Here is a 269,960-nt window from a genome sequence, read left to right as displayed (position 1 = left end):
ACTTCAATCTGACGAAAGCCCTACGTCAGCAGGTGTTTCTGCCGATCCGGCGACCTGGAAACCCAAAGTCACTCTCAGAGCTGGCCAGACGCTGCGAGCTGGCGGAGAGCCAAAATGGGGGGACTGCTTTGGTTTTTATTATTTCTTTTCTTCTACTGGTTTTGGGATTTTTTTGTTGTTCTTTTTCTAGATCTTTGAGCTTCGAGATTAGGTGTTTGAGTATTTTATTTGGATGTACTTTTTCCAAGTTTTCTTTTCCAAGAAAGTAATTCAACAGATAATAGAGAAATAGAGAAATTATATATAATTAAATCTCTTATTTATATTTATAGTTGATCAATTAATTAGCTGCTCTGCCACAATTGTTATTTTTAACTCTGACCCTCTGCCCCATCACCCCTACTACTACCTCTGCTATTCACATGCACAAGAAGGAAGTAGTTTGCACTAGCTGTGCCCTTCTTGGTCTCTTTGTGAGCTATAGAATGACTTTTTCTATAATTAAATGAAATACCGCTCTGCATTGATACCAAATTGCTTGAAGCATCACATCTTCTGAACTAAATTGTAAGCTATTATAGAGCAAAACCTGGATTGTATTGTATATGCTGTAACACCATAGCTCACGCCATATGCTCTTATGTATTATTATAAGAGTTGATTCTTTCTAAATTAAAGATAATTCTGTGGCAGTACTTCCACATCATTAATTCATTGTTTGACACCCAGTCCCTAAACTGTGATATGAATCAGATAATCATGGGAGTTAGAGAAGATGATGATACACAACTACTTGTTTGTCTGAGAGTCTCCTGTGTCATTAGTTCCTTCCCAGGCCTCTTCCCCTTTTCAAGAGAAAATCCAGTAGGTAAATCTCAATGCACAAGTTCTTTATCACCTCTCATAGTTCACAAGTGAAATGTGACAGAGCATCCAGTGCCTTGTAATTGTCTGGTATGTAGTAGGCACTAACTAAGTGTTGAATAAATTGATGAAACAATGAATGAATCCTTGCTTTTAGATAATGTAGTAGGTGGACTAACAGACCCCCCAAAATGCCCACACTATAATCCTCAGCACATGTATGTTAGTGTGTGCCCCAAGAGACTTTGCTGATGTGATTAAAGGTACAGACTTTGAGATTGTCAGATTACACTAAATTACAGATGTGGGCCCAATCTAATCACAAGAGGTCTTAAAAGCAGAAAACTCCCCTACCTAGATTAAGAACTATGAGAAAGAGAAAAGGGGAAAAGTGATTTGACGTGAGAGAATGACTTTACATACTACTGTTGACTTTGAAGATGGAGGAAAATGGCCACAAACCAAGGAATGTAGGTAATCCTGAAAATGTATGAAAAGCTGTTAGCTGAAAGTCAGAAAGAAATTAGGACTCTTAATCCTCTAATCACAAAGTACTGAATTCTGCTAACAACTCAAATGAGCAAGGAAATGCTACATCTTTGCCTAGAACCTTCAGAAATGAATGCAGCCCTGTGACTCCTTGACTTTAGCCAAGTGAAACCTGTGTCATACTCCTGACCTACAGAACTATGATATAATACATCTGAGATGCAAGCTACTAAATATATAGTAATTTATTACAACGATGGAAAAAAAGGATTGAGAAAGAAAGTGAGGGGGGTACTCTTCTGCTATCATTTTTCAAAAATCTGGGCCTATGCTAGACAAGCCTCCCAGAGATTAACTAATCATATAGCAGTCTAGGCTCACTGTATATCCAACATATTCATAGGAAAGTCAAAGTTGGACCCCTGGAAAGATCGAAGAGTAGATGGAACTGGAAATGAGTTCTACTCCAAGCAAGAAGACAAATGGTAGGGAAATGATTTCACTTGTCATATGTCTCAGGCTGCTCTCTTGTGAGATTTTTCCCCTTGGAAATCTTTGTTAGCAGTCAACATAATCTGCCTGAACCTGGATAATAAGGAAGGAAATAACAGTTTCAGTGGCCCTAACTTCCAAGGACTCTCGTGTCCCATAGCACCAGCTCAACAAAGCTGGCTGGAAATGAGTTTAAATGGGGAATTTCCTGAATATATTCCCTATTGTTCCAAAGCTGGGTTGGCTTCCTTGTCCACAATTATAACCAAGCATTCATAACTACACAGTCTCTAAGGACACAATATAAGGGATTTCTTTTTAACACAAGCAATTTCTTAATAAATATTTATACTAAGAATAGAAGAGTTAATGGCTTACATTCCAGCAGAAGTGCAATTGGCTACCCAACTTAAAGGATAGACAAGATCGTCGTCACTGAGGAGACACCAGATGAATTGACATTGACTCAATTCATTGTATATGTCCTTATTTTACTTGTCAGTACTGGCAGGGCTTTTATTTCAGAATGTCAACTTGATGAATATTAGGTCATGTCTCTGAGAATTTGATCCAAGGATAAATTTTTCGCTCAGATATGGAGGACCTAGTTTGGGGTCTGGAGTCATGTGGTTGACCTACCTAGGTCAACAATGAGTAGCAGTTATGAGTGACAACTCTCAGATCCTGTTGAACCCAAAGTTGTGACCAGTAACATCTCACTAACAACTTAAAAATTTCCTTCAGAAACCCTTGTTTATAGGGCCTCCCCAGTGGCACAGCGTTGAGGGCTGGGTTGCGAAGCTGCCCGCAGCCTCTGCAGTGCCGGTTCGATCCCCGGCTGCTCCCTGGCCACCGGAGGAGGGTCCTACATGGTGCACAGACCTCTCCTGCCGCCCGCTGCTCCCCTCAGCAGTGTACTTTGGTCCTTCTGCCTGCTCTGGTTCTGGTGAATTCTCTCACCCTCCCGTACTTCTGACTGTACCCAGTGCTTGTATAAATAAATAAATAAATCTTTAAAAAAAAAAAAAAAGGAAATCCTTGTTTGTATATACTTAGAAACTAAGCCACCAAGTTACAGTTATTATTAAGTAGACTTGTAGGTGACTTTTAGGGACTAGCCTACTAATTATTATAACTAACAGTGGATCAAGCCACATGCCTTATATGATTGAGATTATCCACACTACTAAAATAAGATGTTTTGTGAATATAGTGGAATTCATTTGCTGTTTCTACTCAAATCCATGTCTAGTGGTCTGCCAAGAATACATCTATGTTTTCCAGGGTGCTTCTAAATAAGGGATTTGAGTTCATATGACAACTTAAACCTGCATATATGTGATTGGCAGGTCTATTTCACTTCTCATTGCCTTAAAGATTTAAATGCCGGGCTTCCCTGACGGCAGAGGGGGTTAAGTTTCAACACTATGAAACTATCAGCAGCCACGAGTTCAATTGCAGCACGAGTTCGAGCCCCTACCAAGGAGTTAATCCACATGCCATAGCAGACCTCTCCTGTCTCACCCACAACTCCCTTCCCCAGTGTATTTCAGTCAGTCTGCCTGTACTGCTCCCCACTCTGTCTCTGGTAAATCCTGTCACCCTGCCCCCCGCACCTCTGGCCTACACCCCAGCACTTATATACATAAATAAATAAAATAAATCTTTTTTAAAAAGATTAAATTGCCTATCAACTCTAACGTACCTCTTCTTAAGTTGAGAAAAACACCTCATTAGGAGTTCTTACATGAATACTTAGATAGTCATAATTACTGGTGGGTGATAATGTCTTCTCCCCCATTTGAGAAATACTGATGGGTTTATTGTGGGAGTGGATGAGAAGGGAATAAAAGTTGACTCAGTGTCCGGCTTGGGTAGTAAATTATTATGTCAGTCAAGAAAGAAAATAAGGAAAGTTTACTGGCGTGTAAAGAAAGATAATGAGTTCAAGTTTTAACAAACTAAATTCCTGAATGTCAACCAACCAGGTTAATTTACCCAAAAGACAATTGGAAGCAAGTCTTCAGTTCTAAAGAGAAGCATAACCTAAAACAGGCAGGTTTGTAAAATAATACAGACATTCAGGAAAGCAGTTTGGCAGGTTCTTAAACCTCATACTTACTATACTACCCCAAAATTGAACTTTTGAGCATCTGTCCCAGAGAAATGAAAAGAATTCTGTTTATATAAAAACTTGTATATGAATATTCCTAGAAGTTTTATTCTTAAAAGCTAGAAACAACCCAAATGTCCTTTAGTGGGTGAACAGTTAAACAATTGTGGTATAGGCATTCAATGGAATACTACTTAGCAAATAAAAAGAAATTAATTATACTTATGAACTACAATTTGTTACATGTCAGAACATGAGCAGTCTTAAGGAAATTAGTTATGAGCAAAGAGAAGCGATTCTCAAACTCATATTGTATGATTCCATTTTATAACATTTAAAAATAACATCAGGGCAGCGGTGCAGCTGCAGGCACCGGGGTGGGCGGATTGAGGGTGGCAGCAAAAAAAAAAAATTAGAAAATAAAAAAAACAACATCATAGAAATAGAGAACAAATTACTGCTTGCCTGAGATTTGGGATGGAAATTGGGAAAAGGGTGGGAAGTAATTATAAAAGAATAGTGAAAAAGAGCTTTGTGGCTGAAGAGTTCTGAATCTTGATTGTGGTGATGGTCATATGAGTCTACACATGTGATAAGATTGCATAAAACTACACACACAGAACAAGCATATTAAGCTGCTGAAATCTGAATAAGCTCCATGTATTATATGCTAATATATAAGCTTTGATATATTGCTATTAACACCAGTAGAGAAAATTCTCTGAGATGTATATAATACCTACTGTATATGTGTTTTGCAACTTCTTGTAAATTTATAATTATCTCAAAGTAAAAAGTTAAAAATAATTGACATATATATGTATATATACATGTGAATATATTCACAAAAGTTAAAGCCAAAAATTGATTAATTTATTTAACTTTAGTATACAATTTTGTTAAAATCTACTCTAAGATTACTTCAAGTGATCGTTATCTAGGTACAAGTTTAGAAAACTTCCTTTCTCTGTCCTAAATGAAATGAGAAAACACTAAGTGCCAGCAGCACTAAAAATAACGAATTGTTCTTATCCCCTGTCACCATACCAGCATTAAACCCATTATTTAATGAAATACTAATATAGGTTCTTTTGTGAAGGTATTTTGTAGACAGAGTAATATCTGATATTAGTTGTTAAATAACTGAGATTATCTTTAATAATTTGGATGAAACTCACCCAATAGTTGAAGGTCTTAAGAGGAAATGCTGTGACTTCCCTGCAGGAAAGGAATTCTGGCCTACAGAATACAGCATGAAGCTCTGCTTGAGTTTCTGTTCACTGGCCTACTCTGCAATCAGAATTTTCTGGTTCCCTAATCCTATGAACCAATTCTTTAAAATAAATCTCTATATATGCTGATACAATGAGTAATTATGGTGATATTATTTATAGTAGCCCAAAATTGGAAACAACCCAAATGGCCATCAATCAGTGAATGCATAAACTGTTTGTGGTTAGGCCTCCCCAGTAGTGCAGCTGGTTGAGCCAAGTGCTGTGAAGCTGTCCACGGCCTCTGCAGTGCAGGTTCAATTCCAGGCTGGGTTCGATTTGATTCTCGGCCAGCCAGCGAGCTATCCACATGGCATGGCAGACCTCTCCAGTCTCGCCCACTACGTCTGCCTATTCTTCTCCCTGCTCTGTCTCTGGTGAATCTTCTCACCCTCCTACACCTCTGGCTTGTACCCCAGCTCTTGTATAAATAAAATAAATCTTAAAAAAAATAAACTGTGGTTATCCATAACATGGAATACTTTTATTCATAAAATGGATAAACTATTGATTAAAATAAAACAAAGATGAATCTGAAAACAACATTGAGTAGGTGAAGTCAGATATAAAATAATGCATACTATGTATTATGTATGGAATTCTGGCAAATAAAAACTAAACTATAGTGATAAAAAAGCAGAACTGTAGTTACCTGGTGGGACTTAGGTGGAGGATGGAATTGTCAGAAGGGAAGGATGGATTCAAAAGGGAGGACAAGAAAACCTCTGGTGGTGATGGGTGTGTTTATTATCAGTACTGTGGTGTGGTTTCATGGGTGTATACATATGTCAAAACTCATCAGGTTGTAGACTTTAAATTAAAATAGTAAAAATATAAATATCTATTATACGTTAATAAAGCTATCCAGAGCAAAGATGGATGGAAGGAAGGACAATCCCTAATCTTAAAGATTGTAGAGTCTTGGGCCTCCCCGGAGGGACAGCGGTTGAGCGCTGGGTTGCGAAGCTGCCCGCAGCCTCTGCAGCGCCAGTTCAATCCCTGGCCGCCGGCGAGGGTCCCACATGGCGTGCAGACCTCTCCTGCCGCCCGCTGCTTCCCTCAGAAGTGTACTTCGGTCCTTCTGCCTGTTCTGCTCCCTGCTCTGGCTCTGGTGAATTCTCTCACCCTCCCGTGCTTCTGAGTGTACCCAGTGCTTGCATAAATAAATAAATCTTTAAAAGAAAAAAGATTGTAGAGTCTTGATTTAGAGTTGATGAAGAACATTGAGGTGGTGCATATAAAGAATTGGAAAAAGAGTCTAGAAAGATCGCCAGGAAGCCAAGTGCATTTACCCTTTTTTTTTTTTTTTTAATGGGAAGGAACTTTAATACAATTAGGAAACAATACAGGAAAGGCAAAGAATCTAGTTTCTAAATCAAGCACCCAAAGTTACCCGTCCCCTCGTGGGTAAAACTCCATCCAAATGGGATTGGCCCAGAGCAAGGCCCCAAAGCCTGCTCCAAGTCCAAAGCATCTTCCAGTGGGGACCCACAGAAAAGGGTCAGAACAACCAGACAATCCCAGAAGGAAAAGAGCAAAATCAAAATCAAGATAAAAGCTGCCATTGTCACCTCCCCTCGGGGCTCTCACCCACATCTCTGTCACCCAGTCCACGACCAAAAGGCAAGCTCATTTACCCTTTTTAAGGAAAGAACTACACATCATTGCTTCCCTAACGTACTGCATCACCTCTGTGGCTACGCTCCTTTTCCTCAAGATACTCCTTTCCAAGGTACTTGCTTAATTTATCTTTCCTTCCTTCCTCACAAAAGCCTCCAAACTAGCTTCTTTACCTCCTGTTCCTCCTCTTCTAATACATGGTACATTCCATGACAAGATGGTTTCCTTACTATCCTTGAGGCATGCTACTTCTACCATTAAAGATTTTTAATGGTTTTCAATTATCTGTAAGAAAAGTCACTGACTCCTTAGCTTGGGAATCAAACTCTTCCTTATTGGACTTTAAGCTGATTTTGTGGCACTAATTTCACTGAGCATAATTCCTTCTAGCTCCATCCACATTGCTGCAAATGACATGAGTTTAATCTTTTTTGATTGCTGAATAATACTCCATTGTGTATATATACCACATCTTCTTGATCCAGTGATAGATTTTTGGGAATTTGGGTTGTTTCCAGGTTTTACCTATTGTAAATAGTGTTGCAATGAACATAGGGGTACAGGTGTTCTTTTGAAACAATGTTTTTGTGTCCTTTGGGTAAATCCCTAGTAGTGGAATTGCTGGGTCATATGGTAGCTCCATTTTTGGTAGACTGAGGAACCTCCAGACAGCTTTCCATAATGGCTGGACCAGTTTACACTCCCACCAGCAATATAGGAGAGTTCCTTTTTCACCACATCCTCGCCAACATTTGTTGTTGCTAGTTTTTTTTTTTGATATGTGTCATTCTTACTGGTGTAAGGTGGTATCTCATTGTGGTTTTGATTTGCATTTCCCTGATCATAAGGGATGTTGAACATTTTCTCATATGCCTGTTGTCCATTTGCATTTCCTCTTTGGAGAAATGTCTTGTAAGTTCTTCTGTCCATTTCTTGACTGGATTATTTATTTTGTTTCACTGCAGTATTATTTCCACTCACTAGCCCTATGCTTCTGGATTGAGTTTTCTTTGCCACTGACTTTTTCTGGAACAGTGCTCTCTCTCGATCTTAGCTTCTCTCAAGTGTGTCTGACTTCCTAGACCATGATCTTCTTCCACTGCTTACTAAGCTTCCCCTTACTGCTTCAGCCACAGCTTTTTACAAACTCTGTATTTAGGAACAGTCTTCTGACTCTGTAACTCATATCCACTCACAGATGCTCTTGTGATCTTACATGTTGACTTGTTTATTTTCATATTTCATCTAATAATTCATGCATTCAACAAACATTTAAATACCAAGTCAGAATAATAACACTGTCTTTAAGATTACAATCATGTTTGAGATTTTATTTACTGAGAAGTAGAAAAATAAGTTTGTCATAAGTCTCATGATAGGAGAATTATTAATGTACAGAGCAAGGAAAACAATCCCTGGAATTTCAGAAAAGAAAATTCTAAGAGCAGAGTAAACTTGTATATATGATGATACTTGTTTATATATATTAATAATCTATATTATATTATAGTGCATACAATTACATGTGCATATACTCTAACTATGTTTCTCCTTCCTCAGTTGTCTGCCTGGGAGAAAGCAATGTATTTTGCAAGTGAAAAACTCTTACTCTCAAATTTGAGGGTATTTCCCAGTTTACATTAATCAGATATCTGACTTTGACTTAGAAATAAGCTCATGAAATCTAGTGATTAGAGACAGTGAAAAGGGATGTTAGAGATAAACTAAACTGACTCCATTTTGTGTCTGAAACCCCATGTTATTAAACTTTAAAAATTATCAGAAGCTATTTAATGACTGGCAATAACTGATTTCCAACTGGAAACAGCCTTCTCCAAGAACTGTGCAAAAGTTTTTTTTTTTTTTCCTTTTCTTCCCTCGATAGTAACCAAGGCCAATGAAGTCTAAAAAGTTTGATTCCAGCCCTTGATAAAAAATTCTGGATTCTGTCCTTCTTCCCCAATCTTTTTCCTTTAAAATCCCCCTAAACAAAGATCTCAAAAGGACACAATTTGGGCTGATACCTGAGTTTGTGCTTCCTGATCTACTAATCCAAAACCCCAAATAAACACTATAATTTTAGTTTAGCCTCATCATATGTTTCTTGGTAGGCAAGACCAATTCCCAAACACGATCATTCCTTAGAAAATATGCAGTTAAGAGCAAAGGACCCAAGGGCATGAGGATAAGGAACCAAAAGCCATCAGTTTGCATAGGAAACACCTTGCTTAACATAACCTTTAAAATTTTTATTACTATATTAGTCACTGTAACTATTTTCTGATTGCTATGGTAATAGACCATTTAAAATAAGCCTTCCTTAAGAATTGTCACTCCATTGTCTCCATCATAACCACTAACATTTTTCTTGTTACTAACATTTATGAAAACATCTAATTCCAAGAAGATGAGAGTCCTCTGAACATTCTAAGGAAAAACGACAAGCTTTCTTGTTTGAAGAGGAAACAGCTTGACCAGGTTACCCCAACACAGAGAAAATGGAGTCCAAGCTAAGATTTAAAAGGCAACTAGAAACAAGCAGGGCAAAGATGGATATAGAGGGGTAAAAGCATCCTCAGAGAGAGAAAAACATGCAACAAAAGTGGTAAATAGTGACAGTGCATGGCCAAAGTCAAGAAGGATCAGAAGGAGGTGGGCAGTAGAAGGTAAGACTAGATAAAGACGAAGGTGCCAGCTGGTAAGCCATATGAGTTACCTTGGGTCTTACCCTAAATGCAATAAATCATAGCCACAGGGTCTTTCACATTGGCATTTAACAAATATTGATTAAGAGGCTTTTATATGCAGGATCACAATAAACACTAAGGATAGAGCAGTGAATGAGACAGATAAAGAGTAAACATAATTGAACAAATATTTCTATTGTGAAGAAAATTAAACAATTTTATGGACAGTGACAAGGCAAAGGAATGAAGGCTACTACTTACCACTGGGTGGTTAGGAAAGGCCTCTCTTGAGGAGGTGACCGCATTTGAGTAGAAACTTGAAGGATACCAAGAAGTTAGGTGCAAAGATGTGAGGCCAGAATGTTTAGAGTGAATAGCAATGCAAATGTCCTGAGGTGGGAGCAAGCTTGGTGTATTTGAAGAACAAAAAGACCAGTGTGCCTGTGGTGTGGTGTGTAAGAAAGGGGGAAAATGGTATAAGCTGAGATTATAATTACAAACAGGGCTGGATAATATAGTTCTTTATGTTATGATAAGGAAACTAGATTTTATTCCAAGAGTAATTAAAAATTATTAGAGATTAAACTAGGATTAATCTCTAATTATTAGAGATTAAACTAGAAATTTGATTAATATTTTGAAAAGATAATTGTGGAGAATAAATTATGACAAAGCAGGAGTAAAATATATTAGGGGTATTTCAGAAAGAAATACGAAGATTGGGCCAGGATGATAGTGGAAATAAATAAGACACATTTAATATCTATTTTGGAGGTTGCGCTAATACAATTTATTTATAGATCATATATAGGAGTAGGGACAAGGGAGAAACTGAGAGTTAGAATTCCTAAGTCTGTGCCTGACAAACTTTTGTGCCTGACAAACAGGTACTAATAATTGAAATAAGAAGATTTGGAAGGAGAAAAAAATAACCAGCTTTGTTTTGCCAAATTAATTTTGAGAGGCTTATTACATTTCTAAGAGTACATTTCAAGCAGCAATTGAAAGTGAGTGGAGCCCAGTAGAAAAATAAGGGACAAAGAAAATAATTTGAGAGTTGAGTTATCGGTTGTATTCATTGTATTTAAAGCCATAGGAATAGACAAATATTCAGAATAGGTAAAGATAAAGAAATAATGGAGTCCTAGAACTCTAGAGTGCATTTTGACTAGAGAAGTAGGAACTGGCAAATGCGATTGAGACTGAGCACCCAGTGGGATAGGGAGAAAAAAACACAGCATCATAGAAGGCAAGAGGGTTTTAACAAGGTATTTATCAACTGTTGGCCAGTTGAGTAATGCAAGGACAGAATAGTGACCATCATATTTGGGAATATGGAATGATGAGCACTTTTTTAAGATTTATTTTTATTTATTTATGCATAGAACTGGGGTGTAGGCCAGAGATGCAGTGGAGGGGGGTTGGTGAAAGGATTCACCAAAGACAGAGTGGAGAGCAGAATAGGTGGTTTTACTGAAATAAACTGCTAAGGGGAGCAGCAGGCGAGACAAGAGAGGTCCACTGTGCCATATGTGGATTAGTTCCCTAGTTGGAGATTGAACTCAGACCATAGTGGTGATAGCACTGAGACTTAACCCCTACACCCGGAGGGAGGCCCCTGATGAGCACTTTGAATGTAGGGTAAGACAGGATGCCAATTGGTATTTGTTAAGGAAATAAGGACAAGTGAGGCACTGTAACCAGCCAGTAGAAACAATATTAGAGACACTTTTCTGTAAAAGGGAAGAGACATGGATTCTTAGCATGTGTTGTCTTTCCATGGAAAATGTAAATTGAGACTTGGGACAATATTTCATTTTTCTTTACGCATATCTATACCAGCTAGCATAGAACTATGTTCTTATATATGTTTCTTGATTCTTACTGGCTAGATGACTGCATGATTGGATGCATGGATGGATGCATGGATAGATGGATGGATTACTTGTGATTTGCCAAGAAGAGGACACTTGGAAACAGTCAACACTGGAGATAGGAAGTAGGTTTTGTTCTAATTTTTGATGTTGGCGAAATATGACTAGAATAGTCCCTAAAAATGGGTGCAATTTTTTGCTTAGACTTTTAAAATGTCATCATTAATATTGACATATTTCCACTGGTATTTTTTTTTTTTTTGGCATTTCATTGGTTGTGGCTAATAATCTTGCAAAGTTATTTACTTTAGAACAGAAAGCTTAAATCTTCTTTTGGAAAGGTCCAAAGCTCACTGGGAGTCTTAGGAGTAACAGTTTCCAAAACTCTGTCAATAACAAGAAAATCACAAGTAAACTTAACAGGTCTAGAAAATGAAAAAACAATTCTCAAATGAGTTGTTTTAAGACACTTTCCACAGCAATCAGACAATGGTCTTCAGTGACTAATATGGTAAGGCAAATGATGTTGGCTGTTTCCCCCAAACTCTTCCTTGTACCTTACCTCTCCACCCTTTGTTCCTGACATTGTCAAATTCATAATCTTACCAAGATTTGACTGGCCTCAAGAGAATCACAAACAGTTTTATAAGATAAGATAATAACTGACTAATAGGAAATAGCCTGGAAAGAATATGAGAGTTGACTATTGACAAGTAGTTTCCCTTTCTCAAAGCAACTAGTGGGGAAAATGCCATGCAAACAAAAGTAATCCTTGAAGTCTCTCTTTTTCATGCTTTGGTGTCTTCTAAAGCCCCAAAGGTATCACAATTTCTATGTCTCATCTCTACAGAAAAAAAATTGATTTGATAATTTACAGGAAGGTATTAATATCCTAATGTAATTGTATTTTTCAAAGGGATCCCAAGGAAGATCACTATGGGGCCCGACAACAGTCTCTTGACTTCATTTCAAATATGTTAGGCCCAAGAATGGAAGGTGTATATGGGTAGGGACCTCCTGGGCCCCTCTAGCCACACCATCTATGTAAGTCACCTCCATAAGTGAACATCCCTGCCCTGACCTTTGAGTTTGTTTACTCATAACCCCAGATTTTAGATAAAAAATTTGCTTTGTAATCCTTCATCTAATATTGGTTTGTTTTATTCTTTCCAAAAGTGCAAGAGAAAACTGCACTTGGCTGGCTTTCAAGGGATTATTGTCCTTTGTTGAATATTTATTCAATTAATATTTATTGAGCATTTATTATGTGCATCATGCTTGGGACTAGAACTTAGTAAATGTTTGCTATGTGTTATTTCATGAGGTGCAGTGATTAAAGCAGTGCAATACTGGTATAGAAATAGGTTAAAGCAATGAAACAGACTAGGCAGTCCACAGGTGTACTAAAGTATGCATAAAGATTTAAAATATGATAAACAGGGCCTCCTCTGGTGGTGCAGCGGTTGAGCTCTGGGCTGTGAGGCTGCCCGCAGCCTCTGCAGAGCCGGTTCGTTCCCCAGCCACCAGCGAGGGTCCCACAAAAAAAATAAAAAAATAAAATAAAATAAAATATGATAAACATGACATTGCAAATCAGCAATGAAAAGATGGGTTTGGATGGAGGTAAAACAACTAGCTAATCATTGGAACAAAATAAAATTAGTTTCCATATCTCCCATCTTACACTAAATTCCTACTTCATATCTCACACAAATTCCAGCCAGAATACTTAAAATTTTTTAGAAGATTTTTAAAGACATAACACCGTGATGCTATAAATGAGGTTTTTTTTTTGTTTTTTTTTTTTAATAGAGGCATGTTTTATTTATTTATTTATTTGTTTGTTTGTTTTGTTTATACATGCACTGGGTATAGTCAGAAGCGCGGGAGGGTGAGAGAACTCACCAGAGCCAGAGTGGGGAGCAGAACAGGCAGAAGGACAGAAGTACACTGCTGAGGGGAGCAGCGGGCGGCAGGAGAGGTCTGCGCGCTATGTGGGACCCTCCTCTGGTGGCCGGGGAGCAGCCGGGGATAGAACCGGCACCACAGAGGCCGCGGGCAGCTTCGCAACCCAGCGCTCAACCGCTGCGCCACCGGGGAGGCCCTATAAATGAGGTTTTTAAATAAAAATTTTAAAGCTGTTTTTAAATGAATTTTTAATGAATGCTGTTTTTTAATGAATTCTCAAAAAATAACAAGAATTTCCATAAGCAGAAAGAAAACAGCAAATAAAAACTATTTGCACCAGATAAAAACTGCTTACAAACCAGTTAGAAAACAATTACTATTCCTAATAGAAAAATGAACTATTGAAAAGAAAGAGTCAGGGTGGAAAATGTAGTTTTGGCTAACTTAAGGAGAATATTGAATGCAGACCAAGGGATTTGACCTTTGTTATTGAAATAACAGAGAACTACTGAAGAGTTTTGGGTATAGAAATGTTGAGAAACACTCACCTTTTTCTGGGCACTTAAACCTTTCTCCAAAAGACTTATGTGTTGGACGGGGCGGAGGGGCAGTCACAAACTTAGGTGTAATATAAAACTGGTACCCCATACACAAAGGGTAAAGAGAAGCCACAGAAAAAGGCTGACCACTCTGTATTTGTAGGCACCACTTTTAATTGCCTTGGGCAGCTATAAGACAAGTAGTATTCGGTACCCACCCCCAAATCTTCAGTGTTTACACGAGGCTTTACTGATTTAATCACTTGCTCCATCCAGATGGTTTAGCAACACATTTTATCCAAGGATGTGCCCTTGGGCAGCTTTCGGGAGCTGAGAAGGCAGGTGAAACATGCATTTCCAAGGGAGGCGGAGGGTCATAAAGAGATATGTAGTGAGGAACCCCTAATTGCTCCCATCCAGTTCCCAGGTCATCAGTCTATCTCATTCTTTAGATTGTCTACTCTAACAAGCAAACTGCCCTTGAAGTACAAGTCCTTCTCAAAATTTCCTCCAGAAAGTCTTCCATGATGACCCTAATTTTACCACTTCTTATGAAGAAGTCATGAGTCCTCATAACTATACTCATGGCCTGTGGTCCTGAGGTAATGGAAATAAATACATGGACAGTTATGCTGGCAGAGTATTAGGAGACTGTACTAACCTCCTGGTGTATTTGATGCCATGGGAGATAAATCCAGAATCAAAATCAATGCAAAAATACAACTTAGTGTTTTCTTCTTGTAGTACAATGAGGCTTCTTGCATGTCCCTTTGGAGACTGCAGTCTTTGAAAATGAGAAACTTTAAAATATTTTAACCAGAAAGAAGCAACATGAAATCGGTGTGCTATGAAAAGTATTTTCTAGTGGTATAAGTTGAATTGATTCACATTGTTTGAATTCCCATTGGGTGAATTAAGGGAATCCTGGATACCAGAGAGATAAACAAAGGAAACAATTAACTACATAATGGCAGCGGCAGCACTAGAAAAGTTTGTTTTAGTTAGGTATGTGTAGGGGCAGGAAGGGCCACTGAGCAGGTTTCTAGGATCCGAGCAGACAGGTGGGTAAAGGAGGAATCCTGGAGCCCCCAGTGACTTTCTCAGGCTTTTATTGAGCTTTACATGTAGTGTGACAACAGGTACACGGCAGCAGGGGTGCGGGGGCAGGGGGGGAGGGAGGGCGGGGCAGGGACCAGGAGGCCAGTAGGCCGCCAAGCCCCTTGCAAGTCTTCACTCTGGGCTTCTCTGGCCTTCTTTCTCTCCTCTCTGCTGCCTCTTCTCCTGCTTCTCTGACTATCTCAATACCCCTCTGTAGGGTCAGGACTGGACACAGTGCAGGTTTTCTGATCCCATGCAGACCGGGTAAAGGAGGAGTCAGAGTCCTCAGTGGTTTTTGCGGGTCTTTTATTGGGATTTACCCAGTACACAGCAGACAATGGTGCTGGGGGACTCGTAGGCCTCCCAGCCCCCAGCAAGTCTTCACTCTATCTGGGCTCTCCGGCCCTTTCTGCTTCTCTTCTTTCGGCTTCCGTTCATTCTTGGCTTCTGGTGGCGTCCCGGTGACACTGCCCTTAAAAGCCCAGTCTTAGCCCAGGAGAATCCCATCTACCTCTGCCCACACCCTACTCCAGGTGCCCGCCATCAGGCATGCATTCAGGACTGCAAGGATCCATCATCTATCCTGATGGCGGGAGGGCAGAAAAGCCTGACATTTTTCCTTACCCTACAGTCCACCCCCTCAGGGTTTTCTGCCATATAGTCTTCATATATATAATTTTCTCAGCAAACATAAACAATGCAGCCATGGCCCACATCACAATATAACAACAAAATACAACAGAACACAAATAAGTCCCGGCAGGGCCCAAACTAGTGGCAAAAGACAATTATTGGTACCAGCAGATGAGCCACCAAATTTGATGCCGAAGGCACTGCTGATACGAGGGAGGGGAATCACTCGGGGCATCTACTGTAACACGACAGGAGCCGTCAGGCTTCCTGGCCTTCTCTGGCTGTAGTCTCTGCTACAAGCCACACACAGCGTCCTGAGTCCAGGATGCACTAGCTCTGGGATTAGTGATTCTATTCTGTTGGGGGTAATTGCTGACCCTCAGGGTTTCTGTCTGCTGTCACTCCAACACTCGGCTTTCATAGCCACCCATGCGACTCGCAGACCCCTGCACTCAGGCCAACCCACTGCACAAGCACATGGGTCGGGGATCCTTGGATATAAACTCTACATTCGGCTTGGGCTCCACCCCGAGCCACGTTCCCCACATGTCCCCCAAGGACGGGTTCCTCAGCTCCTCACCCTCACTCGACAACGAGCAGGGCATCACCCACAGGTGATTTTACGAGACTCACTGGCCTTCCTCAGCTTACTTAGTGCTGAACGGCCACTCAGGGCTTCCCAAACTTAGCATCAGCACCAGCTTTTGCCTTCTCAGTTGGCTTTTCTCCTCCGCCTGGCTGCTGGACATACACAGGCTGCTTTTGGCCATCCCACTGGCCACCCCCAGATTCCCAAAAGACATAACCTGCCAAGGTCCTCTGCCTTCTGGCAGGATTGTCAGTTCAAGTCCATCAGGCCTCTCCCTGCCATCAGCACTGGCGAGCTCTGAATCGTGGCCCTCTCTTCCCGACGATTCTTGCTGCCTCAGGGGTCATTGGCTGGTCTTCTCGGGCGTCTCCTCCTCCAGGCGTGATCTTATTCTGTAGCTCCTGGACCTTGTCCACCCTCTGTGCCACCATGGCACCTCCAGCGCTGTCACAGGCTCACACAGTCTGTTACTCCGTAGGTCCTCCAGGTCTTCCGAGGGCTCCATACCCGTCTGCATGGATCATCTTGCCAACTTATGCCAATTGTAAGGGGCAGGAAGGACCACTGAGCAGGTTTACTGATCCCATGCAGACCGGGTAAAGGAGGAGTCAGAGTCCTCAGTGGTTTTTGCGGGTCTTTTATTGGGATTTACCCAGTACACAGCAGGCAAGGGTGCTCCCAGCTCCCAGCAAGTCTTCGCTCTATCTGGGCTCTCCAGCGTTCTCTGCTTCTCTTCTTCTTTTGGCTTCCGTTCATTCTTGGCTTCTGGTGGCGTCCCCATGACGCCGCCCTTAAAAGCACAGTCTTAGCTCAGCTGAATCCCATCTACCTATGCCCACACCCTACTCCAGGTGCCCGCCATCAGGCATGCATTCAAGACTGCAAGGATTCATCATCTATCCTGATGGCGGGAGGGCAGAAAAGCCTGACATTTTTCTTTACCCTACACCCTCCCTTGGCCCACAGAAGTTAACAAGATAGTTTGCAACAATGTAACAACTGCAGGTACCCCATCAGGCAGGGCACTCCTAATGGTGGGAGTGCAGAAAAGCCTGAAAAACCATTTACCCTAGCATGGCAGCCAAAAATAAGACACGAATCAAGAAAAAATAGTTTTCAATAAAACTGATTATCGACTTAATTGAAACTTTAATATACACTATATATATACACATTTGAAACTCATAAGTCAATGGGGGTAGACAAGAGATGCCAACATTTTATGGACGAGCAGCCCACTATAGAAATCCTCATCATTTGATGAGGCAAGCCCTCAGTTACTAAGAGCAAGAGCTAGGTCTAGAATGAACTCTGGGTCAGTTCCACTGCAGGGTAAGGAAAAATGTCAGGCTTTTCTGCCCTCCCGCCATCAGGATAGATGATGGATCCTTGCAGTCCTGAATGCATGCCTGATGGCGGGCATCTGGAGTAGGGTGTGGGCAGAGGTAGATGGGATTCATCTGGCTAAGACTGTGCTTTTAAGGGCGGCGTCAAGGGGACACCAGTAGAAGCCGAGAGAGAAGCAAGAGAAGCAGAAGCCTAGAGAAGGCCAGAGAGCCCAGAGTGAAGACCTGCTGGGGGCTGGTAGGCCTGCCAGCCTACCAGTCCCCCAGCGCCCCTCCCTGCTGTGTAACTGATAATCCCAATAAAAGCCTGCAAAACCACTGAGGACTCTGACTCCTCCTATACCGGGTGTAGGGTAAAGAAAATGTCAGGCTTTTCTGCCCTCCCGCCATCAGGATAGATGATGGATCCTTGTCCTGAATGCATGCCTGATGGCGGGCACTGGAATAGGGTGTGGGCAGAGGTAGATGGGATTCAGCTGAACTAAGACTGTGCTTTTAAGGGCGGCGTCACGGGGACGCCAGCAGAAGCTGAGAAAGAAGCCGAAGAGAAGCAAAGAAGCAGAAGCAGAGAACGCCAGAGAGCCCAGATAGAGTGAGGATTTGCTGGGGGCTGGGAGGACTGCCAGCCTCCCAGCCCCCCAGCACCCCTGCCTGCCATATGCCTGGTGAACCCCAATAAAAGACCTGCAAAAACCCACTAAGGACTTTGACTCCTCCTTTACCCGGTCTGCTGGATCCTAGAAAACCTGTACCGTGTCCAGTCCTGCCCTCTACACCGGATCTGCTGGATTATAGAAAACCTGCACTGTGGTCTGTTCCTGACCCTAAATCCACCCCTTTTCCAAAGTCCTTTTCCCCACACCACCCTGTCTGCCACTGTCTTGGATGTTGTATTTGCTCATTGTTGCTGATTCCAAGATGTGTGTAGGGTAAAGAAAATATCAGGCTTTTCTGCCCTCCCGCCATCAGGATAGATGATGGATCCTTGCGGTCCTGAATGCATGCCTGATGGCGGGCACCTGGAGTAGGGTGTGGGCATAGGTAGATGGGATTCACCTGAGCTAAGACTGTGCTTTTAAGGGCGGCGTCATGGGGACGCCAGCAGCAGCAGCAGCAGCAGCAGCAGCAGCAGCAGCAGCAGCAGCAGCAGCAGCAGCAGCAGCAGCAGCAGCAGCAGCCGAAGCCGAAAAGAGAAGCCGAGAAGCAGCAGAACGAACGCCAGAGAGCCCAGACAGAGTGACGACTTGCTCCTCCCAGCCTCCCAGCCCCCCAGCCAGCACCCCTACCTGCCATATGCCTGGTGAACCCCAATAAAAGACCTGCAAAAACCCACTAAGGACTCTGACTCCTCCTTTACCCGGCCTGCATGGGATCAGAAAACCTGCCTTGTGCCCTGTCCGGCCCCTACAATTGGCGTAAGTCGGCAAGATCCATGCAGACGGGTATTGGAGCCCTCCGAAGACCTGGAGGGACTAAGGGGTAACTGTGTTTACCTGTGAGGACGCTGGAGGCGCCAGGGCAGCACAGAAGATGGATACGGTCCGGGAGCTGCAGGACGGGACCTGGCATGAAGGAGACGCCCAAGAGGACCGCCAACGACACCGGAAAGGACCAGCCAATGACCCCTGAGGCAGCAGGCCGTTGCTGACGCAGGGAGAGGCCAATGGACTTGAACTGATGGACTGATGGACTGACAAACCTGCCAGAAGGCGGAGGACCTTGCAGGTTGATATGTTTTGGGACCCTGGGGGTGGAACAGTTTTGTTTGTAAACCCCAGGAGATGGGAATCTGGGGGTGGCCAGTGGGCCTAGATGGCCAAAAGCAGCCTGTGCATGCCCAGCAGCCAGGTGGAGGAGAAAAGCCAACTAAGAAGGCAAAAGCTGGTGCTGATGCTAAGTTGAGAAGCCCTAAGCGGCTGTTAAGCAGCCTGGGTATGCTGAAGCCCTGTGAGTCTCGTAAAATCACCTGTGGGTGATGCCCTGCTCATTCTTGAGTGAGGGTGAGAAGCTGAGGAACCTGTCCTTGGGGGACGGGTGGGGAACGTGGCTTGGGGTGGAGCCCAAGCCGAATGCAGAGTTTGGATCCCTGATCCATGTGCTTGTGCAGTTGGTTGGCTTGAGTGCAGGGGTCTGTGAGTCGCATGGGTGGCTGTGAAGGCCGAGTGTTGGAGCGACTGCAGACAGAAACCCTGAGGGTTGGCGATTACCCCCAACAGAATAAAATTGCCAATCCCAGAGCTAGTGCATCCTGGGGGTGGATGCTGTGTGTGCCTTGTAGCCGAGACTGCAGCCAGAGAAGGCCAGGAAGCCTGACGGCTCCTGGTGTGATATAGTAGATGCCGTGAGTGATTCCCCTCCCTCGTATGAGCAGTGCCTTCAGCAGCAGATTTGGTGGCTCATCTGCTGGTACCAATAATTGTCTTTTGCACTAGGTTGGTGCCCTGCCTGGACTTATTTGTGTTCTGTTGTATTTTGTTATATTGTATTTTGTTATATTTGATGTATTTGCTTTTGTGGGCCATGGCTGCATTGTTTGTTTGCTTAGAAAATTGTATATATGTATAGACTGTATGGCAGAAAACCCTGAGGGGGTGGACTGTAGGGTAAAGAAAATATCAGGCTTTTAAAACTGCCCTTCCGCCATCAGGATAGATGATGGATCCTTGTCCTGAATGCATGCCTGATGGCGGGCACCTGGAATAGGGTGTGGGCATAGGTAGATGGGATTCAGCTGAGCTAAGACTGTGCTTTTAAGGGCGGCGTCATGGGGACGGCAGCAGCAGCAGCAGCAGCAGTAGCAGAAGCTGAAAAGAGAAGCCGAGAAGCAGCAGAACGAACGCCAGAGAGCCCAGATAGAGTGAAGACTTGCTGGCCTCCCAGCCCCCCAGCCAGCACCCCTGCCTGCCATATGCCTGGTGAACCCCAATAAAAGACCTGCAAAAACCCACTAAGGACTCTGACTCCTCCTTTACCAGGCCTGCATGGGATCAGAAAACCTGCCTTGTGCCCTGTCCGGCCCCTACAATGTGCTTAGTGATAGAGAAACCACAAAGTTACAATCTACTGATGTGAAGATGCTCATGGGAAATATTCAGGCTTATAATGTTCCCATTACTTTTCCTGGGAGCTCTACTGTCACCCCCATTCCCACTCCCTCTGCAGCCAGGTTAATATAAGAATGTACCCTTATGGGTTTATGCTCAGAAGTCTGTTCGCTTGCTTAACAGAAACAAAAGGTGGCACTTTGCTTCAATCTTGGGGGCAGGTTTTTAAGAGACTGAACTTACTCTTTTTAAAAAAATATTTCTCGAGGGCCTCCTTGGTGGTGCAGTGGGTTGAGTGCCATGCTGTGAAGCTGTCTGCAGCCTCTGCAGCATGGGTTCTATCCCAGCCAGCCGGGGAGCTACCCACATGGCGAGGCAGACCTCTCCTGTCTTGCCTGCTGCTCCCCTCAGCAATGTATGTCGTCAGTCTGCCTGTTCTGTTACCTGCTCTGTCTCTGGTGAATCCTCTCACCCTCCCACACATCTGGCCTGTACTCTGGTTCTTGTATAAATAAATCTTTGATAAAAATAAAAATAAAAAATCTTTCCAATAGCACAATTTAAAATTGAATAAGCTAGCGGTGTTTGATTATTTTGAAGGTATGCTCATTTTGTAATTGCCTATAATATGTGTAGTTTAGATTGATAAAATAAACTTGAAGAAATTTAATTGATAGCAAAATTTTTTAAAGATTTATTTTTATTTATTTATGCATACAAGAAATGGGGTGTAGGTCAGAGGTGCCAGGGGTGGGGAAGGTGAGAGGATTCACCAGAGACAGAGTGGGGACCAGAACAGCCAGATCCACTGAAATACACTGCTGAGGGGAGCAGTGGGGAGGACAGGAGAGGTCTGCTGAGCCATATGGGTTAGCTCTTTGGCAGGAATGGAACTCAGGCTGTTGGGGTGAGAGCACTAAGAACCCCTAGGCCACTAGGTATGCCCCTGATAGCAGATTTTAACAGGAAAATTACTCAATTTGGAAGCTCTTATTAGCAAATGAGCCAGTCATGGAGGTCATGTAGCAACAGGTTTTGGAGTTTTGCCTCTTTTGGTGCTTTTCACAGCTTCACAGCATCAACATTGCCTGGGGGCTTGTTTGAAATGCAGAGTTTCCTCCCACTACAGCACCTAGAAATGAGTTTGATGGAGACGGTATGTGCTCAATAAATAGCCAATAAATTAATAATATACAGTGCTTTTTTTTATAGACTAGTCCTTCTGCCCCCTTTGTACTCTATTCTCTGCCCTTCCAATCCCTGACCCCCAGCCCCCAACCAAATCTGATGAAAATCCACTTGCAATTAAGTCTAATGTGAAATCTTTTCTCTCCTGAAGTCTTTCCTCACTGGTTCAAAGGAATTTTTCCTCTGAGTTTGTGCTGTCTCAACATCAACGGCCATTGCACACTTATGTAAGAAAACTAATATATTCCCCTAATAAAATAAAATAAAATCCCTGACCTTTGGGGGTAGGCAGTAGGGAGAGTCTTATTAGGAAGCAGGAGATGGGTAGCTACCTCATATTCCCATTCTGAGACCTAGGACACCCTTCTTCAGGCTATGGCCCCCCCATCGCTTGCCTCCACTCAGCAGAGACCATCTGTGACATCCTTAGGAACTGGGTCAATTCTCAAAGTCCAGAGTCAAAAGAATGAAGACAAGACCCTAGCTCTGATTAGTGTTCCAGCTTCTATTTCTATCTTGAAATCTACCAAGTTTTCACCAGATGATTAATACTGGGAAGTATCGGCCCATCTTCTTTCCCTTCCACTTCCTCTCTTGTACGCCCCATGTCAGACATCTGATGTTACATTATAGCTCACAATCCCTCTCAGAAACCTGCTCAGCATGCATAATATCATCACAAAGAGGCTCACTAATTGTGTTCCTCTTTCTACCCTAGATTGGAGTGACCTAAAATCACAGAATTATCATTATCATTTTTTTTATCTCTAGACCCCATCTTCAAGATCAGTGCTTGACATATGATTGGAAGTTAATATTAATTTGTTGAGGGATTTTTAAAATGATTTATTCCATAAAAGTATAAGGGTAAGTGTAGTGCTACCAGATTAATATGAAAAGGTTGGCCATGTAATCATCATCCAAATCAGTGCACTTTTGAGAGTGCTAGAATGTTAAACCAGATGGGACACTGGGACAATAGGCATGTCCTAAACTGGGAAGGAGGGTCATTGTAAACAGAAAGCCCACCAGTGTTGTCCCTTTAAACAAAACCCCAACTGGGATAAAATGCTAGGGGTACTGCAAGGTCACTTGGGCTGTCATCAGATGCTTCTCCTTGGCCTCTTAAAGAATCCTGTCCTTTGGTTGTCTCCTCTCTCATGAGTCACCAATTCTATCACTTCTTTACAGATTCATCTATTGTGTGAATTTCAGACATCCTCGTCACTCCCTGATTGTTTTTCCTTGGGTTCCACCATCTTACCTTTTCCAGAATTCTTTCTGCTGCTCTCAGCTTTAATTAATACGATTCCATTTTATCTCCCTGTCATTGTTCATTTCTTTTCTCCCACTCCCCCCCACCACATAGCTTTGTTGGATTTTTTTTCTCTTTCATACATCTCTCTTCTGAAGTTTGAATTCACAGCTCTCAGTTATCTATTGTTCTGTTTCCCATTACCTCTGATCTTTCATAAATTCATTTGAAAAATTTCCTTGACTAACAAAGGAAATGCACAAATCACAATAAAAGAGCCACACAAAAAAGCAAATATACCTGGAGACTTTTCTACTCATTACATTGCTTGTAAAAGGAGAAATGGCAGGTAACTGGTAGTGTGTTCAGTTACTATACATTCAAGAGAAAACTTTTTCTTACAAGTGTTAAATTTCTTTAACAAAAATTATTAAAGATGGAAATTGTCTTTTCCATGCACAGCAAGTATTCAGTGAATTCTTGTTGGAATGAGAATGCATCAGGGCTTTAGAGTAGGGTGAAATTCTGTTTGATATGCAAGTCCTGTAGAGAATCAAACATGGCACCTAAGGAGCTATCACTCAGGAAGGGCTCATCTCTTCCTATTTCTTTTTTTTTAAATTTTTAAATTTATTTTTGTAAAGATTTATTTATTTATACAAGAACTGGGATACAGGCCAGATGTGCGGGATGGTGAGAGGATTCACCAGAGACAGAGAGGGGAACAGAACAGGCAGACTGATGAAATACACTGCTGAGGGGAGCAGCGGGCAAGCCAGGGGAGGTCTGCTGCGCCATGTGGATTCTCGCCGGCTGGCCAGGATCGAACCCATGCTGCAGAGGCTGCTGAAAGCTTCATAGTGCAGTGCTCAACCACCTGCACCACCAGGGAGGCTCCCATTTCTTTTTATTTTTTAAAGATTTATTTATTCATGCATGCAAGAACCGGGGTACAGTCAAGATGTGCAGGAGGGTGAAAGGATTCACCAGAGACAGAGCAGGGAACAGAACAGGCAGACTGACCGAAATACACTGCTGAGGGGAGCTGTGGGGGAGACAGGAGAGGTCTGCTGCCCCATGCAGATATCTCTATGGCAGAACGGGATCGAATCTGCACTGCAGAGGCTGCGGACAGCTTCACAGCACTGCACTCAACCGCCTGTGCCACCAGGGAGGCCCTCTTCCTATTTCTAACATACTCCTGAATTATTGAAAACTTGGCATGTATGTCTACAAATCATCCAGTAATGGGCCCATCCAGGATATCTCCTTAGAACAATTGTGAGTAAAACAACTTGCATTTAGGCTCTGACATTTTGTCTTTCACACTATTTTTAAACAATTGGTGAAATATATATATGATAGTAATAGATGATAGCAATCTAATTAAAATTGATAAAGACAAGCATTTCTAGTGATTTTGACTGGAGCTACATTTATTTTTGTTTATGTCTCCTATGGAGACAGACGTGTTTCTGAGGTATTTTAGGGAGGTTGGGACATTACATAGTAAGATTTTTCACTCTGAAAAAATTAGAACCAGTTACATAATTAAGAAAGGGGTTGAACACATTTCCTGTTGAAGTAATTAAAATTGAGAGCATTTGAAACATCTGTGCCTCTCTTCCTAGAAAATGTTTCTCTGAGGTATTTTCCTCAGAAGACAGGGTCTTTTTGGTTCTTATTGTAAAAATTGTAGAGACGCTTGAAAATAACAAGGCAAACAGGAAACTGAGTTCACTGTGTAGGAAGCACAGGGGGAAAAAAGCAAATCACTGAAAATGTGGGTCCCTCTGAAGATTCTTAAACCACACAGGTGGAAAACAAAGATAATAAAATAGCTGGCATAGAGGTTGGTTAATGACAATGTGCTGTGCTAGTGACAGACGGTCTGTGTTGAGTTTCTAGACTTTATTCTTCTTTGTCACACAAATTCTCTCCTTCAAAAAACAGTAACTCTCATGCTATTTAAAACAACTTCAGAATCAAGTTTACAGAAATTCATCAGAAGAAGGACAGAATAGCAGAGACCAGATGAATTTTCAGTTCTAAGACATTTTAGGCACACATAAAGAATTTGGACGACACTTGAGAGAAAATTTCACAAATTGTTTAAAAATAGTGTGAAAGACTTCCTATTGATTGAACAAAATTGAAAATTTCTAAAGCCACACTATGTTTAACTGGCTGTATGTTAGGAGGCTTTTGGAATTGAGCTGCGGCTGCTATGTGGCAGCCAGATCAGTCGAAGAACCTCTCCCACCACTGGATGGGGCAGTAAGGATAGTTTTCTGTAGTCATCTGACTTCACTGGTCCTCTTGATAACCTTCAGTGCAGTCCCAAGTGCAAGCCTGTCACATAGGCATACTTACTTCTGCAGCTCTAAGCCCCTGTTCATAAATATTCTTTGAGTTCACTCGCTTCACAGTAAAACTGAGACCTTAAACTGTCAGCCTTTCTGGTTGCTTCCTAGAGAGCTGTTGCAAACCTGCTTGAAAAAAATAAATAAAAGAACCCCCTCTTGCAGCCTGTGTTTGGTGGGTATCCCATGATTCTCAATGTTCACCAGTCTGATGCCCATTATCCTGTATTTTATCTGTCAAAAGTTCTGGAAGTTTGCAGGACTAAGCCACAGGGCTACAAAGGAGCACTGATTGGGTGGAGGCAAATGGAGCTGAAAGCATACTTTATTTCACTTGTCCCATTGTGTTTCCTAAAAGAGGACTACATCCACCTGGGATCTTTTTCTTTTCATAAAGTTACCACACAGGCCAGCAGCAGTACTTCGGCTAAGGCATTTGGGGTCCATTGAGACTGAGTGCATCTGATTTCACTGCAAAGGCTTAAGATATATACTGTTAAGGACAAGCCTTCTCATTCACTTCTTTCTTCCCATTAGGGCACACCATGGCAAAGACTAGCCACAGCGCCCTCTTCCTTACATTTTTGCAGATCACAACTTTATTGGCCACTTACCTGTTCTGTGGCTATTCCCCTTTCTTTAGTAATACTTACTGGGCTTATTGTATTTTTTTTACATCATTTCCTTCAAATAGAGAATCAATCCTCCTGAAAAAGCACTTCCTTTTGACAATTTCCTGTATAGATGATGAACCTACTTTTAAAGGTTATCTGAGTACACTTTTAATTTCTTAAAAAGACAGAAATCAAACGGCGGGAGGCTATCGCTGGTGAGAGCATGCTGTGGTTTCCCCCACCATCCTATGTCATAAATGTGCTTCTCTGTGCTGCAGTGAAGTGTCTTTCATAGCACAGAGCAATTTCTTTGCTGGGCTGCACCCAAATTATGATGGTGATTTTGCATGTGCCCTGTATTCAGATAAAAGCTTTACTATCAGCATCACAATGTCACCATAACACAACTAGAAGTTCAGGAACTTCTGGCTGACACAGAGACAATGAAGCAAGTTCACAGTGAAGCAAGTGTTAGTTCCTTAGCTACTCCTTTTTCAAATAACTTTTTCCCCTAAGTACCTGAATAAAACATTATGGAAGGGACTGAAAGTAAGGTGTTTTCTCCTCTGGAAGTGTATTCTTCAGTTGAGCAGCTGTCTCTTGAGGACACTACAACACGTGTTATTAGCAATTGCCTTTAATACAAGGAAGTGAGTCAATTCCTGGCAGTGTGAAGACAATTCCCCAACCCCTAGGTTTCTGAACCTTCAGCAAAAAGCAAACCACCTAGGGGACATAAAACTGCAGTTAAGGGTACAGGCCCATCTGAGAAATGGGAAATTTAAAGGCAGAACAAAACATGAGTTTTAGGAACAATTCTATGAGATGCAGTCATCTTTACCCTTAAAGATCTGCAGCAAAAACACATCCAAAATGGATTGGGTAGGGGAGGTGAGGTGAAGGTGGAAGAGGGGGTGTTCTGGGGACAATGGGGTCAGAGATGGGCAGTGCAAGTGTTGAGGGTAAATGAGCTTGGGTGAGGACCCACAGTCCAGCCAACCCATTTCACACTGGGGTTGCCCCGTAACACAAGGTCTGGAACTTACTTTTTTTTCTGGGTTCTGAACTGTGATTTGTCCACTGTAAAATTACACACCCAATATTTTAAGAGCAGTGCATGAGACTTCCTATTGATTGAACAAAGAGGATGGCTAAATATTATGTGAATTCTTGGACAAAATAAATTTTATTATACATGGCCACCATGTGGAAGAAACCATTATAAACATTCAACATTAAATATATTCTTTCAATGAACTCTGTTAGGGAGCTACTATTATAAAACCTGTTTTACAGATAGGGAAAATGAATTTTAACCCAAGTATTGGACTTTAAAACTCATTGTCTTAAAATATATGCCTGTTTAAATGGTTGTTAAACAAATTACATAAGAAAGCATACTATGCATGCTCCTCTGTGACTTGTAGCCTTAATTTGGATTGCAAGTCTCTCTCTTTTTTTTTTTTTAAAGATTTATTTATTTATACAAGAGCCAGGGTACAGGCCAGATGCGTGGGAGGGTGAGAGGATTCACCAGAGACAGAGCGGGGAACATAACAGGCAGACTGACTGAAATACACTGCTGAGGGGAGCAGCGGGCGAGACAGGAGAGGTCTGCTTCGCCATGTGGGATACTCGCCGGCTGGCCGGGATCGAACTCGTGCTGCAGAGGCTGCGGACAGCTTCACAGTGCGGTGTTCATCCACCTGTGCCACCAGGGAGGCCCTGGATTGCAAGTCTCTTGCTGTTAGCTAGCTTAGGTAGAAGTATCCCTTTGGACTATCAGTCAGCCTCAGAATTATATTATCTTTAATGCCCAGAATTATCAAGTTTCCAGACTGGGATTTAGCTCTGACTCCTGCTTTCATAGGATACTCCAACTAAGAGCTGAAATTGTGCCGAGTCACTGTTCAGGTTTTTCTACTCATGAACAGGCCTCCCAGATGACACCTCATTGGGAATTTGATTCATCTTGGAGAATTAGATACCTATTTGCCTCAAAATCATTGATGCTGTTGCATCATGAGATTCTGTCCAATGCTTTGTACCTCCTCAATAGCCAACCCATCTGATAGGGCCTGTTTTAACTTATCTAGCAGCTTAGTCTGGAATTGTGGCTGTGGCATTTGCAGTAATCATACCCCCGAGACAGCATCTGACTTCTATGTTCTTCTCTATGGGCACAATTATGCATTTACTTGATGAGATACAAATTATTTGATTATAAATGACTTTTTAAAAAGATTTATTTTATTTAGAACTGGAGGTCAGATGGGTGGGAGGCCTGGGTGAAAGGATTTACCAGAGTGGGGAGCCGAACAGGTGGGTTTACTGAAATACATTGCTGAGGGGAGCAGTGTGTGAGACAGTTCTACTGTGCCATGTGGGTTAGCTCCCTGGCCAGGGATCAAACGCATGCTGCAGTGGCTGGCAATAGCTTCATAGCACTGAGACTTAACTCCCACACCACTGGGAGGCCCATAAATGACATTATTTTATACTTATATAATACATCTTATATAACGTTTCATGTCATTTTATGTATATCATTTTGTTTACTAGGGATTTATGTGTAATACAAAATTTTTTTTTTTAAGAAAGATTTATTTATACAAACACTGGGGTACAGGCAGAGGCGCGGGAGGGTGAGAGAATTCACCAGAGACAGAGCAGGGAGCAGAACAGGCAGAAGGACCGAAGTACACTGCTGAGGGGAGCAGCGGGTGAGACAGGAGAGGTCCACCACGCCATGTGGGTATCTCCCTGGCCAGCTGGGAATCAAACTGGTGCTGCAGAGGCAGCGGACAGCTTCATGGCGTGGTGCTCAACCTGCTGCACCACTGGAGAGGCCAATACAAATTTTTCAATGATGTACATAAATTGATTTAACTGTGACTTTCAGAATTAAAAGGTGCTAAGAAACATTTGTGATGTAAAAGAAACACTGGTAAGGTTAAGAATACTGGGGTGATGAAAAAGAGCAGTTTTTAAAAAGATTTCAGTTCAGATTCTAGTTCAAGGTGAGGAATTATTAGGGCCCAATTACTTCCTTGAGTGTCAATTTCTTTGTAAAATGAAGATAGTATTTAGAATATAATCCAGAGCTTTATAGAAATTGTTAGTAAAGTTCTTTTTCCCTGAGTATAGTAAATGTTGAACACTATCAGCCAGTTAAGACCATTATTAAAAGGGGGATGATAGGTACTTCATAAGGTTATATTAAGATCCTACACAAAATGGGGAGTGCAAACTGGTCCAACCACTATGGAGAGCTGTGTGGAGATTTCTGGACCTACTAAACATAGAGCTTCCATATGATCCAGCAATTCCACTCCTAGGTATTTACCCAAAGGACACAGAAACATCAATTCCAAAGAGCACCTGCACTCCTATGTTTATGGCAGCACTGTTTACAATAGCTAAGCTTTGGAAACAACACAAATGCCCCAAAATAGATGACTGGATCAAGAAGATGTGGTACATATACACCATGGAATATTACTCAGCATTCAAAAAAGATAAACACATGCAATTTGCAGCAACATGGATGGCACTGGAAGGGATCATACTCAGCGAAATAAGCCAGAAAGAAAAAAATACCGGATGGTCTCACTCATAGCAGGAATCTAGAAAACTTAAATAAGGGACCAGGAAAATGAATAACTATAAGAGAGTGAAAATCAAAATCAACAAAAAACTATGAACCAGAGGCACTTTTTGGGGGTGGGGTGCGGGAGGGGAGGGATTGGGGTCAGAATGGGGGGGTTGCAATTGTATGGGGAATATAAAAATAAAATTTATTATTTAAAAAAAGATCCTACACAAAATGGCTAGTTAACAAATGTCCACGTTTAGTTCACATTAGATCTGTTGTACTATTATTTTAGATATCTGCAAGGAGGAAAGAATTACTCTCAATTACATTAATAGCTAAGAAGGCAGATTCCAATTTCAGATGTTAAATGTAAAAATTTTCACACTAGATTCAAAATACTGTTCCCCTTTCTCTTTTCATTTAACAATCAGTGAGGAGTCTATACTCCTTAGAATCTGGAATTGTTTTTAACTCTTTGTTTTTAACCCTTTAGGGTCTCCTCTTGATTCCAAGGGGTTTACCATATTATAAATTCTAAGTGATTTTCATACTCTCTAACACAGTTCCCTTCATTTCCTCCATCTCAATGTGAATTCAACTGATAAATGAATATAAATGGATGTAGGGTAAATGGTTTTCAGGCTTTTCTGCCCTCCCACCATTAGGATTGCCCTGCCTGATGGGGTACATGCATTTTGTTACATTGTTGTAAGTTATATTGTTTACTTCTGTGGGCCATGACTGCAGTATTGCCGTATTTGCCAAGGGAAGCAGAGTCAGGAAAGAGGGGTGCCAGGGGGCTGGGAGGCTGGCAGGCAGCAAGTCTTCACTCTTTCTGGGCTCTCTGGTATTCTTGGTGGTCTCTGCTTCTCTTTTGCTCTCGGTCACTCAGCTTCTCGTGGTTCTCCTGGCATCCCTGTGATGCCGCCCTTATAAGCCCAGTTTTAGCCCAGGTGAACCCTATCTACATATGCCCACACCCTATTCCAGGTGCCTGCCATCTGGCATGCATTCAGGACCATAAGGATCCATCATCAATCCTAATGGTGGGAGGGCAGAAAAGCCTAATACTTACCCTACAACCCTAATATTTAGATTTAGTACCATTTAATAACACCTATGTATGCCCTTAAGAGTTAATGGCATGGTGATATGATCAGGCACTTCACATGAACGAAAACTAAAAAAGACTGGGAAGAAATCAAACTTACGAACAGGCAAGTGAAGCGGTAGGAAGGGATAGAGCAGGTTTTCTTATGATTCGAGCAGACCAGACCAGTAAAGGAGTCCTGGAGCCCTTGGTGGCTTTCTCAGGCTTTTATATGTAGTGCAGCAACCAGGTACACGGCAGGCAGGGGTGCTGGGGGTGGCCAAGAGGCCAGAAGGCCAGAAGGCCTCCAAGCCCCCAGCAAGTCTTCACTCTGGGACTCTCTGGTGCTTTCTCCCCTTCTCTTTCCTGCATCTGCTTATCTTACAGAATATCTCAATACTGTTGCCATGGCCCACAGAAGTAAACACAACTTAGAACAATGTAACAAAATGCAGGTGCCCCATCAGGCAGGGCAATCCTAATGGCACAGGGCAGAAAGGCCTGAAAGTCATTACCCTACAGTGAGTTTCCTGGAACAAATTTATGTGTCAAAGGTGAGGTCAATAGCATGAAGGTGGAGAGCTAAAAACTCCCACAAAATGCTTATCAAATCTCAGGGACATTATTTCCTCAGTTTCACCTAACAAGTACAAGATTGCCAATATCACTGGCTTTTTATTTGGATAAACATAATAACAGCAGAAAAATAATACTCTAAAGCAGAAATCAAACAAGTTTTTCTTCATTCTGTTTATTTCAGTTAGGACACTAAATCGACATTAACTGGGGTACCTGAAAGTCATTTCAATTAGAAATCTCTTTAGTCCTGCATCAATTATTTCAAGTGTTTTAGTTTCAAATACATCCCTTTCTTCTACAAACTTCTGAAAGAGATGAACACCCCCACCTACTCCAAAATAATGTGCTTTGCTGGCCAAAAGCACCTGTCCATTTTTATCTAACAATCGAAGGAATGTTTGGTGTAAAGTGTCATAATAATCTGGATTGTAAATGGTTTCTGAGGTTAGAATGAGATCATATTTTTCAAAGAGCTTCTCACTACTTAGTACAAGCTTACAAAACTCAGACCATTCCCCTGAAAAGAACCGGCACTGACACAGGTCTTGTGCTATTTTTGACTTTTTGCATTTTTTTGCTTCTGGTTGGTTTACATTTTCTACATCTTCCAAAGCAGAGTTAGCTATTACATTAGGTAAGGTTACTTCATCAATCACCAAACTGTTATAATCTTGAAAATGAATTTCTTTTGCTCCTCCCCTGAATGCAATTATACCCAGCAACCCTGATCCACAGCCAAGATCCAGCACTTTTTTCCCAGCAAATTTCACATTGGCCTTTATCAAATAATCCAAGAGGTCAAAGGTGCATTCCCAGATTTTCAAGCCTCCTTCATAAACACCTGTAATCAGATCAGAGTTAGAAGAAAAGCTTTTTGAAACTATGTTTTCTTCGCCAGGGAAGTTCTCTTTCAACAGGATGGTTTTCACCACTGATAGATTAATATTCTGGAGATCTGGTAATGCTTCCATGACTTTATTTTCTAATACTTTCTTGAAATCTTTAGGCACAGAGTGTTCCTTAGCAATTCTCAAACAGGATTGTTCTTCAGGTAGCCCCAAGTTAATTGAATCGTTAGCAGCACTGAGTATACTGTCTGTGTCTTGAGTGGAAGCTGCATTTCTCCCTGACTTGTGTTCCCACAAGTGATCCAGAGGCAAGTCAGACTGTCTGGGCGAGGATTTTCTGTCCCTCTCTTTACCTTTTTGAGTTTCTGAGACTGGACAATCTTTTGAGGAATCCAGGGTCAATGTTGCATCTCTAGGGGGTGTTAATTCATTTCCCAGATGGTCTTCTATAGTGAAATTAAATTGAAAGGTCATCCTCAAATGTACAGAATTCTAAAATTCAAAGGACGATTTGTCAACTTCTGGATAGAACTGGTGACACACACATAAAACTGCCTCAATTGTTCAACTGTTTTCCTTGGATTCACTTATACACTGTTACAAATATTTAGAGGTGTTTCCAAATTACTCTTTTAGAAGTCTTTGCTCTTCTTTCACTTTAACTCTGGGGGAAAAAAATGAAGTAAATTAAAAGGCAATTTGATACATTTCACTGAAATATATTAAACTGCCCCTCCCTCCCCAAATAACAGCCTTTTCTATAAAATCTACGGAGAGGGGAATAAAAAGAATTGGAATAACACACACACACAGACATCGATACTTCGCGTTTCAAGAGTTGGAGAAGAGAATAAACTGTAAAAAACAAAAGAACTGCAGCAGTAATAATGGGGGATAGGGGAACCAGTCCAAACTGTACGGTAGAAAATGACAAGCTTAGCTATTTGGCTTGTCACCTGCCGCGAACATGCCTAAACATATTTACCTCTAAACTGCTAGAATCTTTCAGTTCACCCTCTCAGTAACAAATATAAGATTTATTTTCATAAATGAGCATCTCTCTAAAAACATGCACAGGAATGCTCTGGTGTGTGTAAATTCATCCACGTGACCTTACTAAAATAATTTTGTGGAGAAGGGAAGACCTGAGTGTATGGGAGTGGCCAATTTTGGAGTAATTATTAAAGAGACGACTGATGGCCGAACAAACACAAATAAAGGCAACCAAGTGGTTTCTGAGAGACTTGTAGAAACTGGAAGCAACTTTACAGTTTTCTGTCACCCACTGTGCTAGACGTTCAAAAAAAGCCATCTGCTTCAATTGGCACAATCTCGTACTATTCTCATAATACGTGATGTGAGGAAGATCACACAGTTCAGTGAGTAGGAATCTGCCAGTTTCTACATCACTGAGTCCCCGGCCTGGGAGTCCCCAAATTCCTGGTCAAACCCCACCCCAGACGTGCAATCCCAAAGCCCCAGCAAAGGGAGGGTAGGAAATCTGGGGACTTTTAGTCCTCATCTCCCCAAAGCGCGCTACCTCAAAGCAACTGCACTGCGATCCACACCCGGCAATGCTGGTGGCCCGCGTGCTCCCAGCTCCTCCAGCCTAGAACCTGTCGCGACGTCCTGACGTCCGCGGAACTGAGAGTGCGCACCAGTGAGTCCAGTCCTCCGCGGGCCAGACAAGCCCGGCTGTCTTCCCGGCCGTGCGGGGGCAGACATTTATATACAAAGGAACGCAGCAGCCTCTTCTCTATGGTTCTGGTGTCGGCGGAGAGCTCGCAAGGCCTGCCGGGACGGTGGGCGTTTCCGGTGTCGGCCGTGGCGGGACTGTTTTGAAACTGAGCTCCTGGGTGGAAATATGTCTCAGGAACGGGAGGCCCCGTCCGGCACGGTGCCTCTGGAAGAATTAAGTGGCTGGCCGGAGGAGCTCTGCCGCCGGGAACTGCCGTCTGTCCTGCCCCGCCTTCTTATATCCTTCACAATCACTTCCACCTAGAGAGAGGGCGGGTGGTCTTGAACGGTCTGTTCTGTCTGTTCGCCGCCGCCGGCCCGTGTGGTGTTCTCGCTGCTCAGCCTCTGTGGATGAGCTTAGGCCATAAGCCAGGGACTGGAAGGCGAACGTGAGCTGTGGGTGTGAGGATCGAAGGCCTGCTTGACTTTGGCACAGGAAGGGCTGACAGGTGTTTTGTGCTGTGACTTTGGTCGTGGATGTGGCGTTTTCCATTTTATGCCTTTGAAATTTTCTGTCCTCGTTATGTGGAATTAAGTACATTGCATGGGGATAGTGGGGAAGGCAAGGGCTCAGACAAACCTCTAAGGTAACACTAAGCGAACTCTAAATTGCTAGTTGAGGTCAAGAGAGCGATACTTGAGTTTTTGTTCTCTCTAAAATAGGTGGTGAATACGAATAATACCATTTTCAGTATCGTGGGAGATAAAGGCCGTCGTTCTACTCCGTAGCCATGTCTGTAAAAGATGTTCAGTAGTTAGCAATGTTCTTCCATCTTCATTTCGAACCTCTTTGTTTATTGGTGGTTGGAAGTTTTGTTTCGTTACTGGCTTTCATTTGCCGGGTTTGAGTTGCTTAATGTCTGCGTTGTCCAGGTGCAAACCATTCCTGTAAATGGTCCAGGAATTCTAGGTTAAAAGGATTGTTTTTCTTTTTTTTTTTCCCCCACCCTTGTGCTCACTTTCAGCATAAAACTACTGCCAAAAGAAAAAGTAACCTTCATTTGAGAGTCTCAGCACTGCACAGATTATAATTTTACAGTTTAAGCCAGATAAAATGTTACCATTGATACTGAACTCAGGTCTGGCTGTCACCTGCAACTAAAACATTAGGGACAAGCCAGCCCTGGATTTAGGAAAACAGATTATTTTCAAAGACCTGTACTCTGAGGAGATGGCTGAACTCCTGTCCCAATAAACCATCTCCTGAATTAAGAGAGGGAATGAGGTTGTATGGGTTTGGGGAACAAAGGTTGAGAGCAAAGTAGTTATATTTGACTAACAGCGGATTGGGGCAAAGAAATGTGGAGTTATCTGAAGTTCATTGGCTAATCACTGGGAACTTAACACATGAACTAAGAAGAGGCTTTTCTTCAGATAACTGGAGTTGTGAATTTGTGCTTCCCTCTTCCTCTGGGTTCTTAGTACCCAGCCTGTCTTGGAGCTCAGCTCAAGATTGGTTATAAGCCTCCAGACTTGTAAAATCAAGTTTTAGGGAAAGTTTAGATAAGGGGTTTCCCCCTTTTGTGTTTTTAGGGTCTAAATGCAGTTTAACCCTTTAGCCTCAGTCTCACCATCCAGAAATCATTCACCGTGGCATTAGCAAAATCCCCCTAGACTAAAGCTCTTTCATAGGCACTGTGCTGTTAGGGAATTGCTGTCCTCAGGTCAAGGATTTTAACTTGGAAAACAAATAGCCATCCTCTTACTGGAAAACATTTACAGGGCACATAATATATACCAAATAGGGTACTTAGTTTTAGGGAAACAAAAATAACCATGATTAACTCTTCTCCCCCTCAATTTTAAACAGACTTCACTAAGTCACCATTCCCACCTGGTTTTGCATCTCAAACTTAACATTCCAAAGTTCCCAAACCTGTTCTTCCATCAGTTTTTCATTTAAATAAATGATTTCACAAGCCAAAAACCTTGAGCCCTCTCTATCTCATACCCAATCAGCAAATCTTTTTTCTGACTTCAAAATATTTTGAGTCCATCTACTTTTATCTCCATCCCCATTACTATTGCTCTATTTTAAACCCCTAAGCAATTGCTAATAGTTTCCTTGCTCTTACTCATGTCCTAGTTCTCCCATCTTAACGTGCATCCCATTTTGCAGCTCTTGGTTCAGGTGTCACTACAACAGACTTCAGAGTCCTTAATATTATGCAGTTTCCCTAACTGCAGTGTCTAACAATTTATAGTTTGCTGAAGAGTACTTTAATATGAAATGATCTTGTTTGCTTTTTCACTTCATTATACTGTCCAATTCATAAAGGCAGGGGTTTTGCTTTTAGTGTAACGGTATCTGGCACACTAGCATCCAGTAGGGACATAATTTTCATGTTTTGCATTTTGCATATTTTCCCAGTCTTTAGCTGCTTGTCGACATAATTGTAACTTAAATGTTTTATTTTGGAAGAAACTAGAATTTCTTATTTACTGAAATTTTCTGGGGCATAATCTGTCTTACTGGACTCAAATTAATGACTAATTTTAATTACTGCTATAAAAAATGTATCAGAAAAATTTCCGTTAGTGTAATGGAGTTATGGGTTATTCATTTTTTCTTACTGACACATTCTTTAATTGATTTTGTATGATTTTTACAGTAAAAACATTTCCAACAATTATTCTTGGTGGTATACAAGTATAAAATTTATAAAGTGATTACTGTTAATTTTGGTAATGAACATAGAATTATTGTCACATATTTGTAAGCTGCAGTGCAGAAGAGGTTAAGTTGAATAAAATTGGTGGAGAAGGTATGTAAATAACATGAAAAGAAGTTAGAAAGTGGTGAATGACTTTAGATAAGCTCTAAGTACTAGAGAAATGCAAAAGAGGAAGTTTTTCTTGTATTAGAAATCAGAAATTCATGGATTGACTTAGTGCTTTTTCTCATCTGCCAAAAATAATTCCTCATAGCATTTTCAAATATTATTTGCTTGCCTAATGGAAACATTAATTTTTTTATGGTTTTATTTATTTCCCACCACCATCCCTTTCGTCCTTTTGTCCTCTTCCCCGCCCCCTTAACCTAAGAGTCTTAATGATGTTTATTGCTGTCTACTGGTTTTTTTTTAATGTTTTACATTATCAAATTATCTGCTATGTGATTTTTCAGTATTTGTTTTTATTACTTGCTTTACTACACTCAGTTCTCTCAAACTCCCTCCATTTTGTTGAAAATGACTGCATTTCATTCATTCTTAATGGCTGTGTAGTACTGCATGGTGTTGCTTGATCTGTCCATTGATGGACATTTAGGCTACTTCCATGTCCTAGTTATTGTAAATAATGCTACTTTGGACACTGTGGAGCATATGGACCTTTGGTATTGATGGTTCTATATTCCTTAAATGTATGCCTAAGAGTGGGATGGCTGGGTGCTATGGTATTTCCGTTTTTAGTTTAAGGTAAATTCAGATTTCTTTCCATAGTAGTTGCTCCAGTTTACATTTCCACTGACAGTATAATATGGTTCTTCTTTTTCCACATTCTCTTCAACACTTATTCGAGATCTTGTTAATATACTCCATTCTCACAGGCATGAGATGTTTTCTCATTGTGCTTTTAACCTGCATCTCTTATTGGAAGTGACATTGAACATTTTTTCATGTGCATAGGCTTTCTGGATAGCCTCTTTGGTGAACTATCTGTTGATACCTGCTGTCCATTTATGAATTGGGGTTTTTCAAGTTGTATGCACTTTTATATACTTTGGATATTAATCCTTATTATGTATTGTGTAAATATTTTTCCCATTCGGTAGTATGTCTTTTTAATCATCTTATGTTTTCTTTGTATAGAAGTTTAACTTGAGGTTGTCCTTATTGTTTTTGTTTTTAGTTCCCTTGCCATAGGGGTTGAGTCACCAAAAATATCATTGTTGATATCGTGGAACATATTACCAATACTTTCTTCATTGTATTTTATTGTTGCAGGTCTTCTGTCTAAATTTTTAATTCATTTGGGGTTTAATTTTGTGTATGGGATTAGGGAGTGATTCATCTTCATTCTTTTATCTATTGCTTTCTAATTTTCCCAGCACTATTTATTAAAGACACTGTCTTGTCCCCATATTTATTGTTATAGCTGCTTTGTCATAGATCAGGTTCTGGTATGAATGTGGATTTATATAGGGACATTTGCTTCTATTCTGTTGATCCATGTATCTATTTTGGTGCCATTATCATAGTGTTTTTAGTACTGTTGCTTTATAGTGAAATTTGAAGTCAAGTAATGGGATACCTCTATTTCTTTTTTAACTAGGGTTGCTTTTGCAGTTTGAGGTCTTTTGTGATTCCGTAAAAGTTTCAATATTTTTTGTTCAAGTTCTTTGAAAAATATTACTGGTATTTTGAAAAGGATTGTGTTACATTTACATATCATTTTAGGTAGGATTGTTATTTTGGTAATATTGATTCTTTCCATTAATGACCATGCTATATCCTTATGTTACTAAGTCCTTAAATAACTTCTTGCAGTTCCCATTGTATAGGTCTTTTACCTTCTTAGTTAGGTTAATTCTGAGGTATTTAGTTCTTTTTGAAGCAAGAAGCAAAAGAAATTATAAATGGCATTACTTTAAAATTTTTTTTTTGTTTCTTGTTCATTGTTCTCATATAAAAAGACCTTGGATTTTTGTATGTTGACTTTGTAACCTGCCAGTGCTGTGTTCATGTACTGTTTCTAATAACTTTTTGATGGAGCCTTGAGATAATTCTATATGTAGTATCATTATCTGTGAATAGTGATAATTTCACTTATTTTCCACCTTGGATTCTCTTGATTTCCTGTGGTGGATAGCTCTGACTAAACTCTCTAATAGTAAGTGAAACAGAAGTGGTAACAATGGACATTTTTATCCTGTTCTGATCTTAAGAGGTAAGTTTTCAGTTTTCACCATCAAGTGTTATATAGACCGTTGGTTTGTGGTATGTGGACTTCATTGTTTTGAGATAGGTTCGTTCTGTTCGTATTGTGTTTAGAGTTTCTATCATAAATGAGTGCTAAATTTTATCAAATGCTTTCTTTGCATTTATCAATGATTTTTATCTTTTAGTGCTAGTACATTGATTGATATATATATTAAACCTCCCTGTATCCCTGAGGTAAATCCCACTTTATCATGGTGTATAATCCTTGTGACAAACCATTGAATTAGATTTGCTAAATATTTTGTTGAAGATTTTTGCATCAATGTTCATAAGGGTTATTGGTCTGTAATTTTCTGAGCTATCTTTGGTTTTTCAGAATATTTTTATTATTGCTTCATTTTTCATGCTTGTGATTGGTTCATTCAAAACTTGTTTCTTTCCGGGATAGATATTGTCAACTATATGGATCTTCAAGGTCACCCAATTTATTGGTATATAGTTTGTTCATAGTATCTTTAATGAGCCTTTGTATTTCTGTGCTAATGTGGTAATTTCTTCTCTTTCAGTTATGATTCTGTTTATAATGTTCTCTCTTTTTTGTTAACCTAACTAGAAGTTTGTCTGTTTTGCCTATCTTCTCAAAGACCAATTCTTGGTTTCATTGATTTTTTTCGGCATAGTTTTTTGATTTTCTTTCATTTATTATTTCCTTTCCCTAGCTTTGGGACTTGCTTGTTCTTCTCTTTCAAGTTGCTTTGGGCATGATATTGTTTATTTGGGACTTTTCTTCTTCTTCTTCTTCTTTTTTTTTTCCAAATATTTATTTATTTATACAAGCACTGGGTACAGTCAGAAGCGCAGGAGGGTGAGAGAATTCACCAGAGCCGGGAGCAGAGCAGGCAGAAGGACGGAAGTACACTGCTGAGGGGAGCAGCGGGCGGCAGGAGAGGTCTGTGCGCCATGTGGGACCCTCCTCTGGTGTCCGGGGAGCAGCCGGGGATTGAACCGGCGCTGCAGAGGCTGCGGGCAGCTTCGCAACCCAGCGCTCAACCGCTGCACCACCGGGGAGGCCTGGGACTTTTCTTCTTAAATGTGGGCCTGCATTGTGATTATCTTCCCCCTTAAGAATGCTTTGTTGCATTCCATAGGTATGGTAGTATGTATCATTTTCATTTGTCTCAAGGTACTTTTCATTTTCAGCTTTGATTTCCTCTTTTATCCAATAGCTGCTAAGCAGTATATTTTTTAGTCTCCATGTGCTCATACTTTTTTCCTCATAGTTGATTTCTAATATTATGGCATTATGAGAGAAAATACTAGGTTTAATTTTGATCTTTGTACATTTATTGAAAATTGACTTGTGTCCCAGCATGTGATCTCTTCTTGAAAATGTTCCACTGTATCCTTGAAAAAAATGTGTATGCATTCTTTTTTTAGAGGAGTGTTCATTAGATGTCTGTTAGACCTGTTTGTTCTAGCACTTCATTTATATTATTTCCTCATTCTTTGTCTTGTTCTCCTTGTTGTTAGAGTATTAAAGTCCCCTAGTATTGTATATTATTATGAATATGTTTCTTAGTTTTGTCATAGTCTGATGTGTCTCAGTGCTTCATTGTTTGGTGTATATATGTGTGTGTTATTTCTTTTTGTATTGGACCGTTAATTATAATATGGTATACATTTCTATCTCTTAATTGGAAGCTTATTTTACCAGGTAAAACTGCTTGTGATTTTTTTGGTTGCCTTTTACTTGTATAACTGTCTTCCAGCCTTTAACCCGAAGTCTGTACTTGTCTTTGTTGGTTGGAAGGCATTCTTGTAAACAGCAGAAGGTTTTTTGTTTGTTTGTTTTCATATATGTATTTTTTACATTGTTGTTCCTTTCTGGTGTAAACTCCATGGAATTCCCATCACCAAGTCATCCATGAACTGTCTGTCATCCATAGTCTCTTATGCTCTTCCCTCCCCTGTTCTGATCCTCTCCAACCCCTCCTTGCTGAATGTCTCTGATTTATCTTTTGCCTGCTAGTTTTGTTTTGTTTGATTTTGTTTGTTTGTTATTTTCCTGATCCCTTGTTTGGTTCTTCTATATGCCTCCTATAAGTGAAACCATTTGATTTTTTTTTTTCCTTCTGACTTATTTCACTGAGCATCATCCCTTCCAGCTCCATCCATGTTAATAGCAGAAAGTTTTGAACTTTGTTTTGAAATGCATTCAGCTGCTCTGTACCTTTTAACTGATGAATTCTGGCAGTTTATGTTTAAGGTTATTGAGACATAGTGCTCATTGCCATTTTGTTATGTATTGGTTTTATCCTGTATTTTTTTATTTTTTGAGGTCTTCCTGCTGTGCTTTGCTTCCATTTCTGTTGTTTCATTAACTTTTGAAACATTAAATTTTAAGAGCAGAGTTTAGCCAGTTATTTGAGTCTGATTTCAGTATTTATGAATTATTGAATAAATTTCAAAAAGGGTCGGTTTTAAATTTATTCTAAATTTAGCTATGTGAATTTCCTAAAACAATGATACTGATGTTTTCCTTGATTATTTTACTCTATGAATCAACATTCTGATAATTGGATTGAGCATATTCGTAAGTAAAATTATCTTCATTGTGTTATTAGATGTTGTCATGGTCCTAGTCATACATATCCTAATACAATCTTGTGTTTCCTTGTGTTTCAGTTTAAAATATTCTGAAATATTCTCATGGTTTTAAGGAATCATTTTAATGATAACAAATCCTACTAATAAATAATACCTACATTCATTTGCTGGTCCTTACTGGACATGTAGGTTTTTCCTTTTTTTATTCTTTGCTATTTCAGATAATAGCAGATTAATATTGTCTCTACATAGATTATAGTATTCTGCAAGTGTGCTGAGGTTTAGATGGGTAGTACTTAGATTTTCTCACATTTGGAAAGAGCATTGAATTTTGTTTACTGACATGACTTTATATTTCTATAACATGTTACTATCTTGCTTTATAGAAATTCTGAAAATTATTGTAGAAATGTTTTTACCTCATATGAATCAACTGACATTGGAACCGACTTTCTTTTCACAAGTGCTGCCAAAGGTATGGTACTATTACTGTCTTAATCCATCTACATGTTTTAAAGGCTGTTAAAATCATACCTCAGTTTTAGGTTGATTATTCTTAATTTTTTTAAAAAAGAGCTTTTCCTCAGTGTAGCAAACATTTGAAATATAAATAAAGTAGTGAAAAATAGGTCTTATGTGAGAATACAGTGAGAATACAGTGGTATTAATGTAATCATTATTTGATTAAAAGCTATTTTCAGATGGTATGGATCATTTACTAACTGGATTTAATTTACTTTTAGTTAATGTGAAATACTTATAACTTAAAGCTAGTAATCAAAAATTTGTGATGCATTACAAAGTTAACTTGTATTTTCTCTGCAGAAGAGCATTAATACTTGTTAATAATGTCAGAGTTGTTAAACTTCATTGTCTGAAAAAAATGGAACCAACATTTATTTAAAAAAAATCTTAGAATTAAAAAGATGAAAATTTGTTGCTATTAAGTAACTAAGAAACATTAAATTCAGACTACTGTTTAGATGTGTGATATGCTTTTTCTCTGAGAAGTTCCATCCTTTTTTCTCTTATAATTGAGGGAGCAAAAAGGACTTTGATGCCAAAATGAAACATGTAGTTATGATAACTTATCTCTCTGATGATAGATTTCCAAGTTTATCTTTGATACAGGTAATCATCGGAAGTCCTTTTGCTCATATTTACTTGATTGTTTTCTCTCTGAAAGTTTCTTAGAATTTGTTCTTGAATACCAGAAAGAACGTCCAGCTATGATACAGATGAAGACAGAGATGTTGAGTGTTAAAGGGCCTATGGGAAGCAATAACTTCTTTAACTACTTTGTGAAATAGTGTTACTATTCTTGAGATGTTTAGAAAGAACCAAGTATTAAGATCTTAGGATGACTAACTTTTTAGTCAAAAACTTAGTTCTGAGGTTACATAATATACCTGTAACTCAGAAACAGTATTTTGAGTTGTTCAAAATGGACACTGGTTAGAATATAAGTGGAAATGAATTTGTACTGAATTACCTAATCAGAAAATACCCCTGTAATGGCCCATTGAATATATATTGGCTAAGATCATCATCTTATACTGTGTAAAGACTAGCACATACATTTGTAACATGAAGAAATGAACTTTGATTTGTTTATAAGATGTTATTAAATAGATTCAAACCATAGAATGGAAAATAATTGACTTCACTGATTGTAAAAAGTGGTTAATTTATACAAGTACTAGATATGTGTGTGTATATATTTTTAATTAGGTGTAATTGTTAAGCTAGATGATATCTCATAGGTGTTAGTAATGCAAAATTAAATCATTGGAATTTTTTTCCTTGGCGATATCTTTCCTTTTCTAGTGATTTTTATACCCAGTTATGATCTGCTTTGTTTTCACAGACTGTGAAATTATTTGATGACATGATGGACGAGTTAACTAGTCAAGCCAAAGGACTATCAAGCCAAAATTTAGAAATTCAAACCACTCTAAGGAATATTTTACAAGTAAGTCAAAAAGGAGAGATTGGGGGAGTGGGGAGGAGCTAAAAGAGCGTGAGCATTTTTATAGTGATATTACTTAGTCATGTATTCTTTATGTAATGGCCACATGCTGAAATTAAATATATACAATTAAAGATGTGAATACAGAACATAAACTCTGAATTTTTATACAGTTTCTTGCTGAGTAAACAAACATCTGCACTCTTAAAAGAAGACAGGTAATCAAGATAGCCTGCTCTACCTATAATTTCAGATGATATGAGTAGAACATCTGCCATATGCATTGATATGTGGGCTAGAGTTTCACTTTAAAAAAAAACAAAACCAAAGGCTAGTCTGTTTCGAAATTTGTAGTTCTGATAGATTGAATTTCTAGGAAAGGAGGAAAGTGAGTCTATTTTGTGCACTGCTGTATTTCTGGAAACCAGCAATCTGTCTGATGAAACATCTTTCTTATTTCCAGACCATGGTACAGGTTTTAGGAGCTCTTACAGGATGTGTTCAGCATGTTTGTGCCACACAGCAATCTGTTGTTCTAGAAAATATCCATAGTCTCCCCTCCTCAGTCCTACACGTAATCAAAAGTACATTTGTACATTGTAAGGTGAGTGATGAATCTGAGTATAGTTGAAATGGCTTAGAATCAATGGACAAAGGGGCTGAGTAAAGTAATGTTTTTACATAGGATTTTACATTTTAGCCTACATTATTGGAATAGACTTTTCCATAGATCCAAGAGGAAATACTGTAAATATTTGTTTCAAAATAAATGGTTTATAAGATAGCCATAAAAATTGTGTTTTGTTTTATTTGTTTCCTCTTTATCAAATAAAGAAGTGATAATAGATTGTGTCAAGTTACAGGAATCCTAAAATAGTTCTGTCATGGCATTTGTGGATCTCATGGCTTGCTTAATGGTTAGCTGTTTATAAAGGCACACCAACCCTTATTTAGACCATCTTTGCATTCTTGAGGCAGTATTAAAAGCACAGCAGATAGCCTAGGATTTTGTATCACTACAGAACACTAGCAGTTTTAATGCTATTTTGAGTATGTAAAAATCACTCGTTAATTAATGCTTCTCTTTGGTGATAGGGTACTAAAATGCCATGCACCTGACCTAATGTTATTTATTTCTTTTTTGGTTGTTTTAGTTTTATGTATTTGCTAGTTATGGGAAGTTAGGAATCATATTTTATATATGCTTACCTTTCTAGAATTAAACTATATTGGATGTTCATTAAACGTTTGTTTAATAATACATAATTCAGCCAAAAACATTAAATTTATAATCTCAACGATGAAGTAAATTTGACTCGAGCTTTTTATGAATTTGTTTTTTTCCTCTCATTTTTCATTTGTCATCAGAATAGTGAATCTGTGTATTCTGGGCGTTTACACCTAGTTGCAGACCTCCTTCAGGCTCTTTTCAAGGAGGCCTATTCTCTTCAAAAGCAGTTAATGGAATTGCTGGACATGGTTTGCTTAAACCCTTTAGTAGATGAAAAGGAAGATATTTTAAAGATGGTAATAGGTGAGTGAAGAAAATGTACTGCTTAGTTATGATGTGTATTGACTGTAACTATGTCTAATTTTTAAAGAATTGCTTGTAATCCTCTTTACTAATACCGTCATTCCGTGGATTGACTCAGTTTGAAAAGCTCTAATACGTAAGGGCAAAGATTGTATTCACAACGTCAGTATATTGAGAGGAAGGTACCTTTTGTTCTAATTATCCCAATCTGTTGGATTAAAACATCTATTTTATTCTTGATTCTGGGAGTCAGCAGTTTAGATTGGGCTCAACTGGGATAGCTTTCTGTGCTTCACATTGGTGCATCTGGCTCATGCATGAATTACAGTCTGACCTCACTGAAATCTGGCTGTTGGCAGAGGCAGAAATACTGAGACTTACATGTGTAGCACATTACCCAACAGGCTATCCCAAAGCTCAGTCACCTGATGGGGGGCTGGGCGTTTCTTTTTTTCTCTTTTCTTTTTTTTTTTTTTTTTAAAGACTTATTCATGCATACAAGAACTGGGGTACAGGCCAGAAGTGTAGGGGTGAGAGGATTCACCAGAGACAGAGTGGGGAACAGAACAAGCTGATTGAGTGAAATACACTGCTGAGGGGAGCAGCGGGTGAGTCAGGAGAGGTCTGCTGTGCCATGTGGATAGCTCCCTGGCCAGGGATCAAAGTCATGTTGCAGTGACTGTGGATAGCTTTATAGGTTTTATCTCAACCCCTTGCTCCACCAGGGTGGGCCGGGTGCTGCGTTTCTAATTGGTGAGAGAGGGTAAGCCCCAATTCATCTGTACTTTTGAAGTCTCTGCTTGTAACTACTCCCAGAGTCAGTGTGGAAGGGAATTGCCCAAGAGTTTGGACACAGAGGGGAGTTACTGTGGCCATTTTTGCAAATAATTTTAACTGTAGGCAGAGTAGAAGCCTTGCATGTGTATTGTGCAGATTAGTTTTAATTTTTTGTTAGGTTTTCTTTCCTTAGCAGTTTATTTTGTTGTTTTGATTGGAATTGTGCCTATAGAATATTTCTGTTATAATAGGGCACAACTTTTATTCCCTTTTTTAGTTTTTTTGTAAGATTAATTAGTTATTTATGCATAGAAGAACTGGGGTGCAGGCCAGAGATGTGGGGGGTTGAGAAGATTCACTAGAGACAGAGTAGGGAGCAGAACAGGCAGGAGAGGTCTGCTGCATCATGTGGGTTAGCTTCCTGGCCGGGGATGGAGCTCAGGCTGTAACAGTGGTAGCACTAAGGCTTAACCTTTAGCCCATTAGGGAGACCCTCCATTTTTAGTTTTATTTCGGTTATAAGGTAGGTGTGTACTTCAGAAGTTAATTTTCAGTAATTTATAAAAATCTTTAGAAGTGTGACACTTACATTCAATAATTATTTTGGTAATTTTTATTAATGTATTTATTTTAAAGATTTATTTATGCGTTTAAGAGCTGGGGTGCTGGCCAGAAATGTGGGGGGTGAGAGGATTCACCAGAGACACAGTGGGGAGCAGAACAGGCAGATGTACTGAAATACACTCTGAAGGGAGCAGTGGGCGAGATAGGAGAGGTTCGCTGTGCCATGTGGGTCACTTCCCTGGCCAGGGATTGAACTCCTGCTGCAGAGGCTGCGGATAGCTACATAGTACTGTGTCTTACCTCCTTGTGCCACCAGGGAGGCCCGGTAGTTTTTTTGTTAAACTGCATTAATAATTGCAAAATTATTTCATACTTTTAGATATAAGAGAAGTTCATAATATTTAAATATCCTAAGAGTTTTATTCTCTTTTTTGTAGTTATTCATTCATTATTGGATATCTGCTCTGTTATTTCTAGTATGGACCATGCATTTCATGCCAATACTTGGAAATTTATAATTAAGTAAGTTTTCATTTTTGTAATATTTTCTATATCCAAATTCTTACTCATAACTTTTCTTAACTTGTGTTTAAAACATTTTGTACAAGTTTATATGTTTACTGACACTACTGTCTAATGATCCAAATATTCTGCATGTAACTCCCAAACCAAATTGGACTTTTCTATCCTGCTGCCTCTAAAATAAAATAACCAGTTCTACCTAGTTAGCTAGTATCACTGAAACAATGTCTATGGGCTATACTAAACCTTAAACACTCACTTGCTGCTATTATTGCTTAACTGATGAAGTAGCTTATTTCCACAGTTACATAAATCAGTAAATATAACTAAAGCTGATGCTAATCCCTTCATTATGTGCTTTTGAGTTGTTTGTTTAATTCCACTTATAAACTAATTTTATGTGGAGTGTTATGAAAGGTTATTAGGGAGAGTGCCTATAATATTCATCAGATTCTTAAGGGTGGGAAGACATTGAGATACAAAAATGATTAAGGCTCTCTTATACACATGCATTCAAGTCTTAGGTGCTTTTTCTTTTTACCACCAGATTATTAAGTTGCCAGCAAGTGATAGTGTAGTGGTTAAATATCCACCCAGCCACACTGCATATGATTGAATCCGTTCTAAGATCAGTATGCCTCCTGAACCCTTGAGCCATGTGGTTAACTTTTCTGAAACTAGGCTTTCTCATCTAAAAACTAAAAGAAATATAAGAATCTTCCTAGTAAGAATGAACTGAGTTTATCAAATGCTGAGAACTCTGCATGGCATATAGCGAGTGCTCACGGAGTTACCCATAGCACCATCATTGGACTTCTACTCTTGTCCCAGTTTATTTTCTACCGAGCATTGACCGATATTTTTAAAAATGTTAATCAGATGATATTGTGCTGCTTAAAATCTACCCAGTTGTGTCCTAGTGCCCATAGTGTAAAGCTAACAACCTGATCCTCTCTGGCCCCTGCCTTCTTCACCAGCCCACCTCTCCTGTACCCTCCTTCCCCCCATGTAGTTCCGCAAATATATCAAACTCTTGTCCCAGAGCCTTTTCACTTTTCCCCTCTGCATAGGATGTTCCTTTCGTGTGCTTCACACCTTTTTAGTTCCTACTTCTCTTTCAGTTCTCACCTGAAGAGTTACATCTCCTGGTAGCATTTTTTTTTTGATATCCTTACCCTAAGAATAAGTTAAATTAGATCTGCTACAGCACTCTGAACTTTTTCATCTTAGCGTTTATCACATTAACTACAAGTTCCATCAGAAGGGGCAGAGATTGTGTCTTTTCATTCACCTCTCCATCCCAGGGCCTAGCAGAGTGCCTGTCATAGTAAGAGTTCAATTAATATATTTACAGGGGAAATAAAAAATTAGCGACTTTAACTTTACTGCTTCAGAAATAAAAAGGCACATCTAACAAGAAGCATTGTGGGTTTTTTTTTTCACATATTCCTTCAAGTCATATTTTTATGGTTCTAAGTTACTTGATGTGTTACCTATGGTGATTGTATTCTTTTTATTCTTTTAGACAGAGCCTTAAACACCAGTCGGTTATAAAGAATCAGCTGAAACACAAAGATATAATTACTAGCTTGTGTCAAGACATTCTTTTCTCCTTCCATTCTTGTTTGCAGTTAGCTGAGCAGATGACACTGTCAGATGTACAGGTAAAAATACGGTTTAATGGCATTTTAAACAGTTCTTAGTTCTTTTGGCAGTTACCTAGGAGGGCATTAATGTATTTCATTTGTTTTGTTTTTTTTCGTTTTCTTCCTCTAATCTGTGGGATTATTTACGTCCATGATTACTTGCCACCAGAACATAGCATTAGACTGCTGTGCTATCTCATTCCCGTGAGTCTACCTTGTCCCCCACTTGTTAAATACAAACTGGTTGGTACAAGCGACCTTTTTAGACACCTTCCATTTTGTACTCTAGAACAGAAGTAATTCTTTAGTCCTGTATTTATTTAAAGTCCTCTTGAGGTAGCCACAGTTGGTCTTTGCCTCACCAGTCCATTGCAACATGTAGTGATGCCATGCACAACTCTGTGTGTGTGTGTGTATACCTAAATTGATATATACTTACATTTGTTTTGTATGTATATTTACCTTTAAAAGTTAGAGTATTGGGCCTCCCCAGTGGCGCAGCAGGTTAAGCACAGTGCTGTGACGCTGTCCACAGCCTATGCAACACCAGTTCGATTCCTGGCCGGCAAGGGAGATTCCCACATGGCGCAGCAGACCTCTCCTGCCTTCCGCTGCCCCCCTCAGCAGTGTATTTTGGTCCTTCTTCCTGGTCTGCTCCCTGCTCTGTCTCTGGTGAATTCTCTCACCCTCCCGCGCCCCTGGCCTGACAGACGCTAGAGGATATAAATCATGTGCAAGGAGTTCTGAAGGTAGTAAGAAGGAAGTGAGGAGTGATTGTTGGAAGGGAGTCACCTTTTCCTCCTGCTTTTCTCTTGTCTGCCTTCCTCTTACATGCATTCTTTACCTTTTCTTTCTCATCTCTACTCCATGTATGCTTTCTGGTTCCCGTCTTGCTGAAAGGATGCATTTGGCTGGTGGCTTGTGTCAACAACAGAAAAGTGTTCCTCTCTCCACTTTCACCCTATATGTCAGTTTTCTTCAATCCCACCCGTCTCCCCTAATTCCCTTCTTGTTTATCTTGACAGCACAGACTCCTCAGGTAGTGCTTGAAGGGTAAGGTTAGACAGAGGTTCTTGGGCCACAGTGAGATGGAAAGTCCCAGCAGCAGTACAGTCTATATGGAAGAGGAAAAAGAAAAGTCCTGAGGGTGCCTGATCAGGGTGGCTGTTTGTACATAAAGTATGTAAACTCAGCTTCTAACTGCTTGTGTATGAACAGAGTTTACATTTTGAGTTCTCCTAACTGTCCAAGCAAATTTTCATGTTTTTCTTTATCTCTAAAAGTTTGGGATTGATAAGTGTGACCAGCACCACTCATCCTTTATTGCGTGAATCCGGGCTTTGAGATAATCAGTGCAGTTTCTCTATATGTGATCAGCAGCACCCTCTGCTGTTCAGTATTCAGGTTATTGAGTAGTCCAACTATTTAATTGTGTTGTTTCCAAGCAGTTTATTACGTGGTTTTCAAAAACTTATAAATACAAACAGTAGGTTTAATTAGTGATATGCTACTTATGGGAGTATATGGACCTATTGATTCATGTACTGGTTTCCTGGGGTTGCCATATCAAAGTACCACAAATTAGGTGGCTTAAAACAACAGAAATTTACTCTTTTTCAGTTTTGGAGAACAGAAGCCTGCAATGTTTCAGCAGGCCCTTATTCTCTAAAGGCTGTAGGAGAGAGTCAGCCTCTATGCTGCCTAGCATTCCTTGGCTTGCATCTGTGTGACTCCAGTCTTTGCTTCTGTCATCACATGGTGTTCTCTCTCTGTCTTTACATCATCCTATGAGGATACTAGTCAGATTAAGAGCATATCCTAATCCATTATGATCTCATTGTAACAAATTACGACTGTGATGACCTTATTTCCAAATCAATTCATGTTTTGACAATATTGGGGGTAGGAACTTTAATATCTCCTTGGGGGAGGAGGGTGGACACAGTTCAACCCATAACAGCCTCTAAAGTTGGTAAGATATTCTCTACTATGTTTTGAACAAGCTTTCAGAATGATTATTGTATTAAACTTTTAACATATTGTTCTTTAGCGACCAATGATTTAGCTTTTCTGTTAAGAAAATTTATTAGTAAGGTTCTTTGATATAGGTATTTAATTTCTACTGTACTTCCTGTTTCTGCTTAAAGCTTACAGCAATTTATATGTAGGAAATAAACATCTGCTTTTACATCTATTTCCTATTTATATTTTATTGCCTGCTGTGTTTAGGATTTAGGGTCTCCCCCTACCCCAGTATTTTTCTTGTTTTATGTAAAGGAAGAATGGATACTTAACTTTTTGATATATTGAAAAATGGTTTTCCTTGCTAATTTTCTCACCCTTTTGTTGGCATTGGAATACAAACTTTCTGTTTTAAACAGTTGACTAATTCAAAGATAAGACAGTATTTGTGTTATGTTTGCTTTTTGAAAATGTTGAATGTTCTCAATTTAATTAGTTTAGTAATGAAGTAAAACTAGAGCCTTTAATCAAATCTTTTTTTTTTTTTTTTAATTTTCTAGAGGCATGTCTTATTTATTTATTTATTATTTGTTTGTTTGTTTGGTTTATACATGCACTGGGTACAGTCAGAAGCGCGGGAGGGTGAGAGAATTCACCAGAGCCAGAGCAGGGAGCAGAGCAGGCAGAAGGACCGAAGGACACTGCTGAGGGGAGCAGCGGGCGGCAGGAGAGGTCTGCGCGCCATGTGGGACCCTCCTCCGGTGGCTGGGGAGCAGCCGGGGATTGAACCGGCTGCAGAGGCTGCAGGCAGCTTCGCAACCCAGCACTCAACCGCTGCGCCACCGGGGAGACCCCTTTAATCAAATCTTATCCAGTTTCCCTTGAATGAAAAAAGAAATACTTATAGTAGGCAAACATGACAGATTTATGTGTCGTGATTTATTCATTCATTTTCATAAGTATTTCTAGAGTGCTTATTGATGCCAGAAAATGTACTAATTCCCCTCAGTAACTTACAGTGCAGCTTAGGAGGCAAATAAGCTAGTAATTATAGAGTAGTGTGGTCTTCGAAAAACTGGGGTTGGCTTATGGCAATAAAGGTATGAATCCAATCACAAAGTCGGGAGAGATTTCTTACATCTAAATAAATTAAGAAAATTTCTTAGTATTAAAAAGTCATCTTTAGTATCTATACTTTTAAACTTCTATATAACTAGATAAGCGATTTCATGTTCTGAATTATCAAAGAAAGGTACATTTTCATCTACCCTGTTTTTGCTGAGGAAAATTGAATAAAATGCTTTTATTAAAGGTCAAAATTGTTACATTCAAGCAGTGCATCATCTAGTTCCATTTTATTGGTTTAATAAATAAAGGTTGTGCTATATTTTTGGAAAAATATTGAACGTAACATTAAAGTTAAGCTATGATGTTTACTTGAAAGTAATGTTATGTCAACTACATGTCAATAATAATAAAAGACATTCAAGATTATTCTCAATTTTAAGACAATATTATGTTTGACTTAATTTTATGGTACCAATATGAAACTCTTTGGATTGTAGTGTGCTTTCTACATTTGGGTGACATAGCAACCTAGTGTCAGGTATTTTTTAAATCTCACAACAACCTTAGTATAAGTAAACTACATTGCAACCTCATAGAGAGGTTAATACATTCCTAACAACATATAGTTGTGCCAGGACTGAAGTCCAGGCAGGATGATGCCTAGTTCTCCACCTCTCTTGTATACACATAGCTATTTTGGCATTTTCACTGTTATGTCAAATTACAAATGTAATACATACTCAGCAAACTCACACATTATAAAAGTAACTATTGTGGAGAGTGAAATCCTGTTTTACGTGCTAGAGAGAACCACAGGTAAGTAAGGTTTTGATTAATTTTGGGAGGCTTGGGGAGCCAACACATGCACATTTTAAAATACTGGATTATGTTATACATATTGTTTTGCAGCTTGATTTTTTTTTTTTAATTTTATCTTACTTAGGACTTTTTGTGTACATGAAGATTCTTTGCTATGATAGTTTATGGATATACCTTGAATTTATGTACCATTCTCTAGTTGATGGGTACTGGGCTCATTTCGATTTTCACTATATAAAAAATGTTGCATTGCCTACCTGTGCTAGATTTCTGTAGGATCTATTTCAGAGGTGGAACTGACCGTGTGAGATTTAATACTTCAGATTTTAATCATAATGCAAAAAATGTATTAGGCTTCCTCAACTGGGGAAAGTGCTTACTACCCCACTTTCTATCAACTGGGATATTATCAATCTTTTTAATCATTGTTGATCCAATAACCCTTTTCTCTGCTGCCACCTCCCACCCCAAGATATGTAATTAAGTTATAAATTGGAGTTTTTCCAATGTATCATTTTTATTGGCTTAAAGACCTTTTTCTTTTGATAATCTGTTGACTAATCTCATGTAACAGAACAGTAAGGTATTTGTCTTTCACTTTCGAATCAACCAAGAGTGATCCCCTTTTTTGCTGTTATATTAAGATTTCAGTAACTTAGAGTTAAATTTTTTTAAATAGCTGTTATTTGATATGTGTGTTGCTCCTAACAATTCAGAAAAGAATTCTTTTCTTGAAAAATATTTACTCTGCCTACTAAAAGACTTTTAGAAAATATTGCCTCCTATGAAAGTTTATCTAATGTCATATTCTATTTAATGTGGTTATTTTTTTCCCCCACTCCTGACAGGATAATGCTGACTACAGATTATTTCAGAAAACACTCAAATTATGCCGTTTCTTTGTTAACTCCCTTTTGCATTATACCAAGGTAAGGCTAATTTTTTATAATTCCTAAAGCTGATCTACAGTATGATTTCTTTTTTAAAATCATCCCACCAAAAACAATCTTCTGAAGTTTTTCAAGAATATATTTTTGTAGGCTTTTTAATGATTTAATGTTGTTAATTGAATATTGAGTATCTGTTATGTCACTTAAGTTGCTGCTATCGTTGTTACTGGTTTTTCTGGTGCCAAAATCTGGGACTGGCCTCATCTCTTTTCTAACAATTTTTATTCAGTTCTCTGAAAGAAATGGTTTTATAAGCATAAATATAAGTAAAATTATATAAGCGTGAATCAGTTTTCAGATCATAGTTTAATTTGCTTCTAAGCATTTATAAATTATTTTTACCATGTTTCTAAATTAAATTGTTCAAATGTGCTTACCTTTAACACTAATAAATCCTAAGAAAACATGTATAATTGGATTCTAAGGATAACACTGTAGTTGAAGATATATATGAATAAAATAGATATATTATGAAGGCAGATTATTTGGACAATGTCAGAGAATGCTGACAGCAGCCAGTGAAAGTAAAAGCCATTGGGGCCCAAAAGAAATTTTTAGACTACACTAGTTCTTCTAGGTTCTTTTTAGACTAGATAAGTAATCAAAATAGCATTCATTATCAATGAATGGCCTCACTTTGTATGTCACTGAGAAAAATGGAAGTAATTAAGAGAGCTTCCATATACTGCCTCCATCATATCAACTATTCCCCTGTATCTGGTCCCATGAACTCCCTTCTTCCCATGAATGAACTACCTGTGGGCCTATCCACAGCTAGCCTTCTTATTGATGCATTGAATTTTATACATCAGATAGGTTATCGAAGGAAAAACAATGAATTTAATAACATATGTATGGAGAATTCACATGGTTGTAAATTCTAAAGGATAACGAAGCAGACCAGGAATATTTATCCTGTGTTTTGGGACCCAGATAATTGGAAAAAAAAAAAAGCGCGTGACAAAAGGGGGCTTACCTCCTGCTTGATGTTAGAGATGAGATTCTTGATAAAGACAAAGTGATCTGATAAATCTTGAACTGGATGAGACCCTGAACTACATTCTAGGTCACAAGAGGGAGAACAGTGATTGCTTCTTTAGTTGAGAAAAGGGCCGGGAGTTTAGGACCTGATGATCTCCTTTTAGATTAGGGAGGGGAAAAGGATTTGGGCTAGAACAAAAGCTTCTTTTGTCTTCAGGGCCCTTGCTTCCCCGGCAACAATCTGTATCCTTTAAGTAATGGTAATAAACCTCTGAAAGCTCACTGTGTCTTGATTGACCTCCAGGTCCCATAACACAGTGATTTTGGAGACCTACTCTGGGCCTACAGGGAAAAGCCTTTACTGACCCTTTAGGGGAGACTGACCCCACATGTATTTTGTAATAGATATTAGTAATTTTTTTTAAAGATTTATTTATTTATACAAGCACTGGGTACAGTCAGAAGCACGGGAGGGTGAGAGAATTCACCAGAGCCAGAGCGGGGAACAGAACAGGCAGAGTGACGAAATACACTGCTGAGGGGAGCAGCAGGCACAGCAGGAGAGGTCTGTTGTGCCATATGGGACCCTAGCAGGCGGCTGGGGATCGAACCGGCACTGCAGAGCCTGCAGGCAGCTTCGCAGCCTAGCGCTCAACCGCTGTGCCACCAGGGGAGGCCCGATATTAGTAATTTTAAAAAATACTGTTATTATTGTCTGTGTTGAATTTGTCTTTGACCTTGTTTTCCTCTTTTTTTGAGCAAATGATAAAGATCTCCAATGACCTTAGTCAGAAATCCATAGCATGCTCACTGACACATTGCCGTCCTATTTGGTATATTGCTCAAATTGGTCCTTCCGGGCACTGCCACTTACCTAGGTGGGTGCTCTAACATTGGATTCCCTGAGCTTTTAGGGTATGTGTTTCACTGATAGAGGCAGTTAATGGGAGAATCTTGTCACCATTGGCATTTGATATGTAATTAACCATCTGGTAGTTGCTTGGTGTATAGAAAGCAAAGTTGCTCTTGTTGATGGCCATTTTTAACCCTTTTCACTCAGAGAAATTAAAAAAAAAAAAATCATGTCTGCTTGCTACATCCTATAATACAATAAGAATTTTCTTCTACTTTCTAAGAGATAGCCTAACCATAATGGTTGGGGCATTTACAACTGCTTTTTTCCCTGATTTTTAACTCTCTGACTTAAATTATTTAATAGTTTTAGTTTTCTGTGAAGTGGGGCTAATAATATTTCATAAGATTTTTGAGAGGACTGAAATTAAGTAGTATACATAAAGTTACTTGCCACACATTTACTGAGCACTTAGTAGGTAATGACAGCTACTAATTATGGTTTTGGTGATTATTTCATTAGTAAAGAATTTCACGTGCTTTGCCTCATCCTTTTTATTCTCATGCAGGAAAAGTTTTTAAAATTCATTCAGCACTAATTCTTTTTGGATTTTGGTTTATTTTGCATGCTTATGTGAGAAAATATGAATTAGAAAGGCATTATATAGAAAGAATAAATTGTTGTTTTATTTTAGGAGTTTCTTCCCTTTCTTGCCGATTCTTGCTGTATATTGCATCAGCTTTATCTTCAGATACACAGGTAAGAAACATGCCATGTGATTACTAAAATGTAACACTGTCATTTAAACCATGCAAAGGTTGAGTATATCATTTTAAAATAAAACATCAGAGTAAATATTTTAATGTTTCAGTAAATTTTTATCTGCTTGAAATATTTGGAGATGGAAGCTTTTAAAGAATAATTTGCATGTTTTACCTACTTTTATAGTCTTAATTAGTACCTTATTATACTGGAATGATGAATAATTGGTCAAAACCAAACAAAAAATTAAAGGTTATATATACATGTATTTTTTTTTTTTGCATTGGTAAATTGTTTTTGTTTAATTTTTATTTCTATGGGATTTACGTTGAGTAACAACTCCAGCTGGGGTGGGGGGAAGCTAATTACAGAAAGGTATTATAATTTAAATTGCAGCTAAGTGATATCTGGAATTGACAATTATCTCAAGAGCCCTCAATTTGGCACTAAAATAATCTGTGAATTTATGCATCTGGCAGTGCTAATCATTTTAGCCTCCTACACGACACCTCCTTTTCGTTCCTCATTTTGTGTGTCACTGAGAAAAATGGAAACAATTATAAGCGCTTTCATGTATTCCCTTCAACAAAACTATTCTTTCTGTATCTGGTCCCCATGAAATTCCCTTGTTCGCATGAATGAATGATCTGTGGACCTACCTACGACCAGCCTCTTCATTGGGGCATTGGATTTTATCCTCGAGCATGGTCTAGGGCCTTGCTGTAGTAGTTGTTCCGTTTCCCACTTGCATCGTAAGTAGATCGTCCTTCTCAATAGGTCATTATCGTGGTATACTGACATGCTGGTATTTTTCCCATCTTAAGAACATAACAAAATGATCTCTCAACTCTACATTCTCTTCTGAGTACCTTACCATTTCTTCCTTTGTTTACAACAAAACTTCTAGAAATCATTGTCTATACCTCTCTAATTTTTGAAGCTGTTTTAATGAGACATTCCACTCTTGACCACTTGTCAAGGTCATCTGCGATCTCCACATTGCTTTATTCAGTGGCCAATTTTAGGCCTCATTTTATGTAAGCTGCCAGCTTTTTTTTTTTTTTTTTTTTTTTTTTAAAGATTATTCACGCATACAAGAACCAGGGTATAGGCCAGATGTGCGGGAAGGTGAGAGGATCTACCAGAGACAGAGCGGGGAACAGAACAGTCAGACTGACCGAAATACACTGCTGAGGGGATCAGTGGGCGAGATAGGAGAGTTCTGCTGAGCCATATAGATCTCTCCCTGGCCAGCCAGTATTGAACCCGCGCTATAGAGGCTGTGGACAGCTTTATAGTGCTGCGCTCAACTGCCTGCGCCACTAGGGTGGCCCTCTTTTGTTTTTTAAGTGTACTTCTCCCTCTTGTTCTCTGCTAATTTTACCAGCTCCTCCTCAGCTTCTCCTGCAGCTTCCTCCACTTCTCCCCACATTTCTTTAAGGTGATTATGCCCCAGTATTCAGTCCTCAGGCTGCTTCTCTCTCAGATCGTATAATATCAAGATTTTATCTCTCTCCCCAGTTGTGATAAGAAAATTCAGGGTCCCAAAGGAAGTGGTAATGCTGTAAAGGTCAGACACATTGTTTTTTAAGTTTATTTATTTATGCATACAAGAACTGGGGTACAGGCCAGAGGTGTGGGGGATGAGAGGATTCACCAGAGACAGAGTGGGGAACAGAGCAGGCAGATTGAGTGAAATACACTACTGTGGGGAACAGCAGGCAAGTCAGGAGAGGTCTGTGCCATGTGGGTAGCTCCCTGGTAGGGGATCGAATGCGTGCTGCAGTGGCTGCGGATAGCTTCATAGGTTGCGTCTTAACCCCTTGCGCCACCAGGGAGGCTGCAGACTCATTATTTGCAAAAAAACATGGAAAAATCATGGAAGCAATAGAAAAGTTTGGAATGTGTTCCAATAAAGTACCCACACAATATATTAAAGGTAAAGCCAGGCTAGGTGATTAGGTTGGATGACCAGAGTGGTGGGACCACTTCCAGAAGCAGCATTTGCCTTTCCTGTAATTGGGCTGGATAAACTCATGTTTACAGACCCTCTGGCTAAGACAAAATTTGGGCATTTCATGATTGACGGGAGAAAATAAAATTGTATGAAAGATTGAAAACAAAGTTCTTTCCCCTTTAAAGCCGAATGCCGAACCAGATATATACACTTAAACTGACCCAGACCTAACTCTTGATTCCTACCCATTCCATCTCCACCCCTCTCCCCCAATAGATTCTCTTGTAGTTTCCTCATTTATTTAAATGTGAACCTTGTTCTTCAGTTGATCAGGCCAAAAAACCTTGTTATCGTTGACTTTTTTTCCTTACTCTCATACCCACATTTAGTCGATTAACAATTATGTTGTTATCTTTAGTATAAATATGTTTGTGTGTATGTTTATGTGTGTATAAGTATATATAGTCCAGTCCTCAGCACCTAAACTGCATGTCATTCAATGCCATCCACTGTTTTCTTTGGATTTTTGCAGAACATCTTATGTACTGTGTCTGTTTTCACCTTTGCCTTACTCTAATGGCTTCTTTATACAGCAGCCACAGGGAGTGATTGAACTTAAGTTAGATCATGAGATTTCTCTGCCCAAACCCTCAAATGACTCAAAAAATTCATAGAATTTCAGGTAACTCAGAGTTTCCTATGTAGCTTTACTTTTTCCTATGTAGTTTTTTTTTTGTTTGTTTTACTTTTTCTCTGCAGCTCTTACTAACATATACTGTATTATGTACTGCTTGATTATTATTTTAACTGCCCCTTTATTAGAATGTAAACTTTATAGAAAGGCAGTGACTTTGTGTATTCTGCTTACTCCTGTATCACCTGCTCCTAGAACAGTGCTTGGCATGTATTCATGGACACTTTATAAATATTGTAAGATAAATGAATTTTAGAATGCATTGTTTGATTGAAACACTTACTTCGATGTTCAGTAGCTGTTCAAGCTGTTCAAGTTTATGGAATTTTGTTACCTATATTTATTTTATGTCTCTTGCCTCAATACTTTAATCCTCATAACTGAATCAGCGTTACATTGATTCAGTGAAGAAACTGAGGCTCAAGGAGATCAAATGAATGAACCAAATTCATGTAGTCAATAATTGGCAGATTGTTTTTCCCATCAAACTACGAAGTGTTATCTTAAGTGAATTCTTCCATATGCTTCTATTCCCTGGAAGACAGACTTCTCATGTATTGTCAAATTTGCCACAGAACAACATTGCAGAGAGTATTGACTATATATCTAGTTTCACATTGGTTATGATTAAAGTTGAAGTCCCAGTCACTCAGACAATTTCCATGAAAAACTCTTTGTATTGTCGCTGTTAGTATGTAGTTTAGTTCTTGTAAAGTTCTTGCTTCTGAGAAACCAGGATTAATTTATAGTAAAGTCAGCATTCTGTTGATTTGTAAACAACTTTTAATGTAGATAATTAAACCAGAGTTTACCAGAACTCTTTTTAGATGTAATGTTTTCACAAGTTAAGACTCATATTTAATATAAGTCTATATTAATATATTTAATATGACTCATATTTTTATAGTATTTAAGGATACCATTGTTAAAATGCATCAAAACAATACCAAAGATGATAAATGTTTAATTTTATAGATTCATAGCCATGTTATTTTGTTTATAGATCTTCATACAATTATGGTATTTAGTAGTTTGGCTTTTGTTTTATAAAATGTGTAGCAATTTTTTACATATTTCACTGGTAGAAGAATATCAGTTTACATAATTATCTGTAGCTAAAAGTAGAAGGTAACTATTACTGAATTTTATTCCTCCCTTTCAGCAAGTTTCCTCCCAGCCTGTATGCTGCCAGCATCTCCAAAACACAGCAGAAAGAAATAGCATGCACTTTCCTGGTGACTCTGGACCCACTTATTAGTCAGCTTCTCACATTCCAACCTTTCATGCAAGTGGTTTTGGACAGTAAATTAGGTAAGCTTCAAAGCAGATTTAATCTTAAATCGTCTATTAGCGACGATGTGTCAGAGACAGGATTATTTTCCTCATGTGTATAACCTTTTTGAAAATTTTACTTAAAATTCCTTCTACTTTGGGCCTCCCCTGGTGGCGCAGCGGTTGAGCGCTGGGTTGCCTGCAGCCTCTGCAGCGCCATTTTGATCCTTGGCCACCGGTGAGGGTCCCACAAAAAAAAAAAAAAAAAAAAAATTCCTTCTACTTTGTTGTCTTGGAACATATTTGTCACAAAAAGAATTATGCCTCCAATTTCTTTACCTATAGCAGATTTCTGCTGAAAATATGTGGAGTGTGTTTTTACCAATCTGTTGTAACTAATTAATGTGTTTCTGTTACTGTAAGAGCTGTCATGTGAACTACAGTTTCCACAGTGTCTGCTGCTGGTTGTCATTATGGATAAGCTGCCCTCTCAACCTGAGGATGTGCAGACCCTGTGGTGTGCAGAAAACCAAGTCTCAGAGGTGACAAACAGGTAGCAAATAAGTTACTCATATTATGAATAATAATTCCAATCATATTACAAATGGCTTAAAATGCCTTATTGTTATGTCAGGTATTCTGGTTAACAGTTAACTGTGTAGACCTCATCTATTTTGCTGCTTTACTAAAATGGATAAATATAAAGCCTCTCTATATATGTATGTATAAAAAAATCTGTAGCAATGCTAAAAATATTTTAATTTTGTTGAATGTTTTAAAGGGTATTGCCTAGTAGTGTTGTAAACACTGAGTTTAATAGACTAGGTATATATATTTAGTAACATTTAAAAACAAGCTCTGGTAACTTAGAGTAGCTAGCATTCTAGTTATCTTCTGGGGAATTTCACTGGTATTTATCCTCCTTGCCAATATTGTCTCGAGTTTCTTACTCCCTGGGTTATTGCTATATTTTAATTTTTCACCATTTCCTTTAATATATTTTGTGTATAAATACCAGGTTAGTCTTCTGAAATGCAGTTCTGAGTTTCCTGTTCTTCAGTGTCTCTCAGAAACTACAGCGTCATGTTAGAATTTCTCAGCTTTGTATTTAAAGTGCATCCTATTTGTTGCTCTCTTCTGCTTTTGTTCCTCATTCTTTCCTACATATATATATCTAGCTTCTGTCAGAGTGGTTATTCATGTGTACCTTTCACTCATACTTTGTCTTTGTTATTTATTTGTATTTTGCTTATTTTTAATTATTTAAAATCCTCTGAAATTTCTCAACCATTTCATCTTAAAATGACCCTTCCCTGTCTGAGCTATAATACTTATTTTTTGTTTTATTTATATCTAATGTAGCTATTTAAGATATTATGCTATATTAATCTCAAGTTCCTTGGCAAACTTGTCTTTGACTTTGTATATATTTTTAAAAAATGTGCAGGAAAATTCTTGTATTTTAAGGAATTTCTCCAGTAGGGACTATATTTTATTTTTATGTGAACATGTTCACCCATATTAGAAACTTGTTCATATGTACCTCTTATAACAGTCTGCTTTGCTAAAATAACTATGTATCATATTGTTAGTCTATCTGCCAGCTACAAAATGTTAATAACAATGGGTTCAATGTTCTCGATTTCCTTGCAGGGTGTCTCTACTCAAAACCATTTTCTACAGTTTCGAGCAGTGTTCTGGTGAACTCTCTCTGCCTGTTCATTTACAGGGAGTCGAGAGTAAAGGGCATACTGAGGTTGCTGTCACCTTGTACCAGCATGTCTGTGTTCATCTATGTACATTCATTACTTCCTTCCATCCCTCACTATTTCCTGAACTGGTAAGTTTGCTACTTGTTGGGCTAAACTAAAGTTACACTTTGGCTTTTCATTGAAATTTGTGATTCAGATATAGAAAAAAGTGTGGGAATACTTAATATATATTCTTTTTAAATGTAGTTCTCTCAGCTTGCACATTTATCACTTATATCAGTTATGTCCTAACAAATAGGACACAGTAGCATTCAGTTGTAATATCTAGCTAAATTGCTTGAGAAAACATTTTAAGTGGATATGTATGAAAAGAGAATGAGAAAAGATACGCAGGTGTTTACCTGATTCAATTAATTAAGAAGTTAATAGTTTATAGTACCAAGTCTCCTACAGATCTTAGGCCTAATGAAGATGTGTATGTGTGTCTGTGGAACCAGATTAGAAAAGAGGTTGAGGAAATTGTAGGAAAAAAAAATTCTTAGAATTTATTTGTCAACATTATTTAAGACGTTACACAGTGAGTGCATGTTAAATATTGTACTTGAATAGTTAAAGGCAAAAACATATTTTATATGTTTCAAAGATTTCAGGATATTTAGAGACTTTTTTGTGGCTATTAGGGATTGAGTTACCACATTTAAAGCCACTTTGGAATTCACATAGCTCAGCGCCGTGCTTAACATATAGTAGGTGCTCAATAAATGTTGAGGGGGTGGCAGCATAACTTCTTTCATATACTGGAGAGTAGTTATTTGGATTCTGATAGTCTTATTTTTAACTTTGAGAAATGTAATAGTAATAAGAATTTATCACAAACTTTGGTTTTTCTTTAGGAGGCTGCCCTATTGAATGCTGTGCTGGATGCTAATATGATCACCTCTTTGTTAGCTATGGATGCTTGGTGCTTCCTTGCTCGGTACAACATAATTTTTGGTTTTCAGATTGATTTGTAGTAGTGATTGAGGATAGTGATTTTATTTTTGTACCACCGGTACCTATTATATCAGTTCATTAAAGTGCTTTTTCCCCCTCCCCCCCTTACAAAGACAGACACTTAGGGGCCTCCCCGGTGGCGCAGCGGTTGAGCGCTGGGTTGCCAAGCTGCCCGCGGCCTCTGCGGTGTCGGTTCCATCCCCGGCTGCTCCCCGGCCACCGGAGGAGGGTCCCACGTGGCGCGCAGACCTCTCCTGCTGCCCGCTGCTCCCCTCAGCAGTGTACTTCGGTCCTTCTGCCTGCTCTGCTCTCCTCTCTGACTCTGGTGAATTCTCTCACCCTCCCGCGCTTCTGACTGTACCCAGTGCATGTATAAACAAACAAACAAACAAATAAATACATAAAATAAATAAAACATGCCTCTATTAAAAAAAAAATTTAAAAACAAAAAAAAAAAAGACAGACACTTAGCTCTTCTAAATAACTGCTTCATTTCACCCCAGAGATTGCTGCACATTTTTACTCTTCAATTTATAGTTAGCTATCTGTTTACCTCTCTATTTGCTTATTGCTTTATAACCCCTTTAGTACTTCTTTTATATCTGGCTTGCTGTTGACATATTCTTTTAATTTTGGCTTTTCAGTGACATTTCTTACCTTCTCAAGTGACAACCTTGCAGGATTAGAGTATTCTAGGCTGGACTTTTTTTTTCTTTGAATACTTTGTATTCTGCCATTCCCTTTCGTGCCTATAAGGTTACCACTGAAAAGTTCACAGATGGTCTAATAGGATTCCCTTACAGGTTACTTTTCTTCTTTCTCTCAATGCTTTTACTATTCTGTCATTGTCATTGGCTTTCAATGTGTCTTGGTGTGTGTCTGTTGGTATTTTCTTTGGAACTCTTTGGGCCTCTGGGATCAGAATGTCTAGTTCATCTCCCATTTGAGGTGGTATTCGCAGTTATTTCTTTAAGTTTTCTATGCTTTTCTCTTTTTTTCTTCTCCTTCAGAGATCCCCATGACACAGATATTACTTCTCTTTAGGTCCTGAAGAGCTCTTAAATGTTTTTTTTCCCTCTTTGTTGTTTCATTTGTGTATTCACCACTGTACTTTTAAGCTCACTAATTTCTCTCCATTCCTTGCCTTTGTTTACTGTTGAGACCCTCTATTGTATTTTAATTTGGTTACAGTAATTTTTTAGAGCCATTAGTTCTACTTGCAACATGTTCTCATGTTTTCTCAGTCTGTGTGTTCCTGTCTTTCATCATTCAATTTTTCTTAATGGCAAACATGGTTATAATTGCTACTTTAAACTCCTTATCAATCACATTCTGCAGTTCTGCTGAATGGAGACTTTTCTTGGGGTGTTTTTGCTCCATTTGTGGAATGTTCTTTTGTCTCTTCATTATTAGTGTCTATAGGTTGTAATAGGGAGTTGTTTTTTTTTTTAATGACTTTTTTTCAGGATATTTCAATAGCTGTTATCTCACAGAGCAATGCCTTTTACCTATTGAAATGGCCACAGCATTGGGGTTGGCATGGGGTAATGGGAAGGTATCGGGGCGTCAGGCCATTGAGTAGTCACTTCCAGTGAGCATTAAGGGTTCAAATTTCTGGTAGTGCTGTGGGTACCTGAGTTCTGTGGTGGGTATACCCAGAGATTCCTCTCCTGTAGGCCAACTCTGAACCAAATGTGTCCTGCATTTTCGTGCCAACCTCCACTCTAGACTCTAGTGCTTGAGCAATAGCTGTAGTGCTAGCTTGAGGACCAGAGTTGAAACAGAGCTGCAAGTGAGAATTTTTCCTTTGCTCTTTGAATAGTCTGACCTTGGGCCGCTTGCTCCTGTTACTGACATCCAGAGCCCTAAACTCCGGTTCGTGAGAGCAGTCAGTTGCTGTCTGGGTTTGGGCCCTGGGTCAGGCAGGTATTTTCAATATCACAGCCTCAGGCTGCAATCCTAGCCTCTTCTAGGAGACACAGTCTCTTCTGCAGATTTGGGTCCATGTGCTTTAGTTTAGGAGCGTCAGGCTCAAGCTAGTAATCACCCTTCTCCCTTACTACCTTAGTTCTCTGGGGGTGTGCCTTGTGTCCTGCACATCAGCTCTCTGCACCCCCTTCTCCATTGTGGTATCCAATTTTTGAAATCATCCATATGGGAATGTGCCTTTTGAGTCAGCAACAGGAGAGGCGTTTTATACAGCAGATGCTCTTCCCTTTCTTGACATGTATTACATGCTGTTGCTCTAGACATGGTTTATAATTTTTCATATGCCTTCCCACTGAACTTTTGATTCTCTTGTATGCCATAGTCACCTTTTATCTTTTAGGGGTTATTGATTTTGCTTTGTGATTGGGTTGTGACTATGTGGAAGAGGCAAGCCTGGAGTCTTCACTCTGCCACTGTCTTGCTAGACTAAATAAATTATTTTATACCTAATAGTCTGTAGAAAACTTCTTTTTCTAGTCTTTTTACAACCCCTCAAAATGGTTTTAATTCATGTAACATTTCTTAATTAGGAACCAAGTTCCCTCTTTTCTTTCTTTGGTTCAAGCCAAAGACGCAACAGTTGCTGGGATAGTTTCATATATTTTGATATTCCTTAGCCATGGAATACCTGCAGGTTACATGCCCTTATGAAAATAATTCTTTATGGAGTGTATCTTAATTTCTGAATATTTGGATAAATAACTGTAGAGATTGCCTTCTCTATGTATTACAGATATGGGAATGCTGAACTCTGTGCACACCATGTCACCATAGTGGCTCATCTGGTGAGTGAAATTACACAGCCTTGAATATCCGCTTTCTGTTTGTTCTCTGGGGATGTGATAATTGTAAAGAATGACTATCAAAGTCGAAATAGCATGGTAGCTAAGTTGTTTTGATAATTTTCTTTACCTGCGTTAATGCTTATATTATTGAGAAAGATTACTAGAAACATGGCAAAACTGGGGGAATAGTTTCGTATTTCTGAAGTTTTTTAGTGTTCCTGTTAGAAAGACTAACTTAACTGAGAACAAGCTTAATTGAATGCACAGTAGAAATAGTTGTTAGTTACAATGTTGATGACCAAGACTTCATATTACTTTCTCTCATTTCAATATGACTTTGACAACTTGACTCTTGATTTTGTTTTATATTTCAGTGATGATGACTTGAGGGGGACTAAATTTGTCAGTAATGAATGCTTTTGGGATAGTGGTGCTTTGTGAAAGGGTACAAAGAAAAAAATGATTTAGTGATGGTTTTAGTCTTTTTATTGACCTTTTGCTTTTAAATTCTGAGGTGGTTTTTAATATATTCCATACCAGGTGGTCATGGCTTGTTGTTTTTTGACCCCAGCCTTTGATATATATTTTATGTGGGTGCTTGCATCTTTGGTTTCTAGAAGAGCTATTATGTCCATATAGATGTGTGTCCATTATACATACTATTATAGCATGTATAAATCCAGTGTAGTGCAGGGCAGCTGATGTCTGTCTCCATGCTAACTATCTGGAGCACTAACACACTTATATTGCATAAAACAGATAAAGAGCGGTTTTTATGTTATGTGTTTTAGGTCTTCTTTACACAAAAGCTTTCCTTTAAATAAAGGCTCTGCTGGTACATTATAATAGGAGTTGATTTCCAGAATATTGACTTAACAAAATCTTTTATTAAGAATTTCATTTTGTATATTTAAATCTGCCACTATACTGTTGTGCCTAAAGCTTTAAAAATCCCGTGACTTTTCTTTGAGTAGGTATAGTAAATATCAAAATAGTAACTAGAAATAGAAATTCTAGAGTGATGTTTTTAAGTAATGTTTTCTCATTATAAAATTAATCTAGGTTCATAAATGAAAGAAAAGCTTAAAATTAAAAATTACCTATAATTTTATCTTCCAGAAAGAACTAGTGTTAATAATTTTGCATATAAAAACTTATGAAAACTGATTTTAAATCAACCGATCTTACCTTTCTCTCCTGTCTTCCCAGATAAAGTCTTGCCCTGGAGAATGTTATCAGCTTACCAACCTGTCCATACTATTGAGGCGTCTCTTCTTCTTCATGACCCCACCCCAACAGGCAAGGATATCAACTTTGTTACTGTCTTCCAGCAGCTGCTGAGAGTTGGATTCAGACTCTTATGTAGACCTTCTATCCTCCCCCTTTCTTGCCATTTATTTTATGTTTTATTATTGACAAATCTGAGCATAGATTTTTTTTTTTTTTTTTATAGAGGCATGCTTTATTTATTTATTTATTTGTTTGTTTTGTTTTTGTTTATACATGCACTGGGTACAGTCAGAAGCGCGGGAGGGTGAGAGAATTCACCAGAGCCAGAGCGGGGAGCAGAGCAGGCAGAAGGACTGAGGTACACTGCTGAGGGGAGCAGCGGGCGGCAGGAGAGGTCTGCGCGCCATGTGGGACCCTCCTCCAGTGGCCGGGGAGCAGCCGGGGATCGAACCGGCGCCGCAGAGGCCGCGGGCAGCTTCGCAACCCAGCGCTCAACCGCTGCGCCACCAGGGAGGCCCCTGAGCATAGATTTTTAATGTATTTAATTTGCTTTTTACTTTTAGCTGGATTTAGATTTTGATACTATTAAAGAAAAACCAGAGCTATATATACTGTAGTTTAAATTGTAAGGACAGATTTTATTAAGGAACTACTGCAATCAGGGAGAAGGGTCCTTAGTGTAGAACTGGGCTCAATTCTGAAATCCACACGGACAAATAAGGATCAATAGCCACAGAGCAAGGTGGAAATGAGTGGACAAAAATTACTCAGAGGAAATTCCGGGTAAGGGTGTGATTCTGGCTAAATTGAATCATTGCATTCTTGCTAAATGTAGACAAGACTGGGGAAATTTCTCTAAGCTGACTTCAGATTCTTGCTAAATCTGGACATTGAAGCATAAGGGTGAATAGTAGTTGAGAAGAAAGCTCAGAAGCACCTGCCTCTCTTAAGTTTGGCCAAGGAAAGAATCCTTGAGAATGTCTTCACTGCTAGTTGTAGTCATTCTCTCTTCTGGAAATATACATTATTTTCTCATGCAGTTAAGATGTAATGACATGGTCCCATCTCTCTTGCCTCTTTAGCTTATTTTGAAGAGCTAGAATATTATTTATGCCCTTAGTGGTGTCTCTAATTTTTCAAACAATTTGATCTTCTAGGGGAAAATTAAAAGCACAATGAGCTTTCCCTGCTTACTATTGTGAGGAAAGCAGATGCTTCCATGATAGAGTCTCCAGTACAGAGACCTGTGTAGCACAGTGCATGTTGGAGCTTCTGGAGCTTTACAAAAGTATGGGCTCTTTGACTCTAACTCATCAACGGAGTGGTGGCTGTACTGTGAGACTTGGTAGTTGTTGTTATTTGTTAAATTTCTATATGATTTTGACAGGGATCCCAGCTTGGGAACTGCTAGATAAGTGAAGGGGTTCTTCACCAGTTCTTAAGTGTACAGACCTTGGTTTGAATCCTGATTTTCTGGGACCTTGGGAAAGTCATCCTTCCTGATTTGCCTACAAGGTGGCAGATATGTACAACTATTTTGAAAGATTTGTAAGAACTGACAGTTAATATTTGTGAAACACTTAGCATTTCTAGGCTTAGAGGAATGCTCAATACTTACTAACCGTCTTTCTTACTAGGGTCTTAGCCCCAAGTCCATGTCTGCTTCCCTGCCTTTAGAGAGGTTGTCTAGGTACCAATGAAACCTCACTAACCCTTGTCTTACCTTCCTTGAAGGTTATCTTCAAGGTATAAAACACCCCTCTTGGCTCTTTTTCCTTTTCTCTTCAGATGTGATCCTTTTTCTTAAAGGAAATGGGAGGGAACTGACCTTTTTGAGACTATAGTATGTGCCAGGCTTTGTACCAGGCACTTTAATTCATTTAGTTCCACAGCAGCCTTAGATGAGTTCATGTTTTACAGATGTAGTAGTGACTCAGGGAAATAATTTCCCCAGACTTGCCACAATAAATGACTGAGCTGGGATTCAAACCTGACCTGATTATAAAATCTGTGCACCTGCCACTGCTCCATGTGCTTTTCCAACTGAGGCACAAATGAGATTTGTTGGGTCTTCGTAGGTTAGAGATCGCTTCTGGGGAGGTGCTGTGGGACCAGGAGTGGCGGAAGCTGATGGTGTTTGAGATATGTGTTAAAGGACCTATGAGTAGGAGGAGGGGAGTTACCTTAATGAAGGAGGTTTAATGTGCCTTCTGCACTAACGTAACGCTACCATTTTTAATATAAAGTAAAAATTACTATTGCCTTTTAAGCCCACTGGTGTATTTTTTCCTCTCTACTCAGTTTTTTTTTTTTTTTTAAGATTTATTAATTTATGCAAGCACTGGGTACAGTCAGAAGCGCGGGAGGGTGAGAGAATTCACCAGAGTGGGGAACAGAACAGGCAGACTGACGAAACACACTGCTGAGGGGAGCAGCAGGCGACAGAAGTCTGCGCGCCATGTGCGACCCTCGCCGGTGGCTGGGAATCGAACCGGCGCTGCAGAGGCTGCGGGCAGCTTCGCAGTCAAGCACTCAACCGCGGCTCCACCAGGGGAGGCCCCCTCTCTACTCAGTTTTAAGGAGGGAAGTCATAATTCTCTGCATATATTCCTTTATACTTCACTGTTTGTGAATTGTCAGTTTAAATCTTTAAAACTGCATTGATACCAGAATTTTCAAACTCGAGTATAAATAAAATGCTTCTTTGTAACAAATCTGGCCACCTTTATCCTATTATGTAGCCCAAGGCACTATTGTTTCTATTGTGGAATGGGACCCAGTTCATTCACTCATGGGACTTTATTATAGAGAAAGGTGATGTTGAACTACATCTTATCAGTTGGCATATTTCTCTTGGCTTTCCTGATGTACTTTGATTTCATAAATAAAGTGGCTTCTTATAATAGCATAGTTCAGCAAAGGACCTACTTTTTTGACTTTTTTTTTTAAAGATTTATTTATTCATGCATACAAGAACTGGGGCACAGGCCAGATGTGTGGGAGGGTGAGAGGATTCACCAGAGACAAAGCGGGAACAGAACAGGCAGACTTACTGAAATACACTGCTGAGGGGAGCAGCGGGCGAGACAGGTGAGGTCTGCCGCTCCATGTGGGAGTCTCACCGACCTGGCTGGGTGCTGCAGAGGCTGCGGACAGCTTCACAGCGCTGCGCTCAACCACCTGCGCCACCAGGGGAGGCCCCTACTTTTTTGACGTTAGCAGCTATCCTAGAAAATGGCCACATGATTTTGCCCTTATTTTGACAGCTACATATTTTCTGCAAAGTAAAATTTGAATATAAATACACTAAACAACAGTATAGTTTCTGTCAAACTTATAGTATTGATGCTCCATTTTAGGAGAAGTACCATTTTTTTGTGTTAACATGACATACTACATACTTTGAACTATTCTTTCAGTGGTAGAATGGATTTGCCAATTTGCCAACCACAGTGTTATGGACTTGTGGCTTACACTTCTGAAACTAATTTCAGATGTAGCCTACTAGGAAACTGAACCTATGACTTACTTTTATCAGTCCTGTTGATAGATTAGATAATAGCCACAAAAGTTGACTGACTCAATCTTGTTGGCTTATTTTGAAACATCATTTTTGGCTTAACTGTGCAAGGTGATAAGCACACAGATGCTTGGGACAATATTAGACTGCTTGTGTGGAAGCATGATAAAATATTAAACATTCTTAGTGCATTTGTATCTGCTCTATTTAAATTGTCTTTTATTTTGAAAACAGGGATAACAAAAAATTCATGCTCACTTGTGTTACTTTTTAAACATTAAATATGGAAGCTATTATTTAGCTTTTGTGCATTCATCAGACTTCGTTATTCTTGTCTTTTTAATAATTTATTTCAGATGGAGTTTATCCAGAAATTTTCCCCAAAAGCAGCAGAAAATTTGCTTCTGTGGCAATATATTTCCTTCCAGGCATTACCTGCTGAGCTCAGGAAACAGGCTGCATGTGAGGTCTCCAGAGCAGGCACCGCCCAGTGCAGGGGGTGGCTGAGTGGCCGCCACACTATGGGAGAATTCGTGTCTCTGGTAAGGCAATGATTTTGATTGACTTAGTTCATTCAGTGACTGTTTATTGAGCACTTTCTTAGCTACTGGGGATGGCTTGGTAGTAGATAGACACAGTTTCTGCCTGCAGATTAGAACCTAGCAGTATTTGAGATTTCTGTATTGTAAAGGTATCTATGAGAAACTACTGTTATCTTGATTAATATAAATTGTTTAGTAGCTCAGGACATCTGGGAACAACATGAAACACATTATGAAACACTTTATTTGCAGTATTTTTGATGGCACATCTCTGGATTAATAGCAGATATTCTAGCTGACAAAACTAGAATTTTGTGCAAACCTACTCTGAGCCTTTGTGTACCTCCTTATTTAGGATGTTTCCTCTTAATAGGATAAAAGGAAGCTCACCTATAAGAAATAAAAAATCGGATTTTTAAAAATTGAATATAGTACGTGTAGTTGAATTTTCCAGTTTTATCATATTCACTTACTGATTCATTCAACAGACATATTTTGAGTGTTCTTACGTGCCAATTTCTGTTCTAGGATTTATTTGGGGATTTGTAAATCAGGGACCCAAAACAAGCAAAAATCCCTAATTTCATGGACTTAGCTATGTACAGTAAAATAAGTAATATGTCATTTTGTGATAAGGGGAGAAAAATCAAGTATGGGGGCAGGACATTCAAGGGATTGAGTAATTTTGAGTTCAGGGTTTTTTGCAGGGCATGTATTTCTATACTGAGTGTAAATATTCTGATACTTTGGTATGTAATGGCATTTGACCATAATTATTAGAATAATTTAAAACATATCAAAAGGAAATGTGATTTTCATGTGCCTTTATTTTAGGAAAACTATTAAATACCTAGTCGGGTAGGTTAAACTGCTCAGGCATTGCATTTTTTTGTACACTAACTTTTATCGGTAAAGTAACACGTCTGTTTTCTAAAAAGAAAGAAATATCTATGACCAAAACTTCAGCTTGGCAGTTCATTTATAATGCCTTTTTGGGAATGGAAATAAGTAAATCTTAAAAGATGTGTAGTAATCAGATAAAGTTGAATGTGGTGGTTGAAGTTAATGGATTAAAGTCATTACTGTTACTGATCATTACATTCTCACATGGCTTTCACATTACACCCCTACACCTCAGCTCACACTATTCTTGGCCAGAGATCAGAATAAATCCAGAGATTAGTTTCACATTTTAGGTAGTATAATTCTCAAGCATTGTGTGTGCTTATTGAATGTAGTGTTCCTGAGAAATTTTAAAGATACAAAACATTAGAAGTCTAATAATTTAGAAAGATTGCTAGGTACATAGTGTGAATATACAAAATTTTTAGTTGCTAATGACTATTATAAGTCAGCTTGGCCATACCATTTATAAATTAAAATGCAGTGCTGTTTAAATTTCATTTTCTACCCAAAAGTGAGAAAGGTTTGCTTAGAAAAATGAAGCAAATGTTTCTGGGTATCAGAAAAAATAGTTTTAATGAAATACACTGTACTAAATGAATAGCTGAAAAGATTACCGTGGGTCTTAGGAATATAACTCTTATCTGGGTTTTTATGAAGAGTTATTAGTAACTCATAACACCAGATAGTGGGGCTCCAGCTCTGGTGTGTGAACTGGTGTGTGAATGCAGGTCTTTTCCCTTGTCTCTCCCTTATAGAACACAGCACTCTCTGCTCTGCTCGCTGTGTGTAATTCTGCTAGTGAAGCTCTGGATATTGGACAACAGACTGCAATTATGGAAGTTGGGAGTCAGCTTTGGGCCTTTTTGAACATTAAACTGGTAAGAGAAGCACTGATCATCTCTTAAGAACAAATATTGAGAAAGGAGAATAGTACTGAAATTTCTCTGTAGAGTAAAATATCTATGGGTGCTAGTGATTTATTTAGAACTTGGGATTAGAACTTTAGATACCTGTTTGTACTGCCAGCCAGTTCTTTGTAAGAATGTGATAGAATTATATTAGTGAAACTAGAGTCTAGTAAGGTGACAGTGACATTCAGTGTATTTTCAGGACCAGTATTTTAAAAATCTCTTCCCCGATTACTCTTCTCTTGGGTGAGTTCCTGCTCCTGTGATTTTAAGGTCTTTTAAATGATGTTTTACAGGTGGAAGGGGCAGGTAACTGGGTTATAGTTGATTTGTATTCCTCTTCCTCAGCAAAGCCAAAGAGACCAAATGCTGGTTGAGCTAGACTTAGAATGATCCATGTCTCATAGATTATGGTAGTTTTAAACGATGTTTCAAAAATCTAAATATCACATTTGTTTCCCTTGACTAAATAGAAGTAAGTCTGTGCCCTAGTTATACCAGCCAGTGAAAGCTAAAGGCAACATTCATACTTTTGGGAACTAACAGCAGTAGTTTTACAGTTACTGTTTTTTTTTTTTTTTTTTTTTTCATTAAAGTTCATGTATGGCAGATTTCTCTACTGCAGTATTTTGGCTTCAACAAGTGCTTTCCCCTGATCTCACAAGCCATATATTCCCTGGGGATCTCTCTTGGGGAACACAACTTACAATATGATAGAAACAACAATTACAGAGAAGAGAGATGGGATTTCAAGAACTGAAAGGAACATAAAAACTTTTCAGTAGCAGACAGAAGTACTTAGCTCTCTGTGTGAGTTAAATCTTTGAATTATGGCTCTGCTTTTTACTGACCACATGATCTTCAGCAAATTACTTAGTCTTGCTGCCCCTTTTTCTTATTAGTAAAGTGAGGGTGATGAGATCTACCTATAATAATAGTATCATAGTTGTTTAAGGTGAGATAAGTAGAAAGCCCTAGCCCATTGCCCAGTATATAATAAATGCTCATTAGAAGGTTGCTAGTCTCATGTAATTTAAAATTTTCTCAAATTATTTTGTTTATTTAAGGTAACAAGTCAGCCTTGTGTTCAGCAGACACTCAGCCTTTTACTTCCACTGTTGGGATTTTTCATTCAAACGCTAGATCCTCAGTTGATATATCAGGTAAGAATAGTGAGTAAATTGATATTTTGTTGAGAAAGTTAAGCTTGTATGACTTAAAATAACTTTCTAGCAAGTCCTTTTTTAATGATTTATTGCCCAGTTTGTACGTTATCCTTTCTTACTGAACATGAACATCATAGATTCACTTACTGTCCAAGGATGTCTCCTCACGTCTCCTCCTTCCTTCTAGGAGAATGTGGTTAGTGTAACTGGCTGGAAATGCAGCCTTTTGTTTTTCCCAACCTCCCTGGTACTGAGCCCTCAAATCTTGTTTATTATGTTAGCTGCTCAAGAAAAGTCCCTGAGGTTAGGCTCATGGCTCATATGCTGACTCTGAATCACAGCAGATTAAAAGGCATTTGAGCAGCTGTGAGAGTGGGGACCAAAATGGATTTACAGCTAGTCCTCATTGTTTCTTTGCAATAAAATAGTTTTGATCCAACTACTGAGTTTTCGTTTTGACCCCCAGCTTATATGGGGTGAGGCAGGTAGAACTGGGGTCTTTGTCCAGAGAATTTTTGTGATGTTACCTAAGTTATGCTCCCCTTTTGAAAGTTCTGAGCTCATGAAAAGAGACCTTCATCTTGCCTGAAGTGATTTTGAGGCCTTGAAATGGGTTCTTGCCTAGGCAGACCTGATCTCCAAAATCAAGAGTTGGCTTAAGTTTATGGTCACCTAAGAAACACACACAAACTGTTAGGATGTAAAGCTAATAACCCTTTCTGTTTTGGATGCTGGAAGAAGTGTAACCTGTCAGGGTACATGGTGGTAGGAAGTGAAATTTAGTAATACTTTGTTTTCAGTAGCTCTGGTGAGCTACATGAAGAAATTAGCATTATGTACATGAAGAAATTAGCATTAACAAGTATTTACTAATTATATACATTTTAATTAAGTAGATGTGTAAACATGGACTAATAAATTATAGAAAATGAGAATACTGCAAATAATTGACAAATTATTTGTTGACTAAAGGATCTAATATTCTTTCAGAAATTAAAGACAGATAGTTTTGCTTAACTAAGGGTCTGAAATTTCAACAAAATCATTTAGGGATTGATTCCTTTATAAAAGACTTGGTCTCACTGTTCCTTTAAATTCAGGGGTTGGCAAAATCTGATCTCACTAAATTCTGCCATCCTGTTTTTCAGCACAAGAACTAAGGATGATTTTTATATTTTGTATGTTTATATTCATGGGGAACATTCCTGTGTTCCTACAAAGTCTCAAATATTTACCATCTGGTCCTTTATAGAAAGGTTACCGGTCTCCATTTTAAGGAATGAATTTATCATTTATGAAAAATATACATTTTAAAAATTGAAGGAAGAGCACTGGTATATAGTTTTTCAGGAACACAGGGTTTTTTGCCTTTAATTTTTTGCTTACAGTAGTGGTTGGTAGGAAGAATGCTGTAAGATGAACTCAAATCACTTGTGCTCTTTAAATTCTACTTGTGATTTAGGCTTTGTGGAGTGTTCAGTGGCTGAGTTTTGATTCCCTTGCCCACATACCCATCAAAATCTCAGTGATTTAGTCTCTTCATTTATAACTGTTTGTGGTGTTTCCCTCATAGGTAATAATTTTGCAAACCTCACTTCTTAAGTTGGAGCCTCCTGACCATGTTCGTTTGGCAATGCTGGATTTCCTATCTTCTCTAGGAAAACTTACTATATCTCAGGCTACCCAGGTAATACTCTTATTTTGTTATCATGTTATTAAAAGCAAAATCTCTGTAGAATAAGTGACTGAGGGATTTGCAGGCTTTTAATTTGGGGACTTCTGTGTATTGTTGACAATGAAAGTTAGTGAAAAAAAAATCTTGTGGAGAGATGATGTTACTACAGAACTTGTTTTCTTCCAAAATCATGTTGATATAGAAGTAACTGTGTTGTCTGTTAGTCGAAGATTCTCAGTCCAACTAGGCTTTAGCACACAAAGCTCCTGAGGAGGGAAAACATATTTGTCTCACAGGATGCAGTGTTTAATGAGAAAATCTGGTTACTGAAGTTATTTTCTTGGTTTTATATTAAAGGAAAAGACAGTGTTTTCCAAAATGTTGGAAAGGATATTTATGAAAGTGTACTTTTATGACCTAACCATACTCATTTACTAAATTTTATCACATATCTATCTCAGCAAAAGGAATTCTCTCTCTTAGGGTTCTGCCTTCCTTATTACTTTGGTCCAAATCCAGCAATTCTAGAAACTTGATTTTTTTTTCCCCCATATGTATATAAGCTCATCAGTGAGCTGTTTCTGTAATCAGAAAGCTATTATGGACATTAGTCAATAAATGTGGATTAAAATTTCTGAAGCCAAAAATTTAACTGGCTCTTTTCTACAGAACCCTTTCATTTATTTGTTCACAGGTGAATACTACTCTACCATTTGTACAAAAAGTTTTGTATACCAAGATACTTGCATTTGAGCAATCTTTCTAGCATAAAATATACTCAAAATGCTGCTTCATTTATGTGTAGTTGTGGACCCTAATGTGCCCAAAAATCTAAGGAAAAGATGTTTTATTAGCAAAAGTTACATTATGTATTCCCAGGAGTGAAGTTAGGCCCTGAAGAAATTTTGGGGTCCATCAGCATGTTGAGGCATTTTAAAGTTCCCAGATGAGATTGATACATTTATTCAAGAAAAAACAATTCTTGCTATGTACCAGGTGCTATTTTAATCGATTACTGAGGTTTCAGTAAAACTAAACTGATCAGGGGCCTCCCCGGTGGCGCAGCGGTTGAGCGCTGGGTTGTGAAGCTGCCTGCGACCTCCCACGGCGCCGGTTCGATCCCCGGCTGCTCCCCGGCCACTGGAGGAGGATCCCACATGGCGCTCAGACCTCTCCTGCCGCCCGCTGCTCCCCTCAGCAGTGTACTTCGGTCCTTCTGCCTGCTCTGCTCCCTGCTCTGGCTCTGGTGAATTCTCTCACCCTCCCGTGCTTCTGACTGTGCCCAGTGCATGTATAAACAAAACAAACAAACAAATAAATAAATAAACATGCCTCTATAAAAAAAAAAAAAACAAAACTAAACTGATCAAGTATATATATATATACCCACCACTGTCTGTGGAGAGGAAGCAGACTAGCACAGTAGTGACACATATATATTAAGTGGAGGGGAGTAATTTGGAGAAAAATTAAGCAGTGGTGGGGAAGAGCCTGCTCACTGAAGGGACATGTGAGTAAATCTTGAAGCTGAGCAAGCCAGCCATGCAGGAGTCAGACAGAAGCATGCCTGATATGCCTGGGGAGCCAGGACAGCCACACAGGGAGTGGGGCTTTGCATGCCATTGTAAGGACTTTGATCTTTTACCTGGAGGAAAATGGGAGCTATTGGAAGGATAAGAGCAAAGGAGTGACCTGACCTACCCGTGTTAACTATGTGTTCATTGGGATGGAATTAGAGAAACTTGCAACGTGAAGTATATTGAATGTGCTCTATTCAGATTTTCCTCTACTTAGTAATTCTGATTCTCTTTTTTAGGACAAAATTCTGCCCAACCTGTCTTCTATTTTTGCCTTATTACTAGCTGACAGCAACTGGCTGCTAGAACAACATGCCTTGGAGGCGTTTACCCAGTTTGCCGAGGTAAGACTAAGATACCACAACAATCTCCGAAACATTGTAGTATTTCAGATATTCCAGACATGTATTGAGCTCCTTTCATATCTTAGTCATAAAATTTTCTGCTGAAGGCATTATTACCCACCATCTATTATACACTAAAATGAGCCACTGAGAAATGAAGTAACTTTACTGTGCTCCTGTGGGTAGTAACCAGTGTAAGCATCAAACCAGATCTACTAACTCACGCACTTTCAGATGGTACTTCTGGGATGAATGGTAACCCATTCAACTCAGACTATCACAGGGGTCATCAGGGTGTTGCACACAGACCTGTGAGTGTTGTCCTGTTGAGAAGGTGGCTCCTTGCCTCACTCCCTTGCTGTGCAGTCCTGCTGGTATAACCAGCAGGAGTAATTAAAGCTAACAGCACTATGCTTGATAGTATCTTTGGAGTATCTGTTGGCACTGAGTATTTTCAGATGCATTTTTGAGTAACTCCTATATCTCTGCAGATTGTTGAAATATATTTAAATTGGTCTTACTTATTAATCTTTTATAGGGAACAAATCTTGAAGAGATAGTTCCTCAGTGTCTCAGTTCTGAAGAAACTAAGAACAAAGTTGTATCCTTTCTGGAGAAGGTATTTTATTTGTATAGTATCAATACAGTAGTATACTTACTTTGTTTTGTTCATCATGAAAGTTAGTGTTAGAAAGTTAGAAAAGTTAGAAAGTTCATCATGAAATTGGTTATACAATTGGGAAGAAATTATTTACAGTTTCCACAGTGCTCAGGAAAGTGGTGAAACACTATTAGTAAGCAGTTGGGACCACATTTTAAGTCTCAGGTATAAAGCTGCTCAGCCTGTAGTTTGGGGGACTACAGCGCTGGTAGTGGGATGACTGAGCATAATTGGATACACATGCATTTACTACTGTAATGTAGGTATAACACAGGTTCATATTATATACTATAAGCTAGATTTAAGTCTGTGTGCATGTATATTGCTTTTGCCAAATTTTCATTTTGTAAAGGTTAGCAGGCTATCAGTTCTTCCTGAAAAGATACACGTTTTCTGCAGGGAAAGAACCCTATATAATTTTGCCCAAATTACTTAGAGATGAATCCACTTCCAGGATCTCCCTAGCTTACAGGCTAAGCCAGAATTGTTTCGCACTTGGCACTTCATATACCATTTGTGATCCACTAGAGAAGGCTGGCGGGTGGATGCTGACTTGGTTTTTCATGCATTTTGCAGACTGGATTTGTAGATGAAACTGCAGCTGCTAAAGTGGAACGTGTGAAACAGGAAAAGGGTGTTTTCTGGGTGCCCCTGGCTAAAGTTACTGAAAAAGCAGTAAAATGGTCATCTTTACAGGTATGGACAACTTTCTAGTATGGATCAGAAACTAATAATCACATTTCTTCTCCATGAAAGGTTGTCAACCCATCAGGAAGCTGATGGGACTACTTATTTGCAGTAACCTTTGGGTTAGGAGAGTTATATACTTATACAAGTGATGCTGCAAATACAGTAGTTTGAGCCACAGAAGAAAACCAGTTAACTTACCTTCCAAAATGTTTTCTCTAATCCCGTGCCTAATTATTGAGCCATCAGCTTAAGTTGTGCTTTTGTCTCAAAATCAGAAGCAATCAACACCACTAAATATATTCTAAATGTTTTGAACACCAATCTGATAAGTTTTAGTTATAATTTTTATGTATGTTTAAGTATATGTTAGTAACTTGTACCTTTTATGCCTGAAACCTACAAACATATCAATAGTATAAATAAACCTTTAAAAATTATGACCCTTCTTTAAGAACAGTGATTATAAAAGGCATCTTGGCCCCTCTGACTCCCAGTGCAATGTTAGAAAGCCTGACAATTTATTGTTGAACTGGCTTCAAATCAAAGACCATAGCTCTTATCAGTCATAAACTTATTAAAAAGAAAACTGAAAGCATTTAGGAAATTCACACATGGGGCTTGTTTTCTATAAGAAAAGATTAAATATTTAAAGAATACTCACTGGAAATTACTGGATGAGGCAACCATTCTCTTAGCTTCCTTGGGCAATAATGGTAGCACCTGAGTCATTGTGACAAAGCAAAAATGCATTCACATATTTTTCTAGGGTGCCCTTAGGAGCAATGGCTAGAAGAAAATTTCACATTAAACTTTTTTTTTTTTTTACAAGAAAGTTTTCTCATTTTTAGAATGGGTATCATGGCATTACTTATCACATTTTTCCCATTTGCCAGCCTCATGCAAAGAGAGCCCGTCACGAGTTCCCCCTGGAAGAAGAATACAGGTCAGCATTGCAAGCAGCAACAGGGGCCTTGGAGGCTACTGAGTTATTAATCCACAAATCTCCTGCTCCAGACTGGCTCCTGATGGAATTGGAGGCACTCCAAGAAAGGACTGAGAAGATAAAATGTCTTGTGCTCCAGGGTGAAACGTGAATGGACCCGATCACTAGAATTGGGTATGATTTTTGTTGCCCTGCAGTATTTTTTGTAATGGATGTAATTATGTCTGTGTATCTTCACATAAAACAGCTTTTATAAAGTTGAATCTAGTTAAAATAGGCTTTATTGGACATTCAGAGAACAGGATTGTGGGGGATATTTCTCATTAAGAACTTTGGTACAACATAACATGTGGAACAGTCAGTAATCGCCCAGGTCCCAGCAGGGCCATTTACTCCAGATAGTACAACTGTAAACAAATAAATAAGCTGCCCAAGGAAACCTTAGCAATTTTGTCATTTATATACTTTATAGCTAAAATTTTTTCAGTAAGTTGTATTTCACAATAGACCTTACTCTTCTGACTGTTAAAGAAATGGCACAAAGTTAAGCTAATCAGCTTGAATTTTTGTATTTATTTTCTCTACTTCTGGAATTGTCCTGGAAAAAAAGCAGTAAATCCAACCTTCCTGCAGCCACGTGGTCTTCGCAGACCCAGCCTCAGTCAAAGGCAGGCTCCACCAGGTCCCGCCCAGGGCCGGTGCCCGAGGGCTCGCGCTGCAATTGGCACAGACTGGAAAAGAAGCTCCTGGCATGGGAAAAACAGGATGCCTTGGGGTTTTCTTGTCTGTAGAGCCTGCTTTTGAGGTATTAGTTTGATATTTTTTTTTAAAAGGAATCCTTTTTCCTAAGATTTCATTCACACCCGTTGTCACCAGGTGCTGTCTTCCCAGCTGAGCTCCCCTTCTTCTCCCCAGCCTCCAGCCTCGCCCTGCAACAAGACAAAGGGCGAGCTCAACAAATCGTCACAGCCAGGAATTTTTTAAAAGGGAACAAACACTTTCTTTTTTGATGCCAGAGTACATATCTTGGTGCTAATAAGTAAAATAACTGGAAGCTGAAGAATAAGATTACTGTGGTTCCAGTATTATGAAACTATAGTAACAAACTCACTTTACAAGAACTGCATAATCCAGTAATTATTTCATTCTATTGGCACCATATTCTTGGTTTAAATAAAAAAGTTCTTTAATGTAACAAGTGATCTTTTACACACTTAACTTTCCTTCCCCAGAAAAATGTAGTGATGCTTGGGACTGTTTTATAGGAACTGAACTTGTTTTGTGCTTGACTGGATCATTTTAACCCATTGAGTACATTAATTAGTCTTTTCCTGGCTGGGAAAACAGCATGCTGTGTGTTCTAACTAGTACCTGGGGGAAATCCATATGCTAACAGCACAATTTAATAATCCTCACCTCAGTCATTTCTGCTGCAGCAAATTTTGAAGAGAACTGCATCATTGGTGAGATGTCATCCTTGTTGGGAACCATCATTTCTGTCCTCAGTTCAGGTAAAATAATAATAGCAGCTGAAGGCTTAATTTCTGGGATCATGTCAGCAAACCAGTCCAACTCAGGGTCTTGTACTGGCTTCTTTCTTACTTGAATGGTAAACTCCTCTCCTAAACCAAGTTCTGACGGCGCTTTAAGGTGCCTTTCTTGTGACAACACTTTTGTAGGCTTGGTTTGGTCTGGGTTATCCCCGCTTTGTGCAAGATTAGTCTTTTGGGGTGGGCTTGATTTCAAAGCCTGGGACTCTTGGGTGAGTGGAAGCAGAGCAGGAACAGCCGTTTGCTCCCCTGAGGTAACAGGTCTTGCAGCAGTGATTCCATCTCCTGGGTTTATTTTACCATCTAAACCGCTGGACTCAAAGTCGTCCCAAGTCTCCTCCTCTGCAGTCTGGTGAGAGAGTGGGGGGTTGGCAGTATCGTGGGGTTCTGTCGGCCAAACCTTTAAGCTGACAGTTTTGTTTTCAGGCTCTTCAGGCTCACTCCAGTCAGGCCATTCCTCAGACCTTTTAGAGCTTAATGGGAAGTGTTTGCTATCTCCTGAGGTATTTTTCACATCTGAGATTCCATTCATGGGAAATTTAATAGGATGAGAAAATTGATCTCCTGTGGGGATAACACACAAGAATTATTCTCAAGAAATGTATTTAGAAGGAGGTTAACACTAAGGCAACATACAGGTCTAACTTCTTCGAAATATCCAGGTACTCTAAACTACAGAGATCCCAGTTAACAAAGGTGTGATGTAAATCTTCCAAATATTTAAAATTGTGATCGATGGAAGTCTATCAAGCAGCAACTAACTGGAGTGTCCAATCCTTTACATAACTACCTACAAACAAATACAGGGATGTTCACTTCAAGGTGTTAATTATGCATGCCCTGAATGTGTGTGCTCAAATCAGTTTGCCTGAGCCAACACATCATTGTTTCCCTAAGTGCAGTCAGGGCACTGGAAAGTCTTGTGCTACTAACACCTGCCAGAACTATTAGTGACCTTTTTTTTTTTTTTTTTACAAGAGGCTGATTAAAGCACTGAAAGTCCCAAAGCAAAGTATCGGATATGGAAAGGAATTCAAGTAATGTCAGCTTGCTCTTCTCACCAGTTATGAAGGGAAAAATAAACCCTCTAGCCCAGAGAAAGGTGGTGAGACCCAAGCAGACTACATGGTTATTTGTAAGTCAGTCTATATTTCTGAAATGCCTTTAATTTTCAAAATTAAACATTACTCAGGAACACATTTATCCAAACAGTTTAAAAGCTAAATAAATGTAGTAATTCTACCTGTGCGTAAGAGAGTACTGTAGCAATCTCGCTCTATGTGCTTCTCACTGTTGATGGGCATGTTGCCAGAAGAGAAACACTGAGGGAATAAGCTAGAGGAGAGGCTCTCTGAACCAGGCAGGGTCTGACCGTGCTGGCTGCAGATGGTGCGCAAGAGATAGTCTGGAGATACAGTAATGAAAGGGACGGTAAGTTGCTTCTTGCTCTGTCACATGGTAGGTGAGCAGTGGTGAAGGGCTATGGCTTATTTAGCACAGATAAAAGATTTATAAGTTTCAGGGAGGGAGCCTCTCCACGTGTTTGAAAAAACTGATTCTGGTATGTGGCACCTCTGAGATGTTTAAGCACAAGCTGGGTGGCCACATGGTGGTGATGGAGTGGGGGTTGGCATTAGGTGAGAGGCTGGATTTAGATGCACCTAAAGGACAATTGGTTATAAAAGTTAAAAGCCTTCTAAAGCAATGAGTCATAGGAATATAAGCACACCAATCTGAATGTACTTAAAGCCACAGACTATATACTTGTAAGTCCATAAAATTTACCTTTTTAACTTCCAACTGAGAAAGAAATAGTTCTAATAAATGCTGTCTTCAGTTTACCAGAAAGTTCATAATCGAGTGGGCAATGATGAAAAGAATACTTCCTCAACTCAGGAGGTAGCCTAGGTGAAGTGCTCACCCTTATTGCTTATTTACCTTTGTTACTGTTCTCCATGAAGAAAAAGGATACCTTTTCTTCCCTAGTGTGCCCTTTTCTAAATTGTCTTTTCCAACTCTCCCTGCAGGCAGACTTACTTTCCTTAGTCACACTTTTCACAAACCTCAATATTAGCCCTTAAGTCTGACCATGCAAACGAACAAAGAAGCACCACTCTTGATTAGAAACTTGGGTTATGGACTCGGCCAGAGCTCACTAGCCATCTTCTGTCATGAGCCTGGCTTGGAAAGTCAGTGGGGGAGACCCTGATCTGTGCTCTTGGAAAATCTGTTTTTAATAAAAATAGCATCTGATGCTTTTTTGGTTTCTTGTTAAGACCAGAGTAATTCAGATGGACCATATATAAATTACCTAGAATTCCATCCAATAAATCAGATGTTTGGACATACAAAGCTGTCCCCTAGACTCTTAAACTATATACTGTCTCCCCTACAAGAAAATAAAAATTCCTGATGTGGAATACAAATCTCATTTTTTGTATTCTACTGAAAGAAAAATTGGTTAAGATGAGGTGGCGATTTCTCCATAACCCTCCTCTCTTCAAAAGCTCCTTGGAGCCACATGGACACTAGTGGCATTTGGACTCCTCAAAACTCTAGGAAGCTAGATCTGCTTTCAAAATTATCTTGGCATTAAAATTAGAGACAACTGATTTTCTAATAAACTCTTCTCCTGCTATTCAGAATTATACAAAGAAAAAGCTGGAGTGACAGTGATAAAAATTCTTATTGACTATTATAGCTGACAAAGTATGACCATAACCAGGAATTATTGCTGCTTTCCATGGAACATCCAATGGGAACACCAAAATAAGTATTTCTTGAAATACCTAACAGCTTTTCATCTAATAGGCCAACAAAAATCAAAGAACTTAAATATCTAGTTTAAGAATTAGTCTTTTTTTTGAAAACTCACATTATTTTCTTTGACCCAATAAGTCCACTTCTGGAACTTTAGCCTCTATCAATAAAATCTGAACTACATAAGGATATATGCAAGGCTACTGCAGCACTGTAGTGGCTCTCAAGAGGGAGATCACAGAATGAATTACATTCTACGACATAAGGCAGCTGTCAAAAAAGGTGAGCTCGGTTTTAGGCACTGACCTGGGGACAGGACCCTGACAAGCTGCTACAGGAAAAAGCAAGTTGTAGCACTGTGCACAGTATTTTCTCACCATTTAAAGAAAAATTCCTCTGTGTGTGTGTGTAAATATACACCCTTGTGTCTTTCTGTGGGTTTAAAAAAGGGATGAAAGGATTCCCACTAAAGTTATTAAAACTGGTAACTCACACCCCCTGGAATGAGGGGGGGGCATTTTTTTCTATATCATTTGACTGAGTATGGCCCACTGGTATTACTTGTACAATACCAAATAACAACAATGCTTAGAATACAGAGCTATACGTTTTCACCATTCTTACCTTCTGGGGAAAGGTCAATAGTTTTAGTGAAACTTGGAGCAGTGCGTTTGAAGATCTTGGTTCTTTCTCCTCCCACAACCACTTCTGGTCCAAGTAGGGAGACCAGCACGGCCAGGCTGTGAAGAGTGATCGCCACGATGGAATCACTGGTATCGCGCAGGCCCAGTAACACCTAGGAGCAAATCAGGTGGTGAAACCACCACACTGCTTGTCTTTTCTACCCTGTAAAGCAGCAGCTGCTGCCATTAGACTGTGCTTGCTTAGATAAACTTCATTTTTTAGATTTGTGTCCTGTGTCCTATGCCAGTGGATCTCAAACTATTGTCAAAGGCCAATGTTTTCCTTCCCTCATCATCACAGAAAGATTAAGACAAATTAAAAGAATACATACATGGGAAATACAAAATTCCTCTGCTGAACTGCTATAAAAGCTTTCAGTGTAAACTCCCTGTCTGCGCTCCCGCCCACGCTCTAGGTCCCAATGTCACCTGCCCAGTCCTGCCCTCTTAGGACTACACACCCACCAGGACAGGACTTTGGGAATGTGCTTTATATCGGTTGCATGTAACACCTGCCCCAAACTGAGTCAACTATGAGCTTTTATCCAGTAATAACTGGAATTTGGAGACACTGGTTCTCTGGTTTGCTTACATTCAGGATAGTAAATTTGGAAGCTGTGGACAACCTTGTGTGCCCACGTGCAGACCAAACAATGAAAGCTGGTTCAAAAATGGAACAGGTGCAGAGAGGAAAGGGCTGCGTGGCCATGAGTCCCTTTTACAGACATCATCTTGCTTTAGTTCATTTAAGTGGGTTTCAGTTACTTATCAATGAAAGAAATTCAAGACAGTTACTTGCAGGAATCAGTGGCGATTTGCTCTGAATTGGCAAAGATGTGAAACATCATCTGCATGAGCCAGATGTGAGGGGGGACAGCAGGGCACCCAGGTGTCAATCCCAGGCTCTAGTCCCAGCCCTGCTAGGACTTCTCATTTCAACTAAGGAATCTTTTTATTTTTCTTATCCCGTTTCCTCATTTACCCAAGATCAAAGTTTCCAGCAGGATTTGATAATTTATCAGTTCCAGCGCTGGCAAATCAGGCATTTTCAAAACAAAGATGTGTAAGTAAACTGAAGCAAATTCCTGTGTGTGATTCAAATTCTGCCGCCTCCAAGCCAGAAACCCCAGTGTCACCCTCAAACCACTGCCATCTAGTGAGAAACTGAGTCCCATCTCTTCCTCTCTACCGCCCTCTCCCATAACCACGGCCACATTTCCCCCAGGCTCGTCATCTCTTAGCTGCAGTCTTCTAACAGAATCTTAAATGATCTCCCTCCCTACCGTCCATTTGCCCTGCTGCTAAGTAAACGTTCTAGCACATGAAAATTCAAGTTTTTCCTCCAGGGGAAATCATGCCAAAGAGCTTTCAAGGCCTTTCACATGGTTCTAATAATTTTTTGACCTCAGCTCAATGCCAATTGAGACCTCTGATGACAGCTATTTCAGAGAGGGCTTTGTATCCTTCTGTATTTTCAGACACAACTACATACCGAGTCTCACTGCTCACATGTACAGAGTGCTGAACTAGTGAGGCTGCAGTCCTCCCAAGTGATCTGTCCCGCAGTGAACCTGGCTGACTGACTAACCAAGAGAATGTGACAGAAGTGATGCTGTCAGTTCCCAACTCTCAGAAGGCTGCCCTGGCACTTCCAGGAGCCCTGTGAGAAGGCGACCTTCTCAGCTAGAGAAATCATGGCGGGATGTCACTCAGGGGCTCCTAGGCCCTGAGCATGGAGGAAGAGGCCCACTATCCCCATGTTGCAGCTATGCCCAACCTTTTGGGCACCCCCTCCAAGGACGTGTCAGCCCTGGGGGGGTCCCAGTTGTGTGCTGCCTCATCTGACACCATGCTGAGCCCAGCTGATCCAAACCATGATGAGAATTAACAAAATGTTTGCTGTTTCACCCTCGGTGTTGGGGTGGTTACACTCAACAGATAACAAAACATCTACCTTTTCCACCTTTGGCTCCTTGAAAACAGAGAGTGTGTTACCTCCCTCTGCCCCAATAACTATATATAAGACCTGGCATAAAACCAGGCCCTACAGTCCTTTCATAGGAAAGCCAGCTGTTTGAAAGATACCATGTGACTGACAAGAGCTTTTATACTCTTGTACTGAGTCGAAGATTGGGCCCTAAATCCAATGACTAGTGATCTTACAGACAGACACGGGGGAAAAGGCCATGAGACAACAGATTTTAGTTGCACAGCTACAGCCAATAAATGCTCAGGCGTGCTGGAGCTACCTCCTCAGTGCCTTCAGCGGTCCTGTTGACACCGAGAGTTGGGACTTTTCCCAAAGTTTTAAGTCTCACTAGCCTGTGGTCATTTGTTACACCAGCCACAGGAAAAAAATACAAACCTGAAGCTCTCGGGTGGCAAACCCTAACAGAACTCCCTCTGATGGCTAATAAACAGGCTGAAAAACCATTATCTGTGAATAAGTATACGTTCTTCTAAGTTTATAGTAATTATGGACCCTCACAGTTTATGGTGCACATATGGAAAACATCCCACGAATGACTTTTGTTCTTTCCCCCAAGTACTTAAACGGAATGATACTTTTCTCAAGTTAAGACCAAATACGTCCGTTTGATTGCTCTGTGTGTAAGGAATTAGAAATGCAATTTCAACTCAGCCCGTTGCATTCCAGCGGGCTTTTAGACCAAACTGCTGCTTCCACGGTTTCTAAGGTCGTGCCTGAATGGCCCCCAATCTGCCCACCCTCCCTTTGGCCCCCTCTCCTTGCGCCTGCCTTTGCCCGGCCCGTTGTCTCTGACCTGAGGCAAGATGACTTTCTTCAGCTGCTCCTGCGAGAAGTGGCCCACGTAGGCCTCCAGGTGGGACAGCAGCACCATCCGCACGTGCTCCTCGTGGACCTCGAACAGCTGCAGCAGCACGGGGATCACCCGCGACTGGAACAGGGCTGGTGAGAGCAGGCAAGGGGTGTCTCCCTGTGCATTGTCTACCCCCCAGATCAGAGGTGGTTACAGATGGAAAAACAGATGGATGTTTCAGTGAAAGGAGCACTCGTAACATGTAGACGTCCTCTTCTAAAGTCTTAAGACCCAAACAAAATTTGTTGACCCCAAATCACTGAAGACTTAATTACACTTAGCACACTCCACCTTGTAGAAGGGTTTCTGAAATACTACATCATACTTAAAGTACTACAAAGAAAGCATGTATTTTAATAGACTCCTGAGTGAATAACTCTTATGCGTTAAAGTTTAATCAGTAAGGAACTTCATATACTAGGTTTACTGCAAGGCCAGGCGATGTTAAACTCTACCACAGAACTTGGAGCTGGAGAAGCCTCTCCACCTAGCAGTCAGGGGAGAGCTTATCACACAGGGACCCGTTTCAGATCATTTGGGAACTTGAGGAATAGAGAGAGGACCCTGCCCTGGCTCTGCCAAACCAGTGGCGAGGCCTCCGGGCACACTTTAAAGCTCCCTAAGTGGCTCAGAGGCGCACTCCAACGTAAGATCTACTGAGTAACGGGATGGAGGAGTGATAAAGGCAAATCCATGGCTCAGGAATAACAGCAAAATACAGACAGAAGGACATCCTACACTGTAAACAGTACCTGTGTAACACTGCTATGTTGGTTTGAGATCTTTTCAGAAAATAAATTCTTGAAAGCACAAGTCTATGGAACTCAAAATTCCACAAGATTATGTTAGTGCTCTATGCCCTAGCCTGATGTGTTCCCCTCTGTCGTTCTATAAAGTTGCAAGGCAAGAACCTCATTTCACATTCAGGGAAAGAAACTGAAGCTCCAAGTAAAATGATCTGTGCTTTTTGATCTTTCCAGGGCAAACAAAACAAATGGATCACCTTTGGGAAGTCAGGAGGCACAGGCCTAAATGATTCACTGCAGATGCATGAGTTTCCTGAAGATGTGCTCTTAGCTCAATTCTGCACATGCATTTCAGAGTCTAGTCTCCTGTGTGTATGTTAATAAGACTCAATTGCAAATCTGACTCCCCAGAAGATGCTCCATATTTATCCTGTGGGCTTTGGTACCCAGGTTTGAGTCGAAGTTATACCAGTTATGGCTCCATTTTTAGAACCATACATTAACCTCATTGTACAATAATCTCACTCTTCAAATATGGACTAATAATCCCCAAATTCCTTGAAAAAAATTCACCTTTTTTGGGGCCAAGCAGATGAGGAAGAAAGCTCTTAACAGCTACTGGCTCTGCAAACACCAACTGATTAAGCAGAAGGGGCACTAACCGTGACGCTATCAATTCCTCTGATAAGCAGCTGACTCTGTCCAGCAGAAACCTGAGGGCAAAAAGGAGCGCCTGAGACACTGGTGACACACGATCAACTCACTGCTAGGGTTCAGACCCATATGACCTCTGCCACTTCCACCAAAGATTTGCATTTAGAAATGTAGCTAGGAATGGGACAGGTTGATGCCTTGGTGTTGAAGCAACAAGCAGAAGGCGGAGGCAAGGCCCGCTCATCAGCAGGCAGACGACCTCCAGGCCACACTAGGAAAAACTTCCGACACATGTCCCCTTAGAGCAAACATGTCCTCCTTTTCCCCTAATAAGTCAGAGGCTTTCTCGTCTTCAAGGGAACCTTCCCAAATTGAAAACACAGCATATTACATTCTCTAAAGTTTCCACAGTAAATAAAATACAGGCTTTTGTTATTAAATGTGTTGAAATAATACATGTAAAAACAGATTAGATATTAATAGTGATATCTAGTAATAGTAGTAATATTTATAGTAATAATACCCCACTCACTGTACATTCACCCTCAGCAGATAGTCTTGCCTCCTGATTTCTAGGAAACGGGCCAGGACATGCATTGTCTCCTTCAGGCCCTGAGGCCACTAGCGACAAAGTGGTCTACATCTATTCTCATGCCTACCTCCCTTCCCAGCACCACGATTTTGCGGGCCTCTTATTTAACCTCCACCTTCCTGTGTTCTCGGGTGCCCAGCAAGCTCTATCACTGTTTTTAATCTGTTATTTTTGCTTCAGCAGAACTGTCTATCCCAGAGTTTTGTAGAGCGCCTGACCTTTAAGAAATGCTCAATAAATGTGATTAGAGAAACCAAATGTCTGACCTGAATAACTGAAGTGGTTACATGGACTTAGTCCAATTCACTGAATTTTAAGGTGCAATGCTAACTTTCTGAACTTACTTGAAGAATTCAGTTTTTTCCTCTTCACTCTTCAATGTTAAACTTTTCAAGAAATTCACCACTTCTAGGAAATCATTCCTACATGCCAAAAAGGTTAAAAAACAGAAACAAAAAACCGCAGGATAAGATTAGAAAAGGCATGTTAAATATGCAAGTGTCCCAGTCATGTTGTTATGTTCAGCAGGGGCATTCCCCTATGCCAGTCAGAACACTCCATGAGTAAGCAGGCATATAAGGAAATACTATGGAAAAAGTCCACAGAGAAGTACTATTTTAAGGTTATCAGAGATCTGTGAAAAGTATATACACTTATTAAACACATGCATATACTTGCTAACACACTTTGTGGTTTTAATCATCATCACCCAAACTGTTCACTATAATAGGATGTGGTTAAATAAAATAAACTCAGAGCCTCCTAGCAGACAGGTGCCCCAGCCTGGCTTTGCAGGGTCTTACTCTATATCAGCAACCCCTACAGTAAGCACTCCTGACTCTAGGCCCAGCCATCAGCTCCTCAGGAGCAGACAAAAGTCCGAATTGGGGTTTTGCAGGACATAGTTTTTCACCTTGGGCCCCCAGCCACACTGGGAAGTGCATCCCACTCGGCACTTAGGCGCCAGTGCCTCCCAGTAGACAGGTGCCCCAGCCTGGGCCTCACACAACGTTGCTCTACATCAGGGACTCTAGGCAACCCCTGGGTAAAACACCCCTGACTCCAGGCTTAGCCATCAGCTCCTCAGGAGCAGGCAGAAGCCCCACTTGTGGCTTTGTAGGACCTAGCTTTACACCTCTCGCCCCTAGCTGCAAGGGGAAGTGTACCCCCTTAAGTGCTCAGCTGCATACAGCCTCCTCCTTTATCAGAGATCTTCAGCAACCCTCTGCCCTCCTGGCCATCAGAAACAGGCCTAAGCCTCCACTCCTGGGTGAAGTAAGGTCCCAGCAACTCAGCCTCTAAATCCAGCCATCCCCCGAACCACCAGAACAAGGCCTGGAAGTACTTCCGGGAAGGGTGGTCTAGGACCACCCTGCATCCTACAAGGCCTCAGTAGCTGTGTCCACTATTATGTAAGCACCCAGAGTAGTGGGGGGAGAAAGACTCACACACAACAAAAGCCTCAACTACAACAGAGCAAACCCAAAGCAAACAACAGGGAGAAGGAAAAACATAAATGATCAAGCAAGCCCTCAGATAATGATATATTATGGAGCAAAAAATTAATCTCCAGAACTCTACAACTCTGACATGGAAGAATTCTTCCTGTCAGATGAAGAATTCAAAATTGCCATAATGAAGATAGTAAACAAACTTCAACAACATAAACAACGTAGAAAGAGATATATGAGAAGAGCAAAGAAGGAAAGGAATGCTATGAGTGGGCCTCCCTGGTGGCACAAGGGGTTAAGTCTCAGCACTAAGAAGCTATCAGCAGCCACTATAGCACAAGTTCGATCCCCAGCCAGGGAGCTACTCACATGACACAGCAGAACTCTCCTGTCTCACCTGCTGCTCCCCTCGGCAGATCCGTCTGTTCTACTCCCCACTCTGTCTCTGGGAAATCCTCTTACCCCCTCCCCCCACCACCTCTGGCCTACAACACAGTTCTATGCATAAATAAATTGTAAATCTTAATAAAAGCTATGAAAAACATTATCAACAAACAGAAGATCAAGATTGAACCTAAAATAAGAAAATAAAGGAACTGCAGGATATAAAAATATCAATGGAGGAAATAAAAACTGGGAAAAGTCATGGAAACAGAATAAATGATATGGAAGAATGAATCAATATTCTTGAAAATACAGATAAGAAAAGAAGCAAGAAAGAAAAGGAGAGAGATACAAAGGAAAAAGAATGAAGAAACTAAGAATTATCTGACACCATAAGGGAAGGAACTATAAGGGTCATAGGTATCCCAGATAGAAAAGAAAGAGACAAGGGAGCTGAAAAGCTATTTGAGGACATCACTGACCCATAAGTGAAGGAAATGAAACACATACAGGAAGCTAGAAAGACACTAAACTATCAAATAACATGAAAACTGCAAGACACAGTAGTAAAGCTTCTAAGAGTCCAAGACCAAAAATAAAATAAAATAAAATAAAATAAAATGAAGCCAGTAACAGGAAAGTAACAGATAACCAAAGGAAAATTGATTAGGCTAACATCAGGCTTCTCTGAAGAAACACTAACGCATGAAGAGAATGGAGTGACATATTCAAAAAACTACAAGACAAAGATGCCAGCCAAGAATATCCTGCAAATCTCTCCTTCCAATCTGAGTAAAAAATAAGGACCTTTTCAGATAAACAAAATCTTTAGGAAGTTGCTACTACTAACCCCCACTCCGAGAAATATAAGGAGTCTCAGGATCTAAATCAACAGAGGAATGAACAGGAAACTCAACAAGGAGTTAAATAAAACCACAAAATAATAAACTAAATGGAAGTAACAGACTTATATGTGTCAATAACCACTCTAAATTTTAATGGACTAAACTCACCAATAAAAAGGCACAAAGCAATATTCTGGATTACAGAACAGAATCCAAACTCTGCTGCCTCCAGGAAGCACAAGTTTTAAAAATAAACACAGACTGAAAGTAAAGGACTGGAAAACAATTGACAAGCAAATGACCCCCCTAAAGAAGGCAGCGATAGCCATACTTTCATCAGATAAAATAGACTTCAAGCTAAAAAAATAAAAAAGGTGAGGAGACACAGATGGACACTTTATAACAATCACAGGGACAATACACTGGGAAGACATTAACACTCATTAATATATACTCAAATGAGGGAGCACCAAATATATTAGACAATTACCATCATCTCTGAAAACAGACATTGGAGACAATACATGCGGCAGAGACTTCAACAGCCCACACTCACCAACAGACAAATCAATGAGTCAGAAATAAACATGGACACAATAGCCCTAAACAAAGATCTAGACCACAAGGGCCTAGCAGATATCTATAGGAAACTGCACATGGATAATTTTCCTGGATCAATCACATACTGGGTCACCAAAAAAAAAAAAAAAAAAAAAAAAATCAACAATTACATGAAGATTGAAATTATACCAAGTATCTTCTGTGACCTTAAAGGTATCAAACTAGAAATCAACTACAATAAGAAAGCAAGGAGATCCCCCATTACATGGAGACTGAACAATACGCTATTGAAAGACTACTAGGTTGGGCCTCCCCAGTGGCACAGCGGTTGAGTGCTGGGTTGCGAAGTTGCCTGCAGCCTCTGCAGCACCGGTTCGATCCCTGGCCACAGGGCAAGGGTCCCACATGGCGCGCAGACCTCTCCTGCTGCCCGCTGCTCCCCTCAGCAGTGTGCTTCGTCAGTCTGCCTGCTCTGCTCTCCCCTCTGGCTCTGGTGAATTCTTTCACCCTCCTGCGCTTCTAACTGTACCCAGTGCTTGTATAAATAAATAAATAAATCTTTAAAAAAGAAAAAAAAGACCACTGGGTTAATGAATAAAGAAATAAAAAAATACCTTGAGACAAATGATGAGAACTCTATCTTCCAGAACAAATGGGACACAGCAAAAGCAGTATTAAGAGGGGAGAAGTACATAGCAATACAGGCCAACATCAAGAAACAAGAAAGAGGGCCTCCCTGGTGGTGCATTGGGTGAGCGCAGTGCTGTGAGGTTGTCCGCAGCCTCTGCAGTGCAGGTTCAATTCCCAGCAGGCCAGGGAGATACCTACATGGCACAGCAGACCTCTCCTGTCTCACCCGCTACTCCCCTCAGCATTGTATTTCGTCAGTCTGCCTGTTCTGTTCCCCGCTCTGTCTCTGGTGAATCCTCTCACCCTCCCACGCATCTGGTCTGTACCAGATTCTTGCATAAATAAATAAATCTTAAAAAAATAAATAAAGGAAACAAGAAAGAATCCAAAGAAACAACTTACTGTCCCATCTCAAGGAACTAGAAAAGGGGGGGGGGACCAAAAGCCAGTAGGAGGAAATAAAAATTAAAGCAGAAATAAGTGAAATATAAATTTAAAAAGAATCCAAAAACTCAATGAAACCAAAAACTGGTTCTTAGAATAAACAAAATAGATAAATCCCTAGCCAGGCTTAAAAGAAAAAAGAGGGAGAAAACGCAAATAAATAGATCATAAATGAAAGAGAAGAAATTACAACAGACACAGCAGAAATCCAGATGATAATTAGAGGTAATTATGAACATTTATATGCAAACAAGTTCAACAAGCTAGATGAGAAGGACAAGTTCCTAGAATTATATAATTACCCAAAACTGAATAAAGAAGAAACAGAAAACTTGAAAACCAATTACAAGCAAGAAAATTGAAACAGTAATCAAAACCCTCTAAGAAAAACAAAATCCAGGACCAGATCGTTTCACAAACAAGTTCTACCGAACGGTCAAGGACGAACTAATGCCTACCCTGCAAAAAAGTTTTCAAAAAACTGAAAGAAGGCTTACTACCAAAAACATTTTATAAGCCCAACATCACACTAATACCAAAACCAAAGACAACACAAAAAAGAAACTACATACCAATCTCCCTAGTGAACACGAGTGATAAAATCTTTAATAAAGTCTTAGCAAATTGAATCCAACAATGCATTAAAAGGATCACACACTATGACCAAGTGGGATTTATTCCAGGGACACAAGGATGGTTCAACATCCAGAAATCAATTAACACAATTCATCACAACAAAAATAAAAAAACTATGTGATCATATCAATAGATGCCAAGAAAGCATTTGATAAAGTTCAACATCCATTATGATGAAGGCCCTTTAAAAAAACCTGGAATAAAAGGAATTTATCTTTACATAATACAAGCCATATATAACAAACTCACAGCTAACATCATTCTCAATGGTGGAAAACTGAAAACCTTTCCACTAAGATCTGGAACAAGCCAGGATGTCCACTCTCACCACAGCTCATCAATATAAAACTGTGAATCCTGGGTAGAGTAATTATGCACGAGAAAGACATAAAAAGAATCCAAATTGGGAAGAAGTAAAAAAAAATCATCATTTGCAGATGATATTATATAGAAAACCCGAAAAAATCCACAGAAAAACTAAAACAACAAACGAGTTGAGTCTAGTAGCAGGTTTCAAAATTAATACACAAAAACAATCACTCTGAAGAGGAAGAATTTAAGAAAATCATCCATTTACAACTGTACCAAAAAAAAAAAAATCAATATCTGGGAATAAACCTAACAAGGAGGTTAAATATCTATATAAGGAAAATTATAAAACTCTGTTGAAAGAAACAGAAGACACAAAGAAATGGAAAGACATTCCCTGCTGATTGGAAGAATTTATCAAAATGGCCGTTTGACCAAAAGAAATTTATAGATTCAATGCAATTCTAGTAAAAATTTCAATGGCATTCTTCAAAGAAATGAAACAAATATTGCTGAAATTCATATGGACAGTCAAAGGTCTCCAAGGAATAATGGTGGCCCAGACTTCAAACTATACTAAAAAGCCATAATAAACAGCATGGTACTGGAACAAAAACACACACACAGACCAATGGAATCAAATTGAAAGCTCAAAAATAAAATCACACATATACAGTCAACTAATCTGTGACCAAAGAGCAAAGAATATACATTGGAACAAGGAAAGCCTCTTTAACAAACGGTGCTGGTGTTAGGGGGACATAAAGTGAAAGGGGGGAATTGTTAGGGGGGAAAAGATGTCCTAAAGCTAATTCCATACGGGCTTTGTGGACTCCACCCCCACCCCAGGCCAAAGCCAAAGACACTGGGAACTCCAAATCCCATCACCACCAAAGGGAAGGTAGCTGGGACCTGAGGGTGGGGTTAAGCAGCCAGGTTGGTATAAAGCCAGACACATGGGCTTTGGAGGGGTTCCTCCATTTTGGCTCTCCACCAGCTTGCAGCCGTCCGGCCAGCTCAGAGAGTGCTTTTTGGGTTTCCAGGTCAGCGGATCGGGTAGGATGCATTAAAGACTTTATTTCCCTATTTTCTCCCTGAGTTGTACATTTTCCTTATTTCCTTTTCCCTTGTAAATAAACCTTTTATTAACCTTTTGTGTGTGCCTGTAGTGGAGTATTCATAAGTCCCTTGTAAGCGTGCGGGTGAGGACCCACAGCCAGGAACACGTTCAATATCGGGGCTGCCCTATAACACTGGGAAAACTGGACTGCCACATGCAAAGGAATGAAACTAGATTACTATCTCACACCATACACAAAAATCAACTCAAAATGGATAAAAGACTTGGATGTAAAACCTGAAACCATAAAATATATAGAAGAAAACATAGGCAAAATATTCCATGACATAATAAATTTTAAAAATATTTTTGATTTTAAAAACCTCACCTATTATCAGGGAACTCCAAATCAAAATCACAGTGAAGATACCACTTCACACCTGTGAGAATGACCCATACTTAAAAATAACAACAACAAAACAGAAACAAGTGCTCGTGAGGATGTGAAGGAAAACAGGAATCCTCTTACACTAAACTAGTCCAGCCACTATGGAAAGCAGTGTGAAGGTTCCTCAAAACACTGAAGATGTATTTACCATACAACTCAGCTATTCCACACCTAGGAATCTACCCAAAGAATATAAAAACACTAATTTGAAAGGAAACCTGCACTATGTTTACTGTAGCACTATTTACAATAGCCAAAATATGGAAACAAGCTAAATGTCCCCAAATAGATAACAGATCAAGAAAATGTGGTATATACACACAATGGAATACTACTCAGTGATCAAGAGAAAAAAAACAAAAAACCTCAAGCCATCTGCAGCAACATGGATGGAGAGGGAAGGGAATATGCTAAGCAAAGTCAGTCAGGACTGACTTCAGATGATTTTCCTTATATGCAGAATACAGAGGAACCAAACAAATGGCCAGGTAAAAGATAAAACTTGCAAGCTGACCATAGATTTCAAGCATACAGGAGGGGAGGGTGAGGGGTCAAAACAGGGGACGAAACAGCACAGGGACAATGGAGGTGGATCACAGATGGTGTGGTAGTGGAAGAACTACGGGGACTACACTTAAGAGGAGAAATCAAACACTGTCCAAAAACTGACGATGTAAGAGAATTTTAAAAATAAATATACTGAAGAAATGACATTACCATTACAAAACAAGTTATTGATTCTCAAGTTTCCTTTGGTGAAGTTGAAAATTAAAGAGGGTTGGGGGTAGAGGACTTTCTGGTACAATTCCATGTCACAGAACTTCTCTCTCCTGCAGAGAGTCCTTCATTTTTTCAGCGAGGCAGGGCAGAGGGTGAAAAGAGGGATCAGTTTCCTGCAGGGTAGCTAAAGGCATGAAGCCTTGGGGGGCAGTTTTGCTTAAGGATGCTCACAGTATGCCCCACCATCCACCACCTCAGCCCACAGTCAGCACAGCAGCCCCCTGTGGCTCCACATAACATAGCCACACCTGTTTCCCTCCACTCTGTAGCCTAGAAAAAGCACGAATGTTTTAACTCAGACCTAATCAAATTGGCTTAGCTGCCTTAGCAAGGGACTCAGCCCTGGCTCTTCTGCTGCCCAAAGCTGGGTTTGCTCCTCATGGAGATTTGGAGAAGGGGGAATTGGTGTTCTTTGGCTTTCCTATTCCCCATTTATTTATTTTTTAAAAGATTTATTTACTTATGCATACAAAGACCAGGTGTAAGCCAGAGGTGCGGTGGGGTGGGGGTGTGTGAGAGGACTGACCAGAGAGAGTGAGGCGTAGAACAGGCAGACAGGCAGATCTACTGAAATACACTGCTGAGGGGAGTAGCAGGCAAGGCAGGAGAGGTCTGCTGTGCCATGTGGATTGCTCCCTAACTGCCTGGGGATCGAACTTGTGCTGCAGTGGCTGGCGATAGCTTGATAGCGCTGTCCCCAATCCCTGTGCCACCAGGGAGGCCCTCCCCTTTTTATTTTTTTTATTTTTTTAAGTTTTCTGATTTTTTTTTTTTTTTAAGATTTATTTATTTATACAAGTACTGGGTACAGTCAGAAGCACGGGAGGGTGAGAGAATTCACCAGAGCCAGAGCGGAGAGCAGAGCAGGCAGACTGACGAAGTACACTGCTGAGGGGAGCAGCGGGCGGCAGGAGAGGTCTGCGCGCCATGTGGGACCGTCACCAGGCGGCCGGTGAATGAACCAGTGCTGCAGAGGCTGCAGGCAGCTTCGCAACTCAGCGCTCAACCACTGCGCCACCGTGGAGGCCCCCCTTTTTATTTAAAATACAATTCTTAGTAAAGAACTCTTAACACACAGTGATGACAGGACCCACTTGCTACATAGGATTATTTGTTATACAGACTATATCATGGTAAATAAATTACTATTATGAGTCACCCAAAAGGACATTAAAATACTTTGGTTAAAAGACTAAAAAAAAGACTTGTCTCTTTGAAACATAAATGACAAATAGTAACTGCAGTAAAACTATCCCCTCTCCTTGTTTAATAATATGCCCACGCCCCACCCTCCCAATATCTCTAGGGATGTCCACCATCCCTAGAGATAATTTCCCCTCCAGGGATAGTATCAGCTTTTCCCAGGTTCTCCAATTTAAAGACACAGGAATTTTAGTTTCAAAACTGACAGAATATTGACCTTGCTTAAAAAAGTCATGCATGTAGAATGAATCCATGCAGAGGCTGAAAAACATGTTTGAACCCAGAGAAAGAAAGTTACACTGTGCCCTCTCTCTAACTCTACTTTTTTGCTCTTCCTTCCCTTTGGCTAAACAAAGCAAGCAAGCTTCTCCTTAAAGAGAAAACAGGCTGGTTTCCGCCCCCAACAAGGAAAAATTCAATAATGAATTCAAATCTATAAGACGCTGGCAGCAGGAAGGAGAGACTGTTTACTTTCTAAATTAACTTACAACTGTAACCAATGGACACAGCCCAGCTTCTTCACCATCTGAAGCTCTAAATTACAGCCTAAACCTATCATTTGCAGACCCTTGTCTTCATGACAGTGAAAGATTTCTATTAACTTCCCATCTGTTTGTTATAAAAACCCAATTTATTTCTCCCTCTGTTGTCTCTTGTGGACATAACTCAGTCTCTTCTAATAATTAGCAAAGACAACAAAGGGAATGGCACCTTTTGGTCCCCCTCCCCCACCACTGGCACAGGACATCCGGTAAGGGAGGGAGCAGGCAAAGGTGACAGGATGCAGCCAGCGTCACACTAGAGCCCTCACCTGAAGAAGTCATGGGACAGTAAGGTGCAGAGCGCTGGCCGACATTTTGGAATGGGATTCAGCAAAGTTGAGTGCAAGGTCTGTTGAAAACTGGAAAGAACATCCGCTGAAACTGAAATCCAGAGCTACAGTTAGTTTCCAATGCCTTCTCCCTCTTTTCAGGGCCTCTATAGCAGGAGACTGACGAGAGCAAAAACCAACCTGTAAAAGCCCAAACAAACAGAGCCCTGGCTGTTGCTGAAGAGCTTCCTGCTTGCCTTAAGCCCAACTCCTCAGCAGGTGTAGAAAATTGTCCTGCCAACAACTCCAGCCCCACCCCTTGCACCTCCCCTTCTGTGCCCTCTCATTTCCTGTCAGTGTTAGCTCAGCTCAGGCCTAAAGGAGGTTAATAAGTGGCAGGTGTGAGGGCCTCTTCAACCAGTGCAACTCACCTGTAGAACACATAAAGTTATTTGAGTGACTGCATTTTTGATTCTCCTAAGGATGGTATGTAATAGCCACATGGCGAAGAGAAGTGAGTTTATGTCCCACAAGGGATGTCTTAGGGACCTTGGGTTTAATCCTTAAGTATCTAGGCTGGGATAACTTAGAGCTGAAGGGTGTTTATAACTTCAGAATCTGCGTAAACCAGGCAGAGGAACTATGTTAGGTCTACATAAGCTTCAGCAATGCAAGATACAAGCCAGTGAGGGGCTGAATGTGACAGGTGCTCCCTCATTCTGTACTGTGGGACAACTGGGGGCCTGGAGTGGTTGGAGGAGAGTGAGGCAGGCTGCCATGCATGCCATTAGAGAAGTCAGAAGAAAGAAGAAAGCAATGTATTCAGAAGCCTGGGCTTAAGGAGCAATGAAAGAAAAAAATTGTAATGAGTAAATTACATCAAGAAGAAAAAAAGAAAACCCAGAACTGAAGGAATAAAGATCAAACAAGGTTAAACTTGATTTAGAAATGAAAAATTTTTGAATCTCTTCTTCAGATTCCTACATATAAATCGATAACAGTATTCATTTACTTATTGGCTGGCTCAATAATGAAATATCTTTGGACCACAAATGCCAGTCCCAATGAGTAATACAGTAACACATGATGCTGACAGACATGGTTCTGACTGCTTCCCATTTAAAATTCTTTTAAGAGTGCAAACTAAAGACACTCAGAGCTGCTCTCCTCACTGCTGTGAAGATCTGCCCTCAATAAGTTAGTTGGTAACCAAAAGGTTCTTTCCATGATTAAAGACTAAAGTCCTTTGCACAAAGGACAGGCCCTGGGTGGTTTTTCCTTTACTCTGTGGATGTAGTAGTATAACTCTAACTCACCCTGTTCATTTAAGACTGTGAGCAAACTTTCCACCAATGTCCCAAATGAATAGGCATCCCGGGCATGTCCATGAGACTCTGGCAGAGTTGTGAATTCTGGAGACTAAAAGCAGTAAAGACCATTAAAATGAGAGAATCTTCCTTATAAAAATTTTCTAATCTTCTCTGAAGCATTTCTCCCATTTTTGCATTTATTATACCCCAAAATAACCACAAAATATCACAGTAATTTATAGACTCTTAAACTTATTAGTGAGAGGAATTTATCAACGATTTTAAAATATTAAATGAAAGCACAAAAAAAATGCTGGTCAGATATGGTTAGTGTCTGTAGCTTTCAAAAATATTTTTCACTGCAACCCAGAGTAAAACACTTGTTGTTATTACTGTATCAGTGCAGTACACACACATACAAATCCACATATAATGGAAATCAAAGCTTCATAAAGCAATACTTAGCCTCATTATCATCATTCCTGAGATGCCCAAGGATATTTTCTATTTTATTCCTTTTCCCCCCAAAATGCTAGCCAGGACACCTAAATTAATTTAAAACCCACAAATTGATTCAAAAAACACTAATATATAAACACAGTACTGATTTAGATAAACCTGAGTTATTTCAAGCCTTAGATCTACACTTAAGTACAGTTGGGCTTGCATTTCCTCTAAATATGTCTTTGGGGATCAATGTTTATTTACAGTGGTTGTAAGTTTAGAGAGAGCAACTGTTTTTGAATTTACTGGTCAATCTAATCTTTCTTCACCAGCACCATAACATCAATAATTGCTCTTCTATACAGCCTGGAACCTAACTAAGGGAACACATGCAGATGAAGACTTGAGGGTGAGCACAGGAAAGGACAACGATGTGGCTTCCCCAACTCACACGTCAAAGACTTAGTGTGAAAAGCACAGGAAGCAACAACCCATTTCATTTTGTCTGCATCATAGCATAGTTGTCCATACAACTAAAAATGTAAGTTAAAAATAGTGTCCAGAAACATGCTCCCTCTTGTGATGAAAACATTAATTTCAGAAGAAGGCTAGAGAGAGGCATTATAAGATGTCTATAACTTAGCAAATGGGTGGGTAAAGTTGGTGGGTTTTTTTGTAATTTTATAGTCAGTTACATACAGAAGCCTTTGTAACATCTGCAGTATATCATCTTACCATCTCTTCAGGCGGAATAGATGCTGGGTCTCTTACTGACTGAATACTCCTCAGAAACTAGACAGAGACATAAATGAAGGAAATAATTTATACATGTGTTTGGTGAAGCAATCTCTTACATCAAGTTACAAAAGTAATAAAAGAAACAGCAGTAATGAAACCTTCAAACCAAGACCACACATTAAATACACAAATTTAAAATATTCCTAATTAAAAAATGCAAATACAGTGCCTAGTACAGCACAAGTCCTGCTAAAAAAGTTGTCAGTCAAGCCTTTCTCTCCCATTAAGCTGGTCTAACAGAGCCCTCTGCTGTTCAGGGGCATCGTTGCATTTTATTTTCTCAAGGAAATCAGGAATACTTCCTCATCCTGCATATAGTCATGAAGGCTTTTTTAGCACAGAAGAAAACCATCAACCTTCTTACCAAATCAATTTTAAGACCACGATAAATTATAAAAGTAGAGACCCTACAACTACAGAGACAAAATCACCATCACATAAGTACATTCATTCACGGATTCAGAGGTTATTTTTGAAGAGCTTATTTATCTGTCCTAACACCATTTAAGGCTCTATTAATACAAAATCAATGTGAGCAATCCCTGCCTCAGCCAGGTGCTCACCACTGAGAATGTTACCAATGCCTCGTGTCCTCGAATCACAGGTGTGACTCATTTTGTTGGAGGTGGGAGAAGAGTAGGAGGAGGTTCCCAAGGAGGAGACTGAGTTGGACTTCAACTTGACCTTACACTTTCCAGGGCTCAGGAGAGAAAGGCATCCCAGTGACAGAATGGCACATGAAGGAAGAAGAGGCGAGGGAAGCAGCACATGTGCCAACAGCTGAGCTGCTTGGCACAAGATGGAGCCAGAGTATAGCTCAAGAAGCTCAGTGCAGACAAAGCTGAGGGGTTGGGCAGGAGACTGGACAGGGCTTTGTGTGCCTGGAACTTTGGAACAGATCCCAGAGAAAGGGCCTCCTGGCATTACATTAACCAGACGTAAAGGTGAATTCTGAGACAGAAGTGAGTAGAAGGAACAGAAACAACCAGAGAAGTGTCTCATGGTGGAAAGAGCATTTGAACTGAACAACAGACCATGAAGGTGCACAGTGGACAGGCCCAATGGAGAAAGCCACTACAGAAAACAGGAGAAATGAGGCCCTGCCAGGACAAGGAGGAGCCACTGTCACATTAGGAGGTTATGGTAAGAGTGTTTTCTTCTTTTTCCAAAGGGCTGGTGGCAACATGTAAAATGGTGAAGATAAAACAGAGACTAGAAAGGCTTATCAAACTAGGAGGGAAACGTGCAGGTCTTTGTCGGACAAATTATAACAAGTGCCACAGGCGGTAGCAACACAGCTCATGAGGAGGAATTAGGATGCAGAGGCCCCAGTTCAGTCGTCAGGACATAATATATTGCTTTGGGAGACCTGGAAAAGTACTCAGTGGACATTTTTTGAGTCCTACTATGTGCCAGGCACCATCTAAGGGCAATATCATTGGTAAGGACCAGAAAGGAGGAAAATTTGATTAGAATATTTGAAGAAATCATTTTACCTCTTTCAGTCTCAGGCTCCTCATCTAGCAAATGAGGAAAAAGAAATAATCCATAATGCTCCTTTGAGGAATAAAATCCCAAATTTCAACTCTATGAATCTGAGCAATGACCAAAAAAAAAAAAAAAAAATCAAGCCTCCAAATCCAAGATCTGCCCCTAACACTGGCAGGAAAGCCACAGACCCAGAGATATCAGAGACTGAACAGGACCTTACCTCAGGGGTGGCCTGAGGAACACTGCAGACCGTGTCCATGCCTCCCAGTTTCCAGTGCCCATCTTCACTCACAAATACCGAGGACACGCAGACATTGTTGTGCGTGAGGTGCCCCTGGAAAGGAAGAACAGGAAGAAGACTGTCACTCCAATTTTTGGAATAGAAGTTTCAAAAAACTAAATGCTTACCAAAACAACAACAACAACAACAAAAAGATAATGGCAAGCCCTCCATTTCCCATAATAAATGGAACCGTGACTTTAAGAAATGCCAAGCTGAATGAGGATAGAGAAATAGACAAAAGCAATGGGGAAGGCTTCTCTTATCTCTCCGTGCAGTCAGGCAGGTTCATGAAGACATTAAACCCCTGCACAGATCTATGCATTCCCATTTCCACAGGAGTCCTTAAATATGAATTTACAAGTCTTTATAACCTATATGATTTGGTTCTAATGCCTTTAAAGGTAAAAATTCATCTTTGCTCGCATATAAAATATTTTATTAATTTCCTCCTTTAAATTTTCTCACCTATATTCTGTCAAGAACCCCAATCTACTTCATCTAAATCGCATCAGTAGGCATTTAAAAATTGCCTGAAAAGGAAAATGCAATGAGGTCCACCAGAAATATCCCACAGACCACAAAAGAGCCTATTTTAAAACTATAAAAAAATAGTGAAGTCAAAAATAGCGAAGTCACATAAGAGGAAGAAAAAGAGAACAGGGTTGAAGAATGTAAGCTTTTTCCCAAAACAGAAAGTATTCCAGTAGACAAGAACATTCCACCCTATAGATCAAATATGCATTTTTTATAAAATACTCCTATGTTCATAGAGACACACATATATATGTATACATGTTATTTTTGAGAAGTTTTAGAATAGCATGATGTTTCCACTTAAGATAAAGGAGAATAAGCACACAGATAACTGTTTTTCCTGCATATAGGAGATCCTCAGAATAACCTGTGATCACCACCACGGCACCTCTAGCGAGAAATGGGTACTGGATTCAAGGATAGGAGAAGGATTTGCTATTCCCTGTCTACAATCTCATACTATTCACACTTTTTACCAAGTACATGCACCTTCTCCAACAAGGAAAATATTCCTCCCTAGTAAAGCATGCATTACTGATATGTGAATCTTAAGCATGCTTTTTAGATGTGATAAATCCAAAATGATGTTTGGAATCTGTCTCCCACTGATAGAGAAAAAAAAAAAAACAACAACAAACATTAAGATGAGTCAAATGCAAGTGTCACTAACATACAACTGGTGTTTTTTAATATTGGGGGACTGCCAAAGGTCTTAATACTTCAGAAAGTAAAACTATTAAGAAACAGGAGCTCCATGATATGGTCAATAACCAGACCAGAAGTAAACAGATGTGTCACATTACCCCTCTAATAGCAAATACACCTTTAAGGGCCATCTCTCACTGCTACTATCTACTCAAATGGCAGGGGACATGTGCAAACTCTGCCTCTTTATAAGAAATGATCATTTCTGCCGCAAAATTTAAAATGGGGCAAAGCAGCTGAAAAAAAGTAACTTAAGTGTGTAGCAGCATTCATGTTAAATTTTTAATCTTGTCTTAATAACAAATACCAGTCATAGTTATTTTTAGGTAAAGGGAAATGATAGTAAACTGAAATGAAGTTTTATAAAGAACCACTCAGGGATTAGGTGTCTTAGCATCTCTCGTGCCTTCAAATGAGCTATTTTCTCTCAGGAAGTTTTCTTTTTGAAAAAAGATTTATTTTTATTTATTTGTGCATACAAGAAGAACTGGGGTGTAGGCCAAAAGTGCAGGGGGTGAGAGGATTCACCACAGATAGAGTGGGGAGCAGAATACCAGACTGACTGAAATACACTGCTGAGGGGAGCAGCAGTTGCTGGCAACAGTTTGATAGCACTGAGACTTTAACCCCTGCACCACCAGGAAGGCCCCCTCAGGAAGCTTTCTAATAAGAAGATTAACTTACAACTTCACACACACCACAAGCACTACCACACCTAAGGAGCCCTGGTTTACACTGAAGTCTGGGAGGCAGACCATGTCCAGGTTACTTACTCTGTCGTGAAGGAAGATAAGAGCCAGCAGTATGTCATAGATCCCAGCACAGACTTCTGCAGAAGACAATGTTTCCAAAGCCACTTCCAGAGGCTGCACTCGCTCTGTGACGAGATGAATGCCATCTGCTTCCACAGTGCAAGATAAAAACCTTAGCAAGCAAGGGTGACGAAGTGTCTTCAAGTGCTTTAAAAATACAAATAGAAAAGTTGATGAAGTTCATGACTCAAAACCAGTTTATAGTTTTATATACATCATGGCAAAAGTCAGAAAATGCGTACCTATGTACTCAAGGGCCTTTCCAGCTCCCTACCTTCCTGTGCTTCCTGACCCGCCAAGCTTCAAATCAGGCAAAGAAGAATCTATGACTTGTTCTGACACTATTCACTTTGCCAACATTCAAATAGCTCTACAGACACTTTAGATTTCATTATGTCAATGTGAGGTGCCTAAAAGCCTGGCTCTCCCAATGACTACTGCTATGAACTCTGACCAAAGTGCTAAAAACAACTAGCTGACAAAACGGAAAAGGAAACAAAAGCACAGATTGTGATCTAAACATTCCAATTAAGAATGGAGAAAAAAGGAAGACCCAACTATATGCTCCTAGAAAAGACATATTTAAAAAATAAACAGATACAGGTAAATTGATAGAAAGTAAGTGGGTAGACTACAATAAGATAAAGTCAGAGTGAATATATTGCTATCAGACAAAATGCATTTCAAGACAGAGTATTACCAAAGATGATAAGATCTTCATGAATAAAAATGACAATTCGCTAAACAGACGTAACAATTACAAATGTCTACGTGCATAAAATATACACATAAAGCAAAAAAAAAAATGGCACAATGAAAGTGAGGAATAGACAATTCCATGATCACTTTTTCTTACAATAATTACAAATTGTGCTAAGTTTAGATATAGCTCCAATAGGGTTTTTTGTTAATTCTTAAAAAGGAAGCTATTATCCTCCTCTGGGTTAGTCTAATTAATAAAAAATAGTTAAGAAAATTTCTTTAACTAGCAATTGTGAACTATTAATTTGTATGTCTGCCTTTAATGTAATCATATGTATGCTAATAAATACAGCAAAGACCCAGATGAGTTGAGAACTGTGCTAGTGGGTCAGCTGTATGAGTGTGGTTACTGGGAGAACTTGTTAATAAAAGTCTTTTGAGCTACACTTTTTGTGTAAAACTATGCAGCCTTCCATATTTCATTTTAAGAATCACTTTAAAATATATTCAAACCCAACATGAAACAGTTCAACTTTTGCCTATTCAAAAAATTTTTTTATTCAGTTTTTATGTCTCTGGGCTACTTTGATTTTCTGTACCTACTTTCATTCTCTTTCTAGTACTCAGGGCAGACCAGTGAGTCAGAAGAAAAGCTGCCTGGTTTAGTGCTGGCCTGGAAATACAGTCAATAAATGTCTACATGAAGTAACAAAAGTCATTTTCACTTCTGATTTTCTAACTCTACATGCCCAGCATTTCGAAATGCCTAAACCAGTGTCCTTGTTTGTTTAAAGAAGGGGGAGCGAGAGGGGGCTAACCCATTGCATGATTCTGAATAGCCATGTAGCAAGAATTACACTTTTCATTCCTTTTTAGCACACACAATGCTACGCATAAGTTATGCAGTAATTCTCAGCAATGATTAGCAGTTAAGAATCAAATAGAAACAGCAACTTCTGCTGCTCAACTGACAGAAATAGCAACAAGATGCACTTACTAAGTGCAAGTAGGATAATTACTCGGGGAACATCAACTGAAGGGATAAATGGAGAAAGGAGAGCTTTTTGAGTAAGTGTGCCTGAAAGTAAGAGATCCTTAGAAAGTATTTGTCCCAAAGTTACTGCACTGTTGCAACCATTCATGGTACCAGGTACTGGTCTTTGAAAATAGTATTTCAAATGAGGACCTCCGTTATTAAATGTGAATAATACTAGGAAAATTGTCAATATTTATACTTCTCTATGCCCATAAGCAGATGTTAAGTGTGAGCTTCTAGTCTTCAATATATAAACTATTCCCACTTTTCAGGAATCAGTCATGACTCAGTTACCTAGAGAATGAATTCGACACTTAACTTCTCATTATTATGCTGCCTCTGATTTGATATTTCACTTTGCAAACCACACACAGAGCTAACTGGCTCACTGTTCTAAACCGTAGCTCAAATTCACTTGCAAGTTTTTAGATAGGCAGAATATTGTAATTTCTCTGTTAAAGAAACACAACAGAATAATATACAAGGGAGCAAGAATTTTCAGGGAGAAATATTCCTCCTTATTCCCCTAAAATGCAAGTCAAGGGGATTTGCATTCTAGCTTTACATTCTATCTTTAAATACCCACTGTCTGGAAATTAACTTAGGAATAAAATGCAGAAAGGGAAAGGGAGACTGATTTCCAGGTTAGAAAACCTGCACTTGAGGTGCTGGTCAAATACCCAGGTGGAGACAGTCAACAACAGGCTGAATATAGATCTGACGGTCACACAAGTGGTTTTGGCAGCAGTTTTGTCTGGGCACAGAGGTGGAGTGGTTATGAGCATCAGCTGAGAATGAGAGTGACGTGTGAAACTGGTGAGAGCCGGCAAAGGGCCCTTCCACGGGCAGCCCTGTTGTACCTGAGGGAAAGGGGCCACTTCTGAAGTTGTTCTAAGTGGATGATGTTCAGAAGCCTGCTAAGAAAACCAGGTTTTCATTATGGTTATAAAGGGAATAGTTTTTAAAAGAGCTGACAAGGTAGAGAAGTTGATTTACCGTAAGGAAAGTTTTAAATGGAGGAGAGGAACCAAATGAAAATGTCAGCATCAGGAAGAACCATAACGCATTTCTCAAATAGAATGCAAGCTCCTTGGGAAAGAAATATACAGGAAAGTTCCTGGAATATTTTATTTTATTAAAGTGTTGTCAATACAGCAGTTTTGTTAAGCTAGATTTAACTCCCTTTACCTTATATTAGCCATTTAAAGTCACCTCCCTAAAAAAAAAAATTAAGCAGGATGATCAAGCCATCACTGAATTTTATATAAAGCTTTTGGGCTATGGCTGTGGTATCTGACCGTGACATACAAGCTGGAGATATTCCATGAAATCAGGACTGCTATGGTTTAGAAGATGTGTTTTTAGAGCACATGAATAAAAATACTATTCCTTAGGTCCTTCTTCTTTGACCTTCATTAATTTCATACTTAATAGAAAATACGAAAATAAAAAATACTATTAAGTGATTAACTACTACTGTACCTTGGCAGCTTTATTAACCTTGTCTTCATTTTCTCTTTTATAGACGAAAACAGAAGCAAATTTGCCATCTTGCAGCACAGCAGGATAAACAGCCAGTCCAGAGGGTAAGGTGAACGGGGGTTCTTTCAGCGTGTAGCTCTTCAAAGCACTGTTCTCTGATCCCATCCCTTATGCAGTGAAACAGGGTTACAGCTCCTCGGAGCCAAGCAGACCTGAAAGAAAACAGAAAACATGTTTCAAACATTAAATCCCTATCTGTACCATGAGCAAGAGAGACCCAAGATATCCAGGCACCATCATTTAAGCCTACTAGTTTCTGCAATCCCCATAAACCAGGTCATTTGAAAATACAAATAGTAAATGCACAGCAAGTTGCCAGAAATGTCTGTCAATTAGCAACTAACAGCTCCAGAGAAAATGCGCTTAACCAAACAGCGGCAAGCGTTGCTGTCCCTCTCCCAAGCCCCCTACACACCCTTGGAACTTTCAGAGTTGAAAAGTCATCAAAAATAAATAAAGCCATTCATGCTCCCTCATCCACTATGAAATTCTGCAAAATATGACTATTCAAACAGATAAAATTTCTATGTCTAAAATAACCTAAAATTATAAAGGAAAACAATACAAACTGGAGAATATTTGTAACAATGATGAGAAACATGTCAACGAGTGGAAAGCTCACGTGAACCAAGTAAAACACTGACACACCAGAATAACCAGAAAGGGGACAAGGCAACTCACTGAAGAAATGCAAATGACAGCAAACATAAAGGTGAAATCTCACTTCTCTTCAAAGTCATGCTCAGTAAAAGGAGAAAAGTGCTAAACCTATCTTCTCAAATGCTAAAAATAAAAAGCCAGACATGAAGTTCTAGAAAAGGCAAGCTACACTACAATTTAAAAAAATACAAAATACATCAGTGGGGCCCAGTCAGAGGGAGAAGGGGAAAAATAAAGGAAAAATTAAGGTAATTATGGTGACAGGTGATTATAAACATCAAAATTTATAAAAATGTAAACTTTAAACATCTTTAGATTATGATGTCAATTATACCTCAATAAAGTTGTTTTAAAGGAAATCTATACTTGTAACACAGACTGGAAAAGTAGGGGAAAGTGGTAACAGTTCTGTGAGGGTCAGGGTGGGGAATTCACACAAGTACCACTCATCACCTGCACTGAGAACAGATCTTTTTCTTGAACTCACATGTTGCAAGGGGCAGGGTTGGTAGGGAGGAGTCGTGCACCTGCTACAGGAGGGCGTGCACTCTCAAGGTGACACGAGTCCCAAGACTTCAACCAGGACTGCGCCTCAGAATAGCCAGATTGTGACCTTTACCTTAAGCAGCCAAGAGCTCGACTACTGATGTGAGTCTATTTTTCAATTTGGGCTCAAAGGTTATAAAACTTGTTTCTGAAAATTTCTGTAGTACTTTTCAATTCTTGCTTTACCATAACTTTAAAAATAGAAAATGAAAAGAATTGCTAAATGTATCTTCTCCAATGCTAAAAATAAAAATAAAAAGCCAGACATGAAGTTCTAGAAAAGGCAAGCTACACTACAATTAAAAAAAAATACAAAATACATCAGTGGGGCCCAGTCAGAGGGAGAAGGGGAAAATTAAAGGGGCATAAGGGAACTCTGGGGGGAATGGATACAATTCCTCATCTTGATTAAGGTAATTATGCTGGCAATATGGCATGTTGCTAGTTCTAAGTAAGTCAAAAATTCTATGTAGGCTTTAAACATTTTCAGTTTAAAATCTGCATTCTTTGGAGGAATATTAACCTAAAAATTATTACATATTGATCCTCCCCTTAGATTTTTTCTTCCCACTTTGGTGAAGTTCAACATTCTCTGTTACCAGAATATAAAAGGTTACTTAAGACACATACCTAAAACAGATCATTGAAAGAACCTATAGACCCCTATATTTCCTTGTATAAAGAACATAATGTGTACTAGGGCTGAAGCTATCTACAACTGAGAATTTTCAAAATCCAACAATGTTCTGAGGGTGAGAAAACTAAATTAGCTTTGTAACAAATCCACCTACTTAGCAATTTTTAAGGATGACAGAAAAGTTTAGATTATTTAAAATGCCAACTATTCATTATCTCAATAAATGTTGTCTCCTTTCTACTGGGACAACAAATAAAATCAGTTGTTTATATAGGATCGCGGAGAGAAGCAACTGTTGTGAATGCCTCCACTCTATAAAGAAGTTGAGGTGCTTGCCCAGACTGCTGAGCCAGGAGGGGCAAGATTAGAGCTGGATGTTGCTCCTCTCTTCTTGGGCATAGTTAATAAGTCCAGTGTTTACCAGGGCCAAAGGGCAAGTCACACACAGTCAGTTCTAGGACCAAAGCTTGGGTGAAGGACTCAACTAGTCAGATGATTGTTTCCAGAAATCTGAATGAAGGGGAGGTGTTTTTGTCTATTAGCAGCAGAACTGAAGGTAAAAGGACACCATGAAGTAGAGTTGGGGCTATGACTAGCCAAAGTGATGTAAAAGCAGAAATTTGGTGATTGAGGAAACCAGCTGGCAGCAGCAGAAGGAAAAGCAAACTCTGGGGAGTAGCACAGTCTTTATAAGGGCACATTACTGCCTCCAAGGGTCCAGGAAGCCCAGCTTCAAATCTACTCCCTCAACGCCTCATTGTACCCCTGGGTAAACGTGAATGGATCTGTTTTCCCTGAAACCATTTGCCATTTCATACAGAGTTCTACTTCTCTTAATCCCTCCTGTCTCAAAAGCCAAACTAGAGAATAGATTAGAGAAGCGTCTCTCTGAAAAGTGTACATCTGAAGACAGTTTAATGTCCATCTTTATCTTGCCACAAAATATGACTTTTCAAAATCAACACACCCTAAGTGAAAATTGAGAATGAGGAAGTGAAAGTAAATATAAACTCACGTGGCAGAAAATCATGCTGCTTTGGTTTTAATATTAGTCCCTAAAGGCGGCGAGAAAGTCACTAGGCTTTAGGAATTCTCCCTCTGAATGAACGGAAGTCAACGGAGGGCAGCAGTGGACATTTAACTTTGTCATCTCTAAATTGCAAAATGCTTCCTTGTGGGGCTACTGGGCCTTACATCACCTATAAACCTTGGATATGAATTCCACTACAACCCAAGAGTTTAGGAAATATAAAATCTTTAGAAAGAGGTTATAACTGGTTTCCTAGTATGTATTTTGGGGCTAATACTTTAAACTACCACTTAAAAATTAAAAAGGAATGACATCCTTTCTTGAGAAAATTTTCATTGTTCAGAAAGTATGTACATTAACACCATCCGCATGATGCGTCTAGAATTGTAGGATTTTATCCTATTTTCTGTGCAAACTTTAGTGAGGGTAACTAAGTGGATGCATATTGTTGACTGCAATTTGAAAATATCTTAAAAGCAGTCATTCTTGATTCTTTACAGCAACTGTATCCTAAGAGCTACTTCACATAACTGCATTCTAACAAAAACTACTGACGCAGGAGGATATTTCGGCTACAATGAACTTACTTTAAGAGAGAAAAACACTAACACTTGAACTTCTGAGATGCTCTCATTTGTTTTGAGGCATGAAATCATTTAAATTTTGAAACTTAAAATCACAAGATGGTAGAAAAGGGTATTTTGCTAATTTTCAGTGTCACTCTCTACAGTAAAATGTTGAATAGACAGTTCAGTCTTGAATATGTATCAAGATCATCTCTTCAAAAATGTGTGCATCTCTCTTCCTCCACTCTTTAGCTTCCGTGGAAGCACATCAAGTTTCCGGGCCACCTGTGGATTATGAAAGCCCTTGTGGAGGTCACTGGGCAACTGGTACACTCAACTAAGAAAGCTGTGTCCTCTGGGGGGACGCTCTTCCTTCCTTCATTTCCCAACAATTAATCAGGATGATCTTAGTCCTAGCTCCTTTATATTGAAAAGTTCCAAAGATAGTGATTTACATTGGAGTCCTGAAGATACCCTGGCCGGATTCTCACTGTTACCTGCTAACATTTTTCGGGGCTCTTTGCTTTGATCTGTTGCAGGTATACATACTCTACTGAACTCAGTCCAGCACTGCTAGCTGATCAGCAATACATCATGAAGGCTTTACGAAACAAGAGAACTAAGTACGATTTCAGCGAAGAGATGTTAGGTGGATATGCACACAGTTCTTAGAAAAGGCAGCAACAGTGATTCCAAAGTCATACGGTGTTCTAAAGATGATCTTCTGAGAACTGTTTCGTCTTTATTCTACATCAAAAGCACTACGCTGAGATAGGAGACAGCCTGGCCTCTGGAAGGCAGGCAGCTCCCCAAGGGGAGTGCGACCCCAACTCCTGGGGCTGGAGCCACGCAGCCCGGCACCGACCCGCCCGCCAGGACCGGTGGCCCAGGGTGAGCAGGGTCGACCCCGGGCCGCTGAGGGCGGGGGCTGCGCTCGCTTTCACGGGCCCCTCACCTTCCACACCTGCCCGCGAGGCCCGGCGCTGCGCCCCAGCAATGCCCCCGGTGGGGGTCGCCAGCGAAGCTCAACTGGAGGGGCGCCAGCAAAAGCCGGGGAGGCTGCGCGGAGGCGGAGAGCCGAGCTCAACCGGCAGCGGCGCAGAGCTGAGCTCGCCCCCGCGCGGCACCAAGCGCGGACCCGCGAGTGGGGCGCGCGCCCACCGCCTCCGCGCCCGGCCCAGCCCGGCTCCCTTCCCCCGCTGCCCAGGCCCGCAGACGGAGGACGCGGCGCTGGGCTCCAGGTTACCTGCGGGAGGGCGACGGGGGAGGCGGCCTAGGTCTTGGCTCCGGTCCCCTCTTCGCCCCCAGTTGACACCAACCACCCGCGCCTCCCCCGTGAGGCTGTGGCCACTACACCTACAATCTTCTGGGGTCCGGGCCCTCCGAGACCATAGAGACGGGTCCGGAAACCGAACAGAATGCCAGCCTTTACCCCTCCGGCGCCACCACTGAGGCGGACGAACCCGGAACCGAGATAGAGCGGCCGCACAGGTGATTGTCAGGCCGGCGCCATCTTGAGTGTGGGCGCCGGGCCGGCCCCGCGTTTCACTCACGGCTCCCAGCGGCCTCGTTGATCTGTGAAGATGTCTCCTCGCTAGGCCTTGGAGACGAGAACGCACATCTTTCTTAATTTAAATGTTTAGGTTTGTACCCGGGCCTTTTAAACTTGATTTCCGCCCGAATCTAAAATGGTCGCCGGTCGCCTGTAACCGATAGTAAGGGGGCGGGGCGGGGAAAGGCGCATGGAAATTAGAGAGGACGTGTGGGGAGGTGACGTCACTTACCCTCGTAGCCCTGATTGGCTGAGCCACGTGGGCCGAAGTCGTGCAGCACGGCGGCTGCGGCTGAAAGCAATTGTGGTTGATTCTGGTTTAATCCTAGATATTGAAAGTCTGTAGTGACAGTTCAGCCAAGTAAAGTTGGGACTCTTCATATTAATAGTGCCTGTCAGTAATATTAATGGTGTCTAGTTAATAGGATGTTATGAGAGTAAAGAGAATATACATAATAACTTAAAACTTCACGACACAAAATAAACTATATTTCCCCCCACATATCATTTGCCTGATGGTAGTAGCCGTCATTACTTAATAAACCTCATCGTTGACAGCTGACCCGAATCACTGGTCGTCTAACTTTCAGGTTCTTTATAGTCGAAAGGATTTAAAGTGGATAAAGACCTCCCAATTTCTTAATAAGATTAAATAAAAGCAAATTTCAGAACAATTTCGCACCTTACTCAGAAATGTACTAGTTATTTATAACAAGACAGATACAAATAGTATTTAATCTGTTTTATAAACTTGGTGAAGGCAGAGCTTTCTGCCCTAGGTCAACATGCTGTCCTATTGAAATACAATGCAAGCCACAGGTAATTTTAAAATTTCTAGTATCCAAATTAATGACAGTAAAGAGAATGAGGTGGAGTTAATATTTTAACTCCATATGTCCAAGAAATAGTCATTTAAGCGTACATTCAATATAAAAGCTATTAATGGGCTATTTTACATGTTTTATACTGTCTTCAAAATTGGGTATTTTTTTCATACTGGACTAGCCATATTTCACTGTGCCGTAGTCACATGTGACTAATGACTACTACTGCAGGGAGTGCAGTTCTAGGCGCTCTGACCATCCCTTTCACCATAAAGTTGAGAAGTGCATGCAGCAGAGGCAGGATTCCATTACTAGCATAATCAGCCCAGAACCCAGATTATCTTCCAGAACCAGAATCCAGATTATCTTCAAGACTAATGGTAGAGCCACTAGGGAGGAAACCTCAGATGGCATCTCCTAAGATCCCTTGAATTTTTAAACCCTTTTATTCCGGAGCAGAGAGAGTCTCTAAAATATTTTAGCCAATTCCCCCACCTTGAATTTGTAAAAGTTCATCTCCTACTAGTCATCATGATCATTAATAAATGGTTGTTTTGCCAATAGAAACCCATTTCTGGTATTCACTCTGATAATGAGCAACATCCAATGTCATCGGAGATTAAGGTGACTAAAGTATTTGTAGGTCCATCTCTGGAATCTGGCCTTTCTGGTATGGTCCTGTCTACTTCCGGGGTATGACTTGATTAGTAGCATGCTGCTTCTAGGGCATAGCTTCAACCAAGTAACCCACACAGAATATTGCGCTGTCTATGCTGAGGAAATGAGTGTTATCAGAAATATTGACCTGCTTTGTAAACTGTAAACACTACACAAATGTTATAGGATTTACAATCTCTTGTTAAAGACTGTTTATCCAACAGATACTTGACACTCACCTTTTCTGTGACATGTACTATGCTGACTGCTAAGAAAGTAAGGAAGGAGGACACAATCACTGCAGAAAAGCCTGGTTCCATGAGGTCCCAAATGAAGCTTTTTTTTTTTTTAAGTGATTAAGCAAGAGGTTTTATGCTTAGTTTTGCAAAGTGCCTGCCTACCACCAACATCTAAGTTTCAGGCTATTGTCTGTGAAGCTGTACTCCACACTCCCCAGGTGCTGTAAGGCTTTTCTGACATTTGCTCCTTGTCCATTTACTTAGTCAGCAAATGCTTTGTAACTGCTTGTGGTGTGCCAGCCACTGTTCCAGAGATTGAGGAAATAGCAAACAAAACAAAATAAATTCTCTGCTCTCACAGGCCTCACATCTCAGTTGAGGGAAGAGGTAGACTATGAGCATATAAACGAACAAACTTAAGTTCAGATAATGGTAAGTTTTTGTTTTTTTTTTAAAGATTTATTTTTATTTATTTATTTATTTATTTCTACAAGCACTGGGTACAGTCAGAAGCGCGGGAGGGTGAGAGAATTCACCAGAGCCAGAGCGGAGAGCAGAGCAGGCAGAAGGACCGAAGTACACTGCTGAGGGGAGCAGCGGGCAGCAGGAGAGTTCTGCGCACCATGTGGGACCCTCCTCTGGTGGCCAGGGAGCAGCTGGGGATCGAACCGGCGCTGCAGAGGCTGTGGGCAGCTTCGCAACCCAGCACTCAACCGCTGCGCCACCGGGGAGGCCTAAGATAATGGTAAGTTTTATGAAAAAATAAAACAAAGTAATTAATAACAGAGGACACATATTAAGTACTTATTTTGTGTTACATACTTGATATGTATTAATTTGGTTAAGCCAGACATCAATCCCATTTTATACATGAGGAAACTGGTGCACAGAAAGGTTAAGTTGACCAAAGTCACACAGTTGATATTGGTATAGAGTAGTTTGCCTACAGATTTTGTTTTCTTCACCACTGTGCCATACTGCCTCCCTAATATATAGAGAGCAATAAACAGGGTAGGAGAGAGACAAGAGGGGAATAGTATTACTTTAGAGCTTTAGATGAATTTCAAAAAAAGGCCCTGCTGGAACAGTGATAACTAGTCTGAACTCTGACAAGAAGGAGTCAGTTATGTGAAGTTCTTTGGGCAAACCATTCCTGCTACAGAGAACAACAATTGGAAAGGCCTCAAGGCAGGTGCTGGCTTGGCCTGTTGAAGGAATAGTGAGTGGGCCAGTGTGACTGGGATGTAGTTATAGTAAATGAAAGGGATAGAAATTCATGGAAGGCTGGGCATGAAGGTCATGATAAGGTTTTTGGAAGCCACTGAGGGTATTAAGCCAAGAGTCTACAGTCTAGTCTTCAGTTTTAAAGACTCAGGCTAGCTGTTATGTGAAAAATGAGTCACACAGAAGGGAGTAGGGCCACAGGTGGACAAGTTAGGAGACTTTAGCAAAATGCATGTAGAAACAATAGTGAATTGGGCTAGGAGAGGAGTGGAGATGAAGTGGCCAGAAATATAATTTAGGATAGAGTGCTATGGACTGAACTGGGTCATTCCTAAGCCCCCAAATTTATAGATTAGAGCCATAATCCCCTAAATAGGATAGTATTTGGAGATGGGCCTTTGGGAGTTAATTAAGTTTAGATGAGGCCATGATAGGATTAGTGCCCTTATAAGAAGAGACACCAGAGAGCACATTTACCCCCTCCCCCCATGTGAGGACACTTTGAGAAGGCAGCTGTCTAGCCAGGAAGAGAGCTTTTATCGGAAACTGACCATGCTAGCAACTTGATCTTGGACTTCCAGCCTGTAAACTATGAGGGAATAAATACATGCTGTTTAAGCCTCCTAGCCCATGGTATTTTCTTTCCATAGCCCGAGCGGACCAGACATAGAGGAGTTGCTAACATAATAACAAGAAATGAAGTGAGGAATCAAGGTAGCTGTTTCAGTTTTGGCCTGAGCAGTGTGTACTCAGGGAAACCATAACAAGTTTGCAGAAACCATTAAGCACCCAAGTGGAGCTATTGAGTCAGTTGATAGCTATACAAATCTAGAACTCAATAGAGAGGCCCAAAAGGCATGAAAATTTGAGTCATGGCTCATCAGGCTGTAAATAACCCTTGTATTGTATGTTTGAGCTTTATCATCAACACAGAGAAAAACAACTACAACAGCACACAATATCTGAATAAATAAACTCTTGAAACCTCTTCCTCTCTGTGGAAGTTTTTTTGTCCATTATTCAGTGATATGTGGGTAGATATTTAACATCTTAAAAAGTTTGTTGATATAAAGACTATGAAGGATATGTAGTACATAATTTCAAATTAATAAAATAATATTCTTCGCTATAAATTCCATATAGCCAACTGATTCTTAATGTATGCTTTTATTTATTATTGCCATGTTCTTTTATCCATGGCCAAACTTTAGTTGCAATTAGTGAATGAGTAGTTTTGACATGAATGTTGGTTAACATTTGCATTTATGAAAATACTATGTTTAGACAGTATAGGTGGCTATGCAACTGGCTTGCAAAATTCCTAAACATTCACCAGCTTTCCTGAGCCAACGTGAGGCAGCTTGAGCATGCCATTGCCATGATTCAATCAAGGTTGGACAAGAGATTTATATGTTTTCTTTCGTGTGTCTTTCCTCCAAGAGGAGACATACTTTCAGATTCCACACATGCTCACCAGGTATTCATATTTCTGGTTCTGTTTCATACTGTAAATTCATGAATTATTCTTTGCTTTTATGAGTATTCCTTGCTTTTATGAGTATCAACCTATTTTTGAGTTTTCTCCTAGAATTTCATCATAGCTGGTTTCAATCCAATTTAATCCAGAAAATCTGAGGAGCACACACTGGAATCTGGTATCCAGGACCATCTCTTTCCTCTCCCCACAACCTTCAAGAGACATGTCCAGGGAGCCTTCCAGGTCCTCTGCTACAATCTCAATTGTGCATCATTTCAAAACCACAGCACCGCTTTCTGACCAGACCCCCTCTACTCCGTCACTGTTTCACCCCCACTAGTCCTATTTTCAACCTGATTGCATATTTCCTTCCACGATGGGGGACTCCGCAAGTCAGCAGACCTGGGGCTAGAGCCCAGAGTTGCTGCTTATGCCCTCTACTATCCCTGGGCAAATTCACTTTGTCCAGCCTCCATGTTCACAACTATAAAATGGATGTTGAAGGAGTACTTTTCTCATGGCATTTTGTGAATTTAAGATAATACATGACTACATGTTAAACATTCAGCAAATAGTAAATGCTGTTATTGCTGTTCTGTGACCAGTGCAGACCCCGTGATGCATGGATTCTTTTATGAGGGTTCTTGTTCCTTTTACTCCTACACTCGTCTTTTCATGGAACAGGGTGCAACACCTCAACCCTCACTCATATTTGCTTGGGAAACTTCATTATTCCATTTTTAAAATTCTATTTTAATGGCTTCTTTCTCCTTTACTATGTTAAGTACCCCAAGAGAAAGAATCTCCATTTTGTTCATTTATCTACTGTAACTGCCCAGAACAATGCCTGGTACATTGTAGAGGATCGACAAATATTATGAATGAGTGGATGAATGGCTCAATCATTTTTTCATTATATATGTGCTTTTTCTTTTATGTGTTACCGTGAGCACACATTTTTAATTTTAAAGCTACACTAAGGATATGTTCACTTAGAATGGAAGCCCTGTAGTCCTACAGATATGAAACAGAGCTAATAATTCTTCACTGTGTATTAACCATCCTGCCTGGGGGAGGAAAGTGAGGTCTTTAAGAACAACCCTAAGATATTGGAAAGGAAAATTCAAGGGAAGGGGTAACAGCTCATTCACATTTCCTGATAAGATATAGAGGGCAGTTATGTTAATGTTACACACTTAAGCCAAAAAATAGTGGCATGTTATCTTCTGCTAGTTTCTTCTCACCAAAGCTTTCTAGCTCAGGACAAGTTACAAACTGTTTGCTGTTTTATTTAAAAAGTTTATGATGCTAATCATACCACCCACATGAGTCTTCATCAGAACAATCTCAGGGCACCTGGAGAGCTCTCTCTTCCCTGAAGACATCCACCCCCTTCTAAGATCCAAATGGAGGAAGCAGGCAACTGAGTGCCTGTGGGACAAAGGAATCTGGGAAGGGTCATTGCAGAGTCAGCAAACAATTTAAAAACAAGCGAACAAACAGATCCCAACATTTTACAGCTCCTCTACAAGGTCTTGCCTTCCTTTGGTTACTAAGTGTTCTTCAAAAATATTTCCCCCTTTTCCTCACGGTAACTGCATTCTTCACAGTTCTCTTGATTCTGTCATTACCTCCTCTCCCCACCTTTTACTTCTCCATTTCCTTCTTTTCCCCATTGTATGGAGGAACAGAGTCCCTCAGGCATGAATTCATCTGTTTGGTGACATACTGGTGCACCACCACATGCACAGGAAAGGAGCCTTGGCACAAGAGAGCAAGCTACACCACCACTGTGGCTTCCCACCCTTTTGACAAGAGTCAGGAGAGGAAGAGGGTTTACTTGCCCTTCTTACCTTCTCTAAGAAGCAAGGAAGCACCAGAGCTAAGGAATCAATGGGAACGTGCCAAGATCAAGTATGTAAACCAAGTACCAAACAGGGCATTTTAATTACAGGAAATCTGACCAACTAGGAATTGCATGAAAATGTGATCACACGAAGAGAGTTTTTGAGAGAGAACAACTAAAACAGAAGATGCCAGAAGATTTATGTTTAGATCAAAGGCAGGGCTGGAGGTGAGTTTAGTCTCAGAGGCTGGGGATCCTGCTCTTTGGTGGTCTTTTGCACCCCCGTAGTAGCATGCACAGTGAGGTCCACTTGTCTGCTTAGGCTGCTGTGTGCACTCAGAACTCCACTACTATGTCAGCATTTTGAGTACTTATTGCTGCCTAAAGTGGCTGGCCTGGTGAGTGGATAAATATTATCTACCATACAATGGACATCCATATAAGGGAAGGAAGTAGTTACAGGCTGCGATGTGGACGAACTATGAAAACATAATGCTATGTGAAGGCAGCCAGGCACAAAAGGCCATGCTATGTTCCGTTTATATAAAATGTCCAGTAAGAAAAACCATAAAGACAGAAAGTGGTTACTTGGAGTTGGGGGTAAAGAGGCAAGGGAGTGACTGTTAATGGATATGAGGTTTCTTTTAGGGGTAAGGAAAATGTTCTGGAATTAGTGGTGATGGCTGCACACATTATGAGTATACTGAAAACCACTGACTGGCACATTTTTTTAAATGGCGATTTTATTGTGTGTGAATTATTTCTCAATTAAAAGGAGCCATGTAATGTAAATGAGCATGCCCACGTGTACCCACAAAGGGTGATACCAGATTGATCAAGAGATTGTGCAGCAGTTGTAACAAAAGGGAACTGTGTATCGATAGCATGTGTCTTGTAGTCTATGTTATTAAAAGTCAAGTATAAGAAAAACTGATAATTGGAAATAGTCAAAAAACAGCATTAGAAATGTTAAAACACAATGATTAGATATTCATTTCAATAAGAAATGATGGATGAATACGGTTTGTTTTCTCCTTTCAAAGTATTTCACAGCACATCTGGAGTTTGTAGATACCCTGAGCTCTCCAAACAGTGTAGGTTCTCCTTTTCAAAATCACTGAATTAAAAAGGCAGTCCACGACTGGGAAATAACAAACTCTGAGAGCTAAGCAAATCAAAAGGCCATGTTTCCTCATCTTGTCCCCCCAGTCTAGGCCCTGATGAGGCAGCTCCATGCCCCACCTGGAGGAAATTATGACACTCATGCCCAGTGGGGTTCAACTTCACATTCACATACCAGCCCAGGGCTGATTACACCATGGAGTTGAAACACTGGTGAATTGTAGGGAAGGAGGAAAAAGAGCTGAACTCATAAGAGATATTTACTCTCCTTTTAAGTAGCCATTATCAACCACCAGATTCCAGAATCACTTATGTCAGTTCCCCAAACCGCCAACGCGGCAAGACTAAGAGGCTGGGAGAGGGAGTAGAGGAGGCCATGTCCACATTAGCATTTCTGCTCTCAGGTTAATTCACTCCAGGGTTTCTCTCTTGACCGGGCACTAGTGCTTTTTCATACTACGAAGCCCGAATATTGGACTGCTGGTAATCAAAATATTTCTAAGTGGTCTTGAGAGATCCACATTTGTAGTTACTTGTCATTTTGCTGAGATAGGATTTTAAATTTCACACACTGCAGTGTGGTGTCTTGTTGTCTATTGCTCTTCGGGCAATAATTCTTGAACTCATAACCTCCATATCTATGGAAAATGCTGGTGACACAAAGTAAAGAGGTTTAAGGAAGTTACAGGACTTGTGTGATTTGAAGGATTTGTGTAGGCCTTTGGACATAGCCCTCTGTGATATAATGTGTCAGTTACTACTTGCCATATAACAAACCATTACATGCTTAGTAGCTTAAAACACCAGTCACTTATTTGGCTCACCAATCTGCAGTTCGGGCAGGAATGGGCAGGGTAGCTCCTCTTGGCTGATGTGGCATTAGTGGGGGTGGCTTGAAGCTTGGCCTGGAATCACCTGAAGGTTATTGGTGCTCTTGGTGCTGGCTATCGGTTAGGACCTCAGCTGGGGCATCTATAGCAAACCCCTCTCTGTACAGCCCTCTTCACCTGGCTTGCCTTCTCTCCCAGGTGCCAGCTGGTTACAAGACAAGCAACCCAAGAGAACAAGGCAGAAGTGAAAGTTGTTTAATGACAGTGTAGGAAGTCACACAGCATCACTTCCACTTAACTATAAAGTTGAGATCGTGTAAAGAACTCACCCAGTTTCAAGGGCGAGGGGCATAGACTAAGTGGGAGGATTGTCCATCTCACTGTGAAAGATGAGCGAATGGGATGGAAATATATTGAGGTGCCATCTTTTGAAAATACAATCTCCACGTCAGCCCAAAACTCAGGCTTACAATAACTTATGGTTTTCACAAAGTTTACTTCTGTTTTTGTAAAAGATCAAATCCCTGTAATAAGTTCCACCTGTTACATTACTCAGGGTAGTTTTCTGATTAAACTCTGAATGATATAAGGCCAATTATAAATAGATAACCCATCAGTCCCAGTATTTTCTTCTGTGGTATTACTTACTGAGGACTTTGGATCTTAGCTCTGCAGATGACCCTTATAGGGTCAAGAAAAGAACAGAAGCAGCCAGTGGGGTTTTGATACAAGGAATTTCCAGGGATATAGAGAAATCTAAATCCTTAGAAAAACAACCATTTTCTATCTAAGTCAGACCTAGGTGAGTTGAAAGGTCTCATGGATTGGGTGCCTTTAGACATAGCAACAAAGCTTCTAATTATACTCTGGATTAGATAAACTCTAAAGAGTCCAAAAGTATGGCCTAAATCTCAATTATTACAAGAACAATGGTACTTTAGGGAAGGGGGCAAACTATTATACCCATAAGCAGGCGGCAATGCTAACATGGGCCTCCTTTATTTTAAGAGATGGTAATGTCGACCGAGATTAAAGGAGAGTCTGCTACCATGAGAAAGTACAGGTAGTGAAACAGGGCTATCAGGGTGCTATTGTGAGTCAATGAGCCAATAGTGGCCAGCAGAGGACAGGTCACTGTGGGCTCTCACTCACACATAATTGCAAGACCGCGCATGTTCAGAGAACAATGGATTTATTTACAAACAGGGGAAATAGAGTTTCAAAGGCCATAAATGGTCAGTTAACTCACCTCAGATAGTGTCCACAATGTCCAGCAGTCCCCCCAAAATGTCATTCATTCAAGATGGCGCTGTCCCATCAATGAAGGCCTGGAGCTCATGGTAGTTGGCAAGCAGTGGGCCAGGATTCAACTCACCACAGCTGGAGGTGCTCATGCCTGAGGTGACACTGCAGCAGCCTGCGGCAAGTCTAAGGTTGGGGTGGACAGCACTGGACACTGGATCAGACTGCAACAAAGGCAGCAGCACTAGGAGGCGGTGCTAGACTATTAACAGCTCTCAAAAGTGACCTGGCCATAGAGTGCCAGTCACCCATCAGCAGTTCTGGGCAGCACTGGCCTGTAGTGACAGTCACCTGGCGCTAGGAGGTGGTGAAAGTGTTACAGCTCTTCATGAGTTGTTGGCTGTAGTGAGGCAGCCAGGTGCATGGTGGGCAGCAGGGCCAGGGTAAAGAAGCATCCTGGAGCCATCTGTGGCTTTTTCAGGCTCTAATGATCTTTCTAAACCAACTGTTGTGGGGCAAGCCCACAGGCTGGCAAGACAGGGAGGCTGGGGTGGTTCAGGAGGCTGACAGGCCTCCCAGCCCCGCACAGGATCTTTACTCTTTTCTGGGCTCTTCCTCTCGTAGCTCTTCTGCTGCCACTGTTCTATGACGCAGTCGCCGTCTGTGTGATGCCACTCTTATAGCCTCCGCATCCAGGCTCAGGTGTGCCCACTTACACATGCCCACACCACACTCCAGGCGTCCATCAGGCATGCATACAAGAACACAGGTGTCAGTCATAGATGCTAATGGTGGGAGGGCGGAAAAAGCCTGATCACTTCGATTTACCCAACACTGGCCCACATCAACAATAAACAGCAATTTGAGGCACCAGACCCAGGGCATCTAGTGCTTCTTTAACGTGGTGTCAGTTGTAGACCATGTGTCAGCTGGCCCTTAGCATCTACAAAGCTCTTTGGATCCTCCTCTTTCTTTGGAGGTCGAAAAAAGATGCTTCTTCCTTTTTTTTTTCTTTTTCAGATTTCAGGAACTGAGAGTCTTTCTGTTAGAGAGCCTGAGAGAGTCTCAGAGTCTAAGACACCTGTCACCTGCCCTGCCACATCCCCTGTCAGGGTTCCTCACCTACAAGTCTGATTGGACCATTTTCAACCCTATGGCTGATTGGACCACACCAATCAGCTCACAGTTTGCATCTGATTGGTCCAGTCTATGATCCAGGCACAAAATCCACAGGCCTCTCCACTGCCTGCAGCTGGAAGGACCATCAGAATTGCAGTTGGCCCAGTGGGGCCCTGAGCTTCTCCCTGCAGCCCTGAACCAGGGGCTGTATGCCCTGGGGCAACATGGTAGAGGAGCCAGTGCTGCCAGCAATCACTGCTGGCCTCTGCCTGCAGGCTGGGCCCCAGTGGGGCCACTGGTAGTGGACAGTAAAATGCCCACCACTGGCTGCCTCTTGCACTGCCCACAAGCCTCTTGCACTGCCCACTGCTCTGGGGCTGAACATCAGCTGTGGACACCAAAGACTATTGTGGGTCAAGGATAGATAGCAATGCTACCACAAGCTGAAATTAGGTTAAATGCTAGGTTTTGGCCTGCCATCTGATGAGTCCCTTGTAGAAGAACCATACTAATTGGCACAACTTTCTTTATTCCAAACAGTCTCAATGGAAGCAGTACAGAAAGCCAGGGGATTGGTGGACTGTGACTGATGGACAAACCATATGATCAAGTAGATAGAAACAATGTTCATGGAACCAGTTTGGGAAAAGGAACTATCAGAAGTACTTATTCTCTATGTAGATACTCCTTTGAAGAAGGAGAGGTTTCTAAATATAATAATGAAATAGAAACTCAAACCTAAACCTTAAGTCTATAAAAAGGGAAACTGGGGCAATAGGCATTCTTTTCATCGCTGATTCCCTTCATGGAACTGTTAGGAAGATGGACTCAGACACCATCCCAAGAACTGGGCTCCACCCGTGTAAGTAACTGAAATGTCAAAAAATGGGATCTAAATGAGTGAAAACTGATCAAATAAGCATCCCGGCTTGTCAGACGTTATAAATAGGACCCAAGGGACTGTTCCCAGGTGACTTTATGGGACTTCCCATGGAAGTAAATAACAGTATCTACTTACTGCCAAATACCTGTACTCAGGTCTCTAAGCTGCATTTGATTTTTCCTCAGTGACTCAGCAAAATGCAACACAAAGGCTGGATGATTGGGGGAAAGATACATAAGCCCAAGACAGTTGATTTCACTTGGAACTTTTTTTAACCATGTAATCAGCAATGAAAAAGTAACATGGTAATTCAATGGAATCTAAATTTTGGTTTTCCTTATAGTTGACAGTAACTGGAATAACAGACTGATAGAATAACTTATTTTAAAATACAGTTGAGAAAACACCTGGGACTGGAATTGATTCTAAATGGGCAAAAGAATCAAACCAATAAATCAAGAAACTAAAGGAAGTATATAACGAAGCTACTATAATCTCTAGGAGACAACCTGAGACAGTTCCACACCACAATGCATCAAGTAATATGACCCAATTGAACAGAACAGGAAACGAATTTTCAGAAAGGCTTGTGAGGTTCTAATTGCATTTCGTTGTTTTTCCTTTCAAGCGCTGGGACTCAATACTCTCCCTAGACCAACACAAGCAATGTTGGGAGTTGTGATACAGATACTAAATCTATCAGCATACGAATTTCATGCTCATGACTTCTCTGCTCACCATATAATTTGGACAATAACATATAACTTAGGTGAAAGGACAAGCACTGTCATTTAAAACATGCTGTGTGTGGGCAATCCTGAGTATTTACTGATTTCAGGCACTCAAGGTATGCCTGCTGGTTTGTTGCCTGTTAACTAGTGACTCCCAACCCTAGCTGCCAATTCAAATAATCCAGGGGAACTTTCATGATGAGACTTGGGCTCCAGTCCCAGAAATTATGATTTAATTGCTTTCGAGTTGGAATTTGGGCATCAGAATTTTTAAAATAGCTCCTCAGATGATTCCAGTGAATGCATACCAGTGAAAAATTTATTGCAGTATCCACACCATGTGGTTCTCAAAGTGTGGTCCTTGGTTCAGCAGCAATATCACCTAGAACTTGTTAGAAATGCAATCATGAGATTTTGGGGTATCAGACCAAGTTTTGGACCTCATCCCAGACCTACTGTATCAGTAACACCAGCCTGTGGCCCAGTAAGCCCTCCTAGGCTACTCTCATACAAGCAAATGTTTGCCAGCCACTGAACTACTGAGAGGATCTGGTGGCATTTGAGCAAGCATCATTTTATTTCTACTTAAGGGAAAGGCAGTTATCTCAGACTTGAACCAGTGTGATTATCTGCTCTTTTTTGAGAAGAAATTACTTTTCCTGAAAAAAAAAAAAAAAAAGCTTGATAAACTTCCCTGAGAATTAAGATTTCTTTGGGGGGAGTTGGGAGGAGAGTCAGCATTAGCCTCACAGCTGTTGGATCAGTCTAGTAATACTTGAGCAACATTCTTCTTTTCACCTCTTCCTTCTTTTCCTCTCTCTCCCACCCCCACCCTAGAGGATTCATGGCAGAAGCTTCCAGGAGAGACTGGGTAGAGAGGGACTGCCTCTCCATGTAATTACCACTTTCAGTGCTCTTCATTCCTTTAGTGTAGGGCCCTACCTCATCTGGCACCGTTTTCCCTCTGCCTGGAAGACTTTCTGAAACATTTTTGTCATGTGGGTTGATGGTGATGACTTCTTTCAACTTTTGCATATCTGAAAAGACATTTTTTCACTTTTATTTTAAAGTTATTTTCACTAGGCGTACAACTGACACATTTTCTTTCAGTACTTGAAAGATATTCCACTGTCTTGTTTACATAGTTTCTGACAAGAATTTATACATGGTCTTTTTCAACTTCTGACTGCTTTTGAGATTTTACCTTTATCACTCATTTTGAGCAATCTAGCCAGCAGGGAAATGAAACACCAGGAGGACACAGAATGAATATACGGATGTAAAATAAACTTATACCTATATCCTTTGGCATTCACCTGTGGCGATGGGTTGAATTGTGTCTCCTCCAAGATGTGTGTGTGTGTGTGTGTGTGTGTGTGTGTGTGTCTATCTAACTGTCTGTCTTCTAACCCTCAGTACCTCAGAATGTGAGCTAATGTGGAAATAGCATCTTTACAGATGTAATCAAGTTAAAATAAGGTCTTTAGGTGGCTCCTAGTTCAATGTGACTGGCATCCTTATAAGAAGGGAGAGTTTAGGCAAAGAGGCCGATATGCAAGGGAAGATGAAGGGAAGAGAGGGAGAAGACAGACCTGGTACTGTAGGGCTATTTTTATAAAGTCAAGGGATGCCAAGGATTGTTGGCAGACAGCAGAAACTAGGAAGAAACAAAAAGACTATTCTCTACTGATTTCAGAGGGAGCATGGTACTGCTGACACCCAATTTCAAAGTTCTAACTTCCAGAACTGTGAGAAAGTACATTTTTGTTGTTTTCGTGGTACTTAGTTTCAGCTGCCCTGAGAAAGGAATATACATATGTTTCAAATATGTGGCTGATTGGGAGCATTGCACAGGTCCCACTCACTCAACATCTCTGCACAAACAAGTTAAGGAATCCATCAGAACCAGTGTCCATGCCAGACATACAGCATTCCATCCTGGAGTCCTCTGGTCTTGCATTACCCCACTTCATTGATAGCCTTGCTGCTTGAACTAGCTGCAGGGCTTGTTAGACTGACCATTGGAACATGGAGCCTACTGCATCAGAGCGAGTTTTTAATACAAAGGGACCAGTCCCTGAAGTGGTGAAGTCCCACCAAGTCAAATAACCAGTCCTCCAAATTATGGGCTAAATGTGGTTGTTTTAAGCCACTGTTCTGGAAGGGTTTGCTATGTAGCAAAGGTTGATAGACCCCCTAACAACTCTTTTTACTTAAAGTTTTTTCTTATATTAATATATTTACTCCATCTCCTTTTGTACTTGAGTTTAGTCAAATATACAATTGTAGGTAGACAGTTATTTCCTGTCAGTTCACTGAAGATATTCCACTGGCTACTTGCTTAGTTGTTGAGATTTGTTGTCAACCTAATCTTAACTTTATAAGTTCTCTCTCTGTCTCTCTTGCTGTTTCTCCTTTTCTTCATACATTGCAGTTTCATGATGTTGCATCCAATTATGTTTCCTATCTTGGGATTTTGTGTTCTTGGGATATGAATGTTTGTGTCCCTGTAAAATTCTTATCTTGAAACCTAACCCGTAAGGTTAGGTCTTAGGTTAGGCACTTAGGAAGGTGCTTAGGTCATGATGGTAAAGTCCTCATGAATGGAATCAGTGTTTTTATTAAGAACCAGAGAGAACCCTTGCTACCTTCCACTGTGTGAAATCACAGTGAGGAGTGATACTTAATGAACCAGAAAGTGGGTTTTCCCAAGCCACCATACCAAATATGCCAGCACCTTGACCTTGGACTTCATCTCAAAACTGTGAGAAATAATAAAATTGTGTTATTTATAATAGTCTGACTAGACTAAAACACTCATTTTGAAGATAGATACATCTTTTGTTCACTTGGAAAATGATTTCTTCAATTATTATCTCATTACTTTATTCTGGTCTAGAAATTTCCACTCAATATTTCATGTCTCTCAGTTATTTATATTCTCTGTATCTGTGATGCATTTTGGCTACTTTTTTAAAAATCCTAATTTCATTTCCTCTACAACTCTAATTTGTTTTAACTCATGCAATTTATTTTATTTCTAGAACTTTTAGTGTTCTATTATTTACCTTTCCCATTTTTGTTTTACTCATTCTTAATTCACTCTATTTCTTTAAATATTTTAACTACATTGTTCAATATTCTTTATATGAAATTGCCATTTGATGGGGGACTGGGTACCTCATTTTCTGTCATTTCTTGGTTCTTTAAGTGTTTTGTAATTTTTCGCAGTGTGCTCATGTGCAGTTGATCTTATCTGTGAGAATCCTGTGATTGAAGGAACATTCCACTATTTCTGCCAGGTGGTCCAATTTATATTATTCAGATGGTGTGCCTTTAAACTCCAAATTCATGCATGTTCAAACACGTTTTAATTCTGAGGAGAGATTTCTCCTTCCTCACCCAAAACCCAGGCTGTCGGAGCCATTTTGTTTTTCTATAAATGCTCTTCCTCATTCCTTTCATAATGTTTTCCTCCATAAATAATGCAAAGGTAAACCAGTGCATGCTGAGTGGAAAATCAGAATTTCTCAATTTGTGAAGTCTTAAAGCAATGAAAAAAAATATATATACAGGGGAGCAAGCATGTGCATGTAAACTTCAGTGAGGATGGGTCTGAAAATGTCATGAATTGGTATGAAATGTTTTTCCTATATCTTTATGACAGTGTGAGGAACATTAAAAATATATAATGTTTGCTTTGTCTTTTTATTAACAACACTTGTTATGTATAATTATGCTTTATGCTACATGGAGAATAATATGGCATGCTTTTTAGTATTGAGATTACTGAATTGGAAGCATGGAGACAGGTACTGTTACTGACCACATATAAACTTGGGCAAGTCATTTGTCTTCTCCTGGCTACAGTTTTTTCACCTGTAAAAATGAGAGTTTGACAGGGTTACTTTCCAAGGCCCTTTTAAATTAAAAAATAGGACAAATAAATGTTTCAGAAAGATCAATTATGTTGAGTTCAAAGAGACAAATCCTACCTTAGAATCGTGTATTCCTTATGGATCATCATATACTTACACATTACAGGTAATTTAGAAACTATCTGATTATATTAGAAATTTTTATATGACTGGCTTCTCAAATAAGTAGATGAGCTGTGTTATTTCAAAGATCCTTTCTAGTCTACTATTCTATTCTTAAAATACACCTGACAGGGGTATCCTAATATTACCTTAATTAAAAGTCAATAAATTAGTTTAAGAAACAAAACATATATTAAAGCAAAACAAATAGTAGAGCTGTGAGAATTTGAATTCAAAGACCAAGTTTTGTCTTTGATCTATGTAAGCTTATCATGGTAGATGCTCAAGGAAATATCTTGAGATTATTGTTATTTACTTTATATTCTTTGCTCTTCAAGTTAATCTTCAATATTATAATATTAATGGGTTATTTTCAAAACTTAGTAATGTCTTTCCATTTCTTATTACCTAAATCTCTCTAATAGAAACAAGTACATCAATGGGAAATGAGTATCTAAATTAGCAAAATATTCTGTTCCTTAGTTTTCCTCAATGAGATTTATATTTAGCTTTTTCAAACTTTAGATTGAAAGAACAACATTTAAAAGTCCAGTACTAATCTTGTCTCACATATACTAGTTGATGTCCCAGGTTTTCTATATTAAAATCCAAAAGACATGAATTCAAATTGCTGAAGAGACCCTAATGTATAACTATGGCATGTGTTCTCTTGTTAATTAGAAGCTTTGGGAAGCAACCTTTCAGGCATATGGCATGGAATAAAAAGGTAAATTTTTCAATAAATTTTAAAGGTAGCATATATCACAAGAAAACTCAAGAGTTTATTTTACAAGGGGAAAAAGGGGGAGGGAAAAATAAAATTCATGTGCATGCTATATAAGCATTTAACTCCTAATGAAACACATTAAATAGAAACACATGACTTTTGCTAATTCATTAATACTTTGTTTCTTTTTAATAGAAATTAAATTAGTCACTTAATGTACATAATGCAGTGTTTGTTTTCCATGTAGTTGCTTTTCATCATTCACTTTTGAGTATCATGGGAAATGTTTTTCAGCGTCAAGATGTGCTTTGATGAATGAACAATGTCAAGTATCAACTGTACTTAATACAGGACAGAAGGGAATGGAGTTAATCTGCAGCTAACATGGGAAAATAAAAAGAAACACAGATTCACAATAGTATCAACATGCATTATTTGGCCAAGATTCAAAATTAACCCAACCCACTATGTAGAGAGTACACATGAAGGCGTGACTTTATCGAGCTCCATAGCCATAGTAGTAAGGTTCATCAGGGCGGAATCCATAAGCTGTGGCAGGGCGTCCAAGAATGCCAACGGATTGGCCAAAGCCATCCATTCCAAGGCTAAAGAGAGAAAAAGAAATTATAAGTTATGCTTTTCATCGCACATCCACAATGCAGGTCAAGTAAGAGGTCTGGAATTTTATGTTGCCATGATTTTCTTCCTAGCAACAGATGATTTTGTGGCTACCATTAATCCTTTTTCCTCTTTAAGTTAATACAACCATAAAAATGTGTGCAATAACTATTCACTTCTAATAATGTGTTTAAAATGTTGGAAGCTCCTGTTACCAGATTTCATTCCAAAGAGGAGGACAGATAGAAAAGTTTCAATAAATTACATTCATTTATGGCTTTTATGTCAGAATATGGAAAAATTTTTACATCTAGCAATTATCAGTAATACATTGGAAAGAAATAAAATAAAAATTGTAAAGTGACCTTTTATATTTATAAGATTTCTTTTCAATATGAAGACACAGAACAAGTCCATTAGTAAAGACATGCAATTCGAATTTTAGCAGTAAATTCTCAGGGCCAAATTATACTGTAAGTTGATGACACAAAGAACGAGGCAATGACTTTTATAAGATTTGAAAGTTACCCAGATTTGATTTGCAAATCTTGCTCTGGTTCTTCAATGCAGAAATTACTAAATAGAACATGTTTCTATTGAGTGACAATAAAATAACTGTGAATTTTGGTTAAATTTATTCTATGAAAATAACAGAAGCCCAAAGATAACCTTCAGAGTTATAAAGATAGCCTGTATTACTTAAAAAATCATTCTTTCATTTATTTATTAATAATTTAGAAGAAAATCTGTTTTCCAAAGCATGTTCTAAGGATCACGTATCTTGCCAGGCAAATATGGCAGCTCTAACATGCTCATGCATAGCTCATGCAGTGAATGCCAGTGAGCGTATTTTCAATCAAAGGAAATGATTTATAATGCACATATATGAGCTCTGAAAAAATATTTAAATGATTTAAGATCATTTGAGATTACACTAGAAGGAAAAATACTTTTTACAAAACCTCAATATGATTAAAAAATATATTCACATAGGAACTAATTTTCACCATTCAAATTGAGATAAAGTTAAAAACAGACACAGCTATCAAAATGTTAAGGTTTTAAATAATGTGTGTGTGTGTGTGTGTGTGTGTGTGTGTGTGTATGTACTGGGATAAGACTAAAGACTAAATGTGATGAACCAAAATGCACTCACACATTATTCATGTGACTCTCAGGGCAATAGTTTTTCAAATATGTTAAAGGTTAACATTTGTAGTGAGTAATCCTACAAAAATCAAACTGTGCTTTTTCGATCAAGAACTCCATGCCTATAATTTCTGAAGGTTGGCTGATATTTTTAATTTTCAATTTTATTTTGAAATGGTGAAATGTAAGCATGAGCCTTCTACACTGGTACCACGGGAAGAGAAATCAAATTTTATGAGGAAAGAATATATTGTTCTAGAGGTAGCTTTAAAGATGTTTCAGAAATTAATGGAGTCTATGAAATAAAATATGTGTGGATCAGTTTACAATTAGAGGAAAAGTTGGCTGTTGAAAGTTTTTCACCTGAAGCACTAAGGCTAACAAATATGTATGTATTTAAATAACTCAATTATATAAAGGCTGATCATATAGCTTGTGGATTTTAATGCCTTCCTTGTCTACTTATCACCTGCCTTTAGTCTCTCCTAACAATTTTCAGTATCCTTTCGATGCTGAACATAAATTCAAGTTAATTATGTCTTTATTTCTCAATCTAAGAACTACTGTGAGATTTCTTTCTAGAACTTGGGCACAAGAGGCACCTAGTGGATCAATGAAGAAATATACTGGCAAGTCAGAGAGTTCCTCCATCCCACAGAGGAACTCACAGCAACATGGCTAATTCTATCTAAAAAAAGATGCTCCTCAGAAGGGAGTTTGTCAGTTATGTTGTCACGGAATAAGGAGCTCCTCAAAGGCAATGTTGGTAGAACCAATCCAAATAACTCTTTGGGGTGAACGTCAGGAATACCTGGCCTTTCTGGTAGGCTGATCCTCATGGAAGAAGGGGCCTTAAAGCTTGTGAGAGTATGAAGTCATTATACATTCAAACAACAAAACTATCCTTTTTTTTTTTATTTCTATGACTAAAGGCGAACTTCTGATCACTGTTTTCACATGTGGCTTGCCAATATGGAAAAGATTAAATTTTGACATTATTCGATTTGCCTGATGGTTACACATTTCATTATAAATTAACAAATGAGTATTCTGTTTTTTTCTTTTTTAATATGCCTGTCGCATTGTTGGTAAGAATTTGCACTCCCTAGTCAGTGAAAGTAAGACTGAACCTTGAACATGGTAAGTTGAAGTTTTTGAGTCTGCCAAGTTTACTGCAGTAAAGTTCTATTATGCAATCAATGTTTCACCTAGACACATCTGCATACATTTTAATAAGAGACAAAATTTTGAACTTCCATTAGATAACACTTGGTAAAAATTTTCAAGGGGGAAAATTTGAAACCAACTCTTAAAACGAGCTTTTCTGCATTAATCCATTATGTGTCACAGATGACTTGTATTAAAAGTAAAGAATATTTGAAATGTTATGACCAGTTTGAATTTTGACCTAGATGCTAGATCCATTCACATTACAGAAGATCAACTTTATCCATACAGTTAATATATTTTAAATACAAGTAACTTTGAAAGGGAATAGCTTAGTTCTTCAATCTTTCATTTGGTTGTAATATAGTGAGAAACTGGGCTTTTTAGGATGCTAAAACTGTAACAGGGTGGTCCCCAGGAAAGGGGGAGGTTCCAGGTTTCCTGCCCTACCCAAGGGAGGGTGGAGCTAAGCAGGGAGAGAAGAAGCTGCAGAGGAGACTGAGGAAGGAAGCAGGATGGAGCCAGAAGGAGACCTGGAGGAGGCACATGGAGCCTAGAGACATGTGAAGAAATTGCGCTTGTCTTTTGGTCGTGGACTGGGTGACACAGATGTGGGTGAGACCCGTGGGGAGGTGACAGTGGCAGCTTTTATCTTGATTTTGATTTTGCTCTTTTCCTTCAGACTTGTCTGGTTGTTTCTGATTATTTTTTGAGGGTCCCCACTGGAAGGTGCTTTAGACCTGTGGCAGTTTTTGGGGCCTTGATCTGGGCCAATCCTGCTTGAGTGGACTTTTACCCAGGAGGGGACAGGTAACTTTGGGTGCTTGATTTAGAAACTATATTCTTTGCCTTTCCTGTATTGTTTCCTAACTGTATTAAAGTTCCTTCCCATTAAAGTCTCATGTTTTGTGTTAATGCGGCGGATGGCAGAACCCTATGTAGAATAGGCAGGTTTGCGGGGTTTGGGCTGCCCCTCTCCCTGCCCTGTAACAAAACCTGTAGCTATTCATTTGGGATATGTGGACACTTACTCTACTTTTTTTCCTGGGATAAAGATGCAGCCTTGCTTACGCAGAATCTGCTTCAAAACACAGGGCCTACTAGTGTGTTTTCCTTTAAATAGAATCATAGAGTCTTTAAGATCTTTTGAAGGGGAGAGAAACCATAAATATAAAAAGACAGTGTTGGGACAAAATGCATTTTCCTGATCCAGTGAGACTCAGTTTAGCTCAAACAGTATAAAAGAAACTTCTATGTCCTCAGAACCAAGGGCAACTAAGTTGTGACATGCTATACTTGCTCTTATCCTGTATGGTTATTTGGTTCAGGTAAGAGTTTGTGTATTTCTATTGGGATTTGATCCAACACTCCATTGTTTCTCTGTAGGTGAATAGTCTCTCCCTGCTGCCCTTAACTTACATTAAGAAAAAGTGGTGTCTCTCTCTAGGTCAGAATATGCCACCACTAGACCACTTCTTATGTAGTAGTCATGGTGACAATACATAACAAAGTTAAACCTCTATCTTTAATGTCTAGATGTCATATTTTAGAACTTTAAAGTAGAAAAATCAAAAATGCAGTATCTCTTCTTGAAAGTATTTTATAAAATGGTTACTGATTGTTTTGTGAAAAGATAGCTAGGAAAGTTCAGGCCATGAAAACCTATGTGCTCTTGTTTATGTCCTAAGAACAATGATTTTGGGGTACCTAAAAGAAAAATGGCAAGTTCTTCATAATAAAAAACCTGCATTTAAAATTCAACAACAAATAATATAAGCACATCTAGATTTTATTTCTAAATAAATGTTTAGATATCTAATTAGTATTCACCAAGCAGAAGACTGAATTTTCCGTAATATTTACAAGGCTTCAAACAAATTTTTAACAGCATTCATCAGAATTCTAAACTTGACATGATTCGTAGAGGAAAAAGAAAAAATCTGGACATGACAAGTGAAGCTTCCCATGCAGCACATTACAAGGGGTATAGCAGCCAGAAGGAATCCCAGGCACTCTGAGGTTCCTACTGAATTTCTCTGGTCGAGCTGACATTCCTGTATAAAGGGAAGAAAATCACCTACCTCTGGCTGTTTGTGAGGCTTAATTAGTGCATATTTGTAAAGCACTTTGAAATCCTGGGATGAAAAGTGCTGCATAAGTGAAAAGCATTATCATTATTTTATTAAAATTAAATAAAAACAACACAAGTCTTTCTTCTTTGAAGTTCCCAAGCCAGCAATGTAAATAGGAAGCAAATAACGAATACATTAGTGGATGTTACAAAAAAAAAATAAATTCAAATCAAATTCTCTCTTCATAGGCTCAAACAATCTTTGATTTAGAAACAGTTTTAGAAATTATCTAGTCTCCACTTCCATTCACAACAAATACCTCTAGAAATGGAGTGCTCCCTACATTGTTAAGGCAGTCATTCTATTTATGGCAGATCAAAGGGTTAGAAAGTTCTAGCTTTCTAAAAGTTCTTAAGTTCTAACTAATCTATTATTCTATTATTCCTAGAATTGAGCTCTGGAACTCACAAAAAGTCTAATTCTTCTTTAGTACAACTGTCTCACAAGCCTCATTTAACATATCCTTGTGACATGGTCTCTAAAATCTTTACCATCTTATATGCCTTCTAAAATTACTTTGATTTTTTCAGCATTGATCTTAAAATGATGAACTTGAAAATAATGTGATAGTATGGTGTAGTGTGAAATCAGTACAGAATACAATGAGTTATATTTTTGACTGTCTAATGTAGGTGAAATCTCTATTGATCCTAAACAATTTTTTAAAGTTGTCATTGCCATAATGTGGCTGACATTGAACGTATATGTGTATTTTGCTGTGTGTGTACACACAGACACAACACATATTCTCTTTTAACTATCATGTTAAATTTCATCTTTTTACTTTGTGTGTTTCTTTGGGAATTCTATTTTCCCCTAGACAAAATCCTTTATCACAAAATGTAAATAGGAAATAGTGATGCCTTACTACCCTATCTTTGTGGAATCTGCAATCTGGAATTCTTGGGGCATTAAATTAAAGGCCCTAACATGCGCTAAATTCTTGGGAGGAAGCTTTCCAGGATATTATAAAACTATGAAATGATAGTTTCTAATGTAACTCTATGAAATAATATCTTTCCAGTGCAGCAATTATTTCAATCAAATATTCCAATATAATGATCACAAATTAAAATCAGTATATTTATCTTCCTATCTGCGTAGATTGGAAGTTGATCATTGGAGTAATTTCAGCTTAAGATTTGTCATAGGAAATTTAGGTCAACATGATAGTTATCCTTTATATATCCATCCATTCACCCATTCAAATAGTACATGAGTTTCTCCAACGTGTTAAGTACAGTGTTGAGATTCAATGTTAAAAAAAGATGTGGTGCTGGGAAGGCAATAATAAGACAATCCCTCGACAGTGATAGGAGGCAATTAAAATGGGAAAACATTCTTATTTTAATATGATATTGTATTACTTTAGTATATTTATAAATTGTTACAAAAGAATAGGATTAAATATTTAATATGTGAGAATATACTAGAGGTATATACAAATTGCTACATAGAAGTCTCTCAGGGACAAGAGTTCACAGAAAATATTTTAATTTTAATGCATTTGTCATTTCCTGACATATTTTGGGTTTATCCCCATCTTTATTTCCTATTAGAATATAAGCACCAAGAAGGGAAAGGCCTGTCTTATTTATTGCTGTATAGTTATCATCTGTACTGTATCTTACATGGAGTAGGCATTAAAGAGTATTTGATTGTATGCATGGATGAATAGCAAAGAACAAGTAGGACTTCACAGGTGAAGATAGAATTCCTGGTAATTGGCAGCCTGAGCAAGAGAGACGGGATGAAGAAAAGCAAATGGATTGCCAAGGTTAGAATACTAGGTTTATGATGTAAGCAAGTGGAAGTTGATAAAGTTAGAAAGGGAAGTTGGGATATTTTTGAAAACTCTTCACATGCCATGCTAAGAATATACTTTTGGAACATTGTTAACACTTTTTAAGAGGAGGAAAGGCTTATTTCTGTGTTTTAGAAAGATGAAGTAGTGATGTATTAGGGCTGTAATTCATGGACCAACCACTAGATGGAGAACTTGTCTTATCACTAAGTGTATTTTTACAAAGTTTTAAAGCAAGTTTTATCAGATTTAAACTTAGCATACATCTCAGCATAAACCACTCAGCAGAATGTGGTTTCTATTGCTTTCTCATATGATCAATGTCTTTATTTTATAAATATGAGATAATTTAGTTCAAACTAAGTAGGAATACTATTCATATGCAAAGAAGTTTTGTGAATGTGGGACTTACAGGAATGATAAAAGATACTGATTGTGTTGGACACTGAAAATGTGATACATGTGCATATTAAAGTACCACTATTATAGGATAGTTTCTAAAATTTTCATTGACTCTGTCAATCGCATCTTGTTTCTATAAGTTTACATGTAGTAAATATACTTGATTGCTCAAAGGTGTTACTTATTACTCTGAATTTGAACTTATGTATTACTTGGGAAAATGAGCACAGTTAAGCAATTTTTTAAACAAGTTTCCCCAACATATATCAAGTTTTTCTGTCACTTTCCATTTAGATTTCTTTTACTCAATCTTCTATACGCATGATTATCAATTTTCCTTTTATGATAAAACTAAATGCCTAAAGAGTCTTAAAGAATCATATTTTAAGTGAAATAAAACTAAGGTATATTTTGCCAAAGTGAAGGACAAATGATAGAGTAATGGGAAGTATTTAAGCTATTTAAATAAGAACAAATATGAGTATTTAAAGTACTCATATGGAATTCATTAAAAAATTTTTTTAAAAAAAGACATCTGTCAGTTCTAAGAGGGAAAGAATACCACCTTGGGGACAGACCATTTCAATTTAGTTACTATACTGAGATGCTTCAGATAAAAACTAATTTGTACTAATGACGGAGGAAGCATGTATAAAATAGACATTGATTTATTCCAAATGGTAAAGAAATTCCATTCACTAATGCTCTTCTAATATCATTGAATTTACACTTCTCTTACTATACATCTTGATCTATTGTTTAATCCAAACCCAGAAACTATTTTAATAATTATATTTTTTATGTGGAGATGTTAAAGTTGGTACTTTTTCATATTATCCCCCATTTAAGTTTTTCTCGTTAAAAAAAACAAACAAAACAGTCTCATTGAGATTCTTCTATTGTCTAACGAAGGTGTCCTAATTCTCTTACTGTTGCACCTGGCAGTTCTCACTCATGATAGTCCTTCTTCAAGAGCCTGGTATATTTTTATTGTGTTCGATTTTAGTTTTTTTTTTAATTTCTAATTTTTTTTGGTCCTGTCTTTGGCTCTTAAGCTGTGAAAATATTTCTACAGAGATAATCTGTATTTGTTTATACTGTATCAAGGTCTTGGGGAATCTCACTGTTTTGAAGTGATTTTAATAATTTCTTGACTTGGGGTTCCCTCAGTGAGATGCATAGTACAAATTCTGATCCCATTTATATGCCTGGAGAAAACTTAGGATTTCTTTCTCATGGGTGTCTTCCTTCCCAAACCAGGGTCTTGGACAAAAGTTAAGTTTTGGCTACTTCTCTGGGCTGGTGAATTAAAATCAACTAGTCCTCTTTTTAGCTGATGAGAAAAATGTAGCCTTTTGAAATTCCTGGCTTAACAGAGAATTCAGTTCCATCCTCCTGTACCATACAATCCACATCCAGTTCAGTGTTTTTGTGAATGGTTCTTTTACTGTACGTGTGTGGTATTTTTCAGGTGTTTTCTTATGGATTTGGCCATGAAGTGTAAGTTTTGTTTATATTTTGCCCACCTTCCAAGTCAGCTTAGCCTACCATCTTGCAGAAAGTGCTTTCCATTTTACCCTCATGATCTGTTCTACACATTCAAGGGAGGAACTTATAAACCTTATATTTCTGTGACTCAAAATAGGCTTTCATTAAGTGAACAATGACTTAAGAGGAATAACCAGAGCTATTAAAAGATATTTTCTTTTTCTTTATTTGTAGCAATTAACCAAAAATATACCCTAGTAGGTGCCGAAAGGAAACTGTCACATCTGAATATCAAGCTAAAGTGAATATTTACTCAAAACTATAATGATTTCAAACATTCTATAGCATTTTTAAAATGAAAGTATACCATCTAGTAATTTTTACTTACAGTCCTTCAATTAAGTACAAGGACTTAAAATTGGTAGTTCTATAATATCAAGCAATGCCTCATTTCACACCACCAAATGTTAAGAGAACTTACTGAGCTGCTTAAGTAACCCCTAAGTCAATAAACTGAGTCATTAGCACCTCCTTTGAATAATTGTTTGTCTGTTACTGGTTCAACATTTATATAATCTGTCATAATACCTTGGTTTTTTAAGGTACAAAAATTACTGCTGTAGTCTTAAAGTAGAGACTATAATATATGTAGCAATGTTTTCACAATGATAGTTTAACCATATTGTCTGGTACTGAGTGAGTTAAAACCTGAACACCACTGCTAATTACTATGTAATGCTAACCTTAGTTGCTGGTTCATTTTGAGACTCTTTAAAATATGAACTGTGTATTTTACCCCTGTGCACTCTCTTAATGATTTGTTTTTTTAGACTGAAATCACTTCCAGCCATCAGTTATACTCTTGGTCTCTACATATGCACTTCTCCAAGCACAAATATTTCTTTTTCCTATTGGTCTGCCAGCCCTGTCAGAGCAAATTTCACTTTAAACTAAATGCTATGATACTTAAAACCTCTTGGATTACTCAGGCTGCTAGTGTGATCTATGACCTTCCAAGAATGACAGCTGAACTTTCCAATTTGCTTATACTGCTTGGGGAACTAGAAAGCACATGCCAAAGAGGAAAATGTTTCTGATGTTGAACAGAGAAGAGAGTTCTTGTTGGAGGTGGGAGCAGGAGACTATTAAGTTCTGAAAAATACTAATAAGAAATGAAAAGAAACTAAACATGCTGTAAAGTCTAAGACCTCGAACATAATTCAAAAGTTAATGCTAGTACTAAAAACTTTCAGTCCAGTTAAGATATGAATAATGACTGTCAGTTATTGTAATTTATGCACCAACCAGAATCTTAAAGTTATACTACACTATAAAAATGAACAAGTTCAAGAGATGGAATAGAATCTAAAATTAACCATGAGGACTATACAAAATAGGCTTTATCAACTCCCCATCTTTCTTTATAAAGCAGAAATCTGACATATGGACATAATCAAAGAGGTAATATAGTATGCTACCCCTACTGACTTATCAGTATCTTGTAAATGAAAAGTCAATGGTAAGCTTCTGTTAAAAACTTACAGTACCTAAAGTCTTTAAGTAAATAATACAATTTGGGAATATTTTGATATACTCTTGGGACTTTTTACTTTCTTTTACTACCTTATGTGAGGTCAAAAATCTTATCAAATATAAGAAACTTAATGTATAGTTTCCAATTTATGTCATAGTTTACTCATTTGTCTCAATTTTAGGCTAAATAATCAACAAATTACCTCTGGATAATAAAAATCAAATGTTGGTTGATAAATGAAATTTTTTACAGTAAAATCAAATTAATATTTTCTAAGTTTGATGGTACAAGTATACAAAATAAAAACTTATCAAATTAAATTTGTATGTTTTAGGTAGCTAAGCAACAAAAGATTAAAAATTTGATTTTAAATAAATTTATTATTTTAAATAACCAACCAAAAAAAAGGCATTTCCTGGAATTAAATAATATTTTAAAAACTAGGTTGGGCACTGTTACATTAGTACTTTCAGCCACTAATATAGTACTTTCAGTAATCAATACACACCAAATACTCCATTGTTAGTGTTTTTTAGAGCATCTAGGAGCTAGGTACACAGTATAATACACCATCATGCTTTTAAAAGAATAACAGGTACTAAAGTAAATCTCTACTCTTAAGCTCTTTTAGTCCTTGAGAATGTTTTATTGTGGTTCTATAGAAAAAAAAAAGATAAGTTCATTTTCTACTTAGGTAAAGCTAATTTAAGATTGTCAAGATATGGACAAGTCATTCTGATCAACTAGATTGTAGTTTTCTGATGATCAAACAAGGTTGTTCTATAATTCTCTTCTCAAATGGGGCTAAGCACCCTTCAGGAATAAACACACTGCATTGACACTAAGCAAATGTGGTGTAAAATGGAATGCAGAAATAGATAGTTTGAACAGTGATTTTTCTGACTTATCCCATATTATCATATTTTAAATAAAAATTGTTACTTTTAAAGCAACAAGGAAATACCATACTTTTTTTCCCCCCTATCACTGATGCACCTGGGCATTTTTCTCCCTTAATGTAAGGACACACAATTGTGTTTATTAAATTCAGCATAACTAACTTACTCACAAATTTCTTAACAACTTTTGAATTTTATTCCAGTTAGTGAGGAGCAATGATTTCCGGACCAGAATATCTGGATGTGATTTCTGCTTCTACTGATATAAGCTCTTTCAGTTTATAGCGATAACTTTGTTAGGATTTCTTTTCTTTTCTTTTTGACGAAATAAGACAGCGATTCCTTTTAACATCTCTCTGCATTGAGAGCATTTCAGTCTTTTACAAGAATAGTATGGAGACTCTTATAGTTGTACATATTTGATGTCATCCTTTTTTTTAAAAAAAGATACATTTTTATTTATTGCATACAAGAACTAGGGTGTAAGCCAGAGGTACAGGAGGTGAGCGATTCACCAGAGACAGAGTGGGGAGCAGAACAGTTGAATCTACTGAAATACACTGCTGAGAGGAGCAGCAGACAGGAAAGGAGAGGTCTGCTGTGCCATGTGGGTTAACTCCCTGGTCGGGGATCTAACTCATGTTGAAGTGGCTGGCGATAGCTTGATAGTTGAGACTTTATCTTCCGAGCCATCAGGGAGGCCCTGGTGTTGTTATTCTTATATGAATATGATAGAGCCTTCTCTAAAAATAGCTAATAAATTCTGGTTCTTGTCATATAGCTAGACATTTAAGAGATATGCTGCCACATTTGTTATGGTTTTTACTCATGCTTTCTACTGTGCTTTGTAGGGCTCTTACATATTTTATAGCTATTTATGCCTACACACAGGCAAATGTTGTTGTACTAAAATAATGCCATAGCCAATCACGTTTCTTTTACTGTAGTTAGATCAGATTGCTTGTATAAATAAGGTTATTCAATTAAAACATTCAGCTATTATGTCATGATTGATGCAAATGACACAATACCTGTAGGGATGAAAAAATACTGGGGAAGTCTCTACATGTTTTTTCAACTTTATATTTGGTGAATTTAATTTGAAAGCAGTAAATTACAGGTAAAGATTTTAGTTTATTTCACAAAAATCACTTCCTACCTTGACATTTTCTTTCTTCAGGTTTTACTGCTACAGTGTTGGCTTCTCTTTGACAATGATAGTGGTCATGAGAGTTTAGGGTCTAGTATTTTCATTCTGTGATGTCTATTGTTTCAAGGTTGTGCCAACCTGCCAATTATAAAAGCAAAGCTAGGCAACTATGAGAATTCTTCAGGGATATGGGAATGCACCAACATTTTTTGAGATACAGGCAGTACAGAGTTTTAGGCAGCATTTGAAACTAGCACAAAGGTGTATCTATTTTAGTTATGTCAAGTATGCAGGGCAAGGAAGGATTACAAACTGATTTATTTAAAATGACTATGGTGCTTGCTTAATGCAAATAGTGCCTTCCTCGTGTAGACTTTGGGGAAAAGGCAAGATGCAACTGTTGTAGTAGTTTCTTTTTCCCCCTTAGTATATACAGAGAATAAATTAAATTGCAATAGTCCAATATTTAAGTTCTTAAAACCAAGAAACTTAAAAAAAACTTTTGAGCTGTTTAAGAATTCCTTTTTATTTACCACCTCAAAAGACATCTCAGCATGAAGTTTGAAAGCCTATGTAAATATATGGCCTTATGAGGTTCCTTGTATCAATTTGAAAAGATGTCATTTTTAAGTTACAGTTGCAATTTAAAAATTTACTTGCCTAACTATGTTCATAGAAGCCTCCTCCCATCCTTTCACATTTGAGGGGTTCTAAATTAGCCACTTGATACTGTCCACACAAATCTGGATTCCTTTTTAAGATTGCTTTGTCTGTTAATTTCTGAGAGGCCAATATGAAGGTGCTTTGTTTTTGGCTGGAAAAACCTGAAATGGAAAGAATTTCTGAAAAAGTGGGATGTATCAACTTTAGATAAAGCTAAGCAAAGAGGCTTAAAATATGAGTATGTATTTGAGATTGACTGCTAACATATATCTCCACAAGAGACAATATTCAGAAAATCATTACTTGTGCTATTTATAAGTCTATTCAAAAGATTTACTTATTTAAGATCTTTAACTTAATCAAAGGCCCAAGATAGCATGTGTTGACTGTGTCTGTCTAGCCTGATATGAGGCAATAGAAATAAGTGGCTTAAATATGTAGCTAAATACATTAAGAACCAACAAAGATATATGTAGATTTTACATTCACCAACAACAAACATGTAAAGTTTAGTAAATTATAGTCACTCTTCCTAAGTATAAAAACGAAGTAGCATTTTTGTCTCTCTGAGATAGGTCTGAATTTTATTAGTTGAAAGAGGCACTAATCAGGTATGAGATTACCAACAGATTTGTGTTACTACTGAAAAACTGTACATTGGCCTAAGATTTCTACAGGTAAATCTATAGGATTATGGTCTATAATTAATTCCTTTAACCACAGACATTATCTCCATTTCCAAATAACCATCAATGGTGGTTTGTTGTCTTTATATTTAAAAATGAGAAAACCTGATGCATTTTAACAAATCTGTTGCAATGTATAACACAAAAGTTTTGAGATTCATCAATAGCTATGATATCAGTGTTAAAAGAAGCTCTGAGATCAAAATATTTTGTTGCTGTTCCCTTGAGGTTATCTAATCTAATTTAATCTAAATTTAAAGTTGATTTTCTACTCCATAAACCTTTGCCCAACAGACAGGAGGGACTGGAAATAACATTTACATCAAACTCTTTGATACAAATTCTCTTTTTAAATCTACAATTACTCAAATTCTGTTTTGTAGGACATTGTTTTTCTAAAAAGGCAATATCTCTATTACAAATCCACTACAAACAGCTGTTTGGACTAATTCTTCCAAAGTACTTATTGATATAATGAACTAAACCCTAGTGTATTAACAGATCAAAGTGCAACATTTCATTAAACAGCTTATATAATTTCAGAAGTTGTGTTCCAATTATAATGTGATTTTTTTGTCAAATAGAAGATACAAATCTATAATCTATTTACTTTTTTATCTAAAACTTTATCGAAAGACAAACATAATGGCAAATACAGATGCTAACATATCAATATTAACTCTAAATGTAAATGGACTAAACTCTTCAATAAAAAGACACAGAGTTGCAGCCTGGATTAAGAAACAAAACCCAACCTTTTGCTGTCTCCAGGAAACACATTTAGCTACAAAAGATAAAAATAGGCTCAAAGTCAAAGGATGGAAAACAATCCTACAAGCAAATGGGCCAAAAAAGAAAGCAGGAACAGCTATACTTATATCAGATAAAACAGACTTCAAACTCAAAAAAATAAAAAGAGACCCCAATGGTCACTACATTATGATTAAGGGGACAATACTTCAAGAAGAAATAACACTCATTAACATATACTCACCAAACGAAAGAGCACCAAAATATATCAGACAACTGTTGTCCTCTCTGAAAACAGACATCAGAGAAAACACATATGTAGTGGGAGACTTCAACACACCACTATCAACAATGGATAGATCAACAAGACAAAAAATAAGTAAAGAAACTAAAGCTCTAAATAAGGACCTAGAGCATTTGGGCTTAACAGACATCTATAGAACACTAAACCCAAAAAAAACGGAGTACACATTTTTCTCAAGCGCACACGGATCATTCTCCAGGATCGATCACATACTGGGGCACAAGACAAACATCAACAGATACACCAAGATTGAAATCATACCAACCATCTTTTCTGACCACGAAGGCATCAAACTAGAAATAAATCATAAAAAGAAGGCAAGGAACTATCCTACCTCATGGAGATTAAAAGCCACACTACTGGAAGACCACTGGACTAACGAGGAGATCAAAGAAGAAATTAAAAAATTCTTTGAATTGAATGACAAGGAGGACACCAATATCCTAAATGTATGGGATGCAGCAAAAGCAGTAATAAGAGGAAAATATATAGCAATAGAAGCTCACATCAAAAAACAAGAAAGAACTCAAAGAAACAACCTAATCTCGAAGCTCAAAGATCTAGAAAAAGAACAACAAAAAAACCCCAGAACCAGTAGAAGAAAAGAAATAATAAAAACCAAAGCAGAAATAAATGAAATTGAAACTAAAAAAACAATCCAAAAGATCAATGAAACCAAGAGCTGGTTCTTTGAAAAAATAAATAAAATAGACAAACCCCTAGCCAGGCTCACAAAGGAAAAAAGGGAGAAAGCACAAATACACAGAATCATAAATGAAAGAGGAGAAATCACAACGGACACAGCAGAAATCAAAAGAATAATCAGTAACTACTATGAACAGTTATATGGAAACAAGTTCAACAATCTAGAGGAGATGGACAAATTCCTACAACTCTACAATCACCCAAAGCTAGATAAAGAAGAAATAGAACACCTAAACAGACCAATTACAATTAGTGAAATTGAAATGGTAATCAAAAACCTCCCCAAAAACAAAAGCCCAGGACCTGATGGATTTACAAATGAATTCTACCAAACATTCAGAGACGAATTAGTGCCTATCCTTCACAAACTCTTCCAAAAAATTGAGAAGGAAGGGACAATACCAAACACGTTCTATGAAGCCAATATTACACTAATACCAAAACCGAATAAGGACAACACAAAAAAGGAAAACTATAGGCCAATCTCCCTAATGAACACTGATGCAAAAATCCTCAATAAAATTTTAGCTATCAGAATCCAACAATGTATCCATAAGATAATTCACCACGACCAAGTTGGATTCATTCCAGGGGCACAAGGATGGTTTAACATCCGAAAATCAATCAACGTTATCCAACACATCAACAAAAAGAAATATAAAAACCATATGATAATATCAATAGATGCTGAGAAAGCTTTCGACAAAGTGCAACACCCATTCATGATAAAAGCCCTTGAAATTCTTGGGATACAAGGAACATACCTCAACATCATAAAGGCCATCTATGACAAGCCAACAGCCAGTATCATTCTCAATGGTGAAAAGCTGAAAGCAATTCCATTAAGATCTGGAACAAGACAAGGATGTCCACTCTCACCACTGCTTTTCAATATAATACTGGAAGTCCTAGGCAGAGCAATAAGACAAGAGAAAGACATCCAAGGAATCCAAATAGGAAAAGAAGAAGTCAAACTATCACTATTTGCGGATGATATGATAATATACATAGAGAACCCCAAAATCTCCACAGAAAAACTAATTCAACTCATCAATCAATTCAGTAAAGTGGCAGGATACAAAATCAACACGCAAAAGTCAGTAGCCTTCCTATACACAAACAATAAATCTGAAGAAGAAGAAATCAAAAAAACCACCCCTTTTATTATCGAAACAAAAAAAATCAAATATTTGGGAATAAATCTAACAAAAGAGGTAAAGGACCTATACAAAGAAAACTATAAAACACTGTTAAAAGAAATAGAAGAAGACACAAAGAAATGGAAAGACATCCCCTGCTCATGGATTGGAAGAATAAACATTATTAAAATGGCCATCCTACCAAAAGCAATATACAGATTCAATGCTATTCCAATCAAAATCTCAATGGCATTCTTCAAAGAAATAGAACAATTATTGATGAAATTCATATGGAATCACCAAAAACCCCGAATAGCCAAAGCTCTCCTGAAAAAAAAAGAAGGAAATGGAGGCATCACACTCCCAGACTTCAAACTATACTACAAAGCCATAATCATCAAAACTGCATGGTATTGGAACAAGAACAGACATACAGACCAATGGAATCGAATAGAAAATCCAGAAATAAACCCACAGATTTATGGTCAACTAATCTTTGACAAAGGAGCAAAGACTATGCATTGGAGCAAAGAAAGTTTGTTCAATAAATGGTGCTGGGAAAACTGGGTCGCTACATGCAAAAGAATGAAGCTTGACCACTACCTCACACCATACACAAAAATCAACTCAAAATGGATTAAAGAACTAGACATAAGACCTGAAACCATAAAATACATAGAAGGAAATATAGGCGAAACACTACGGGATTTGCACATCAAAGACATCTTTACAGACACATCACCCAAAGCAGTGATAGTGAAGAGAAAGATAAACAGCTGGGACTACATCAAATTAAAGAGCTTCTGCACAGCAAAAGAGACAATAACAAAAACAAAGAGAAACCCCACCAACTGGGAGAACATTTTTGCACCCAACACTAATGATAAAGGACTGATCACAAAAATCTGCAAAGAGCTGATGAGACTCAGCAACAACAAAGAAAATAATCCAGTCAAAAAATGGGCAGAAGAGCTAAAAAGAAACTTCTCTGAAGAGGAAATGAAAATGGCCAACAGACATATGAAAAAATGTTCAACATCACTTGTAATCAGGGAAATGCAAATCAAAACTACCATGAGATACCATCTCACACCAGTGAGAATGGCACATATTAAAAAAACTAGCAACAACAAATGTTGGCGAGGATGTGGAGAAAAAGGAACTCTTGTGCACTGTTGGTGGGAGTGCAAACTGGTCCAACCACTATGGAGAGCTGTGTGGAGATTTCTGGACCTACTAAACATAGAGCTTCCATATGATCCAGCAATTCCACTCCTAGGTATTTACCCAAAGGACACAGAAACATCAATTCCAAAGAGCACCTGCACTCCTATGTTTATAGCAGCACTGTTTACAATAGCTAAGCTTTGGAAACAACCCAAATGCCCAAAAATAGATGACTGGATCAAGAAGATGTGGTACATATATACCATGGAATATTACTCAGCATTCAAAAAGATAAACACATGCAATTTGCAGCAACATGGATGGCGCTGGAAGGGATCATGCTCAGCGAAATAAGCCAAAAAGAAAAAGAAAAATACCGGATGGTCTCACTCATAGCAGGAATCTAGAAAACTTAAATAAGGGACCAGGAAAATGAATATAAGAAAGTGAAAATCAAAATCAACAAAAAAACTATGAACCAGAGACACTTTTTGGGGGGTGGGGGGCGGGGGGGGAAGGATTGGGGTCAGAATGGGGCGTTTGCAATTGTATGGGGGAATATAAAAATAAAATTTAATATTTAAAAAAAAAAAATAAATAAATAAACAAGTAAATAAAAAAAAAAAAAAAAATAAAACTTTATCGACATAGCTCAAATTTTTTAAAGCTTTGCCGATTTATTGGGGTGTAATGTTGTAATTGGCATGTAATATTACCATCATATTATAATGCATTATAATGTAAAAAATATTACCATACAATATTATATAAATACAATATTATAATGTTAAAAAATACTAAATAAAAGGCAACAAAATTAGGAGGTTATAGACAATGGTGATTTGAACTACAGTACCAACAGCAGAAATTGAAAAAAAAAAAAACAGTCAAATTTGAGAGATTCTAGAAATGAAAATAGGACTTGCACTTGCAGATAGTTTGCACTGGGGAAGATGGTAATGGTGAGAAAAAGGGAGGAATCAAGGATAGAGCCAAAGTTTATGCCTTGAACTACTAGATGGTGGTGACATTTACCAAGATGGAAGATTAGAGGGACCTGTTTGCATGTGGGAAATCAAATCTTACAAAACATCAACTGGATATGTTAACTAGTAAGAGGGATAAGGATAGTGCTGAGGAGATGTCTCAGATATAAATATAAGCTTACAGATAAGTATGTAAAATCACAGAATCTAGATGAAATCCTTTAGGTGGCAAGTATACTTGAATGAATCCCTCAAATGTTAGGGCTACAGAACAAGGTGGAAGCCCTGAAGTAACCAGTATATAAAGGTGACCAGGAGAAATACCTAGCAGAGAACATTGGGAAGGAATGGAGAATGGTCTAAGAGGAAAATCAGAAAAACGGGTATCTTGAGAATTGAGAGAAGGGAGGTGCAAAAAGCAGGGTCAAACACTGGTCCATTGGGCTTAGCAATATTAAAATTATTGGTGATTTTCACAAGACTGGAAAAACTGAAGTGAATAGGAATCTTTTGAGATGAATGAAGGGAAATGAGAAATGGGCAGTAGCTAGGATGTAATGTTGGGCAAGAGAGTTTAACTTTGGAGAGTCCAGATTATGTTTTCAGGCAAACAGGAATGACACAATAGAAGGGCAAAGAAGAATTACATGATAAAGTCCTGAAGAAAGCAAGAAAGGATGGAGGTTAGAGGAAAAGAGACTGATTGGACTAAAAAAGAAGGTGGTGGAAAGATAACCTTAGGCAAGTTTTCTTAATAATAAAGTCTCCTTCCTTGAACTGTTGTGAACATTTAATTAGATAAGAATTAGACAAGGTGGGCCTCCCCTGGTGGTGCAGCAGTTAAGAGCTGGGCTGAGAAGCTGCCCACAGCCTCTGCAGCGCCAGTTCGATCCCCGGCCGCCAGAGCTGGTCCCACATGGCACGACAGACAATTCTCCCATCCTCCCGCGCTTCTGACTGTACCCAGTGCTTGTATAAATAAATAAATAAATCTTTTTTTTTTTTTTTAAAAAGAATTAGACAAGGGATATAATGAACAGCAATTAGCATATTGCCTGGCACTCAGTAAATATATTTCATAAATGCCATTATTATTAATCAACATATCTTAGCTTGTAGACAGATTTGAAAACTAGAGAATGTTTCAAATAACACAATATGCACTGAAGCCTACATTGCTTCTATTCCTTTCCAGTAATTTCATTTAGAATCAGACTATTCATATTCCAAAACCAAACATTTTCAAGCAGTTTCACTTGTCAAAGATTTTTTAAAAAGAACAACCAAAACCTTAAGAAATTAATGTTTATTTTAGGCAGAAATTTTCTGTGGACTTTTAAAATCCAGGATTTTGGCTGAATTATGAACTAATGGTCTAATGCAAATTTAAAACTGCAAAAAACCAAAGCAAACTACTGAACAGCCCCTCAGCCCTGCCAGTCTAAAATTGTTTCTTTCAGCCTCTATTTTCACATGCAAACTATGATGTTACAGTTTAAACACACATAGATAGGCTTAATAATAATTTAACATATATTGACTGGGTTAAATAATGCCTCAACCAAGAGATTTCCTTGAGCAAAGTAAGAAAATAAATGAGATTTCATTGTACCTCAGTATGAAGATCGCATATAAATAATACATAAAATTCAGTTTGCATGCATATGATTTTGAATTTCCACTGATTATTCAATAGATAATTACAATATTTCCAATATGTGTAGAGAGCTATTTATAAGACGGTTCAGTTGATCCTCATAATAACATTATTTTAAGTTCTTAGAAATGCAGAGATCAAATTGTTTGAACTCTTTTAAATTCTATTAAATAATACAGAAACTTCTCTGTGATCAAAAGTGAAAAATAAGGTTTTAGCTTATTAAACTCATTTAATGCAAATTTAGATTGAAACTGAACATATAAGATGATCAAAGAAATAACAAACCAGTTTATTTTATTTTAGGAGAAAGAAAGGCTTAGTCTTCCAGAAGCATTAAAATAGAACCAATTTAACTCTTAATGGTAGTATACATGCATGTGCACCCAACCCCTCACCCCACCCCCACACCCCTAACACATGTACACCTTTCTTCTCTCAGTTTATTAACATTCTAAATCTTTCTCCAGGTTTGGCCTTGCAACCACTTACTTGATAAAGTAGGTCACTTAAAAAGGAAGAAAGCCCAATAAAATGAATTACAAAGACAACAAGATTAAACTGATTGCACTGTTTTCATACATTGTAGCTGAAATTCTGCAAATATGCAGTTGGCTGTGGTTTGGCATTTAACAGCATGCGATCAGTAAGGAGGAGGAAATTTTATTCTCATTAACTATTGCAGATTTACTGCAGTGAAAAAGGGCTATGTAACCCGAGATGTGACAGTACAGAAAGATCAAAGCCATGGACTGGAAACTAAATAAACCCTCTGGCTACTTCCTGCAAGGAAAATTCACTTTGGCAATGTAAAACAGAGCCCAGTTAAAAACTACTCTCAGTTTTATGAGCTGTCATAGCAGCTCAAGTGGTTTGGACTGGTTGAGTTTAGAACATTATATTTCCTTGTTTTTGTCTAAGATACTTCTGTAAGCAGTTTTATAGATTTTTTTAAAACACCATAACAACAACAAAAAAAAGAAACTCTTGGTTGAAACTGAGAAGGTAACCACTAAACTTAATAAAGCAGGCAGGTCTTCATTTGCACATTCCTTTCTCATTTACTACAGCTTAATATTTTGCTTTTAGATTTATTTGGCAATATACATATACCTTAATAATTTATCTGCAATCTGTACAATTCCTATTCAAAATAATTGCAAATCAGTTTACAGAGACCATATGGCTCATATGGCTCATATCCGAGGGGTGAGCTATTTGCAATAGCACATCTGGAAGAACTAGGGGCAATATGGAGAATATGGAAATTAATTAACATTACATTTGAAAATGGATAGGTAGTAGGATGCATCTGTTTTTTTAAAAAAATTTGAGAAATGTATTTGTTTTAACAAATCTAATATAAGGAAGTTTAGGCAATTGCTCATAAATACATAAATCATATTGTTAAATCAAGCAAAACAGATGGGCTAGAGTAAATCAACCTTAAGTTAGAAAATATCCCTGAGATTAGGAGTCAGCTTAGTATCATATGATGATGGATCATGAGCACTATGGTGGTGGGAGAACTATGGGAACTACACCTGAAGGGGAAAATCAGTAATGTACAAAAATTAACAATGATGTAAGAAAATAAATAATTTTAATTAAAAAAGAATTAAAAGAAACAAAAGAGGAACATACTATATTTTCCTCTTTGGTTTTTGGAGGGTGTGGTGTGCTTTTCAGCCAAATTATTTACAGTTTTGTTATTCCACTAGAGTATGAGAAAACAAGCCTTTAATAAAATAGTAATATGCATACTATTCCTTTAAAAAACTCAATTAAAAAAAATAGGAGCAGTTCATAGGTCAAATATATCATAGAGTAGTCATTGTTGATTAAAGACTTTCCGTTTAAATTTACAACTAATTTTTATTATCTGAACAGTCAGCAACTTGTGAAAAATACACATAAAGAGATGGATGAACTTTAATACAAGACAACTACTCTTAAATGATGGAGATATAATTAACTTCTCATTCACGAATGGATTAATTCCCATGTCATTTCTTCTAGTACAATGTTATGCCATAATTGATGTGTTAACATCTTTGCAAGATCTAGTCATATTCAAATTACTTTTAAAATTTACAGGTCATACACAATTTATACTGAGTTTCTTATTCTGAATTAAAGTCTAGTGAAGTAACAATAAATCTAATTTTCTTTGGGAATATCTTTGGACTTTATATACAGTAACATGCATACCTCCAACAACTGCTCAAACAGAAGATTAAAAATTAACACAAACTTGATGAGGGCAGGTCTTTCCTCAACTTCTCTTGCATCTAAATTTCCAGAGTAAAGTAAATCATTTAAAATATTTTTCCAAGTGAGGAGTATAATTTCTCTTGGATAAAACATCTTCCCAGGGACTCTAAGTCTTGATTTTGGGCTTGTATTTCTATATTTCAGTAAAGTTTACAATTTGCTAATGCTGATGTGTGATAATCTAATAAAATCTGGCCTTAAAGGTTATAGGCCCAATTTACTAGTAAAATCTAATTCAATTCTCTTTGGGAAATGCAAATCACTAGTGTCCTGCAGTGAAATTTCCTTGCTTTACAGGGCTAGAAAGAAGTTGTCTCTAAAGTCTAAACAAATACAATAATTAGTTAAATATATGAGGATTCATTTATAGACATAAAACAATATCATCGTGCATATAAATATTCATAAATTAATTAAACAAGTGATTTGCATGAGACAAAATTCTTCCAGGCTGAGATTATTCCACTCATTTCACCCTCATTTTTCATACACCTGCATTAACCTGTAGAGAACAATCTACTACTCACAAGAATTTAACAGTAGTAAAATGATTACTTAATGTGTTAATAAACTTCTAGCAACTTGCTCCAAGCAATATGAAACAGTGATTTGCAGTAAACCATGTCAAAGGTATTAAAACAAAATAGGTAAACAATATTGCATTGCATAACACAACCTACATATCTGATGCTGAATTTTAATAAGCTACACTAAAACTTTGTGAATTGAAGCAGTTAATGGAGAGATATATATTTGCCTGTCATTTGGAGGCACTAATTGTGTAATAGTAAGAGTGCCAGATCTTATCAAGCTTAAAGGTTTCATTTTTTATTAGTTATTTGACTTTGGGTTAGTTCCTTAATAATCTCTAAACCTTAATTTCTACATTTGTTGAAACAGGGACCATACTACCTTTTGTTCTATTTATCTCACACACTAGTTGATAATCAAAATGAAATATATGACATATAAATGCTAGATTAAAAATCAAATTTAAAAATTAGTCTTTATTATTTAGATTTAGACAGAAAAAAAGAGCCTTAAATATTTTGTTGTTTGAAACTTTTAGAAGGCACCTAAAACATTTTATCTGTTGAACTAAAAAAACAACTAGCAGAATGGTTATGGGATTACTGGACAACAATATAATTATAATAAAATTTTGCACAGATCTAGGTACTTTACAATCAAATTATATACCCTGAAATAGAACAACTTTTAAAAGTAAACAAGATATTGTCTTGTTATCCAATTTCATTGTTTCAATAAAGAGGTTCTACTGTATGTGTTTTGATCATGATTTAACAAAACTGCATTTAAGGTAAGAAGCAACTCTTGCAAATATCCTAAGAATACATATTAGGAAACTATATATAGGTTCCTAAAATATATATTCAAGAACAGAGTAAATAAAATACATAATAATGCCCTGAATATATAAAATACTAAGTTTTTTAAAAAGTTAGTACATTGCTCAATACTTGCTTTAAAATGAAAATGTTTTATATTAAGATTAAATCAACAAATCTGTTGCGAAAATGTTTTAATATGTACAAATAAATATAAATGGAATGATCAAATATTCTTAACCACAGTGTTGAGTTTCGTTACTAGAATTATAGATGTGACAATGATAAACTCATTTTTATGCTATTAAAACATTACAGATGAATTTTATTAAAAATAATCAGATAAGGAAGAAGCAAATTGAAGAACTGCAGCCAGTTCTTCAAAACGTAAAGGGTTTTTTCAGTTTTTTTTTTTTAAAAAAAACAGGAAACAGGTTTTTATTAAGAGGGATTATTGCTCAATGTTTTTAGTTGTTACTTTATTATTTGTTAAAGACACTTAAATAAGAAACATTTTCATGCAATTAAGTCATCACGAGACTAACTGACAACTAAAAAAGAGCAAATATGTAGTGTGAGCAAATTTTTTTAACTTGTTGGTATTCTATAAATTGTGACATAAATGGTTTTTGTAAATGTGAGCAAGGATATCATGTTACTACATTCCCATTACTACTACTTATGAGAATGGTGCTATGATTTGATTAGAAAATGATAGAGAAATGAGACAGTAAATGATTCATGAATGAATGAAAACTATTTCCATTCTCCTTTATAGCATATATATATTTAATTATGCATATTGAGATAAAGTTGGTTTACATTGTATCTTTGGGGGTTATATATAAGTTTAAACCTTCACAAATGTATATTTTCACATCATGCCCACCACTAGTACCCTAATCTCCACCACGTTCCATTGGGTCCCTACTCTCCCCCATTCCCATCCTGTCATCCTCCCCTTTGGGTTGCATTAGTTTTGTAGTCAAATAGTTAAAAGAGGAAGACAAATACCTAATGGTCTCACTTACATGTGGAATACAGAGAAATATAACTAAGGGTCAGACAAAAAGTGGAGAGTTTTATATAAAGTGACTATCCAGTGCTAAATGTGTCTTTCAAAATTATTTTGACTTTCATATTTACTTAAATCAGAAAACCATTGTAATATAATCTAAAGCATATACAAAATCATGTACTACAAAAGTAGGTGCTGAAAAGAAATGTTAGTTCTGCAATTAAGTAAATGTATCTCACAAAACTTAGTGTATCTATTTTCTGACATTTACTTTATTTAAATAATTTATCCAATCTTTATCTCTAATTACTTCATAAGGATAAATTTTTAGACATAAAGAAGTGAACCATTTAAGACTCCTATTCTCTATTACTAAGTACATTCCACAAAGGTTTTGTCTATTTCATTCCTGTGAGAGGTGTAGTGGTGTACCTCATTGCTTCTATATATATGTATTAGCATCAAAAAACTTTGACAGTTTAATAGGTGAAGATGGTGTCTGGTTATTTTGTTTTGTATCCAAGCAGCTGAAAAATGACTAAAGTCAGGAGATTTTCTTAAGACTCCATGAAATATGTTCCCTGCTGAAAACCAGTAATAAGATACCCTAAATAAAAAAGTTATGATCATATCTGATAAAAATTTAATAACACTAAATATAGCAGTGTTTTAGTTGATAATCTTTAAATGACTTCATAAATATTTATCAATTCATTTAGCCCTCACAATGCTGATGAACAAGTGGTTGGTCTTGATGCCGATCATAGAAATATTTCTAGGAGGTTCTTTTCATATTTCTTTTGATCCTCCCATATAATTTCTACAGTACTACTGCAGAAATGAATTTAAGTTTCAGTCACTAAAACTTAAAACTATTAGAACAAATGGTAGTGCCTGGGTTATCAATTAAAATTGATAAAAGATTTATCAAAGATGAGATTTTATAGGCATATTTACTTTCCTTTCAATATAAAAGAATTTCTTGCTTGGCCAAATAAAGGGTTGTGACAGACAAATTGATTTCTCTTTTGAATAACTGCCTTGAAATAATCTCATAATGTATAGCTCTAGGAATAATATGTGGTTCTATAAATATTACACAATACCTTTCAGACAGCAAATACATAATTTTGAGGTTGCTCTTCTCGTGTGAAACACTAGTAACTAAAGTAAACTAAATAGCTGAGTACAAAAGATTATCTCAAGTGTTAAGGAAATTATTTAGTAAGATTTTTAGAAGTGCAACTAATATGTCAGAATTATGATTTAATGTTTAAAATAATAGAAAAAAAGCTTTATGTGTACAATATGTAATATATTCATGCACAGAAAAGTTAATGCCACACTATTCTGAGAAAAAAGGGGGGAAAAGCAGGCTATATAACACAGAAAATGAAAGTGTCAGAATCAGATGGCTCAGATATTATACACATCTAGTTCATTTTTGACTCTATGAATGACATCACTGTGCCAACCACAAAGAACTCCAGGCCCTCTCAAAAATATTTTTCAAAGCCCCAAGGAAACCTAAGCAGTCTCTGTATTTTTTTTCCAGTTTATGAAAATTGGATTCCTATAAAAGAAAAATGGACCATTTTTACTGCAACAAAAACTGATTTGTAAAAGCTGGAAGCAGTTTAAAAATACTCAACATGAGGTTCTTGTTAGTGTTGAAAAGTAAGAGTTATAATAAAAAAAGGTCCAAAAATATGGTGCAGATACATTTTGTACAAAGGGAGAGAAAGCTAGGCTTACTCTTATTATTTTTAATTAGCTTCAATAGCAAGTTCCACTTTACTTCTAACACCGCTTAGATCTTGGGACAGGCAGATTTACAACTGATGCTCTGGGATTGGCAGCTCTAGAGCGAAAGTCTGTGGAGCCTTAATGTATTTTGCATTACCCTCTAAATGTCAGGAAATTCTGGCACTAAGAAGTTCAAACTGATAGTGACACAAGTCTAAAACCCAGGATTCACTGTCCAGCTGCCAGTATCTATTTTATCAAACATTCAGTCTCTCTTGTAGGATAGACTAGATGAGTTTAACAGTTTTCATGTTTCCAATTAAACTGCCTTGCTACATTACAAAAAATGCAGGCAAGGTATTCAGATGAATAAGGACCCCTCTGACTTGCATTTTAAGAAAAATACCAATTTGAACTGTTTAAGCAATTATCTAAATCTGGTTTAGTTTCCCCATTTTAACAGATTTATCTGATTAATAAACTTTGTCACTTTAGAAAGTGAAGAATTTTTCCTTGAACAATTAAATGAAAAACTTGTCATACATTAATAATTTATGTTCTCTTGTACCATACCTGAACTCACTGAAATATTAAGGAATCATGAAGAATGAAAAGCCCTGAGTACTAAAAGACTAGCATGTCACTGTTAAATTGTTTCGTCTACATACTACTGACACTCAAGTCATTTCAAACAATGATAAAAATTTACATATTATACATTATTATTTTTCTTTCAGATAATTTAGCTGTGCTTATTTATCAAATACATATAATAAAGAACAGGGAAGTAACTTATAAATCATCTGGACAATTTCCCTGATTTAAAGAAAAGCAAGGTTCAAAACAGATAACACTTCCCCTTTTTAAAAGTTTTCATCAAATCAGTTTTTTCATAATTAAAAATTAAGTCGACATTATTCTTTCATAGGTCACCCAAATTTTTCATGTTGTCCATTAAATCTATTTATTTTCATATTTACAATGAAGAAAAGGCTCAACACCTGTTAATATTTCTTAAAAAAATTCATATTTTGCTTAACTGTTAGTTAAACCAAAAACTCAAAAGTAGCAGTTTGTTATTTGATAGAACGGGCTTTATGTTTACCTGGTTGGATACCAGTGTCAAAAGTTTTGCATTAACTTAAAATTTCACATTTCTGACAACATGCAGCAAAATCATCATGACAAAAATGTGAATAATATCCTAACTTAAAATACCTAAATCTGTGCAGAATTAAAAATAAGCCTGTTAAGATACATGGTTTGTTACTATTAAAGAAGGGCATATAAATCTTATTAAAATAATTTTAATAAGCCAAAAATGATAGAATGTTAGAAAGTAAATAATTCCAGAATAAAGTAATAAAACAGAAAGTAGCAAAGAACAACTATGAAGTTTTGGCTATACTGTATACTTTATATATCCACTGACACATTTTAGAGTTCCTTTTTATTTGATATATTACCTACTAAAAAACCTGAGGAAATTCACTGTAAATTATTTCTTCTGGAAATAAAAAGAGAAAATAACACAGTTATGTGATTTAAGTCTTGAAAAATTATCAAAGACAAGAGATGAAAGACTAACTTTCCCAGGGGAAGTTTGTTATAAAGGCAAATAATTCTCAACCTAAGATGTTTATAATAAACAAATATATCATCCTCTTGATTTGAAAAATAGTCTATAGTAAGTTTTAGTAACTAATCCCTTAATCCAACATTACTATGATGTATCCTTTATGATGTGAAAGAAGTAACTTAAATATTTTTACCCTTCAAAAGAAACTGACTTACAAAAGTAAGAAAGCAGTTTCCTAATTTTTAAAAAGGTTATTAACAAAATTAAGGAATAAAGAACTGAAATTCTTGGTTTAGTGCATAACTTAGTTAATAGGTATCACTATTAAAATATTTTTATTGTTTTATAAAATGATCATTTTTGAAAATCAGAAATGAGATTTTGCTGAATCAAGCTCATAAAATTTGCATATTCATTGTAGTAAAAATTTTCAGGTTCTTAAAAAAATCATGATTATATAAAAATCATGATTATATTATATATATAATCATGATTATATGTATTACTTATTTCTCAAATAAGTAATACATGGCTAGTATCAGTCTGCTTTCTTTGTAAATGGATACAAAATAATGTTTCATTCACAGAACATAAATGTCAGAATAATCAGTCTTAAGTATGCTCTCAGAAAAAGGTTTCCATGTAAATATTAGGATAATATACCCAAATAATTTATTACTTTTCCAATTATGTTTCAGAAAGCATCTGTACAGTGAATTGCCTCATGAAGAGTATTGTAGTTATAATAATTAAACACATCCTCTATTTAAATAATTATAGCGACTATAGATGAACATACAGACAGAACATCAGAAGTAATGAAAATTATATGCTTTGGGGTATCCAGACATATTTAATTTTCACTTTTTAAAGTAAGGCGTTTTCTACCAATATAATCCAGTATACCAATCCAGAATACCGATGAAACTATTTCTAAAGTAGTATTACTTATTTAAAGTCCACTTCAGAGAAACCAAACAAAGGATTAGGAAAAAGACAAAACTTGCAAGCTGTCCACAGATCTGAGGCTTACAGGAGGGGAAGGGCAGGAGAAGGGTCAGAACAGGGGAGAGAAGTGCACAAGGGATGGTAGAGAAGGATCATGGGTGCTATTGTGGTGGGAGGACTATGGGGGCTACACCTGAAGGGAGAAATCAAACACTATCCAAATGTGAACAATGATGTAAGAAAATAAATACATTTAATAAAAATATAAAGTCAACCATAGAACAGTGACCGACATATAAGGTTATCACATTTCATGAATACTCCTCTTTCTGCACCATCATGCTTTTAAACTTTTAGTCATAACTATCAATGAGCTGTGAAATCAACTTAGTGGGCTGCAATCTGCATTTCAAAATGAAATAGAAAATAATAAAACAGAATTTATCACTGCACATTACAACTAGTAAGAGCAATTACCATTCTGAGAAATAGTTTTACATATGTGTATAGATACATATATACATGCACATGAAAACAAATATGTGTACTGGGTTGCAATATGAAAGTAATTGCTTTTTTTTAAAAAAAAGATTTATCTATTTATACAAGAACTGGGGTACAGCCAGAGGTGAGGAGGGTGAGAGAATTCACTAGAGACAGAACGGGGAGCAGAACAGGCAGACGGACCAAAGACACTGCTGAGGGGAGCAGCGGGTGAGACAGGAGAGGTCCGCTGCGCCATGTGGGTTTCTCCCTGGCTGGCCAGGAATCGAACCCATGCTTCAGAGGCTGTGGACAGTTTCACGGCAGCACTGTGCCATCAGGGAGGCCCAGGAAAGTAATTTCTTAATGTGGGTTATGCTAAGAAATGTTTAAAAGTATGCTATAGTATGCTATGCTTCCTTCCAAATTAAGCATCATGTCAAATTGGAAAGAATATAAGCTTTGGAGAGAGATGTCCCTGAGTTTTAATTTTTGATCTACCATCCCAGTTATGTGAGTTGGTTACTTAAATTACTAGAACTTTTATTTCTTCATTTATAAAATAACTATTAAAAAACTGGCTTTAAAATATTCCTGTGCAGGCTAAAATAAAAATGATGAATATTTGTAAAATAGATTATACACAATTGATAATCAATAATGGTTGCATTAATCATTAAAATTAGATTAAAATGGCTTATTAGAAGTGATCATTAAGAGTTTAACATACTGTATTAAACAAAACACAAATGTGTTCTTTCATTTAAAAAAATACATAAAACATGTCCTCCTAACCAGAGAATAGTTTATATTAATGAGAAACAGAATTGTAGAAGAGAAATTTATATCAATAAAATAGGAAAAAACAAATAGTTTTTAGAGCAAATACTACTACCACCTATTCATAAGACAACCTGAAGTCCCAGGAGTAATACCAGAAGACAGACATTTCAATAGTCAGTCTAAACTAAAATATTACACCCTAGAAACGACATGAAGGGGAAAATATTACTTACATTCACTGGCAAGATTTTAAAAAAGCTGACACCCACAATGAAACTGGGTATCTGCTGGGGAAAACTTTATTATAATTGAAGGACAATATTGGCATATTACATTTTTTCCCCTAAAATATTTTATTTGAAAGCCCTATAGGGAGGAAAAGTCCTTAATATAATCAAAGCATTAACTCTCTAAAACAACGATGTCTGAATAATTGTTAAGATACATGTATTGTGTTTTTATGTTATATTTTACTGGTTTTGGAAAGCATTTAGGAAACAATTTTGTTTCATTAATTTTGCAAAAGTACTATCTATTCCAATAGATGGCCTGTATTTTCCAAAGTGGTGAAAAATATTTATTTTTTTTCAGATCTGTGTTGTCCATTATTTTCCTCCATAGAAAATGTGACTTCATAAGTTAATTTAAAATCAAGCAAGCATGTTCTTGAAAATATGAGTTTTTATAGAATTTAATGAAAGAAAAAAAAAGGGGAGTGAAGAGAATTCTAATTTTTCAAAAAAGAAGGGGATCATATATTAGATTTTTCTTGGAAGACTTTACCTGCCAGGAAATGAATGTTGCCCAACTACATCTCCATTTTGAAGGTGATAATCATTGAAGAACTCTGGACTTATGGCTCCATCAGAGGAAATTAATCCATCTAGAAAGAAGGAAAATGGTAACTAGTGAAATATATTAGGGAATAAAAAATATTTTTATTTTCTATTAGGCAATAGAAAATAACCTGTATATTAAATTTGGAAAGAAAAATGTTAAGCATGACTAATAATTCTCTTGGGAGTAATAAAAGACCATACATATTTAAGTGTTCTTTTGCAACAATGCAGCATAATAGGTGAACATTTATTGGACATATACTATGATGCCAGTACAGAGATGAAAAATAGTCTCTGCTTTCAAGGGGCTTACAGTCTTATGGAGAAGACAGCAAAAGATAAAAAAGGGTAATATGAGATAGGGATGGACAGTAAGAATAGTCCAAGCTAAGGAAATAACATGTATAAGTTAAGGTGAGTAGGCATTAAATAGCAAGGTGTTATAAAGCGCAACACTTTTATATCTTCCACATTTTAAACTCAGACAGCTTCATTTGCGTAGTATGACTAGGGAATTAAATACTTCAAATACATGGATTTCTAAATAGGCAATGCTTGGCACTCTGAGTGCCAAATCTTAAAACACACACATAAATAAACTTGGGTTGCAAATTTTTTGTAAAATTTTTTAAAATTTATTTATTTTATAGAAGAACCAGGATACATGCCAGATGCCAGATGGGAGGGTGAGAGGATTCACCAGAGACAGAGCAGGGAACAGAACAGGCAGACTGACAAAATACACTGCTGATGGGAGCAGCGGGCAAAACAGGAGAGGTCTGCCACGCCATGTGGGACCCTCGCTGGCCGGCCGGAGATTGAACTGGTGCTGCAGAGACTGCGGACAGCTTCACAGCACAGTGCTCAACCGCCTGTGCCACCAGGGGAGGCCTGGGTTGCAAATTTTTTAAGGGTATTTTATACTCTTTGTGCATTAAAAAATATACTGAACACAAGCATTTATTGATGACTCAATCTTAACTATAAATGTCAATTATTAAACAGTCATGCCTTTGGTTACAAGCTATAATCTTACTGCATATGCTAAAAGGCTCTACACTACTATATATTTTGAGTTCTTCCCCTTGCTCTACACTACTATATATTTTGAGTTCTTCCCCTTGCTCTACACTACTATATATTTTGAGTTCTTCCTCTTGCTTACAAGGTTTTTTTTTTTTTTTTTACAAGAACAAACTAGAGACCAAGCAGGATAGGCAGCGGAAAAGAACTACTGCAGGCACCACACCCCGAAACCTGGAACTCGGGAACCATTAGGAAACTGCCACAGAGGTGAGAATCTGGCAGGGGTAATCACAAACCCATGCCCTTAGAGGAAGCTAGGAACTCCACAAGCCACATGTTGAGCAGAGAAAAGGAGGGACCAGCAAATAATCAAAGGCTAGTTGGTAAGCGTGTGGGGATTGGCTGCTCAAGTTCCTGCCCACGCAATCTAGGACTGTGGGGAGATGCAAAGGGGCCACCACCGAGGTGAATGACCCGCACTGGGTAATTGAAAACTCAGCAACCAGGCACAGGATGGGCCACAGAAGGCACCATAACTCTGAGCACTGAACAGGGCTACCACCTGCGTTTGGGATCTGAGAGCTTTGGAACTGAGAACCTGGCACGAAATTTGGGGTACAAGATCCGCACAACTGTGGGCATTGCACTGGGAGAGCACGGGGCAGACTCAGCACTCAGTGCTGTTGAGGCACTCCACTCCACCCCCCTGCTCTGTTTCCCAGAGGCCTACAGGGGAAAAAAGCACAGTTTTGAAAAATCAAAAGCCCTACTGATGAAAACAAAGGCGAATGGAGATATTACACTTCCAAACTTCAAACTATACTACAAAGCCATGATAATTAAAACAGTGTGGTACTGGAACAAAAACAGACACACAGATCAATGGAACTGCATAGAAAGCCCAAAAATAAAGCCACACATATATGGACAACTAATCTTTGACAAAGGAGCAAAGAATATGCAATGGAACAGGGACAGTTTGTTCAATAAATGGTGCTGGGAAAACTGGATCAACATACGCAGCAAAAGAATTAATCTAGACCACTACCTCACACCATGCACAAAAATAAACTCAAAATGGATAAAAGATCTGGACATAAGATCTGAAACCATAATACCATAAAATATATAGAAGAAAATAAAGGTACAACACTACAAGACAGGGCCTCCCTGATGGCGCAGGCAGTTGAGCGCCGCACTGTGAAGCTGTACGCATCCTCTGCAGCGCAGGTTTGATCCTGGCAGTCCGCGGAGAAACCCACATGGTACAGCAGACCTCTCCTGTTTTGCCCGCTGCTCCCCTCAGCAGTGTATTTCGTCAGTCTGCCTGTTCTGTTCCCTGCTCTGTCTCTGGTGAACCCTCTCACCCTCCCACATATCTGGCCTGTACTCCGGTTCTTGTATAAATAAATAAATCTTTAAAAAAAAAAACTACAAGACACACATCTCAGTAACATCTTTAAAGACTCATCACCAAAAGCAAAGAAAGTCAAGGAAAAGATAAACACCTGGGACTACATCAAACTGAAAAGCTTCTGTACAGCAAAAGAGACATTAACCAAAACAAAGAGACACCCCACTGATTGGGAAAAAAATCTTTGCACTCCATACAACTGATAAGGAACTGATCACAAAGATATACAAAGAACTCACATGACTGAACAAAAACAAAGTAAACAATCCAGTCAAGAAATGGGCAGAAGAACTTAAAAGACACTTCTCCAAAGAGGAAATGCAAATGGCCAACAGGCATATGAAAAAATGCTCAACATCTCTTGAAATCAGGGAAATGCAAATCAAAACCACAATGAGATACCACCTTACAACAGTAAGAATGGAACATATCAAAAATCTAGCAACAATAAATGCTGGCGAGGATGTGGTGAAAAAGGAACTCTCCTACATTGCTGGTGGGAGTGCAAACTGGTCCAACCATTACAACAGGTAAAACCTGGAAAACAACCCCAAAATAGATGACTGGATCAAGAAGATGTGGTAATATATACACAATGGAATATTATTCAGCAATCAAAAAAGATAAACTAATGCCATTCGCAGCAATGTGGATGGAACTAGAAGGAATTATGCTCGGTGAAATAAGCCAGAAGGAAAAAGAAAAATATCTGATGGTTTCCCTTCTAAGAGGAACATAGGGGAACCAAATAAGACATCAGGGGAAAAATAATAACAACATAAAACACAACACAACAAAAAATAACCAAATAATTATAAACCAGAGAAATCCTGCAGGGGAGGGGGAGGGAGGGAGGGAGGAGCACAGGGGACTGTGGTGATGGTGCACGGGTGAATTGGTGGAGGAAATTCTATGGGGACTATACCTGAGGGGAAAAAAAAAAGCAAACATTGTTTAAAAATGAACAATGATGTAAAATATAAATAAATACAAAAAACAAAAAAAAATTTTTCTCCTAAATCTAAGTCTTGTTATTTCTTGCTGATATTAGCGTAATACTACTTTCCAATTTGTTCCTATCTAAAAACCAAGATAACTTATTTTTGACAGAATTATCAATAAATAAATAAGACATCTGAGGAAAAAGTCTTAATGATGGGTTCATGACTATTCAGTGCTAGTAAAAATACATTTTAATATATGGCTTTTGTAATAACTATTGGGAAAGTAAAGGCCTTTTAATGTTCATTTTCTATAAGTATTCTATATAGGTTGTTAAGTGACTTCTAGATAAATTTGGCCAGTTCACATCCACAACATTGTTCATAAATTTAACGTATAGTGAGCAAATTACTTAGTCATCAGATGATCATTTTACATCTACTATAATAATAATACTTTCTAGGTCCCTTATTGCCACTATATTCAATTTTTGTTTTCAAAATTTTAGGTTAAGTAAAATATAAGACAAACACTTAAGATACAATTACATAATACATTTTAGAATAAATAAATAGGGATGGATATATATCCTGAACTATGGTTTTATAATAATCCCAAGAGAGAACCAATTTTAAATTTGATATTCCAGAAATATATTGACATATTAAATGATAAGAATAAGATTCACCATAATTGATGAAGGACAACAAAAATGTAAAAGGTTATTTAGAAATGTGTAGTAGCAATACAGCTTTATAAATTATATTTTCTCTGTTGGTAAAATACTAAAGCAAAAAGCACCATTTTCATGATAGAAAAGGAAATTTATCAATGACCACAATCACCACAATTATAAACTCTAAGGACAAAAATTCTGTAATTAAAAGATGGAAGATTCCTATTTTGTAAAACAACACTGAGATCTTTTTCTTTAATAAAAGCAAGAAAAAACCAGATACTTTTTGACATATCTAACAATCTGAAAACAGAGGGCAATAATGATGATTAGGAAGTACAGACTGCTATTTCACTTTAAAGTAAAGTAAAAACCATGAAATTATGGGGCACTTAGCTTAATCTCTGTGGTTGAAAAGCTACCAAAGCTGCTTTTATAGGAAGCAGCCTAAAGTTTCATGGGAACCCAGGGGCTTAAATAAGATGGACAGAACTATTCAAACAAATCTGTAGTATTACAGATTTATCTCATGTTTCTGAAGATATGATTGTATACAATTAAAGACAAGAGGCTGCCATTACCTAAAGTTCTATGACATATTTAAAGAGATACAACAGAGATTCATTTGATTGAAGAACTATTCATAGAAAATGGACTAGGTAAAATAATTCATAAACTAAAAACATATTGACAGATGGTTTGATATGAGAGCTGTAGCTTTAAACTCATACCAATGTAATATCCATTGTCAACTGGCTACCATTATATATCTATCTATATCTATATATCTATATGTCATCAGGCTACAGGTATTAAAAAACAACAAATATAGGATATTTAATGATAATACTTTACCCTTTAAATGCTTAAATTCATTTATTTTTCCATCACTTGTGGCTGTTTCTCAATTTTTATATAAAAATACATAATTCAGATTTCTCACAAAAGCATGTTATATATTTTAATTATAAAATAAAAATATTTCATGGAAAATATGATTTTCATTTTAAGAGGCTAATTTAAATGAACTGATTTAGGAAATGTGGTACAACTTTCTAAAAATCTGTTCTGAAATTCTAATTGTATTAAAACAACAAAGTTGAATACTTAAGTGATTTAAAAGTCTTACTTTCTTTTGGAAACAGGTAATTGATTCTTACTGAAAAGTAGTATCAATCTTCAAAGCCAGAAACCTGATTCCAAGAAGAAACTGTGATTTCTATTAAAAAAACCTCATATCATATATATTTTACATCATGTATATCTGAATATGTAAGGAACAGCTGCTTGCCATTATTGAACTAAGAAATTCTGGCTGGTGAAAATTAATGATCTACTCCATCCAACATAAATTGGTATTTCATTACTTCTGTAACATTCAGTTAGGAAAAAAATCTATTTAATTTTCAAATAAAGTATCAATTTCCCAGAATTCTAATATCCATATCAAATATAAAATTATATAGTGTTTATGGGCAAGCTGAACAATACATAATTATGAAAATACACAAATGACTATACAGTAGGGGAAAAAATGGTGAGCCATTAAATCAGATATAATTATTTTAATGCTTTTATTTACAACTCCCTACAGATCTCAGAAATCCTTTCCTTCCTCTCCTCAACTAAATGACTTCAATAAAGTAATATTAATATTGGCAACACTGTAACAGACTAAAAGCCAGAATATGCAAAAACACACCAGTCTTTACGCCAAACTCATCTCTGGAAAAAGACAGTTGGCAAAATCAACAAGGTTACAATATATGTAAGATTTATGAAAGAATCAAATTTTGCCTTGAAAATACTAGCAAAGCTTAGAAGGAAAAAACTATTTTTATAGAATGAATAAATCTTCCCAACCAAATGGAGTTTATAAGAGTTTATAGTTTGAAATGAAAGAAAAATCATTGCAAAATTAAAATGTTAAAATAAGACACACACAACCCCCCCTCCCCATTAGTAAGTTATACATTAATAGATACAGAATAGAGAAAACTATGTATTACATTTTCACACAGAAGTAGAAATGTTAAAGATGTTATTTTAAGTTATACATTCTAGACAGTAATACACTCTAAGAGCAATTCATTTTCCTGTCTATACCTTTTTATGTACATTTTATCAAAAATTATGGAAAAATTGGAAAAAAATGTTGTTTCTAAGTTTGCTTGATGTACAATGTTACACTAGATATCATTAGCACAGATCAATTTATATACTAAAAGAAGTGCTTACAAAATTTCAGAATAAAGTTTTGCAGTCCCAAATCCTTATTTATACAACATACAAACTGTTTTTGTTTTTATTATCATCTTACCTGAGTTGTAGAAAAGGTCAGGTCTTTCAAGAATATCTCCTTCATGAATGTATGGCTCAATTCGATCATCACCATATAAGTACTGCTCACTCTCATCCATCTGACGACTCTCTACCATCTCCAACCACTGAGAGTTATGCCAGCGAAACTTTTCACTCTGAATTTTCTTAGCCCATTCTTCATCATATTCCTATTGAAAACAGTCAACTGGGATTACATAAGCTTATGAAGAACTACCTTGACACTCAGATAATAGTAGTTTTATCTCATGAGAAAAGAATTTGGGGGGATTTGAGTCAGAGGAACCATTAAGAATACCTGGTCAGAATAATTATACACAATAATCAATAAAAAACAACTGAATTCATAAAGACACCTGTGTTTGGATTACTAATCAATAATGGCAATGGCAAAACTGGCAAAGTTTAAACTTTACAGTTTTTTAATTGAAATAACATTGGTTTACAACACCGTATGAAATGACACAAATTTTTATAAGTGTTACCAGGATTTAGATAAGTAATCAAATTCAGTTTCCAAAGAGTTTTGTGGCTATAATTACTTGTGGCACAAAAGGTTAAGCATTAGAAGTACATTTTTCACTAATCTTTTAAAAAAAATTCAGTAGGAAAAACAAACACTAATACACTATTTCTCTTTACTGAAAATAGCAGAATTTTCAACAACAAAATGGCTTATCTTATTTAATAATTATTTGCTTCAATCATAAAGAACAAATAGGGAAATAACCATAAGACAAAGCTAAACCTATCCAGTTCCCCACTATTCTTACAGGGTGTGGAACTTCTAACAAGTGTAGTCACTTAACAATTAATTGACAGCACAAGGGATGGTATAGGTGGGGAAAAAAAGTCTTCAGGTATTTCTTGTTATTCTAATTCTAGGATTCCTAGTTTTAAATTCTTCTGTCATATCTTTAATGCTTTTATCATTATTTACCAAGGAGCTGGATACTCTATTGTACATTTATTTTTTCTTAAAGAATTATTTATTTATGCATATAAGAACTGGGGTACAGGCCAGAGGTGAGCGGGGTGAGAGGGTCTGCTAGAGACAGAGTGGGGAAAAGAACAGGCAGACTGACTGAAATACACTGCTGAGGGGAGCAGTGGGCAAGTCAGGAGAGGTCTGCTGCGTATGTGGATAGCTCCCTGGCCAGGGATCAAACTCGTGCTGCAGTAGCTGCAGATAGCTTCATAGGTTGCTTGTTAACCCCGTGTGCCACCAGGGAGGCCCCATTTTACTTTTAAAAGTTGCTGAGAGAGTAGATCTTAAATGTTCTCATTATAAGAAAAAAATATATAATTATGGTGACAGATGTTAACTAGACTTATTGCATTGCTCATTTCACAATATATACAAATATTAAATCATCATATATACCTGAAACAAATATAGTTATAAATCAAGTATAGCTCAATAAAAATAATTAAATAAAGAGTAGTTGGAAAGGCATCAGGCAATAATAGTGCTGTTCCACAGTAATATCATCCTATGATAGGTCAAGATGATCATGATAACTGAGAGGTGGACCAAATGTACAAATGAGTCAAATATTGATCAAGTTTTATCCAAAGTAGAAGGCTCATGTTAAAATTAGCACAGAATGATTTTCTGGGTGAGAATGTCTGAAATTTTATACTATTACCACTATTTTTAAAGTTTCACATTATCAGTACATCTATTGTGTGTTCTATACAATATTTCTTGGAAACTATGTAGATGCTTCTTTTCAAGTGACATTGGCAGAAGTAGAATATATTTGGTCAGGGTACTGTTAATGGCAATTCTGTCACTAAATTAAGCTTTCCTTCTTTCTAATAGTTATTTATTAGCATTCCTATTGTCAATTTATTTAGTTATTATTTAAATAGAATCACATATAATTATTTACATTTATAATTATTTAAAACTAAATTGTATAAAAGATCTATCATAAACATATTAAACATTAATTCAACTGTTACTAATTTCAATATTTAAATCACTGAAGATTATTTTTTTATTCCAAGTTACATCTATAGTTTATAAGGCTAACCTCTATGTGAAATTAACAATGTAGATATTTAAAAATCCTAAATCCAAATGCTGTATCTTGTTTGCATGGTCCAGTCATTGATCATACATAAATTGTTCATTAAAATGAGAATATACATAAAATAAAGCATTTAGAAAACCTGTATGTTATGCTAGTTATTACTGTTAATTGAAGGAATAACTCTCTGACTCGGGTACTGTAAGTATTACCATTTTATAAATGAGGAAATGAGGCCCAGAACACTGTAGTAACTTGATCAAGTGCACAAAGCTGGATGTGGTTATTACAGCACCGCAAACCACATTGGATCAGCAATGTGGGAAGGCAATTGAACAATGGATAAATGAACATTTCTGAGGGTCACTGTAGAATGGATTCTTCACTGAATGAGAATATAAAAAGTGATCTCTAAGGTCCATTTTTGGCTGTAAGTTTCTACAATATAAATGGGTTGATTTGTTGACCAGTGGTGATAAGAGAAGTAGTAGTTTCTGGCCTGGTAAGTTTACTATTTAACACAGTATTTTTTCAATAATGTGTTCTCTGACCTGATTATACACTGGAGGGTATTAGGGAAAGAGGGAGTTGAAAGAATTAATAGCATAGAGAAGTTGTTTCAAATAGTTCAATTGCTTACACACTTTAGCAGTTCAATTTGGGTTTCCAAATTGAAATAAAACACTAAGTGGTGCTAATTATACAATATGGGCACTGTGATTAACTTCAAAATAATTTAGTCCAAATGCTACATATGACTTTGAACCTCTTTAAAATTCATGTGACTTCAGAAGCATACATTTTGATTCCATATGTGGTACAGTAGATGTGCTCAAAGGTAACCTTAAGAAGTGGCCAGATAATTTAAGAATGATCACATTTATAAAAAAGAATGATCACATACACTTATGGAAGAAGGAAAGGATGAACTTATTATCCCTAATATTAAAAATTTACTTCATAGATAAAAAGTGAAAATGGCATGTTGGGCAAGACATTTTCCATACTAATTGTCTTATTTTTCCTAAAAGGTAAGTTAATTATAAGTCACCCAAACTCCCAGGATATGTCTTATAATGCCAGACATCCTATTAAAACTACATTAAATAGGGCCTCCCTGGGCGCAGCTGTTGAGCACTGGGTTGCGAAGCTGCCCGCAGCCTCTGCAGTGCCGGTTTGATCCCCGGCTGCTCCCCAGCCACCGGAGGAGGGTCCCACATGGCGTGCAGACCTCTCCTGTGGCCCGCTGCTCCCCTCAGCAGTGTACTTCGCTCCTTCTGCCTGCTCTGCTCCCCGCTCTGGCTCTGGTGAATTCTCTCACCCTCCAGCGCTTCTGACTGTACCCAGTGCTTGTATAAATAAATAAATAAATCTTAAAAAAAAAGAATATTATTAAAAAAACCCTACATTAAATACTAGAATTAACTTGAGTAGTATTGTTTCTTTTATGAATAGTACCTTGTTTCACTGGGCAAGAGATACAAAAGCAAAGTTTTCATTTTGGTAGAAACATTTTAAATCTGATTATCTGAATGTAGAAATTTTCAAGGAAAATGATTGAAAGACATACTTTTATTGTTTATCATAATTTAAATTCAAGCATATAGATTCCTAGTATAAAAACAGGAGTTAAAATCTAGCTGGTGCCCAAAGCAAATAAAACAAGGGGTGTGCTATTCCCCTAAGAGTAAAACTTGCTTCTTACTTAAAGTCTGTGAAATGTTACAGAGGTAGGTATAATTTAAAAAATAAATCCTTAAACCACATATCCATAAAGTGTATTTAACCCAATAGTGCTTTGCACAAAGAAAAAAAAATATGCTTATTTTAGGAGCTATCATCTTACATCCTTCTTATAAGATTCAACCGTTCCAAGTTAGTAATAAAACTACAAGTAATAAATTGTGCTAGTTGTATATGTGAAATGTAAAATGCGTAACAAAGATGCACCTTTCTTCACAAACAATAGCCCTTGCAATTTAAGCCTTTGTGTCACTCTTCAGCAATGGTCTTAATGTTTTACACATATAAGCCTGAGTTTTTTTTAATGTTTATTATTTTATTTTTTTAAAGATTTATTTATTTATGCATACAAGAACAGGGGTACAGGCCAGAGGTGTGGGGGGCGGGTGAGAGGATTCACCAGAGACAGAGTGGGGAAGCCTGAGTTTTTTGAAGAGAGTCTCCACACTCCACACACAAAACAAAAATATTCATGATCACACATCACTAACTTTTGATGATACATCTTGACGTGTTAGTCTTGAGGAAGCTGATTTTCCAAGGCTGTGAGTTAACAGCAGACCTAGAGCCAATGTAATAAAACTACACTTATGCTAATCAGAATTCCTTTAAAGTTTTCTTTCATCTTTTTTTCTTTAAGACCAAAAAGTATACCAGCAATGCCAGATAACACTGTGATTTTATTAAAAATAACTTTAATCCTGATTTTTAAGTATTTTTGTACATTTTATTTTCTATGACTAAAATAGTATTTGACAAGACTACTAATGTTTACAAGATCACAATGAAAACAGTGTAATTGTCTTCTCAGTTCCTCAGGAAAACTATAATAACAGTTTCTCCCTCAGGAAATATGAGACAGAGTGTGTTATTCTATACTAAGCTGTATAATCATTCAGTATATAGAAGAGTATGTTTTATAAAAGATCCAACAATTATTATAGATTAGTACTACAATTAATCCACTGCAATGACAAAGTTTTCACAAGAGGTGGCCCTGAGATTTAATGTGTGACTCTATGTTAAAGATCATGAGAAAGAAAATGACAACCTTGACCAGACAGTATCAAGGTCTTAAATTCTTAAGTGATTATAACATGACAAAATATTTGGAGTTTATGATTATAAAGTTATTTCATTGCTGAAAGTTAATATGACAGAAAAAATGCCCATAATACTTTACCTTTATAGAATGACAATAAATGTTGGTATATATTCTAGCAGTTTTTAATGACTTTCCTAACTATTAATAGTTAACTGTAGAAAATATTCTGAAAGATCTTTCTAATTTAGAGGCTAGGTTTGAAACATTAAGATATTTTATATATGCCATAAAAGTTTGCTCTAGCTTGTGATAATGTAGTCTTAGGTATTCTACTGTTTATCAAATGTAGCATCATGGAATGAAACATGCTATAAGGAATACAGTGTTTGTTTAAATATTTTCATTTCTCCTTTCCTTAATAAACATTAGTTTAAATCAACTGAGATAGTATTGTTTTGCCCTATGGTGCTGGCGTTGATTTTCATGTATCTGAAATGTTGAGTTTTATGTTACATATTTTTTGAAAATATTTTGCTTATGATTGTTGAGAGCCTGATAGCAAGTGTAATAAATTTATAGGCTAGAACAGTGGTCCCAAGAGTTTTAGATTTCAGGAAAGGTTCAAAAACAAATTTTGGAAATTGGCATTAAATGTAAGTCAACTGCCACATACTATTATTGTTTTAGAGAAGAAAGGTAACTTCAAAGATGTAAGAAAAAAATCTCAAATAAAGATTTACTTTATTTAAAAAAAAATTGAGTTAACATTGGTTTACAATGCTGTATATGATTTAGAGGTATAGGATCACTCCCTTAAGGTGTATGTTACCACATTCAGGAGTATATATTACATCCACCACCAAGGCACCTATAGTCCTCTACCATGATCCATTATGTTCCCCTCACACTTGAGATTAAGAAATATTAATGGGATCTCCCTGGTGGCACAGGGGTTAAAGTCTCAGTGTTATTAAGCTATAGTCAGCCACTGCAGCATGAGTTCCATCCCCAGGCAGGGAACTAACACACATGGCACAGCAGATCTCTCCGGTCTTGCCAGCTGCTCCCCTCAGCAGTTTATTTTAGTTGATGAACCCATTCTGCTCCCCACTGTCTCTGGTGAATCCTCTCACCCCCGGTACCTCTGGCCTGCACCCTAGTTCTTGTATGCATAATAAATAAAAGTAAATCTTAAAAAATAATGATGGGAATTTTGCAAGGATTACACCTGAAAGGAGAAAGCATACATCGTACAAAGAAGGAATGATGTAAAATATATATAAAATAAAATAAAAAGTAAAAACAAAAAAGAAAAGAAAAAATGATAGGGATTCTTAAAAAAACAAACATTAACAACCTTACATTTGCATCTCCTCCCACCTCCTTCCGTGCACACATACACACACACATTTACAAAGCATTCTGGATGAATCCCTTACTCAGCTACTTCATGGTGTTTTCTCAGTGAATACAGTTTAACAGACATGGTTAAATCTTTTGTGTGTCTGTCTCAGTCTTAATTACCATAGGGAGTGCATTCTGATATCCCTGCTTTAAGACTTGAATTTGTCTAGTTTTTAAAGACATAGATGCTATGTCTTTTATTTCTTCTCTTAGCTCCTAACATTATTGTCTTAAACACTCACTTTCCATAAATTCTGAAATATCATGAAAGACTTATGGCTTGATTTTATATGGAATGTGTCATCCTTTTTGAAGTCCCAGTTCATTTTGTTTACTACTTAACCACTGAAACATTATGAAGCCTTAATCAGCTTATTTATCAGAATCTGTTCACTATCAGAAAAACTCTTTGTCACTGGCTTCCGTCACACCTTGTATTTGATTAACACACTATAGGATAACATAGAGCTACATAGATCTGCTTTGTGTTCTAAAATAATTGATGGAAAACAGATTTTGCCTTTCTCCTTTAATGTGGCAGTTCCCTAATTGAGAATGTAATATGGTTTATTTAATACAATTCTTCATACTAAATTAAAGCAGATCTAGAGTAATTGAGTTACTCATTAAGGTTAAGGCAGTAGCTACTAAAACGATGCCTTTTATAGCTTAAAGCCCTCTTCCAATGATATGTATATACAAACACAAAGTTAAATACACATACTTAGTGGAGCAGTTGACTTTAAGCATATACTATCTAGTTCTCAACAGTATTATCCAAAGGGTTGCCCTTTAATCTCGACTCTGGCATTTTCTAACCAGACCTCAAAGTACAATTATCTCTTCAACCTCTGTTTTAAGCACTGGGAGGCTTATCTGTATAATATCATTTCAAATATCATGATAACTGAAACCACAAAGTAAAAGACACAATTAAATGAATTTTTCAAGCAAAAATCATGATTTTTATCTTTTAGACTATGCTTATGCTATTTTAAATACAACTGTTGCCAACTTAAAAAATTATATGCATAAGACTGGCAGGGAATGTACAAACACAAGTGTGTATATATATATATATATATATATATATATATATATATATATATTTGTGTGTGTATCTATCTAGCTATACGAATTCCAACAACCTGGAAAAATATCCTAAATTTCTGCCTTTCAGTTTTATGCAATGTAAAAATGAACTACAAAAGAGGGCTAACTGAACTTATCTCATTAAACCCAATCATATGAAACTGAGATATGAAAATCAAATTTTAAAGTGAAAATTTATCAATACTGTAAAATGAGCAAGAGCCAACTCTACCTGATCTGAAAGAATATCTGAGAAATTTCTGTCAACAATTGACTTCTAAAATTTCTGTTCTATGCCATAGTCAACACATAAACCAATTAAAAAGTGACCTATCTTACCTATTACCTATCTACCTATCTTACCCAATTCCTAACCATTCCCTTCTTTTGAAAGTCTGTCCTAAAAGTGCCTGAGTTTTAATAGCAACCCAAATCCCAACCCTAAGAAACATTTTTTATGACTTCCCTTTTCTAGCTGGTATGAGACATTTTTAAAAGAGTTCTCCCTTGTTGGAAAAATTATCAATTAAAATCAGCTTGTCTGTATGACAGATTGTCCTGGTAATTTTTGTGGGAACCACAAAAATTGATGGGAGATTATATGCAAACCAACATTGGTTAATCTCATTTCAGTACACGAATTATTAGCAAATATCATTTTACCTATATTATAATTAAGATAGCACCTAGTTTTTCTAAGTTTAAAATATTAGAGCAGAGTATGATTTCAGGTTAAAATACATAAAATCTTCCCATGAGCAAAATTACTAAGAGAGAAATGGCTAATCCCAGGAATAGGAACTTGTATTAGTATCAAATCACATGCGGGCCTGAGGCTACCTAATAAGACAACAAACATCATTTTTTTGGCCAGAAAATCTAGGTGATTTGGCATTTTAAAATTTCATGTCAGGGAAATTAACTGGCTATGATTACCTGTAGATACAATATGCCATTAGTATAGAACATCAACTGAAAGGCCACATAGCAGTGCTGCTCCTGACGTCCAATTTACCTCTAGATGACAGTACTCGTGTGTTTTCCAGCGTCTAGATTGCAGACTTTTATGTTCTTGGGACTTCTTGATGTTTAGTTTTGTATTCCCAGAGTCTTAGTGTCTGGAACACTGTATGTACTTAATAAAAATACAATAAATGTTTGCCAACACAGGAATTTACCTTGGGAATGAATTTAATGAGGTTCACAAATATTTCACACAAAGATGAGGAAGTACTGAAAGATGAAAATCTAATTGGGTTTAGATGCTCTCCATGTGTAGGGGTTATGTGTTTCCCTTCATAATTCCCACAGTTTGGGAGAGAAAAGGCAATGGTTATCTACTGTTTAAATCTCCTTTGAAAACTAAAAAGCTAGGGCCTTTCTCTTCACTGTCCTGCTCCTATCTGCACCTACCTCATTCTTGCTTCCTGAAGTTTTCATGTAAAGCCTAGTTACATAGGAAACAACTTGCTGATTATGTCATCAACAAACATGCAATCTTCGATGATAGAGAGTACTGCCACTACCCGTTGGTTTCATGTGGTGAAGGTTTCTAGGCAGGTTTCTAACATAATTTTAGAAAGTTGGTTATTTAGTTATTACTAAAGGTTACTGGACAGAAACTTCACATTCTCCCTTAATAGCCTATTTCAAGTGTTTCATCATCTTTGCAGTGTAATCAAAGTTTCTCCTGTTTCAAATTAAGTTAATTTCTCCTTTTACTTCTGAAATAGATTCAGGACAAGCAAAGAGCACCCTGTGTCATGATCAGTCATACAGTGTGGGCCTAAAGAACCAAAGATGGGCAACTATGTCCCAAGTGGACCTGAGAAACTATCTTTTTAGTGATGCATTCAAATTCAAATTTCTTCCAATTTTGAAGGTCAGATAAACTAATAGTATAACTTTAGTTTGAGATTAGGTTTTAAATTGAATCTAAATCCAAATAAATCATTAAAGGCTCAAAACATGGGTAATTAAACAGATCAGGTGTTTCTACACTAGAAAAGGCACTTTCTTTTTTATACACTGTCCTAATTAAAGCTTTTTATTCATTTAGTTTTTCTTTTTATGTTTTTTTTTTTAACATCATTATTCATTTTGTACAAGGTATGCATTTTCATCTCGGTTATAGTTTCTGTGAAATTCCCACCACCCATTCATCCGGGAACTATCACCATGGTCCCTTGTGCTCTTCCCACCCCTGTTTTGATCCCACTCCCCTGGTCAGTTACCTTGACCTGAAGCTTTAAAATGCCAAATTCAGCCATATTGAAAGACAATCTTAAACTGTAAGTAACAGTGTGTCTGGCTAAAATATATGTTCTACATAATTTTTCACAGTAAAAATCCACAATAAATTATATTCATACCATTTTAAAATAAAAATAGAAAATAACATAATTAACTGTACCAATGACAAGAAACACTGGCCAAAATATTTAGTCTACATATAAATTTCCCAGTTAGACTTGAGTTTTGGTCTGATTTGAACAAAAAATATTTAGTGACTATCATGTGGTAGATGCCAGACCCTTTTTCTAACCCTTAAAATAACTATAATCCTCAGAATTATCATTAAAAATAGAATCTTCAAAAACGTAAATAAATTGCTTGAGATTACTCAGCAGGTGAGAGAACTATTGATAGGTCAGTTATTTTCCAGATGTAACAAACCATTAGACCTCATTATTATTCCACAGCAAAAGTTGAATCTAAAACAGAACCCATACCTAACAGTCAAGAGAAGAAAAATATTTTGGGGAAAAAGTTGCTCCCAGTGATGCAGTTCTTTCTCTCAAGTTAAAACTAAACCAAGAGCTTAAATCCTGGAGTTCTGTAATAGCAAAAAGAAAGGTAAAGATATATTCTTCCAGCATAATGTAAGCCAGAGCCTGGTGCCCTTCCATCAGTTATATTGAGATGCTTTTCTTCTAAGAAACTTAGCTATGAATAACGACTCAGCTGGTAGCACAGCAGACTTCCAAATCAAATTATTATCCCTACACACAATTATCTTTCAGTATTCTCAGTTTAATGTCAAGAATTTCTAAATAACTTTTCATATCAAAGTTTTACAAAATGTGAAGTAAAACAATCCAAAATTACTTCGTAGCACACATCAAATGCTTACTTTGTGAACTCAGTGTAGAGAGTCCAAGAATAGGTGATTGTTTCAGATTATTTGCTCAGATGAATTTTATACAAACTCAAGTGACTGGTTAGTTTCTTAGAGGGCCATATATATAGCTAGTTGATATACCACCACTTTCATTTTGCTGATTGTTCTCTCTTTTTTAAATATATTTTTCTCAATATCTTGTGTTTATTTGTCTATTTGTTTGTCTATCTCAATGTTTATTTGTCTATTTATTTGTTTATGCATAGAAGAACTGGGGTGTAGGCCAGAGGGGTGTGTGTGTGTGTGTGTGTGTGTGTGTATAAAAGAGGATTTACCAGAGACCATGTGGGGAGCAGAACAGGCAGATCTACTGAAATAAACTGCTAAGGGGAGCAGTGGGCAAGGCAGGTCTGCTGCGGCATATGTGGGTTAGCTCCCCAGACTGGGATGGAACTCAGGCCACAGTGGTGATAGTGCTGAGACTTAACCCCTATGCCACCAGGGAGGCCCGATTGCTCTCTTTAAGATTATAATAGTCTAAAGTTTCTTTGTGATTTTACATTTTAACTCCATTCAGGATTTGTAAGTTACTTCAAGAAGGGTAGGATCAGCAAAGTAAAATGAACATGAAAAATGCTCTTTGGATTTAGAAAAATGAATGTCAGAGTGGCTTTAGTGAGAAGTCAATGCTGCAATGCAGGTAAAAGCCAGAATTGTCATGGGTTGAAAGGAAGATGGGGAGGTAGGGAGTGAAGAAATGATGGAAATAACATGGAGACAATTTAAAGAAAATTGATTCTATAGATAGGAGAGAACTAGGACAGTATAGAGAAAAGAAAGGCTGACACAGGATGGGGTTAACTTCTGTTTAAGATGAGACACTGGAGCCCAGAGTTTAGATATAATTGGGAATAAACATTTTTTAATCATGTAATAAATATATTCATAGTTTATATGAAATATTTTATAGTAAGACTAAGGTGACCTTTTGAAATCATCAGTATAGCACATTCTGAACCAAACACACCTAATATGTAACTAAACATATTACCTTCCCGCTACCTTTTCTCAAAAGAAGGTAATTTGAAAATATGCTAAAGACAATTCATAAGATTGGCATCTCTTTTCTTATTGCTTAAGGTAATCACATACAGAACTTAAAGACTTTATGAAGTTTCTTATTTTTACAACATACAGTTTATATACAACAAAGATATTAGTGATCTACTAGAAAATAGTATATGAGCCATGAAATTATCGTGTAGGAATAATAAATATTTCACATCATAAACCCAGCAACTAGTGCTCTACAGGTAGGAAACATCTTGGTGGAATAAAGATTTAATATGAAAAGTTTCCCTATTTAAACTTAGAGATCAAAGCTAAAATGTCAATGTAATCATTTAAATTGGTAATAATATTACTAATTAAAACTGATTAGTAGTAAGTTTTAAATTAGCAATGATATTCTGAACTAAAATGTGAGAAATTAATAAGAAAGTATCTAATAACACGACCAATTTCATAGTGAAATCACTAGCAAAAATGTCAAGGGATTTTTAATGAAAATTCTTTAAAATATTATTCAATATTCTGATCCTCTTCAGATGCTTACGTTAACTTTGAAAATTGTTGAATTGATTATATTAAAGAAACTTTTTATAGGGTAAGTCAAAATGAAAGTATAAATCCAACTCAAAGAAAGATCAAAAAGGCTGTGTATAGAATGTGTCATAGATAAAAAGTGTTTAAAGTAATCTAATGTCTGGTGCTGCTAACAAGTCCAGAGGACTCTGGTGAGCAGCATGATTTCTATGGAAAAGTCTCGCATGGTGAGCAATTTTCTAACACACAACTCACATTTCCTCTGATCACATTCCTTCAGTTATACATTCTTTAAAAACTCCTAAAGTTGTAACATTAAGATTTGAGTTTCATCATTCTAAAGAAAACAGTAAAATAAGTCTGTAAGAAAAAAATGTCAAGGAATTGAAAAAAAATAGTTGATATAAGATGTAACTTACCAAAAAACTTAAATGCAAAGCTGCAAAGTTGATATATTAAGTTTTGGTAGAAACTGTGATCAAACCCCATTTTCCTATGCAGTAATTTCTCTGAGAAGAGATTCTGAGGTGGACTATAGACCAGACCTAAAGCTCTGAATGTATAAATCTTTTTAAGTAAGGAACCTATACTTAAAAATTGAAAGGCACAGGTCTTAATGTTTAAAAAGTGAATACAGTATTTTCTTAGCTTTCCCAAAATACAAATTAATGTTTACATTAAAGGCAAAATTCTACATACAGATAAAATTTCTTCCCTTCCACCCCCAGAAGACTATATTTTGTTTGTTTGCTTTTTTTAGAAGTAGGGTACAGGCCAGAGTCTCTGGGGTGGTGGTGGGGGGGTTGGAGAGATTCACCAGTGAGAGCGGGGAGCTCAACAGGCAGATGTACGGAAATAGACTGCTGAGGGGGAGCAGCGAGCGAGACAGGAGAGGTCTGCCGCGTTGGAAGACTTTATATTTTGTGCAGAAAAATATAATTACTTACCGCTATAATATCTAGGGTATTATCACAGACCTTTCGGATTTCATTATTTTTATCATGCATCAGATCTATGAGATATGCTGGAGCCTCTGAATAAAACTGGTTAAAGATACAAACTGCATTTGAGATCGAAACCATTCAATTGCATTAGATAATAATTGTATTTTTCTAAATTCACATGCCAACTTGAAATTTAACCTCAAATTATAAAATAAAATCATTAGTACAAAATGAGCATAGACATTTAATACTTAATTTGTTTATAAAAGAGGAACAACAGGAATAAAAAAACTACATAAAAATGGGTAAGGAAAACTAAGAATCTCAGAAATCTCGGAAAGTACAGGGTCATATTTTGGAAAGAAAAAAATTGTGAAATTTACTAAAGAGGGCTCTGTAGAGATGTGTAGTGTAGCTACTAAACTTTTTGATCCTCTTTTGATCCCTCCCCCAAAATTCTGGAATATTTTTATACAAAAAGAGCAACAGAAGAGGATCATAGTCAAATCTCCACATAGTTAATAGGAGAAAACATAAAATTAAAGGTTGCAATCTAATATTTCAAAAAGAGATAAAGGAATTTTAGAAAAATAGAATATATATGAATGAACAATATAAATCAGAATTAGAAAACTCAGAGAAATAAAATAATTTAGACAGAGCAAAAAAATATTTCAAACAGATAACAGCTAAATCGATAGTAATGAGGTAAAGAATAACATAAAACTCTAAGAGAAATATAAAAGGAAGTAAAAATTTGCAAAATTACTAAAGATTAAAAAAATTAGAAAATGATACTATATTAAACATAGGCAAAGATCCAACGTAACAGAAATCCTTAAGAAAACGTCCAAAGCAACAAAGCAGAACACTAAGTATTATTACTCAGGAAAATTTTGCTAAAATTATATAAAACGAAAATTACATACTGAAAGAGCACATTTGCATACTTGGAAAAATGAAGCAAGGCTATATTACCAAGTCAAATTGAAGTAGAACTACTTGGCATTCAAGAAGGAGGAATATTCTTTTGGTCTCCCTGTCAAAAAGATCAAGTCATTTATTATAAGGGAAAGAAAAGTAAATTGGCATCAGTCTTTATGACAGATACCAATAATTAGTAGACCACCTATTTCTCACTGGCACTAATTCAAGGCAGAAGACAGTGGAAAAAATACCTTCAAATTGCTGAGGAAAGTAAATGCGATCTGGAATTCCGCATTATGCTAATTATTATTAAAGAGGGCAAATTATTTTCAGTTATAAATACATAGATATTCATAGATATTCACTTAGCAATCTAAGCAAATATGATTGATAATTAAAGAAAATCAACTCAGAGAATAAAGGAATGGAATTCAAGAAGAAACAGTAAATGAGAAAATAGATCAACATTGTAAATCTTAGGAAGACACTGAGTTTTAAAAGGCAATAATTAAACTAATTAAAAAATGTTATAAGATGAAATTATACTAGATAGTAAGTAACATAGAAAGTGGAAGTGGGCATATCAGATTTGATAGTAGAAGGACAGATATATTTCTTCAGAACTTTGTGAGAATGCAAAATGAAATCTGAGTTAACTAACACAAGAAAAAAAAAGGAAAGTATACAGAATAGGTAGGGGGAAGGGAAAAATAAATAAAACTCAAATCAAACAAGTAACTTAATAAATTTTAAAAAGGTGGTGAAAAAAGAGAAAGTATGATCTCCAATATTTATAATTAATTTTGCTTAAAACTGTATTTGAAACAGAGGCTACAAGTTTCTACCAAAAAAACTTTAGTATATGCATAAAAGCAAATGACATTCTCTGTGACACTGATTATAATACCAATTTTACCAAGTTTCATATCAAATAGCAAATACAGAGGTTGACCCATCCCTACTTATTATTTTCTTGGGGGGGGCATATATTTAAAATGTAGGAAAAACAAGCAGAATAATAAATCTGAAATACATCATAATGTGGAGAATATGGAGTTTATTGCCTCTTTTTTCCACTGGAATATATGTAACTTCCATTAGGGTAGGAATTTTGTCTATTTCATTCACCAGAATAACCACTGCTTTAAAAATATTACAGGTGCTAAATAAATTTTTATTTAGTAGGTAAATAAATGAGACCTACTCTAAATACTAACCATAATTTCTGTGAGGATAAAATGAAAATACAATTTTTAGGAATATCTTAGAAATTCTTAGGCAGAATCTAAAAGGATCTAGATATTTTGATTTATTTTACTTCTCATACTGCAATTGTTGGGATTATATGAAAATTATGACAATAGAATTAGTTCTCAAGTTCAGGTTCTCCATAACTACAAGTTTTGTTGAGAACCATTTTTAGTATTTTGAATATTTTAATATAAATCATTTAAAACTTATTTACCTAAAATAAGTCTATACCAGTTATCTCAAACGTTGCTTCTTTCCTTCATTCCTTCATTTTGTTTAAAATTATATCAAACAAAAAACAAACAAAAAAAATTTTATCAAATAATGTTGATCAAAATTTTAATTTAAAAAATGAAAAGTTTTGTGCCTAATGTATCTTTATTTAAAATGTTCAAATATACTGGTTTCATAGAGAATCACAATATAAATCAAAATACAATGCATAAATGGTGAAATATTTAATAATTTTAATTATGTACAAAATACAAAAAATATTTAAATGCTATTGACACCAACAAAAAAACCTTGGTTTTTCAAATACCAAAACAATAGGCCAAATAAATCCCTTCAAGCAATCTATCCAATCTTAACTCATGGATAAAAACAACAGATATAATTAGTATCCCTTGATGCTTATGCAAAAATTTTAATCTAGCAAATCTTTTATCTGCCATTGCCACCATTACCAACATGTTATATTCCTCAGAATAACTGTTTTTATAAATATGGACTTAAGGTTCAATGGCACAAAATATTTGAACCTGCAAAGAAAATTGCTCTGAGAAGAGAAAGTCAAATGGAAGATGTCTTAATACTGCAAGCTTTGCTAATAGGACAGAGTACATTTTATTTTTTTAAATTTTATTTTAACTACAATGTTTATTGAGATAACATTGGTTTACAATACTGTAAATGTTTTAGGGGTATAAAACATTACATATCTACAAATGTATGTTATCACACCAATACATTTTAAACAGACAGACCTAAGCAGAATAGTAATACTTAATCTGCTATATACCTGTCCTTGGTATACACTTTAAGTAACTATTATTCTTTGGTTCACAGGAAATACCTCATGAGATAATAGGGCTTTCTTTTGAAAATGTTAACTAGGAATGTTATACTTTCAGTATAATGTTTTCTAATATAATATGTGTTTCTTATAATGGCTTCTGTAGTTAGTATTCCATACAAGACTTAAAGAGACATTCAACTCAGAAAAGCACACTAAAGGTTCCAAAAAGATCTTTCAGAACTCACTTATCACAAAATCTTTTTCATTAATTGACTATTAGTATTAAAGGAATTTGTACCCTCAAACACAGCTGCAAAAAATTAATGTATTCCAATGATGTTAGCATTGCTCAGAAGAGTCTCTGGAATTTATCATTCTGGGAGAGTCAGTTTAAAAGTTGTAAAAATATTTGAAAAAATATTTATTATTTAATGATAAAGGGAGATATCTTCAATATAGATGTTCAGATAAGTCAGCATTTGCATTTTGACAGCCCATATAAAAATGAACATTTATCCATTAGAATTGTTACTCACTGAACTTAACTCTTAGGTGACTTTACATGGTTCCAGAAATTACACATGTCCTCAAAAATGAGGCAATTTTCTGCCAAAGTTGACACTTAAAGTATGTATCATTGCCTTTGAATGTAACACAAAGAGTTTCAAAATGTTGTGAGGAATGGCAGGATCATTTAAAAAGTTTGAAGTCCCCCAAGGTATTCCTTTTAGACAGGCATTAACTGTTTAGGTACATGAGTTCATTAATCAAATAAGTACCAACCACATGCCAGGTCTGTGTTAATTTTGGGTATAGATGATGGCAAAGCCAGTCCTTGAGCTTGAAGGGCTCAAATATTTTCATAGAGACAGGTATATGAATACATAATTTAAATAGTTCATCAGAGATAAAAATAAATTACTGTTACTGGAAAGGTTGGAGGGACAGGATTAGAAAGGCTGAATTGTGAAGGTGATTTAAAAACTTATCTTTGATGAGTTAAGAGATTGTTTGGTTAAAAAAAGAGACGTATTTGAAATTGACTAGGCACATGCAGAAGCAGTAAGTGATGATAAGGTGGATCATGCCTGATAAATGTTGGGAAATCTGGTACTAAGAGACATGTGTATATTGTATGGTTAGAGGGGGAGTCTTGGCAAAATAGGTTAAGGTCTGGTTATGAAGAGCTATGTATAGTAAACATAAGAATTTAGATTTTTCACATGGGTAATGAAGGATCATATGCAGTGAAGTCCAAAGGCTGATTTTGCATTTTACACACACACAGACACAGACACACAGACACACACACACACACACACACCCCAAAAACAGAGATTCAGCATATTACTTCCACTACCAGCTTTTATAACATCCCCAGACTTAGTTATAGATCTTCTCCTTATCTTATGTTTATCCATTTTGACATGGATCTCACTATCTATATCTCCAGTCAGACCATAAACTCCTTAAGTAAAATGACTGAATTTCTTATATATCTAATACTTAAAACAGTATGTCAGATGGGTAGCACTTGAATGTTCACAGAATAAATGCATGATTGTACACAGTAAAAGGGAGAGCAGAAATAAACATTTTCAGCTATGGTCTAGGTGGATGATACCATTATTATTCACTATGAATACAAAGAGTGGGCTGTTTTGATTTTAGGGGATCTTTTGGAAGTAATAATGATAAATTACTACTGAGTATTTTTATTGAGATCTATTAGACACTTTAAATCCATTAGTACTTGTAATATACAGTGGGAACGTCATTATTTTAATAATATTAGGGCATTTTATAGATGCAAGATGGTATGAGCTACGAGATTAAGTAACTTATCCAAGGTCCTGCAGCCAGTAAGTTAAAGGTAATTTAAAATTGGGCTACACTTTGCTATGCCTCTTTAGTTAGGCAGGTGGAACACATCCAGGTTGCAGGTAGCAACAAATGCCTGGGACTCAAGAAAGAAGTTTGTGATATATAATGATCTATTGTAAACATTAAAAGGATACGTGTTTCCTTGATTATGACATCTCTTGTGGCTTGGTGGAAAACCATTTGATAGAAGACATAAATTATCTGACACACAAATTCATCGTCTTCTTGTTGAGCTAAAAAGAAACAGAAAAATTCAAATAAAATAATACTATATTTACACATAAAATTGAAAAATGATGAGGGCAATAATAGAGAGTAAGGTAAAACTAAAGGTGATAAGGAGACAGGTAACTTAGATTGTTTATAACATGTTATGGCAGGTTATTATTTATGTTTTAGGTGATTATTCCAGATTACATCATTATGATCAGTGAGGAAATTTCATGGTAATATGTTTTCAGAAATTTTAGTATATTTGGTTGTAGTTAAAATAAATAGGTTATTACTTTGAAATAAAAAAAAAATAAGATTTTGTAAAAGCTCTCTATCATAACCAATGTGGGACAGCAATTCAAGGATGCAGGTCACTTTGTTTCAACGTTTTCCAATCTCCCAAATCCACACCATAAAATCTTCATTCTTTTTCCGCCAACTATGTTGTTTTCACTTTCACCTTTCAACTACCTAGTCTCTCTTTCAGATTCTACTTTGGATCTGAAAATTCCTGGTTGCAAGGTGTACTAGAGTACCAACATATATATGTAGAAATATTTCAAATATCTGGAGTTTCTATCTCTAGATGACTTATCAAAATGCATTAAAGAATTTACAAACCAAACATATAATGGTGACATAGACAACTGATAGTTTCCAATTGAAAATTGGAACAACTACTTTGGAAACAGATTGGCATTATTTTCTAAAGTAAAACATATGCATAATTTGTGACTTAATGATTCTACTCCTAGGTGTACATCTAAAAGAACTGAGTACATCTGTTCACCAAATGAAATATTTAAAAATGCTCATAGGAGAATTTTTTGTAATGGCATCTCTCCCAACCCCCGAAATGGAAATAACCCATCTGGCAAGATGGTGGCAGAGTGAAGACACTGGCCCTACCTCCTCTACATATTTAATACAAAATACAACCAAATACAACTGAAACAAGACATAAATCTCTGAAAGATAAATGAATAACTACTGTATACAAAGAGCAATAGCACAATGGAAAGGAGGGATTGGAAAAACTATAATTAAACTGTACTTGGAGTGACACTGAAGCAGTTCAGTACATGATTGGGAGGAGTGGTTGCCCTACAAGTCTGCTGTTAATTCAAGGGCACACTTCTACATAAGGGATTTTTCAAATTTGGGGCTATACTGGAGAAGGGGGTACATAGGATCAGCATGCAGGACATAGGGTGTACCATTGCTGAACTATAGGAGTAAGACTGTGGTTTGTTGATTATCTGCTTGAGCCTGTGTTTCCCAAATGAGAACATATGGAGTCCAAATGGGTGGTGAAGAGTCAGATGGGATCACCTGTGTCTCATTACGAAAAAGCTATTATTTGTAGCCTATGGCTGTCTTTACTTCCACCAAAGCCAAAATTGAGACAACAACCAAATACTGTCATAACCCAGAATCTGAAGCACCTGCACCTTAACAACCAGAACAAGTACTCCAATGTATGGCTCCTCACTCAAAATGCAGAGAGAACAGTTCCCAGCTTGTAACCCTGTCTCAAATATAACCCCCACCCAATGCTACATCTATTACTCAATCACTGCTTAAAGGTTGAAACAGGTATTAGACTGCTTGTGACATTCTGGCTGAGGAGTTGGCATAGGGGAAGGGTCCACTGTGGATTTTCATGCTTCATAATTCATGTACCCTTAGCATTGCAGAAAGCTTGAAAATTTGCTGCTCTCTAGAGGTGACTTTTTGGTGCCCTACAGCCCCAGCTCCTTCCTACCTAATACCCTTCAACAAAATCAGTGCCCCTGTTATCTGAACAGGTACAGAGACATTGATCTGTGAAACTGATTAATTGGGTGAATAACCTAAGGTTATACCTAGTTAAGGGTAGCTAGGTATAAGTCCAATATATCACAGCAAGAAAAGAAAGCTCCCTATTACAATCATTAAAAACTAAAAATGAAGAGACAGAAGAGATATCACAAATGCTGGAGCAAAAAATTCTCAGTATACATCGCAATCAAGCCCAATGAGTACTAAATTGTATTATTTAGCTGTGTGTTACATCTAGATTTGCTTTGTTCTTTCTTTATAATAACCATTTTAATATGTCTTTTAAGTCCATACTTGCTAAATGGAGAATAACAATGGAAGATCAAAAAACACAATAAGACAGAAAAATTTTGAGATTGCTATAAATATAAGTAATGGTTATAAAAAAATACTATAATGGAATTAAAAATACATTAAAGGGTGTAAACAATAAACACAAATAATAGAATCAGTGAACTTGAATGTACAGTGTCAGAAAGCACACAAACAGAACAAAGAAAATAAAAGTTTAAGAGTTCTTTAGGATTAACCTAAAGAGAAAAACTATCAATATTATGGGGGTTCTAAAAGTAAAGAGAAAGGCAAAGAAAATGTATTTGAAGAAATAATTGCTAAAAATCACCTCTAATATGGGAAGTGATCCAGACATTCTGATCTAAGAGACCCAAAGAGCTCAAAACTAAATAATGCCAGACCAACACACTCTAAAATACATTATAATTAAACTGTTGTCTACTAAAAATGGAACTACCATATGACCTAGCAATTCCCAAAGAACACAAAAGGATCTACCCAAAGGACACAAAAATATTAATTCAAAAGAATACATGCACCCCTATGTTTATTGTAGCACTATTTATAATAGGTAAGACTTGGGATCAACTCAAATGCCCAAAAATAGATGACTGGATCAAGAAGATGTGGTATATATACACAATGGAATACTATTCAGCAATCAGAAAAGATAAACTCATGCCATTCACAGCAACATGGATGAAACTTGAAGGGATTATGCTCAGTGAAATAAGTCAGAAAGAAAAAGAAAAATACCGGATGGGTTCACTTATAGGAAGAATATAGGGAATCAAGGGAAAAAAATGATAATAACAACATAAAAAAACACAACAAAACAAAAATAAACAAACAACTATAAATCAGAGACATTCTACAGGGAAGGGGGAAAGGGATCAAAATGAAGGCGGGAAGAGCACAAGGGACTATGGTGATACAGGTGAATTGGTGGTGGAAATTCTATGGGGATTATACCTCAGAAAAGAAAGCAAACATTGTATGAATTAAAAATAAGTGAATGAAAATAAAAGAAAATGATTGAAAGGAAAAAAAAAAAACTCTTGGAAGCTAATGGCAAGGAAAGAATACTAAAAGCATCAAGAGAAAGAAGAGCAACTTATAAGGAAATGCCTGTAAGACTGTTCAGACTTCTCAGTGGAAATCTGACAGGCAAGAAAGGAATAACAGGAGATTTTAAAGTACTCAAAGAAAAAGTTTTCTAGTCTAAGATACTCTATCCTGTCAGACTCTCATTCAAGACAGAAAGAAGTGTAAGGAACTTTACTGAAAAACAAAAATTAAAAGAATATATCAACATCAAGATAGATTTGAAAGTAATTAAATGGTTATTATAAAGAAACAACAAAACAAATGTAGACTTAACAGAACCTAAATAATACAATTTAGAGAAGGATGAGAATAAATTGTGGCCTGTCAGAAAAGTTTGGTAACAAACTGTCTAAGTGTCTCAGAAATAATAGTCCATTCTACCCTAATCTCAGTAGACCCTCCAAAGAAAAAGCAGTAAATATAACACATAAGATAATGAAAATGAAACTGAAACAAAACATAAAAGGAAGTCAAAAAACAAAAATGACGAGCACAAATTAAAAAGGAAAACAAATTTAAAAACACAACAAAATGGCACAAAGTACTTATGTATCAATAACCACCTTCAATGTAAACGGCTTGAATTCACTAATTAAAAGGTAGAGAGTAGCTGAGTGGATTTCAAAACAAAGTGTAACCTAATGTTCATAAGAAACTTCTCTTATCACCAAAGACAAGTACAGACTTAGATTTAAAGGTTGGAAGAAAATCCTACAAGCAAATGTCAAATGAAAAATCAAGGGTAGTTATACTTATATCAGACAAAATAGATTTCCAAATAATAAAGGTAGTAAGAGATGGACATGGACTTTACATTATGATTAAAGACCAAATACAACAAGAAATAACACTCATAAATATATATGCACTGAATGATGGAGCACTGAGATACCTAAGACAATTACTGACAGAGCTAATGAGTGATATTGACAACAACACAAAAATACTAGGGATTTTTAATGTTCTACTGACAACTATGGATAGATGAATGAGAGAAAATATATAAGGAAACATGAGCCTTTAATGAGGAACTAGACCAAATAGTCTTAAAAGATATCTACAGAACATTTCTGTAAAGGCAGGACAGGGCACAAGGCAGGTTTTCTGATCCCATGCAGACCGGGTAAAGGAGGAGTCAGAGTCCTCAGTAGTTTTGCAGGTTTTTTATTTGGGGTTCACCAGGCATATGGCAGGCAGGGGTGCTGGCTGGGGGGCTGGGAGGCTGGCAGGCCTCCCAGCCCCCAGCAAGTCTTCACTCTATCTGGGCTCTCTAGCGTTCGTTCTGCTGCTTCTCGGCTTCTCTTTCGGTTCTGCTGCTGCTGGCTGGGGCTGCTGGCGTCCCCCCCGTGACGCCGCCCTTAAAAGCACAGTCTTAGCTCAGCTGAATCCCATCTACCTATGCCCACACCCTACTCCAGGTGCCCGCCATCAGGCATGCATTCAGGACAAGGATCCATCATCTATCCTGATGGCGGAAGGGCAGAAAAGCCTGATATTTTCTTTACCCTACAGTCCACCCCCTCAGGGTTTTCTGCCATACAGTCTATACATATATACACAATTTTCTAAGCAAACAAACAATGCAGCCATGGCCCACAAAAGCAAATACATCAAATAACAAAATACAACATAACAAAATACAACAGAACACAAATAAGTCCAGGCAGGGCACCAACCAAGTGCAAAAGACAATTATTGGTACCAGCAGATGAGCCACCAAATCTGCTGCCGAAGGCACTGCTCATACGAGGGAGGGGAAATCACACACGGCATCTGCTATAACACACCAGGAGCCGTCAGGCTTCCTGGCCTTCTCTGGCTGTAGTCTCGGCTACAAGGCACACACAGCATCCACCCCCAGGATGCACTAGCTCTGGGATTGGCAATTTTATTCTGTTGGGGGTAATCGCCAACCCTCAGGGTTTCTGTCTGCAGTCGCTCCAACACTCGGCCTTCATGGCCACCCATGCGACTCACAGACCCCTGCTCTCAAGCCAACCCACTGCACAAGCACATGGGTTGGGGATCCAAACTTTGCATTTGGCTTGGGCTCCACCCCAAGCCACGTTCCCCACCCGTCCCACAAGGACGGGCTCCTCAGCTCCTCACCCTCACTCAAGAATGAGCAGGGCATCACCCATAGGTGATTTTACGAGACTCACAGGGCTTCAGCATACCCAGGCTGCTTAACAGCCGCTTTAGGGCTTCTCAACTTAGCATCAGTACCAGCTTTTGCCACCTTAGTTGGCTTTTCTCCTCCACCTGGCCACTGGGCATACACAGGCTGCTTTTGGCCATCTAGGCCCACTGGCCACCCCCAGATTCTCAAAAAATAAACATAACCTGCTAAGGTCCTCCGCCTTCTGGCGGGATTGTCAGTCCAAAATCATCAGTTCATCAGTCTATCAGTCCATTGGCCTCTCCCTGCTTCAGCAATGGCCTGCTGCCTCAGGGGTCATTGGCTGGTCCTTTCCGGTGTCGTTGGCTGGTCCTATCCGGTGTCGTTGGCTGGTCCTATCCGGTGTCGTTGGCTGGTCCTATCCGGTGTCGTTGGCTGGTCCTTTCCGGTGTCGTTGGCTGGTCCTTTCGGGCGTCTCCTTCACGCCAGGTCTCATCCTGTAGCTCGTGGACGTATCCATCTTCTATACCGCCATGGTGCCTCCAGCGTCGTCACAGGCAAAGTCTGTTCTCCTTAGTCCCTCCAGGTCTTCGGAGGGCTCCAATACCCGTCTGCATGGATCCTGCCGACTACGCCAATTGTAAAGGCAGGACAGGGCACAAGGCAGGTTTTCTGATCCCATGCAGACCGGGTAAAGGAGGAGTCAGAGTCCTCAGTAGTTTTGCAGGTTTTTTATTTGGGGTTCACCAGGCATATGGCAGGCAGGGGTGCTGGCTGGGGGCTGGGAGGCTGGCAGGCCTCCCAGCCCCCAGCAAGTCTTCACTCTATCTGGGCTCTCTAGCGTTCGTTCTGCTGCTTCTCGGCTTCTCTTTCGGTTCTGCTGCTGCTGGCTGGGGCTGCTGGCGTCCCCCCCGTGACGCCGCCCTTAAAAGCACAGTCTTAGCTCAGCTGAATCCCATCTACCTATGCCCACACCCTACTCCAGGTGCCCGCCATCAGGCATGCATTCAGGACAAGGATCCATCATCTATCCTGATGGCGGAAGGGCAGAAAAGCCTGATATTTTCTTTACCCTACAATTTCATTTAAAAATTGCAGTATATACATGTTTTCAAGTGCATACAGAACATTTTTAAGAATAAACCGTAAGTTGGGCAGAAGTCAATTGTCAATAAAATTATAAAGGCCTGAAATCATAACAAATACTCTTTATCTGATAATAATGACACAAAGATATCAACTACTAAAAATACTGGAAAAAAACATGGTGACTAAGCCAGAGGCATTTAATAACTATTGAATTAAAGAGGAAATTAAAAGCAGAAATCAAAAGTACTTTGAAACTAATGGAAACAAAATTTCTAAATGATAAAGGGCAGAAACTACTTTGGAGAAGGTAGCAATGACTGAGGGAGACTAAAGAGGAACTTCTAGGGTGCTGATGATGTTTTATTTCTGTAGATAAGTAAGAATAACATGAATGTGGCTCACTGAAAATTCATTGAGTTATATACTTACAGCTGCATATTTTATTTTACGTATGTTACAACAAAATGAGACTATTAAAATATAAAATGTAGATATGTATTATACCTGGTATAGGAAAAACTGAGATTGTTCTTTTTAGGTTTTCCTTATTAGTAAATTTAACTTCTATATGATTAGCTATTTTTAATATGTAATATCTACTATGTAATAGTTAGTGTGTAATGGACCTCTGATCTGATTTCATTTGGAGATAGACTAAGAAAGTAATTAAGGTTAAATGAGGTCATAAGAGTGGAGTTCTCATCTCATAAGATTAGTAATCTCGTAAGAAGAGTTACCATAGTACATGTAGCCACCTGATCTAAGACTTCCTGTCCTCTAGAAATGTGAGAAAATAAATTTCTGTTGTTTGAACCACTCTGGTATTTTTTTAATGGCAGCCTGAGCAGACTAAAACAAGGTCCTAGAGAACTTGGCCCTAGTAGGGTAACAAAAGATTGAAATAAGTTTTGTATGCAGTTAAGAACAATACAAAAGGGGAAGACTTTAGATCACCACTGCCCAATATTGTAACTAGAACCACTGCAGTAGTCAAATAAAATTGAAAATTCAAATTCTCAGTCCCAACAGCCACATCTCAAGTACTCAATAGCTATGAGTTGGATGATGCAATGAGAGAACATTTCCTTCATTATAGAAAGTATAAAGGACAACGCTATGTATGCCTGGAATTAGGAGGGAAAATGATGTTCAGAATTAGCTTCCAAATGAACCTTCCTAATTAGTAACAGAATATTAAAAAGAGATCCATTTCAACCAAAATAAAATTCAATAGAAAGAAGAAATGATTTATTTCAAGGTTGATGATAGGAGGCTAATACCTGTAAAATTAGACATAATTCATTTTACAGCAACATTCATAATTTTGCAACCTAAAGCTCTTTGATATTAGTTTACCTAACCCAAACAATATGTATGTTTAACTCACTTTTCTTTTTTTTTTTTTTTTTTTTTAATATAGAGGCATGTTTTTATTTATTTATTTATTTGTTTGTTTGTTTTGTTTATACATGCACTGGGTACAGCCAGAAGCGCGGGAGGGCGAGAAAATCCACCAGAGCCAGAGCGGGGAGCAGAGCAGGCAGAAGGACCGGAGTACACTGCCGAGGGGAGCAGCGGGCAGCAGGAGAGGTCTGCGCACCATGTGGGACCCTCCTCCAGTGGCCGGGGAGCAGCCGGGGATAGAACCAGCGCTGCAGAGGCCGCGGGCAGCTTCGCAACCCAGCGCTCAACCGCTGCGCCACCGGGGAGGCCCATAACTCACTTTTCTTAATCATATAGTGTAAGTTGTCATAAGATGATTAATTTGACAAAATAAACAATATCCCATGATTACAGTCTATATTTAAAAGTTTAATAACCAACTTCCTTATATAGTAGCATAAAAATAAATTAAGGTAAATTATAATTTACCATTTAGCAATTCAATGAGTGCAGGGATTATTCCAGATTTGGCTAGCAATGCAGCACAAGAGTCATCCATAGATACAGTCCCAATCATTATAACCACTTCTAAAACGAGGTCATCTTCTGCAGCACCTAGTAAAGCCAAAACACACAAAGTCTTCACTGAAATGTCCTGATCAAAACACTTTTTATATTATCAAAATTTCAATGCACAGAAAACAGAGAGCTATTAGATCAGTTCCTATGAATCCTTAACAAGCTTATACCTGTGTCCTTTTCTCCAAATTTCCATGTTCACTGATGACAGTTCATGGTTGGGGTGGGCAAAAGAGAAGTGGAAATAAATCTTTTAAAAATACAACTGAATCATAATATATAACACAGGAAGTAACACATTAATTAGAATGTCTCAAAACTTTGTGAGTGCATTGCACACATGTGCAGGGAGGATATATATGAAAATTTGAGAAAGCAGGATAAAACATAACAAAAAGAGAGGGAAGGGAAACTAATATTAAGAAAACATCGTTAGGAAAAAAGAGTACATAGATATAAGAAAGACAGTTACTATCTTTCTGGGAAAAAGAAGCTAGAATTAGAGCTGTAGGAAGAAAATGTGTTATTTAGTAAATTGGTCACAAAATACTGTCATAGGAGCCTTATTCACAACAGAAAGAATTAACTTAGTGATTATACAAAAGTGAAATACTTAGCACAAACCTGGTTTTAATTTATCCTTAAGGTATGGGACCAATTTATACTCCTTAAGAACTAATTCCCAATCTAAGTCTGGAATGGTTAGATTTGCAAGAGTACCCAAACATTCAATCACAAACTCTTCCTCTTCATCATTAGAAATTTGGGCTGCAAGGTCCCCAACATAATCCTGAAAAAAAAAAGAGAATTTCAATACAAATTTCAATATAATTTCTTTTTTTGGTTTTTTTATTTTTTTTTAAAGATTTATTTATTTATATAAGCACTGGGTACAGTCAGAAGCGTGGGAGGGTGAGAGAATTGACCAGCACCAGAGCGGGGAACAGAACAGGCAGACTGACGAAATACACTGCTGAGGGGAGCAGCGGGTGCGGCAGGAGAGGTCTCGACTGTGTGGGACTCTCTCCGGATGCCCGGGGATCAAACCGGTGCTGCAGAGGCTGTGGGCAGCTTCGCAGCCCAGCGCTCAACCTCTGTGCCACCAGGGGAGGCCCTGTTTTTAAATTTTTTTAAAGATTATTTATGCATACAAAAGCTGGGGTACAGGCCAGAGATGTGGGGGAGGGGTGATAGGATTCACCAGAGACAGAGTGGGGAACAGAACAGGAAGACTGAAATATGCTGCTGAGGGGAGCAGTGGGCGAGACAAGAGGGGTCTGCTACGCCATGTGGGTTGTTCCCTGGCCCCAGCTGGGGGTCAAACTTGTGCTGCAGAGGCTGTGGATTGCTCCATAATGCTGTGCTTAACCCCTTGCGCCGCCAGGGAGGCCCTAAATATAATTTCTTTAAACAAAAATTAAATAATTTAACCCATTGAAAGAGAAAATAAGTGGCAAATGTGATTCTTGTTTTAAAAATACTGAGCTAAATTGCTACGGGGAGTCTACGGCGACCTAGTTTAAGGCAAGGAAACTAGAGTGAGGATGGAAAACTTAGGGGTAGGGAATCAAAACAACAAAAAGAAAATTAAAGCTTAGGATGAGATTTCTAGGAGCTAAACTTACAAGGAAGTTGACAATAGAGTCATGAATTAATATTTGATGAGAGTTCAATAAGAGTTGTATTTTCAAATGTAGCACTCTAGACCTTCAGTTCTCAGGCTTTTTTAATAGACACAAGTGCAAAAATTATGCTTACAATAAATAAATTTTTAGTTGGCCCATCATGCTGGGAAATGTTCCTAATCATTTTCATCAGCAGTGGATCTTTGAACTTCAGAGCTCTCTTCATGAGCATTTTTAGTCCATTTCCTGATACAGAAAAACAGAAAATATTCCCAATAAAATTAAGGTTAAATTTAATGATTTTTAAATTTATAGTTCTGGCAAAAAAAACCCCAAAAAACCAATAAACCAAAAAAAAAAAAAAAAAAACCCAAAAAACCAAACCCATAATGGGCTATAGTGGAGGACTATAGGTGTTTTGGTGGTGGATGTGGTGACATGCATCTGAAGAGGTATAATCCTATGCCTCTGAATTACATACAGGGTTGTAAACCAATGTTACCTCAATCAAGCAAACAAATAAAACCCAATTCACACAAAGTAAAAAGCAGAATCTTTTTTTTTTCTTTTTCAATTGAAGTACCACTGGTTAACATACAGGTTAGTGTTTTGGAGTACAGGATCTCCCCCTTCAGGTGCAGTCACCATAGTGCACCCACATTTTCTCACCATAGTCCACTGTGCTCTCTTCCCAGCCTTTGCTCACACCTCCTCTTCCTCCTCCTCCTCTGGATGTCTCAGTTCTTTTTCTTTTTTTAAAGATTTATTTATTTATTTATACAAGCACTGGGTACAGTCAGAAGCGCGGGAGGGCGAGAGAATTCACCAGAGCCAGAGGGGAGAGCAGAGCAGGCAGACCGACGAAATACGCTGCTGAGGGGAGCAGCGGCTGGCAGGAGAGGTCTACGTGCCATGTGGGACCCGCGCCCGCGCCTGGAGGCCAGAGATCGAACCTATGCTGCAGCCAGCGCTGTCGAGGCTGCGGGCAGCTTCGCAACCCAGCGCTCAACCGCTGCGCCACCGGGGAGGCCCTGGATGTCTCAGTTCTATGGTCAATTTGAAGGGTTGTTTTCGAAAGTCTGTCTTTTCTGACCCTTTGTTTGATTTTCCTATACTGCATATATAAGTGATACCATCCAGTATTTATCTTTATGAAAGCACAAATCTTAAGTGTACAATAGATTAATTTTGATATATGTTATGTTCCTGTGTAATTCATACCCATATCAAGATATACAATAATTCCATTTTGTAACAGACTGTTTTACAAATAAAACTTTCATTTTATAGAGAAATATTTAAAGATCAAATTTCAATTAAGGGTAACCTTCCTTGGTTTATAAAATGTTTCTGAGGAGTAAGAAATCTAATTATGATGTAAGAATATTCTGAGTTTAATATTAACTCTGAGTCAATTAAACTCAGAATATCTGATCTTTAAGAATTATAGCTTTAATTTTAAAACTATTTAAAAATAGGGTATACATAGTGACTATAAATCTTACTTTGTTATTATCTATTTTCTATTATATACCAATTACTATATAATAGAGGTTATCTATGAAGCTCAAAGCACTAACCTTCACAGATAAGCTGTACATTCCTTTTGTTAGCAGCAAGATTAATGCAGAAAGAAATGAGTTCCAAGTCAATTCGCTCATCTGAACATTCAAAGAGCATCTTCATTAGCTAGCAAAAAATACAGGGCAAGATTTACTAAAAAAAAAAAAAAAAAAAAAAAAACAAATCCAAAACCCAAAACAAATAAACAAAAAACTTGGTAGTATTTTATCACAATGTGTTATCTTAAATTGTAGGTTGGAAATAATAAATGCAATTACATTTCCAAAACACAGAAGTGGCAGGCTCTTACTGAGTAACAAAAATAAATGGCTAATGAATTACTAGATACTCAGCATTAAATAAAAACTTTCAAAGACTGTGGAAAATACAAGAGAAAATTAGATAAAGCCTTTGCATTTAAGAAATTTAAAAAACTGTGTGGAAGCAGAGCATACTGATCAAAGAAAATAGCCTGTGAAAAGGTTACAAACCGGAAAGCACATTCTTCTGAAAAACTAAAGAAAGCAAGCATAGTTGGAGAGAGTGTGTTCAGAGATAAGAAGGCAAAAGCCAGATCATGCAGGGTTGTGAAGCACATGTTAAAAGATTTGGGACTTCATCCTAAGGATAATGAAAAGTCATTAAAGGCTTCTAAATAAGGAACGTGTAATGATAAGATCTGTGTTTTAAAAAGACCTGCCTAGAAAATAGACTGAAGTAGGGACACGAAAATTCTGTTTAGCTAGGAGGATACAAGAAAAGTCCAGGTTAGATTCTGGAGAAGGTAGGGCAGTGGAGACAGAGATAAAAGGATGGATTAGAAATATATTTAGAAAAGAGAAACAAAACAATTTAATAATTGATTCGATGCTGGAGTAAAGGGAGAAGAGTCAATGATGGCTCCCAGATTTCTTCACAGAACAACAAAATGGATAGTGGCACTAACATTTTCTAAAAAAAGGGAAGCCAGAATAGGAGGAAATTTTGAGGGGTACTGATTTGGGTTTTAGACATGCTGAGTTTAAGTTGCCCAAGTTTATACAGATGTTCAGAAAAAATGCACACCTGAGTTTAGAGGGAATGTGTGAGTGGAGATATAATTTTAGGAATTGTTATATATAGTTGATAAATAAAACTGTAGGTTGGATACAATAGTTTGGGCATGAGTATAAAATGAGAAAAGAACTCTATTCGGTAACATAAGGGAAGAAGGATCTGAGAAAGAGCAGACAGAAAAGCAGGAAAAGGTAGGTCACCTATACCATTTGGCAGTAATCTATTAGTCATGGTGAGATAGTTGCTATTACAAAGGAAAAATGAACAAGGGTTATGATAGAGTTTTGCGAAGCTAGTCTTCTATTACTGACAAATAAAAAACTAATTATATATATGCAATGATATTTTTCTCTAAATTGATAGCAACATAGGGAAATTAATCATAAAATTTAACACCTGACCATCTCTTATGTTTTTTCTCAGATCAGAAGTTTTTGAGATCAGAATGCTTTCATGAATCCAGAAGTGTGCCTTATATAGTATATATCTGGTACTGATTAGGCCCTATTCTGTTAAATCTTGTTTCATAATTCTATATTAATTCCAAATAACTTCTAAGTTTCAAAAAAGATAACATGTTAAACAAACAGAAATCAAGTGTACTTATATGTGATGACATAGAAGATGATTTCAGATTTGAAACCAATTTTTAAAACACAAAATCACTTAAAATTGCTTGAAAAGGAAAATACTTAGATATAATTCTAGCAAAGCTAAATATACATATTCACATAATTCAGTATATGCTGAAAACTACAAAACACTAAAAAGATGAGCAGTTGGTGTGCATCATTCCTTTTCTCAAAATACAGCTCTTTAATCACAAATGTTGCTTTTAATGGAATCTTAGGTTAATAATCATTAATAGCAGTACACAGCAAAAAAATTATATGGCAAAAATGAAACTCAATTCATTCAATATACATTTAACAGATCTTGCTATCTATGAATTAACTTCCAATAAAAATTACATTACTAATTAATAAAAAAATTTAATTATAATTTTTAAATTAAAAATTATGTGCAGTCCTCTAAGACAACTAGTATGCTAAGCCTACTACACATTTCTTTTAAATGTTACTTCTATGAGAAGCTTTTTGATAATTAAAAAAAATCTGTTACATCAAAGCACAATGCTTTGAGTAGGCAAACTACTGCTATTTACTTGAAATTAACCTTTGAAAAAAAATTAACCTCTGTAGTATGTATGAAAACTGCCCTTAAAAATGGAGCAACAGGTAATCTGTTTAGAAGCTGAAGGTTTTAAGATTGATTTTAAGTAACTTTCATGTTAAATACTGTGGTGAAATAATCAGGAGTTAAAAAATAAGACATGGTTTGAAATCTTATCCAAACTTCAACTCCTCCAAATCAAGAGAAATTAGGACTAAATGTGAAAGAAATATATCATGATATAGAATTAGTTTTTCATAGTAAGAAAGAAAGGTACTTCAATTTTAATTAAAGCATTCACATTTGAAAATAATAGCTTGGTTCAAACTCTACATGTAACATAATGTCTTTAATTCGAGTCCTATCCATGACACTTCAAAAGTAAGTGTAATTGATGACAACTAGGAAATATTAAAACTAGATTTGTTCTGTTTTAACTATGTCCATTGTCATCTTTTACTAATTTAACAGGAAGCCACTAAAAGGGCTTCAGCCAGTGCAATGAAGAGGCAATAGTGTTCAATCAGACAAGTCCCATATTGAGTATCAGATACCAAAGACCCAGGACTGAAATCACTATGTCTAGACTCTCTGGCACCTGACTTCACTTATTTACCAGTGACCAGAGGCCAACCCCCACAGCTCTCTGTATTCCCATACACCTCTTTCACCCCCCAACCCCCTACCCAAACATCTTTGAATGATTATGGCAGAACTTTGCATGCCTCAGGAATCTCTTCTGACTAGCTACTCCCTAACTCTGCTGTTTGAAGTGATGCTCTGGTTTCTGAACTTCAGCAGATAATGGCAGGCAGGAGCAAAGGGGGCTGTCAGAAAGGACGTTTACCAGCATTCAGCTAAAAAGAAGCGCATAGATCAAAGAGGGGCCAAATAGGACAACTGTGGTAGAAAACATGTGGATGGCTATGAAGATTCTTGTACACTGTTCCAGGATGAAATATTAAATAACACCATGACATCACTACCTAAACATGTACTTTGATTGGCCAATCTATTACCAATAAATACTTTTATAAGCATCTGGATGGCATTTGCACCTATTTAAACAAAACATGCATCTTAGAGGTCTAAATAACAATGAACTGTTAATGTGTACTTTTAAATATTACTAGAATATAACCATTAACTCCTGGTTATCCCCAAGTATTCTTACGTGAAACAATTCACCACTGAGGCCATTAAGATCATATATAAAGAAAAACTTGCCCTGGCACCCAAATTTTGCAAAATAGTGATTATAATAGGGGGAAAAATGAATACACTGGATAATTAGATTCAATAAAGTATAAAAGAAGCCAGGAAATATAATATTGGGAGAAATTATGAGGCACGTATAATCATCTATTCTGAATATTAAATATTTTACAAAAGTAAATTCTAATTAAAAATCTATCCTATAAAATACACATAAGAAAGGCAGTATTTAATTTAAGCTGGACAGTTTTTAGATTTGAATAGGTACCTCCAAATGAGAAAGGTTCAATATTTTATTAATATTATCTTACTTTTGTATGGTGTTTTATAGTCTACAAAGCTCCTTTACATACATATCTAATTCAATTAAAGAATATGATCATATCCCACATTCTTTTTTGATCACTGAAATGAAAACTACTGAACCATTGTTTTTCTATCCAAAAGTTACTTTAGGTTTCACATTTGAAATATTCATTTGCCATTTTTGATTTTTTTACTAAACAAAAATTAAAAATTAAAAGTCCATAATTTAAAAGTAAATAGAGTAAGTTGATTTACTAAGTTGGTTAATCAGTTGTTATAATAAGTTGGTTAATCAGTTGTTATAATAAGTGAGTTTTAAGCTTTAACAGTATTATAAATATTACTGAGTAGCCAATAACTCTGAAAGGAGTATCTATTTCATTCCTGAAAGAGCTTGGAAATTTCAATTTTATCCATGACTTTTTTCCATTATTCTTTTATTTAACAAAGAAGTTGGCACTGGGTAGCAAAATCAAATCATGGTAACTTTTCCTAGATATGTCAAAATTGAGCCCTATAAAGAACAGGGTACAAGCTGGATAGCACTTTAGTAACAAATACATTTTACAGTATCATTTGCCTTCTCAAAATACGGTCTCATATCAAAAGTTTCAGGTGTTTATGACATAATGTCATTATTCCTATAAAGGTTGAACTTTTAAAAGAACATTTAAAGAGAAAAAGTAACAAACAAAAACTGAAAATACCTTGACCTCTGTATGAGTTTTCTTCATGAAATACAGAACATAAATGTTCTGCAATCCTCCTATAGAAATGTTTGTTGTTAGAAAATTAGCTGGTAAGAAATCATGCATGAAAATTGTTCTTGAAAGGTTAGGAGGATATTCTATACACACAGTTAAAGTTTTCAAGTATTATATATAAGGATAAAGATTTTATGTATGTAATTTTACTACAAGGGAATTTATATTCAAAAAGTCACTATTGTGCTACTAATCATTAAACTGAGCTCCATTAAACTTGAATATCTGATTAATGAAACACTTAGTATGATTTTATTTTTTGAGATTATACATTCTATAATTATATATTCTACAGAGAAGATTATATATTCTAACAGAGAAGGAAATTCCAAATTCAAGATTCAACAGAATATATTTTCCATCTCTTTTAACTTGATATTCCATTCTCTATAATGTTATTCGCTTAAAAATCTAAGCTGGATAAAAACATTCTAGGCAAGAATATTATTCTCTTTTGTCTACTTCCCAACTCATATCTTGTAGTCAATGAAGTTCTGACACCAGTGGAAAAGAAACACCCTTTGAAACTGCAAAACAGAAACTCCTCGAACATATGGAGTGAGACTGTAGTAAATCACCTGCAATCTCCTTCTGACATGGCTACTCTTTTATTGAAAACTTGTTTGACAAAGAGTTTGATTACATTTCACATTGGCCACAGTCTGACATGTGTTATCTCTATAAAAAAGTCTTGCCTTTTAAGATAAGATATGTTGTATATTCTTTGAGGGATGCCTATATCCTATAAACAGGCATAATTAATTTATCTCCCAATATAAAAGGTTAAGAAATTATCCTGAAGTTTTTCAGTTTTTTAATTGTACGTAAATAAAATATTAAATACTGAAAAAGCAAATTTAATTTTAGATTATTCTACAGATAAATAAAAAAATGGTCAAAAATAGTAAGAAACTATGGTCTATTTTTTAATGCATATTAACTATTTTCAAGAAGTATATATTCAGTAATTTACATTAGACTAACAAGGAATTGCTAAAAAGAATAGAAGTCTTATGAGGAATTACTTTAATAAATATGACTTAGTATTTTTATCTTTCTAAAGTGAAAGTATATTTTATTGTATATTACACACCTTTCGATTTTGCTTTCTCTATTTTATAAAAGCATTTATAAAAGCTAATGCAATATTAAAAATAAAATCTCACTGAGTGCTCCAACAATCAGATATTCAAATTAGAGGAGCTCAGCTTAATGAATATTAGTGGAACAGTAGTGACTCCATGAATATAAATTCCCTTAGTGTAAAATTATATATGTAAAAATCTATATCCTTATCACACAGTCCATATAAAAATAAAAATCACAAATTCTATCAGGACAAAACATGAAATATATTAAGCAACTAATTAATAGTAAAGACCTTTCTTGAGGACATAAAGTAATTTTTATAAAGCATTTTTCCCATTAGGGATTACAAAGCATTTAAAACAACCATTAACAAAATTAAGGGGCAAATGACAAAGTTAGGAAATGTTTGTAATATGAAAGTGTTGAAATATATATAGAAATCTTATTCATTAATCCTAAAATTATTAACATGCCAATGGAAAGATTGGCAATGATATGAACAGCTTATAACATAATATAGGAAACAAACAAGAAAAAAATTTCAGTTTCACCAATACTCATCGAAATGCAAGTAAAACTAAATAGACACACTATATTTTCAGGGCAATAATAATATCAAGTGTTACTGAAAGTGAAATGTAAACCCATGTCTTCTTAGAAGGTAAGTTAGCTATATAATGTGTCAAATACACAAGTATTCATACCTTTTCACCTAGTAATTTAGGAATTTAAACTAAAGAAACAATAAAAAAATGTGGATACCCAATTTCTGATTTGATAATTATTATACATTATTTCATTTGCTTATATATTTAATCTATTTTGATATGATAAACTAGAAAAAATGTAAACATAGAAGATAATAATAAGTAAATTATGTACATCTATGCAATGAAACATTACACCAATGTTAGAAATAATTTTTGAAGAATGTTCAGTGGCACGGAGAATACTTATGATCTAGTCAGTAAATAAAGTGATATGTAATTACATGCCATGTAACCCTAATATATTGTATTTTTTAACTATGTAGAGGGAAATGTACCAAAATGTTAAATGGTTATCTCTAGGTTTATGAGTTTTTCAATTATGTACTATTCAGTACTTTCCTTATTTTCTGTAACAAATTTACATCATCTTAAGAAGATTTATTTTAAGAAAAAGCATATCTGATAAAGATAAGAAAGTAAAAAATATTTTTTGAATGCTTTAAAAAAAAAATTTTAAATGACTTACCTGTGGTATACAGTCAGTGTATGCGAACATTGATTTAAACCGGTCATCCATGCTTATGTGGTAAAGAACACACATTGCTATTTGTTTATAGTTTTCATTGCCTGAGAATAAGAAACCATAGATAGGGTGATTGATTTGTGTATATCAAATATTTGTATATAAAATTTTTAACTACAAATCCTTATAACCCTAATTTGGAAAATTTTTCAGTTCCTTATTCAATTCCAAAGTTGGAGCATATAATCTATGAAGTAGTATTAATTTTCAAGAGAGAACATCTGTTTTGCAAGGTATATTTTTGAAAAAGTAATCTAAGAAGTAATCATTATTAGTAGTCCACTAAAATACACTGGGTCATTGGTCTCACCACGCTTACTGTTTTATTAAGACATGTAATTAACACACTTCGTAGGCAGTGTTGACATATAAAAAATAATAAACAAAACACCAAATTTAATCCTTTTGAATTGGAAATTGAATAATAATCTAAATGATGAAAAAAGAACAGTATTTGCAATGTAAAATACATAACTTGTATGTTTATAAAAACTGTTAAAGGATATAAACTAAGCATAGTAGGATTACCTCAGAACTTTTTAGTTAAGACTATTGCTAGCTTTATATACCTTGAGACTGGAAAAGTAAATGGCCTGTGACAGATGTGAAAAATATATGGGACTTTAATATGTTATATAATTCTTCCATCTACTTTCAGATAGACCATATTTTGAGGACATATATGATCTCAAAGTTAGTGACAAAACTAGAGCTAGAAATGTTAAGCTGAAATGTTTTAAAACAATAACCTTTAATAACATTTAAAACAATAACCTTTCAGGGCCTCCCTGGTGGCGCAGCAGTTGAGCACTGGGCTGCGAAGCTGCCCGCAGCCTCTGCAGCGCTGGTTCGATCCTGGCCACCTGCGAGGGTCCCACATGGCACGCAGACCTCTCCTGCCGTGCCCGCTGCTCCCCTCAGCAGTGTATTTTGTCAGTCTGCCTATTCTGTTCCCTGTTCTGGCTCTGGTGAATTCTCTCACCCTCCTGTGCTTCTGACTGTACCTGGTGCTTGTATAAATAAATAAATAAATCTTAAAAACAAACAAAAAAAAAACAATAACCTTTCAGAAAATTCTCAGTTAAGAGGATTTTTTTTTTAGATATTTGCAGATAAAATCAAGCATGCAAGCGAATTTAGCTGATAAATAATATATTAAGAAGAGTTTAGTATATTCTAACATGGAGGATAAATTTAGCACATTTATCCTGTGCCCAACACAACACAAAATTACTAACAAGGGTTTTTTAAACTACTGTTTTATATTCTGATTGAATTTTACCATATCAGATATATCTTTAGAAGGTGGCCAGAATGTCTTAGAAAACATACACCTTGACATAGCACATGGAAATTTCTCAATAAATATATGCTGGTAGACTTTATTTTTAGTATTTAAACAGCAGTACTGTAATTATAATTAACAATGTTATATATTTGAAAGTTGCATGAAATTAAATTTTGAAATTTCTCACCATACACAAAAAGTAACTATGTGATATACATCAACTAATCTTACTGTGTTAATCATTTTGCAATATATATGCATGTTAAATCATTATTTGTATATCTTAAACTTACACAATGCTCTATGTCAATAATATCTCAAGAAAGCTGGGGAAAAAGAATAGTGCTCTATGAAAAACATCAGAGGCTGACATTGAAGAAATCTGCTTTTTTTTTTTTAGTGAAAGACAGAAACTACTGGTTCTATAAGGGTTTCAGATTTGATATAGAAGTGTTTTATGGATTTTCCAGGTGTCTTACAAGTAAAAAAAAAAAAAATACAGTGACCTTCTATTTCTAGCTCTTTGTTTCTCTGTCCCTTATATGTTAGATAAAAATATATCATGTGGTAAGGAAAAACAAAAAGATCTTCAAAACTGTCAAATAAGTATTACCATCCCTATCTTCCAGATGAAGAACCTAAAGATTAGAGAAAAACAAATGCTTGCCAGAGTGCCTTATAAGTGACTCAGCAGGGATTTAATCAAGTTTCTGATTACAAAATCTACATGGATTGTTACCTCTCAGACATTTTTGTATCAAAAGTTGAAACTGTCTTCTAAGTAAGATATTATTACAGGTATAAAAATCTGATATCTGATTGGCACTGAAATATGATAGGATAAAACATATTTTTAAAAACTGAGACTTCTGCATCTTTTAAGTCTATTTCCTATGTTTTGCAATATTAATGAAAAAATGACTCCTTATAATAAAACAAAAGCTATTTCTATGTTTGTCAGATAAATACATACTAGTAAACACTGATCTTTACTAAAAATGTATGAATCCACTAACTCAACCACTTGGAATTTACATGTGCAGGAACAATATTTTACATGAGAAATAATATTTATTTGAATTTTATGTCTATTTCTCCACAGCATTATAATTTATTGAAAATTTGCAGAATAAAGAATCCAGATCAATTCATTTTAGGTTTATTTCAGTCTTTTTCTACTGTTGAAAAACTTCACTACATAACCTATGGAGAGGAGAGAAGTTCTAAGGATAATGACCATAGACTTAGATAAAGCTAAGATTTGGAGATGAGGCATTTGTAATGATTTTCTTTATGGTTATGAATTTTTCAAAAGGGAGCACAATTGTAAATCTCAGATTTAAACAGTTCTGACTACAAAGTCTGTGTGTGTTTTTTCTTAGTCCTGCTATTAGGCAGTAGTGCACAGGGTGAAATCAATAATGCCATATAAGCAAATTATTTTCATCATTCTTTGGTGGCACAGTACAGAAAGGAGAAGCAGTTACAAGGGACTCTATAGGACCTGGGAGTCTTTAGGAAAAAGGTGAGGAGATGGTAGAAGAGGGAAAGTAAGTAGCTGAAATGGAGAAAGACAAGCAGTTACAGTTATTTAATCAGAGGACCTGTGCCAAATATGGTAGATTGCAATGAATGAAGCTCCTGACAGATAAACTGCATTATCCTGCAAACAATTTTGGGAACTAGAATTGTAACAGCAGTTTTGAAATACACTTTCACTAATTTAGATAAGAACTGTAATAGAACACTGCTTGATTTTAGGAGAAAAGCAAGGTGCCAGAAACGTGGTCGACAGAACTGGTACACAGTTGTGGTTAAGAGCTCGGGCTCTGGAGGCAGACTGCTTGGGTTTAATTTGTGGTTCTGCTACAAACTAGCTGTATGGATTATCAATCAGTATTATTTAAACTCTATGCTTCAGTTTCTTCATCTGTGAAATTGGGACAATAAGTGAACCTATCTCAAACGGTTGTTATGTGAGGATTAGGTGAGAGATATTAGTACTAAGTCTGACAACATAATAAATCAATTCAATAAATATAATTTCTTATATCATTAGTATGTTGACGATAACATTTTTCTGTTTTACCAACAGAAGGGTACTACATGTGCCCCGAGCATACATGATGTCTATGTGTTTTTTATCCTCATATTAGACGTAAAGTAGGTTTAAAAGGCAGATAAACTTTCTCTGAGATGAGTCAAAGAGGATTCAGAGGTTTATTTTGAACATGTGGCTTTTGAACATGAACCTTTTACCTAGTCACTTTCCTATAAAGCTCTGCTATTCCCAAGGTATGGACTTAGCAAAATGAATTCATATTACAAGACTCTAGTCAGTGACCTATATCTGTTAAGGACTCTTCTTCATTTCTCATTCTCACAGAATAATAAATTTCTTAATAAAAATAGAACTTCAGGGCCTCCCTGGTGGCGCAAGGGGTTAAGATGCAGCCTATGAAGCTATCCACAGCCACTGCAGCATGAGTTCGATCCCTGGCTAGGGAGCTACCCACAGGGCGCAGCAGACCTCTCCTTTCGCCTGCTGCTCCCCTCAGCAGTGTATTTCAGTCAATCTGCCTGTTCTGTTCCCCACTCTGTCTCTGGTGAATCCTCTCCGCCCCCCCAACCTCTGGCCTGTACCCCAGTTCTTGTATGCATAAATAAATAAATCTTTAAAAAAATAGAACTTGAGAAGATGACCCTCTCTACCATTACAAACTCACAATGAATCTCTCTTTCTTCTTTTATGCTTCCTTGTCTGTAATGGAACTTAATTTTTAGAATGGGGTGTGGCCATGGAGGTTAAGTGCTACCAAGAAGATGAAATAACACAGACAAGTCTGAGAATACTGAAGACAAACTTCACAATTAGCTATGTTACTTCATTCACCTTTAACCAGCATGCCCAAGCAAATAAAACCAAATACTGTATTTTCCCCCCTTGCTCAGGCTGAGCACAACTGAACAAATGTAACTGGAATATGACTAGTGCTATAGTGGAGGTTTTTATTTTCTTTAGAAAAATGTGGAAGAAAGTGATGACATATCCAAGGGACCACAATATTGTACTCAGAGGTCTATCTAACTAAAGTTGCTGATATGTCTACTAGTTTGTGCTTCAGTAAAGGTTCCTTGGAATTCAACCAATTTATTTTACAAATATCTATACAATTTACTTTCCTTTTTTGTTTTTATTTAGGGAATGAACAAAAATATTTACTGACACTTGCCTTCTTACTCAGAAAAAAAGAAATTTTATACATGGTCTTATTACCCATGTTACCTTGTTGGTATCTTCTAATTCATGTTATTGTACAAATGACATTTCTTTTTTCGTGAAGACTGTAATATATAAACCACAAATATCTTATTCACGGATCAAAAATGATTACATAAATGATTAGAAATACATCCTTATAACTTTATGGCATCAAACAGATATCTGAGAGCTACCACAAAAGGACAAAATATTTTAGAACAAAAGTGAAGACCTGGAGTGGAAGATGTCTACAAATAACTTGAATTCATCTCTCAAACACTGCTGCACACAGAAAGTAGAGTCTTTCTTGCAGCCAAAATTTATGATTATGACTTAAAGGCTAATTTGAAGATCAGCAGTAAACAGTCATTATGAGAGATTAAATGGTCCAAGTAAAATTAAGAGCTTATTCTTATTACAAGCTGATAGTCTATCTCATTCATTGGAAGAAAGGATATGAATTCTTATAAATAAATCTCAAGAAAAAAAGAATTTTTTTTTTTACATTCTAAATTAATTTAAGACCAGGGGAGAATGATTTTCCCTTAAGAATTCATGACTAAGAACCATAAACTCCACCTAAACAGCTACTTTTCCTTCACATCCTATAAATCGCAGGCATTTCAAAAGGGCTCCTTTAAGGCTTACAGACATCAATTATTCCCTAAAGGTATCCTATGTAAAAATAGGTTGCCAACAGTCAGTATGCTGGCATAGCACCAAAGGCTCTGTGAATTTTGAGCACAGCAGTGAAAAGAATGAATATTTTGAGAACTAGGTCCTTAATGACTAGAGGTGGATTAGTCAAATCTGTGCAAGTAATAAGGCTAGTATAGAGAAAAATGACCTAGTCATTATTATTCCTTTGGTATTTATGGTAATAAACATGAATCATGATGAACTCACTGGCTATTAAATGCAGAGGTCATAAGTACTTCGATAGGATTTCCACAGGAATTCATCGTTAATTAGCTGGATCATTATTTGAAAGTGTTACTGAATTATCTTAGCAATTGTGCAGTCATTCTCTAAAAAATTGGTCATTCCCAGCTGAGAGCAGTTAATACCTTAACAAACTGGTCATTAAATTCAGTAACTGATTTTGTGGGAACTATTACACTTATAAACTACATTCAAGAGTTTTTTTCTTCCTTTTTTAAAGATATTTGCAGCTGTAGTTCAGCTGGAGCAGATGAAGGAGGAAAAAATATCAGCTCTCTGGGCTGTTCTCAGTATCGATGTTCTGCCAATTAAAGGGCAAACATGCTGATAGGTTTCGAATTTTAAAATGTCTTCAGTTTTTCATCTCTGAAGTGATTAGCAAAAACACCATTTAGCTACTAATTTTGTAAGACACTTGGGATTTTCCATTCACATTTCAGTCAAGAAGAAATATGGGTTCTGAGCACCAGAACTCAAAGCCAAATTTCCGCTTCTGCAGTAGACCCAGCCCAACACTTTGTAAAATCAGAGTGAGAACACAAGTTATGGGCCACATTATTAGCCAGATTCTCATTCCCTTCTACACTCCATGTCTTCATTCAAAGTACAAAACTCCCTTTGAAGTCATAAAGGCTCCATGAAAAGATAAGAGAAGTGGAAATATAAGCACACCTACATTAGAACAGAGTAGCAATGAGATCACCTAAAGGGTATATGAATATAACAAACTTTAAAATCACGAGTGTCTTTAAAAATTTTATAGTTAGAGCCTTTAAAGCTCTATCAATATAATGAAAATGCCACAGGCAAAAACATCTCTTCAAAGATAATTGCAACCATTATTAAATATATAATACTGACTATATTGAAATATACTAGAAATACACAGAAGTCATACTGGAACATCTTTGCTGCATGCTTCCACATAATTTTTTAACTTAGTACAGCACATATTGAAGATACATACCCACTGGTTAGACAGACTTAGTTACATCCTGAATTTAAGGATACCAGTTTTTAAGATTGCAACTACATTGGCTAGTCTCCTGTTTTATGTTAGATCTGTTCAGTGACATCCAGTAAAAATTTGAAATGAGTAAATAAGAGTTTTTAACCATGAGTTGAAGAGGAAAAATGAATTTATAAGTTACAATGATCATAATTAAAAGTAGTGTAACAATAATTGTGTAATACAACCATTCATGTATAAATGACTTTTGTGTCCAATTATTTAATTTAAATACTATAAGTAACTAAAGTTGTAAACTTAAATTATGCTAAATAAATGTCATAGTAAGAGGCATTCACTAAATAAGTATTCTAAAATTCAAGACCTTTGGAGCACTTTCATTCTTTTTTTAGCATCTACAACTGTACATTTTGCTATGTAGCTTATTTTCCAACATGTTTTCAATTGTTTTATTTCCTTGTCTGTTGTATTCTTTTATTACATCCAGAGCATACAACAACTTACTTACAATGCACCCTTACAAAATATGCATATTTGTGGTACAAATGATAAGGACCAAAATAAAGCCCTTAACAATGGCTGCTTTCTAGCCTACAGGTCCAAATCATTGACTTAATGTGCTTTGGTCAGCTTTTACCATCTAGAAATGGAGACACCCCAGGCAATATTCACACAAAGCGTATTGGAACCAGCTGGTGACAGAAGAATCTTAAGAAAAAAGGCTTCTTGATTTAATTGGGAAAACAGGAGGAAGCATAAATTTTACTGCCATTAATAACTTCAAGCAATCTTGATATGATTTTACCTCACCCTGACGGCAGGACATGTGCTTTCTGTTAAAGTGTTTGCCACATCTGACCTCTATTGTTTGCTTACTTGATCAGGTAAGAAAATGTAGGTTTATTTATAGGATAAATGAGGCCTATTAAAATGGAATAACAGTGCGGTAGTCTATGAGGAGCTATGTTCTGAAACGTGTTAAATTCCATTACAGTTTTGTAACAAACAGGTCAAATGAAGTTTTTTTTTTTTTTTTTTTTAATCTTCCTTTGGTTTCATAAGAGACCATCAGAAAGGCAATCTAGTTTAAAAAATGGAAAACACCTTCTAATTTGAAATCATTTAATCTGACAGTTTCCAGATTTTAATAAACAAGTCAGAAAAGGTCACTGATGAAATACTGCTCTCTTTACATAATAAAGACAGCTTTATTTCTTCATTTTATGATGAAAATCCTGTCATATTAGTAATGAAAAAAACAAATTTAACATGGAGGAATTTCAAAGGTGTTCCAAATTTCTTCAATTTTCTTTTAAAGACATATGACAGAATGGTCAAAGAAAATAACCTTCAATTTTTAGGTGATCATAGTTTAGAGCCCAATAGTAACTGCTCTAGCAATCTCTAACAATAAAGGAAATCAGACTTGTCTTAACCGGAAGAAATCAAACATTTGTCACTTAACTCTTGACCTGGTCTGACTCCCTACATGCTGATAAAATCTTTGTAGAGTCTTGGAAAATGCCCTGAAGCCCAGGTTACCTAATGTAATCTAGTTCATAATAATCAGGTGCAATTCTTACTCTCAAATCATTTTGGATTTACTCACAGAATGTAGAAACATTTTTATCAATTTGAAACACCTTAGAATCTAACTTTTCTTCCAGTGAACAGACTAGTCTAACATTACTCTGACAAACTCTAATCCATTTTGAAATTATTCACATGGAACTGTGAAACAGGCATGCAAATGTGCTATTGAATCTAGGAATTCTAATTTTCCTGCCATAACAAACAATATTTGTTTCAGCACAAATCAGCCATGCAAACAAGCATAGATTTACAGCCCTCAAATTTAGAAGAATCAAAAATTTATGTAGATAAGAATTTAGATCAAGATTTCAGTTAATGGATCAAACTTTCATACTAGCAGTGTTCAAGTTATATTATATGTGTATCACTGACCAATGTGGCTCTGGTGAATAAAAGAAAACTTTAAGATGTTTGAGCTTGTTAATTTTTTAGCTAACTTGCACACAGATTCTTTTATATGTTAAAAGGCGTAATATAAGATAAGCACTTTATGAATATTTATTGACTATAATTTTGATCTGCAGCTATTACTAACACTATAAATCCTGAAAAGCTTAGAACATCTCTAGGTAAAACTATTAAGTCCTTAATGTTTTAGGAAGCATTCTCATCTTTTCTCATAAATGAGTAAAAAAAGCAACCCAAGGCAGTGTAATTTGTGATGCATGGTTCAACATTATACGAATTTTTGAATACTTTAAAACAACAAACAGTTTGCTATTCTAGAGCTAAACCTGTTGTTTGATCTATCTGAAAAATACTTCTCAAACTACCTGTGGTAAAGTGCCAGGCTTTTATTTTCCTTCCAAATGTAAAGTATACTAAAAATGTAGACAAAAGATATGCAAGACAGAAGTTGAAAACTGAGATTACATTCAGCAGACATATTTGATCAAATCGCTTTAAGTATATAAATTCTTATATTCAATTTCTAGAATTACTCGTTACAAACCAGTAACAGTTTATATATGTGAACTGGTCTGTGGACCACACTTTGGAGTATCACTGTATCAGAAGCCTCCTGTCCTAAATTTGAAAGTATGTTTGCGTAACAAAACTGTATCAGATAATCTAAATTTAAAGTGCTATTTCAAAGTTTAAAACAATCCTCCTATAACTAGGCCTAAGAAATAATCACAGCTGTGAAGCGAGACTTTTTTTCCTTGCTGTTGGTCTTTTTCATCCATCAACCAGTAGTCCCCTCATACCCTTCCTATTCTTCAGCATAACTACCATTTGAAAAGGGTTTTCCAATCAGGAAATAAGTATGTATTTATTCCTTCTACTTATTTGCACAACAATCCTATGAGATACTTTCTATTTTTATTCTTATTTGCTAAATAAGACAAGAGGCTCCACTGACTTACCTGAAGTTGCTCAGCTAATAGAATGAAGGGAAATCAAAGACTTGAGCTTAGCTCTTTTGATATTTTCCTCTCATACATTAACCCATCCACCACACACCAAATACTGAGAATCTACAATGTACGAGGCATTGTTCCAGGCACTTGGAATACACAGTGAATAAAATTGATATAACTCCATATTTTCATGGAATTCTACAGTCTCTGGGACCTGGGGGGCAGAAGGGAGGGCAGATGTGACTTTGAGTGGATGCTTCAGACAATAAACAAGAAAATTAGACAAAAGATTATTATTATTATGCAGCTATTAAGTGCAATAAAGGGAAAGAGAAGAAAGCATCATGAACCAGCGACTGAAATTTTAATGGGGTAACTGGAAAGCAAAGCAGAGGAGGTAGAGAATGAACCATGCCAAAAACTAAGAAAGGACATTATAGGTAGAAGAAATAGGAAGTACAAAGGTCCTGAGGCAAGATTATGCCTGTTGGTTTCAAGGAACAGCGAGGCCAAGTGCCTTAGCAGAAAAAAACAAAAGAGAATAGTAAGAGATACATATGCACACCTCGTTTTATTGCTCTCTGATTTACTGTGCTTCACATAATGTTTTTAACAAACTGAAGTTTTGTGGCAGCATTGTGTTGAGCAAGTCTATGGGGTAACATTTTTCCAACAGCATGTGCTCACTTTGTGTCTCTGTGTCATAGTTTTATAAGTCTTACAATAGTGCAAACTTTTTCATTGTTACTATATCTGTGATCAGTGATCTTTGATATTAGTATTATAATTGCTTTGGAGCACCATGAATTGCATCCATATAAAAGAGTAAACCTAATCAATAAATGTATGTGTTCTCACTGCTCCACAGATAATTATCTTCAGTTTATGAAAGCTGAGAGCAATAAGGAAACTGCAGAGGAAAAATTTGAAGCTAGCAGGGGTTGGTTCATGAGGTTTAAGGAAAGACATCATCTCTATAACATAAAAGTATGAAGTGAAGTAGTGAGCACTGATATAGAAGCTGTAGCAAATTATCCAGAAGATCTAGCTAAGATCCTTGATGAAGGTAGCTACATTAAACAACAGATTTTCAGTGTAGATAAAATAATTTTGGAAGAAGATGCCATTTAGGACTTTCATATCCAAAGAAGTCAATGAGTGGCTTCAAAATACAAGCTGAGTCTTGTTAGGGGTTTATGCCATTGGTGACTTCAAGTTTAAGCCATTGCTCATTTACTATCCTGAAAATCCTAAGATCCTTAAGAATTATGCTAAATGCACTCTACCTGTGCTCTGTATATGGAATATAAAGCCTGGATGATAGCACATCTGTTTGCAATATGGCTTACTGAATATTTTAAGCCCACTTTTCAGATTTATTGCTCAGAAAAAAATGTTTCTTTCAAAGTATTATTGCCCATTGATAATGCACCTGGTCACTCAAGAGCTCTATTGGAGATGTACAAAGAGATTAATGTTTTCATGCCTGCTAATACAGCACCTATCCTGCAGCCCATGAATGAATCAAGAAGTAATTTTAACTTTTAAGTCTTATTATTTAAGAAACACATTTGTAAGGCTACAGCTGCTATAGGCAGTAATTCCTCTCATAGATCTGGGAAAAGTAAATTGAAAACCTTCTAGAAAGGATTCACCATTCTAAATGCCATTAAGAGCACATGTGATTTGAAAGTTGCAGATCAAGATGGCAATAGGATTCCTTGCTTCATTCTCGAGGTTCATCTAACAGTTATACAAAGGGACATTCCACCCAGAGAGTACCATATTTTGGAGCAAAACTGGAATACTCCTTGAACATCAGAATCAACACAGATGTGAAAGAGAAGAGAGTCACATTTCATTGAACAGGTGGGTGGAGAAAAATGCCAAGAGGCAGTCTAGGGAGGGAGATAAAAATAGCAGTGTTGTCAGCTCAACCAGGAACACTATGGAGAGGACAGCTAAATAGTGTCAAGGCACACATCCTTAACAAAGGAGAAATACATGCAGAAGAACTGGGTTGCTTCTCATAGACTGAGTCTATGTAAAAAGGAAGAGAGTGCACTGGATTCTACTTCCCCCACAATGATACTGACTTCATGCAGTGAACTGACAGAGCACAGACTGCAGAGTCTCAGATATAAGACTCCAGAGAGGAAGGATATTAGCAGTTTCACAAATATAAGCCAGACCCACCCCCATTCATCCAAATTTGTTCTAGTGTCTGGGCACTCCAGGCCTGTACCCTTACCCTTGACAAAGCAACTGCAGTACCCACAGAAGTCAGCAAAGGCCACGAAAACTAAAATCAAATGAAATAAAGTCACACCACCACCTATAGGAAAAATAGTTCAAGTTTCTAAGTTACTACTATAGACTTTTTTTTTTTATTTACAATAAGGAAATCTAAAGCAGCATAATGGACAGACCAAAATAAAACAAAACAAAAAACACAACACATGGCATTTTGAGACCTCAAGGGAACGTGACATCTCAGGAGAGAACAACTCTCCAGATTGCAAACATAAAAAGAGGGAAGATTTATCTCCCTATCAGATAAGGATTTCCAAATTGATATAACAGAAAAAATCAAAGAGATAGAAGAAACCACAGAAGCTCAAATCAAAGCCATATAAGAACTAGAAAAGCTAATCAGATATACAGCAAAATTCAGTAAACAAATAATCTGAGACATAAAATTAATGAACTGAATCTTTGAAGAAAACAACAGGTTCAGCATTAATGGTACTCAATAGATGAGATTAAAAAAGTTAAAGAAAGTTATGGAAGCAGACTAAAGGACTGAATCAGTGACTTTGAAGATAGTAATGCACAAAGGTATGAGGTGAAAAAAGAAAAAGAAATATAAAGTAAAATAGAATAAAATGAAGGTACACTTTGAGAACTATCTCATCCCATTAGGAAAGACAACAGATAATAAGTGTCCCAAAAGGGAAGGTGGGAAGAGCTGAGAATTTAATCTAAGAAACAACAGAGGACAGAGGAAAACTTCCAAAATCTGGGGAAAGAACTAAATATACAAGTCTGTGAGGCTAAAAGAACACCTGAATACCTAAATAGAGTAAGATCTATACCAAGACAAGTAATGGCTAAACTAATGAGAGTTTAAGATGACAAAATGGATGGGGGAGGCAAAAAATAGATCAACATCTATAATAGTGGGAGAGAAGACAGTACAGACACAGATGCAGGTAGAAGGGTAATTGTGGCAATAGGGGGTCATGGGAGTTCTTATCTCACTGCTTCTACTTTGTCAGTGAAACAATGAAAGGCTGAGTGAGGGATAAAAATGAGGTGTTGGATTTATAAAGAGAAAGTAGAGGAATGAAATTCTCCCCTAGGAGAATGGAAGAAGGAAAATGTAGTATGATTGCTAGGCAGCATTAAATATCTAGTATTAGATAAATAGCTAGAATTGAACAAATGCTGCTGTTTCTTAGTGCTTAGAGTCTTTGAGCTGTTCCTCCTATATTAAGTCATATGTCCCCTACTCTCTTTACAACATACCAAAGAAATTATTAAAAATGATTCTATAATGTGAGTGGTTGAAGATTGAAATTTCCAAAGGGTGAGGGAAGAAATTTAACTAAATGTCTAACCAGAAGAAGTGTTGAGAAAAAGAACTTTCTTACACTGTTGGTGGGAATGTAGATTGGTCCAGACACTATGGAAAGCTGCGTGGAGGTTTCTCAAAACACTCAAAATGGATCTGCCATATGACCTAGAAATTCTACTCCTAAGAATCTACCCAAAGGACACAAAAGCACTAATTCGAAAGGAAATCTGCACTCCTATGTTTACTGCAGCACTATTTGTAATAGCTAAGATATGGAAACAACCTAAATGCCCCAAGACAGATGAATGGATCAAGAAGATGTGATATATATACTACTCAGCTACTAAAAAAAAAAACAAAAAAACAAAAAAGAACTCATGCTATTTGCGGCAACTTTGTAGCTGGAAAAGATTATGCTAAGTGAAGTAAGCCAGAAGGAGAAAGATAAATACTGAATGGTTTCACTTATATGTGGACTATAGAGAAAGCTAAGGGTCAGACAAAGACAAACCTTAAAAGCTGACTACAGAACTGAGACATCTAGGGGGGGAGGCAGATGGTGAGTTTAGGGTAGGGAAGAGCACAGAGACTATGGTGATGGAAAAATATGGTGACCACACCTGAGGGGACAAATCCTATATTGTCAAAAATGAATAAGGATGTAAGAAAATTAAAAATTTTTAAAATAGTATAGCAATATCATTCACAAAGGAAAAATAAAAGCAATGAAAAATAAACTCAAAACTGCCCAAGAATTTCACCCAATTAAATCTATCCGTTTTTTTTTTAAAGTGTGAATTCTATAACATGTTGCTATTATGTGACATTTCAGCTTTTATGCAATGAATGAATGTCATGATGAACTAGGCTTACCAAAGAATACATCTTAATTGAGTATTTATGTTTGCTTCTGAGTTAACATCCTCCTCAAGCACATTTCACATTAGCTTGTGAACTATCTAAGCCTAAGCAACTGAAAGGTACAAAATATTATTTTCCTGGTGCATCAGACAAAAATCTAAGAAAATCTGGCTTTTCAGTTGAAACTGTTGAAACACTATCAGCACATTCTCCAGGGAACTAAAGAATACACTATGACAAGGAATTTCCATACAATCTCCCAACCCAAGATCTTCTGACATAAAGAAATACTCTTTAGGTCAAATGGCTTAAGGATTTGTGATAGAATACATTTTTTAATGATCAGATTCTTACATGAGCCAAAAAAAAATCTTCAAATATTTTTAGAAAGTTAACTCAATATCATTAAAAAAACCCTGAATAGTCTAGCAAATAGGTAAGTAAAGCCAAGTTTTATAGGTATAACTAACATGCTTATAATCACATTTTCTGAAACCATTGGCTATAATAGGTCTCCCACATCTTATGCTTAGTAATTCTGTTACTAGGCATAAGATAGTATATGTTGAATACAGGGATAAAAAGAATTAAAAAGAGATATAATTGACACTGAATTTAGCAGACTTAAATTTAGAAATCTTAGTAAAATAACATAAAAAATGAATGTTTCATTGTATTTCAGGAAAAATAACAAATAAGCTTGGTGGTATATAAGGAATGTTTAGATATTAGGTTTTCCATGGAACCAAATAAAAATTTTAAAACATTTTGAGGGATCTCTATGACTAGGAAAAGATAAAAACTATCCAAAGAAATAAATTGCAGATTAAATGGAGAATGAAAATTTTAAATGATTTATAATTTTTTAATAATGCCTTTATGCGTCTCCGATAGCAAAGGAAAAAGCTAAATTTAAAATTCCTGAATAAGATTTTTCACATGATAAAACAATCTTACAACAATTTTTGATTCTATTGAATTTGGCTCTATTGGTTCACTCACAGTGCCACACATGGCAAAAAAACTGTTTAATACAACTTTTCCTCTGGCTTTAATAATATTCAAGTCATAAAACCTTACTCAATTATATATAATATATAAACATAAAAGGTATATAAATATATAAAATATATAATAAATACATACTATATATGTGTACATTTCAGCTATTTGTGAATTCTCACAACAGCAGGGGTCGCAATATACTAGTTAAATGTTTCAGAATATATGAAAAGGGAATTAAATGTTCATATAACACAGCTTTATTAGAGCCTGAAAGATTCATAATTCATTGTAATCTAGTTAAAATAGTACATTCTTAAGGGTAAAAAGATTTTTCAGTTATAGGTTCCTCAAATAATAATAAAGAAAACCTACTTAACATGGGATAGCACTTGAAACAGTAGAAACAGCATCCTTAAAAATCACTTCTGAAAAGTTCTACCACATGTACATTCCTACAGAAGTACTTTTCATTTCTGCACCTTTTTGAAAAAAAATAAGTAATTCTTTAATTCAGAGTAATCTATAAACTTGAACATAAAAAATTAATTAATTTATAATGAAAACAGCAAACTAATCATTCATGTGCTACTGCATGGTTTTTTAATTTGTTCTCCATGACTACAGTGAAGAAAATGCTCCTTCAAATAATTTAAATAGCCAACTTACAGAAGTTTTCACTTAAAATTTTTCAATTCCATATTATCATTCCAAGTATTTACTAAAGAATAACCTAGAATAACAATTACCTACTGTTTCATACATTAAAAATCCAGCAGATACAATTTCTGATAGTTTAAAGGGTAAAAAGTCTAATCAATCAGGGTCCCTACCTGTCAATGTTTTCCAACTGAAAATCAAATTAATCAGAAGATATAAAAATCAATTATTATGCTACAGTTGGAATTTTAAAATAGAAATAATGAATTTACAAAGAATTGATACTACTACTTTGTGGACAATTAAGAAATATGTTAAGCAGAATGTATAGTATATATTATCAATAAAAGTAATACATACTAATATACACAAAAAGGTAACACACACTAATACATACATATGGATATGCAACATTACATGACACATATACATGTGAGTACAGGATTATAATGTAAATCTGTAGTATGTCCTACTACAGATTGGGGTAAAAATGCTTGAAAGTCACTGTTTTAGATGAATTATTTCCTATCCATTAAAGTAAGACCAATGCCCCCTATAATATTTCCTTACTAAAATTTCTTTATAATTGTAGTAGCCAACAATATTAAATAATTACTGAATTACTCAATTGAGAATCTTATTGTGTTGGAGTTTATGATTTAATTTTTCACACAAGCAACACAGACATTGACAAAAAGATAATGATTTTAGAAATCATTTATAACCTAAGTGAAATTTCTTGAAAATAGCAGAAAGCACAATCAAAGTAGATTTCTACACAGTTAAAACAAGTGTTACAACATCCATGCAATAAAGCTTAAAGAATGTTAATAAGACGAGAAGCCTTAAGGCATTCACTGGAATTCATTTTTTAAAAAATATACACTTCAAGTAAGTTCAGTTGTCAGTTTCCAAGACCACAGGAGAATAGAAATGTATCATTAAAGGAGAAGAAAATTGCTGCTATAGAATTGCTGCTAGTGCAGAAGAAATGAGAAGTGACAGTCAAGGACAAGAAGGGAAAACAGAAAAACTATATACAAAAATTAAAAATAAATGCTATTCTGGAGTCACTTAGCAGAGACAATACTTGAGCATAGTAAATATATTTACAGTCCTATGAAATAATTTATCTTCAGAATGACAAATTAATGATAATAGAAACATAAATAGATAATACCCATATAACACTTGAACCTACAATCTCTTGTTCCACATTCCAGGATTTCAACCACTACACTAGACTGTTTCTCAACAACTAAAAATTTTTAAATTATACTCATATATTTAAAGCAAATTTAAGAGAATACCCAAAAGCAATAAAATTTTAAAAGACTGATATAAAATGATTAAACACTCTTACTGGTATAAGTCTAGAAAACTTATCAAAAAGACCCCTTTAATGGAGAGCCATCTATTGTTTGTGTTCTGTTATTTCACACAATTTCCTAGTACTTACTTCCTTATCTCACTTAATGCTTTCCTATCAACATGTGCCATTATTATCTACATATCAGAAATGGGAAAACTGATATACAGGTGAATAATTCGCAAGTATCACATAGCTAGTAGTGGTGAAACCAATATTTAAGTCGAGGAATCTAATTTCAGAATTTTGGCTTTTAGTCGATGTATTCTGTACAACTACAGTTGCTAGATTTCCTATATACAGTAGTATTTGCTATACAGTATCATGTTATACTTAATCTTCACATACCAAAAATCTCACCTAATGTTTGATACTTAATTCTGTCAAACACATAATAAACAAATAAATTCAAAGTCCATCAATTTTAAAGTTTCCTTTTGTTCTCTTAATAAATGTATTATTTTGGTTCTCCAAAAGCAATTTTTGAAAGATACTCAATAAGGTATTTTCTAAAATGTCAATAAAAGTCCTGTTCAATATTTATAGTCTGGCCAAAGGACCAAACATCCTGGACTGACCAATAAACTAAAGGTTTTTCTATTTTGAGAAAAGAATTAACTTTCCTTAGGAACTTATTTTGAAGGATGCAGGAGAACTGGATTTTTAAATTATAGTTCTATCAAGTTTATTTAATCAGATAATAGTTAATAAATCAAACTTTGGAAGCAGATAAACCTGCGTTTGAATATGAGCTCTAACTTTTATCAAATTGTATAATTCCAAGTAAAGATCTTAAATGGGGATTCAACAAGGTAATGTGCATAACACAATGACTCAAAGAGTAAACATCCAATAAATGTTAACTAATATGATGAGATTGGATTCATAGATATTTGATAGTTAAGAATAAACTTAATTATAAATCATTTCACACCAAACCTATACCTCTTAATCCAACAGTGTTATAAACCAGTGTTACCTCAATTAACAAACAAATCATTCCACTACTATTCAACTACTATTGGTAAGTGTTGAAAATTATTGAATATATGGAGAAATCTACAAAAAAAGAATCAAACTGCAGCACTGAAACAAAATAACACAGTAAGAATTTGCTTTCTGGTTAAAAAGGCAATGGTATTGCAGGTAGAGGAAAAAAGCAGATAGTCAGGTATTGAGGCATAAAGGAGCTTGTTTAGGGAACAGTAAGGAGTCCAGAATGGACATAATATAAAGCATACACTGTTGGCAGATGGCTGTAAGAACAGATATTGAAAAGGGGTTTAATTTTATTATGTTAATTAAAGTAGTGCTGGTTTACAACACTGTATGTGTTTTAAGAGGTTAGGTTCTCACCTCTTCAAATGTATATTACCACAACATGTCCGTAATTTACTAAGAAGCATTACATATAAGAAGCATCATGAACTGAGAAGAATTAACTCGTGAATCTCCCCTTGCTATACAGATTATCTTGGTAACAGCTTAAAGAAAATAAGTATAAGCAGAATCCTTCAATACAATATTTTCTAATTAATGCTATATAAAAAGTGTTTCTTTAAACTTAATGACAGAAAGTTTATGAACTTATGTATTTGTAAGCAGTATTTAAAAACTATGGCAATAGCTGGGCCTCACTGGTGGCTATTGCTAGTCACTGTCGCCAGCCACTGACTCATGAATTCGATCCTAGGCAGATTTCTCCTGTCTGGCTCACTGCTCCCCTCAGCGGTGTTTTTTAATAGAATCGCCTGTTTTTCTCCCCACTCCGTCTCTGGTGAATCCTCTCACCCCACCCTCCACACCTCTGGCCTATACCCCAGTTCTTGTATGCATAAATAAATAAAAATCTTTAAAAAAATTATAAAAAGTATGGCAGCATAAGAACTTATATGATAATCTACTTTTTAAAAAAATGCTGAAGATAAAATATTTTTTCCTTCTTACTTCCCACGTAGCACTTATAAACTTTTACCTTGGTTCAGTAAGGGTAAATGAAGAGTTAAAAGTTTCTAGTCCCTTTCATTCTATATAGCACCATGAACATTCTGGCACAGGTCATTTTTCATTCATTCTGCTTCATTTTATTATTTAGTTCCCAAAGAACATATATAGAATGCTTCTGTTCAGCAGATTTTTCAACACAGAGCTCAATTTTCCAATAATGTTGGAAATGTTCAAGCAACACTATCATTAATTTTTAAAAATCATACCTAGGAGTGCAGTGAGTTTGGGAAGTAGTCCAACTTGTACCATTTTATTCCTCAGTCCTGTGTCAAAGGACAGATTTAGTAAAAGTCGGAGGGTGATATTCAACAGATCTTCATGTTCACAAGGTATCATTTTTACCAGTTTTTCAACAATATCCATTTCCACCTATGTAAATGGATAAGAAATATGAAATGAGGTCTGTTATATAAGCCCAACATGATTACCAATAATTATTTTTTCATTGTAGCTTTATCCTTATGAAATTTATTTTAAAGAAATTATATATTTCTATAATCTCATTTTAATACATAAACTCTGAAATCAAACATTGCTGGAGAAATATATAAATTCCCTTATCATTCCTCTCTTCCATCACTTAATAGCATCAATTGGAAGATAAATTAAATTATGTCCTTGATAACACACTAACACCAGTTACTAAGTGCCAGGCCCTCTGCTAAATCCAACAAGATCTCATCTTGGTCTTCAAAATTTCACAGTCTAAAAGGAGCAGACAAATAAAATAAATACTTAAAATGCACTGTGACAAAAATGGAATATGCCAAGTGCTCTGGAAGCAACAGGGAGGAAACTACTAAACTACCTTGAAAAACAGGAAAGATTTCAAGTTAGGGACAAAGGTTTTTAAAAAATGAGTAAGAATTTTCTCTGTAGTTAAGGAAGGGAATGACAATCCAGGTAGAAGAAAAAGCCAGTGGACAGGACCTCATACTTAAAAGAGAACTTTCCTGGGCACTGCAAGTGCTTTGGTATGGCCAAAGTATAAATAATGTATGTCAAGCAGTGCTAGCAGCTTATTAAACACAGATATTAGATAGATCATAAAAAGTTTTCAATGCTCTGTTGAGAAGTTTAATATTATTCTATAAGGCAACTGAGTGATCTGAGCTTAGTTTAGAGGGTAATATTTTTAGAATTACAAAGCTATATATGTACAGAAACAAAGACACAAGTAAATGATAAGGAGCACTGTATAGGGCAGATTGGAATGGGTAGAGGTTGAGGGCAAACACTAAAGGACACATTGCATTAACAGGTAAGATGATTAGCGTCTTGGTCAAGAAAAAGGCAAAGATGCTGAAGAGGAAAGAAAAACTTGAGAGTTTAAACAGTAATATCAAAGCATTTGAAAGAGAAGTGAAGCAGCCTTTCAGATGACTTCCAGGTTTTTGCTTTGGTAAGTGTTTTGAGTACCTAAGACTGTCACCAGGTTCAGAAACTTGTTAGGAGGATTCACAGGAATCAGCATATAGTCATATTCATGAATATGATTTATTAAAATGAAAGAATGCAAAATAAAAACAAAAAGGGGAAAAGCCCATGGAGGCATAATCCAGAGGAAACTAGGTGTAAACTTCCTAGAATCCCCTCCTCAGAGTCACGTAGGACATGATCCAGCATTAAACTGAGACTAAGAGGCAATACTCTTTTTTGGGGGGATGTGAGGTAATTGGTTACACAGGAACCCTCTACCTAGAACAAATCAAAATTCCAGACTCCAGAAGGAAAGTGGGTGCTTAGCATAAATCACATTCCTTGTGTAGTTTAGACACATTGAGTGGCACTTATCAGTTAGGGAACAATAAGAGCACTCCTGAAATTCAAGTTCCCCAACACCAGACAAGAGTGAACCTTCTAAGAAGGCCTATCTCAAAAAAGAGAAAAGTGTTAGGTGCCCTTCTGCAGTCAGTAATGTGAATGTAACACCATACTAGGATCTATAAATTAAAAACATATCTAAAACAAGGAAGGCAAAAAATTATTTTAATTTTTGTCATGTTTATTTGATATGATAGTAAGTAGACATTTGGAAAAATGAGGAGAGAAGCTGTGCTATGAGTAATAATTGAAACTCTAGGATAGGGGTCAGCAAATAAAGGCTAATGGACATAACCTGGCATGCCATCTGTTTTCATAAACCCAAAAGCTAAAAATGTTTTTCTGACATTTACATTTTTAAATGGGTGAAAAAATGAAATGAAGAAAAGCATTCCATGACACATGAAAATTACATGAAATTCTAACTTCAGTTTCTAAAAATAAACTTTTGTTAGAACATAGCCATTCTCATTTGTTTAAACTGTCTATGGCTGCTATCATGCTACAACAACAGAGTTGAGTAGCTGCAAAAGAAATCTATGACCTGGGAGGTCTAAAAATATTGACTAGTTTGCCATTTACAAAAAACTTTGTTGACTCCTACTTTAGAAAACCGAAATTGCTTCAAGAGAGCTAAACAATCAGAGAGGGCAGAACTTATTTGGTAAAACCCTCTATTCACATTTCTTAACATCAATCAGATAAATCTTGTATATAAAAACATGTCTTTTAGTTACATAGCAATGGCTAACAGGAGAGAAATTCTACATAATTCCATTTTGAGCACTAACAAAGAGTTATGAATAATTTGATTGTTTTTCTTTTATTATAGTTCTAAACTATTTATTTTTATTTTTTAAATTAATTAATTAATGTTCTTATGTCTCTGTTCATTTGTGTATAGTAATTGGTTTCTCCCCTCAGGAGCAGTCCCTATAGTTTTCCCACCACCACATCACCCATGATTCATCACCAAAGGCCCTTTTGCTCTTTCCTCCCCTTAAAGGCATTTATTTATATTATGCTTTACATCTTTATTGTAATTTTTCACCTCATAAAGATAACATTAATAATTTAGCCCTGGATATGCCTGTTTTCTTTCATTTCATGCCAGTGATTACACCTAAAATATTTATAAATGCTAAATCAATAATGTTTTCCTTCCGATTTTCACACTCTGTGACTATCCTACAGTCCTAGTTAAAGCTCTTCATTTGAGAATACAAATCCACCTTCAGACTTCAAATTTTTATTCTCCTATTCTCCTAGTTTAGTTTTCTAAGCAAGCTGTGTTCATCATTCATTAACCTCCTACAATTTCCAGAGACCAGTCCATATTTATCATGTTTACAAAGAAAAGTACTTCTATCAGCTTCAATGATCACAGTTAATTTTTTTCCATTGTTGTTTATTCATCAAATATATTTCTTAGTAAAAATCATCTAAGTGAGTTGTTATTATAAAATCTTCATTTAGATCTCATTAGGGAGAGAATATATTTACATTTTTATCAAAATATTGTAATTTGAAAAAGGCAAACATAGACTGTTTAAATTTAAGTTACCATATCATTCTTATTCTCCATAAAAATACTGAGTTTCTTCAAGAATGACACAACTAGAATAAGCAGTTCAAAATTATCCCGATCAAGAGCTTTCACCAGCATGTGAACTATGTTCTTATTCCTCATCTTCAGTTCTGTACGAGTATCCTCAGCAAGATTCAGAAGCAAATAAAGAGCAACTAGAAAGGTAAAATAGATGGGAGTTAAATGACTGGTATATTGAATCAACAATTTAATAAATCATTTTTCTCACCAAAGTAACAAGTAGTTCTAAAAAGATAATATATTATTTTGAAATTATATAATTATGAATTAAAAAACATTTCCACTGCTGATATATACTTAACATAAAACACATACATATATGCAATATAGTTTATTATATAAAAAGGGAGAAATATTATATATACATATTCAGAAAAAAACAAATACTGTATGATCTCACATATTATGTGGAAGGTAAAAGTGCTGAACTCACAGAAAGAAATAAATTGATGGTTACCAGGGGCAAAGGTGTGGAGGAAATAGGTAGCTAGACATTGGTCAAAGAGTAAAACTTTTGTCACAAAATAAATAAGTTCTGGGAGTATGAGTCTAATGTATAGCATGGGAATTATACTTAAGAATGCTTCATACAAAACTTAAACATAGCTACAAGAGATCTAAAATGCTCTCACCATAGCAAGAACAATATCATCATCATCATCGTGCTAATTATGAGATGAAGGATGTGTTAACTAACTTTACTGTGGTAAACATTTTGGAATATACAGTGAATCCGATCATCACATTGTATACCTTAACCCTATACAATGTTACATTTCAATTATATCTCAATAAAGTTGAGGGAAAATCAATAACCAAATTAACAAATCAGGAACTGAACACACTTAATGTCCCACATCATTCTCCCTCGACTACATAAGATTTTCCATCTTACAAAATGACTGTGAAACTATACTAGTGAACTTTTACATCTCTCAATAAGCCTAAGAAAAGACTATTTTTAGTAAGTAAACTACAAATCTAATACATTTAATAGCTGAATAGAACCTTTTGATGTAAAAACAATGGAGTGAAATTTAAAACATTACCCATGCTAAAGACAGAAAGTTTTTAGCATATTAAAATTTATGGAAATTTCAATTATTCTGGAATTAGCTTTACAGATATGACAAGAATGGAACAAAATAGATTTAGAGTAAGCACTTGGTGTTTTTCTCATTACTTAGGAATTCATACCTCGTAAAAGTTGTTCCTGTTTTACCACAAGCCCCTGGTACTTTTTGAAAGTTTTTTCATAATCTTTTCTCAAGGTTTGGTTTTCAGGGTCTTCATCAAGTAAACAGTATAAGTTAAGGATCATTCATACTCATTGAAGAAAAGAAAACCTACTGAAAAATACTATGAAGAATAGAACTATTAAATTTTATATACATAACTGTTATAACCGGGCTCTTAAGTAGGGTTCACAGATATGCTTGGAGTCCTTGGATGAATATATGTTTAGGCTTCACAAATGCTTGAATATCCAGCAATTATAAAAATGTTTTATGTATGTGCATGAGTCTTTAACTTTGAACAAATTATCAAATGGGTCCACAAACGAAAAAGGTCACTCCCTTAAAGAGTAATTTAGTTAATAATGCTGAATTCCACTTCAGAGAGATGCCCACAATATTCAAAGCATCTAGGTTTGAGCTAAAACTTTTCAGTCCCTTCTTTAGACTAGGTGTCAAGAAAGAAATATTGCAAAGTTAAGGATAAGTTTTAAAATTATGGCGTATTGCCTCTGGACACCTGCAGAAATAATCAGTTACTTCAGTTTGACTTCAGGACCCCAGGCACTTAAAAACAGCCCCTTTGTTGAATACTACTTGTATAAAAACATGAGGAAACTTGAGACAATAAAATAATTATATTTTAGGAGAAACAACCAGAATTCTTATCAATTACTTCCATAGTCCTTCAATTATCATGGACTCTGAGACCCATTTTTCACATATCTTAACATCTCCAAGATTTGGATGTGTTTTATAGTCCTTGCATAACTGGAAGAATATTTTCTTTTCTTACCTTACAATTAGTGGTGTCAGATATTTGCAGGACTTCAACACATACTGAAATATCAATTCATGTCATAAACAAGTACAAAGTGTACATTACTGATTGTTAAAAAGTCCTATTAGTGGTTCTCTCTGTGCTTTTACTTTAAATGGATTTATTGTACATGCAGGGGGCTTCAGACTCCAGAAATGATCTAAAGTCCCCAAGATTACTGAGTTTTCTGTGTAGTTTAGGTCAATGCCAATCTAGATGGCAGAAGCTTGTAACACAGAGAGAAAATACCTAAACTTGAAAAGATGCTAATTAAGAAAAGTTAAACTTGTACGTATAAAAGTACATTTTTAGTGTATTGGTGATTCCAAATGACAATTATACAAACCCGAGAGATTCTACACAGAATATGTGGGGTTAACCTATATATCACTGGGGAGATGAACTTCAATCCTCACAGGATCTTTGAGGTCAAAAATAATGTAAGAATAATGTTTTCACATTTTCCATGAAGGGGAAGTGAAAAACATGATTCTCCTTACATCAGAAATAATATTTTTAAGTTTTAAGAGACGTCAATAAATATCAGGTACAGTCCAGACTGGCCAGAGGCCTGGCAACCATCTGCAAGATCTTGGACGCACCCAAACAGAGTGGTGAGACCCTAGACCTGAGCCAGAAAAGGTACCAGAGTAGCCTGGCCTCATGATCTCCAATAAGATCCCACCAGCACCTGCACAGATTGGCCAGAAGCCTCATGACCTACTGTGAGACCCCACCAACTGCTTGCCGAGACAGGTGAGTCTCTCTAACCAATGGGGCGCGAGGAAGAACCATGCCTGGGAGAAGCTCCACATACAGCAGCCAGGTACCAAAACTAATAATAGAGAGAAGGGAAAACCCATAAACAGCATCTTGAGTCCTCAAAAGAACAGTGTAACACAGAGAGAGAACAGATCTCCAGAACCCAACTTCAAAGAGAAGGAAGCATGTTCTCTCTACCAGATGCAGAGTTTAAAACTACAATGATAGGGCCTCCCCAGTGGGGCAGTGGTTGAGCTCTGGGCTGCAAAGCTGCTCACAGCCTCTGCAGCGCCGGTTCGATCCCCAGCTGCCAGCGAGGGTCCCACCTGGTACGCAGACCTCTCCTGCCGTGCCCGCTGCTCCTCTTAGCAGTGTATTTAGTCAGTCTGTCTATTCTGTTCTCCGCTCTGGCTCTGGTGAATTCTGTCACCCTCCCGCACTTCTGACTGTACCCAGTGCTTGTATAAATAAATAAATAAATCTTTTAAAAAATAAAACTATAATGATAAAAAAAATTCAAAGAAATGGAAGAAAACTAAGATAGACAAATGAATGTCATTAGAAATAAAGTCAATGAACTCAAGACAGAAAATGAAGCTTTACATAAATAAAAATGGAGTCTCAGGATTTAAAATGAGAAACAGAGGCGATGAAAAATTCAGAAGCAAGTCGCAGAAGTAGAATAGATCAAGAACAGATCAATAGTCTAATGCAACTGTACAAAGAACACAGGTAGAGAAGGGAAGAGACAAACAAAGTAAAAAAAAAAAAAGAATTTGTGGATAATTCCACTCTGGGAATTATCTGACTCCATAAGAAAAGGCAACATAAAAATAATGGAAATACCAGAGGGGGAAAACCTAGAGAAGGGAATAAATGTACAAATACACGAAGCTAAAAGAATTGTGGTATACCTAAATAAAGTGAGACTGACACCAAGACATATAGTAATAAAACTTTCAACAGTTCAGAATAAAGAAATAATATTTAGGCTGGCAAGGGGCAAGAAGCAGATAACCTACAAAGGTACCCCAATCAGACTAACATCAAAATTCTCTGAAGAAACATAACAAGGAGAGAACGGAATGCTGTATTTCAAATACCTGCAGATAAAAATTGTCAGCTGAGAATACTGTATCCTGCAATACTCTCCTTCAGATATGAAAAAGGAATAAAAACCTTTTTAGCTTTTTAGACATACACAAACTTGTGGAGTTTACAAACACTAAACCACCCCTCCAAGAAATACTGAAAGTAGTTTACACAATTAAACTGAAGAGAGAAACATATACAAAGTACTGAATAAGGAAATAGCTTGACCCAGAAAAATTAAAAATAAAATGGTAGCCAACAGACTATCACTTATCAATAATCACTTTAAACATAAATGGACTGCACCAATTAAAAGACACAGAATATCTAGTTGGATCTGGAAACAGAATCCAACCTTCTGCTGTCTCCAGGAGACAAACCTAAACTCCAAAGACAAACAGGCTCAAAGTACAGTACAGGTAAACAATCCTAGAAGCAAATGGGACTCTAAAGAAGGCATGTCAGGCCTCCCCGGTGGCACAGTGGTTGAGTGCTGGGTTGCGAAGCTGCCCGCAGCCTCTGCAGCGCTGGTTCGATCCCTGGCTGCTTCCGCGCCACCGGAAGAGGGTCCCACATGGCGCGCAGACCTCTCCTGGCGCCTGCTGCTCCCCTCAGCAGTGTACTTTGGTCCTTCTGCCTGCTCTGCTCCCTGCTGTGGCTCTGGTGAATTCTCTCACCCTCCCTGCTTCTGACTGTACCCAGTGCTTGTATAAATAAATAAACAAACAAACAAACAAACAAATAAATAAATAAATAAATAAATAAATCTTTTAAAAAAAAAAAAGAAGGCATGTCATTTGTAGCAACAGGGATGGAGCTAGAAGGGATAATGCTACGTGAAATAAATCAGAGGAGAAAGATAAATAACAGATGGTGTCTGATATGTGGAATATAAAGTAACTAAACTGAGTCAGATAAAGACAAGCTTAAAACCAGCCCTGGATAGCTATCTATGGAACTGAGGCACCAATACGGGTGGGAAGAGGGTGGAGGGGGAGGGGTAAGAACAAAGGAGGAGGGAATCACAGTGGACTATGGGTGATTTGGTGGTAGGTGCACTACAGTGGTAACACCTGATGGGAGTATCCAAATATTATCTTGATTAAAAATAAATTAATTAAAAAGAATATATTAGGTTCAAAGAAAAGTTACCAGCATGGCTTGCTGATTTGTAAAACAAGTCACAAAAAGGCAGGTATCAATAAGCTGGGGCCTTCAATCTAGAAGAATTAAGTTGTAGATGCAAAATATCTTCAAACATAAGATGTGATATTGAAGAGAATATCTTATATAGCTTCAGTATACCAGATTAGAATGAAGAGATAGAAATTATTGGGAAGTGGACTTTAGTTCCCTAAGCAAAAGAAGATTATAATAAACAGAATGTCAAACAAACCATAGCATGGGCTAAATCAATAAGCAGTGACACTGTTAAGCAAGAAACTAACCCATTTCTAAGAGAAGTTCTAAGAAACATTACTGTATTGAAGGATAGGTTAAAATGGATAATTTTTAAGGCTCCTTTCACAGGTTCTGTTATTCTGCAGACCCCTAAAATCTGTATGTACTATTTAGAAAAACAGAATTTAAAACTAGATTCATCACTAAGTTTACACCCATTCCAATCAAGTCATCTTATTTTATATATATAGCTAGAACTACATAAGGAACAATGATGGAGCAAACTAGCCAACCAAATGGATATTATGGAGCATAATAGTGTAGAAATTTATCAATTCAGTAATCCAGGATCACAAATGTTTGTACCCTCTATCTTACCAACTAATCAAAATTATAAATATATAAATATTATATGTCAAACTACATTAATTCTGATAGTTTCAATCTTCATTATAACCTACAATATACTCATAACTTTTTCCCACATAATGTGAATGGAAGAGAAAAAAAAAAAAACCAGCCCATCCATCCAAACTCATAGTAATAGGCAACAAAGTAGGAAGAAGTGCCACTCTAAAAGGATATCAGCTTTCTTCTTCTTAGAAAGCTCTTCTTGCCAAAGCTCATGTCTTTTTAATTCATGATCAATAATATTCATACATAAAGCTCCAATTTTATAGTGAGTGATAAGTCCATGAAACTGAGAAAAGCTACAAAGAAGAAATTTTAGTATATATCTAGAAGAATACATTTTTGGGGGGGTTTAGGAAACGTGTTTAAACACTGGTATAAACAATGTGGAAAATAAATTTGATATTTATTTTAATAAATGAATATACCCACAATATGCTAGGATGACTTGAAATTGTGCCATCTCTATTTTTCAGTAAATATTTATTAGCAAATGCTGGCACATTTTTAGAATAGAGTCAAGCATTTCTCTACTTGGCTAGAAAGTTCACAATGTCTCATTAAACATCTTTCTAAAGAATATATATGAATACATATCAGGTATGTATTTGCGTATACATACGCATTTATGTATCTGTATGTATATTTATAGAAAACAGTAATATTTACTGGCACTTATTCTTGATCAGACTTTATTCTGAAACCCATCAGAAGAGGGTGCTTACTATTATCCATAGACTTTAGCAGAGGTAACTGAGACACAGAGAAGTTAAGAAATATAACCAGAATCACACACCTAATAAACAACAGGACTTGGATTCAAATCTAAGACAGCCTACTTCTAGAGCCCATGCTTTTAAACTCTAAACCATTATATTATACCACTCCATATATGTGTATGCATCAACATGCATGGTGAGTATGGAGTGAAAGAAAGAATAATAGAGAAGAAAATAGGAAATAGAATAAAAATTCAGAGGTAGTACATGGCAGACACACAGAAAAACTGAGCAAACCGGTGATCTAGAATCTAAACCAATAACACAGCAGAGAAAAATAGAGCTAAGACTTATATTTTTATTTCCTAATTTTTATACTTACCTGGAAAAGCAAAAAAAGATGTAAATTATGTTTGTTGCTAATTCAACACTTTGCTTCCAGTCTTCTCTTAGGACTCTTGCTAATGCACCAAGGGCAGTTTCTAAAGACAGAGGTGACATAAAAAATGGTCATTCACCTTGCCTCTGGTGTAAAGGGTGATTGGTTTTAAATGTCTACTTATTAATAAGTAATAAAACAAAGATAGAATTAGGACAAAAAAAGAAGGATGCTTCTTTCTACAACAGTTATATTTCAAACTGAAATACAACTTTTACTTAAAAACTAGTAACATGTAGTTTTAAGTCTAGAACTATGAAAAGAAAAAAGTGATTTAGATAAACATAAAATGTATATTATAGGTTACAAGGAATTAATAAAAAGATTATTTACTTCTTGATTTGCATTTCCCGTTCCTTTTTGACATCTGACTTACATGTTTGTGAATAAAGATAAACATTAAATTAAGTCTAAATAAATAATGAGCAGTTTAGAAAGCTAATACAGACTCCATTAAAGCAAATTAATAACTAAATAAAACTTATACACAGAAAATCAGCCTAATATTTTAATATTATGCTAAGCTGATGCCAACAGACATAAATAGAACAAAAAATCTTTCACAAAATTAGCTTCAGGGTAGGTTAATAAATATTTTTACTTGAAAAAAGGTAAAAATTAATGAATTAACAAGAATTACCATATTAAGTAAACACAGAGTATCATAATTCATTTCAAATTAGTGTTGTTACAGGGCTAATTCTTAAAATAATAAAAAATATAACATTTGTGAGATTATAGAGATCATAATTAAACTTTCTTTAGTAGGCACTCAACCTTTTACACTTCATGGACTGTATTATCAGTATTTACTAAGGTAGTGAAAATGTTTAGTTTATTTGAGCTTTCTGGTCATTCAGATTATGAAATAGAGTTCATAATATTATTATCCATTTAGTAAGGAATTTTTTAAACAAACTAAGATAAGAAACATCCTATAATAGCATTTCACAATGTTATTCACACTAACAGTGCAAAACACTGGTATATGCTTCTAACAAAATTATTTTGAAGCCATGTAAATAGGTAAAGCACATTAATAAGCAAAGGCTACAAAAGCTCTTACTTTATAAAGAATTTGATCTACCTTTGTTGAATTCAGATTTCCCAAAGACATTTACCACAACAATCAAGAGAAAATAGTATTTCTTAGAATGTATTTTGAAGAAAGATGTTTAGTAATATCATGAATTTAGCATAATTTAGCAAGCTATATTTCAAATTCTATTTCATTTTTCTCCTTTAGTATAGAGAAATATCTCAATAAAAATACAGTTACAGAATTTATACGTGGGCTGTCATTAAGCAAAAGAAAACTGCAGTTTAGAAAAGTCAAAATGTAACCCAAAATTAATGTATAAGTTGAATACAATCACACTTAAAAATCCCATTGATAAACATTTTAGAGAGTAATAAGGTGATCTCAAAAGATTATGTAAGAAAATGTGCACGATTAGCAGAGGCAATCTGAAATAACAAAATGGAGCATTTCTCCTACATACTATAGTTTCAGTCAAAATACAAAATCAAAACATAACAACAAACAGTATGATACTGGTATGGGAATCACCAAATAAATCAAAGGAAAAGCAAAAAAAGCACCAGAACATATCTACGAATATACAGAGATAGTACTTGGCACAGAATAAGCTTTCAAGAGTGCTCAAAGAATATAAAAATGGTAGGCATATAGTAGAAAAAGACACTTACTCAATTAGCAATAATCGCGCCTCGGATAAACCTCATTGGCTACGATACTGCCACTGCGCAAAGCTGAAAAAGACACTTATTCAAATATTTGGGAAAAGGGAGAGTGTTTACTAACTAGGCTGGAATAACTGGATACCTATTATGGAAAAAAATAAAATTTCATCTCTCTCACTTTCAACAAAAATGAATCCTGGGCCAAGCACTTTGGGAATGGCAAACTAAAGCCCTCCAAAAACCCTCCCTTTCACAAGAAAATGAGAATACTAGTAAGCACTGAAAAATCAACTTTTTTGCAACCTTAGAAATTAACTAATTTCAAGGAGTATTCATATAACAAGTATTGCTGAATGAGTCTTGGTAAGAACAGTGAATTCTGCAGTATTTCAGCATGCCCAAATTCTATTCCCTCTGTGCAATTCTGATAGTCTTGAAAACCAATAGCATCACAACTATTATATCATAACAAACAACAGTCTTCCAGGGACTGGATTTTGACATTCCTTAAAATCCCCATTCTAGAGAACTGTTACTATCTGATGTACCTGAAAGTTTGCTGGGACAGCTATTCTCCCAAAATACAAACTACATTACCTCAATAAAAAAACAAACAAACAAACAAAAAACAAGTAAAATATATATGAAATCTTAAAAAAAAAAAAAAAGTTCCATGCCTGACATATGCTTTATGTGATCTGAGAACTTGCTCTGTAAGAATAGCCTTATTACCAGGGCATTTGTTGAAAATTATTGGTGGCAACATTGCAGCTGTGAATGGAGTCTGAGAAGCTGAAGTTAACAAAAAAGGGAAAAACTAGGAAATAAGATATTCACAGGCTCTTTGAAAAGTTCCAACATACTCTTGGGAATATAGAAGACCCTGCACCTGTAGAGGCATGTGCACATACAAGGGAAGGACCTATTCTCTCATATATGGCCAATCTTGAGGCAATATGCAAGCAGGCAGTGAAGGCAAAGGCTTATAAACCATTTGTTTGAACAATGAAGACATGACTGAATACACACACATATAGAGAGCACCTCAGCAAAGACTAGGGCATATATTTAGGAAAATTCTATCTAATCAGTAGCTACCACTAAACTAACTGAGCAGCAGCTTCAGAGGATGCAAAGACAAAAATTAATCTAGGAAACTCACTAAACAACCAACAAATATAACAAGTCCTGAAGCTTAAAGGGGGTGGGGCACATTGGGAATCTTATTTCCACAGTTGCAATGATATTATTTCAACAACAAATAAAAGACATGTAAAGAAACAGGACAGTATTTCCCATCCTTGAGAGATACAGCAGTTGATAGAAACTGTCCATGAGGAAGCTCATTTATTGAACTTATGAGACAGATTTAAAATCAGCTGTAATAAATTTATTCACAGAACTAAAAGAAACCATTCTAAAGAATTAAAAGAAAGCATGAGGCTTGAGAATGTCTCACAAAGAAAGAATATCAATTAAGGAATACAAATTATGAAAAAATGAACCAAATAACTGAAACAAAAAATAGTCACACAACATCAAAACAAAAACAAACTCTAGGTATCTGACTGTAAAATTGAGAGTAGGAAGAGAAGATGGAGAGAAAAGGGAAGACCAGGCACAATGGATTATGTTCAAGGATTATGGGTGCCTTGGTGGTAGGTGCAGTGTTGTAAACCAGTTACCTTAATATATATACATAAATAAAACTAAACATAAATTAAGAAAAATCATTAGGTCTTAATAGTAAACTGTTCTGTGAAACAGAACCAATGAACATAAAGACAGGTCAATTCAATTAAGATTATCTAGCCTGAAGAAAATAAGAATAAAAAACAAACAGATCCTCAAACACCTGTGAAACACTATCAAACACACTAACTAAACATAATGGGAGATCAAGAAGGGAGGAGAGAGAGAAGAGAGTGACATAAATATTTAACAAAAAAATGACCAAATGATTACCAAGTTTTGATGCAAAATATTAATCTCATATACAAGAAGTTCCACAAACTTTAAGCAATAAAGCCTCAAAGATATCACATCTAAATAAATTATAGTCAAATTGGCAAAATGCAAAGGCAAAGAAAATGTTGAAAGTTGCAAGAGAAAAGCATCTCAACATATACAAGGATCCTCGATAAGATTAATAGCTGATTTTACATCTTAAACCAGAGACATGAAGCCAGTGAAGTGACACAGAGTGCTAAAAGAAAAAGATTCAACCAAGAATTCTACATCCAGTATGTGTGTGTATATATATATATATATCCAATTCTATATCCTATATATATGTATATAATATCCAGTAAAACTATACTTTAACCAATGACAAGAAATTAAGCCATTCCTAAGTAAAGAATCCTATGAGATTCTAAAATGAGGCCTTCAGTATAAAATGAAAGAACACTAGGGCCTCCCCGCTGGTGCAAGCGGTTGAGCACTGGGTTGCGAGGCTGCCCGCAGCCTCTACTGCGCCGGTTCGATCCCCAGCGGCTGAGGGTGAGGGTCCCACATGGCGCAAGGACCTCTCCTGCTGCGCCCGCTGCTCCCCTCAGTAGTGTATTTCTTCACTCTGCCTGTTCTGTTCCCAGCTCTGGCTCTGGTGAGTTCTCTCCCCCTCCCACGCTTCTGACTGTACCCAGTGCTTGTATAAACATATTAATCTTTAAAAAAAAAAAAAAGAAAGGACACTAGAGAGTAATTTAAATCCACACAAAAATAGTACTGGTAAAGATAACTATATCGATTAATATAAAATATACAATTAAATGTATTTCTGATTGTACTATTCTTCTATATGATTTTTTAAAACATACATGAGTAATTATAATAACTATATTGATGGAGCTGAGGCTATTGCACAATAGTACAAAGAAGTGGGGAGGTAATAATGGCATATTAAAGCAAAGTATTTTATTTATTTATTTTTTAAGATTAATTTATTTATTTATACAAGCACTGGGTACAGTCAGAAGCATGGGAGGGTGAGAGAATTCACGAGAGCCAGAGCAGGGAACAGAACAGGCAGACCAAAGAAATACAATGCTGAGGGGAGCAGCGGGCAGCAGGACAGGTCTGTCACGCCATGTGGGACCCTCGCCGGCGGCAAGGGATCGAACGGGCGCTGCAGAGGCTGCGGGCAGCTTCGCAACCCAGCGCTCAACTGCTGCACCACCGGGGAGGCCCAAAGCAAAGTATTTTAAATACTGTAAAATTAAGGTGGTATTAATTTGAACTAGACTATTTTAAATTAAGATGGTAACAATAATGCGAGGGTAATCACTAAGAAAGTGACTCAGGAAAACATAATAAAACAACAGTAGGAGGATTAATTTAATAGAAAACATTTATTTAACATGAAAGTAAGTTATAGAGGACCAAAAAAGATAAAAGACATAAAAAGAATAAACAGAAAATGTTAGCTAACAATGCTACTTTATGAGTAACTGCATTAATGGTAAATAGACTAAACACACCAACTGAAAGACAGAAATGGGCAGAATGGATTTACAAAACCTACACATTATTTTTTTCTCATAACTCTTTAATACTTCCTTTTCATCCCCTCCCTCTTGTCCTGCCCTCAGGCAATCAATGATTACAAAGGAAACATTTTATTATAGAGTTAAAGATGCAAGTAGGGTGAAAGCAAATGGATGGAAAAAATATATATCATACAAAAAAATAAGACAAGTAATAGATTGAAACTATTTCTAAGCACATGAAAGTAAAAGAATATATATCCAATATTTATATACTAATTATACACATACACAAGAAAAAGGATACAGATTTATAGATACACACACACACACACACACACACACACACACGGATACTTAAAATATACTTTAGTGGCAGGAAGTCCAAAGTCTAATGACATAAGAAAATGCTCAAATTCATTAGAAATCAGGCTAATGAAACCAAAAAAAAAAAAGAGATGTTGTTTATTACCAACATCATAATGGCAAACATTTTAAAATTCTACAGCTTTCATATTCTATTAGTATTAAGATGAAATGGTATGACCATTTTGGAGGGTAATTTGGCAAAATCCCTTAAATTATTACTTGTATTTCTGTAGGATCTGTTTCTGTGTATACATGCAAAAAGCACTCTTTTATATGAGAGAGATATCAAATAATAATGACACCTTACCTATTTTATTTTTGAGAACAGTGTAAGAAAACTATGTATTTAAAATAATTCTTTAGTGATAATACCACGGAAAGGCTTTTTAAGAGCATTCTATCTCCTTTTTCTTTATTAACTAGCACTCTAATGAAAGAAAATACTTTGATTCAAATGGAATCTGAATGACATTAAAAGTTTACTTTTGTTGTGCTACTAAAAGAAAACTAATATAGTAACTCCAACTAACTTAACAAAAGCATATACATACTTGCACAATGCCATAAGTTTGATACTATATCCTAATTGAAAAAATAAAAATCTTTCAGAGTAGGAGGAAAGATACTTTACCATTAATGCCTGTTTTACCTTGTTTCAACTGAATAATCTATGACTTCTTCAGGGCATATTTCAATGTTATGTTCTCATGTTAGGAAATTTGAGTGCCAAAAAAGGTAGTGAAAAGTTGAAAAATAAGTGTACCTGATATTTGATATAATTTTAGCTTCCTCATTTATAATAAATTTTAAACCATATTTTACAATAATTCTTCTATTTTTAATATTTATAGATATAAGTCACCATTCAATAGTAGTTCTTCCAAGTTATCAGGATTTCGAGCAAGCTGTAGGATCAAAGCAGAGCCCCGAACCTTGTCAGGAATATCTTCATAGAGTAACTCAATGTATTCATCCATGTCATTAATGTTAGCAACTTCATCAATCTGAAAAAAAGAAAGGAAGGAAGTACTCCAAAAGAATAATCCTCAACATAGCCAGTGTCAAACAAATGATATTCTGTGTGCCATACATGAATATATATATATATATATATATATATATATATATATATATCTTTTATAACAATACACAGTTTGCAAATAACTCATGGTAATTACCTTTTTGTAGAAGAAGAAATTAGATCTTTGGGTGCTAGGACTCCAATATAGCCATTAAATCATATGAAAATAATGGGATATATACAAATTTTAAAATTAATCTATCAATATAAAGCCACCTAATTAAATAACATACTTTATAACATACTTTACTAATACTTTAAATAACATACTTTACTAAATAAAATAACATACTTATATTCATATTTAATACAGTATTTCAAAATATAATAAAAATATTTAAAATATTTCACAACTTTTTTATCAAAATAAATTACCTAAAAAACATAATCAGCTTATCTTTTATCAATTATCAATTGAATACTCATTTTCTATCTTTTTAAGCTACTTTGAAATTTAGTCATTTAAAAGGTTAAAATTTTTTTTAAAAATTAAAAAAAATTCAACATCAGATTAATATGATTGTAATCATTATTGATGATAAAAGGCAACACCTCACAATCAGTTCCCTTTTAGATCAAAGTATAGTCTTACCTCCATTCCTTCAAAAGGAGGTGGATCTTTAGGCTTGCTTGATTTTTCCTTTTTTTCTGTAGAAATATTTTTTAATAAGGAGAATTACAGTAGGTGTTTTGAGTAATTTTTATTTTTAGCAGCAGAGATTAATTCTAGACAAGCTGGGGATCTTAAAACTGAAGAGTTCATGAGATAATCTTTATATAAAAGATTTTATAAAAATGCCCATCCATAATCATCTGTTATAACAAGGATATTAAGGAAAGCATAAATAAATAAAATCTATACATAATCCCCAAATTATGTTAGGTAGTAATTTTAACTTCCTCTTCCATTATTTCTGGGGTATGTAAATAATCAGATTTGCTAACAAAACAAAAACCCCAACTCACCATTCATATATCAAAAGCACAAATTATAGTTAGACAACTATGGTTTTGTAACAAAAAGTCAGAAATTCTACTTACCTTTTCCTGGCAATGAATCACGGCGATTCTGTAGATAGTACAACAGTTGTTCTACCTCATTTAATTTTGAAGGATGAATGAGTTTACATTCTTCGACCACCTTCCGTGCCAGGGAAGTTATATCTGTATTGGCATTGAGACTCTTAAGCCGTATGCTGCAAGCATATTAGAATTTTCCAACTCAGATAGAAGGTGATAACTTAAGCAATACATTCTTTTATAAATAATTTATAAAGTATTAAAATGTAATAAAGTATTAGATATTAGGTTTAGAAAAATGAAATGGTTTTCTCTGAGTTGGACAACTGATAGCAAAGGGAACATAAAATCTTACTCTTCTAGGTAGGACAGCATATTTACACATTTTACTTTAAAAGTGTTTCTGATATAGTCTTTAGTCATTGGACAAGAGATTCCATACCGCCAAAAATGAATCATTTTCTTGACCACACTTAAATACACTTAATTTTCTCTGCTTGGTACAAGATACAATATTTTTTAATTCAGTTATTCTGGTAGAAATTACATAAAAGGTAGATGGAATGAAAAAGTAGGACTCATGCTAAGACATACATAAGAAAGTGTGAAGAACAAATTAATATATTTTATACTTGTTAGTACATTTAAAAAATAATAAACCAGGGCCTCCCCTGGTGGTGTAGGCAGTTGAGCGGCACACTGTGAAGCTGTCTGCAGCCTCTGCAGCACTGGTTAACGATCCCGGCCTGCTGGCGAGAATCCCACAAGGCGCAGCAGACCTCTCCTGCCTCGCCCGCTGCTCCCCTCAGCAGTGTATTTGGTCCATCTGCCTGTTCTGTTCCCCGCTCTGTCTCTGGTGAATCTCACCCTCCCGCGCATCTGGCCTGTACCCTGATTCTTGTATAAATAAATAAATCTTTAAAAAATAAATAATAATAATAATAATAAACCAGCTTCTCCCTCCTTTCTAATCTAGTCCAGGAGATTCACTAGGCATTCAATAAGAACAGATTGTTGAAAGTCGAGAAATAATTGTGAGTCTTCACAGATTCATGGCAACAGGAAAAGCTATGAAGACATAAAATCAAGTTCAGGATAAAGACTCAAAACTGGTGGCAAAGGACTCTTCGAAGCATATGCACTTGAGCAAGGTTTTGATTTTCAAAAAAAGGGAAGTGTGAATAGCTGCTGTGTGGAATGAATTCTTAGTGAAAATGGCCAATATTTGGAAAGACATCAAGATATCAGAAGCAGCAGGGACAGAGATCTCAGAAAAATGTCCTGTACTCAGCAACTGTGAATGTAAGACTGATTATGTAGATATAACTGATTTCTCCTTAAAAAATCCAGCTATGTAGTTATTATTATTCCCAGCTATATATAGTTAACCCAAATTAGATCCTCCTGGGATTCTATGAGCCGCCTAATAGCCTATAATATATTTCTTTTATGCTTACATTTATTAGAGTGACTTCTAATGTTTACAACAAAATCACTATGAATGTTCTGTCTCTTTATTTTTTCTTTATCTGATTGTTTCTTTTCCTACCTTTTAGGTCTTTTACACTGTTGACTATATTTTTTATATAGGTTTAGCTGGATATCAGAAAGCAGGCTTAGACAGGAGTATCCATTTAGAGGGAAAAAAAAAACACTCAAAAGATCTCTCCATGATTAATTTTAACAAGGAAATAGGAAACCTTGACAGTTTCAACAAATGTGATTAAAAACTACAACAGAAATTCTATAAATGTATTTAAAAAAAACTTTTCCTATATTTTTTAAGAATCGTTTTAGGATTAGAGAAAAACTATGCAGAAAGCAGAATTCCTGTATATACCCCCTACAATTCCCAACAGTTTCTTCTATTATTATCATCTTGCATTACTGTAGCACTTTGGTTATAATTGCTGAATACTGACACATTACTAACCAGAAGCCACAGTATTCACTGGTGTTCACCTTTGTATTGTATAGTTCTATGGGTTTTGACAAATGCAAAATGTCAGTCAGGCCCTGAAAATGACTTGTGCTCCAACTATTCTCTCCTTCCTCATACCTTGAACTCCTAACAACCTCTTTATCTTTTGACGTTAGTTTTGCCTTTTCTAAAATGTCTTCTAGTTATAATACAGTATGTAGCTTTTCCAATCTGGGTTATTTCACTTAAAATATACATTAAGTTTCCTCCATGTCATTTTATAGCTTCATAGTTTATTACTGAACAATATTGTATGGATGCACCACAATTTGTTTATCCACTGCCTATTGGAGGATATCTTGCTAAAATCTCATTTCCTTAAGACATTTTGATTGCTTGTTAAGTTTAAGCCTCTTAGTCTAAAAGTGGCTATAGAGTCAGTACAAAAAAGTAGCTTACTAAGTACAATTTTTTTCTCCAATTTCACCAAGTTTTTCAGAAATCACTTCTAACTAAACTGGACAATCTATGGCACCTTCCAATGGTTCGTGCCTAATTTACTGTCCACATTCATACTTCAAACTGTCTCAACAGACCCTGTTTTTGAGTTGTTCAGCATCCTAGCTGCTTTTGTTAGGCCTGTAACACAGGCCTCAAAGAAAGGATGACTTCAAATTTTGTACCCCATCTGGGAATTCCAGAAGTCATACCACTTCCTGCAATTCCAGATAATAAAGAACACAGGATACCCTAAACACAAATTTCCTAAATTAAGCTAAAAAGTTCCACATATACAAATCTTTTATAATTGATTTCTCAGAAGCTATACTAGTTTACATTCTATTGTATATATTTCCTAAAAGGGATAAATCGGAATAGGTATTTTTCAACAAGTTCCCATTATGCTTACATAAACTCAATTTTCTCTGGAATAAATATACTTCTTATAGTTTAATATGGTCTCTGGTTCTTTAAATGAAGTGTGTCTGGAAAAATGTCTTAATCATTTATCACCTATGTAGATTTAAATAACATCAGCTTTCTTTAAAGTTTGTATAAGGTTAACTACTTTCAAAATGTGCACAAGTCAAGAAAAGTTACATTTTTTGGCATTCTTTTCGTTCTCCCAACATGGGATCACCCATTTCTCCAAGAATGGTAGCTTCCACTTCATATTGAACAATAAGGGCTTTTTCTGATGGATGTACATCGATATTTCCTCCTTTAACCTTCCTGTAATATAAAAATAAAATAGCAAAGTTAGATTAAAAACTCACAAAATATCATGATTTTAACCTGGTTTCTAGTTCCAAAAACATGTGGGCTGGATTAACATATGAATTTAAATCAGATTTACTCTTGACTTGGGTCAAGAAATAATTCTTTTTTCCAACTCTGTACAATATAAGTATTTCTAGGTGTTTTATAAGCAGTTTTATCTTTATGAATAGTTCTATCTGGGAAAAAATACATTTCCCAAGATAAATCAGACATAAAAGAAAGTAAATGAAGCAAATTTTGGAGAGAAATACTTCAAGCTAAAGTCAGCAACTCAAAACCAAAGAGCTACCCCAAGATGTGTTAAAAAAAATCCACCCCCCAATAGTTAGCCCACTGAATGTATCAAAGAATGACATGAAATCATCTAAACGTTAATGTAGTATTAACATATTTACATTTTCTATAACTTTATAAATTATAACATCAGTATTTAAATCATTCTTCAGATCTTAACCCAAATTACAAAACACAAATTACATAACACAAAAACACTAACAGGTTATGTTCTACAGTCACAGATCTACATATATATTGTACCCAAACCCTGAAATTATAAAAAAATTTTTTCTATATAGGAGTTTATCTCAATTTTTGAAATGAAACATTTAAAATATATATTTAATAAAATTTTATTAAACCAACTGGTATTTCATCAAATATTTATTGTTTATAGGAAAATCATTAGATTTTCTTTTTTTTTTTTAAGATTTATTTATTTATTTATACAAGCACTGGGTACAGTCAGAAGCGCGGGAGAGTGAGAGAATTCTCCAGAGCCAGAGGGGAGAGTAGAGCAGGCAGACTGATGAAGTACACTGCTGAGGGGAGCAGCGGGTGGCAGGAGAGGTCTGTGCCATGTGGGACCCTTGCTCAGGGGCCAGGGATTGAACTGGCGCTGTGGAGGCTGCAGGCAGCTTCGCAGCCCAGCATTCAACTGCTGCGCCACCGGGGCTGCCCTAGATTTTCTTTTTTTAATGAAGTAACATTTCATTATTTTCTATTTGTACATCACTGAAAGTCAACTGTGCAAATGAGGACAAAGGGGACAATGCTATGGTGAAGGATAGATCTGAACTTTTAGGATATACACATGCTTTCTCAATGAACTATTGGAAATTATATATTATAATGCAATATTACTTTAATAAAAAAAAGGAAGTTTTCAGCAATTAAAAAAAGTTAAGTCAATTCTTCATTATTTTAAAATCAGCATCCCATCATAACTGTCAGATCACCAGCACACTTGGGCAGCAGCAGGTAGACTAGATGCTAAACATTAAATTAGCAAAATAACAAGACAAAAAAATTCTCCTTTCAAGTTCTGATTCCATACTTGTCCTTTCTTCCAGCCCAGAAAAGTTACAGGGAGGGGGAGGGGGAAGGAAAGGGAGGGAAAGGGAGAGGGGAAAGGTGAGGGGGGAGGGAAAGAGGAAGGGAGAGGGAGAGGGAAAGAAAGGTATTGGGATAGACTGCAGTTACATGGTGCTGGGTCCTTGTGTTTTTAGTCAAATTTTGTTTATGTAATGACTTTAGTTAGAGCATTTTATGTGATAAATAGCAAGTAACAGATGTCTCTGTTCTCTAAAGGTTATATATGCTTTCTCAAAACTAAATCACTTGACAAAACTCATACACAGAAATAAAAGTCAATGTGTATATACTACATTAAGTTCATCACTAAAAGTGTAATTCTATCCTTCACCTAATCATAAATAAATGATGAATTAATCACTAATTGTCATTTGGTCACTTTAGAAGGTGATAAAATAAATCATACTAGAAGAGATCAATCTGTGCAAACAAGCATAATAATCACTGCTAGCTAATTGTCTAGAGGGGCCTTTTAGCCTGATGAGAAGGAACAGAAATAGGACAGAAACTAAGTCCAATAATCAGAAACACAAAGCTTTTCCTTCAGTAAGGGAAAATACTCTTGTTTATTAATCATATTTTCAATGAGATTTTAGAATTATCTTCTCACTAGTATTCTAAAAAGGAGCATAAGAATCTGGAATCTGTACTAGGCAATAATTAAGAATCAAGTTTAAAAGCAGAGTAGGAAATCAAATATAGTAGTTCACCATTTAAACTGACAGTAAAAGATACAGTGAAGCTTTAAATGAATGGAATTAGTTAGAAACTAGTAGGCCAGGGTCTCCCTGGTGGCAGCGGTTGAGCGCTGGGTTGAGAAGCTGCCTGCAGCCTCTGCAGCACTGGTTTGATCCCTGGCTGCTGGGCGAGGATCCCACATGGCTAGCAGATCTCTCCTGCCGCCCGCTGCTCCCCTCAGCAGTGTACTTGTTGGTCTTCCTGTTCTGCTCTCCTTTCTGGCTCTGGTGAATTCTCTCACCCTCCCGCGCTTCTGACTGTACCCAGTGCTTATATAAATAAATAAATAAATAAATAAATAAATAAATAAATAAATAAATAAATCTTAAAAAAAAAAAAAGAAACTAGTAGGCCAGTAAAAATTAGGGAATTGGCAACATGGCGGCGAGGAGACGCTGCGAGTAAGATCTCCCATTAAAAAAAGTTAATAGGGAGGAAAAGCGGCAGGTCCCAGTGAGAAGTGGGACACGGAAGATAAACGGGTGACGCCAGAGAACTGCCCGAAGAAGAAAGTGGCCATAAAAGAGGACCAGAAGGGAGGGAAGCGCAGAACCCTGCTCCCCTCCCCCGCCCACAGAGGCAGCACTCTCCGACCAGCAGAGAAGAGGAAAACAACAAACCAAAACGGCCCACAAGAACAAAGGACGCAGCAAGCGGGACCGTGAGTGGAAAGGAACTATTGCAGCCACCACACCCCGTGAACGGGAGCTGAGGCGAACCCTGCAGGATCCGCCGCGGCGGTGAGCGAACGGCTCCGGGCGCCATTAGAGAAGAACAAAGACCCTGGGAGACGCGCACACAGCCCGGGCTGCCAGTAAGCTGGCGCAGAAACGCGGCGCGCTCGGGGAGCTTGAAAAGCAAGTGCAGACCTGGATCGCGGCTGCCCAGGTCCCCGCGCCTGCGACCTAGGCTTGCGGGGAGACGGGGAGACGACCTAGGCTTGCGGGGAGACGCACGGAGGTCCTCACTGAGGTGAAGGTCCCTCCCTGAGTGAGCAGGAACCAGGCGCCCAGGCACGGAGCTGTGCAAAAGGCGCCATTCCCGCGCCACTGAACTGGGCTACAGCCCGCGTCCTGGAACTGAGGGCTTTGAACTGAGACCCGGGGCACGAAAATTCGGGGCGTGGTTTCTCCACGACGGTGGGGCACAAGGCAGACACAGCACCCCAAAGCTGTTGAGGTGTACCCTACCATTCCCGCTCTGTTCTCTGTCCCACGGGGTGGGGGGAGGCGAAAAACAGCCCCCCAAGGCAATAGGAGAGATCTCTGGCGCCACCTAGCGACCAGGAAAAAAAAAAAAAGTCACTAACACCCCTATAAACAGGACATTTCTTAAGACTGCTTGAAAAGGGCAGAAGGTTTCTGGAGGACCCAGTGGCCAGCCGGAAGTTATTCCACGCCAGGCCCCTTCCGACCAGCAGTCTGAGCCCACAGAGGGAGCAGGCACCCACGTCCGGGCAGACCGGGTGCGCAGAAGAGTGTGCCTGAAACCGGAGGCGCAGGGACTGCATCCGCTTCGCCATTTGAGAACAGGGACATTTCTTCAGTAAAAACTGCCTAAAACCAGCAGAAAGCTCCCCCAGAAGACAGAGATGGCTCCTGGAAGAGCCAGAGGGGAGCGGAGAAGTTCACCCAAGAAGTCAGTCAGTCCGAGCAACACAGTGTCCCAACGCATACGACAAATTAGAAAACAGACAGTAGGGAGTAGAAGAACCACACGCAACCTAAAAACTCCTCAGGAAAGAAGCACACCACAAAAAGAAAACCACTCCCAGATTGCAACGACAGCAACTTGGAAGAACTTCTGAGCCTTCCAGAAAGAGAATTTAAAATTGCCATGATTAAAAAAGTGATAGATCAGAAGAAGGAAATTGAGTCCCTAAAGAGGGAAGTAAGAGAAATGCAGGAGATCAAAGAATTAATGGAGGAACTAAAGAACTCTGGGAAAAGCAATGAAAGCAGAATAGATGAATGGAAGAACGAATAAGTAATCTTGAAGATACAGAAATAAAAAGACCAAAAGAAAAGGAAAGAGAAGTACGAAGGAAAAGAATGAAGAAAGACTTCGGGAACTATCTGACTCCATGAGGAAAGGAAATATAAGAGTTATAGGAATTCCAGAAGGAGAGGAGAGAGATGTAGGAACAGAGAAAATATTCATGGATATAATTGAAGAGAACTTCCCAAATGAGAAGAAGGAGCTGAAAATTGATATACAAGAAGCAAGAAGAACACACCAACTCCACGACGAAAGGAAAAACACAGCAAGACACATAATAGTAAAGCTCCCAAGAATCCAGGACAAGGAAAAAATAATGAAGCTGACAAGAGGGAAGAAACAGATAACATTCAAAGGAAAACCAATCAGGCTGACATCAGACTTCTCTGAAGAAACACTACGGGCAAGGAGAGAGTGGAGGGACATAGTCAACAGACTCCAAGAAAACAGATGCCAACCAAGAATACTCTATCCCGCAAAGCTCTCTTTCCTCCATGAAGAAAGAATATGGACCTTCCCAGACAAAGAGAAACTCCGGAATTTCATTGCGACTAAACCCCCACTCCAAAAATACTACAAGGAATCCTAAAGCAGAACCTCAGAGGGACGAATAACAACGAAAGAAGACCAAAAAAAAAAAAAAGAAGTTATTAAAAGAATAAATAAATAAAATCAAAGGAAAGACAAACATAATTATGGCAAATACAGATGCTAACATATCAATATTAACTCTAAATGTAAATGGACTAAACTCTTCAATAAAAAGACACAGAGTTGCAGCCTGGATTAAGAAACAAAACCCAACCTTTTGCTGTCTCCAGGAAACACATTTAGCTACAAAAGATAAAAATAGGCTCAAAGTCAAAGGATGGAAAACAATCCTACAAGCAAATGGGCCAAAAAAGAAAGCAGGAACAGCTATACTTATATCAGATAAAACAGACTTCAAACTCAAAAAAATAAAAAGAGACCCCAATGGTCACTACATTATGATTAAGGGGACAATACTTCGAGAAGAAATAACACTCATTAACATAATACTCCAAACGAAAGAGCACCAATATATCAGACAACTGTTGTCCTCTCTGAAAACAGACATCAGAGAAAACACATATGTAGTGGGAGACTTCAACACACCACTATCAACAATGGATAGATCAACAAGACAAAAATAAGTAAAGAAACTAAAGCTCTAAATAAGGACCTAGAGCATTTGGGCTTAACAGACATCTATAGAACACTAAACCCCAAAAAAACGGAGTACACATTTTTCTCAAGCGCACACGGATCATTCTCCAGGATCGATCACATACTGGGGCACAAGTCAAACATCAACAGATACACCAAGATTGAAATCATACCAACCATCTTTTCTGACCACGAAGGCATAAACTAGAAATAAATCATAAAAAGAAGGCAAGGAACTATCCTACCTCATGGAGATTAAAAGCCACACTACTGGAAGACCACTGGACTAACGAGGAGATCAAAGAAGAAATTAAAAAATTCTTTGAATTGAATGACAAGGAGGACACCAATATCCTAAATGTATGGGATGCAGCAAAAGCAGTAATAAGAGGAAAATATATAGCAATAGAAGCTCACATCAAAAAACAAGAAGAACTCAAAGAAACAACCTAATCTCGAAGCTCAAAGATCTAGAAAAAGAACAACAAAAAACCCCAGAACCAGTAGAAGAAAAGAAATAATAAAAACCAAAGCAGAAATAAATGAAATTGAAACTAAAAAAACAATCCAAAAGATCAATGAAACCAAGAGCTGGTTCTTTGAAAAAAATAAATAAAATAGACAACCCCTAGCCAGGCTCACAAAGGAAAAAGGGAGAAAGCACAAATACACAGAATCATAAATGAAAGAGGAGAAATCACAACGGACACAGCAGAAATCAAAAGAATAATCAGTAACTACTATGAACAGTTATATGGAAACAAGTTCAACAATCTAGAGGAGATGGACAAATTCCTACAACTCTACAATCACCCAAAGCTAGATAAAGAAGAAATAGAACACCTAAACAGACCAATTACAAGCAGCGAAATTGAAATGGTAATTAAAAACCTCCCCAAAAACAAAAGCCCAGGACCTGATGGATTTACAAATGAATTCTACCAAACATTCAGAGACGAATTAGTGCCTATCCTTCACAAACTCTTCCAAAAAATTGAGAAGGAAGGGACAATACCAAACACGTTCTATGAAGCCAATATTACACTAATACCAAAACCGAATAAGGACAACACAAAAAAGGAAAACTATAGGCCAATCTCCCTAATGAACACTGATGCAAAAATCCTCAATAAAATTTTAGCTATCAGAATCCAACAATGTATCCATAAGATAATTCACCACGACCAAGTTGGATTCATTCCAGGGGCACAAGGATGGTTTAACATCCGAAAATCAATCAACGTTATCCAACACATCAACAAAAAGAATATAAAAACCATATGATAATATCAATAGATGCTGAGAAAGCTTTCGACAAAGTGCAAACACCCATTCATGATAAAAGCCCTTGAAATTCTTGGGATACAAGGAACATACCTCAACATCATAAAGGCCATCTATGACAAGCCAACAGCCAGTATCATTCTCAATGGTGAAAAGCTGAAAGCAATTCCATTAAGATCTGGAACAAGACAAGGATGTCCACTCTCACACCATGCTTTCAATATAATACTGGAAGTCCTAGCCAGAGCAATAAGACAAGAGAAAGACATCCAAGGAATCCAAATAGGAAAAGAAGAAGTCAAACTATCACTATTTGCAGATGATATGATAATATACATAGAGAACCCCAAATCTCCACAGAAAAACTAATTCAACTCATCAATCAATTCAGTAAAGTGGCAGGATACAAAATCAACACGCAAAAGTCAGTAGCCTTCCTATACACAAACAATAAATCTGAAGAAGAAGAAATCAAAAAAACCACCCCTTTTATTATCGAAAAAAAAAAATCAAATATTTGGGAATCAATCTAACAAAAGAGGTAAAGGACCTATACAAAGAAAACTATAAAACACTGTTAAAAGAAATAGAAGAGACACAAAGAAATGGAAAGACATCCCTGCTCATGGATTGGAAGAATAAACATTATTAAAATGGCCATCCTACCAAAAGCAATATACAGATTCAATGCTATTCCAATCAAAATCTCAATGGCATTCTTCAAAGAAATAGAACAATTATTGATGAAATTCATATGGAATCACCAAAAACCCGAATAGCCAAAGCTCTTAAACTGAAAAAGAAGGAAATGGAGGCATCACACTCCCAGACTTCAAACTATACTACAAAGCCATAATCATCAAAACTGCATGGTATTGGAACAAGAACAGACATACAGACCAATGGAATCGAATAGAAAATCCAGAAATAAACCCACAGATTTATGGTCAACTAATCTTTGACAAAGGAGCAAAGACTATGCATTGGAGCAAAGAAAGTTTGTTCAATAAATGGTGCTGGTAAAACTGGGTCGCTACATGCAAAAGAATGAAGCTTGACCACTACCTCACACCATACACAAAAATCAACTCAAAATGGATTAAAGAACTAGACATAAGACCTGAAACCATAAAATACATAGAAGGAAATATAGGCGAAACACTACGGATTTGCACATCAAAGACATCTTTACAGACACATCACCCAAAGCAGTGATAGTGAAGAGAAAGATAAACAGCTGGGACTACATCAAATTAAAGAGCTTCTGCACAGCAAAAGAGACAATAACAAAAACAAAGAGAAACCCCACCAACTGGGAGAACATTTTTGCACCCAACACTAATGATAAAGGACTGATCACAAAAATCTGCAAAGAGCTGATGAGACTCAGCAACAACAAAGAAAATAATCCAGTCAAAAAATGGGCAGAAGAGCTAAAAAGAAACTTCTCTGAAGAGGAAATGAAAATGGCCAACAGACATATGAAAAAATGTTCAACATCACTTATAATCAGGGAAATGCAAATCAAAACTACCATGAGATACCATCTCACACCAGTGAGAATGGCACATATTAAAAAAACTAGCAACAACAAATGTTGGCGAGGATGTGGAGAAAAAGGAACTCTTGTGCACTGTTGGTGGGAGTGCAAACTGGTCCAACCACTATGGAGAGCTGTGTGGAGATTTCTGGACCTACTAACATAGAGCTTCCATATGATCCAGCAATTCCACATTTAGGGATTTACCCAAAGGACACAGAAACATCAATTCCAAAGAGCACCTGCACTCCTATGTTTATAGCAGCACTGTTTACAATAGCTAAGCTTTGGAAACAACCCAAATGCCCAAAAATAGATGACTGGATCAAGAAGATGTGGTACATATATACCATGGAATATTACTCAGCATTCAAAAAAGATAAACACATGCAATTTGCAGCAACATGGATGGCGCTGGAAGGGATCATGCTCAGCGAAATAAGCCAAAAAGAAAAAGAAAAATACCGGATGGTCTCACTCATAGCAGGAATCTAGAAAACTTAAATAAGGGACCAGGAAAATGAATATAAGAAAGTGAAAATCAAAATCAACAAAAAAACTATGAACCAGAGACACTTTTTGGGGGTGGGGGGCGGGAGGGAAGGATTGGGGTCAGAATGGGGCGTTGCAATTGTATGGGGGAATATAAAAATAAAATTTAATATTTTAAAAAAAAAAAAAAAAATTAGGGAATTAAGAAATCAGATATACATACACATGTATTATAAATAAGATGGTACAGATTCTAAAAGGCAAAACAAATGGCCACAAGTTCAGGCTAGCAGTCAAAAGAGAAATTACAGAAATCAAAAGAACTAAAAGTAAGAACTGTAAAGCAGATGTAATACAGCCTAACAGAAATTATCTTTTTTAAAAAAAGAGTTTATTTATTTTTGCATAGAAGAACTGGGGTGTAGCTCAAAGGTGGGGGCAGGGAAGAGGATTCACCAGAGACAGAGTGGGGAGAACAGGTAGATCTACTGAAATACACTGCTGAGGGGAGCAGAAGGGAAGATAGGAGAGGTCTGCTATGCCATGTGGGTTAGCTCCCTGGCTGAGGATGAGCTCAGGCTGCCTAGGAGGGCCAGCAAGGTGGTAGCACTGAGACTTAACCTTTAGACCACCAGAGAGGCCCAGAAATTTTCTTTATAAAGCAAACTGGTGATTTGCTTCAGATGAAATAGAGAACAATCTAAGTACTGAACTTTAAATATAAGGAGGGCCAATTGTATACAATTAAGTGAAGAGTATTATAAGGATAGACTATAAGTGCAAATCCTAAGAGGAGCCTCATACCACCACTTTCAGAATGGGTTTTCCATTTATACCCCATATGTGGGGTAAAGCATAAATGCTGCCCTCTGAGGGCATCTTGCCTATCTCCAAATGAGTCAAATAGTTCAAAGAACCTCACCATTACCTTTATAGCTTTTATTTGCCTTTTTTGTATATGTGTTTTTAAAAGGAGTAAATAATTTTATTTCTTTGCCAAAAAAGAATTTATGTTTAATGTAAGAAAAATAGAAAATAAAAATTAGCAAAAAAAAAAATACACTAAACTTAAAAACCTGCAAGAAACTACTTAGCACATACACACACTGATATTTTTCTATCTCTATATAAATAATACACAACCAGAGAGTGGCAGCTCTGGAATTTCTTTTAATTAATTTTATTTTTATTGAAGATTGGTTTAAAACATTATACAGGTTTCAGGTGTAACCTGATACTTATATCTACTACATTGTGATGACCACTAAAAGTCTAGTTTCCATCCATCACCATAAAATTGATCCTCTTTCCCTTTTCCCCTCCTGGTAAGCACCATTTTGTTATTGTGAGCTAAGAGTTTATTTTTGCTTTGGTTTGCCCATTTATCTTTCACAGATGAGTAAAAGCATACAATATTTGCCTTTCTCCATTGTACTTATTACACTTAGCGTGATACCTTCTAGGTCCATCAATATCATAAATATCAATATTTCATCTTTTTTAATAGCTGACCTGTATTTCATTTTCTTTATTCATTCATCAATGGGGACTTTGGTTGTTTTCATAGAGGTTCTTTATAGGAGTGGCTTATGGGTTATCAGTCTGGTAGTTTACTGAAACTACACTTGAATAGTCTTATCTGAATAAACTACACTTATAAAAGATTGACAAAAGCATTAACTATATATATCAACATGGGAGCTGTGGGAGAGGTTCACCTTAAACCTCTTTGGCACTACCACTTAATAAATAAATACATGTATTACAAACTAAGTACATATTATACATGTGGTTAAGTAACATACTTTTAAAACATTTAATGACCTTATCTAAGAGAATTCATTGCCTTTGGAACTTCAAACACTCAAATTCCAAAATATTCTATTTGCTGAACACCTTGATTCTTTATAACTAATTGATAATCAACACACTTTACAGGACTCATTTACAAAATATTCAAAACATTTTTGTAGGATACTTGATTGATTTGTAAGTAGTACCTTAAAGAACTTGTATTTGTAATACAGTAACTTTTTTTTTTTAAGATTTATTTCTTTATTTATACAAGCACTGGGTACAGCCAGAAGCGCGGGAAGGTGAGAGAATTCGCCAGTGTAGGGAACAGAACAGGCAGACTGACTAAATACACTGCTGAGAGGAGCAGCGGGTGGCAGGAGAGGTCTGCGCGCCATGTGGGACCCTCACTGGTGGCTGGGGATAGAACAGGCACTGCAGAGGCTGCGGGCAGCTTCGCAGCTCAGCGCTCAACCGCTGTGCCACCAGGGGAGGCCCTGTAATACAGTAACTTTATATGAATGATATAAATATTTTAAAATTCAAAACCATGGTGTCAAATTCTATTTTGGTTGGTAAAATATCCTAGCTTGTTTGAATTTCTTTTGTTAATGGGGCTTCCACAATAACATCTCTTTTTCACTTTGTGTTTTTTATATGCACAAAAAACGCAAACCAAAATTGTGCTAATCGATTTAGAAAAATTGTTCTTTTTTATCCCATTGAGAGGTCATACTTCACAGAATGATATAAAAGACACTTTCTAAAACCACTTATCATAACTGTGTATAGTGCTTTTAAGTACTAACTTCTGAAGTATATTCTGATGTCCCCAAATAAGCAATTTTGTTAAGGAATAGGAAATTTTATTTTTTTAGTTTCCAAAGTTAAAAAATACAATAACCAACATTAAGAAATGAATGGACTAGTAGTAGCAGATTAGATATAGCTAAAGAGAAAATTTATTATAAGAAAAATAAATCACAAGAAAATCCCCAAATAAAGCAGACACAAAAGGATGGAAAACACTAAAAAGTGGTTGCAATACAGGGATACACACTGAGTAAGGTAAATGCATTTAACTGAAGTCCCAGAAAGAGGAGAGGATGGACGTAGAAATAATGTATCAAAAGATAATGGCTGTGATGTCAGTGATGGCATAATAGGGACCACAGAGGTTTTCCTTAGAAACATTGAAACACTTCCTTAAAAGTACTCCCCCAAAACATTGAAAACCTATGAGAATCAATCTACTGAAATGCTGGAAGACAGTGAAAAGTATGAACACATACAGAAAACAAAGCATTACCTGGGCACAGGGGAAAAGCAAGCATAAACGTACTGGTGCAGCAGAGACAGTGGACTTATTACACTATAATTAAATAAATTTAAAGTAATTAAATTAACCATCTAAAATATTCTCAAAGAGCTAAAGAAAACCATGGACAAAGAGCTAAAGGAAAATAATGCTCAACAAAATAGAGATTATAAAAGAAAAAGGTAGAAATTACAAAAAGAAACCAAATAAAAATGTCATCTGAAAAGTACAATAACTGAAAGAAAAAGATCACTATAGTTCAACAATATATTTGAGAACACAGAAGAAGGAATCCACAAACTTAAAGGTAAGTCTAAGAGTAAATGGCAGAGAAAGAAATAGAATGAAGAAATCTATAATATTGTTACAATGGAAATATTCTCCAAAGTGAGTTATAGATTAATTATGATCCTTATCAAAAATCCAAGTTTTTTTTTTTTTCCAGAAATGGAAAATGATCCAAAAATTCACATGGAAACATAAGTGACCCTGAATAGCCAAAAATCTCTTAGAAAAAAAAAAAAAAAAGAGAAAACAAATTTGGAAGACTCACACTTTCCAGTATCAAATATACTACAAAGGTACAGTAATCATAACTGTGAGGTACTTGCACCCAGACAGAATGTAGGTCTACAAAACAGAACTGAGAGTTCAGGAGTCATCTAGAGTCAACTGATTTTCAACAAGAATTACAACACCTTTTATGGGGAAAAGAACAATCTCTTTAATAAATGGTGCTAGGACAACTGAATATCCACATGTTAAAGAATGAAACTGGACCCTTACTTCACAGCACATAATTAACTCAAATTGGATCAAAGACATATGAACACCCATAACCAGCTCAAAAGAAACAAATTCTGAACGGACTTACACCAGACCTTAATAGACCTTAAGAGCTTGAATTACAAAATTTATAGAAAAAAATATAGGTAAAAATCTTAATGAATTGGATTTGGCAATGATTTATTTTTAATTTTGGGGAGGGTTACATTTTTGCTCTTCCAGGCAATGGCTTTTAAATGACACTGAAACCAATTAAAGAAAAGATAAGTTGGACTTCATTAAAATTTTAAAAATTCTCTACGAAGAGAATAAAACACAATCTGAGTATGATAAAATATTCATTATAACTACTAATCAGGGAAATATAAATCAAAACCACAATAAGGTATCATTCACACTCATTCAACAGCCATAATTTTAAAAATGAAAAGAACAAGTATCAGGGAAGATATATATATATATATATATATATATACACACACACACACACACACACACACACACACACACACACATATATATATGCATAAACTGCTAGTGGGATTTTAAAGCCCTGCAGTTCCTGTGGAAAAATTTGGCAGTTCCTCATTAGTTAAACACAAAATTAGCATATGACCCAGGAACAACACCTAAAATAAGTGTAAAAACATGTGTTCAAACAAACTAATGCAGGATATTCATTAGCAGGTTTATCTACAACCCAACAGATGAAAACATGTTAAATGTTCATCAACAGATAAACAGATAAACAAAATAGACATATCCAGACAATGAATTATTAATCCATTTAAAAATAGAGTAAAAATCTGGCGAATACCCAGGCACTGTTTTGGGGAAATAATGGAAAGTAAGATATATCTCATCCTTTTGAAGGTTAAAGGCCACTAGGGAATACAATAAAAATAAAGCATAAGACTGGGAAAAGACAAGGTATTGGGTGTCAGGAAATCTAGTAGGTATATCTGATCTGGATTTAGAGATGGGAATGGGTGGCTTAGGAAAGGCTTTCTGGAAAAAAAGTGCCACTTGTGCTAAAACAGGAAGATGAGTTATCTGAGTGAGGAAAAGGGTAGATTCTAGATATTGGGAAGGGCAATTAAACACATATGGATCTGAGTAAATTATTTCTGTAAGGCAAAAGTATGGGATTGTTGAAGGTGGAAGAACAGAGCTATGAAGATGAAAAGAGCAATGGAAAATCATTAGGGATATTTAAGGGGGGGGGAATCACTGGATGTAACCAATACCTGTGTGTATCTCATTCAGCATATGAATTGTATTTAATCATTTCCCCTGTGACCAGAAAAATGCTAGGCATTACTTTTGGTAAGCACTTATTACATGCTATTGAATCAAAACACTAACTGGTAGCAGAATAAAATATGAAATGGATTTCTGATTCTATAATCTATCACACACACAAATATTTACAAGTGTTACACATGTCCACATAAAGAAACTATAGCTTCTTCAGTGAGAGTTCTAATGAAACCACTGAAATGAAAGTTATATTGAAAACATACTGCTGTATTGTTAAAAACAAAATATACAAGTAAAGATAATGAAAAAGGAACATACGTAATTATTATCAAAGAACCATTAAGTAAAATGGAGGGTTCTGTCAGACGTCATAAACCATCAGGCTTGTATGAGTGTATCTCAGCTGCTTATTTCTAATCTGAAAGTAAGCAATACAAACTTTTTATATAGCCCAAACTAGACAACACTGAGAAATGTGTATTTCAGCTTTCCTAGATTTTGACTTTATTTTACTTTAAACATTACTGTGACTCATGATTTTTTGAACTCTAGGTAGTAAGACATTAAAAGTAGCAATAGGTTGAGAATTACAAGTCATCGGGGTTCTTGAAAGAAAGAAAAACTCTCTTTTCTGACACAATTAATTTACATGAAAAGGTAATACTGTAATAGTGACACTTGAGAACAATCTCGAATTTAGAGTTGAAAAAGATTCTTTTACTATTTTCTTCTGTCACAAAATTTTCAATTGAGCTATTTTAAAAGATAAATGTGGGCAAAATTCAGTGAGAAAATAATGACTAAATACTTGTGATGATTAGATATTCCTTTTAAAAATTTTATATAAAGCCTGGTTATTTGATAGTTTCAAATATATTTTCAACACAGGCCTTCATATGTCTCATAAGGTAATATTTTGCTCCATTATCAGGCATGGAAACTGTGCCCAAAAGAATACATGTGACTTTCCAAGATATTTACAGTATCAGTATCAGAGACACCAAAGTAAAAATGGAGAGTCCTAGTTAAGATTTTTTTTCTATTGTATCACACTTGGTTCAGCAAGAGGTGTCCTTTAAATCACGAGTGATCTTTATCTTTGACAGAGTCAAGTAAATAATACCAACAGATTACAATTTTTTAAAAGAATAATGATACAAGTATTTTTAAACTAAAGAAATTACGGCTTGCTCCATATCAAACTGCTGAACAAACCTCGTGATAATTAAGAAACTCCCACAAAATTATGGCAAGTCAAATGGATGAAATGGATGAGTGAGAAGCAGAAACAGGCTGGCAAGCATCATCAGTCCAGTCTCCCATAAAGGAAAAGTCACCACACTTCTTTTCCCCTTTATCATTTTAAAACCCTATGGCACTGAACCCCCAAACCGGAGACAAGAGAGGTGCCAGGACGCTTCATTCTCAGTCCCTAGGTTTATTCTTAGGGGAAATTGAAGAGTAGGGGTGGAGCTGGGGAGGGGGGAGGGGAAGGCGCTGTCCCCTCTCCCCTGAACAATGTAAGGTGGCAAGGAAAGGAGCGTCAATCCACTCAGGGCCCCGGATCTGGTTCTGAGCCTGGAGAATCTCCCACCCCCAAAGGGCCCTTCCCTCTTTTTCCCCCACAACCATCTTTCCGTGACCTCCCCTGCCTTGCATCCCTCTGCCAAGCCCCTGGCTTTGCCCAGTGACACCCCACCGCCAACCCGAGAACACACAAGAACCGCTTCAGGACCCCTCTGGGAAGACAGGATCGAGTCTTGGGGAGTTGTCACCTTTTGAGGTATCTGGCGTCCTCCCCTTGCATGGCGGCGGCGAAGGCGGCGTGGGGAGGATGGGGGGGTAGCCGAGAGAAGCCGGCGGGGCTATTTCCGGGGACAGTAGCCAAAGTACCCCACACCCAAAGGCGATGACAGTCCAGAGGCCTGCGAGGCGGGGCGGCGGAGGCGCGGTGGTTACCACGGTGAGGCCGGCGGCTCCTCCCACAGCTTCCAAAACACCGGCACGGCCCAGGCCTGCCCACAGCGCCACATCAAGACGCATGCGCTCGGCCGCCGTTCCGCGTGCGCAGGCTCAGTATGAACTGCTGGTCCCTGGAACTAATCTGACGCGCCCCGGTGAAGGTTTTGCCGCAGATATGGGCACGCAGGTTTAAAGACTGTCTTTGGTCACCGCCCCCTGGAGGCTGGGAATTGAAAGGGTTTTCCCAGTTAGGTCAATTGCAATTTCAAGTTTTAGCTTAAAAAGAGGGAGAGGGAACCTGTAAACCTTTTCATTAAGAAATGCTGTAGAGCTGTCCTCTCCTCAGCTAATAATTTGTAAAATGAGATTGTGTTCGGGAGGCATTGTGAAATTGCACTGATTACACTGAAAAATTTTAACTTATGAACAATTTCTTTGTACAAAAGGAATAAAATTAGTGTCAACTTTTAAAGTGGTAAATCTGACTCTTCCACTTGGGTGTCCTACATCTAGATTGCTTATTTATTTGTTTGTTTGTTTATTTATTTATTTATTTTTCACACAAAAACAGCTACTGGAAACTCCTCCATTAATTAACCCTAACTCAAGGTGTTTGTTTACGCTGAAGCAGAAAGGGAGAAAGCGTCCTGAAAAGGAAAAAGCTAGAGCATTGAGAAGACAAACTGGGACTGAACTGGAGAAGCGGTCAGTCTGCAGCAGGAAAAGTAAAAGTTAAGGTTGGGCATGTTATGCTTGAAAGTAAAGAAATGCTTAAAGACTAATGGGACTGTGTCCAAAACACACTGGTTAATTTTGAGACAATTTCCATCAAAAGGAATAATTACTGTGGTTGGTTTAACACATTAATAACAACCCAGGAGTCCATAATGATACTCAAAAACAGATAGAAAAACAGAAGCCAAAACCTCATTTTCATTGTAGGCAAAGAACTACAATTCTTACTCTGAAAATTGGTCGTTAAAAGAATTAAGCATTTAATTCTGTTCTTTTAGAAAAACTATAATTTACCTACTCTTGAAGGGAAAGCTCTTCTTACAGGAAATACCTGCTAGTAATGGAAATAGTTTTTATGAAATAGTTTAAAATGTGGGGAGATCCGCCCCACAGATTACGTAATGATACTAAAGGGGAAAATGTTACCTTACAATAGGAAGATGTTACTGTCAGTGATTTATACAAAAAAAGCAAATTTAGCACCATTAGAAGTGGGAGTACCTGATAGTATATACAGTTGGAAGCACACAGAAACCATATTAATTATTTTTGCCAAAAATTAACTTGAATATAACTAAGTTATTAGATTTCACATCTAGTACTAAATAAAGGAAATGATCCCAAAGAGTGGGAAATATACCCAATTGGATAGCCAGAATAATGCCAGAATAAGAATTACAAGGTCTAGTACTGGCACAGGAATAGAAACCAACTGGAGCCAAAGAGAGAACCAGACTCATGGATATATGTAAACTTGAAATATGACAAAATTGAATTTTCAGAGCTATAAAAATATATTTTCAATAAATGAGTTTGAGACAATTGGTGAGGCACATGTAACAAATTAAACTGGATTCCTGCCTCATGCTATTTGCAAAAACTAATTTCACACTGAATAAATACTTAAATGTGAAAAACAAAACATTAAAAAACATTTAGAAGCAAATATAAATTGTTTTATAATTGTCAGTTAAGGACACATTTTACAACAAGATACAGAAAGCTCTAAAAATATTGATAAATTCATTACATTAACATTGATAACTTCTGATTACCAAGATACCAGAAAGTGAAAAGGTCAATTATGTAACTTATTTACATCACATAAAAATGAACAAGGATTAAATTAAATTCTATTTTAAGGTGTCCTATGAATCAAAAAGTTAAAGACAAATAACCAAGTCGGAAAAAAAAGAGGGAATCAGAATAGCAAGAGACAAACAAGCAAATTATGAAAAGATACCTGACTTCAAATTTAGCAATGTTTTTAATAATTATTTCCTTTAAAACATTTTTAGTTTCACTCTTTCTCCTCTCTTGTTATCAGTGTTAGTCTGTTTGCTATAATTCCACAGATTTGTGAGGTGTTTTTATTTCTATTCAGTATTTTTTCTCTCTTTTATTCATGTTGGGTAATTTCTGTTTCTTCAAATTCAGATTCTTTTCTCCATTATGCTATTGATCCCATCCACTGAGGTTTTTAAATATTTGGATTAATATAGTTTACAGTTCTGAGGTTTCTATTAGGTTCTTTTTTACTATTTACTGAGACTCAAGCATATTCATAAATTCTTAGTGAAGCATCTTTGTGATGGATGCTTTAAAATATTTGTCAAATAATTCCCATATCTGTGTCATCTTAGTAATAGCATTGCTTGTTTCAAGTTGAAATTCTCCTCATTGTTGGTATAATGCATGAGTTCGGGGTATTTCATTATGAGGCCCTGGGTCTTATTTAAATCTGCTTTAGGAGACATCCTCTGGCATCACACCATTCTGGAAAGAGAGGCTGGGTCTTGCTACTGGCATGTGGTATTGAGGGTCTGGGCTACTCAGTTTCCTATCATACCCAGGGAGCAGGCAGTTCTCACTATTGCTCCCCAGGTGGCCTCCACTGACACTGTGATGGTAGGTTTATTTATACTGTATGGTTGCAAAAACTCTAATGGGGAATAATGTCATAATTGGGCAAGAGTGGAAATTCAGTCTTTTTTTCACTTTGCTTTTACTGATGGACTGAGAATGGTACCATGGTGTTTCCATAGTGTTTGAATGGAGTAAGGAAGTTAATGCTTAAATAATTTGTTTCCTTACCTTTTCTCTCTCACTTTTTTCCTAGCTAGGGAAGGCTTTTCTTTGCGCTTTCTACTTTTGTTGATTTTTCTGAATTGCTGGCTTTAGCACCCAGCAGGAAATATATTAGGTAAAAAGAAAACCCAGAGAATTTATTAATCATTCTTTGGGCTTCTTTGCCTTCTCTTCACCGTTAAGTGTGTGTGTGTGTGTGTGTGTGTGTGTGTACATATATATGTATATGCATATATACACACACACAGTATATATACACACACGGTATATATATATACACACACACATATTTATATATATATATATATATAAATTTATATATATATATAAATCCAGGAATTTTAGCTCTTAACTGTAATTAGTGGTGATAATAACTGTCTTTTCTCCATCATGGTCTTTAACTGAAAATTGCTCTAATTAATTTTTGATAAAAGGAGCCAGGTTAATTCACTAGGACAAATATAGCCTTTTAACAAAAGGCAATGGAACAACTGAATATACATGTGGAAAATAAAGTGGTCTCAATTATTTCTTTATACCATATATAAAAATTAATGAATGAGAATAATAAATACAAACATAAGACATGAAACTTCCAGAAACAGAAAAATATTTAAGTCCTATGGGTTGGCAAATATTTCTTACACAAAAAACTAACCATCAAAAAAAAATTGACTTGATGTCTCCTAAATTTAAGTTTTCTTTGTAAGACACCATTTATAACATGAAAGATAAGTCATAGATTGAAAATATTTGCCATAAATATATTTGACTAAACAATTGTATTCCAGATGTCAAAAGAATAATTAAAACTCAATAGTAAAAACCTAAGTAGCCTAATTAAAAATGAACAAGAGATTTGTTTAAATAATTCACAATTGGTAATATGTGGCTAGTCAATTATCCTATTATAATAACTTCATTAGCAATCAAGGAAATGAAAATTTATTACATAATGAGATATACTATATACTTGTATTTGTCACTACAGTAACAAATTACTGCAAACTTTGTGACTTAAAACACTACAAATGCATTATCTTACAGTGTTGTAGGTCAAAGTCTGCAATGAGTCTCACTGAGCTAAAATCAAAACTGTCAGCTGAGCCTTAATCCCTTGTGGAGACTCTAGAAAAGAATCCATGCCCTTGCCTTTTTCAACTTATAGAGGCCACCTGCATTCCTTCCTCATGGCCTCTTTCTTCTACCATCAAGCGAACAACAGTATACCCTTTCCTGACCAATAGGATGTCAGAGATGTGTCAACAGAGGCAAGTGGGGAGGGTGCCAGGAACATGTCAGTGTGGTGTGTACTGTGGTTCCTCATGGAATCTTCTCTTGGATTGAAGGTAATGAAGCAGAAGCATAGGTTGGTGCTGCTGACCAAGGAGAGTGAGGGCCAAAGAGCCATTGGCTTCTCACTTTTCCCAGTTGCTGGAGAACCAGACCTTTTTAAGTGAGTTTCTTAGGTAAACATCCTCCTGCACCATGGACTTTTCAGCCTCCTGGCATCTCCAGGTAATGACCAGCTGCCCCATCTGCCTGGATTAAGGATGGGTCCAGTGACTCTTGACTGTGGGCACAATTTCTGTTTCTCCAGCATCCACCAATGGTAGAAAGATCTACATAATATCTCCCCTCTCCTGTCCTGTGTGCCTCCACCACTGCCCTCCCAGGAACATGAAAAGGAACACTTGATAATGTCACATGACTGACACTGGCAAGCAGCTTTCCACCACATGGAGCAAAGGACAGACAGGGAAACTCCTATGTGAGAAGCACAACAGGGCCTCTGATTTTGAACAATTTAAGTTTTCTTAGCAAAAAGAAAGAATTCACTCTTTTCAAGTTACAGATTAAAGAAAAGTTTAAGAAAAACTGAATGATGATTTATATCATTGTATTTTGGGAGTAGAGGGCCCCCCTTCATGTGTTATCACCATAGTGCACCCTCACTAAAGCACCCCTGTCCTCCTAGTCCATTATGTTCCGCCCCCACCCCTTCAACTCCATTCTTGCTAGATTCCTCAGTTCTATAATCAGCTTTCAAGGATTAGTTTTTAAATAAAAAAAAAAATTTAAAGAAGAAATCATGACGTTCCTGATATAAAGAAGATCAATAAATGTGTTTTGAATTTATCCAAAAAGTAAGACAAAATGTATTCTTTCAGTGACTACACCTGAAGGGGGAGATCATACACTTCCAAAATACTAACAACGGTGAAAACCAATGGTATTTCAATAAAAAATTTTAAATAAAATTAAAAAAAAACTGAATGAAAACAGTAAAATTCTCAGTACTTGTGTCCACACTAAAAAAGCTTCTGTTTGAAACAGCAGAGACAGGCATGCAGGCACTACTGGATTTATTAACAAATATTGAAAATATTTACAACAGATATGAAAGCCTAAATACTTCAGGGCAATCTTTTCAGATGTATTTTCAAAAAGTATTTTGATTTTTCTAAATATTGTGGTCAACTGAAAATGATCACCCTAGTTAAGATCAGTTTGATGCTAGATTTGAAACTGTATATCCTGACCATATTATTCCAGCAGATAGAAAAAGAGTTTATTTTTTTTTTTTACAATCTCAAGAATTTTACTTTTTTATCAGCTGTCCTAAATCTTTCAAGATTTGTTTGTGGCAGGCACTATTGACAGGCAAAAGTAAGAGACGATGAATGGGCCATAGGTATATGGTAAGGAATCTTTTCCCAGAAATATTATGATTTTGCTACCCTCAAAGGGTTGATGATGGTGAATACATTTCTGCTCTTATGAATGTATTGCACTGGGTATGAGTAAATTTTGGGTGGTCTGGAATTTTTCTCAACTTTGAGTTGGGAGAAGCTTCATTTTGTAATTTGAATAACAGGTCTTTTATTTATGCTGATGCTGGCACATGTAGAGAAAAACTTATATTTCTGTATTGTTCCCTCTCAGACCTGACAATTCATATCTCCCTCATGATTGAACACCTTGGAAGACTTTGCAAGTTGCTATTTTTCCCCCTATTTTTCATAAATGCTACTTGGAATATAATATTACTAATTGTTAGGATATCAAGATTTTAGTTTCTTAGGTTTTGGTTGTATATGTGATTTAACTTTTTTGAGTATTCATATATTCACAGGAAATTGCAAAGCTAGCGCAGCTTGTTTAGTTTAACACCTACCTAGAAGGCATTCATGTTCTTCCGTCTGCTATATATATTGCTTTTAAAATAAAAAGCAGAGACCAGTCTTGAAAATCCCCTAACCAGATAAAACTAATCATGTAAACAAAGCTTCATTTAGCTTATTTTGAGAAACTAACTTCTCTTGGATCATTTCTTGTTTTTGCCCCTGAAAACCATAAGCAAAAATTCAACTGTTTTCCCAAGGTTGAAGTGAAGTTAACTCTGGACAATTCCCTATTTAAGACAATTGTAATATTGTAACTAATCACTGTGGTGAGTAAAAAGCTACTGCTTTTTTACTACTTTTAAACAATATACCCTTGATTTTCATTCATATTGGTCTGAGAGCTCCCATTTTGAGAACTGTCATTTTAGTACGTGCACGATAAACTTTAATAATTAAAAAAATAATCACAACCTTCAAGGAACACATGAACTAGACACTAAATATGTAAACCAATAATTGTTTTTATTTTTTTTTAATTTTTTTAATTTTTTTTTATTTTTTTATTTTTTTTTAATTAATAAATTTTATTTTTATATTCCCCATACATTGTTTTTATACTGATGCATGTCATAGTGAGACAGCTGGGATGCTGGTACAAAGGAGGGAGTAATCAGCTCTATCATGGGCTAGAGGTTCACAGTAGATGAATGATGAAAAGATGAATACAAATTTGCTCAGCATAGGGCATAATAAGGAGTCTAGGGAAAGATGATAGCATATACAAAAACTTGCAAGAGTGAAACATCCTGATATATTTAGATAGCTGCAAGAAGTTGAAGATCCTTAGAGAATTTAATTGGAGTGAAAAAGCAGTGAAAATAAATTTGGAAGATCATTAAAAATCCCAGTATAAAAATGTAGAGCATTTGGATATTTTCTATAAGTATGCAGAGCCATAGAAGTGTTTTAATATAGCAAAGTCATGTGTTGAACATTGTAACTTTTAGCAGTATTAATCATTCTGGATTTTATATACACAGTAACAAATAACAAAAGTATAAGAATTACATTTTTTATTTTCTAAATATGTGGCTTCTAAAGTTCAATCCTAATTTGCTTCAAAATTTCATAGGAAATCCTTTCTCACCTTGTGACTGCCTTTGGGATACTGTCGAATGGCCACTGTGGTCCATAGAGTCCACATCCACCAGCTATTAATGCAGTCATCTTCTCACTTCCCAATTTAAATTGAGCTCACGTTGCACATCTTAATGCAAAGGAGATTTCAGTCAAAAGGACTGTTTTAATTACACCTCTCCTTGATGGTGCTAACCTCTGTTTTCAACAATTATGATGTAAGACAGTAAATATGACATCATAGGGTTGCTGCAATTGTCAAGGCATGGGGGGAGGTGGCTCTACTAGGGTGAGGAATAATCAATCTCTGTGCTTTTCTACATCCCCAGGGCCTCTTACAGCCCGAACCATACTTTGATAAAATAGCTGTGTGATATGTCAATCTATGATCCTTGAAGATGTACAGTCAAATCAATGTATTCTCCAGTCAAATTTAAATGAGTTATTATAGATGATGTATAGTCACACACACATAGGCTTGCTCGTATACAAAATACCTGTGTGTTTGAATTTATATATAGGGATACATCCATTTATGATAAATGGGAAGTTCTCTGAAAGCATAGTTACTGTTATGCTTTTGTGTGTGCATTTAGACATATGTCTATGGTGTGGTTAGAGAGGAAGAGGATCTGAGTATATCCAGGCAAATCAGCTGTATTATGAATTTAATCAATTTTTTTTGAGCAGACATTGCTTTGGACATACGCAAATATGAATCAACTTGAAGAATTTTATCTGTATCCAGTAGGGATACAAATAATGTCAATGAATGATGAAATTCAAAAAAATGTATTCTATGGTAGAGTTTTAACAAGTATCTATAGAAATCAAGATCACTGTGAAATCATTATTTAGACACTTAATGCCTATTCTGCATAAGACCTTCATCTGGAAATTGAGGTTATTAGGAGAGTAAGGCACAGCTGTTACCCTGAAGGAGTCCAAAGTCTGTGAACAGGGAATAATGGAAAAATAATTGACTTCTCAGTCATATTTCCCACACATCTACCTCCAGGTTTTTTCCCTAGATCTTGTTATTTTAAGCTTATCTTTTAATTTTTTCTCACAAAGAAGATCCCACCCCATTCCTTTCAATTTATTGCTTCTATTCCCAAATTTTTCGCATTTGATTGATGTTTCCCTGGGGTCAGAGATGTTAGGTAAATCCAACCTGTTATACATGTTTGTTTAATTCATGTTTTGTCTCTCAGAAACTACTGAGAGCTAAATTAGTAGTAGCCTGGATGGGAAAAATTCAGGCAATGGGCTATATTAACTACCAGATGTTTCCTCTGAAGCCTTAGTAGCAGAATTAGAAAACTTTTAAAGCTGCAAAGCACATGACAACTACTGCCTCACCCCTTCTGCTGGAATCAGTTGAAAGTTATTTGGTTCCCCAGAGAGTGCTCTTTCCTCTTCACCTCTTTAAGAAAGGTATTGCCGTAATGTAAGTGTTTGTGACATACCCTTTGGGTTGTTAAGAACAGAACCAGAACTGCCAGTTCATTCCAGATCAGTTCCTAGCAACAGACACTCAGCCGTAACTTTGAAGTTGAGAAATGAATTTGTGCTTCTTAGCTTTTTAAGCATGGGGCTGAAATTAAATCTTATGTTATTTGACTTTAAAACTCTTAAGTTCTCGTCCTTTTTTTTCCTTTTCTTTCTCTTCTCTCTCTTTCTCTCTCTTTCTCCGCCCCCCCCCTTCTTTTCCTCCCTCCCTGTTTTCTTTCTTTTTTTTCTTGGTGTAGACAGCACATGTGTCAGAAAAATAACTGCATATTGGAAACAGAATTGTTTCTGATTTTAGAATTTTCCTGCCAAATCCATGTCTTTTAAAGGTACTTATTACTATTATCAGGAGAAGAAGTAGATATATATCAAAGACCCTGAGAAATGGTTGAAATAGGTCAGAATCTTTCCTTTCTGTGTTTGTGACAAAACAGGCATAAAGCTCATTTCATTTTAGTTCACACTTCAATACCTTGTCCATGTTGCCTTTTTTTAAAAGAGGGAGACCTAAAAAAATATGATGGTGCTATTTTAAGCTTATAAAATTGTGAAATATTTCTCTCAACTCAATCCTCTTCCTGCCTTTACTCCTCCTTGACATTTGAACTTCTGTTCTTTACAAATGAGTCCATTGAGAGGATGTCAACATTGCCCTTATTAAAGGAAGCTAATATGCCATCACAGAAACAAAACAA

At 36.9% G+C, this 269,960-nt stretch overlaps 4 protein-coding genes and 1 non-coding gene across 18 annotated transcripts; 1 reads left to right on the top strand and 4 right to left on the bottom strand.

Annotated features, from left to right (window-relative positions):
- Window positions 1–31,077: 31,077 nt before the first annotated feature.
- On the bottom strand, window positions 31,078–33,812 carry METTL18 (methyltransferase like 18). Its single transcript, XM_037506520.2, has 2 exons — window positions 33,640–33,812; window positions 31,078–32,763 (listed from the first exon to the last, which is right to left on the bottom strand). Exon 2 carries the CDS (start codon window positions 32,571–32,573, stop codon window positions 31,452–31,454), a length of 1,122 nt encoding a protein of 373 aa, XP_037362417.1. The 5' UTR covers window positions 32,574–32,763; window positions 33,640–33,812; the 3' UTR covers window positions 31,078–31,451.
- Window positions 33,813–33,886: 74 nt separating this feature from the next.
- FIRRM (FIGNL1 interacting regulator of recombination and mitosis) lies at window positions 33,887–81,373 on the top strand. Of its 2 annotated transcripts, XM_037506510.2 has the most exons (24): window positions 33,890–34,074; window positions 41,273–41,312; window positions 41,713–41,801; window positions 43,194–43,298; window positions 43,759–43,899; window positions 44,664–44,829; window positions 46,608–46,692; window positions 48,218–48,356; window positions 53,036–53,116; window positions 55,666–55,730; window positions 59,547–59,695; window positions 60,080–60,209; window positions 61,310–61,496; window positions 62,262–62,344; window positions 65,084–65,135; window positions 66,345–66,434; window positions 70,242–70,427; window positions 72,089–72,211; window positions 73,309–73,404; window positions 74,981–75,094; window positions 76,899–77,003; window positions 77,542–77,622; window positions 78,241–78,360; window positions 79,248–81,373. In XM_037506510.2, exons 1-24 carry the CDS (start codon window positions 33,964–33,966, stop codon window positions 79,446–79,448), a joined length of 2,739 nt encoding a protein of 912 aa, XP_037362407.1. In that variant the 5' UTR covers window positions 33,890–33,963; the 3' UTR covers window positions 79,449–81,373. The 2 variants fall into 2 exon arrangements, with proteins under 2 accessions (XP_037362409.1, XP_037362407.1); XM_037506512.2 differs by lacking the exons at window positions 46,608–46,692; window positions 48,218–48,356; window positions 53,036–53,116; ... (13 more) ...; window positions 78,241–78,360; window positions 79,248–81,373 and having other exon boundaries at window positions 33,887–34,074; window positions 44,701–44,807.
- On the bottom strand, window positions 79,381–113,503 carry SCYL3 (SCY1 like pseudokinase 3). Of its 8 annotated transcripts, XM_037506519.2 has the most exons (14): window positions 113,027–113,323; window positions 108,282–108,493; window positions 105,023–105,208; window positions 102,948–103,061; window positions 101,174–101,230; window positions 100,001–100,103; window positions 98,685–98,796; window positions 89,467–89,544; window positions 88,450–88,589; window positions 87,074–87,258; window positions 84,232–84,403; window positions 82,091–82,252; window positions 80,714–81,411; window positions 79,381–80,226 (listed from the first exon to the last, which is right to left on the bottom strand). In XM_037506519.2, the coding sequence occupies exons 2-14, from the start codon at window positions 108,444–108,446 to the stop codon at window positions 80,167–80,169; spliced, it is 2,232 nt and encodes a 743-aa protein (XP_037362416.1). In that variant the 5' UTR covers window positions 108,447–108,493; window positions 113,027–113,323; the 3' UTR covers window positions 79,381–80,166. The 8 variants fall into 8 exon arrangements, with proteins under 8 accessions (XP_037362416.1, XP_037362415.1, XP_037362410.1 ...); XM_037506518.2 differs by lacking the exons at window positions 82,091–82,252; window positions 113,027–113,323 and adding an exon at window positions 113,334–113,503 and having other exon boundaries at window positions 79,385–80,226; XM_037506513.2 differs by lacking the exon at window positions 82,091–82,252 and having other exon boundaries at window positions 79,385–80,226; window positions 113,027–113,321.
- Window positions 113,504–130,306: 16,803 nt separating this feature from the next.
- KIFAP3 (kinesin associated protein 3) lies at window positions 130,307–269,214 on the bottom strand. Of its 6 annotated transcripts, XM_054693486.1 has the most exons (21): window positions 269,116–269,214; window positions 267,764–267,883; window positions 244,755–244,886; window positions 241,754–241,908; window positions 241,305–241,360; window positions 240,494–240,635; window positions 234,017–234,116; window positions 233,090–233,214; window positions 228,392–228,490; window positions 227,150–227,328; window positions 223,968–224,130; window positions 204,813–204,913; window positions 197,991–198,099; window positions 196,544–196,656; window positions 195,410–195,575; window positions 194,696–194,821; window positions 186,315–186,413; window positions 181,104–181,189; window positions 168,091–168,280; window positions 161,657–161,756; window positions 143,298–143,478 (listed from the first exon to the last, which is right to left on the bottom strand). In XM_054693486.1, the coding sequence occupies exons 2-21, from the start codon at window positions 267,841–267,843 to the stop codon at window positions 143,352–143,354; spliced, it is 2,448 nt and encodes an 815-aa protein (XP_054549461.1). In that variant the 5' UTR covers window positions 267,844–267,883; window positions 269,116–269,214; the 3' UTR covers window positions 143,298–143,351. The 6 variants fall into 6 exon arrangements, with proteins under 6 accessions (XP_037362403.1, XP_037362406.1, XP_054549461.1 ...); XM_037506506.2 differs by lacking the exons at window positions 143,298–143,478; window positions 269,116–269,214 and adding an exon at window positions 130,307–130,898 and having other exon boundaries at window positions 267,764–267,949; XM_037506509.2 differs by lacking the exons at window positions 143,298–143,478; window positions 267,764–267,883; window positions 269,116–269,214 and adding exons at window positions 130,307–130,898; window positions 260,479–260,733.
- LOC119242499 (U4 spliceosomal RNA) lies at window positions 235,708–235,848 on the bottom strand. The gene has a single exon (XR_008551313.1). It is a non-coding gene; the product is annotated as a U4 spliceosomal RNA (small nuclear RNA).
- Window positions 269,215–269,960: the final 746 nt, after the last annotated feature.

This window comes from Talpa occidentalis, unplaced genomic scaffold (genome assembly GCF_014898055.3).
Source record: "Talpa occidentalis isolate TD23 unplaced genomic scaffold, MPIMG_talOcc4v2.1 talOcc4.12, whole genome shotgun sequence".
Taxonomy (NCBI): Eukaryota; Metazoa; Chordata; class Mammalia; order Eulipotyphla; family Talpidae; genus Talpa; species Talpa occidentalis.
The sequence above is the reverse complement of the archived record's forward strand: the minus strand, read 5'-3'. Positions and strand labels throughout refer to the sequence as shown.

Coding starts and splice junctions, on each gene's coding strand:
- FIRRM (XM_037506510.2), top strand. CDS start 33,964: ATGTCTCAGGAACGGGAGGCCCCGTCCGGCACGGTGCCTCTGGAAGAA. Junction 46,693..48,217: donor ACTTGGAAATTTATAATTAA/GTAAGTTTTCAT, acceptor TTATTCTTTTAG/ACAGAGCCTTAAACACCAGT. Junction 62,345..65,083: donor GCTTGGTGCTTCCTTGCTCG/GTACAACATAAT, acceptor TATGTATTACAG/ATATGGGAATGCTGAACTCT.
- KIFAP3 (XM_054693486.1), bottom strand. CDS start 267,843: ATGACTGCATTAATAGCTGGTGGATGTGGACTCTATGGACCACAGTGG. Junction 233,215..234,016: donor ATCTTTTTTTGCTTTTCCAG/GTAAGTATAAAA, acceptor TCTTCTTTGTAG/CTTTTCTCAGTTTCATGGAC. Junction 195,576..196,543: donor CAACTAAAAATTTATTTATT/GTAAGCATAATT, acceptor TTTTTTTTTCAG/GATTATGTTGGGGACCTTGC.
- METTL18 (XM_037506520.2), bottom strand. CDS start 32,573: ATGACCTTTCAATTTAATTTCACTATAGAAGACCATCTGGGAAATGAA.
- SCYL3 (XM_037506519.2), bottom strand. CDS start 108,446: ATGGGATCAGAGAACAGTGCTTTGAAGAGCTACACGCTGAAAGAACCC. Junction 105,209..108,281: donor AGGTTAATAAAGCTGCCAAG/GTACAGTAGTAG, acceptor GTATTTTTAAAG/CACTTGAAGACACTTCGTCA. Junction 88,590..89,466: donor GAAAAAACTGAATTCTTCAA/GTAAGTTCAGAA, acceptor TTTTGCCCTCAG/GTTTCTGCTGGACAGAGTCA.